Raw genomic sequence first — 288,358 nt, 5'->3', positions numbered from 1 at the left:
AACAAATTATTATTTTCAATGACGGCCTACCAAAATTCAAAAGGCCACACATACAGTTGAAGTCGGAAGTTTACATACACCTTAGCCAAATACATTTAAACTCAGTTTTTCACAATTCCTGACATTTAATCCTAGTAAAAATTCCCGGTCTTAGGTCAGTTAGGATCACCACTTTATTTTAAGAATGTGAAATGTCAGAATAATAGTAGAGAGAATGATTTATTTCAGCTTTTATTTCTTTCATCACATTCCCAGTGGGTCAGAAGTTTACATACACTCAATTAGTATTTGGTAGCATTGACTTTAAATTGATAAATTTGGGACAAATGTTTCAGGTAGCCGTCCACAACCTTCCCACAATAAGTTGGGTGAATTTTGGCCTATTCCTCCTGACAGAGCTGGTGTAACTGAGTCAGGTTTGTAGGCCTCCTTGCTCGCACACGCTTTTTCAGTTCTGCCCACAAATTTTCTATGGGATTGAGGTCAGGGCTTTGGCCACTCCAATACCTTGACTTTGTTGTCCTTAAGCCATTTTGCCACAACGTTGGAAGTATGCTTGGGGTCATTGTCCATTTAGAAGACCCATTTGCGACCAAGCTTTAACTTCCTGACTGACGTCTTGAGATGTTGCTTCAATATATCCGCATAATTTTCCTTCTCATGAAGCCATCTATTTTGTGAAGTGCACCAGTCCCTCCTGCAGCAAAGCACCCCCACAACATGATGTTGCCACCCCCGTGATTCACGGTTGGGATAGTGTTCTTCGGCTTGCAAGCCTCCCCCTTCTTCCTCCTAACATAACGATGGTCATTATGGCCAAACAGTTCTATTTTTGTTTCATCAGACCAGAGGTTATTTCTCCAAAAATATCTTTGTCCCCATGTGCAGTTGCAGACCGTAGTCTGGCTTTTTTTTATGGTGGTTTTGGAGCAGTGGCTTCTTCCTTGCTGAGCGGCCTTTCAAGTTATGTCTATATAGGACTTGTTTAACTGTGAATATAGGTACTTTTGTACCTGTTTCCTCCAGCATCTCACAAGGTCCTGTGCTGTTGTTCTGGGATTGATTTGCACTTTCGCACCAAAGTACGTTCATCTCTAGGAGACAGAACGCGTCTCCTTCCTGAGCGGTATGACGGCTGCGTGGTCCCATGGTGTTTATACTTGCGTACTATTGTTTGTACAGATGAACGTGGTACCTTCAGGCATTTAGAAATATTCTGACATTTCACATTCTTAAAATAAACTGGTGATCCTAACTGACCTAAGACAGGGAATTTTTTAAAAAAGGATTAGATGTCAGGAATTGTGAAAAAACTGAGTTTAAATGTATTTGGCTAAGATGAATGTAAAATTCCGACTTCAACTGTATATATATATACATTTAGCCATGTCCTGACTCCTGATGCTAAATCATGCTCATCAAGATTTTAATACCACTGTCATGACTCACAAAAAAATGTATAAAACGACTAATAGGAGACCATTGATTCAACTTAAAATACGTGGCTATGAAAAATCATTTGGCAGGAGAATTTTGCATGCATCACCATTCCCTTCCCCCTACATCCATTCTGCCTGTGCCTTTGTTATCAAAGAGAATCCACTAGAGGAAAAAATAGGCTCTTTGTTTTCTTGGGGGTATGGCCTCTAGAAATTCTAAACGTTGAACACCATGTTAATCATGAACAAAATTACTGGTTGGGTTCACTTGATGTTTTATTGGAAAGAGGCTAAATTCAGACAGTTTGTAAAAACAATCCAATACTGTGCATCAAGAAAAAAAATCACACAGTACAATAACAATGTAGAAAAAAAGTGAATAAATACATTTTACATGGGGGGAAAAACACAAACCCTTTTTCATTAGGTCGAATCATCCTTCAAGGTGTCTCCCTGTACAACAGTTCCCTCAGTAGGTGAAAATAGAGCCTTTGAGATAGGTGTTCATTGTGAGGCAGGTTTCAGGCGACCGTGATCAGTCCAATGGACGTCAGTTAACTTGATGATGTGAGGACAGCCAGTCTGATGTCTGTGTGTCACAGTGGTTGCGTCCCAAAAGGCACTGTGTTTCCTACATACGGTACATACACTACTTTTGACCAGAGTCCTGGTCAAAAGTAGTGCACTATATCGGGAATAGGTCCCTCCTCCCTAGTCCAGAGTACAGATGTTCTCCTCCACAGGTCTCCTCATGCGAATCGCATAGATGATGTGGGGCGGCTCCTTGGCTGACAAACTAGGGAAGCAGCACAACATCATCGCACGCTGATCATAGACAGGTCTAATTGTAACCTAGTACAGTACATTCTTGTACACATAAGTATACCAGACATGTAAACATATTGCACACAAAACATAAACATTTACCAAGACAATTATTGTTTATGTTTTGTGTTCAATATGTTTGCATGTCTCTTATGCTTATCACATGTTTGCTTACCCGCCTGTCTTTAGAGCTCTTCTGTGAATCCCTCACGAGAAGAAAATAACTGGTTCAAATCAACTTAAGCCAAATCAACGTTTATTAGTCATATGCACAGGAGGATACAGACAGCATACTGTACACAGTTCAATGAAACACTTACTCTTACTTAGTTAGTGGTTAGTGCACTTTTACATGGGCAAACATTTCACATCACAGCAAGATGTCTGAATAAGTGATCATTGGCACACTGGGCTTTTCTACAGAGGATGTGAGTTTGTGGTACATACGTTTGAACCCCAGTATGACCAATGCCCCCGCTATGAGTAGGAGTAGACTGAGGGAGAGAGAGAGCACCGGGACGTTGATCTGGAGAGAGAGGCTGGGGAAAGGGTCATCCACCTGGTTCCAGAGCACAGAGAGAGAAGCGAGCGGGTTAAACTCTTGGGGGCTTATTTTGTCTCTCATAGTCTTCCATAAAGCTGAGTAAAGGGTGATTATATGCCGGTGGTGTTAGTTGACGGTATACAGTTTACTCACCAGTGTTACAGAATGCAAAGCACTGGTGTTCTGTCTTGGAATGGCTATGTGTGAGGACTCAACAGCTTTCCAGTGGTCTACAAAGGGAGAAACAACACAATGGAGTTGATGATGGCACAAGCAAGTCATCTCTTCCCCATCACTTGTCAGGAAATCATGACATTTTATCACCCCCGAGACATCATCGACCACTGCTGCTTGATGCTCTTGAAATGAAAGCTGTACTTTCAACACTAGTTTGTGGTTTCCTATGAGGTCGGAACTTGCACTGAGCAACATATCGCGATTCAAGATAATACTGCATAGCCAAACAGCGCACCCTGTTTCGTCAAGGTTACGTCTGAGATGAGGCTCTTTCAGTGATCAATCCGCCCTAGAAAAGGAGTTAGAATTGTGGTCTGGGACTACTCTCCGAGAAGGGTCTCCTCATAGTCATTTTGAAAGTGAATGTTTGTAAGGCACAATGGTTAGCACATTTTACTCCATTCGATGAACAGGCACATCCGGGAACTGTGGGGGGGCAAAGTAGTTTAATAATTGACGTTATAGCACTGATGTGTGAATGAGGGGTAAATGTTGAAGTAGGCAGTTTTCTTTCCGATCCGCTCCTTCTTCTTCTTTAAGATGTTATCGCGGACTACACCTGCTGGTGTGTTTCCTCTGTGTTTCTAATCTCCTCTCCGTTTGTGCTGTGCAGTTGATAACCACAGTAAGAAACGCTATAAAGTCCACCCTCTTAACAAGCAACACATCAGGATCCCTCTGTCGACAAGGAATATTATCCGGTGTCCCTACTCCTGCTACCATTACTTCTTCAACAACCCTCCTTTCTTCCACTCTTCTCACCGCCTCTGGATAGGAGACTTGCTGGACAGCCCTTGTTATTGCCACCTCTGTCTCCTTCAGCCTAACAGGGTACTTCAGGAATTCGTGTGCGTGCTCCCCGCCACAATTGCAGCGTTTAGGCTCAGCTGGCATAAAATACTCCTCCCGTCTGCATACACTTGACCCATGACCGAGTCATTTACATTCATCACACTGCGTGGGTTTGGGTGCGAAGGCTCTCACAGGTAATCTCGTATAACCCAAATACACGTGAGAAGGAAGAGACTCTTCATCAAAAAAACAATAGAATGGATGGAGTGGGCTTCCTCACTCCATCCAACATGTGGGTCAGTAGGTGTGCACCAACCAGTTGATCCAATTCGTCACGTATATCCTTTGCATTTACTTCTAGCGCCACCCCAGAGATAACACCCTTGATAGGCACCTTGCTTCGAAGTTCCACACACACCACATTCCAATCGGACATCTTCTTGAGTCGCGAAGCACGTTCCATAGAAACACAAAAAAACAAAATAAGCCCACTTCTTGTTATTCTTATTGACGCCACCTCATCCAACATATCCACAATTTTAACTTCAAACGGATCTCCCAGGGAACAACCTCGATCCAAAACCCTTATTCCAACCAAAAAAAGACTCCAAACCTGAAAATTTACTAGATTCCACTACCACTTTAATTCTCTTATTTCCTTTTGCATTCTCCACTGTAATCCGGGTCTTCTCACTCTCCTCTCCACGCCATCTGATTCAAACAGAACATCCGCTTCCTCCATTTTCCCCTCCTCCGCCATCTTTAAATTACTCTTCTCTTTCCTCTTCCCCATCTCGTTAGGATTTCTCAACTTCTACTAACCACACGTGAATCATCATCATTATCACCATCATTATCAACGTAGAAATAATATTGATTTTAATATCATCTCTGATAAGGAATATGCATCACACACACCTGGGATCACATTAGTTCACCTTATTTTAGTTTTTTTTTTTTACAATATACTCACCTGTGGCAGGGTTAGCTTCTGTGGTTGTTGGCATAATGGTTACTGGAGCAGCTAAAAAAAAATCATAAAAATTATAACAGACGTATTGGGAGAGTCAATTGCATTTTAGGCCTAAAGTTCTGAGTTCACAATGTACGTCTTCTGTACAAAGCAAATGAAAGCTACAAAGTCCATTGATCCCCATTTTTGCCCAAGAATTTTAAATAGGGACATAAATTAATATTTTGCCACAAATTACCTTTCATGACCCTCAAGTTTTGGATTACTTTTTTGTCGTTGAAAATGCCGTCTATGTCCACTCTGCAACAGTATGGCCCGCTGTCCGTCTGCTTGACGTCGAGAATTCCAAGATCCATTTCTCCCGCGAGGACATCACCTGTCATTCTGTATCTGTCCGAAACCTTGGAGATGACCCCATGTTCGTCTGTCTGCACGAGGATGTTATTGCACCAGAACGTGCCACATTCTCGGCCCCAACACACACCGCTCAAACCCAAATGGCCCACTGAATATTGGCAGGACAATGTCGCAGTAGCACCTTCCATCACCTTGAACGCCGACACCGAACACCTGGCTGTTGAGTGGGGGAAAGAAACACAGGTTTGACAAGGCTATTTCCTCGTTCCGGAGTTCCATACACACGTTGTCAACATCCCGAGGTCGACTACAAAACTTTTTCAACATCGCCTGAAGTTATGTTCAAAAGGCTATATTTTGTAGCTTGCTAGGTAGGCCCCTCAACTCGGTTGCTAGAATTAAAGTAAAAGTAGGGTAGTCTTCTAAATAGTATGTACAGTGCATTCGGGAAAGTATTCAGACCCCTTGATTTTTTTCACATTTTGTTACATTACAGCCTCATTCTAAAATGGATTAAACCAAACGGGGAAAAAGTAAAGGTGTCTGAATACTTTCCCGAAGGCACTGTAGGTTAGGCCTATGTAGGTGGGAATACAAGCTAATACACAGCCATGCTAAATAACTCAAAGTAACATCTTAACACGTAGCCTACTTGTGCAAAAACGTCCATGTCTAGTTGAAGAGTTAGAGTTAGTCAATGTAGCTACAGACAGCAAAGGCCATCGCTTCCAACCTACTTGTCTAGAACAAAGCCATTGGAGAGCTTGTCACTATTTTGTGGTAAACAAAGACACAAAGAGTGAGCCTGCCCTTTCTGTGGTGTTTAAGTCAAATTATGGGGACATCCAATTTAAACCACATCAACGTACCCAATCCCTCGATAGCCTAAACTCCAATTATTTGTAGTGTTTTAGATTTAAATGTTCTTGCCTGAGACTGGTAGGAGGACAAGGATCCAACGCAGGAAAGACGGTCCAGAACCAGCAGCCATTCTGTACATCCAGTGTGTAGGAGTGGAGGGTGCACACGACACTGCGTTGTGCTGGGCGCGGGCAGGGCGGCTCAGAGACAGGGCATCTGAATGGGCAACTGTGTTCTCGGTGCCACTGCCTGTGACATCTCCAGGTTGGACAGCCAGAGTTGCTTTGACCCTTCTGTCAAACTCCTCCCATTGTTGATGGGATTTCCATCTGCATTTTCCAGCATAAAAAAAACTGCATTGATGAGTTAGGAAGCTCATCTCTCACGGTACACAGTGTACATATCTGCACACAGGGATGGACTTTTTAAAAGCTAGCCCCTAGCCTGAGGCTAGTAATAGCTTGGCTGGCCAGTGCCCAAAATCCTTAAATTGATTTTTTTAGGGCTTTTAGTAGTTTATTACAATGTATAAGTGGAACAACAATGCTAACCTATCAATAATAAGACATGTTTGAGTTTCAAGTTAGAGTTTTTATTCATTATCATATGCAGCAGGTTGGGCTTGAATAAGACAGAGTACAAAGTTGTTTGGAGACAATTTGTGAAGAATGCTGTGGTTATGTTTGACCTTTCACTTAGCTGCCTTTCTATGCCTGGATCCTGTTGCAGATGGGTGAAGCTAAATGTCATGGTTAAAGGAGATGGAGGGGATAGAAAAGGCCCCTTCAGAGAAAAGTAATTGCTTTTCAAGTTGATGCCATTTTTTCTACCTTGTATTACATACAAAAAAATACAGTCATCGTAATTGAAACTTACACTGTTAGTGCTGAATACACATAGATAGCCATACTAGCGAGCCTCTCGTTTCAAACAAACATTTCAAACATACAAATCAAGTAAAGTTTTAGTCATTTATCACCAAAAGCATCTGATTTTGTTGTAGCTTGTCTTGTCCGGTTGAATCATTAGCCTATAAGTTCAGACTCAGCCCTGTAACACAGAGCTACTGCGTTACGCACTGCACAGTGTTAACAGCATGACTGTGGTGATGTGTCCATGCTTTGTCGGGGGCACTCCTCATAGTCGTTTCTCTCGTTGTCATCTATTTGATAGACGTTCTCTACCGCCATCTCTCGAGTCTGCACACCCAAGCTGGACTCTGAGTTGCTGTACAGGACTGTGCTGCCAGAGTGCTCTGGCCTGCTAAAGGAAAGAACAGTAAATACACAGCCAAGGGAGACATGCATGCTTTTATTGACTGCATTATGTAGCTTAGTTCCACTCTAGTGATTTTTCAATCCAGATGAATTAATGCTGAGAAAAGTTTGAGTTTTAGTGTACAAGCTGACATAGCAAATACATTTTGTATTGATTTAAGATACTTATTTTGCGCTGCATTGTGACGTTTTTTATTTAACCTATATTTAACTAGGCAAGTCAGTTAAGAACTTAAGAACAAATTCTTATTTACAATGACGGCCTACCCTGGCCAAAGCCTAACCCGGACGACGCTGGGCCAATTGTGCGCCGCACTATGGGACTCCCAATCACGGCCGGTTGTGACACAGCCTGGAGAATACTGTATGTGTAATATGTATTAGATTCTAAAAGCAATGAGTTACTCGTCAGTTAGGTCATCACAAGTCATATTTCTTAACGACACAGACAAGAGTACCAACGGCTCACAAGATGTTCACATGAGTGTTCAGAAGAAGCCTGGTTGTTTCACTTCCTCAGAGTGTTGTGGTCTTGGCTCTCATTAGTCGTAGTTTCAGTATTACCTCAGATCAGTTGCCATAATGTTTTTGCTAATTAGGCATACATGTCTCATGGAGGGACATTGCACTTTGACTCAGTTATTCTATTGGCATATTGTGGTATTTCATCTACTCTGTCAGTTGGAAAAGGTATAGTCATGATTAGCATACTTACATTTGGACTCCCGTAGCAATTGTTTTCCATCGCTTTCCTGTAATTACGTTAACAGAGACTGTGTTAAAGTATTCAGAAAAACTTATTGTAACACTGTCAACACCATTAGGGATATATTCACGAGAATTAGTACTTATTATGCAGGCAAATGTAGAGATGTGTGTACTTACTCAAGACAACGAGTACAGACACAATCACCACGCCTGTCAGAACCAGTAGAATGGACACCAGGATCACAGGCAGCTTATGGCCTGTCATCTGCTCCTGTTAACATCACAGATTCAGTTAAAACGACATCTCAGTACAGTACCATGTCACACAGTGGGATTTCTTATTTGCCAGAATTTGCCGTGTGGAACTATGCATACCAAAATTGATTCGCTGTAAGGTGGCGTGGATGTGTCTGAATACTCTGTGGAATTTGTGGTCACATGACCTACACAGTGAGGAATTTACAGGTTGTATTTTCTGATGTAAGAATAATGCTGCAATATAAACAATATAAAAGTATGATTTTAATGGACTGATGTTATTATGTGCGTTGTGTTCCATACAGTGTGTGTGGTTGTCCGTGGTCTGTTGAATTATGGTCACTTTAGCAGGTGCCTGAGATGTTGTTGGGACAGGTGCTGAAATCAGAAAGCAATACAATACTAACTCCTCAGCTTGAAAAATATAGATGCTAAGAAATCATAATATCTGTCAAGGCTGTGGGTAACTGGTGAAAGGTGTCAGGCGCAGGAGAGCTGAGATGCGTGGACAAGGTATTTAATTCAAGAAAACACCAGTATAAACACAATACTATGGTGCTGGAAAAATACTGGTACCACGAAATAAACGGGCGTAATAACAAAACCCGGTAACAATATACCAGCCGTCAGATACAGCCTTACAATAAAACAAACACTTACACAAACATGGGGGAAACCAGAGGGTTAAATAATGAACATGTAATGGGGGAATTGAAACCAGGTGTGTAAAAAACAAAGACAAAACAAATGGAAAATGAAAAGTGGATCGGTGATGGCTAGAAGGCCCGGTGACGTCGACCGCCGAACGCCGCTCGAACAAGGAGAGGGACCGACTCCGGCAGAAGTCGTGACAATATCACTCATTAGGCTGACAATGATCACCTGTAAAGCATCAAGTTACTGTATATCATAGCATGTTGTGCATTTCTTACCTTTCTCAATGTTCAAGTTGACATGATGTTTCTCATCATTCCACAATCCGTAAACATGCACACGACAGCCGTATTGTCCAGAGTCTTTTTCAGTGACATTGAAGATGGTTAGAGAGACATCCCCTGTCTTCAGCTCACCGAATAAATTATATCTAACCGAAGATCTCCATGTCACTTTAGTGCCATCAGATGAGATGATTTCCTTGTAACAACCAGAGTTCGGTATGGCTCCTCTCCCCCAACATATGGCTGATACACCATGCTTTTTGGTGTTATATTTACATGGCAGAGTGACATGCTGGCCCTCAATACCAATGACTTTTGGGGCAATGCATTCACTGACTAGAAACGAGGGAAGGAGGGAGAGGAGGACAGTGATACTTTCAATTGTCAATCATTAATTCACTTATTATCAAGTAAATAACCAGCCTTAACATCAAATCCAACTTTATTTGTCACTTGCGCCGAATACAACAAGTGTAGACCTCACAATAACATAACAATATTGTGTTACTTTTAATTATTTTGTACTTTAGTTTATTTGATCAACATTTTATTAAACCTTCTTGAACTGCACAAAAAGAGATGGGACCATCATGCATCACGTACCTGAAAGTAGACAGAGGAGCAACCAGCCTAAACCACAGTGAGTCTCCATGATGGGGTCATATCACTTCACCCTTCGCCATTCAAACGCCAACTGCATATATACACAGTCATCTGAACTCTCGCTCTTTAATAAAGTCGAACCTCCTGAGCACATGACTTCATCTACTTGACATCTGCTTTCAGATGTTTCCGTTGCACTCAGAAAGGCAGAGATGGTAATTGTGGTTATTTCTTTGGGCGGCTACACATCCAAATCAAATAACACACAGAACTGCACAGGTTTTTGGAAAGTTCACATAGTTCTTAATTGAAAAGAAATTCAAACCAAAACCATTTGCTCATGTCAATTCTGTGGAAGGTTGCATTTAATGTTATGTGGTGTAGAATCAAGACTCAAGGGAAAAAAACTTTCTCTTGAGTGGTATTTATTTATCTTTTCAATTACACCTCATCACAAAAAAAAACATGGCTAGATAACATAGCTAGAGTATACAAAACATTTAAAAAATCCTGCTCTTTCCATAACATAGACTGACCAGGTGAATCGAGCTGAAAGCAATAATCCCTAATTGATGTCACTTGTTAAATCTACTTAAATCAGTGTATATGAAGGGGAGGAGACAGGTTGAAAGATGATTTTTAAGCCTTGAGACATGGATTATGTATCTGTGTCATTCAGAGGGTGAATGGGAAAGACAAAAAATGTAAGTGCCTTTAAACAGGGTATAGTAGTAGGTGGGGGGGGTGGGGGGGGGGGGGGGGTGCAACTCAGTGTTAGTAACCTCTTATGAGTGGTCCTATATTAGCAATGTCACAACGTGTTGAAAAACTGAAGAACTGAGTATACTTAATTAATTATTGAGTGAAATAGTATACATGATAATATATTTTGATGAGTCTATACATCTGTAGGAGCATCATAGATCCAGGCATCTGTATCATGGTGACTGAGAGGTATTTCCACTCTAGGGTTCCTGCTGCTGACAATGGGGGAACTGGCAGGTTCTCCTCTGACTCGGCTATTTCTGGACCGTCTCAGACCTAGATGGAAAGGGGGGGGGGGGGGGGGGGGGTGACGCAGACAGACTTTTAATGCACACTATGCAGAAAAAACGGGAGTCACCACTTTCACATCCACTTTGAGAGGCAAACTGTTTTAAGCAGCTCAATTCTTCTCTGACATTATTAACCCCTGAACAAAGAATTGCTCCAATAGGATCAAGAACAGACAGTTGCGACACATTGATTAAGCTAATGCCCTGATAGAACAAGAAAAAGTATCATATTCATGTCATGATTGATGAAAGAAATGTAATTGCTGTGACTGCTCCACCACTCACTAAGAAGAACTGCTAGGATCAGACCAGGGATGAAGGCGATTGCTCCCACTCGAACAGTGTGTCCTATGTAGCTTTCCAGAGATGGAGAAGCCATTTTCTGCTGTGGGTTACAGTCATAGTTTTGTTTCAGGCACAGTGATTGAAGACAAAGTTGAAACAGAAATGTTGATTTGCATTTTGCTACCTTATAGCTCATAAGGCATTTAGGTTTTTATGTACAAATATTCTGGTTGTATGTAGCTTAGGGGCATTTTGGATATAATTTGCTTCATATCCAGTTGCACTGTACCTTAATTCCCTTGACAAGACCTATTATTGGGCCTGTGGTGCAGTCATAAAGCATATCAGGACCTTGCTCACCTAGTAAGAAAAAAGATGCCGACATCTCTAACTGTAGTATCAATTACTTTTTCTGATCTATCTTCATGTGCAATACAGATTTATCAAACACATTCAGTGTTGATATCAGATACCTTCTCTGCTCTTCTCTGGTGTGAAAGGGGACCCAGATGTTTCTGTGATGGGCAGTGGTTGTTCTGTCGCGGTTGGGACAATAGTTGGGATGACAGTTGGGACGAGAGGTGCTAAAGGAGTAAAAAAACAAACAACAACATATATTTCTGTTTAAAAACACAACACTGCTGGGGCAGTTGTGACAAAAGGTGCTAGAAATGAAAGCATAGATTTTATGGGATATTTTTTGGTTTACAAACATACAGCTTAACACATTGAAGGAAACTTCAAACTATAAGGAGAAACACGAGGTTACGTTAAAGACAGTGACAGACGAAACATACCTTGTCTGTTATTTTCTGGTATAACAGAGGACCCAGGTGTGTCTGTGATGGGAAGGAGTTGGGCTGGTACTGTTGGGATGACAGTTGGGATGACAGTTGGTACGACAGGTGCTACAGGAGTAGAACACAACAACATTGATTTCTAATTAAAAACACATTAAATAAGGTGATATTACAGACAGTTTCAAAATTAGAACTATGGTTTTCATAGGCTTGTTTTTTCTGGAAAAAGTGCACATTTTGCGTGGTAGCGATGGCCTTTATTGCAACAGAATAATCATTCATGATGTATGCGTCAATGAAACAGAAGCCACACTATTTGTGATGGGGAGGAAAATCAATACAACTACATATCGGTATATTATTGTTGTTACAGTACCAGTGAAAAGTTTGGGCACACCTACTCATTCAAGGGTTTTTCTTTATTTTTTACTAATTTCTACATTGCAGAATAATAGTGAAGACATCAAAACTATGAAATAACATATATGGAATAATGTAGTAACTAAAAAAGTGTTAAACAAATCAAAATATATTTTATATTTGAGATTCTTCAAAGTAGCCACCATTTGCCTTGATGACAGCTTGCACACTCTTGGCATTCTCTCAACCAGCTTCACCTGGAATGCTTTTCCAACAATCTTGAAGGAGTTCCCACATATGCTGAGCACTTGTTGGCTGCTTAGCCTTCACTCTGCAGTCCAACTCATCCCAAACCATCTCAATTGGGTTGAGGTCGAAGGGGGCTGCAGGGCCTGGATTAACCTCTACATCACCAGAGGAACAGAGATGACGTAGCAGTCAGACGTGTGTATCTACACCAAGATGGCGTAGCAGCCAGACATGTGTATTTGTCTTGTCCCGTCCTGTAACGTGTTTATATCGTTTTCTTCGTATATATTTTAATTTCTTATGTATATATTTTAATCTCACTTTCTATCTACGGACTGAATATACTCACCTGCAACCCGCCTCACCACATTTGGTACAGATCTGCTATTTTTATACTATAGAACCGGAACCCTGATCAGAAGCTAGCCAGCTAACTAGCTACTAGCTAGTAGTCAGTTAGCTACTGCTAGAGGTCCTCACCGTTAACTCAGTCATCAGCCAGCCTCAACCCGGTCAATTCCTGCCAGTCTGCACAGCACGATATCAACCCAGAGCATATCGGACTGCTTTTTCTCTACCACATCTCCGGATTCCTACCTCAAGCGCTGAACCTTTACACCGGATAATCACAGCTAGCTAGCTGCTATCCGAGTGGCTACTCCTGGCTAACGTCTCTGTCCCAAAGCAAGCACCAGTTAGCCTGGAGCTAGCCTGGAGCTAGGCCCATCTCCCGGCTAGCCAAAGAGGTCCACCAGCCAATTATGGGATACAAAAGGCCTGGACCCTTTACTGCTGACACGGCGCCCCGCAGATCTATCACGACTGGTCTGCCGACATAACCGTCCGAGGTGGTTTCAACAGGCTCTTCCATTGCGACGTCGCCAGATGCCCATCTGCTAGCCCCGGCCCCCTAGCTGTCTGAGTCGCCGTGTCTCCAGCTTGCCTAGTGTAGCAGTGACTACGGAATTGGCTCCCTGACTCATCTAGTGCTACTCTTTGGACCCTATGATCACTCGTCTACACATGCCTCCCCCTAATGTCAATATGCCTTGTCTATTGCTGTTTTGGTTTGTGATTATTGTCTTATTTCATTGTAGAGCCCCTAGCCCTGTCCAATATGCCTTAGATAGCCCTTATGTTACAACCCCACACATGCGGTGATCTCACCTGACATAACTGGTGCCTCTAGAGACAAAACCTCTCTCTTCGTCACTCAATGCCTAGGTTTACCTCCACTGTACTCACATCCTACTGTACCCTTGTCTGTACATTATGCCTTGAATGTATTCTTCTGCGCCCAGAAATCTGCTCCTTTTACTCTCTGTTCCTAACGCACTAGACGACTCGTACTTATAGCCTTCAGCCTTCAGCCGTACCCTTATCCTACTTCTCCTCTGTTCCTCTGGTGATGTAGAGGTTAACTCAGGCCCTGCAGCCCCCAGCACCACTCCCATTCCCCAGGCGCTCTCATTTGTTGACTTCTGTAACCGTAAATGTCTTGGTTACATGCATGTTAACATTAGAAGGCTCCTCCCTAAGTTTGTTTTATTCACTGCTTTAGTACACTCCCCAAACCCTGATGTCCTAGCCGTGTCTGAATCATGGCTTAGGAAGGCCACCAAAAATCCTGAAATTTCCATCCCTAACTATAATATCTTCTGACAAGATAGAACTGCCAAATGGGGCATAGTTGCAATCTACTGCAGAGATAGCCTGCAGAGTTCTGTCATACTATCCAGGTCTGTGCCCAAACAATTTTAGCTTCTCCTTTTAAAAATCCACGTTTCCAGAAACAAGTCTCTTACAGTTGCCGCTTGTTATAGACCCCCTTCAGCCCCTAGCTGTGCCCTGGACACCATATGTGAATTGATTGCCCCCCATCTATCTTCAGAGTTCGTACTGTTAGGTGACCTAAACTGGGATATGCTTAACACCTCGGCCGTCCTACAATCTCACACAAATTATTTCTGGAACCTACCAGGTACAACCCTAAATCCGTAACCATGGGCACCCTCTTAGACCAACTTGCCCTCTAAATACACCTCTGCTGTCTTCAACCAAGATCTCAGTGATCACTGCCTCATTGCCTGCGTGCGTGATGGGTCCGTGGTCAAATGACCACCCCTCATCACTGTCAAACGCTCCCTAAAACACTTCAGCGAGCAGGCCTTTCTAATCAACCTGGCCCAGGTATCCTGGAAGGATATTGACCTCATCCCGTCAGTAGAGGATGCCTGGTTGCTCTTTAAAAGTGCTTTCCTCACCATCTTAAATAAGCATGCCCCGTTCAAAAAATGTAGAACTAGGAACAGATATAGCCCTTGGTTCACTGCAGACTTGACTGCCCTTGACCAGCACAAAAACATCCTGTGGTGTTCTCTGCATTAGCATCGAATAGCCCCGGCGATATGCAACTTTTCAGGGAAGTCAGGAACCAATATACTCAGTCAGTTAGGAAAGCTAAGTCTAGCTTTTTCAAACAGAAATTTGCATCCTGTAGCATTAGTTCCAACTTCTCTTTCGTATCGTCTGAGATCACCAAAGATTGGAAAGCTGCCGCGATCATCCCCCTCTTCAAAGGGGGAGACACTCTAGACCCAAACTGTTAGACCTATATCCATCCTGCCCTGCCTTTCTAAAATCTTCGAAAGCAAAGTTAACAAACAGATCACCGACCATTTCGAATCCCATCGTACCTTCTCCACTATGCAATCTGGTTTCCAAGCTGGTCATGGGTGCAGCTCAGCCACGCTCAAGGTCCTAAACGATATCATAACCGCCATCAATAAAACACAGCACTGTGCAGCCGTCTTCATAGACATGGCCAAGGCTTTCGACTCTGTCAATCATCGCATTCTTATTGGCAGACTCAACAGCCTTGGTTTCTCAAATGACTGCCTCGCCTGGTTCACCAACTACTTCTCAGATAGAGTTCAGTGTGTCAAATCAGAGGGCCTGTTGCCCGGACCTCTGGCAGTCTCTATGGGGGTGCCACAGGGTTCAATTACCGGGCCGACTCTTTTCTCTCTATATATCAATGATGTCGCTCTTGCTGCTGGTGATTCTCTGATCCACCTCTATGCAGACGACACAATTTGTTATACATCTGGCCCTTCTTTGGACACTGTGTTAACAAACCTCCAAATGAGCTTCAATGCCATACAACACTCCTTCTGTGGCCTCCAACTGCTGTTAAATGATAGTAAAACTAAATGCATGTCAATAAGATTGAAACCGAAGTGAATGAACATGAAAAAGGAGAACGCCGTTCTGAGAGAAGCCTTACTTGACATACAGACTAGATCCATGAGAGAGAATCTGGTACTTACAGGTATCCAAGAGAAAGAAGGAGAAGTTCCTGAATCTGTAGTTAGAGAGTTCCTCCTCACAGCGCTTCAGATTCCATGCGAAGCTATCGACAAAATCCAACTCGAACGTGTACACCTCTTCGGACAGAGAGGACAAAGGTATGAACGCCCAATCGTTGCCAAATTTGCTTCCTTTAAAGATAAAATAATGTTTAAAAGCCTGGGTAAAAGACTTGCTGGGACCCAAATTGGCATGAATGACAAGTTCCCGAAGGAAATTGTAGAACGGCGTAAAGTTCTGTATCCAATTTTCAAAGAAAATAGATTAAAAGGGAAACGATTAGCTCTCGTCGTCAATAAACTATATATTGATAACCAGTTGTTCAGAGACGCAAAAATTACTCCATGGTTATTTAAAAAATTACAAAGTTCTCATTGACGAGGAAAATAATGAAACACAATTCTAGCCCGGTTATGGATTGTAACAATACAATAAAAAATATAGCTTTTCTATATATCTTCAAATATAACTCATTGGAACACACAAGCACTAATTCAACATGGTGAAGATTAAAACTCAGTAAACAGAAGGCACAGTATGTGTGGTGTGGTGTGTGTTTTTTATTTTTTTTATTTGTTATGTTTGGGAAAGTGTGGCGTTGAGTGAGAAATGAAATGGTTGCATATCCCAGAACCAATGTACTGCAGTGAGCAGGGGTGTGAGAGAGCTTTCAATGTTGTTCAGATGATGGATAAACTTTTTATAATGAATTATACGTCTTATTTATTTATTGTCCTATCATGGTGAAACAATTTAAAAATAAATTATACCTTTAATTTATTTATTGTCCTATGATGGGGAACAAAATGTTTCAAATAAATTATATTTAATAAATTAATTAATGATCCTATATTGATGGAACGGTCCACAACCCTATACCCTGGACACCCACCTGAATGACCCAGATACTAAGGAGAAGTCCCTAACTGTTTTATGGGCCTGCTATAAGCGGTCTGTATGCAGACAAAATGCGGTCAGAGACCTAGAGCAGCACTGCCCCCTCAAGATTCTGAGCCTGCTTGGCAGGGTTGGTCCTGCAAAGCCAAAGCCCCCTAAAGGGAGAGCATACTACACAAGGAAATTCTCAAAGCTGCTAATGAGAATCTTGACAACGTTGTACCTAGCCGGTGGGGATTCCCCCACCCAGGCAGTGGCAGTGCTGGCAACACTAGCTGCAGTAACCCATGGGGAGGGGGTCACATTTGGACATTCAGAGAAGGGGTATATTATTGTGGCCCTGGTGGCACAAATTCAAAAGTCTGACTGCATGGAGATGCTTGGGAATATGGTCAATACGGGGGACCGTGTTGCGGGTGTTTCAGGGAAAAGGTGTACATTTGACCTCCATCATCTCCTCATACGGCTGCAACTGTAAATGCATTTGTAAATCAAAACCTTTCTTGAGTTGGGCTCTGGGATGGTGCAAGTGTTGAGAATGTGAGCCTATGGTTGTGTGGGCGGAAAGGGTTGAGTGTGTATGAGTGTGTGTGTGGGTGTATGTGTGTATCCCACAACTGTTGCGAAGGAGTCAAGGATGTTAGGGACAATAGAGGATGATTCACAGCAATTGTTTGCTAATATAATAATTGCTTGTAATAATGTCATTTTGATAATGGCGAGACTGGTGAGAGGTAAAATCCTTTTCATAAATTGCCAAAATTACTACAAATATTAATAGCTAATTATGGAAAATAAGAAACAGGATTCTTAAAATATATATATATTGATGGCTATATATAATACAAATCGAGGTTAGGGCGTTGGAAATGCATTTGGCAGTTGATCTACTTCTGTTCTGTAAATGGCACTGTATGCTCTTTTCGAAGGATGGATCCCAGTCTTTTCAGGGCTATGGGATACGGGGGGTCGGGGGTTGTCTGCCGGGCACTGGGATGACAACCCAACTCGGGATGAGGAGGGCTTTTAGAGGGTGGAATAGTGGGGACCATTTGGAGGTTTACTTAGTAGCAATGCAAATATCATGGTACAACTATATACAGTAGACAATCAATCATCATGTTAATTTTTATTGGTACGTTTACAAACATATATTTTGATAAATAGAATTTAAAGTTGTGTCTCATTATGGTAAGTGGTGAAATAAGTATAGCCAGTTATAATTGTAATGGCATAGCAGATAATAAGGAAAGTGGCCGTTCCACTGGATGTCATAAGGTGAATGCACCAATTTGTAAGTCGCTCTGGATAAGAGCGTCTGCTAAATGACTTAAATGTTAAATGTAAATGTAAGGAAAGGCGATCAGTATTTACCTGGCTAAAAGAGAAGGAATATATTGTTTATAGGAAACCCATTCAACAATTTTAGATGAAGTTTTGTGGAAAAAGGACTGTGGGGTGAAACATACTTCTCCCATGGGCAAAGAAATTCAAAAGGGATGATGGTTTTAATTAACAGTAATTTTGATCCAAATGTGAGAATTGTCCAAACAGATCATCAAGGTAGATGGATTATTTTAAATATGTTATTGGACAATAAACATATATGGCTTATTAACCTATACAGTCCAAATAATGATGATCCAAGCTTATTTGAAAATATATATAAGAATTTATCAACTCTACAAGCAACACTAGACTCTATTATTATGGTGGGAGATTTTAATATGGTCTTAAATACCTCTATGGACCGGAAAGGAAATCACACTACAAACTATCACCCTCAGGAAATCATGAATTTCATGGATATATTGGAATTAGTGGATATATGGAGACTTAAATACCCTGACCTAGTGAGATATACATGGTGGAGGCTTAATCAATTTCTTATGCCATTCTCTCTGGCACCAAAAGTTTAAAAAGTGTTGATAGGGGACAGAATGCGGTAGGATCATCACATAATTGGCATATATATTACTCTTACAGAATTTCCACGTGGGCGAGGATACTGGAAATATAATCAAAGCCTACTAGATGATAAACTGTTTCAAACTATGGCAGAAGAATTTATACCTGAATTTTTCAGACATAACATAGACATAACAAGTATGTGGACATACCTTCAAATGAGTGGATTCGGCTACTTCAGTCACACTCATTGCTGACAGGTGTATAAAATCGAGCACACAACCATGCACTCTCCATAAACAAACATTGGCAATAGAATGGCCCGTAATTAAGAGCTCAGTGACTTTCAACGTGCCACCGTCATAGGATGCCACCTTTCCGACAAGACAGTTTGTCAAATTTCTACCCTGCTAGAGTTGCCACGGGCAACTGTAAGTGCTGTTATTTTGAAGTGGAAGCGTCTAAGAGCAACAACGACTCAGCCGCAAAGTGGTAGGCCGCACAATCTCCCCAAATGGCACCGCCGAGTGCTGAAGCATATAGCGTGTAAAAATTGTCTGTCCTCGTTTGCATCACTCACTACCGAGTTCCAAACTGGAAGCAACATCAGCACAATAACTGTTAGTCGGGAGCTTCATGAAATGGGTTTCCATGGCCGAGCAGCTGCACACAAGCCTAAGATCACCATGCGCAATGCCAAGCGTCGGCTGGAGTGGTGTAAAGCTTGATGCCATTGGACTTTGGAGCAGTGGAAATGTGTTCTCTGGAGTGATAAATCACGCTTCACCATCTGGTAGCCCGACAGACGATCTGGGTTTGGTGGATGCCAGGCGAACGCTACCTGCCTGAATGTATAGTGCCAACTGTAAAGTTTGGTGGAGGAGGAATAATGGTCTGGGGCTGTTTTTTATGGTTTCTGTTAGGCCCCTTAGTTCCATTGAAGGGACATCTGAATGCTACAGTATACAATTACATTTTAGACGATTCGGTGCTTCCACCATTGTGGCAACAGTTTGGGGAAGGTCGTTTCCTGTTTCAGCACGACAATGCCCCCGTGCACAAAGCGAGGTCCATACAGAAATGGCTTGTCAAATTGTGGAAGAACTTGACTGGCCTGCACAGAGCCCTGACCTCAACCCCATCGAATACCTTTGGGATGAATAGGAACGCCAACTGTGAGCCAGGCATAATTGCCCAACATCAGTGCCCAACCTCACTAATGCTCTTATGGCTGAATGGAAGCAAGTCCCCTCAGCAATGTTCCAACATCTAGTGGAAAGCCTTCCCAAGAAGAGTAGAGGCTGTTATAGCAGCAAAGTGGGGACCAACTCCATATTCATGCCCATGATTTAGGAATGAGATTTACGACGAACAGTTGTCCACATACCCATGGCCAAATTCCCAGCCCTAACCTTTGTATTCATGATAACAGTTGTATATTCTCACCTTGTCGAACAATTAAATGAACGGTGTGCGTCAGGTCGTTGAACAGTCCTGATTGCGCCACACGACAGTGGTAGAACCCAGAGTCTCCCTCTCCGACGTTGTAGATAATGAGAGAGACATCTCCACTCCGAAGCTTCCCTGGTAACCTGTGTCTGTACGACCTCCTGTAGGTCACCTCTACTCCATTAGTAGCAATGACTGTGTTCTCACAGCCGAAGAGAGACGGCTGTGCTCCTCTCCCCCAGCACACCTCTGTCAGACCCAGGGTAGCGGTGTCATACCTGTAGATCAGAGATACCGTCCTACCTGCAACACCAACCACTGTCTCCATGACGCCATCACACACTGCAGGCAACAGAAACACAATCACGGACACGTTAGTGGGACCTCAATAGTGCACCAGTCTCAGACAAACAGAAGAGTGTATTAGACATTTCCTTAAGTTTTTGATTGATTTGTTTTACCTGACTGAGGTTCATGGTTTACACAGATTAAGACAGGCAGGACTTACATGCCAACAGAGAGACTGTGATAAGGGTATGAAGTGTAGACCGCATTGTCGTTGTGTTCATCGAAACCAGACAGACAATCAGTTTTGTCTCACAGTCTAGCACTGCTTCCCTTTTTAACGGAATGTATAACGGATGGCTTTAAACAGACTGTGTGCCAATCAACCTCAAATACCACACCACTTCTCTACCATCGCCCACAAGCCTTGCCAGGGATGTCAGCATTCACACACCAGGGGGAGTAGTGAGACTGTCTTTTATATCCATGACCAACGCTTCAGAAATCAACATTACTGTGAAAATGTGTATTAGCAGGATCTTGAAATGACTGATTTACTACATTTTCTTTGTTTGTCTCCATCCCTACGAATATAACTTGGCAATGCCATAATAACTGTCTTTCATAGTGTCGTTGTGAAGTGATGATTTCCCATGATAACTCTGTGGTTTATATATCTTTAACCTGCAGTTTGTTTAGACACTTATCCAGGAACAAAATCTATCTCCCACTTGACGGCAGAGTTGTAGTTTGATCACACAGGGAGGAGTGGGAATAGGATAGAAAGAAATGTCCGGTATAAATGTTTGGCTTGTACTTTTCATCTGAGTGATCTTCTCTGAAGGATAGTGTGTGTGACATATCCCACAGATAGTTGAGACACCGTTCATAGCCGTTGCCTAATGTGGCTGATCTACTTATTCCGGTATGTCCAGACGTTCCAGTTGATGATTTAAATAAGAGAGCAGACCTAGAGAAAGCTACATGGGTTTTAGCCTTGCTGAATGCTGTAGCGCTACACAGAGGCGCTGTCGATGTACACCGAGGCCCAGCATACCTTCGCTACGCATGCTGTTCCACATTCCAAATCAAGACTGAGCGACTCAGTATATTAGCTATGAATAGATCTGTTGTTACGGGACAGTTGTTTTCCTAGTCACTGAAAAGCAGTAGGACCAGGTCCCTGTTCTGAGAAAGAAGTTAAGAGGGGGTTTCAGATGAGTCATGAACGTTTATGTCTAACTGCACTGGAATTGAGAGTGTTACAATCAGTTGGAAACAGTAAATGTCCCTCTAGTGCCTTATTCATCTCATGTCTCATAGCTTCATGATGTACTGTACACAGTGTAGAACACACTGTGTGTGACGTGGTGAGGTTGGACCCAGGTGCAGATTAGAGACCAGACGAGGAATCAGTGGTTAAGGATAAACATAATACTTTACTGATAAACAGTAGCCGCAGGATCACAGTACACTAGAAAAAACAACAAACACTAAGTCTCGAAAACTCACTCAGGAGACAACCGCATACAGTAAACAATTCAAGCTTCAGCAAAGGACAACAGAAAACACACCTCTTTCAACAGGGAAATCATAATGAGTAAATAGGATACACCTGAGTGTCGTTAATGTCTCTAGGACGGTGTCTGCCGTCCTCTGGTGACAGGTGGAACCATGACACTGTACAGCATGGTGCTGTGTAGAACACACTAGCTGTGTTCGAATACTCGTGCTAACCCACTAACCATACTATTTGTGATGTAAATTGAGTATGTACTATGCTTATTAGTCATAGTATGGATATAGTTAGTATGCCAAAAGTTGCCTTATGTCCTACTACATTTGCCCAAATACAAAGTATACAAGCAGTGGACAATATATCCGTGCTTTTGGGGCCTATAATGAAATTCTTCCGAAAATTAGCGTGGCTTAACAACATTTTCAGATTTGAAATAAATTATGGAAAATATGCAGCCAAAGTCAAATTCATTGCTTCAACTAATTATGACAAATGTTTAAAAAAAAATGTAAGCAATGTAATAAAGTATTGACTTTTCAAATAAGTTACATTACACGTTATGCTGTCTGACAATTTGTTAGCTTCGCTAGCCTTACGCACTGCATAGCATATCGTTACAGCAGTTGCTTGTATGTACCGCCGGTATGTTAGCTAGCTACCGTCCTAACGTTGGTCGGCTACTAATACATTGAACTTGCCAGTATATTAACTATATGCTATCTAACTAACTACCCAACGTTTATTGACTTGATTATTCAAGTCATTCTTGGCTTAGCTAAGTGGTATAGTCTTTGTGCGTTCTCAATAGACATTGTTAATGAAGTTGTAAGATGTCAAGCTAGTAACTTGTTAGCTATGCTAACAAGCTAGCAAGAAGTTGCATAGCAACAGCATCAACTTCCGGTAGACAGGCGAATCGCTAGTACACTCAACTGAAAGGAGACCGTTCGTTTACATTATACCAAAATGAACTAATAGTATGTAGTATGTACTATACAGTATGTTAGTATGGGTATTCAAACACAGCTACTGTGTACAGAATGGTGCTGTGTAGAACTGCGTAAAACACACTGTGTACAGAATGGGTCTGTGTAGAACACTCTGTGTGCAGCATAATGCTGCGTAAATGTCTGCTGCCCTGGTGTATTTTACGCCAACCACTGTATGTCATTTCACATTGGGGCTGCTATGTGAACTTCCTCCCTCTATTATGTACATTGAAATTGTATAGGCCATTGTATTCCAAGCAATTATTTTAGGGTTAGCGACCCTACCGTCCGAAGCAGTTTTTGGTAAGTAAGTTGCTAAGTATTCTCACGAATAATTAAAGAGACGTGATCATGTCTCAATTTGCAGTGTACAAATTATTATATTATGTTACGGCCCCCCGACAATCCACTTTGACAAAAATCTAGCAGCTGAATCTAGTTACCTACCCTTGGTCTACAGGTTCTTTGGGGGCACTGAACAGCAAGGGCACCAAATGGGAGGTCATGTTTGTGTTGGTGTAGAGGTAGTTGCTGTCAACAGCAGTGCTGCTGAGAAAAGAGAGCCTATGAGTCTGGTGCAAAAGTCTATTATCCTTGATCTCTTGAGCCACTCAATTTTGTTGCTTTTAGCAGGAAAAGAGGGGACTTCCATTCTCTGTACAACCTATTGTGACCATTAACCAGAAACATTGAACGGAATGATTGCTCTTGACCATTGCTCTTTGTCAGACTGTGAGACGAGACGCTCTCTTCACAGGGGAAACATGGTCTAGAAGGGGAATGTTTAGAAAGCACTGTAGTGGTTGCACACTGCACATGCTGTGTGAGCATGAGTCAGGTATACTCATTCTTCGATTGCAGTGAGACTACTGAGACTGAGAACCTCTTTTAGCAAAGCCACTGATGCATCCCATTTATTTAATTAAAAGTTAGTGAGGGAGAACTCTGATGCACCAGTGTCTTTTTCAACTCTTTGAAAAACGGTGAGGTCGAGATAAAGCCAGTGTAAACTTAATGATGTGGTTATGTCATTGTGTTGAGGATGACACTGCAGAAGAGAGGGTTAGAGGGACAAAGCCCTGGAGCAGATCCAGTAGATATGTCCCTGATCTGCTCTTGTCATTCCCTTGACTTTTCGCTTTTATCTTGGTTCAGCAGTAAGCATCACAGAAACCCTGAGTCAGCTGCTATGGGGCTAGAACGAAGGTCACTTCCTGAGTGGCCATCATGCAGAGATGGGCAGTAAACAATGACGTTAATTAAGATTAATCACAATTACACACCTAATTACACACACATCATACACACAATACAGTACACAGGCACGCACACACACAAGCACACACACAAAACACACATGCAGTCACGCTTTCTCACTCTTGTCAACAACACGCAATTTGAAGTACCACACAGAACTCGACTAGGTTATCTTGAAATTTATCTGTATTAGCAGTGTAACCTAATAAAGAAGACCAAAAGAGCAGATGATGTGTCAGAGTTTGATCTGGACAGAGGAACGATGTCTTTAATACCATAACAATGTTTCACACTTCAATCTTAGAGGTAACAGTCAGAAGGACACATTACTCCACAAGCAGAGCTTTATTTTATTTGTTGACAGACCGGTTACAAAACTACTTTCTCAGCGTCATTTGACCCATAAGAAGTTCACTAATCTGATTACATTCCTGGATAACAAGATACGAAATAAAGGCCTAGCCTTTTCTCTCTTTTTGTCTCTTCCCATCTCTCTCTCCCTCTCTATCTCATTGGCTAATTCAATAATTTGTCCAAGACGATTCTGTTTGTCCTCCTTGTTTTTTCGTCTTATTACAGAGTTGCGTACTTGTGACTTTTCTTCTGATAATTCCACTTATCATGCCAGTACAATGGACCGCTGATATCCTTCCTGGTAGTGTACAATTAGTACTACCATACATCTACCGTATTGATGGATTCTGTAACTAATAGCCTTATATACTGTTGGTTCAGTCAAGTACAGTAAAATATGGGAATTAGGAGGTGGTTGTGTGATTTGAGGTTATGGCCACATGTTGATGAGGGATTAGAGGGGGCGCTGTAGCCTCATACTTGATGAGGAGGAAGACTTCCACCAACTTCCTCTTCCAACTAGTCTTATTCTCTAAGAGCAATATTGCTCTGAGGCCAAATCAGGACTGATCTACTGTGCAATTTATAACACTTCCATTCTGAAAAAAGGGTAATGCTGTTTTTTGTTTGAAAATGTGCTATACCGTAAACCTAGTAAACCACTTTTCTAGTAGCTTGCTGTATTTTATAGTGTTAAAGGAAAGCAAAAAATCGGATAACTATTGTGCTGAGATGAAAAGGTATTGAATCATATAACACTTGTAACGCAGCAAGTCTTATATTCAAAACCTTTAATTGTGCATTCATTTAGTTTGGAGACATCTTTCACCACACAGCCATTGATCCCAAATATATTGTATGTTTACTGTGAAATACCATGAGAACATTGGTTTAATCAGCAAAACACAACATAATGATATCTTCTCAATTCCGTTGTTGTAACAACCGATTCATCCAGTAGCAAAAAAATTCAAGAAACATTTCAAAATTGCCCTTTAAATGTAATATGCTACAGTACTGTAAATGATAGTACATTACACTGTTTTCATATTATGCAACACACTTGCGCTACCCATCAAAAATTACATTTCCATAATTTCTGTCCCATGTGTAATCAAAGGTGTGTTCATTGAAGACATTTTTGCAGTACAGTCATTGATGCAAAAAGTAAATGTATTGTTCAGATATAATTACAACATACAGTACCCTCCTGAATTATTGGCACCCTAGGTAAATATGAACAAAAAAGTCTGGAAAAATGTCCTTGTTGTTTATCAGCTTGATATAACACTCAGAATATCATATGAATCTAACCGATAATTTAGTTAAAATTGTAAAACATATATATATATTTAAAAAAACATCAATAAATTATTATTGTATTGAAAAACATGCGTGTCACAATTAATGTTAACCCTACAATTTTTTGGGAACCAAATTTATATTACGATTTTACTCATCCACGACTTCGTGTTTCGCTGGGGTATAAATATGAGGTGACACACAGACTAAACTCCCCTAGTCATCCATCAACATGGGAAAGGCCAGGGACCTTGTTAGGATACATGGCATCATGGACTCCATCACATACCAGAGGATTTTAGGCCAAAACCTGTCTGTCTCTAGAAGGACACTAAAACTGGGTAGTCATTGGATATTCCAGCAGGGCAAGCTTGCATCCAAATCCTCACGAAAATGGTTCACTGACCATAAAATCAAGCTTTTGCAATGGCCATCCCAGTCCCCTGACCTAAACCCCATATAAACTTGTAGTGTGAGCTGAAGAGGAGAGTCCACAAGCATGGACCAAGGACTCTGAATGATCTGGAGTATTTCTGTATGGAGGAATGGTCTCAAATCCCGTCTTATGTTCTCCCACCTCATCGAACATTATAGGAGACGACTCAGAGCTGTAATCTTGGCAAAGGGAGGGTGCACAAAGCACCAAATGCAGGGGTGCCAATAATTGTGACATGCATGTTTTTGAATAAAATAATAATTTCTTGATGACAATGTAGTTATTTTTTTATATATATTTTTTTTAAATCTCAATTAAAGGTTATATTCATATGATATGTTGAGTGTAAGATCAAGCTGATTAACAACAATTACATTTTTTCACAGCTTTTTTTGTTCATATTTACCTAGGGTGCCAATAATTCAGGAGGGCGCTGTAGGTGTCTATAATCAAATGAAACAAATTAAATAAATGAAAGAAACAAAACCTATGTATTGTAGTGGTCCTGTGTTTCTCTGTTAGTAAGAGCATGGCACTAGCAACACCAGAGTTGTGGGTTTGATTCCCACTGGGGTCACATAGGGAAATGTGTGGACTCACTGTTGTCTCTTTGGATAAAAGTGCCTGCTACGGAATTGGTATATATTATGGTTTTGCAGTATTGTATTGGCCAATGTAGTAAAGCAGTGTGAACCCCCCCCCCCCCCCCCCCCTAAAAAAACAACAACATAATTTTGGATACATGTTCACTTTTTTATGTGAACCCTTGGATTTAATAACTGGTTGACCCTCCTTTGGCAGTAATAACCTCAACCAAATGTTTCTGTAGTTGCGGATCAGACCTGCAGAACGGTCAGGAGGAATCTTGGACCCTTCCTCTTTACAACACTGTTTCAATTTTCTTGGGATGTCTGGTGTGAACTGCTCTCTTGAGGTCATTCCACAGCATCTCAATCAGGTTGAGGTCAGGACTCTGACTGGGCCACTCCAGAAGGCATATTTTCTTCTGTTGAGCTATTCTGTTGTTGATTTACTTCTGTGTTTTGGATCGTTATCCTGTTGCATCACTCAACTTCTGTTGAGCTTCAATTGGTGCACAGATAGCCTTACATTCTCCTGCAAAATATCTTGATAAACTTGGGAATTCATTTTTCCGTCGATGATAGCAAGCTGTCCAACCCCTGAGGCAGCAAAGCAGCCCCAAACCATGATGCTCCCTCCACCATACTTTACAGTTGGGATGAGGTTTTGATGTTTGTGTGTTGTGCCTTTTTTTCTCCACACATAGTGTTATGTGTTCCTTCCTTCCAAACAACTCAACTTAAATTAAATCTGTCCACAGAATATTTTGACAGTAGTGCTGTGGAACATCCAGGTGCTCTTTTGCAAACTTCAGATGTGCAGCAATGTTGTTTTTTTGACAGCAGTGGCTTCTTCTGTGGTGTCCTCCAATGAACACCATTCTTGTTTAGTGTTTTATGTATCGTAGACTCGTCAACAGAGATGTTAGCATGTTCCAGAGATTTCTGTAAGTCTTTAGCTGACACTCTAGGATTGTTCTTAACCTTATTGAGCATTCTGCACTGTGCTCTTGCAGTCATCTTTGCAGGACGGCCACTCATAGGGAGAGTAGGAGCAACAGTGCAACCTTTCTCCATTTTTAGACAATTTGTCTTACCGTGGACTTTTAGAGATACTTTTGTAACCCTTTCCAGCTTTATGCAAGTCAACCATTCTTAATTTGAGTTATTCTGAGATCTCTTTTGTTCGAGGCATGGTTCACATCAGGCAACGCTTTAACCAACATCTCCAATCTCGTCTCATTGATTGGACTCCAGGTTAGCTGACTCCTGACTCCAATTTGCTTTTGGAGAAGTCATTAGCCTAGTGGTTCACATACTTTTTCAATGTATTCAATATAGACAAGAAAAATACAATAATGTGTGTGTTATTGGTTTAAGCACACTGTGTTTGTCTATTGTCTTGATCATATCAAATTGTATGACCAATTTATGCAGAAATCCAGGTAATTCCAAAGGGTTCACATACTTTTTCTTGCCACTGTACATGATTGGTTGCTCTTTGTTAATTGAAAATGTGCTTAGAGTTTTGAAACAACTCTCTTTTGATGATCTGTTTTGAGTTTTGTACTAAGCACTGTGGAAATGTAACACATACTTGTGAAAATTATACCAAAGCGATTTAAAGTACAAATATCAACGCAACGTGCAACAATTTCAAAGATTTTACTGTGTTACAGTTCATATAAAGAAATCAGTCAATTGATATAAATAAATTAGGCCCTAATCTATGGATTTCACATGACTGGGCAGTGATGGGTGGGCCTGGGAGGGCATAGGCCCACCCACCGGGGAGCCAGGTCCAGCCAATCAATTGAAAAGGACCACAATGGAAATAAGATTTTAAGCTTTATTGTGTTATCCTTGATGATTTTCTTAAATTGTATGTGGAGGTGTCACCAGCTGGAGCGCCCTTATGTATAGTATGCCTTCATTATCTGTGCATAGTCACTTTACCCCTACCTACAAGTACAAATGACCTCAACTAACCTGTACCCCTGCACATTGACTCGGTACCGGTACACCTGTATATAGCCTCGGTATTGTTATTTTATTGTGTTACTTTTGATTTTATTCTTTACTTTCGTTTATTTAGTCAATTATTTTCTTAACTCTATTTCTTGAACTGTATTGTTGGTTAAGTGCTTGTAAGTACGCATTTCACTGTAAGGTCTGCACCTGTTGTGTAGACATTATGTGACAAATATGTGACAAATACAATTTTATTAGATTTTTTTTTAATTCTAATGAAATCAGTCAATCAATCAGAATAAGTTTTTCCTCACAAAAGGGCATTATTATGGAAAAGAATACTGCTCAGCACCCACCCCGCCCCCACTCAGACGATCCCACAGGTGAAGAAGCCGGATGTGGAGGTCCTGGGCTAGCGTGGTTACACGTGGTCTGCAGTTGTGAGTCCGATTGGACGTACTGACAAATTCTCTAAAACGACATTGGAGGTAGCTTATTGCATAGAAATTAACATTACATTCTCTGGCAACAGCTCTGGTGGACATTCCTGCAGTCAGCATGCCAATTGCACACTCCCTCAAAACTTGAGCATCTGTGGCATTGTGTTGTGTGACAAAACTGTACATTTTAAAGTGGCCTTTGGTCTCCAGCACAAGGTGCATCTGTGTAATCATCATGCTGTTTAATCAGCTTCTTGATATGCCACACCTGTCAGGTGGATGCATTATCTTGGCAAATGAGAAACGCTCACCAACAGGGAGGTAAACAAATTTGTGCACAACCTTTTAGAGAAATAAGCTTTTTGTGCGTATGGAACATTTCTTGGATTTTTTTTTCAGCTCATGAAACATGGGACCAACACCTTACATGTTGCGTTTTATATTTTTGTTCAGTGTAATATATTTCTGTAAACTTACAAAGTCAGATGGTCTCCTTATGACGTACTGTTGAAGCAGGGAAACGAGGACATACCTAAACCAAACAAAAAGCAAATGTACTTATAATGAGTTTATATAATTAGATAGATTCAAGTATTTTAGTACAAGAAATACATTGACCACTTTCCACAGAACTGCTGCACAAGATTAGCTCAACGAAATCAGCCGATCAATATTTCAATGGTTTATACTCGGCAGGCAATTTAGGTCTAACTGTGAGTAGTCAGGGACAAAGCAGCGACATGAGTCTCTCTGAATCATGTGTCTGATCTCCAGACAGAGGTAAATGTAATAGTAAGGCTAATGAGCGTCATGGGTCTGAGCAGGCTACCTCAGGATCGTGTGCACATTGGAACAGGCTCTTTTGAGGATACTCCTTTTGTTTGTCTCCACAGACCAAACATGTTCATCTCCAGTAACAGATTCGTCCATTCAGATCTGCAGAACACATCTTCACTTTTGCCTGCAGTGGTAGATTCATAGGAGCACCAGTTGTCAAAGAGTTTTGTCAAGTACAATTTGTTCTTTTACCAAAATATATTATCAAAGCAAGTTTAAAAAAATATATCTGTCAGGTTGTCCACCAGCAAGATGCTAATATAAAGTTGAATATTAACAGTTGTATTCCGTAGCGAGATAACAGACAGAACAAATAAAATATGAATTCTCGAGTTGATTTGAGGAGACAGTTTGGTTTTTTGTATTTTTTCTTAAAAGCCAATTTTCCAGTATGTTCTTTTCAATGGCCTTAAACATTTTGTATTCCTGGAACCTGACACGTACATGCATTAATTAATTCTGCTGTCCTTAGAATCAGCCCCTACTGAGTTTAGCCTAAAGGGAAGGCGTAATGCGGTGGAAGGAGGGATATTTCATTGATTTCTCTACAAAAGGCCTGATAGACAGTGGTGTGTGTTCATGGATGCCAAGGGAAGCCAGGCTTCCCCAAAAAACAATTGATATTTTGTCTATCTGTGTTTTCATAATGTTCCTTCAATTCGCAAGAGGCTGGATGTATCTCGCCGGAAAAAGCATCCATGCGAGCGAAACAGTGCCCATCTGACTCTGTATGTGTAGGCCATCTATTTGATGTAATCTGGTCATAAAGAGTATGACATTGTTACCGCCCATAGCATTGAATGCAAGGGAAGCCAACGAGCATTCGGCCTCCCTTTGATAAAAGCCAATCAGGGTTGAGAGCAGATCCCCCACCAGCTGCAACCTGTTCCATAATCAAGACCTCTACAAATACTCAGTCCTGCCACTTCCACACTGCCAGATCTTAATCTCTGCCCAGTCAGTCCATGGTTCTAGTTTGTTCCTGTTGTGACTGTTTTCCCTTGCCTGACGCTGTTTTCCTCTCCGCTACAGTTCTGCCCGGTCTGACTCTGCTCCCTGTCTCCAGTCAGACTTCTTGTCAGTCCTGCTACTCTGTCCTGGATTCCCCACTCTACGCTCCCTTGGATTCCTATTCGGACCTGCTTACCCTGTCCCCACACCTCTCGCTCCAGCCTCAATAAATACCTTGGTTACCTCATCCCAGTCTTCTCGTCTGAGTCTGTTCTTGGGTTCACCTGTTCCGCTCTGCGTGACACCAATAAAATACTACTTATTTGAGTAAAAGTTTGAAAGTATTTGGTTTGTAATATACTTAAGTATCAAAAGTAAATGAAATTGCTAAAATATACTTAAGTATCAAAAGTAAAAGTACAAGTATAAGTCTATTATAATTCCTTATATTAAGCAAACCAGATTGCACAATTTTTACAATATATTTACGTTAGCTAGGTGCACACTCCAACAAGCATTTGTGTTTAGTGAGTCCGCCAGATAAGGATGAACAGGGATGTTCTCTTGAGTGTATGAATTGGACCATTTTCCTGTCCTGCTAAGCATTCAAAATGTAACAAGTACTTTTGGGTGGCGGGGAAAATGTATGGAGTAAAAAGTATATGCTTTTCTTGAGGAATGTAGTGAAGTAAAAGTAAAAGTTGTCAAAAATATAAATAGTAAAGTAAAGTACAGATACCCCCCAAAACAATTTAACTGTTTGTTACATGCAATGTGCTTGTGCTTTGTGGACTCTCTTGTTTTGTGATGAAACGAAGGTGTGGTTGAATTCATTCTGCCACTGCGTCTTGTTATTGTCTCGGCCTTAGGCATATATCATGGTCTCAAGGCATATGAACTAACAGGTTATAGAGCAAACAACGCAATTATCACAACACATAGGTTGTAATATGGCTTTTTCTCTGGCTTCACTTCCCTAGTGATTTTACCCAGGCACCGCTAATGCTGATAGTGTCAAAAAGACAAGTTGAGAAAAAGCTTATTTTATTCTTCCATTTTTCTGAGTTGCTCTTTTCTGTCCAGCTCATGTTCCAAGTTGGATGTGCTGAGACTTTATTGATATTTTTTTTTACAAACCGTACAACTCTATGCACAATGACTACTTTTAACAATTTACACAGAACATTTGACAAAAACACATTTACTTGAAGAACAGTGTGGATGCAAAGTTTGGTAACAGAATAACGACAACAGCACAAACTGTAATTCTGTTACCAAACTTTGCATCTGCATTGTTCTTTAAGTAATCCAATTTTCTTTGTAAATTGTTCAATATAGTCCTTGTGCATAGCATTGTATGGTTTGTTAAAGGGACGGTGCAGTTAAAATCATGACTTTCCGTTTTTTTAAATGATATTTCCACACTATGAGCTTGAAATAATACTCTGAAATTGTGAAAATGAGTTTGTCCTGAAAATCTATTGTTTCAACTATATTTTATATGCATGTATATAGGTCAAATCAAATAGGGGGTGCTTATAATTGTCCTGTTTCACTTCATGTTAAGTGGGTAACCTGTACCAGTGTGAGGTGTGAAATGGAAATGTTTGTTTGCATATGCCAACTACCCCTGAGACAACCTCGGAAAGTGGGTCACGGCCAGGGTTCAGCCATTATTGACGGCAACCCTGGGCAATTAGGGTTAGGTGCCTTGCTCAATGGCAGACCAACTGATTTTTTAAAATAACAACATGTTTGATGTACAATGTTTATGCTTCATCTAATATAGACATTTGATTCCATGTTTTTTATTTATTTAACAAGGCAAGTCAGTTAAGAACAAATTCTTATTTTCAATGACAGCATAGGAACAGTGGGTTAACTGCCTTGTTCAAGAGCAGATCAACAGATTTTTACCTTGTCACCTCAGGGATTTGATCTTGCAACCTTTTGGTTACTAGTCCAGAGCACTAACCACTAGGCTACCTGCCACCCCACAGAATATTTAACAAATGCGTTAATGCGTTTAAATGTTTTACTCACGTTGGCAGTGGTAAAGGAGAGCCCGCAGGTTTTTGTAGCGGGCTGTGTCAGTGGCACTGTATTGTCCTCAAAGCGAGCAAAGAAGTTGTTTAATTTGTTTGGGAGCAAGATGTCGGTGTCCGCGACGGGGCTGGTTTTCTTTTTGTAATCCGTGATTGACTGTAGACCCTGCCACATATGTCTCGTGTCTGAGCCTTTGAATTGTGACTCTACTTTGTCTCTATACTGACGCTTAGCTTGTTTGCGAAGGGAATAACTACACTGTTTGTATTCGGTCAAACAGTCAAGGGGTATTCAGACCCCTTTTTCTACATTTTGTTATGTTACAGCCTTATTTTAGTAAATTTAATTAAAAAAAAAACTGAAATATCACATTTACATAAGTATTCAGACCCTTTACGCAGTACATTGTTGAAGCACCTTTGGCACTGAAAGCAGCCTTGAGTCTTCTTGGGTATGACGATACAAGCTTGGCACAACTGTATTTTGGGAGTTTCTCCCATTCTTCTCTGCAGATCCTCTCAAGCTCTGTCAGGTTGGATGGGGAGCATCGCTGCACAACTATTTTAAGTCCCGGCTCTGGCACTCAAGGACATTCAGAGACTTGTCTCGAAGCCACTCCTGTGTTGTATTGGCTGTGTGCTTAGGGTCGTTGCACTGTTGGAAGGTGAACCTTCACCCCAGTCTGAGATCCTGTGCGCTCTGGAGCAGGTTTTTATCAATGATCTCTCTGTGTTTTGCTCTGTTCATCTTTCCCTCGATCCTGGCTAGTCTCCACTAAAAAACTTCCCCACAATGTGATGCTGCCACCACCATGCTTCACAGATTGGCTATTAGGCTGGGGGTGAAACCCGAAGGACAGGCTGGCCAACGACCCAATGAATGTGCAGAACGCCTTCCAGAACCGGGACGAGAATTGATGACCACAGTCGGAGACCATGTCCACCAGAAGACCATGGATCCGGAAGACGTGCTGCACCATGAGCTGGGCAATCTTTTTGGCTGAGGGTAGCTTGGGGAGGGGAATGAAATGGGCGGCTTTGGAAAGCCTGTCCTCCACCGTAAGGATAGTGGTGTTGCCATCAGACGGAGGTAGACCAGTGACAAAGTCCAGAGATATGTGACCAGGGATGGTAAGGGACAGGACGTGGTTGAAGGAGGCCAGCCGAGACTTGCCAAGGAGTCTTATTCTGAGCACAGACCGTGCAGGCGGCGACGAACGCGGAGACACCAGGGGCCACGGTGGGCCACCAAAAGCATTGTTGAACAAAGTCCAGGGTCCAACGGAAACCTTGGTGACAGGCAAGCCTGGAGGAATGAGTACATTCCAGGACCGGGGAGCAGGCTGCGTCTGGGACAAACATCCGCCTCACGTACCTGGTTCGCTATTCCTCAGATGAGAGCAGCCGCCAGACACGAGGTAGGAAAGATGGTCTCGGGGTGCGAGGTTGTAGCATAGGGGCTATTGCAGCGTGAAAGCACATCTGGCTTAACATTATTGGACGCCGGGCGAGTGAAAAACATGGCCCATCGAGCTTGCCTGGAGTTGAGATGCTTGGCGGTGGACGGATCACAGGTTCTTGTGATCCTCCACACAATGAATGGATGTTCTGGCCCCTGTAACCAGTGCCTTCACTCCTCCAAAGCTATTTTCACCGCGAGTAGATCTTGATTTCCCACGTTGTAATACCTCTCCGTGACGTTAAAACAATGGAAGGCACAGGGATGCAGCTTAATTAAGTTCCAGGGCAGAACGCTGGGACAGGACAGCCCCTACTCCGACGTTCGAAACATTGACCCCCACCACAAACTGACGGGACGGATCCGGATGGATTAATATGGGAGCTGTGGTGAAGTGGTGCTTAAGGTCCAGGAATGCAGCTGGGGACCACGTGAACGGGACCGTGGGAGAGGTGAGTGCTGAAAGAGGGGAGACAGGGTGCTGTAACCGTGGATAAAACGGTGATATAAATGGGCAAATCCCAGGAAGCATTGCAGCTGCACTCTGGACGTAGGTTGGGGCCAATCCTCCAACGTTCTCACCTTTCCGGGATCCATCCGCACATTACCAGCAGCGATGATGTATCCAACGAAGGAGATGGTGGAGCGATGGAATTTGCATTTTTCTGCTTTCACAAAAAGCTGGATCTCCAGGAGATGCTGGAGGACTTGTCGGACGTGGAGAACATGTTCATGAAACTCTCATCAGCCCCAGAGTCAATGACTACCCGAAGAGATTCTGATTGGTCACCCCACCGCAGGATGGCATGGAGAGGGGTATGAGTAAGGGGAGGAAGAGAATTCTCTGTATGGCCCACCAGAATACTCTTACCTACTGATGAGCCTGGTCTTCTAATGGACAGGTAGACATGTAATGACTGGTTGTCCTGCAATACAGACAACTCCTGGTGTTAAGTCTGCGTAAACATTTGGCTGGAGACAGCCTAGCTCTGCCGAGTTGCATCGGCTCCGGAAGAGGCGAGTCGGCAGACCTCGGAGACTCTCGGGGGAACTCAGGTAACCTCGGATTCTCTCAGAAACGTAGACACCGGGGACTTCCTCGGATGCGAGGTGGGATCCTTGGGCGAGCGAGTGGGACCGGAACCTCCTCTTCCTACTATGTTCCCGTAGCCGCCCATCGATCCGGATGGTCAAGGAGATGAGCGAGTCGAGATCCGTAGGCAGCTCCTGGAATGCGAGCTCATCTTTATCCTCCTCCGATAATCCGTGGAGGAACGTGTGGAACAGGGATTCCGGGTTCCAGGCACTCTCGGCAGCAAACATGCGGAAATCAACAGCATAGTCTGCCACACTGCGGGAGTTTTGACGAAGCTGGAGTAACTTCCGGGCAGCCTCTCTTCCGGGTAAAACAGAGAATCTTTTTCACCTCAGCCACGAAATCCTCCAGACTAAAGCACACGGCAGATTGTTGTTCCCACACCGCCGTAGCCCAGATGAGGGCCATCCCGGACATCAGCATTATGAGGTATTCTATCCTCGCGCTCCGAGGGAAAGCATTCCGGAGAAGGTAAGCGGGGTTCTCGGGAAGCCGGGGTGGCCTGGAGAGACACACTGCTGACAGTGGGGTTACTGAGGAGCTGGGAGGTTACTGTTGTGGCTGGATGCCTAACAATGTATTTAAGGCACGGTCTGGTAGGCTTGACGAGACAAGACGAACTGGCAACAGACAAACAGAAAACACAGGTATAAATGGGAAAAATGGGCGACACCTGGAGACAAGCACAAGACAGGTGAAACAGATCAGGGTGTGACAGTTATATCTACAGCAGCTTTATTTGGACTGATCCTTTCAACACCATACTTCAAAATCTTAGCTTAGTTTGCAGTCATCATCATGAATCAAGTCGACAATCTAATGGCAAATTCTTTTTAATCCTTGTCATATGAAGAGAAATAACTAAGAGAAATTATAAATAAAATGCATCGGTGCCATTGTACATAAATATTACACAACAAGTTGGAAATCGCAAATTCAACAATGAGTGGTTTGGAAGGAATCAGTGGCTAACTGCAGGCATTACAATGCAATCACTAACCTGCTATTCAGTGGAGTGGGTGTGTGTTCTCAAGTCTGGGTTTAACGGTCTCTTTTCCAAGTTCGAAAATATTAACATTCAGCATTACTTCTGCCGTGCTCAAAACAACTGGAAACTCAGAACTGGGAAATTTGTTTTCATTGAGTTCAAAACAACTGGGAACTCTGGGTAAAAAACGATCTCCGACTGGGAAAATAAGTTTTGAACGGTCATCCAACTCAGAATTACAAGTCGGGAACCCCTTTCTAGAGCTCCGACCTGAAGATCACTGACGTCATCATGATTCCACCTTGTTTTTTTCTGAGTTCCCAGTTGTCTTGAAAGTACCATAAATCCAGAGAATGCCAGACTTTGATGACAAATTTGCCCATGAAGGACCACCGTACCACATTCCTGTTCAAGTGAGCACAGCACAACAAGGTGAGTCCGAAAATGTCTTGTATGCTGCTGCATAAATTATGTAATATGCCAAGGAGATATGTGTACTGTAGCTAAGAAAGTAATACTAAGTGCATGTTGTGTAGTAAGATGTTAGTAGCCAGTTAGTAGTTGGTGCCTCCCCCTAATAGTTTGGTCCTGTTTTCCCTCCTAATTTTCCCTACTGTTCTGATTTGGTGCTGCACATGTAGCCTGTAGTCTGTTTTAGAGAAATGCAATCATTGAGCTTTCATTGTCTACTTATATTCCCCCTTTATTTATCCTACTTTTCTGACTTGGTGTACAGGGAGAATACTCTAATACTATGGATTCTGTTCGCTGTACACTTCAAAAGTGCTGAACAAATAGTTATATTGACTACGTCCATCCTAGCTCGCTCATTAATGTCTTAATCGAAATTACGGATTGCCTCTTATATGCTCATTGTCCCCTTATGCCATAGTTTGTACAGCTCAATTGTCAGTAGAAACCACATTTGTTTAATAAACCAATTAGGCACATTTGGGCAGTCTTGATACAACATTTTGAACAGAAATGCAATGGTTCATTGGATCAGTGTAAAACTTTGCACATACACTGCTGCCATCTAGTGGTCAAAATCTAAATTGCGCCTATGCTGGAATAATATATTATGGCCTTTCGCAAAGATAATGGTAAAATGGTAAAAAAATAAAGTTTTTTTTCTTTGTATTATCTTTTACCAGATCTAATGTGTTATATTCTCCTACATTCATTTCACATTTTCACAAACTTCAAAGTGTTTCCTTTCAAATGGTTTTCAATAATAAGCATATCCTTGCTTCAGGTCCTGAGCTACAGGCAGTTCGATTTTTATTTAACCTTTATTTAACTAATTTAGTTATTTAAATAACTAATTCTCATTTACAATGACAGCCTACCGGGGAACAGTGGGTTAACTGCCTTGTTCAGGGGCAGAACAAAATATTTTTACCTTGTCAGCTTAGGGATTCGATCCAGCAACCTTTCAGTTACTGGCCCAACGCTCTAACCACTAGGCTACCTGCGGCCCAAGATTTGGTTATGTCATTTTAGGTGAAAATTGTAAATGAGGCTGAACGAACTGCCAGACAAGGCTCCACTGATAGCCAGGTGTAGCAGCGGTAAGGTGTTGGGACTGCTGTCGGGACCTAGCTGTTGGGACAGCTTTATGTGGGCCCTAACAGTGTGTGGGCACAGTTTGTCACCGTTATAGTGCAATTAATGTGTTGTGTAGTGGGTTTGCTTTCATGCATCTAAAAATAAAAATAAGTATTTTGCCCCACCAAGATTTACAGGCTAAAATCGCCGCTGATGAAGCCCAAAACAAGCTTTAGTGGAACTTCTAGTATCCTTTCCGAGCATAAAGGCTTTGATTTATCCTGCTCCCTTATATCAAGACGTACATTACTACCGAACCCTATTCTGACAATTAATGGTAAAATAAAATCCTTTTCAGCAGCAGTGCCCTAGCTCCCCTGTCCCTGGTCTGATCAAATGGCTTGTCATAATTAATTCACCTGGAACCAACAGTGTGTGCTGCTACCTGAACATAGAGTCACCTCCTCATCAAGAGAACACAAGGGGTTTAAGGAGCAGTCTGTCAGTCACTCTGCCCTGGCTGGCTGGCTGTCTATTGTGGCTCCGTGCTTCTGGCAGAGAGAGCATGCTCTCTTCACACTGGAGCAGTTCCCTTAATAATACACATTGCCTTTTACTGAGAGTGGAAGCCACAGTGGAAAACTACTCAGGGTAATAACAGATGGATTAACAGTAAATGAACACATGCAGTGCTGACCACTGAATGTAATCATCACCATGGAAACAACATTACTTCCTTGATGTTGCATTATTCATGTCTGTACAGGTAACTCAGATTTCTGCATAGACCGTGCATTTATGTCAATGGGAGTTTGGTTTCAGGCCATTTATAAAAAGCCTTTATGGTCCCTTAAAATCACATATATCTCGCAAACCCATCTTGCCGTCCATGTTGTTTTAGTTTTATATTGTGAAGAAAGGTGATTATCGTACTTGGCATTCACTTTTTCTGGTATTGAGTTGACTTTGTGTAATAGTGACGTTACTTCAGCTTCACACCACAGATTAGTGACCTTACCTGGGAGTGATGTAATAAAACATTCCCCGGAGACAGAGTGGCAATTCCAGCCTTCGCTGCCCACCGGCCCTTCAGCCCACCACCGTGGGTTTGGTGTATCTTTGGGTTTATTTATGGGGGCTGTTTTACAGGTCTATATGATTTGCTGCAACTGGTTGCTGCTGATGTTTTTGTTCTCTGTGTGTGTTGAGCCTGCTATTTTCCAGCCTTACGGGGCTCTCTTCCACTGAGCTGCATGGCATTCATCATCCCAGACAGTGTCACTGCTGTAAAAGTCCATCTCTGGCCGCGTCACATGTGACTCATCTGAGCTCATGGGCAGGGATGACATCCCATCACCCCCTCTGGGATTTATCTCCTTCCCATTGAGACACTAGATTGAACGCCTGGGAAATGAGCTGGTGTCTGGGCGAAATGTTTTGGAATCCTGCTCTCAGGGTACCAGCCCCCATGTCGTGTCTGCTGCTGTGGGCAGCTGCCGTGAAGCGTTGCATGGGCACCGATCACTAGGCATACCTCACCCGTGTTATAGACATACCTCACCCGTGTTATAAAAGGAACCTTATAACAGGAAAACAATATTTGTTAAAACGGCCAGCTTCAGTCAGCTGATTCTAGCCATCCCTTCTGGTTAGTTCTAGTCGGGCAGCTTAGTCTACCATTCAGAGGACCCCCACTTTATTAGTGTCTTATTGGTCAAAGTCACGCCAAATACTTATCACCACATCTCCACACCACATTCTCAGTTATCTTAACCATGAGTGGTCAGATGTGTGTGTGGTGTGTGTGTGAATGTGGACATCTTCTTCCATTTAATTAACTCCCCTTAACCTGGAAATCCGCCTCATTGGTTATCCTTGCAGTTGGTCCTTTTCATGGTAGGAATGTGAGACAAAACATCCAGAGAAAAGTATAATTACATTGACTTTTCAAAGTGCTGGTACTGTGTTCAGCTGTTAGAAATGAATCATACCAATTTCCTAATTTGAGTCCCATGGCCAGCAGCAGTATCAATCTCTAGCCAGGAAAAGGACAACAAGGGAATTATAACAATAAGGGCCATCACTTTGCATTTTGTTAACACCTTCTGTTTGAAGATTTATTATCAATAAGTGGTGTATCTAAAATGGATCAAATAAAATACAATTATATTTGTTACATGCGCCGAATAAAACAGGTGTAGACCTTACAGTGAAAGAAAAGCAGAACCTTACATTAGCTAGAACAGTATGTTTAGTTACACATTATGAATAGACATTGCCTGAGTCTTAATTCAAAATATTGATATTTATATATATAATATATTTTGGGGAATTATATGGTGGGGGTTGACTTTGATATAGTCTAACCTTCACATCTAGGATGACACCTTTGTGAGTCACAACATCCCAGACAGCAATGAGTCACCCTTCAGAAAGTCCTGGACTGAAAACCTTATCTACGATCAGAGGGTTAGAAAATAGAATTTAGTGTCAAAACATATTTAGCCTGATCCACTCATAAATTACATAAATGGATGCTGGAGCAAAGTCAAACATAGTAGCCTTGGATAGATATTGTGTTTGTTTTCCTAGTCTCATATTTCCATGGGTCACCAATCCTCTGATATGTACTGGACTTTTATGAATTGTTCTTTCCGTAATGTTTACTGATGTCATCTCACATGTAAGGTGCCACTGAAAACGAAATATTCATACAAATATTAAGACTTAAACAATCTGTAATAACACAATAAGGTTAGACACATCCATTCAGGAATTGAAAGTTGCTATGGTAATCATAACTAGCTATGCTTTAATCGGTTCTATCCTATAATAATGGTCAACTTCTGTGTATTCCAGGGACCTTTACCCATGATGAAGACACCATCTCTTGGAAGGGGCATACTGTGTTGCCATAGAGATTATTGGGGGTTACCCTGGGGGTCGGGTGTGGGGCTACACCAATGCCATGATTACTGTATATATGTGATGACCTTTGTATGCTTGCAATGCGCAATGATGTAAAAGTACTGGGTAAATGGAGATGTACTGCTTTAGTTCTCATGCAGAGAATTGTCTGCACCTGCTGATAGCCACACAGGCTCAAGGCCGAGATAGCAGAGTGAGAAACCACAGTCTAGACATGTTTTTCTCATCTTAGATACTTTGTATCTAATCCAATGCAACAATGTTAATATATGATTGACGGTAGGTTGTATAAATAGTGTGGTCTCCTGTTTTGCCACACAGATCTTTACTCTGGACTACTGAGGTATTCTGTATGTGAAACTCTGTCTGCAATTGCATTTTATTACTAAAGAGTGTTATACCAAGGTTCCTGTGTCTGTGTCATCTATCTGGAAGACTGATTGTTAAAGGAAACTTACATCACCCCATGCAAAGGACCACCAAACAAGATGACAGGTGACATCAACCTTGGGATCAGTTGAGCGGGAGCCTAGTGTAGTCACCAACCCCCATACAGTCCTTCTGGTGGTGGATGTTAGCCTTGTGAGATAGATCATGGAAAACTGACTGTAAGCAGCCTACAGTATGCTCCTCATCATGCTCTCAGTTGAGCAGAAGCTTTCTGTATGGGGCTCAAAACGATTCAGTCCTGAACCTTTAATGGGCCTGTCCCAACCAGGATTCTATCCAACCTATTTATGAGAGTAAAGTATGTCGGAAATAAAACGTTGATGGAAACAGCTAAATTGCCGATAAATATTCCAGATGTCAATAAAACAAAATATACTAGACAAGATGGAATCTTTTTTCTGTCAGTAAAATAAATTATGCAAGAAATGGCAGTGGAAACCTCTTTATGCACAAATATTGACATCATAACCATCATATCGAAGTAAAATTGGAGACACGCGATGACATGTGTGGTCGTTTCACTATGACTCGGGAAAGCATGCAGTTTATTAGGCTACAGAGTAAATACATTGTGATGTACTTCACAGGGTGTTGAAAGTGCACGGTGATGAGCTTTCCAATACATATCAAGGGTCTTATTCTGGTGACATGATGATTGATGCTTGGCTGCCGTTTGACAAATAAAAATAATGTAGCTCTTTTCTCCATAATAATCTCATCGTGTAGGTAGCCTATACCCACGCTGTATCTGCGAGCTGTTAGCTAGAACGCAAGTGCCAAGAACGCAAGTGCCAGTGTGCACATTCGCTATATAACGCAACATTTTTTCGGACAAAACAAATCTTGTATTTTTTATTCGGAACATGGGAATTTAACGGCAAAATCTATTTTATGTGCATTATGTCATCACGCACAGCCTTTTATGCGCAATTCAATTTGATGGAACTGATCTCTGGTTGGCATATTGCTTATATGTGGATTTTACAATAGTCGCACGAAAATCTGTCACCAATTGGATGGAAAAGCTTCTTTTTTTTACACCGTCTGGAGTTCCGGCTCTTCTGATTGCCAACTTGACCAGACATTTTACAGTCTCTATTTGAAGTGTACATTTTGACTACAGCGGTCAATTTGCATTACAATAGTGATTTACATGTCTTTGATGTTTTCTATTTTGGATAGACTTGATCACTTTTGAATCCTCTGACTGATATGAAATAGTAGCGTTTCAAGGAAGCAGCATTTAAACCAGTGATTAAACGAAACATGATACCTGAGGTGTGTTCAACAAACTCTGTTTGGAGAAAAAAACACAGTTAGCCGCTAACGATTAAGAGCACATTCCTTGTTGATCTCACCTCAGATCATCTGACAATATCTCTAACCTTTTTCGGTGTCTTGATTGATACCAATTTACTTTTTTTTGCCATGAATTGGAACAGTGCCTCATTTTTATTTGTTTTACATGTCTCCAGAAATGCTAAAACATTTTTGTTATAGATTATAGAACTCTATGAATAGTTTTAATTGGTTTCACAAAACCGCCGAGCCTGATGTTAATTGCCTTGACTAGAGTGGTGCATTGTACAGTGCACCACTGAATCCCCACCTGCACGGTGTGCCCTGTGTACCCAGCCTCTCACCTAGTCAGACCGCTCTCTGTTACCTGGCCCTGCTCCAGCTCCCTGAGTAGTCCCACTAAAAAAGCCAGATAGGAATGTATCTGAATCTAACAGCAGGACTGAAGGTTATCACCCTTTCGTTCGTTATGTTTTTCTTCACTTTTCTTTCAAGATATCATCAAATTATTCCTACACACCTGCAAGAATCAACTGCAGATGTGTGAGTGCTTTTCCTATGTTGGTGTTATCTAAAGCCTGTCATTTAGATCACCTCGGTGAGACTCGGTCCAATCCACAGGCTTTATTATCACCTGAAGTTAACACTAGGTAGGAGTGTCTCTTCTATGTAAAACCTCTTTCTTTACTAATGATTTCTTTATATCAATACGTATGTATGTCCTAACATTGTTGATGCTGTTGGAGAATGGCAGGTGTGTGAGGGGAGCAGTGAGCGAGTCCGGCTGTCCATGAAGATGAATCTCCAACAATTAGGACTTTTTAGCAACTGATGAAAGTGAATTAGACCGTGTGGGAGGAGCATGGAGGTATAAGTGAGTATACAGCTGAGAGTGCTGATTCAGTTACCCCCCTCTCCCCCCTCATGCCCCAGTCTCCTCGCTCTAGTACCATGCTGCTGTGACACTGCAGGATGCAGCATTTATCTGCAAAGCCCCAAATTAGATAAAGGAGTTCAATACACCAGGGGGCAGCCACCACCTCCACCCCCATAACACGCACCTGCACCTCTAATGAAGATGTTTTCTTCAACAGCGCGCCAAATGAATTCATGACGGATTCCAAACAACGCTAGGTTGACACTAATGTTTTCCTCCCCCTCTCTCCTTTTCCTTGATCAGCTAATCAGATGAAGGTGCTATTTTAGCAAAGGGAAAACAGCTGATTAAGATTTGAATGTTGCAGAGGTTCTTGAGCACACATGACTGATGTGTTGGAGCACTAGAGGGTATAACACCCAAGTTCATCCGTTGATCAAAACCGATGACCGTTGAGAGAGTGTTACATCATGTACACGGCATCATTTTCAAATCAATGTGAGTCGGTCAGACTTGATGCTTTTTATTGAACTGTTAGGCTGTTGCAAGGATCCAATTTATAAACTTACTACTAGACTGAGAAGAATGCTTCGTGTCCTGGAATAGGCTTCATAGTGTTGTTTGTCTAACTTCCCCATAGTGTTTGAGACAGATCGTAACACAACTTAATAAGGCCGTGATAGAACAGTTGCTTTGGGCTTACTTTTGTCTCCTCAACAGCAATGATGTATGTTCCTAAATTGTCAAACCTGTGAGGACAGACGCTGGAAGACGAGAAGCAAGTACATGGAGTGAATATTTAATAAATGACAGACATGAAACAAAACAAGGACAGTGTCTGGACAGGGGGAACAAAACAACATTAATGCAGACACAGGGAAGAAACCGAGGAAGTGACAGATATAGGGGAGGCAATCAATAAAGTAATAGAGTCCAGGTGAGTCCCATGAAGTGCTGATGAGCGTAATGATGGTGACAGGTGTGCGTAATGATGGGCCGCCTGGCTCCAGAGAAGGGGAGCGGGAGCAGGCAAATACTGCAATGAAAATGGACTACGCCAGACTTTGTATATCTTTGATTTGTGCACTCAAATGCTGTTTTTATTAGGATGCTGAGCTTAGTCATTATTCCTATGAGGTCAAAATCCACTGCTGGCTGTTTCCAGCTGTCAATTCATGTCTCATCCTTCATTAGTTTGTTACCTTCCCTTCCCTGTGTTGATGCTGAAAACAGATAAAGCTGTGAATGTCTCGCTCAAATAAATAGCACTTTTTTAGAGATTAGTTTACCAAAACCTTAACCTATTTTGCTTATTTCATCAGTGTCACAGCCAGGTCAGTGATGTTCAATCTCTGGGTTGTCGTGATTGTTAAACCCCTGTAAATCTAAGCAGTTGGGGGGAGGGGGTTCTAAGCTATCATTGGAATTGTTTTAAGATGGTCATGCTCTGGATCATTTAGCTATTTGATTTAGAATTTTAGGACCCCTTTAGGGCAAATAATTGTTATTATTTTTTGGGGGTGGGAATAAAATATTGAATTTGGCCTTTACTACTATAGCCCCAAAAAACGCATTGAATAAAATATTCATAAATAGCAAGAAAGACAGTGAAGAGAAATTAAAATAAGAAACAAGTATTTAGCTCTGCTACCTTTCACCGCATATGCAGAAGTGCAACATTGGCTTGGATTGGATTGAGACGCAACCAATGCGAAAAAACACATCTCTAGTTTAAACTGACGGATTTGGGGATTTTTAAAATTATGTTACTTAAACTGAACAAAAATATAAATGCAACATGTAAAGTGTTGGTCCCATGTTTCATGAGCTGAAATAAAATATCCCAGAAATGTTCCATACTCACAGAAAGCTTATTTCTCTCACATTTTGTGCACAAATTTGTTCACATTCCTGTCAGTGAGCATTTCTCCTTTGCCAAGGTAATCCATCCACCTGACAGGTGTGGCATATCAAGAAGCTGATTAAGCAGCATGATCATTACACAGGTGCACCTTGTGCTGGGGACTTTTCTCTTTTTTTACTCTAAAATGTGCAGTTTTGTCACACTATCCAATGCCACAGATGTCTCAAGTTTTGAGGGAGCATGCAGTTGGCATGCTGACTGTAGGAATGTCCAGATAATTTTATGTTAATTTCTCTACCATATACCATAATTTCTCTACCATCTACCTCCAACGCCGTTTTAGAGAATTTGGCAGTAAGTCCAACCGGCCTCACAACCACAGACCATGTGTATGGATGGAGTCGTGTGGGCGAGGTGTTTGCTGGTGTCAACGTTGTGAACAGAGGGCCCCATGGTGGCGGTGGGGTTATGTCATGGGCAGGCATAAGCTACGGACAACAAACACAATTGTATTTTATCTATTGGCAATTTGAATGCACAAAAATACCATGATGAGATCCTGAGGCCCATTGTGAGGCCCATTTTTTTAAGGTACCTGTATCTGTGACCAACATATGCATATCTGTATTCCCAGTCATGTGTAATCCATAGATTAGGGCCTAATGAATTCATTTCCAATAACTGATTTCCTCATATGTAACAGTAAAATATTTGAAATTGTTGCATGTTGCGTTTATATTTTTGTTCAGTATAGGGGTTAAAATACTATATCCATTACTTTGTGGGCATTTTCACAGGTATTGTTATTGCATCAACTTTATGTATCAAAGAAATTGACATTGGGACAACTTGTTTGAGGTTTAATAATCAATATTTTATAGACTCAACAACCAAAACACAATGTTGATAAATTAAGTTTTACACGCAGGGTTGATTCCTTCCACACAAGAGACAACCATGTCATCTAGTATGTCCAAAGAGCGCACCCTGGACGAAGGGCCCTTGGATGGACTGCCCTTTTCCCCCCCATCTCCCAGATGAATACCAGGGAACATTTATTTGTGGACATGATATACTGCAAACTCATCACAAAAATGTTAACAGAGCTACTGAATTTTCACCAGTGATACATGAATAATGCCATATGAATAGAACTTAATTCCCTTAGGAGGACAGCTAGTGTGGAGCTCCCTGCATGTCTGGGAAGGAATTCCAGAAGCCTTTCTCCATCTCTCCATCTCTCCATCTCATTTTTTTGTATTTATATATTTTTTATTTTTTAGGGGGTGGATCAGCTTTAATATTGTGTATAGATTGCTGCTTCCTTCAATGTAATTGTCTGCATCATTTCCAATCCCCCATATATTTTTGGGGTAAATATATATATCTCTATATATACATACATACACATACCCACATATATAAACCTTTATACATATACACATATATATGTATATATATATGCATACATACACATACATATATACATATATACACATACACTTTTTTTATATACCTTCCTTTATTATTCCCCGCAAACCCTACCACCCCTCCCCCAATTGGAGTAAACTAATAAACAATAACACTTAGGCTTCTACTTTCAGCTTATACATACTATACACATTTTACAGACACAACCTATTTCCTAATAGTTATATTTCGTTTGTTTTTAGTCCTGGCCTTCCTCTATTTCTGATGTCCATCCAGTTTGATTTCAATTTGACATATATTTGTAACTGTGCTATTTCACAAAAGTTCTGAAACTATATACGTTTTGCAGACCCCATATGTTTTACATTTGTTATCTTGTTGTTATTAGTCCCACCCTTCAGCTCCATTCAACCCCTCCCATCTATCTCTTAACACCATCCATATTGGATTTATATTTGCCATATATTTTTCAACTGTGCTGTGATGCTTCACAAAAGTACTGAATCTTTCTATTCTCATAGTTTCAACAGATTGTAAATTAAAGATAAACATTTTTGCTAAAATAATTATTATATTAATGATCGATTGACTAGGACTTTTCAAATCACCCAGTATTGCTATCTGTAGCGTTAGTTCTAGGTAAATGTTGCAATTCTTCAGCCATTCCTGGACCTGTGACCAAAAACGAGCTACATACATATATGGACTGTACCAAAATAAATCATTTAATGACTAACTCAAAATCTGCAGAGCTGGGAAGATTGTATCACCCATATATATAACATTCTATTGGTTGCAAGAATTTTGTATAATAATTTAAATCGAAAAATTCAAAGTTTTGAATCTGGCGTCGTTTTGCGTGTCAATTCATAAACCATGTGCAATGGAATCGGTACATGAAAATCTCTTCCCAACTATTTTGAAATGTATATGGCACAGCTGTCCATTTTTTGGTCTTTAAATTAAACTGGTATATATTTTTATTTATCACAATTTTCTTTAAGCCATTTTGGTCTTTAATGCAGGGCCGACAGACAAGTTCCTTACTTTTTTCCCCTTCCACTTGCCTCTTCCATTTTTGTGGTAATGCTGAAATTAGTTGGTTGTAATTTTGGGTAGAGCATGTCTGTGTTAACTGCATGTGTGACATAAATCCACCGGTCCTATTTATGATATCATTTATAAGGTTATACCTTTTTTTAATCAATTAGTATATTTTAGTTTAACCACAATATTTGTTGTATTATTAGTTCTGTCTTTTCAGGTGGATTAAACTGAAATTGCAACCAATTTTCTATGGCTTGTTTAAAAAATAACGATATTTTGTAGATTATTTCATTTTCAAATAACCGAAATAGAGCGGTTGTAATCTGAATAAGGTGAAAAAGGTCATTCATGAACATGGGGTGACACATTCTTACTAATTTACTAGAGAACCAGTTTGGATTTAAGTATAACTTTTGTATGACTGATGCCTTTTCGTGAGAGGTCGATTGCTTTAATATTTAATAATTTCTGCCCTCCTAATTCATATTCATTATATAAATAGGCCCTTTTAATTTTGTATGGCTTGCCATTCCAAATAAATTTGATTCTTTTTTTGCTCTCAATTTAAAAAGCAGGTCGCTTTTCATAAGCAAATAGGTCAACTGTGATATGACTAAAGAGTTCATCAGGGTGATTTTTCCACAAATAAACAGGTATTTCCCTTTCCATGGTATCAAGATCTTATCTATTTTTGCTAACTTTCTATTAAAATGTATCGGAGTGATCATTTATTTATTTCGGAATATGTATACCGAGTATGTCCACATCCCCGTCAGACCATCTTAATGGTAAACTACACGGTAATGTAAAAGTTGCATATTTTGTGATCCAATACGTAATATAGTACACTGATCATAATTTGGTTTTAATCCAGAGGTTAGAAAAAGTATCTCGATCCTCTGAGGCTGTGGAGGGATTCTAATTGTGGTTTTAAAAGAAAACATGAATCATCAGCGTAGAATGACACCTTTGTTTTTAAGCCATAGATTTCTAATCTTTTAATATTATTGTTGGATCTAATGGTAATAATTAGATGGTAATAATAAATAGATATGCCGATATTGAACAACCTTGTTTTACTCCTCTTGACAGTTTAAAACTTTCTGAGATGGAGCCATTATTTACTATTTTACACCTAGGATTACTATACATAACTTCAACCCATCTTATAAGAGATTCTCCAAAATGTAAATATTCCAGGCATTTATATATTAACTCCAGTTGTACTATATCAAAAGCCTTTTAAGTCAGCTATGAAAACCAGGCCTGGTTTCCACAATATTTCACGGTGTTCTATTGTTTCCTATACTTGTCTTATATTATCTCCAATGTATCGTCCATGTAAAAAACCTGTATGATTAGGATGAATAATATTTGACAAAAACCTTTTAATTCTATGCGCTAGGCATTTAGCTTGAATTTTTGCATCACAACACTGAATTGTAAGAGGCCTCCAATTTTTTAAATATACCACTTGAATCCTGTTTCAGTAATAATGAAATCAGACCTTCTTGTTGAGTGTCCAATAATCTACCATTTATATTGGACTGGTTAAAACATGCTAATAAAAAGTTTGGTATACTTCCACTGGAATGCCATCCAGCCCTGGAGATTTCCCGGACTTAAAGGCTTTAATTGCGTCAAGAAGTTCCTCCTCTGTAATTTGCCTTCACATGAGTCTTTCTGTACAGATGTTAATTTTACATTATTAATAGGAAAATAAACCATACAATTCTCCGTCTCTGTTTCTTTTAGTATCTCAAAGGCTGTCCAGTGCATGTTGACAACGTATGCTGCTTGATGTCTTAAGACTTAATTTACAGGCTAAAAATATTATATTCTCTAGTTGTGATGTACACAACCGTTCAAAAGTTTGGGGTCACTTAGAAATGTCCTTGTTTTTCATGAAAACATAAATGAAATGAGTTGCAAAATAGAAAATATAGTCAAGATGTTGACAAGGTTATAAATAATGATTTTTATTTGAAATAATTGTGTCCTTCAAACTTTGCTTTCGTCAAAGAATCCTTCCATTTGCAGAAATGACAGCCCTGCAGACCTTTGGCATTCTAGTTGTCAATTTGTTGAGGTAATCTGAAGAGATTTCATCCCATGCTTCCTGAAGCACATCCCACAAGTTGGACTGGCTTGATGGGCACTTCTTATGTACCTTACGGTCAAACTGCTCCCACAACAGCTCAATTGGGTTGAGATCCGGTGACTGTGCTGGCCACTCCATTATAGACAGAATACCAGCTGACTGCTTCTTCCCTAAATAGTTATTGCATGGTTTGGAGCCTTGCTTGGGTCATTGTCCTGTTGTAGAAGGAAATTGGATCCAATTAAGCGCCGTCCACAGTGTATGGAATGGCATTGCAAAATGGAGTGATAGTCTTCCTTCTTCAAGATCCCTTTTACCCTGTACAAATCTCCCACTTTGCCATCACCCCAGACCAGCACATTGCCTCCACCACCCTTGACAGATGGCGTCAAGCACTCCTCCAGCATCTTTCAGTTTTTCTGCGTCTCACGAATATTTTTCTTTGTGATCCGAACACCTCAAACTTAGATTCATCTGTCCATAACACTTTTTTCCAATCTTCATCTGTACAGTGTCTGTGTTCTTTCACTTTTTATTGGCCAGTCTGAGATATGGCTTTTTCTTCGCAACTCTGCCTAGAAGGCCAGCATCCTGGAGTCGCCTCTTCACTGTTGACGTTGAGACTGGTGTTTTGCAGGTACTATTTAATGAAACTGCCAGGTGAGGACTTGTGAGGCGTCTGTTTCTCAAACTAGACACTCTAATGTAATTGTCCTCTTGCTCAGTTGTGCACCGGGGCCTCCCACTCCTCTTTATATTCTGGTTAGAGCCAGTATGAGCTGTTCTGTGAAGGGAGTAGTACACAGCGTTGTACGAGATCTTCAGTTTCTTGGCAATTTCTCGCATGGAATAGCCTTCACTTCTCAGAACAAGAATAGACTGATGAGTTTCAGAAGAAAGTTCTTTGTTTCTGGTCATTTTGAGCCTGTAATCAAACCCACAAATGCTGGTGCTCCAGATACTCAACTAGTCTAAAGAAGGCCAGTTTTATTGCTTTATTGCTAACATAATTGCAAAAGGGTTTTCTAATGATCAATTAGCCTTTTAAAATGATACACTTGGATTAGCAAACACAGTGTGCCATTGGAACACAGGAGTGATGGTTGCTGATAATGTCCCTCTGTACACCTATGTAGATATTCCATTTAAAAAATCTGCCGTTTCCAGCTACAATAGTCATTTACAACATTAACAATGTCTACACTGTATTTCGAATCAATTTGATGTTATTTTAATGGACAAAAAATGAGCTTTTCCTTCAAAAACAAGGACATTTCTAAGTGACCCCAAACTTTTGAACAGTAGTGTACATCCATAGGTGTTTGCGTACATCAACATCTTGACCTGATTACCATGGTAATTGTGTACCCTACTCACAGAGTGACAGGTACATATGCTTTCACACAGAAGGCCAGGGACACAACCTTTCTATGGTAGCCTACATTTTGAGACCTTGTCATCCCTTAATTCAGAGAACATGCACTGGATATCTGTATAACTGTATACTGTGGTAATGTTTTACGGAGGAACATGTTTGTGTGTGGTCCTTTTGTTTCTGTCAATAAGATGGTTTTGACAAATTTACAAAGTCATACAGTATACTAATATACAGTAACGCTACAGAATCCAACTAAGGGTGAAAGGCCCTATACTGCATATAGCTGTATGTTTATGTAGATAAGATAACGTATTTGAAGGTACATTTACATATATAATATCAGCTACTGCAGTTAATGTAAGGACCGACGCTGGAGATTTATTCAGGAACAGACAGGTAACAAAACAGGAACAGCGTCAGCACATGGGTAAACAACGATAAACGCCAATTAATGCTGAAGCAGTGAACAGAGCGGGGAACCAGACAGATATAGGGGAGGTAATGACAGAGGTGATTGAGTCCAGGTGAGTCCAATAATCACTGATGCGTATGGCAAAAGGCAGGTGTGCGTAAGGATGGTGGCAGGAGTGCGTAATGCTGGTAGATCGGTAGATGTAATAACAACTGAGGAGAATAACAATAGTATTTTCTCTGGCAGGAGAAACCACTGTGGCTTAATGTGCTGTTACGATTTGGAATAATGGAAGCATGCTGATCAGGACAACGCTGTTATAACTGTAACCTGTCCTATTAACACTGCGGATGAGAAGTGGGTTGTTTAAGGTCTGAGGGGTGGTTTGAGTGTTTGATGTCTACGCATGAGGTTAACCATCGTACTGTACTGCGCTGCCTCCAGAAAGGCATTTACATTTACATTTACATTTTAGTCATTTAGCAGACGCTCTTATCCAGAGCGACTTACAGTAGAGTGCATACATTTTATTACATTTTACATACTGAGACAAGGATATCCCTACCGGCCAAACCCTCCCTAACCCGGACGACGCTATGCCAATTGTGCGTCGCCCCACGGACCTCCCGGTTGCGGCCGGCTGCGACAGAGCCTGGGCGTGAACCCAGAGACTCTGGTGGCGCAGCTAGCACTGCGATGCAGTGCCCTAGACCACTGCGCCACCCGGGAGGTCGTACTTGTGCAAGTGACATCACAAAACAACAAAAACATGAAACGTGAATGGTAGTGGACCTTCACAGTACAGTGGAGGTTCACCTTGTACAGTTGGGATTATTGTTTAGGTCTGGTGTACAGAAACATTATTATTTGTTGTTTCTGTCATACAGTTACTTAAAATGAAAAGGAGGAATCTGACATGTGACCTCATGGCATATCACATAAATAATGTATAATGTTCAAACTTTTTTTTAAATAATGTTTCACTCTTAAATTGAATCTGCATGTGTGTTATCTCAGCTCATGTAGCGAAACATATTGGTCACATTACTCTGGCGCTGAACAAGATTCTCTCTGGTCTCGTGAACACATTGCCTACATATCCTTTGGTCAAATACGTTTTTTCGTAACAATCCATAGGGATGTGTTTTGGCTGCAAAGGCCAATTATTCAAGCATCACCTGGCTGTGTGACATAAACGAGATGCGATTATCTCTGGCGTGTTTAAATCCTGTTGTCAGTAACACTCCAGATATTTCAGGGAATATACAATGCACACTATGGGTCCGTATTTCTGCGTTTTGTCATCAATTTGGAAAGGAGCCATTCATCAAAATTAACAGGTTACCGTAGCAAATAAAGAACTTGCACCGCACTAGAGGCAATTCTGAACTACTGATTGTGAGTTTGTTTTGCAACTGTTAAACCGGCTCTTTGTATTTCTTTCACAGATAAGAGCCACTTAACTTTTATTAAGTAACCAGCTCTGCTAATTTGTTCCTTTATTTTCCGAGGCTTTTACTGACGTAGACAGGGCAGGCGTTTTGTCATCATAGAGGTTTTGTTATGATGTTGCCAGACCTACTGCACAGAGAGGCCTTTGAGCTGTCCTAGCATGATAGTTAGAGCACGCTGACACCCACCCACGTCGTCACAATTTGTATCGTATTGATTTGATCACATTGCAGAATAAAATGGCCTCGAGTACTACACTGCATTTCACTTAAATTCCATTTGTTACTGGTCAATAGTTCCACCACATCTCTTATTATTAGATCCAATTGAAAGAAAATACCGTCGAACAAGCAATTTGTCTGTCTTCGCAAAGAACAATAAGGGTCAACCCTAACCCTAACACTATGCCATATCATGCAGACTTGTTGTTTTGAATAGATGCATTTGTATTATTTAATCACAAGTCAGTCTCGTGATTTGACCTGTAAAGCACCACAGTCATGATGCAGGTATCGGAAATACATCTGTGCTGATGTTCTGTTCCATTTTATCTCTCAACCAAGAGTGTCTCTGGGAAAGCACTCTGAGAAAACACGTGGACAAAATATGGTCCGGCATTAGCTTGCCTCTTTGTGTAATCTCTAATTTATTTATGTAAGACTAAATTTGATTTTGCCTTCTTTCGAGCAATTGGATTTAGTTATTTATTTTGTTGTCTGTCTAAAATTCCATGTTACTTTACTCTAAAGAAGCTTTTGTAGCAGCAACAACACCCTTTGCACAAAAGTTGGAGAAAAAAAAAATTAGGCCTACTTGTGATTATTTCACATGGTAATTCTTTAATATTTTTTAAATATATTTTTTTGTCTTTTTAATTGTTTTTATCTATTTAATTCCTTTAAATAGAACTGCACTATAGTTCTAGAATCTAGAGTAATCCGTACCTATTTAAAAATGGTGTCTGAAATAACACATATGGAATCATGAGGGCCTTGATGTCAGTGTTTGAGAGGGTAGGGTGTGATCCATGTGTATGATCTAGGGCTAGGCTATTTGACTGTGTTTGTGTCTATGTGAACATATGTTTCTGTGGCTCTCACTGTAATATGTGCTTATGTTGATTGAATCCAGATCTGATGTCATGTAGACTTATGGGCTTGGAGGTTAGAAGTCAGTCACTTCCCAAGCAATCTGTTTCCTCAACCCCCAATACCACCAACCACCACAATAATACACTGAGTGGACAAAACATTGACCAAAAAAAAGCTTGTAGAGTCCATGCCCCGACGAATTGAGGCTATTCTGAGGGCAAAAGACGGTGCAACTCAATATTAGGAAAGTGTTCCTAATGTTTTGTACACTCAGTGTATGTGAGGTCTGCAGTATTTGGATTTGGTTGTAGAGTACAAATAGACCTCCTAAAATACAATTAATCCCCCAAGCATAGCTGTGACTGTGCCAGGAATCAGGTGATTTACTCAGCCAGGAGTGCCTCTAATACCCAATATTCAGCCATACCTCCTTCTGGGCCATGGGGTGTATTTAAAGTGTAAAGTGGTGTTTAAGATCTCTTTGTGGAACACCCAGTCAGAGATGTCAGATTGATCATTCCTTAGCAGAGTTCAACAGCAACAAGATTGTCAGGGATACTGATTTACCACTTTAAATCAGTGTGCTACCAAGAAGTAGGAGTTTAGGGCCTCTGGCTGAAATATTTATCTTAATATCTAGTTTGTTTTGATTAAATTCTCTGCTCCGTCTACTCTGCCAGTTTGTCTCCTCCAGTGAAGTGAAGACCCATTTGGAAGAATGTTCCAGGTCTGTGCACAGATCATCTGAGCTCCTGGCTAGACAGATACATGCTAAGTCCAATAGTAAGCCTCTTTTTAGGACCCCTTTAAGTCCACCCAAAAATATAGATCAAAATTATTAGATAATATATTGAATTTGGCCTTTAGTACACATGATGTTAGTGGCCCATTAATTGAGGAGGACAGGCTCGTGGTAATAGCTGGAGCGGAATGGTGGAATGGTATCAACTACACCAAACACATGATTTCTATGTGTTTGATGCCATTCCATTCACCCCATTCCAATAATTATTATGAGCCGTCCTACCCTCAGCAGCCTCCACTGCTTTACTATTATATCCCATAGAAACGCATTGAATAACACATTCATAAATGGCAGACAGTCAAAAAAATAAACCATAAGGAAAAAGGTTTTGAAGTGTCTGTTTTTATTTATTTTATGTATTTATTTTATTTAACCTTTATTTAACGAGGCAAGTCAGTTAAAAACGAATTCTTATTTACAATGACGGCCTACCAAAAGGCAAAAGACCTCCTGCAGGGATGGGGGCTGGGATTAAAAATAATTAAAAATAAAATAAATAACATATATAAGTATAGGACAAAACACACATCACGACAAGAGAGACAACACAACACTACATAAAGAGAGACCTAAGACAACAACATAGCAAGGCAGCAACACATGACAACACAGCATGGTAGCGACACAACATGACAACAACATGGTAGAAACGCAACATGGTAGCAGCACAAAACATTGTACAAACATTATTGGGCACAGACAGCAAACAGCACAAAGGGCAAGAAGGTAGAGACAACAATACTTGTCTCTAGTCTGTCCTATATCTAGGAGATATAAGAAATCGCAGGAAATATGTTTGTTTTTTGACACATATTTAACCCCTTTTTTAGGGTAGGAACAAAACTACCTCCATACTTCCATCATTTTTTTAAGCGTTACCGGTTACCTTCAGACGGGTCCCGTGACACTTGTGGCGGTTGTAGAGCAAAAGGGACACCCTATCACATTTCAGGAGAAGACCCAGATGCAGACATTGTCGAAGTAACAAAAGACTTCAGGCAATGAGCGTGGCAGAATGGGCTCCAGCCCATGATGGCACCAGCAGATCAGTCAATAAGGGGATTGTGTCGCTGGAGCCAAGAGAATCCCAATACCACGGGAACCTGAGGAGACTTAATAAGCAGGAATTGGATCGTCTCGCTGTGGTTCCCTGACACACGTAGGTTGAATGGGGTTGGTATTGTGGGTGACCCGGCCTATAGAGCGCCCGTCCAGCACTCTAACGTCCATGGGAATGGAGAGGGGCTGAGTGGGGATGCCCATCTCGGACGTCAAGGTAGCGTCCATAAAGCTCTCATCGGCCCCAGAGTCGATGATTACCCGGAGAAATTTCGACTGGTTCCCCAAAGCAAGATGCAATGAAAAGGGGTGCAAGTAAGGGGAGAGGAAAAGTTCTCTGTATGGCCTACCAGAGTACTCGCTCCTACCGGTGAGCCTGGTCTTTTAGTGGACAGGTGGCCACGAAATGACCAGTAGGGCCGCAATACAGGCAACTCTTCGTGTGAAGCCTGTATAGCCATTTGGCTGGGGACAGCCTAGCTCTGCCTAGTTGCATCGGCTCGAGAAGAGGTGAATTGGCAGACTTCGGAGACTCTAGGGGAAACTGGGGTAGCCTCAGGTTCTCTCAGAAACAGACCCGTCGGGGACTTCCGGGATTTCTCGGAGGCGAAGTGAAGGCCTTGGGTGGGCGAGTGAAATCGAAACTACTCTCCTTCCTTTGCTCCGGTAGTCGCCTATCGATCCGAATGGTCAAGGCGATGAGCGAGTCGAGATCTGTCGGTAGTTCCCGGGCTGCAAGCTCGTCCTTTACTTCCTCTGAAACTCTGTGCAGGAACGTTGGGCGCCGCGAACGTGGCGTGGGAGGCGGTGAAAAAGTTAAACATTTCCCAACTTTATGCAAATCACCAGCGGCGACCGCTAGGCGATGACCAATCATATTGAGTGGTTTCCATGACGAATTTGACCCTATGTTACCCAAGGCTGTATACTTTCAAAGATGGTTGAAAAAAATACTAGGATAGAAGCAAATATAAGTAATTATAACGTCATAACGGTTTCGTATTTCACTGACAGAATAAACGTTTTGATTTAGAAATTATAATGTTGTGTCTTTGGCTATGCCGGATTAAGTGATATGACATGCTATTCTATAAAATCCTTTCTCCGTAATTAATATTACCTGATTGAGCTAATCATGTAAATGTAATTAACTAGAAAGTCGGGGCACCACTAAATAATATTTATAGAGCTGTTATCTTCTGAATAAACTCTTAAAGACCTAGTAATATTTTACATCAATAGCAGTCAATATTAATCGTCACCTTAATTCAGTCTCATTTGAAAGTTGTAAATTCTTGGTTATCTTCACGAACCCTGGCTAACAAGTTGAATCAGCAATACAAAATTGGGTTTAATTATTTATTTACTAAATACCGAACTAATCACACAGAATTACATATACACAGAATGAATCATACCTTGATTACAAATTAAGTCATAAAGGAAAACGTCCCTAGCGGACGGAACAGATATGACAGCTGGTTACACAAAAGAAAAGGGGACTGGGTTTGAGTGAAAGAGCGGGAAGACTGAAGACAAAGGGAGAAGCGATGTCTCTATCATAAATACAGTATCTTATGCATTCTGAATTACCGCCCATTTGGAAAAGGAAAATGCAATAAATATTTACTCTGAGCTGCGCTTCAGTAGGTTGGTGGTAGATGGAAGGCCGTGTTGCCCAACCGAGTCCTTTGTCCTTTGAAGAATGTCTCTGGTGGTAAATTGGATACGCTGTAGTAATGTCGTTGTGTGGTAGACAGGATACTCTGTCTGTCCTTTCCTAGCCCACGTTTGCAGCTGCTGTTGCTCACTCAACGGCTAGGAGGTATCACTTCTGTAGTGAATAAGAGTTCAAAGTTCATACCATTCGCAACCAAAGCTCACGCTGAGGTTGGCTTAGTTCTGTAGTTGACATGTTAGTCCTTTTAACGTATGGACCGTCGTCCTCACATCCTCGGAACAGGAGGTTACATTTTCGTCAAGGCTTTATATAGTGGAGCGAGAAGGGTGTGTTTGAAAAGTTTTATAACCCATGTCTCTTCACAGGGGCGGGCCACTGATTGAGCAGAGCCCTAACCTTATGAAAACCCAAATCTCTCATTTGGAAGCTAAAATTACATTTAATCTCTTCACCAATAATTTTATATTCAAACATTTAAATTGATCAACAATTCCATGTGAATCCGATAACTACAATGTGCAGACTTTCCACTGTAGAGTTTATGTCCTCCTATTATTGATGAGAATGTCTCAGATGACAACCGAACTGACATCATATTCATTAAGTACCACCGCATATATTCAATTGGTCGGATTACCAGAATATAGTTCATTTCCCCCCACCTTCTGATGTTCCCAGAATCTCTATGTTAACCAAATGATTTTCAAATGTCACATCAGTAGGGTAGAGAGAGGACTTAAGGGGGGGAAGAGGTATTCATGACTGTCATAAACCTACCCCCAGGCCAACGTCATGACAATAGTTTCCGGATTTGACCATGTTAATGACCAAAGGCTCGAATTTCTGTGTTTATTATTATATTATTATTAAGTCTATGATTTTATATTTGATAGAGCAGTCTGACTTAGCGGTGTTAGGCGGCAGCAGGCTCGTAAGCATTCATTCAAACTCTACTGCATTTGCCAGCAGCTCTTAGCAATGCTTGAATCACAGCGCTGTTTATGACTTCAAGCCTATCAACTACTGAGATTACTCTGGCAATACTAAAGTGCATATTAGAACATCCAATAGTCAAAGGTATATGAAATGCAAATGGTATAGAGAGAAATAGTCAACACGTCATAATTCCTATAATAACTACAACCTAAAACTTCTCAACTGGGAATATTAAAGAACTGAGAATATTGAACCACCAGCTTTCATGTGTTCTCATTTTCTGAGCAAGGAACTAAAACGTTAGCTTTTTTACATGGCACATATTGCACTTTTACTTTCTTCTCCAACACTGTTTTTGCATTATTTAAACCAAATTGTGCATGTTTCATTATTTATTTGAGACTAAATAGATTGTATTTATGTATTATATTAAGTTAAAATAAAAGTGTTCATTCAGTATGGTTGTAATTGTCATTATTACAAAAATATATAACAATCGGGCGATTAATCGGCATTGGCTTTTTTTGGTCCTCCAATAAACGGTATCGGCATGGGAAAATTCATAATCGGTAGGCCTCTAATTCATATATCCAGAAATAGAATTTAAAACCAGTACACTCCACCTCCTATGCATCATGTAAATACTCTAAAACTGGTTAACCTTAATATCTAATTTCCTTCATCTGCATTGATCTGATAACACAGGATAGGTGTGGTATTTCATCAAACGAGAGACTTAATTTAAACCAGTAGAGAATGTGAAATGCTTTATTGAAAGAAGTTAATTATCCAGGTGTTATACATACATAATACATGCATTATGAATATTATAATTGTAATATTATAAAGACAAGATCAATCTGTACTTCAATGCACATCTGGTGTGCATTATAAAAACAGAGGAAGAAAGAGTTGGCGATAGAGGTGTAAAAAACAGAAAGGGAAAGAGAAGAACAGGAGCAGGGAAGACAACATATTATTAATGAATCAGTGCTACTCTAACATTCTCTCAGTTCATCACAATTACATGATAGTGTAGCTAGTGGTGTCTCCTAACCCGCCTTGGGGTCCCAGTCGGCCCGAAGGTTATCTTAAGAGCAGGTGAGATGGCGATAGCAGGACTGGAGGTTGGCATCCTCTCTCACATCAAAAGATACCTGCAGACAAGAGACAGCTGGAGAGAGAGAGCGATAGCATGTTTAAGCCTTGTTTTTTTTTCATTCTAACACTGTCAGTCATCAATCACCAGGAGGTGAAATGCAAAACTGACCTTGGATCATTAACTCTAGGACTACTACATCTCTATCTGTATTTCAATGTAAAGCATCTCTTTAATAATACTTCCTGATGACCCGACTAAGTGACCTCTCACCTCTGATCATGCTGTGCCCTTTATGTAGCCAGTTCAGATGCGGGAGGGTTTCACCGACACAGCTGATATAACTTAGAGGATTTAGGTAGAAGAGAGAGAGGGATGAAGTGAAGGAGAGAGACTTATTGAGAAAATAAGGTAGTTAAAGAATCATAAAACACTGGCACAACTGTCCATTGTGCCAATAGATGGTATGCACTCACATGAGATTTGCCGTGATGTTGACAGAGTGGCATGGGAGGTTTATTTCTTAGACTGGGTTAAGATGTCAATTTTGGGACACATCCTCAGTAGTGTGCCTTCGAATCAGTGGGTGTTTCGGCCTTTAATCACTAAACACCCTCATCAAAGGTGGCCAGCTAAAGGGTGATCAAGCCTTAGCTTGTGTCCCATGCCCAATTAAGATTTCCCACGGGACTATGCAAGGCAGGGGCGTCCTCTTCCCTGAGCCAGCCCTACAGCTGATCGCATACCTCATATGCCCTCCTCAAGTTGGAGGGATCTGAATTGGGTTCTCAGGTGAGACAGTGTTCAACAGGAATAGCATTCATTGGGAATACAGATTTCTAAGGGACCTTCCTGCAGTTCCTATCGCTTCCACTGGATGTCAACAGTCTTTAGAAATTGGTTGAGGTTTTTCCTTTGAGAAATGAAGAAGTAGCCCTGTTCAGAACGAGGGTCGAGTGAAGTGTACTGTTTGTTAGAGGCGCGTGACCAGAAAGTATGCTACACATTGTTTTCCTCCGGTATTGAACACAGATCATCCCGTCTTCAATTTGATCGATTATTTACGTAAAAAAATACCTAAAGTTGTATTACAAATTAGTTTGAAATGTTTGAACAAAGCTTACAGGTAACTTTTGTAGTCATGTTGAGCGAGTTGGAACCGGTGTTTTTCTGGATCAAACACGCTAAATAAATGAACATTTTGGATATATATCGACGGAATTAATCGAACAAAATGACCATTTGTGATGTTTATGGGACATATTGGAGTGCCAACGGAAGAAGCTCATCAAAGGTAAGGCATGAATTAAATCTTTATTTCTGCGTTTTGTGTCGCGCCGGGAGGGTTGAAATATGATGGTCTGTGATTGTTTGCTGAGGTGCTATCCTCAGAAAATTGTTTGCTTTCGCCGTAAAGCATTTTTTAAATCTGACACGTTGGCTGGATTCACAACAAGTGTAGCTTTAATTTGGTATATTGAATGTGTGATTTCATGAAAGTTTAATTTTTATAGTAATTTATTTGAATTTGGCGCTCTGCATTTTCACTGGATGTTGGCCAGGTGGGACGCTACCGTCCCACATATCCCAGAGAGGTTAACTTCATAAGGATGGACACGAGGACTAGGAGGGGATCTGCAGCTCGCAGCTGTGTGCCAGAGGAGAAGTCTGCTGCTCTGCAGGATGTTTCAAGGATGGGGTCCAACAACGCAGCAATAGAGGCAATCCGTTTGCGGGAGATCTTTACCTCCTACTATATTGAAGAGGGTGCTGTTCCCTGGCAACACCATAGACTACACTATGCACAACCAAAGGCTCTTTTAAGCAGGACACAAGTAGCCTTCACATGCCTGAATTCTCCAAGGAATTCACCCAACCTTGCAGTGCCCTACACAGTAACTGTATGCAATCGTTTTGAAGGAATCTCCAGTTACAATGTATCTGTAGGAATATGGAAGATAATGTCATTATTAGACTTTTACATTACCAGGTCATTGTAGATTACTAACGTATAATATCCCTTATAACAAATCATTGATAACATTGGATGGATAGATGCATGTGTACACACATGTGCATGTGACAATAGCAGGATCATATCAAGGATAGCATCACAAATGAATACATAAATACCACTTGAAGCTTGATGGTGAGTTGAGCATTTGAATCAGCTGTGTAGTGCTTAGGCAAAAACAAAAATGTGCACCCCTTTGAGTCCCCACGACCAGGACTGAGAACCACTGCTCTTCATTGGGACCTGCAGACAGGCTTTCACAGCTGAGGGCAGAAAAAACAGACTTCATTATACTCAAATTAGACCGCACTGAATATTATGTTACTATTATCTCCATCCTCACGTCTAGGGACTGGAACTACACAAAAGTACCTGCCCTATCCAGAATAGTCTACTATATCACTGACAGTTGGGGGTTGCTATCCTTTCACCCTCCTTCATGGTTGTTAGCTAGCTACCTACAAATGCATTTGGAGTTTGTTTTTTTACAGTGATAAATATATCGAGATAGCTAGCTAATATGAAGTTAGGTAGCTGGTGATATTTAATTATCTTAGCTTACAGTATGTAAAGTTGGCTAGACAGCTAGAAGGCTACGTTAGCAGCTCGTTTGAGTTAGCCTGCACTGTAGCTAGTTAGCTGATAACACATCGTTTTTGTTACATTTTCGAAATGTATTTACTTACTTGATTGGGTTCTCCCAGCCATGTGGACGATTGGAAACAGGGAAGCAATGTTTTTTTGCCACCAGAGTATTTTAGAGCATGTTACTATTTACCTGTGAATAAATTCATGAAATGGAGAATGGATGAACTATTTACCCATTTAATAACCAGACGTTCATACAAACTTGCTATGCTCAATTCTTGATGCACAATCGAACATGCTGCTATATGCTGCTAGCACGCCCACAAGCGAGCCACTCTAGGCGGCCTAAGCGGGATGCTGCAATTTACCTCGTGCTAGTGTACACGAGCCGTTAGATGCGTTTTTTCCCTTTATACACAGAAGATCGCCGCTAAACATGGATAAACCTTATGATTATATCTCTATGACCTACGATAACTTCAGAACAAAGTTGACTACAAATACACAGTTGCCAATGTCTTTGCAATTGATATAAACAACCGAAGTATAAAAATATGCTTCAAATGAAAACCGAGACCGAATCAAAATATAAATAGCCTACAGTAGATTATAGGCCCATTTCATTCATATTAAAATACATATCATGTTCAATCAATTCTGGCTGTAATTTGTCTCAATATATTTCACGATATGTAGCCTAATGTACTCTAGCCTAACATGTGCGCAATTAAGTGCCAAATCGGTGATTTAGTGCATTTTTATTGGGTAAGCATTAGAATAAGCTGCCTCAATATTTCCAGCCGTAGGTGGTAATATCTCGATCCGTCGTCTGTATTGTGAAATAATGCTAATGTTAAGGAAAGCTTTGAATGGAGAAAGCTGATCCAAGAGCAGCACTGTCTTTTTTCGATCACATCAGTATGCGCCAATGACGCATTTAGCGACTGTTCTCTCTGGGTGCTGTTTTGGGTAACGCATGTTACATCTTTGGCCGTTGTAGGAAAGATGCATCTTTAAAACATTCGTAAGTATAAAATCCATCTCTATCTGGAAACTGGGCTCTGAGCAATACAATGGACCAGACAACATCTTAGCAAAAATATAAAAAATGAATTACAATTGTAACATCTAATATATACAGTGGGGAGAACAAGTATTTGATACACTGCCGATTTTGCAGGTTTTCCTACTTACAAAGCATGTAGAGGTCTGTAATTTTTATCATAGGTACACTTCAACTGTGAGAGACGGAATCTAAAACAAAAATACAGAAAATCACATTGTATGATTTTTAAGTAATTAATTTGCATTTTATTGCATGACATAAGTATTTGATACATCAGAAAAGCAGAACTTAATATTTGGTACAGAAACCTTTGTTTGCAATTACAGAGATCATACGTTTCCTGTAGTTCTTGACCAGGTTTGCACACACTGCAGCAGGGATTTTGGCCCACTCCTCCATACAGACCTTCTCCAGATCCTTCAGGTTTCGGGGCTGTCGCTGGGCAATACGGACTTTCAGCTCCCTCCAAAGATTTTCTATTGGGTTCAGGTCTGGAGACTGGCTAGGCCACTCCAGGACCTTGAGATGCTTCTTACGGAGCCACTCCTTAGTTGCCCTGGCTGTGTGTTTCGGGTCGTTGTCATGCTGGAAGACCCAGCCACGACCCATCTTCAATGCTCTTACTGAGGGAAGGAGGTTGTTGGCCAAGATCTCGCGATCCATGGCCCCATCCATCCTCCCCTCAATACGGTGCAGTCGTCCTGTCCCCTTTGCAGAAAAGCATCCCCAAAGAATGATGTTTCCACCTCCATGCTTCACGGTTGGGATGGTGTTCTTGGGGTTGTACTCATCCTTCTTCTTCCTCCAAACACGGCGAGTGGAGTTTAGACCAAAAAGCTCTATTTTTGTCTCATCAGACCACATGACCTTCTCCCATTCCTCCTCTGGATCATCCAGATGGTCATTGGCAAACTTCAGACGGGCCTGGACATGCGCTGGCTTGAGCAAGGGGACCTTGCGTGCGCTGCAGGATTTTAATCCATGACGGCGTAGTGTGGTACTAATGGTTTTCTTTGAGACTGTGGTCCCAGCTCTCTTCAGGTCATTGACCAGGTCCTGCCGTGTAGTTCTGGGCTGATCCCTCACCTTCCCCATGATCATTGATGCCCCACGAGGTGAGATCTTGCATGGAGCCCCAGACCGAGGGTGATTGACCGTCATCTTCAACTTCTTCCATTTTCTAATAATTGCGCCAACAGTTGTTGCCTTCTCACCAAGCTGCTTGCCTATTGTCCTGTAGCCCATCCCAGCCTTGTGCAGGTCTACAATTTTATCCCTGATGTCCTTACACAGCTCTCTGGTCTTGGCCATTGTGGAGAGGTTGGAGTCTGTTTGATTGAGTGTGTGGACAGGTGTCTTTTATACAGGTAACGATTTCAAACAGGTGCAGTTAATACAGGTAATGAGTGGAGAACAGGAGGGCTTCTTAAAGAAAAACGAACAGGTCTGTGAGAGCCGGAATTCTTACTGGTTGGTAGGTGATCAAATACTTATGTCATGCAATAAAATGCAAATTAATTACTTAAAAATCATACAATGTGATTTTCTGGATTTTTGTTTTAGATTCCGTCTCTCACAGTTGAAGTGTACCTATGATAAAAAGTACAGACCTCTACATGCTTTGTAAGTAGGAAAACCTGCAAAATCGGCAGTGTATCAAATACTTGTTCTCCCCACTGTATATACACAGGTTAAAGGAAACAGTACAGAGGCAGATAAAGAACAAGCCAAGTTTAAAGCTTAGAGGATTAGGTTTGTTTGTTTGATGCAGATAAAGAACACATTAACAAGAGTAGACAAAAATAACTTCTAGATAGCTTTCTGAAATACAAGAGTGCTTCACAGCGATTCAGCTGACCAAGTTCAAAATATGACCAAAAATGGTGACAAGAAATATTGTACTTCTGATGGTAGAAAATAAAGAACAGATATTTTAGAAATACAAATGACTTAAAGACACTCACCTTATTGGAGGGCGCTGTCAATAAACTGTTTGGACTTCAAACCAGCAAAGCCTCTCCAAAGTAACCAACTGAAAACTAAATTACATTATTCAAATCAAATTGTATTTGTCACATGCGCCGAATACAACAGACCTTACAGTGAAATTCGTACTTCCAAGCCCTTAACCAACAATGCAGTTAAGAAAAATAAGTGTTAAGTAAAAAATAGATAAATAAAAAATTTAAGTAACAAATAATTACAGAGCAGCAGTAAAATAACAATAGCGAGGCTATATACAGGGGGTACCAGTAGAGAATCAATGTGCGGGGGCACCGGTTAGTCAAGATAATTCAGGTAATATGTACATGCAGGTAGTGTTAAAGTGGCTATGCATAGATAAACAGAGAGTAGCAGCAGCGTAAAAGAGTGTGGTGGGGGGCAAATAGTCTGGGTAGTCATTTGATTAGCTGTTCAGGAATCTTATGGCTTGGGGGTAGAAGCTGTTAAGAAGTATTTTGGTCCTGAATGGCAGGAAGCTTGGCCCCAGTGATATACAGGGCCGTACGCACTACCCTCTGAAGTGCCTTGCAGTCGGAGGCCAAGCAGTTGCCATCCCGAGCAGTGATGCAACCAGTCAGGATGCTCTCGATGGTGCAGCTGTATAACTTTTTGAGAATCTGAGGACCCATGCCAAATCTTTTCAGTCTCCTGAGGGGAATAGGCTTTGTCGTGCTCTCTTCACAATTATTGCAGAGGCCTTACATAATGAACATCTTCAATATTGTCACACACTGACACACACTGACAAACAGACAAACTTTATCTGACTCTATGTAAACTGGAAACCACACACCCTGAGGCTGCATTCATTGTAGCTGGGGAATTTAACAAGGCTAATCTGAAAACAAAACTCCCTAAATTCTATCAGCATATCGATTGTGCTACCAGGGCTGGTAAAACCCTGGATCATTGTTATTCTAACTTCCGCAATGCATATAAGGCCCTCCCCCGCCCTCCTTTCGGAAAAGCTGACCACGACTCCATTTTGTTGCTTCCAGCCTACAAACAGAAACTAAAACAAGAAGCTCCAGCGCTCAGGTCTGTTCAATGCTGGTCCGACCAATCTGATTCCACGCTTCAAGACTGCTTTGATCACGTGGATTGGGATATGTTCCGCATTGCGTCCAACAGCAACATTGACAAATACGCTGATTCGGGTGAGCGAGTTCATTAGAAAGTGCATTGGCGACGTAATACCCACAGCAACGATTAAAACATTCCCAAACCAGAAACCGTGGATTGATGGCAGCATTCGCGTGAAACTGAAAGCGGGAACCACTGCTTTCAACCAGGGCAAGGTGATCGGAAACATGACCGAATACAAACAGTGTAGCTATTCCCTCCGCAAAGCAATCAAACAAGCTAAGTGGCAGTATAGAGACAAAGTAGAGTCGCAATTCAACAGTTCAGACACAAGAGGTATGTGGCAGGGTCTACAGTCAATCACGGATTACAAAAAGAAAACCAGCCCCGTCGCGGACCAGGATGTCTTGCTCCCAGACAGACTAAATAACTTTTTTGCTCGCTTTGAGGACAATACAGTGCCACTGACACGGCCCACTACCAAAACCTGCGGGCTCTCCTTCACTGCAGCCGAGGTGAGTAAAACATTTAAACGTGTTAACCCTCGCAAGGCTGCAGGCCCAGACGGCATTCCCAGCCGCGTCCTCAGAGCATGCGCAGACCAGCTGGCTGGTGTGTTTACGGACATATTCAATCAATCCTTATCCCAGTCTGCTGTTCCCACATGCTTCAAGAGGGCCACCATTGTTCCTGTTCCCAAGAAAGCTAAGGTAACTGAGCTAAACGACTACCGCCCCGTAGCACTCACTTCCGTCATCATGAAGTGCTTTGAGAGACTAGTCAAGGACCATATCACCTCCACCCTACCTGACACCCTAGACCCACTCCAATTTGCTTACCGACCCAATAGGTCCACAGACGACTCAATCGCAACCACACTGCACACTGCCCTAACCCATCTGGACAAGAGGAATACCTATATGAGAATGCTGTTCATCGACTACAGCTCAGCATTTAACACCATAGTACCCTCCAAACTCGTCATCAAGCTCGAGACCCTGGGTCTCGACCCCGCCCTGTGCAACTGGGTACTGGACTTCCTGACGGGCCGCCCCCAGGTGGTGAGAGTAGGTAACAACATCTCCACCCCGCTGATCCTCAACACTGGGGCCCCACAAGGGTGCGTTCTGAGCCCTCTCCTGCACTCCCAGTTCACCCATGACCGCGTGGCCATACACGCCTCCAACTCAATCATCAAGTTTGCGGACGACACTACAGGTGTAGGCTTGATTACCAACAACGACGAGACGGCCTACAGGGAGGAAGTGAGGGCCCTCGGAGTGTGGTGTCAGGAAAATAACCTCACACTCAACGTCAACAAAACAAAGGAGATGATTGTGGACTTCAGGAAACAGCAGAGGGAGCACCCCCCTATCCACATCGACGGGACAGTAGTGGAGAGGGTAGTAAGTTTTAAGTTCCTCGGTGTACACATCACAGACAAACTGAATTGGTCCACCCACACAGACAGTGTTGTGAAGAAGGCGTAGCAGCGCCTCTTCAACCTCAGGAGGCTGAAGAAATTTGGCTTGTCACCATAAGCACTCACAAACTACTACAGATGCACAATCGAGAGCATCCTTTCGGGCTGTATCACCGCCTGGTACGGCAACTGCTCCGCCCACAACCGTAAGGCTCTCCAGAGGGTAGTGAGGTCTGCACAACGCATCACCGGGGGCAAACTACCTGCCCTCCAGGACACCTACACCACCCGATGTCACAGGAAGGCCATAAAGATCATCAAGGACAACAACCACCCGAGCCACTGCCTGTTCACCCCGCTATCATCCAGAAGGCGAGGTCAGTACAGGTGCATCAAAGCAGGGACCGAGAGACTGAAAAACAGCTTCTATTTCAAGGCCATCAGACTGTTAAACAGCCACCACTAACATTTAGTGGCCGCTGCCAACATACTGACTCAACTCCAGCCACTTTAATAATGGGAATTGATGGAAATGTACGCAAAAATGTATCACTAGCCACTTTAAACAATGCCACTTAATATAATGTTTACCCTACATTACTCATCTCATATGTATATGTATATACTGTACTCTATATCATCTACTGCATCTTGCCATAGTACATGTATCACTAGCCACTTTAAACTATGCCACTTTATGTTTATATACCCTACATTACTCATCTCATATGTATATACTGTACTCTATACCATCTACTGCATCTTGCCTATGCCGTTCTGTACCATCACTCATTCATATATCTGTATGTACATATTCTTTATCCCTTTACACTTGTGTGTATAAGGTAGTAGTTGTGGAATTGTTAGGTTAGATTACTCGTTGGTTATTACTGCATTGTCGGAACTAGAAGCACAAGCATTTCGCTACACTCGCATTAACATCTGCTAACCATGTGTATGTGAGAAATAAATTTGATTTGATTTGATTTGAAACTCAACACATACCATTCAGAACAATAGACCACACCCCAAAAATGTGTTCAAGACAGCATGGTCACAAAATGGTTGCTCACAGAATTAACCAACAGCACCGACACCGTACAGCCTATTCACACAAAATACCTTCCAGGTACATTTCTTCTTCTTCTGTGGTATAATGGCATTCGCAACAATTAAATGTGCATTCCCCCACCTACTGTGTGGGTGGATAATTAGCATCCCAAAATAGGAAAAACATTTGGGTAAAAATAAAATATCATACAAACTACCAAAAAAATAAATGAACTAAAAATCAACCTGGTTTTCTGTAAAAACCTAATTCTAATCAAGTCCCAACACAGGTTCAGAAGCCTCTTGTGAGGGCGGGACATCTCCTTGCGACAAAAGTCCTTGTAGTGCTTCTGCCGTAAAGTCTTGGAGCCCCAAAAACAATATATCAATATATCGTATCGGCTGCAGATATAATGATATCCAGCTCTTTTGCCTTCTTAGACACTTGTGCTGTACAATTATTCGCTGTGGCTATAAATGCCACAGAATTCCCCTTCTTCACAATGAGTGTATCCAGATCACCCCATGGACTTAAAACACTAGCAAAAAAATTACATTTACATTTTAGATGTTATATGTTTTATGACTGCTGCAAGATGAATTGCCTCTGAGGACATTCAAGTTTTCTGAATCTGAATCTGAATAGCAACTGGTGGCAATGCATCCACCGCCTCTTCAACCCTGTTGCCTCTTGCCCCTTCGACTCTCTTCACCGCCTCCACATAAGAGATCCGCTGCGCAGCCCTGATCCTTGACACCTCGACCTCCTCACCACTGTTGCAACATTTTCCATTCACAGATTATTCAATATCATACTTCTCCCGGTCTGCAAACATTTGACACGTGACCATATCCTTTACAATTTCCACACTGTAATGGTTTGGACACAAATTCTCTCACCGCATACCTCACATATCCAAGCTTCATGTAATGAACACGATGGGAGACAAGAGAGCTGGTTTCAAGCGCAGGGCGCAGCAGGTGTTTATTTGTAAAGGACCACAGGAAGAGGCAGGTAGCTGGGTCCAGGGGCAGGCAGAAGGTCATACACAGAGGGTCCAAAAAGGCAACAGTACAGGCAGGGAAAAGGCTAGTAACTTCATCCGGGAGATCAGGCAATAAGTTGATAACAGGAAATCCGATAGGCTAAAGTACAGGCAGGGAATAGGCAAAAGGCGTCGTTAGTGAGGCAGGCAAAAACTATCATACATGAGAGGATACATTATGGGAAAAACAGAGCTCCGAATAGAAGTGTGTCACAAAACAAACAATACCTCACAATGATGGGGTGCAAAGAACTGAACTAAATAGTGTGTGATAATAACAGGTGATCAGAATTCAGGTGATTGTGATCTGGAGAGAGCTGCGTTCAGGGGATCTACGTGTTTGAGAGTGTGAGTTGGAAGCAGACGTTACACTTCACATATCCAGGTAGAGTCTCATCAAACAACAATAATATCGACAGGCTTTTCTCCTTCCTTCCATTTACCATACGGATCAGGCAACGTGCACTGACCACTCCTGGGATTTTCTGACTAAGGAATTGAATCGTCTATATCCATCGAGACTCCAGCTATAACTCCTTTGGCAGGCGCCCTGCTCCGAAGATCAATACATTTTACTTCTGACGTAGAGAATTTTTCCAGATCCAGTGCACACTTCTTCTGTTCTTCATCAACACAATTAACCAAAACAAGGCCGTTTCTAGTCACCTTGATTGAATCCACCTTTCCCACTGCTTTCTTCACAGTCCTCGATATTACAAATGGATTTCCCAAATGAATCTCCAGCCCAATATGAAATGTATTAATGGACCGGTCCTTTTATATGCATTTCCCGCATGTCCTTTCCTAATAAGGGTGCCCAGGGAAACACTGACCAAAACTTTGGTTCCAAGCCTGGCACACAATATTCTTCAGTTACAAGATTGTAACTGATTGAGGTTAAGGTGAGGGTTATGGTTATGGTGATACTAATCTACTGTGGAACTCCAGTTCTCCAGAGATGCAGTTCAGTTTTAGAATTCAGGTAATAGAGGTGATACATGTCAGGGAATAATTGACAGTTGTTGACATGAGACGCTTGTTCTTGAATTGAGACTTGGTTGGCTTTCTATGGAGTATGGTTTATCTAAAAGGAAAAACAGAAATGTGCAAATAATAACAGCAATAATAGCAATGAACATATGTAATCAATTGGTTGTTAATGGCAAAACTCTATGAGAATAAGCAAACGTAATAATTATATAAATGGGTAAAAATATGCATAAATATAGCAGCAGTTAACAATGATTGGCTAGAAACAGGGTGCAATAGCATGTGGCCTGGTAGGCCGAAGCTATAGCAGGCTAATGTATCAATGGCTACATAGCGTAGCATGGCGAGCAAACAAACAATATAAAGCTAACAAAAGTAGCAAACATAGCCAGAAAGCAGGCCTAGTTAGTATAATAAAGGAAATTCACAAAAGGTAACAGATCAATGGACTCAAAATGGCTGTTAGCATTTCGCAGTCATCAGCTGCCGATATCAACCACACAAAACAACCAATGGAACAGTTTTCAGTGTAGCTTATTTGCATTATAACTGTGTTACTACTGCAGTTTCATTTCAGTCACAGTGAAATTATACTGAAGTAATTACATTGCACTTCTGCACTGTGGTTTTAGAGCAGGGGTTCCCAAACTTTTTTGCCAATTGAGGTGTCTGTTGAGTCGCGACCCAGTCGGCACAGTGGGCCTGGGCATATTCCGTTTGAGACCTGGGAAACTTGGCATCGACTCAGGGCTTAATGCGGGCCGATCTATTTCCGAGTCCGGCAGAATCGTTTTACTCTGGGTTCCGGGCCAATGGTATTTGGGATGATTCCAGTTCAGCACTCAATTTAAAAGTGCACATACATTTCCATAACATTTGTTCTACCAGAATGTAAGATGAAATGCACTGCACAATGATAAATTAACAAAGTTGCACTAATAGGCTATGCCCTTACAAAAAATCACTCCTGCTAAAATGCAGTATAACTGCAGTACAGTGAATTAATAGTTGCTTAAAGATATCTACTGTATTGATAGTTTGCTGTGTTTGCTTCCTGTTTGTCTGTGTTTATTGCACCGTTTATTGTGCTGCATATTTTCTTGTGTTCCACTGAATGCAATTGTTATGTTCTATTGTTATGGCAAACAAACAAAAAAATCTGAATTTAACAAATAACGTGTATGTCTTTTATTCCAATATCCTACAATCCACTATGATTTATTTTTCTTCTATTTCCCTCAACAGGTAAAAAATGTGACCCTAAAAATATAACAATTACATTTGGCCTTTTAAGAAGTGTTTGATTCTACTCTGTGAGCAGGCCGCCTGCTAGCCGTGCATCAGCATTCCATTTCATGGTACACAACAACAACCCTTGCTGGAAAACTATGGTTTCTCGAAATGTACACAAAGAACTCAGAAAATATTTGACTGCTAAGTGGTGGACTCTGTTCTCTTGAGCTCTTGTTTAAATTTAGCAAAATTAGCGACGGTTTGTTGGAGAGAAGAACGTCAAGGATAGTTTTTCTAGCTAGCTTAATGAACTTAATTGGTCATCACGATTCGCCTCTGTCACGTTTCCTGACCTGTTTTCTGTTGTGTTTGTATTATTTAGTTGGTCAGGGCGTGAGTTGGGGTGGGTTGTCTGTGTCATTTTCTATGTGGGGATGTTTGTGTTCGGCCGGGTATGATTCTCAATCAGAGGCAGCTGTAGATCGTTGTCCCTGATTGAGAATCATACTTAGGCAGCTGGGGTTCACGTGTGTGTTTGTGGGTGTTTGTATCTTGTGTATCTCGTGTCAGTGTTCGTGCCTCACGGGACTGTTTGACGGTAGTTTCATTTTGTATTTTGTATCGTATATGGTTTATTTTGTGTTATTAAATTACCATGGAAACCAACCACTCCGCATTTTGGTCTGATCCGTCTCGCCTCTCCTCGTCCGAGGAGGAGGATTGCGACTACCGTTACAGCCTCTGTCTTTGCAGTTTCTTAAACATGGCAATGACCTGATGCATGGCCTCTACAGCGGTCCATGGCCACCCACTCAGTTACCAGTAACCTATTCAGCCGCATCCCAGGGAAAGGAGGGAGCAGAACCACCACCACTCCTGAAATGTTTTTTTTCTTCTCTTTTATACTCTGATCTTCAATGTGTATTGATTCCTACTAACCAGTTTAGTAAGAGCTATGTTTGTATTAGCTATGCGAGAATGCTGTTCGTTGAATACAGTTCAGTATTTAATGCTGTTGTTCCCTCCAATCTCAACACCAAGCTCAGAGCCCTGAGTCTGGACACCACCCTCTGCAACTGGATCCTGGACTTCCTGACAGGCAGACCACGGGCTGTTTGAATTGGCATTACCACCTCCTCTAAATCAAATCAAATGTTATTTGTCACATACACGTGTTTAGCAGATGTTATTGCGGGTGTAGCCAAATGCTTGTGTTTTTTGGGTGAGAGGTTATTTTCCTGGCACCACACTCCCAGAGCCCTCACCTCCTCCCTGTAGGCTGTCTCATCGTTGTTGGTAATCAAGCCTACTACTGTTGTGTCGTCTGCAAACTTGATGATTGAGTTGGAGGTGTGTGTTGCCACGCAGTCATGGGTGAACAGGGAGTACAGGAGGGTGCTGAGCATGCATCCTTGTGGGACCCCAGTGTTGAGGATCAGTGAAGTGGAGGTGTTGTTTCCTACCTTCACCACCTGGGGGAGGCCCGTCAGGAAGTCCAGGACCCAGTTGCACAGGGCGGGGTTCAGACCCAGGGCCTCGAGCTTAATGATGAGCTTGGAGGGTACTAAGGTGTTGAATGCTGAGCTATAGTCAATGAACAGCATTCTTACATAGGTATTCCTCTTGTCCAGATGGGATAGGACAGTGTGCAGTGCGATGGCGATTGCATCGTCTGTGGATCTATTGGGGCGGTAAGCAAATTGAATTGGGTCTAGGGTGTCAGGCAAGGTAGAGGTGATATGATCCTTGACTAGTCTCTCAAAGCACTTCATGATAACAGAAGTGAATGCTACGGAGTGAGTGCTACACAGACTCTTAAAACAGTGGCCCCCCAGGGGTGTGTTCTCGGCCGTCTGCTGTACTCCCTGTTCACCCACGACTGCGTGGCTTTGCATGACACCAACTCCATCAAGTTTTCTGACGACACCATGGTTGTAGGCCTGATAACAAACAAACACAAGTCAGCCAATAGGGAGGAGGTAAGTGAACTGGCATTGTGGTGCCAGGACAACAACCTCTTCCTCAATGTGAGCAAAACAAAGGAGTTGATTGTTGACTTCAAGAAGCAGAGGAGGGAACATGCCCACATCCGCATCAACGGGACTGCAGTAGAGAGTCAGCAGTTTTAAGTTCCTCGGCATCCACATCACAGAGGACATGACATGGACCAACAACACCACCACTCTGTCAAGCGGGTGCAACAGCATCTCTACTTCCTAAGGCGGCTGAAGAAATTGCATCCCACCCCGGGTCCTGTCTAAATACTACTGTTGCACCATCGAAAGTGACCTGAGCGGTTGAATCATGGCCTGGTATGGGAATTGCTCTGTCCACGAACCACAAGGCCCTCCAGGGGGTGTTGAAGATGGCCCAGTACATCACTGGGAACGTGCTCCCACCCATTCAGTACATCTACTCGAAACCGTGCCTGAAGAAGTCCCGCCGCATCATCAAGGATCCCATACACCCCAGCCACGAGCTGTTCACTCCCTTACCGCCGGGCAGATGGTATTGGAGCATGAGGTCTAATACCAACAGGCTCAGAGACAGTTTCTATCTGCAAGCCATCAGACTGCTGAACACTTGAACTGGACTGACCACTTGCTCTGATTCTCTATACATTAGCACACACCCACACAGACATTCAAGAGATAATGCCTGAGAAGCCGGTGTTTGGAGGATATATTGGCACGGGTGCTGTTAGGCCCAAGACGAAGTCACAATGGGTTACCAACATATTCAAATAATGATTGACATACACTATATGTGTATAAATGTGTATAAAATCGAGCACACAGCCATGCAATCTCCATAGACATACATTGGCAGTAGAATGGCCTTACTGAAGAGCTCAGTGACTTTCAACATGGCACCGTGATAGGATGCCACCTTTCCAACTTGTCAATTTTTTGCCCTGCTAGAACTGCCCCGGTCAACTGTAAGTGCTGTTATTGTGAAGTGGAAACATCTAGGAGCAACAACAGCTCAGCCGCGAAGTGATATGCCACACAAGCTCACAGAACGGGAATGCCAAGGGCTGAAGGGCATAGTGCGTAAAAATCGCCTGTCCTCGGTTGCAACACCCACTACAGAGTTCGAAACTGCCTCTGGAAGCAACATCAGCACAATAACTGTTAGTCGGGAGCTTCAAGAAATGGGTTTCCATGGCCAAGCAGCCGCACACAAGCCTAAAATCACCATGTGCAATGCCAAGCGTTGGCTGGAGTGGTGTCAAGCTCGCCGCCATTGGACTCTGGAGCAGTGAAAACAAACGTGTTCTCTGGAGTGATGAATCACGCTTCACTATCTGGAAGTCTGATGGACGAATCTGGGTTTGGCCAACTGTAAAGTTTGGTGGAGTAGGAATGATGGTCTGGGGCTGTTTTTCAAGGATTGGGCTAGGCCCCATAGTTCCAGGGAATGGAAATCTTAACACTACAGCATACAATGACATTCTAGACTATTCTGTGCTTCCAACTTTGTTTGGGGAAGGCCTTTTCCTGTTTCATCATGACAATGCCCCCGTGCACAAAACGAGGTCCATACAGCAATGGTTTGTCGAGATCGGTGTGGAAGAACTTGACTGGCCTGCACAGAGCCTTGACCTCAACCCCATCGAACACCTTTGGGATGAATTGCAACGCCGACTGCGTGCCAGATCTAATCACCTAACATCGTGTCCGACCTCCCTAAAGCTCTTGTGGCTGAATGGAAGTAAGTCCCCACAGCAATGTTCCAATATCTAGTGGAAAGCCTTCCCAGAAGAATGGAGGCTTTTATAGCAGCGAAGGGGGGACCAATTTCATATTAACTCCCATGATTCTGGAATAAGATGTTCGACGAGCAGGTGTCCACATACTTTTGGTTATGTAGTGTATTTCCATCAAAAACTTTATTTTAATGAATTTATTCATACTTTTTCATCCTTCCACAAGTTATTGTCCTGGTACTAATCTAGGGTTTCTACCCAAGCCAGCTGGTTGTTGTTCTATCTATGCAACCCAGTCGATAAGTCTTTTTGTTCTGTATCTATGGATGCGACCCAGTCATTTGTTCAAAATGTTCTATTGCCATACTGGCTGGCAACATTCTTATCCCTTGCTTGCCAGCTACTTACAACTTACAGTTACATCAAACAGTGCAGCCAGAATAACAGCAAAGTAGCTGCATTTGCATTTGTTTAAGCTTTTTTATAGTGACATTTATTTGGATAAATTCATAAGAATGAGCTAATGATACGCAATTTCTCCTGGTATAGAAAATGTTCTCTCTTGTCAGGAAACTGTTGTTCAGAGGAGCTAGCCAACAACACAGCTAACACAATCACTTCAAACTGAAGCTGGAAAAACTGCAAACTAGCGGCATTTTGTTTCATTTGACATGCTTTCTATAGACATTTATTTGTTTATATCCATAAAAATTATGCTGATTCATGATTTCGGCTGGCTGAGAAAAGCTTCCTGCCTGTCTGTCTCGTCCTGACTCTCAACCCCTACACGTTCATTACTATGAGACAGCAGAGGGAGCACCCCCCTATCCACATCGACTGGACAGTAGTGGAGAAGGTGGAAAGTTCCTCGGCGTACACATCACAGACAAACTGAAGTGGTCCACCCACACAGACAGTGTGGTGAAGAAGGCGCAACAGTGCCTCTTCAACCACAGGAGGCTGAAGAAATTTGGCTTGTCACCGAAAACACTCACAAACTTTTACAGATGCACAATCGAGAGCCTCCTGTCGGGCTGTATCACCGCCTGGTACGGCAACTGCTCTGCCCACAACCGTAAGGCTCTCCAGAGGGTAGTGAGGTCTGCACAACGCATCACCAGGGGCAAATTACCTGCCCTCCAGGACACCTACATCACCCGATGTCACAGGAAGGCCAAAAAGATCATCAAGGACAACAACCACCCGAGCCACTGCGTGTTCACCCCTCTATCATCCAGAAGGTGAGGTCAGTACAGTGCCAACATACAGACTCAAATCTCTAGCCACTTTAATAATACAAAATTGGATGTAATGAATGCATCACTAGGCACTTTAATAAACAATGCCACTTTATATAATGTTTGCACACCCTACATTACTCATCTCATATGCATATACAGATACATTTCAACTCAGTTTGTGACAATTCCTGACATTTAATCCTAATAAAACTTCCCTGTCTTAGGTCAGTTAGGACCACCACTTTATTTTAAGAATGTCACGTTCGTTGATGGAAGAATCAGACCAAGGTGCAGCGTGGTAAGCATACATCATTTATTAAGATGAACACAAAAAAAACAATAAACTACAACAGAACGTGAAGCTACATGCAGTGCAGAAAGCAACTACACACAAACAAGATCCCACAAACTAAAGGTGGAAAAAAGGATGCCTAAGTATGATCCCCAATCAGAGACAACGATAGACAGCTGCCTCTGATTGGGAACTATACCCGGCCAACAAAGAAATAGAAAAACTAGAATGCCCACCCAAATCACACCCTGACCTAACCAAATAGAGAAATAAAAAGGCTCTCTAAGGTCAGGGCGAGACAAAGAATGTGAAATGTCAGAATAATAGTAGAGAGAATGATTTATTTCAGCTTTTATTTCTTTCATCACATCGCCAATGGGTCAGAAGTTTACATACACTCAATTAGTATTTGGTAGCATTGCCTTTAAATGGTTTAACTTAAGTCAAACGTTTCGGGAAGCCTTCCACGAGCTTCCCACAATAAGTTGGGTGAATTCTGGCCCATTCCTCCTGACAGAACTGGTGTAACTGAGTCAGGTTTGTAGGCCTCTTTGCTCGCACACGCTTTTTCAGTTCTGCCCACAAATTTTCTATGGGTTTGAGGTCAGGTCTTTTTCAGCTGCCTGCCATCCAGGACCTCTACACCAGGCGGTGTCAGAGGAAGGCCCTAAAAATTGTCAAAGACCCCAGCCACCCCAGTCATAGACTCTTCTCTCTACTACCGCATGGCAAGCTGTACCGGAGTGCCAAGTCTAGGACAAAAAGGCTTCTCAACAGTTTTTACCCCCAAGCTATAAGACTCCTGAAAAGGTAATCAAATTGCTACCCGAACTATCTGCATTGTGTGCCCCCCCCCCAACCCCTCTTTTACGCTGCTGCTACTCTCTGTTTATCATATATGCATAGTCAATTTAACTATACATTCATGTACACGGTTCCGTGTGGCTCAGTTGGTAGAGCATGGCGCTTGCAACGCCAGCGTTGTGGGTTCAATTCCCACGGGGGGACCAGGATGAATATGTATGAACTTTCCAATTTGTAAGTCGCTCTGGATAAGAGCGTCTGCTAAATGACTTAAATGTAAATGTAAATGTACATACTACCTCAATTGGCCCGACCAACCAGTGCCCCTGCACATTGACTAACCGGGCAATCTGCATTGCAAATTCAACAATGAGTGGTTCGGAAGGAATCAGTGGCTAACTGCAAGCATTGCAAAGTAATCACTAGCCTGCTACTCAGTGGAGTGGATGTGTGGTCCAAGTCTATGTTTAAGGTTATCTTTTTCAAGCTTAAAAGTATTAACATTCAGCATTGGCCATGCTGTCAATCCAGCATGACTTCTGCCGCTTTCAGGACAACTGTAAACTCAGGAAAAGAACAAGCTCCGACTGGGAAAATAAGTTTTTAAAGGTCATCCAACTCGGAATTCCAATTAGGGAACTCATGCCTCTTTCTAGCGCTCTGTTCTGAAGATCACTAACATCATGATTCAACCTTGTTTTTTTCTGGGTTCCCAGTTGTCTTGAAAGCACCATAAATCCAGAGAATGGCAGACTTTGATGACAAAGTTTGATGACAAAATTTGCCCACAAAGGAATGCCTTCCTGTTGAAGTGAGCACAGCACAACAAGGTGAGTCCAAAAATGTTTTGTATGCTGCTGCATAAATTATGTAATATACCAGGGAGATATGTATACTGTAGCTAAGAAAGTAATACTAAGTGTACTGTATGTTGTGTAGTAAGCTGTTCATAGCCCATGTGTCTCACTATAATAATTTGGTCCCTTTTCCCCTCATAACTTAGCCTACTGTTCTGACTTGGTGGTGCACATGTAGCCTATACCCTGTTTTAGAGAAATGTCATCATCGAATATTGTAAGAGCTTTCATTGTCTGCTTATATGCCCCCTTTATTTATCCAATGGTTCTGACTTGGTGTACAGGGAGAATACTGTAAGAACAGCCCATGTTCTGAATTCTGTCGCTGTACATTTCAAAAAGGGCTGAACAAATAGTTATAGTGACTACGTTCGTCCTAGCTCGCTCATTAATGTCTTAATCGAAATGACGGATTTCCTCTTTTCCGCTCATCGTCCTTCTAATGCCGTAGTTTGTACATCTCAATTGTCAGTAGAGACCACATTTGTGTAAGCAAGTCAACCATATCAGCTATGTTTTTTTAAGTCAGTAAATGAGGCTGAATGAACTGTTTCACTGCCAGACAAGGCTCCGCTGATAGCCAGGTGTAATAGTGGTAAGGTGTTGGGACTGATGTTGAGACGCTGCTGTTTGGACATCTTTATGTAGGCTCAAACAGCTTATGGGCACCATTTGTCACAGTTATAGTCCAATTAATGTCTTGTTTAGTGTTGTGTAGTGGCTTTGCTGGCATGCATCTAAAACATTTTTTTGAGTATGCCTCACCAAGATTTACTTGCCACTGCATAGCACACATACTCACCAGACATGTCACCCATTGAGCATGTTTGGGATGCTCTGGATCAACGTGTTCCAGTTCCCAGCAATATCCAGCAACTTCGCACAGCCATTGAAGAGGAGTGGGACAATATTCCACAGGCCACAATCAACAGCCTGATCAACTATATGGGAAGTAGATGTGTCGTGCTGCATGAGGCAAATGGTTGTCATATCAGATACTGACTGGTTTTCTGATCCACGCCCCTATCTTTTTTTAAGGTATCAGTGACCAGCAGATGCATATCTGTATTCCCAGTCATGAAATCCATAAATTACGGCCTAATTAATTGTTTTCAATTGACTGATTTCCCTATATGAACTGTAACTCATTCAAATCTTTGCAATTATTGTGCGTTGCGTTTCTATTTTTGTTCAGTGTAGTTCTGTGGATTGTTTTAGGGAGATAAAGAGTGATTGCAAAAACTCCCTTCATGTTTCCATTCCAGTCCATTGCAGGATATCCTCTCTGAAATTAGCACTGGCAAAGAAAACAAATCTAATTTAAACATTCCCAGTCCCAAATTTTCCTTGGCATTCTACAGACACACACACAAATCAGTGGAGCACATCAATTATTTTATCATGGCTAAATCAAAACTGAATTCTTGGCTAGTGTTTCCATCAAAAATGTAACATTTGACCAACATGCAGTGTAAGAGAGCAGTTCTCATAACCTCTCATCGTTTGGCACCTTTCCATGTGTGTCATAAAGCCACAGACTGTGATCATATTCATGGTTCCACACCAACAGGACATTCTGGGTAAATGGCTGCCTCAGAATAACACAGATCATTAAACTACGCCCCACAATGTGGAGAATATCCTAAATGAGACCAGACCTCCCAAAGGAGAGGGGGACATTAGGTAAGGAGTTTGGAGAATGCAGAATTTATGAATTACACGTTATACTATTTTTGTTAAGCAACACCCTGTACATTTATTCAGATGCCCTCGTCCAGTTATGATGATTCAGTTGTTTATATTCATCATTTGGTTTGATGCCTGTTTATAGATGCAATGCAATTCAAATAGCTTTGTGTGATTGTTCAGTCTTACTGACTGTAAAAGGATGAGGCTCTTGGCTCCTATTTCCCCTGGCACTCCCTTTGATGGAGGAGTATGGGTTTGTGTGTGCACGTCTCTATACACATTTGTGTGCATTCGCGCGCGTGTGTGTGTGTGTGTGTGTGTGTATGTGCCTATACATAGACCTGCACCAACACAAGTGTGAAATAAATTGTCAGATGACTCTCAGATTTGGCATCAAGCTACTTGTGTTGTGGCACCATTGCCATTTTATTCCCCAGGTATTAATGAAAGAGTAAATGGTTTGTGTTCAGAACTCCACTACTACCAGCATGGCTAATCACTTCACTTACTACAACCAGGTGTACACCACTCCCTGGAACTTTTAAGGTTTGAGGTTCAGACAGTTAGACAAAAAAGATTGCAGAGTAAAGAGCAAAGACGGTCGTTAGACAATCAATGCCCATTTCTCTACGGTTACAGACAACAAAGCTAATCTTAAACCATTTTCTGTTATTCTGTCACAGTATTTTTAAAGGAAAGGGACAGAAATAAGGAGGACAAAGTCTGAGTTGAATTGAGTATATGCTGATGGCTCATTTCCCATAGTTATCCTTTGACATGGCTCCCTCCTCCAAATGAGATACAATATTTCTGCTCAGATGTAAACGGAGCTTGGTTCAAAGTAATGCATAAACGTTCACCACACACACAATGTCTTCAAGTTTAAACATTTCCATAATCGGCTATACTGCAACCTTGGGGAAAGTGGGGTATCAATATTTTCTCATTAAATTTATGAAGGCTCTAGAATCAGATCAGACAAATCCCCTACATATGTCTTGTTTTGCTAAAGATGAAAGAGGGTCAAACATCAACTAAGCCATTAGTTTGACTCCTTTCAGTTTATCCCACAAAACATTTGTGGGGTTGTGACGTGAACTCAGGAGTACATTGTCTGCAGTGGTAGAAAAAGTATCCAATTGTCATACTTGAGTAAAATTAAAGATACCTTAAAAGGATTGGACCTTGTTTTTACATTTTTACCTAAAATGACATACCCAAATCTAACTGCATGTAGCTCAGGACCTGAAGCAAGGATATGCATATGCTTGATACCATTTGAAAGGAAACACTTTGAAGTTTGTGGAAATATGAAATGAATGTAGGAGAATATAACACATTAGATCTGGTAAAAGATAATACAAACAAAAAACGTGTTTGAAATGCAAGAGAAAGGCCATACATTAAGATAGCATCCTAGGTGTAATTTTGATTTAGTCAACAAGATGTGTGCAAAGTTCAGACTGATCCAGTGAAGAATTACCTCACTACACAATATTTTGCATCAAGTCTGCCAGGAGTTTGCCCAAATGTGCCGAATTGGTCAATTTATACATTTTCAAGTACATAACTATAGAGAACATACAAAAATGCTATGGTAATAAACAATTTAAGTTTACACACTCCCAGGAATGTCATACATGATGGATCATTAACTAACACTAACTTTCACACATCTACATGGCCGGGCGGGGTGGGTGTGGAGCCAGAGACAGCAGGGGTTCAAACTGTAGAACCCAGTTCCTACATTTGATTTTATCAATCAAAACTATGCTGCATTTTATCTCTGGGACCCTCAGGATGACAAATCTGAGCAAGATTACTGAATGTAATTACATTTTTTACCTTCAGATGTGAATGTATCAGACCAGTTGACCATGATAAAAGTGTTTTGTTGTTGTGCACTATCCTCAAACAATAGCATGGTCTTTTTTTCTGTAATAGCTACTGTAAATTGGACACTGCGTAATGCACACCTGTCACCCTCGAGCGCCGGCCTGACAGTACCCCCCGTCTCTAGGTGCACCACCCGGCGTCCCACCTGGGCGAGCCTGATGGGCCGGCCGAGGCATGGGTGCCGGACAAGCCAGCTGAGGCGTAGAAGCCCGACGAGCCAGCTGAGGCGTGAAAGCCTGACGATCCCGCTGAGGCGTGGGAGCCTGACGAGCCGGCTGAGGCATGACGTGGGATGGGAGCCTGCCGAGCCAACCTAGGCAAGGAAACCTCTCGAGCCAGCTAAGGCTTGGAAGTCCGACGAGCCAGCTGTGGCACCCCCGGTTCCATCGGCAGAGGCACCCAGACCCAACTTCACCAACAAAAACTAAAAACTAAAACTCCCTGATGCTTCAAATTGTGGTGTCAGCATTCTGTAAGGACAGATGCTGGGAGACAAGAAGCAAGTACAGGGAGTGAACATTTAATAAGACAGACAAGAAACAAACAAGGACAGCGTCTGGACAGGGAAAACATAATGACAATAATGCTGACACGGGGATAAAACAGAGGAAAAGACAGATATAGGGAAGGCAATCAAAACGTGAAGGAGTACAGGTGAGTCCAATGAAGCGCTGATGCGGGTAACGAAGGTGACAGGTATGCGTAATGATAGGCAGCCTGGCGCCCTCGAGCGCCAGGGAGGGGGAGCGCAAGCAGTCATGACAAACGGAGCATGTGTGTTTAGTACCTCTGCCAGATCAGAGGCAGTAGGGATGACCAGAGATGTTCTCTTGATAAATGTGTGACTTGGACAATTTTCCTGTCCTGCTAAGAATCCAAAATGTAACTTTTGGGTGTCAGGGAAAATGTATGGAGTAAAAAGTACATTATTTTATTTAGGAATGTAGTGAAGTAAAAGTAAAAGTTTTAAGAAATATCAATAATAAAGTACAGATACCCCCAAAAAACTACTTAAGTAGAACTAGAACTTAAGTAGAACTCGTTTCGGCACCCTGGGGAAGGCACCCTGAGGAAGGCACAGTGATGCCGAAATGTTGGTAAATACCTATTAAATTGTTGGGAGATTATACATGGAGTGTGCGACTTTCTTTATTTTGATAGTTTATAGTTTATCCGCCGTTAGTAAGCACCTCCACACAAACTATAATTCTGGGTGTGCGCCAGCTCATGTTGTTTTATCTACTCAAGTACTTTACACCACTGATTGCCTGCATATCTGTCAAATAAAAAAAACAGGTACAAAACATAATATTACCCATAAACCTCTTTTAAGAAGAATGGGTTAGAGGCAGGGAAGAAATAGCACTTTGATGTATGTCCTATAAGACCTTCTATTTCAATATGATTGTGCTGAATCAACTGTTTATGTGTTTATGGCTGTGTTCTCCTCTGTGAAGTACATCTCAGTTTAAAGCGCTGTATTTTCTGCTCAGGGTCCAGATGAATGACTTTTATATAGATTCCATTACCCAGGCCTCTCATAACAGTGCTCAATTCTGTAAACATCCCATTATGTCCATTTTATTTTTTGTCCAGGCTTTTCATATCTCACGCACGCACAATTGAACCTTAATGTTCAAAGTAAGGAAGAATCCCTGTTAAAGTATCAAGATAGTGTGATTGTTTTTTTTCAACAGTCTGTTAATCCTGAGGGAAAAAAACTACAGTAAATTCCCTGCTAACATTTTGGTTCTTTATTAAAAGTCAACAACAGAACAGTTAGTCCTGCCATGACTCCCAATGATGTCCAATCTGAAGACAAGTTCATGTTTGAGTACCAACCTACAAACCTGGCCATACATGCGTATGTTATTACTTTAATGTAATAGCATGGGCATTTCTTTATGGCCTGTTTGCAACTCAATATATTGTTTGTGCTGTGGAAATAACATCATACTTTAAAGATTTACCATCTGAAATATTCTAAGTGGGTGGTGCACAACTGATTCAGTGGTGTTCATAAATAAGTCTAATAAGAGGGGGTGGGCATATTTACTATTTTGGAGTCTCTCGCTCTAATACTTACGGTGAAAGCCATTAAAAGGATCAGCTCCAACAACAGGCCTGGAATGTCTGGGTGCTTTAGGACATGGTAAAATAAATGAAGTGATCAAAAAGTTAACAGGTAAGTCCCATGGACTTTGTACCATTAGATTGATCCTAAATCCTAGGATCGGTAACTGTTTGAGTCTAGTGTGTACTGCGGATTAGAAAATGAACAGCTCTGTACAGCTGTGTGTTTCCAAACCTCTTTGTAGTCTCAGTTCTGTGGGAGAATTGTGTCATGGAATCCCACTCAGCCATTTTTGCTGACTTCGTATATCCCCTTAAGTCACCCTCGCCCATTCATCAACCTGAGGTAGTTCAGGGGAAAAACGGAATCACTTTAAATGTTCATCTATGTGTTACTTATCTTGGCTACAGATCAAGAGTTATATGAAGAGATGAGGTATATATAGTGTGTGTTCAATATTTATATCCATCATGCCTCTTTATGTTGCCTGTTGCCTCGGTTTGGTTTTATACTGTGGTCAGCACTGATCTCTCATGTGTCAATGCATCAGACTCCCACACACCATCTTTAAATTCCCTGCTTGGAGGCCCTAGTGCAGAGGCTGCCGTATTCAATCGATCTTAGAAAGTTTGGCAGTGCCATCTAAGAATAAGGCAAAATGCCTAGACTGCAATGACTGCAATAGAAAGCCTGGACTACAGTAGGCATACACACACAGTGAATAACATTTCAGTTATGGTTACTTTGTTATTTGTAGTTTATTTTCCTACTACTTGAAGAGCATTCCCAGGTGTTTGCATTAAATCAGACACCGCAGGTGTCTAACGCTACTGAAAACAACAAAGATTTGGCAGATAAAGTTCTTCTTAATCCCTTTGGTACAATTTGCAGTACGTGGTACATTTTCAAAACTCTAAGCACATTTTCAATTAACTGAGTACAATAAACCAAGTAACTTGTTCACTGCACCAAAACACTCTTTCAATTTGGATACATACTCAATCTAAGTATCTGCTTTTCAAAACGTAATATTCACAACTTTTTATATGATTTTCTTGTCATTTGTTAACAATAAAATGAACTATTACTTAACCTGTTAGGACAGCTCATGAGGCTATTATCCAGATACCTGCTGGTACCTCTTAACTGGTTAATCAAACTGCTCAAAACGGATAACTACTGAACCAAAATCACAAAAGGTGATCTTGTACAATGCTGCAGGGGGCAGAAATGGCATACAACACGGTGTTATGTTTTTTTGAATAGCCAACTGCTTTACAATAGGCTACCCTTTCTAATGATTTCTCCTACATATAAGGATAATGAAACTGTAAGACTGACATATTTCTCAACATGCTCACAAACTGCCATTGGATACAAATTATGTTTAAAAAAAATTGCACGTAAAGTTGTAATCAAATACTGTATGTAAGATTATGTTTACCATCTACTATTCGTTCTATTCAGCACTTCAAAAAGAACAGTTTAGAAATGTGTAGCTTGTATTTTTTGCTATTGGATTAAATGGTAGATAAAATGACAAAATGTTGAGCCTGTCATTATCTGATGTATTGGTGACTAAACGAAATGTTCTCGTGGTATTTAATGGAAAACTAATGCATGAATGAATCAGGGGTGAAAGATGTGTGAAACCCCAAAGAATGCACAATCAAAGATTCTGAACATAAGCTCGGGGCATTACAAGTCTAATCAGTTTGGAGTTTAGTACGTTTTTTAAAATTCACCATGTACTTCTGAAAATAGCACCGAAGCTTTTTGAAATATAATATTTGGCCTGCCAAGGGAGACTGTGTGTGTGTGCGTGTGCGGGGCCGGTTCCAGGTATAATCGACATAAGCTGTCGCTTAGGGGCCCGGGGTCACTAGGAGGCACCCAACTCAGTTGGCGTCTTAACTTACAATTGAGAGTAAGAATAGTAGAATACACCAGGTGCAATTTCTAAATTTGGTTGTGCATTAGCAATTTTTCTCTTGTTAAGTCAGTCACTGACAGCCAAATATTGTGTCATGCCAAATATTGTCCCCCTGCCAAAAAAGTGACCCCCCCCCTTCCACTAATCCTGATCAATCAAATGGATAGGTGTAAGTGAGTATGGTAATTCCAAATGCCCTTAACTAGGTGTCTTTACTAGACAGACACAGAGAGAGGGGGGGTGAAAGTGAGAGAGGGAGAGGGAGGTGGGAAGAGAGTGGAAGACATACAGAGAGAGAGCTGAAGAGAGAGAAACAGAGAGAGAAAGTGCAAATCTACTTAGACTTGAGTATTTCAACAAATCTTCTCTTCCAACTTGTTCGTCAATCGTATGTACCTACGGTGGAAGGATGGCCAGCCACACAGGAGGGTGATTTTTCCTAAGTAGGAGAACGAGGCCGTGCTGACTGAGATGCATGCTGGCCATTTCAGAGCAAAGAGTATGATTGCCAAAATCAACCTACGCTTCTTCTGACAGGGAATTGTCAAGGAGGTGGACAGCTGGGCAAGTTAAATAACATTTTGTTATTCAATCACATTCTATTTTTTCTGAAATTATAATGATTTCAATGAATGTCATATCAGAGAGCACACAGTGTTTAAATGTGTCTCTTTTTGCTTCAAGGTCAGTACCCTGTCTAGCCTGCCAGAAGTTTGAGAGGGCAAAGACTGTGGCGCCGGAGTTGAAGCCCATCAAAGTTGTTTCACCATGGCAGTGTCCCAATTCAAATTTTGCCCTGATAAGTTGTTTTGTAATGGTTTCTTTAGTTGATCACAGTAGAGTTCAATATTATAAAATGTGTGTGTGTGTGTGTCAGTATCCTTAGAAATATGAAAATCTGCATACTGTATGACACAGATATGGGTAAGAATAAAGTAATCTTCACTCCAACACTTTAAATGTTAGGGGTGGACCTCATAGGACCACTTTAAATGTTAGGGGTGGACATCATTGGACCCTTCACAAAATACAGGAATGGCAACAGCTGGTGTCTGATGGTAACCGATCACTTTACCAAGTGGGTGGAGGCAATACCCATTAAGGTCAGTAAATGAAGAGTACGTGCTTAACTCAAAATTCCCTTCTGTAATCCATTAAAACAGGTGCTTGGAAACAAAAATACATTTTTGTTTTGTATGATACCCATCAAGTCCGAGACTGGTGAGGCCAACTCACTCCATGATGGCCATCTTCAACCCACGGTTCACCCATGATTGACTTAGTGTTGTTGTTTGTCTATTGCTATTTTTGTATAACATACTTTCAGATCACTGAAACCCCACCTGATCTGGAGGAAATTGACTAACCAGATCAGAACGCCTTCGAGGGCCACCTTCAGGCACGGACTGAGAAGGATGTGGAGGTTTTTGACGAGGTAAAAATGATTGTCAGCTGTTCATTTATTTTCTGGCCCTTCAAGTGACATGTAAGAAATGTATTTGTAATATGAAATATAATTGGATTCATTCCTGTTATCAATCAAGGTGAGACTGAACATCGACAAGGCGTAGGAAAAACAGGAGAGCTACCGGAGCAGAATCAAGAAGGGGACCAAGTGCTTTGACATTCGAGCGAATGACTTGGTTTGAAAGAAGGACGAAAGGAAAGCGAGACCTGGGAAGCCTCACTGCTCTTTCACTCCTAGCTGGGGTCACCATCTGTTAAGGTGAATATAAAAAATCTCAGATAATAACTATTTGCATTTGCACACAAAATAACCTGAAGCTAGTTGTAGTTTCCCTAACACTGACATTTTTCTCAGTCTTCCTATGGTTACCTTGGTGGAAGCCAGCAATCTTCTTCAGTAGGAGCAGTTGGATGGTCGACCACTGAAAGCACTGATGCCCTACACTTCGGTGAAGCCCAATAGACAAGAAATTGTAGTTATGCTGAGCTTATAAAAATGTTGTTCTTCAGTTTACCTCTCCAAATGACTTGAGGTCCAACAACTGTCCAAGCCCCCCAGGAGGTATCCCTTCCACCAGAACCAATGAGTTCGGATCAGTCTGATTCTCTGTGCTCTGAGTGGGAGGGGGACACTTCCAAAAGTGTTGAAAAGTACATATCCCCCATTCATAACACTGCACTAATCCATCACATTTTCTCACAGTAAAGTGTAACCTGTGTGTTTACTTGTTAAAGTCTCTGTCTCCTACCCTGTTCCCTTTAACTCTGCTCCTGTTCTCCAGGATCTAGGGGTTCTGCCCAACACCCCATGGATCCACCTGATGTCCTCCATTACCAACCACCCTCCAACTTTTCATTACATCATACAGCTACTGTTGTTGTCATGTTGTCATTATCTGCAAAGAAAGTTTTTTTGCTCTATCATACTGAGCACATAATATGTGAGAAACGTAGATTAACTAAAAACACTAGCACTGCAAACACTCAGAACAAAGAGAGCAGCAGTGCCTGGACTTTCCAGTCTCCCTCTTCTAGTCCCCCTTCTGAGACTGGCTGCCTGTTGAGAACAAGTGACAGGCAGAACCTCCCACCCACCCACACCGCAACCACCTCCTCAAAATTCCACAAACCAGAATTCTGTATTTTAGTCTACGATGTGAGTGTACAAAAAAATTGGTGAAAAAAAAAATCAACGTTTATGTATTACAATCTTAAATATTGCCAAGTTGGTTTTCACAGCTGTTTCACAAGGTGTTCATTATTGTAAGTTGTAAGGTATTCTTTGATGGTATTCATTTGTTCCACATTATTCATTGTTGTATTTTAGGACCTACAATAGATATATACAGTTGAAGTCGGAAGTTTACATACACCTTAGCCAAATATATTTAAACTCAGTTTTTGACAATTCCTGACATTTAATCCTAGTAGAAATTCCCTGTTTTAGGTCAGTTAGGATCACCACTTTATTTTAAGAATGTGAAATGTCAGAATAATAGTAGAGAGAATTATTTCTTTCAGCTTGTATTTCTTTCATCATATTCCCAGTGGGTCAGAAGTTTACATACACTCAATTAGTATTTGGTAGCATTGCCTTTAAATTGTTTAATTTGGGTCAAACATTTCGGGTAGCCTTCCACAAGCTTCCCACAATAAGTTGGGTGAATTTTGGCCTATTCCTCCTGACAGAGCTGGTGTAACTGAGTCAGGTTTGTAGGCCTGCTTGCTCGCACACGCTTTTTCAGTTCTGCCCACATATTTTCTATAGGATTGAGGTCAGGGCTTTGTGATGGCCACTCCAATACCTTGACTTTGTTGTCCTTAAGCCATTTTGCCACAACTTTGGAAGTAGGCTTGGGGTCATTGTCCATTTGGAAGACCCATTTGCGACCAAGCTTTAACTTCCTGACTGATGTCTTGAGATGTTGCTTCAATATATCCACATAATTTTCCATTTTGTGAAGTGCACCAATGCCTCCTGCAGCAAAGCACCCCCACAACATGATGCTGTCACCCCCGTGCTTCACAGTTGGGATGGTGTTCTTTGGCATGCAAGCCTCCCCCTTTTTCCTCCAAACATAACGATGGTCATTATGGCCAAACAGTTCTATTTTTGTTTCATCAGACCAGAGGACATTTCTCCAAAAAGTACGATCTTTGTCCCCATGGGCAGTTGCAAACCGTAGTCTGGCATTTTTATGGCTGTTTTGGAGCAGTGGCTTCTTCCCTGCTGAGCGGCCTTTCAGGTTATGTCGATATAGGACTTGTTTTACTGTGGATATAGATACTTTGTACCTGTTTCCTTCAGCATCTTCAAAAGGTCCTTTGCTGTTGTTCTGGGATTGATTTGCACTTTCCGCGCCAAAGTACATTCGTCTCTAAGAGACAGAACGCCTCTCCTTCCTGAGCGGTATGACAGCTGCGTGGTCCCATGGTGTTTATACTTGCTTACTATTGTTTGTACAGATGAACGTGGTACCTTCAGGCGTTTGAAAATTGCTCTCAAGGATGAACCAGACTTGTGGAGGTCTACAATTTATTTTCTTAGGTCTTGGCTGATTTATTTTTATTTTCCCATGATGTCAAGCAAAGAAGCACTGAGTTTGAAGGTAGGCCACAGGTACACCTCCAATTTACTCAAATCATGTCAATTAGCCTATCAGAAGCTTCTAAAGCCATGACATAATTTTATGGAATTTTCCAAGCTGTTTAAAGGCACAGTCAACTTAGTGTATGTAAACTTCTGACCTTTCACAGACAGAAGTGAAATAATCTGTCTGTGAACAATTGCTGGAAAATGTACTTGTGTCATGCACAAAGTAGATGTCCTAGCCGACTTGCCAAAACTACAGTTTGTTAAAACTTCTTACAGGACAACATTCGGGACACCATATGATTATGTTAGGTCAGAGCCTAGTCACAAAAACACACAGCCATTTTCCAGCCAAAGAGAGGAGTCACAAAAAGCTGAAATAGAGATAAAATTAATCACTAACCTTTGATGATCTTCATCAGATGGCACTCATAGGACTTCATGTTACACAATACATTTATGTTTTGTTCAATAAAGTTCATATTTATATCCAAAAATCTCAGTTTACATTGGCGCGTTATGGTCAGTAATGTTGTGCCTCGAAAACATCCGGCGAATTTTCAAAGAGCCACATCAATTTACAGAAATACTCATCATAAACTTTGATAAAAGATACAACTGTTATGCACAGAATTAAAGATATACTTCTCCTTAATGCAACCGCTGTGTCAGATTTCAAAAACAATTTACGGAAAAAGCACACCATGCAATAATCTGAGTACAGCGCTCAGACACAAAAACAAGCCATACAGGTACCCGCCATGTTGTGGAGTCAACAGAAGTCAGAAATAGCATTATAAATATTCACTTACCTTTGATGATCTTCATCAGAATGCACTCCCAGGAGTCCCAGTTCCACAATAAATGTTTGTTTTGTTCGATAAAGTCCATAATTTATGTCCAAATACCTCCTTTTTGTTAACGTGTTCAGTTCACAATCCAAACTCAAGAGGCGCAGGCAAGTCCAGGGGAAAGTTCAGACGAAAAGTTCCAAAAGTTATATAACAGTTCGTAGAAACATGTCAAACGATGTATAGATTCAATCTTTAGGATGTTTTTAACATAAATCTTCAATAATGTTTCAACCGGAGAATTCCTTTGTCTTTAGAAATGCAATGGAACGCAGGTCGCTCTCACGGCCATGCGCATGACCAGCTCATGGCACTCTGCCAGACATCTGGTTGAAACAGCTCTCATTCCCTCCTCCTTCACAGTAGAAGCCTCAAACAAGGTTCTAAAGACTGTTGACATCTAGTGGAAGCCGTAGGAAGTGCAATATAACCCCATAGACACTGTATATTAGAAAGGCAATGAGTTGAAAAACTACAAACCTCAGATTTCCCACTTCCTGGTTGGATTTTTCTCAGGTTTTCGCCTGCCATATGAGTTCTGTTATACTCACAGACATGACTCAAACAGTTTTAGAAACTTCAGAGTGTTTTCTATCCAAATCTACTAATAATATGCATATCTTATCTTCTGGGGATGAGTAGCTGGCAGTTGAATTTGGGTATGCTTTTCATCCAAACGTGAAAATGCTGCCCCCTATCCTAGAGAAGTTATTAATGCTGGGCTCCAGAGTGGCTGGTAGGGGATCCACTCGACTGCCTGACTCTTCCCTTACGCAATTAATTTGTAATAGCTTACTACCTAACAATGTTTACTCGTTGTGCTAATAATAAAACACACATTGTAAAAGTCTAACTTTCATCAGTAGACTGTGCGCAATGGTCCCCTCAAAGATATTGAAAGAGTCGCCAAAATTATTTTTTCACAATAAATTGCCCATGAGTTTGTGTAGATTGCAGTTTAACAATGACTATATGTGTAATGAGCAGTACAGGTTAGTGCTTTGATTTGTAGTCCTTTCTATATCAATTCAACAAGTTATTGTTGGCGCGCTGGTATTTACATACAGTATATTGCTTAGGGGTCTAAATATAGCCTAGATACTATAATAATTGGTGAGGGTTGATGGCACGCGCTATATGCCTGTTACTTAAATTACCTGTCGACGTAGCCCAGTGCTTATCAGTTTTAGGGTTTCGCGTTGGTCAGTTATGGAAACAATTGTGTGATAGCATGTGCATGTCGGATGACGAATTGTGTAAAATAAAAAAATTGTCAATCCAGAAAGGGGAGGAAAGGTTGTATCTTGTGCGCATGGATGCGGGAGGGGTCACTCAGTGGTGTCGCTGTGTTTCAGCAGTTTGTATCACCACGGTGGGAGCGCTGCAGTGGGGAGGGAACGGAGTGAGAGGCGACAGTCACGACGACTGCAGTAACTGGTTAAAGTTATATAATCATGTGTTATGAGACTTAATTTTTCCAGACAACATCGTGGGATTATGGAACCACACCATAAAAGGTCATTGCGCTTTTTCTCGCAGTTTTGCGCTCATTCTTAGTAATTGTTTTAGTTTGATTACCATTGAAAATGAAGTACACAGGTGATGTAACAAAATAAACAAAGTTTGTGTTGATCCATGGATTTACACATATCTGGTATGGAGGAACAGGGTCGTCAACATGAATTTTGATACTGCTGATGAAGTCAACTTCTGGAGTAACCGTTCCTCGGAGCTGTACTCGGGGACACAGGGACCATTATCTGCAAATAATTCCAACTTGACCACAGCAAATGACACAGACAATGACACATACACGAGTCCGCTGGATCTTACCCGAGCCGTGTCCGTTGGTATAGTTCTGGGTGCGTTCATTCTGTTCGCAATCGTGGGCAACATACTCGTAATACTTTCCGTTGTATGCAACAGACACCTGCGCATCCCAACAAACTATTTCATTATCAACCTAGCCATTGCGGACCTGTTGCTGGGTACAACCGTGCTGCCCGTGTCTGCAACATTGGAGATTCTTGACTACTGGGTATTCGGGAGGATATTCTGTGACATCTGGGCGGCAGTGGACGTGCTATGTTGCACTGCTTCCATTATGAGCCTGTGCGTAATATCCATAGACCGTTATATAGGAGTGCGCTACCCACTGCAGTACCCCTGTATAGTAACGGAGAAAAGAGCCCTTTTGGCCATGCTCGGTGTTTGGGTTCTCGCTACTGTCATTTCCATCGGACCTCTGCTCGGGTGGAAACAACCACCTTCAAATGACGACACCATTTGCCCCATCACCGAAGAGCCCTTTTACGCACTGTTCTCGTCATTGGGTTCATTTTACATACCTCTGGCTGTCATCCTTTGCATGTACTGTCAGGTTTATGTAGTTGCCAAACGGACCACTAAGAACTTAGAGGCGGGGGTCATGAAAGAACACATGGACTCGAATGAGCTCACGCTCAGGATCCACTGCAAAAACGCACAGCTGCAGGAATACTGCGGCGCAGGCAAGGGCCAGACACGGAGCACGCTAACAGTCAAACTGCTCAAGTTCTCCCGAGAGAAGAAAGCTGCTAAAACGCTCGGTGTCGTGGTGGGCATGTTTATTCTCTGCTGGCTGCCATTCTTCCTCGTGCTGCCCATCGGTAGGTTTGGAGTTTTGTTGAGCAAACTGTTGTCATTATTGTCCCCTAGTTGCATTAGGTTAAACTGAACCACATAACTGGTAGATAGATAGACAGACAGACAGATAGACAGATAGATAGATAGATAGATAGATAGATAGATAGATAGATAGATAGATAGATAGATAGATAGATAGATAGATAGATAGATAGATAGATAGATAGATAGATAGATAGATAGATAGATAGATAGATAGATAGATAGATAGATAGATAGATAGATAGATAGATAGGACACTGAATGCATTCATTCTGTTTATAACAAAGACACCTTGAAAATGAGTGTGGTCACCAGGCACGAGCACAGATAGGGCTCTACCTGTGCAGAGCACATGACCCTTTGCCCTTCCGGTCTCCAAAGTGCCCTTTTGGGTGGTGGTATTATTTTTTCCCCAAAAAAAATATATATTTTTGTATAATTCTTTTGTCATTGTTGTTCGGATCCCATTTCCCGCAAGTCATCAAGTTCGCCACCCCCCACCCAGTCTGTTGGTTGCGCATGTTGATCGTTTGTCCTTCCGCGTCACTTTACACACATACAATGTCAGCTAAACATAGACTGAAGATGCTTATCTGTCTCTCTGTGACGGCCGAAAACTTCATAGTTGAATATTAATAGCCGAAAAAGTTCGCAATGTTATAAACAAGCGAATCAAGGCCACATTTTTTCAAATTTAAAACAAGCCAACTGAATGCTAAATATAAGCTAAATATTGACATCACTTTCATGTAGGCCTATGTGCAATCGATAGACCTACATCTGAGCCGCTACAATGTTCTTATCTATTAAGCCCATAGGCTACTATTATCTAAAAGCTTACGCATTTCACTGTAGCCTAACCAATAACCAAAAGGTCAAAATATTAGGTATATGTCAACGTTGCTTAACTTGCTACTTCATGTTTAATTATTTTAATTGTTTATTTATTTCATTGTAGAATAGCTGTAGCCTAGGCCTACTTTAAGCTCAATTCCTGCCTGCCCTTAGGCTACAATGATTTGTTGAGCAAAATTTGCGAAAACCATTGTCATATCCTATTTGTAGGACACATTGATATTTTCTACAGCAAACGAGGGAATGAGCGACTTTTACAGTTTACACAAACTGAAGAAATTCGGAATTTACATAAACCAACATTGCATACAAAATAGCACGAGAACACTTAGAATACATAACACATGGCAAACATATAAAACAAACACTTAAATACACAATAGGCTACAAAACATGTTTTCTCATAATTGGAGAACTGTACTGTGTACAAAATATATTAAAAAGATGACTTCGAATAGCCATAAAACATGTAAAAGCTACAGCGATCTCTTTGGCCTGTATACTAAACATTTTCAGCACGGGACAGCTCCTGTAAAGGCCGTTCAGTTTCATATTGTAACAAGTGCACTGCGTGGTGTTTTTGGAAACGGGTGTGACGTCTTGGTGTGAAGACGTTATTTTTAGGATGCATCGTTAAAACACTCGTAAGCCTAAATTCCATCACTATCGGGATTCGGGAAACCCGGCTCTGGCCTTTGTCCCAGTCTGCCCTGTACGGGTATTGCGCACGCCCGGTATACAAACATGCGGCTTGAGAGATGCGGTCACTGTCGGAGTGTGTGCAGCTAGCTACCTAGTATAAATATCAGCAGTACAGCCACAACAGCATTGTATTTGATTAATACTTGATTACATCAGATTTAGCCTACATCATTCGGTCTGGCTGGCTGATATGCGCAGCAGAGAGCGACAAAAAGACAGAGGTAGGCGAAATCACAATCAGAGGTAGGCGAAATCACAAAAAGTAAAATAAATTAAACTAGCTAGCAGATCAACATCAAAGATCAGCTGATAAACGACTCCCTTTTACCAATTTCAATCATGTCTTTAGGATACACTGTAACTAGGTTACTTACAATTTGTGATGATGAGAAAAAAATATGTTTTTTTTATCTTTACAGGCATTTTGGTACATTTACATTTACGTTATGAATTTCGAGTTATGATTTATGAAAGTAAAACAACAAATCAAGCAGGGTGCCCTTTTTTTAATTTGGAGCACCTGCCCCCTGAAAGGTCTGTGCATGGCGCTGTGTGTGTGACGTAAGACGACAGCATCTATCTATACAGGATATTCTCTGCTTATCATTCTCACAAAAGCACACAGGCATTTATTTACACACACACAGTCTCTCTCTCTCTCTCTCTCTCTGACACACACACAGATACTATTTTTTCCATATAGAGTATGCCAATAATGGAGAGTTTTCATAAGTCTGATGGTAGTCATGTCAAAAATAAAATAATTTGGTTAGGCAGAAAAGGGGTTAATCAGACGCAGTAGGTCTACACCCATGCCAAAACGTGAAAGTGGGGTATGACAGTAAAATACAGCTTCCTTTTATTATCAAAAGATGAACATGCCAAAAATGATTGAAAAAATACCATAGTTCCCAGCCTGTGGCACCAGAAAATGTTGGTAGCTAGTTAGGGGTAGCTTGGTTATAGCATAAGGGTGCACTCTGGTGTACTAATAAATCATTTATTGTGGGTGCTAATGGGGGTGGTTGGCCTATTCGTGTGTGTGTTTTAGCATCGGCAAGCCTCTATCTTGAGCTTCCCATGTTCCCAGCACCTCTTAAATCAAGTGAGCAACACATTACACATGACAGTGGATTCCTCCTACATCTGTTGTTGACATGGAAAAGTTCAGAGAGACGAAACAGACTTTTATACATGACCATCCCCCCGCCCTCTATATTCGTCTATATTTACAGAATTGTGCCAACCCTGAAATACCAAATCCATTTAGAAATGTATACCGTAGCATGCTCATGCTCTTTGAAAGTCTAATTTCCAAGTCTCAGGCCCACAATCTTCATTCTCTCCATGTGAACTTCACACAGTTAACTGGACATTTTCATTTCAATTTTGTAAAGCAAAAAGTCAATAGGCCTATACCACTAGGAGATTAAATAAATACAGGAGCTACTATATTTTCAATGATTGATTACTGGTATACTAATTATTCTGTGCTTTTACTAAACCAGTGTGTCTATCACATCAATAAATCCTGAATCAAGGGTGATATCAGTCAGTCATGACCTTGCGTGAGATAACAGAAATGTACAGTTTTGTGGTGATAATCAGGTTATTTGGCTTTGCTCAAATTACCCAGTTATAATGTCAAATTGCGGCTCCCTATTGGTTCCTGAGGCCTCCTCAGGGTGTGATATAGACTGGCTGTGTGGATGACAGAGATGGAAACAATAATATACGCACTGAGCAGAGCGGTGACCTAGCCTGGCCACACCATGGAAGTGGAAGCATTGTGTAGAGTAGAGGGATGGCATCTAGTAAAAATCACACAGAGTACTTGATGGTGAGCAATCAGACAGTGCTTTGGGTAGTAGCCTAGTTAGTCAAGTTCACGAATCATGTTATTATTATTTACTTAAGGTATGGAGATTGGGAGCGGTTATTATCTCAGTTATGCAATAAAGCCCTAGATATAAACAGTAATAATTGGCATATAGATGGTGTTTTCATTGGAAATTAATGGTAGTCCTTACAAAGCACTCCCTTAGACGAATTGGATAAAAATAGCTGGGTGAAGAATTCTTGGTGTTCATATTTGACAGACTTGTTGCTATTGCAACTGCCAGGATTTTAAAGTATCTTTGTGAGAGATTTTGCAGATTGTGTGTGACAATAGTTCCACTTTTCAATGCCAGTATAAATTGTACAATTTTTAAACTCTCTGCCTTGACCCGCCAAGGGCATGTTTTGTTTTTGTCACCCAACATGATGTAGTAACCACAAACTATTGTGCTCTGTGATCTATTGTGCCTGTATTTTATGGCTTGTCCTCAGGCGGAGGTGGTGAAGAATAGAATAATAGATTTTATGGGACAAACAGGAAACCGCATTTTTTCAATTGACAACTGACGGTGGTGATCAGTATAGTGGTTGAGGACGTTTTGCTTTTTTCATCTCAGAACTCACTAGATGAACCAAAATATTACTGTCACGATCGTCGTAAGAAGCGGACCAAAGCGCAGCGTGGTTTGAATACATTCTTCTATATTTAATGAAGAATACTTAAACAAAAACAACAAAACAAATAAGATGAACGTGACCGTTATATAAACACTGTGCTAACATGCAACATAACATAGACAATAACCCACAACCTACAATACAAAACAGGCTACCTAAATATGGTTCCCAATCAGAGACAACACAAAACACCTGTCTCTGATTGAGAACCATATCAGGCCAAACACATAGAAATAGACAAACCAGACATACAACATAGAATGCCCACTCAGTTCACACCCTGACCAAACAAAACATAAAACATACAAAGCAAACTATGGTCAGGGCGTGACAATTACCTGCTAAAGATACTGACCTTCCAATGATTGTTGCTTTCCAAGTTACGTAACCAATATTTACTATTTTACCAAGGTTACAGTTAAATGCATATGCATGATATTGCATTCCCACCATATTTAATAGATGTTTCCCATAATGTTTCAGATTAGTTAACTTATCAACCCAAATTCTCCAGTGAGCTGGACCTTGAGCGTGATATGATGGTGATGGGTTCCTGATGCTTTTAGAGGGCAGGGGGCAGGATTGCAGTGGGAATGCCAAGGCACTCATTCAGTAGGTCCCACTTACTATCATGCATCTTAAGCCCTCTTTAAAAATGGCCTTTGACATTATATTTTATTCCATGCTTTTGTCCATTAATGGGTGTGTGCGGAGCTGTCCAAGAGCATTAAGTTCCCAGGTAGATCTCAGGGTCTTTCTCCGGCGCTATATGGCGCCGGAGAAGATGGCTGCCGTTTTATGGGCTGTTTACCAACCATGCTATTTTGTTAGATTTTTTCACACTGTTGGTAACTTATTTTGTACATATTGTTGCTGCTACCGTCCCTTATGACCGAAAAGAGCTTCTAGAAATCAGAACAGCGATTACTCGCCTTGAACTGGACGAATAATTTGTCTTTATTGAGTCGGACGAGAGGGATTTACTCCAGACACCCGAACAGGCCCTCATCCCGTCATTCTCAGAAGAAAGAATCGGAAAAGATAATGCGGAAGGAGATCGGGGTGCCTTGTGAGGATCCGCCGAAGATTGGATAATGTGCCCTTGCCATCGGTACTTTAGTACTTTGTACTTTGTACGCTGGATAATAACTTGGACGAACTAAAAGCACTTATATCCTACCAACGGGACATTAAAAACTGTAATATCTTATGTTTCACCTAGTCGTAGCAGAATGATGACATGAATAACATACAGCTGGCGGGATTACATTGTATCGGCAGGATAGAACAGCAGCCTCTGGTAAGACAAGGGGAGGCAGTCTATGTATATTTGTAAATAACAGCTGGTGCACGATATCTAAGGAAGTCTCTAGGTTTTTCTCGCCTGAGGTAGAGTATCTCATGATAAGCTGTAGACCACACTATCTACCTAGAGACTTTTCATCTGTATTTTTCGTAGCTGTCTGCGTACCACCACAGATCGATGCTTGCACTAAGAACGCACTCAATGAACTGTATACTGCCATAAGCAAACAGGAAACCCTGTTTCAGAGGCGGTGCCCCTAGTGGCCGGGGACTTTAATGCAGGGAAACTTAAATCAATTTTACCAAATTTCTACCAACATGTTAAATGTGCAACCAGAGGGAATAAAACTCTAGACCACCATCACTGGTAAAGCGTCAATACAGAACTAAGATCAAATCGTACTACACCGACTCTGACGCTCATCGGATGTGGCAGGGCTTGCAAACTATTACAGACTACAAAGGGAAGCACAGCTGAGAGCTGCCCAGTGACACGAGCCTACCAGATTAGCTAAATTACTTCTGTGTTCGCTTCGAGGCTAGTAACACTGAAACATGCATGAGAGCATCAGCTGTTCTGGACGACTGTGTGATCACGCTCTCCACAGCCGATGTGAGCAAGACCTTTAAACAGGTCAACATTCACAAGGCCACATGGCCAGATGGATTACCAGGACGTGTACTCCGAGCATGCGCTGACCAACTGGAAAGTGTCGTCACTGACAATTTCAACCACTCCCTGTCTGAGTCTGTAATACCAACATGTTTCAAGCAGACCACCATAGTCCCTGTGGCCAAGAACACTAAGGTAACCTGCCTAAATGTCTACCGACCCATAGCACTCACATCTGTAGCCATGAAGTGCTTTGAAAGGCTGGTCATGGCTCACATCAACACCATTATCCAAGAAAACCTAGACCCACTCCAATTTGCATAATGCCCCAACAGATCCACAGATGCACTCCACACTGCCCTTTCACACCTGGACAAATGGAACACCTATGTGAGAATGCTGTTCATTGACTACAGCTCAGCGTTCAACACCATAGTTTCCTCAAAGCTCATCACTAAGCTAAGGACCCTGGGACTGCACACCTCCCTCTGCAACTGGATCCTGGATGCAACTGGATCCTGGACTTCCTGACGGGCCGCCCCCAGGTGGTAAGGGTAGGTAACAACACATCCGCCATGCTGATCCTCAACACGGGGGCCCCTCATGGGTGCGTGCTCAGTCGCCTCCTGTACTCCTTGTTCATTCATGACTGCACGGCAAGGCACGACTCCAACACCATCATTAAGTTTGCCGATGACACAGCAGTGGTAGGTCTGATCACCAACAATGACGAGACAGCATATAGGGAGGAGGTCAGAGACCTGGCCGTGTGGTGCCAGGACAACAACCTCTCCCTCAACGTGATCAAGACTAAGGAGATGATTGTGGACTACAGGAAAAGGAAGACCCAGCACACCCCCATTCTCATCGACAGAGCTATAGTGGAGCAGGTTGAGAGCTTCAAGTTCCTTGGTGTCCACATCACCAACAAACTAACATGGTCCAAACACACGAAGACAGTCGATAAGAGGGCACGACAAATCCTATTCCCCCTCAGGAGACTGAAAAGATTTGGCATGGGTCCTCAAATCCTCAAAAGGTTCTACAGCTGCACCATCAAGAGCATCCTGACTGGTTGCATCACTGCCTGGTATGGCAACTGCTCGGCCTCCGACTGCAAGGCACCACAGAGGGTAGTGCGTACGGCCCAGTACATCACTGGGGCCAAGCTTCCTGCCATCCAGGACCTCTATACCAGGCGGTGTCAGAGGAAGGCCCTAAAAATTGTCAACGACTCCAGCCACCCTAGTCATAGACTGTTCTCTCTGCTACTGCACGGCAAGTGGTACCGGAGCACCAAGTCTAGGTCCAAGAGGCTTCTAAACAGCTTCTACCCCCAAGCCATCAGACTACTGAACATCTAATCAAATGGCTACCCAGACTATTTGCATTGCCCCCCTGCACCACCTCTTCACTCTTTTACGCTGCTGCTGCTCTCTGTAATTATCTATGTATAAGTCACTTATATATTTCTACCTACATATTAACTCAATTACCTCGACTAACCAGTGACTCTGTACCGGTACCCCTGTAAAAAAAATTATTTAACCTTTATTTAACAAGGCAAGTCAGCTAAGAACAACTTCTTATTTACAATGACAGCCTAGGAACAGTGGGTTAACTGCCTTGTTCAGGGGCAGAACAACAAATGTTTACCTTGTCAGCTCGGAGATTCAATCTAGCAACCTTTCGGTTACTGGCCCTAGGCTACCTGCTGCTATTGCTGTTTATTGTTTATTGCTGCTCTAAATTATTGTTATTATTATTATTATTTTTTAATGTTTTTTTCTTAAAACTGCATTGTTGGTTAAGGGCTTGTAAGTAAGCATTTCACTGTAAGGTCTGCACCTGTTGTATTCGGCGCATGTGACAAATACAATTTGATTGGATTTGATTTGATTCCTTGCCTACACTATCATAATCAGGTATGTGTTAGCAAACATGCCCAAACTAGAAAATGGATAAATCCTTCCTATAAAAATGAACTGCTCCTTTTGGCTGAATCTGTAGTCAATGTTTCGGTCCTAAAATGGAAATACCAGTTATGTAGCTAAAATGCGTAGGACAAATAGTAATTTGACAGCATCAGTGATAAAAGTAAAAATATTCCCAGTCTGTCTGGACCTCTGAGAAATGAATGTGGCGACATGACTGTTGTTTTCTCATTCCATGTTACTCAATCAATGCCCGGGCATACAATTCCTCTAAGGACCTCCACATTGGTAGAAGAGGGCATGGACTGAGAGATTCCATTTGAGATTATTTCTCTGTATGGCGATTGATTGTGAAACAATGATAGATTGAGGAGTTTGCTGCATTATCCTGAGGTCTCCTCCCCCTCCCTCTAGCATGCTGTTTTTTAGCAGCACTCAGGGCATAGCCAGGAGATGTGTTGAAACCCAGCAGCCTCACAGGGCACTGCATACTGGAAGCCTACTGTAAATTTGACTGTCCCCCATTCATAGTCAAATGTATTGCATCAGTCTATGCTTTGTTGCTTACTACCTCTTCTCTCTAGAGCAACATTGACTACCTTTCTGTGTTTGGCTCATTAGTTTGTCAGAATTCAGCAGCCGTCATGTCCGACTCAGTCATTTTGTAGATAAGACGGGCAGTCAATGTTGTCCGGATGTGTGAAAGACGTGGCGAGTAGATTAAATGGTCAACTGGTATGTGTAAATAAAGCCCTAGGAGATGGACTGTGCAAGTGGAATTAAGAGAGAAGTTGGACAAAGTGCACTGTGATTTGTGAGCGTGGATTCCACAGTTGCACGGCGCGAAGAAGCATCCTAAATCTTTGCATGTAAGCACTATCAGAGTAAAGTGGGTTCCTGGCTTCCAGTGACTAGGGAGGTTGGGGGATGAGGACGTTACAGTTAGTGAAATAGCGTTGTGGAATCTCCGGCTATGAAGGCACTTTGCACTGGACAATAAAGCCAGCCAGTAGCACATTATTAAAGTGTAACCACAGTCTCTCCTAGGGACAGGCTGGGAAATGACAAATGTGTCCTTGAATTAGATGGTTCTATGAGCCATGGCTCTATTCTGAGGAAACACTGTAATAACTCTTGTTAAACCTCTCTCCATCCCAAAGCCGAAAGAGAGAAATAGGATAGAATGCAACATCTTCCTTTTCAGGTTTTCATCCAATAACTTGACAGCCAAGGTTTCTGTGGCAGGACACACCAACGTGGATGATTACCCACAATGCTGAGTCCAAAAAGGCCAAAAAAGGGGATGTGATGTGCATCATTGGAGGAGTGCGAGGGTTGTAAAAGATCGGACTCCCAGCAGTGAAAGCCTCTGGGATTAGTGTGCCTGTAAAATGGGGAAGAATTTGGAATGATGACGGATGTCTGTGACCTTTGTTTATGAGCTGGAGACAGCAAAGATGAAACTTGAAAAAGTGCACAGTAGTGTCGGCACAGTAGTTTTATAGATTACTGTAATGATTTCTATATTTAATTAGGCTGCTTGTAAATCCTGCCTATATCTTTTTTAATACTTTTCTTCAATAGTATTGGAAGCTTAGTAGCTTATTCAGAATCAGTGGAAGCACATGCATGGTTGGTAGGGTTGACCTCAGTGATTAAAGGGCCAGTGCATTCAAAGTGCAGTTTTTCCTGTGTTTTGTATCATATTGTACAACAGCTGATGAAACTAACATTGAAAATGTGTGAAAACATTTGATCAGCGTTATTTCCTGATAATTGCTGGTTGAAAACACAATCTACACAGGACCTTCTAATCAGCAGGTTTGCATGGGTGAGAATTTTCGTTTTTCCATGATGACATCACCATGCGGTAATTGGTTAATAGACCAATAACAAAGAGTTTTCAGTTTCCCCCCTCAGACCATTCCCAGACAGTCCTAGCGAAATTCTTGCAAGAGAAATAGTTTTTTGCTAAAAAGCTATTTTTGCCCATTTTAATTCAGATCTATTACAGTAAGGTACTTAATTGTGACCCATAAATTATTTGATATTGATATAAAAACAGCTGAATTGGGCCTTTAAGGAGAGTATAGTACTGTACAGTAATGACGTGTGCTGTCAGTGAGTCATGCTATCTTTCTCTAAAACATTCCAAAACAGGAAACAGTCAAGACAGTAGAATCAGCACCAAAATGGTAATACTTGGAATCACTGTGTAATCAGCGTAATAATTGGAGACCCACCAATCTCTATTTCTCTATTGTGTATGATACTCCCGTGTCACTACACACCTGGGGCACGGGAGTATCATACACTATAGATTGTGCCCTCTATACTTGAATGAATGTATGATTAAAAATAAATACTTTTGCCAGTTGTACAATTGAAAATAGTGTTTAATGCTTCAACAAAACTATCAGACAGACACAGAAGAGGGTAGTAAAGAGTTGAGTGAAGCCCTGCCTGTACTCTTTAAAAGTTCTCATGAGCTTCGTCACTGATCATTGATCTGAAAAATCCGGGAAGGGGAAAGCTGAGCAATTGAAACCCCACCAAGCCTATATTTCACCTTTCCCGTCTTTCCAGATCCGTGGTCTCGAGCGAGAGGAGGATGCCAGTGATAAAGTAGCTGCTGGTACATTGACTATCTGTGAGGTTCTTTTGATGAATGCTGCCATCTATTGATCACCAAACATAATGCATTGAAGAGATGGTTCAGCGTTTACATTGTTTTCTCAGATACAGTATATCTACCACCACATCTTATATTTAAAACGCCAAGTTAAGTTAAAATATATAACAGATATAAGATATGTATAATTACATGGAAATCTCTGTCCATTTATAACATGTTTTCTAAATGTAATGTCCCAGGGTCATTCAACGCCAACCTGCGTCCCCCGGAGACGTTCTTTAAGGTGATCTTCTGGCTGGGCTACTTCAACAGCTGCCTGAATCCCATTATCTACCCCTGCTACAGCCGAGAGTTCAAACAGGCCTTCATCCGCATCCTCAAGTGCCGCTGCCATCAGAAGAAAAAGCAGAAAGGCTGGAGGGCCTACTACAACTACCGTTCCTCTCACCCGGGCTCCACCAACAACTCCTACCTGAACGGGAGCCAGCAGACCCTGTCCTCTGTCAATCCCAGCCCTCGCTGTGTGAGCAAAGGATCCGGCTCTTGCCTGGAGTCTGGGTGGGGCCATGGCTCCCTGTCTCCCTGCCTGTCTCTGCCTGGGAGCCCCTTCACCAGCCAGATGAGGGCCATTCCTGGGGCTGTCTGCCAGAGCACCAGCAGAACTATCAGAGTCAACCTGGCCTCCCCCCTGGCCAGGGAGCCAGTGCATGCCAATGGACAGAATGGGAATGGAAAGGTGGAGCATGGAGCAATCAGGGCAACACCTGAGACAATGATGTAATGGCAGGTTGGAGCACCAGTCATAAGCCTGGACAATGCCGTTTGATAGTCTGTACTTATGCAACGGTAGCCTTTACATCCAGGTGCATGTGGGTATTTTATGCTGGATGCTGAAATATGGACAAAAGCCTAACTACTGTAGCAGTCTGGATTTAAGTTTTACGCATCACACCAGAGGGTCAATGGTCAATGTGTCCGTAAGTATTTATTACTAAAAGTCTGATTGCATGTAGTTCCATGTCCTCCAAAATAATTATTTGTATTATTAAAGGATACTTTTAGACAGAACACTGAAGGCCTCTGCTACTGCACAATACCTTTTCAGAATAACATGTGCAGCTCTGGCACATACAACTTTTTATTTTTATCGTTTTGGTACTATTTTCACAATTATGTGGTGAATTTTCAAAACTCTTAGTACAAAACTCAAAATGGGTAGCACTTGTAACACAGCCTGTCTTACATTCAAACCCTTTCATTGTCCATTTATTTCATTTGTAAACATCTTTTACCACACAACCATTGATCCACAATATAGGTTTACTCTGAAATAGAGTACATTGGTTTAATCATCAAAACACAACATAATAATATCTTCTCAATTTAGTTATTTTAAATACCAGTTAATCAACTAGCAAAACATCTTAGACACATGTTTCTATCACGTTTCAGGTAAAATCAAAATGCGGACTGTGTTGTTGTAACAATGTTTTTTACAGCAACAGGGGCAGGCAAACGACAGGTCAGGTCAGGCAGGGGTCGATAATCCAGAGTAGTGGGGCAACGGTACAGGATGGCAGGCAGGCTCAGGGTCAGGTCAGGCAGTGGTCAAGCAGGCGGGCTCAGAGTCAGGACAGGCAAGGGTCAAAACCAGGAGGGCAAGAAAAAGAGAGACTGAGGAAAAGCAGTAGCTGAGACAAAACGCTGGTTGACTTGACAAGCAAAACGAACTGGCACAGACAAACAGAGAACACAGGAATAAGTACCCGGGGGATAATGGGGAAGATGGGCGACACCTGGAGGGGGGTGGAGACAAGCACAAGGACTGGTGAAATGGATCAGGGCGTGACAGTTTAAAATTGCATTTTTTATGTAATATGCTACATAAAAAATTTATGTAAATTACAGTACATTACACTTTTTTCACATTAGGCAATACACCTGCACTCCCATTAAAATTGACTGAACATCACATTTCCATAATGTCTATTATCCAATGTGTGACGAAAGGTGTGACCATTGAAGACATCTGTTTAACAGGCACTAGTTCGCAGTAAATATCTTCATTGTTCATGCACCTGGGGAAAAAGCTTTAGGCATGGCGAATCTAAGCCTGACATTGGTCTGAATTGATGTAATCACATGCCTCGTCCATGGCCTGAAGGAGGGTGTTACACTCATGGAGATGACAATCATACATCTTCCAAATGTATTGTAATCGTGTATTGTATTGGTCCTGTACATGGCTCAGTTCATAAGAGCATGGCACTAGGAAAAGGGGATACCTAGTCAGTTGCTCAACTGAATGCATTCAATTGAAATATGTCTTACACATTTAACCCAACCCCTCTGAATCAGAGAGGTGTAGGGGGCTGCCTTAATCAACATAGGCAAGTAGTTGTTGTTTAACTGCCTTGCTCAAGAGCAGAACAGAATATTTTTTCACCTTGGGATTAGGACTAGCAATATTTCGGTTCCTGGCCGAATGCTCTTAACCACTAGGCTACTTGCCGCTACCAAGCAAGAATAGAGTTGTGGGTTCGATTCCGACTAGGGTCACATACCAAAATGTGTAGACTGTTGTCACTTTGGATAAAAGTGTCTGTTCATAAATGGCAAATATTATGGTACTACAGTACTGTACTGGCCAATGCAATTTTGGTAAAGCCCCCAATAAACTTTGATTTGATTTGTTACATACAGTAGATCTCTGATCTTGTCAATATCAGATTGTTTTAAAGAGTACTGTAGAGTAAAATCATGAAAGTAGTACATTCGAGAGTATATATATACAGTTTAAGTCGGAAGTTTACATACACCTTAGCCAAATACATTTAAACTCAGTTTTTCACAATTCCTGGCATGTAATCCTAGTAATAATTCCCTGTCTTAGGTAAGTTAGGATCACCACTTTATTTTAAGAATGTGAAATGTCCGAATAATAGTAGAGAGAATTATTTATTTCAGCTTGTATTTCTTTCATCACATTCCCAGTGTGTCAGAAGTTTACATACGCTCAATTAGTATTAGGTAGCATTGCCTTTAAATTGTTGAATATGGGTCAAACGTTTTGGGTAGCCTTCCACAAGCTTCCCACAATAAGTTGGGTGAATTTTGGCCCATTCCTCCTGGCAGAGCTGGTGCAACTGAGTCAGGTTTGTAAGCCTCCTTGCTCACACAAGCTTTTTCAGTTCTGCCCACAAATTTTGTATAGGATTGAGTGAGGTCTGGACTTTGTGATGGCCACTCCAATACCTTGACTTTGTTGTCCTTAAGCCATTTTGCCACCACTTTGGCAGTAGGCTTGGGGTCATTGTCCGTTTGGAAGACCCATTTGCGACCAAGCTATAACTTCCTGACTGATGTCTTGAGATGTTGCTTCAATATATCCACATAACTTTCCTTCCTCACGATGCCATCTATTTTGTGTAGTGCACCAGTCCCTCCTGCAGCAAAGCACCCCCACAACATGATGCTGCCAACAGTTCTATTTTTGTTTCATCAGACCAGAGGACATTTCTCTAAAAAGTACAATCTTTGTCCCCATGTGCAGTTGCAAACCGTAGTCAGGATTTTTTATGGCGGTTTTGGAGCAGTGGCTCCTTCATTGCTGAGCTGCCTTTCAGGTTATGTCGATATAGCACTCGTTTTACTGTGGATATAGATACTTTTGTACCTGTTTCCTCCAGCATCTTCACAAGGTCCTTTGCGGTTGTTCTGGGATTGATTTGCACTTTTCGCACCAAAGTACGTTCATCTCTAGGTGACAGAACGCCTCTCCTTCCTGAGCGGAATGACAGGTGCGTGGTCCCATGGTGTTTATACTTGCGTACTATTGTTTGTACAGATGAACGTGGTACCTTCAGGCATTTGGAAATTTCTCCCAAGGATGAACCAGACTTGTGGAGGTCTACAATTTATTTTCTGAGGTCTTGGCTGATTTATTTTTATTTTCCCATGATGTCAAGCAAAGAGGCACTGAGTTTGAAGGTAGGCCTTGAAAAACATCCACAGGTACACCTCCAATTTACTCAAATCATGTCAATTAGCCTATCAGAAGCTTCTAAAGCCATGACATAATTTCATGGAATTTTCCAAGCTGTTTAAAGGCACAGTCAACTTAGTGTATGTAAACTTCTGACCCACTGGAATTGTGACACATTGAATTATACGTGAAATAATCTGACTGTAAACAATTGTTGGAAAAATGACTTGTGTCATGCACAAAGTAAATGTCCTATCCGACTTGCCAAAACTATAGTTTGTTAACAAGAAATTTGTGGAGTGGTTGAAAAACAAGTTTTAATGACTCCACCCTAAGTGTATGTAAACTTCCGACTTCAACTGTATATATATACCTATATACTATCAGTCAAAAGTTTTAGAACACCTACTCATTCAAGGATTTTTGTTTATTTGGACTATTTTCTACAATGTAGAATAACATTGAATACATTAAAACTATGAAATAGCACATATGGAATCACGTTGTAACCAAAAAAGTGTTAAACAAATCAAATTTGTGGAATTTCTATTCTTTGGTCTGAGATTTTTGGTTCCAACCGCCGTGTCTTTGTGAGACGCGATGTGAGTGAACAGATGATCTCTGCGTGTGTATTTCCCACTGTAAAACATGGAGGACGAGGTGTTATGGTGTGGGGGTACTTTCCTGGTGACACGTTCTGGGATTTATTTAGAATTCAAGGCACACTTAACCTGCATGGCTACCACAGCATTCTGCAGCGATATGCCATCCCATCTGGTTTGCGCTTAGTGGGACTATCATTTGTTTTTCAACAGAACAATGACCAAACGCACATCCAGGCTGTGTAAGGGCTATTTTACCAAGAAGGAGAGTGATGGAGTGCTGCATCAGATGACCTGGCCGCCACAATCCCCCGATCTCAACCCAATTGAGATGGTTTGGGATGTGTCGGACCGCAGAGTGAAGGAAAAGCAGCCAGCAAGTGCTCAGCATATGTGGGAACTCCTTTAAGACTGTTGGAAAAGCATTCCAGGGGAAGCTGGTTGAGAGAATGTCAAGAGTGTGCAAAGCTGTCATCAAGGCAAAGCATGGCTATTTGAAGAATCTCAAATATAAAATATACTTTGATTTGTTTAGCACTTTTTTGGTTACATATATATATATCATACATTTTATGTTTCTACTTTACAAACATACATTTTCATTATGTAGTTATCAAAATCTGTAGTTAACAAACCAATTGATTTAAATCTATAGGTTTACCAAACATTTAAGTGATTATCAATTAAAAGCAGTCGGATTAAGTAATCGTAAATGTCTCTTAAAAAAAGAGAAGAGAATTATTTCAAAGTAATGAGAGCATTGCATTGTGAAAAGCAATTACTTTATCTGAACATGTATTGCAATGTGAAAAATGTATTTCTAGATTAAACACTTAGTCAATTGAAAATGTGCTTAGACTTTTGAAATAACTGCCTTTTTTATTATCTGTTTAGAGTTTCGTACTAAGAGTTGTGAAAATGTACCACATACTTGTGAAAATTGCACCGAGGTGACAAAAAAAAATGTAACTAGGCCCTTGAAGGGGGATCAACTTTGCCCACGTCTTGACTTTGGTTGCACTGCTCTGCATTGTAACATACACTGAGTGTACAAAAAATTAGGACACCTTTCCATGACATAGACTAACCAGGTGAATCCAAGTGAAAGCTATGATCCCTTATTGATGTCACTTGTTAAATCCACTTCAATTGGTGTAGATGAAGGGGAGGAGACAGGTTAAAGAAGTATTTTTAAGCCTTGAAATAATTGAGACATGGATTGTGTATGTCTGCCATTCAGAGGGTAAATGGGCAAGACAAAAATAGTTAAGTGCCTTTGAACAGGGTATGGTAGTAGTTTCCAGGCGCACCGGTTTGTGTCAAGAACTGCAACGCTGCTGGGTTTTCACGCTCAACAGTTTCCCATGTGTATGAAGAATGGTCCACCACCCAAAGGTGGTGCAACTCGATAATAATCTCAGCAAAAAAAGAAACGTCCTCTCACTGTCAACTGCGTTTATTTTCAGCAACTTAGCATGAGTAAATATTTGTATGAACATAACAAGATTCAACAACTGTGACATAAACTGAACAAGTTCCACAGACACGTGACTAACAGAAATGGAATAATGTGTCCCTGAACAAAGGGGGTGGGGGTCAAAAGTAATAGTCAGTATCTGGTGTGGCCACCAGCTGCATTAAGTACTGCAGTGCATCTCCTCCTCATGGACTGCACCAGACTTGCCAGTTCTTGCTGTCAGATGTTACCCCACTCTTCCACCAAGGCACCTGCAAGTTCCCAGACATTTCTGGGGGGAATGGCCCAAGCCCTAACCCTCCGATCTAACAGGTCCCAGACGTGCTCAATGGGATTGAGATCCGGGCTCTTCGCTGGCCATGGCAAAACACTGACATTCCTGTCTTGCAGGAAATCACGCACATAACGAGAAGTACGGCTGGTGGCATTGTCATGCTGGAGGGTCATGTCAGGATGAGCCTGCAGGAAGGGTACCACATGAGGGAGGATGTCTTCCCTGTAACGCACAGCGTTGATATTTGCCTGCAATGATTACAAGCTCAGTACGATGATGCAGTGACACACCGCCCCAGACCATGATGGACCCTCCACCTCCAAATCGATCCCGCTCCAGAGTACAGACCTCGGTGTAACACTCCTTCTTTCGACGATAAACGCAAATCCGACCATCACCCCTGTGGAGACAAAACCGCGACTCGTCAGTGAAGAGCACTTTTTGCCAGTCCTGTCTGGTCCAGCGACTGTGGGTTTGTGCTGGTGATGTCTGGTGAGGACCTGCCTTACAACAGGCCTACAAACCCTCAGTCCAGCCTCTCTCAGCCTATTGTGGAGAGTCTGAGCACTGATGGAGGGATTGTGCCTTCCTGGTGTAACTCGGGCAGTTGTTGTTGCCATCCTGTACCTGTCCCGCAGGTGTGATGTTCGGATGTACCGATCCTGTGCAGGTGTTGTTACACGTGGTCTGCCACTGAGAGGATGATCAGCTGTCCGTCCTGTCTCCGTGTTGCGCTGGCTTAGGCATCTCACAGTACGGACATTGCAATTTATTGCCCTGGCCACATCTGCAGTCCTCATTCCTCCTTGCAGCATGCCTAAGGCACGTTCACGCAGATGAGCAGGTACCCTGGGCATCTTTCTTTTGGTGTTTTTCAGAGTCAGTAGAAAAGCCTCTTTAGTGTCCTAAGTTTTCATTACTGTGACCTTAATTGCCTACCGTCTGTAAGCTGTTAGTGTCTTAATGACCGTTCCACAGGTGCATGTTCCTTAATTGTTTATGGTTCATTGAACAAGCATGGGGAACAGTGTTTAAACCCTGTTCAATGAAGATCTGTGAAGTTATTTGGATTTGAAAGTCAGGGTCCTGAAAAAGGGATGTTTCTTTTTTTGCTGAGTTTAGGAAAGTATTCTTAATCTTTCGTACACTCAGTGTGTATAAAAGACAATCGTCTCGACTATTTTGGAGGGTGAAACATATTCTTCTTGTCATATTGTATTTGTTCTATTTGTATGTTTAGTGAAACATTTATATTTGATAGCTAGCTGCCCAGTAAAGGCTATTGAAAGCATTATGTTGAGATCATGCAGGTTCATTTTTGACATCAATCCCCATGTGCATTTGGGTTTGTTCTCTCAATTTAAGAATGTATATGTAGTATTCCATAACAGCCACTGAAAATACATTTTTATTGTATGAAGGCATGTATATATATATGTGTGATGTATCTTTATTTACAGTATCGTATTGCAGCGTTTGTACACATCTGCAGCGTTTGTAGTTCACATCTGCTAAACTTGTGATTGATGGCGATATATGTGATAGAAATGTTTTATTTAACAAACAATTTAGAGGGACAGTGCAGTAACAATCTAACTATGCCAATTAAGATTTCAATTAAATACATTAAATGAAATTAAAATCAAGACCCTCTATGGCTGTTCAGATTTCATGTTTTAATGTCATGTGCACAAGTACAGTGAAATGCCTTTCTTGCAAGCTCTAAGATCGATCTAAATTTAAAGATATTGTAAAATCAAATGCCTTAATTCAGAAATACTACTAATAACAATAATAGATGTTAGCTCTCTTGAAAACATGTAGTCATATTAAAATGTATCAATCTTAATTCAGACAAAAATGATTACTTTACAGCTGGACTAAGTGAGGGAGAACGGACCGTTAGAAATGTACAGTATACTACTCCATTTCTCCTACCAATCACTGTACATTCTGTTCAGCAGACACAGATAAGACAGCACAGAGGTGATTTCTGTGTAAGTAAATTGATTTGTAGTACATTGTTATTTAGTTTTGATTGACTGGTTAAATAAACGTGATTTATGAACGTTCCTGGCTGTTCCTCATCATTTCTCAGTTTCATTATTATAATGAAAGTTATAACATACATATCACCCTCCTTTTAAGGGAATGGAACAAATATTTATGGATAACTTAATAGATCACACATTCCAGTATCAACAGTATTTATTGTGGGTGAACAACAGCATTCGCTAGGTGGTAAAGGACCAGAAAATAAGCTCCTTATTAAGTGTGGCATCACTTGTCTGGGTCTTGTGGAATTTGGTAGCCTGAAGTGGTTATAGAACGATGCAAGTAATGATCTTAAGCACTGTCTGTTCGATGGCAGCATGAAAGCATAGCAGCAGAGGTCAAGGTATGAAGTTTATCATCAGGGTCAAGAACACACTCCTTTGCAAATATGTCCCTAGTCCATTCAGTGATACAGAATACTGTGTACATCATAAAAATAGATGTTCAGCAGAGAATGTGAGAGAGACATTTTCTATGTCAGCATTCAGCTATAAAGCACATTTTGAGGATGTATCTGTCCATGGCATTTGATCTCAATAATACCCTTTTCTCCCTCCCAAAATGGTCCCACAACTTGTATAATTTGTACCCAAGATAACAGCATTTGGATTTGTAGAGCAAGTACCATCTCTTGTGCATATTTCAGACTTTTTCTAGCAAATACAAAAAAGTGATCTCAAAGGGATGTTGACGATGAATGTTTTAGCGCTAACTGGGCTCCACAAATGAGAAATGACTGAGACAGGGTTTTATCCAGTCAAATAACCTTCTCTACACTCCATCCAGTTCAACCAAGCCCATTCATTGATTCCAGAGCCCTTCAATAAGAAGAATGTGGGCGAATCTTCACACAGATCGCAGCTAACAACAAACATTCCCACAGCTTTAGAGAATGTTCCCTTAGTCTCATTAACAATTAAGTCGTTTAGCAGAAAGTCTTATCCAGAGCACACATTTTCATGCTGGTCCCCGTGGGAATCAAACCCACAACCCTGGTGTTGCAAGTGCCATGTTCTACCAACTGAGCAGCACGGGATACATCTAATGTTTTCATAGGAATGTTCCTGTGATGTGCAAGGAATGTTTCCAAGAGTCCATTCCCTTAATAATGTAAAATAGAACTTACAAAGAACATGGTTACCATGTTCTCAGAACATAAAATAATGTTCTAGACATGTTTCATGGGAACGTTGCAAAAGCATTTATATGTCGACTTTTCTGTGGGGTAGGAGAATATTGTCCAGAAGAAACCCCAGCTCCTCTGAACAATGCACTTTTGTAGGTCTGAAACAACTTGATATGTCTAAGCAATAGGGTGAATGCACTTTGAAGTAAATCTGAGCTCTGTTCAAAGTACACTCAAGAAAAACTTGCATTGATCATAGTGGTTCAGGACTATCATTATAACAGGTTATTATGTGCCAAAACCATTAAACAACTATACAGAAATATCTTAAATAGTTGAAATAAGGAAATGAGAGAACGATGAGAGAATAGTCAAATTAACTGATAACTGACACAGACATGGTGGCGTAGCAAGAATATCTGAGTACTGTAAACCAAGAGGTTTGTGAGTTCAAAGCCCAGGTGGGGACATGTTAAATAAAAATTACTGTATAAATGAACATGCAAAGTGTGTCAAATATGTAAGTTGAAAACACCACTGTATGTGAAACACCACTGTGTGTGTGAGTATCCCTAAACTTGTCAACAGACAAAAAGAGCTGAAAATGAATCAGTGGTTCACCAATCAAGGCCTTGATGTGATGTGATGTTTAATGAAATATACATTTTTTGGACAATGTTTCTTTGAGACCATCAGAAGACATCCTGACAACTGATACACAGAAATGTTCTTGCAACATTTCCATGAAACTTGTCTAGAACATTAATATCTTGTATTGTGAGAACATGGCATCCATGTCCTGTTTATGTTTGGTGGGACGTTGAGGGAATATTCTCCTAACTGGACACATGAATGTTCTTGCAATGTCCCATATAACACATCTAGAACATTAATGTAGTATATTCTGTGAACATTGCAAACACGTTCTAAATCACTTCTGCTTGACATTGAGGGAATGTTCACCTAACTTTAACACCAAAATATTCTAATATTCTTGCTAACATAGATAGAACACTCAAACATTCGAGTAACATTACAAAAACGCTTTCTCTCCCTAGAATTGTTAGCTGGATTTCTGAAAGGCACGTTTGAGAGAGATTCATTCATTCATTATTCGGTTTTTAATGTTTTTCTTCAGGGTGAAACCAAAAAACAATTCTGTGACGAAACAGACAGTATTTATGTGAAACATTCATTAAGCCAAGTGTTTCCTTAATGACTACATGTCCCAGAGTTCCTCGGGGTCGTAACCCTTATGTGATTGGATAAGCAAGCGGAAGCATTGTTTACAGAGGAAACGTCATCGTGAGTAGAGGTAGGACTGTACTAAATCGTAAATATGCAATATTATACTCCTTAACGAACCATTGTAAAAAAAAATATATATATGTTTACGATGGTGAAGAAGTAATTTAGCTTCAAGTATTGAAATATATATAGAAAACATAATTCAAATGTCACAATGTGTATAATTTGGGTCTGTAACTGTTAGGTAGCATTATGCTAGCTAGCTAACGCATGAACTTAGCTGACTAGCTAGCAAGCTAACGTTAGCTTTATCGCTGAAGTAAAAATGCTTTTTTGCTGCTAGATAAGCAAACATAATGCTAATATTAAGTAAACAGTTTTGTAGCGAACGTAGTAGCTAGAAGTTTAAAAAAAGTCTCCATGCCTCTACATTCGTGTTAGAGAGGGAGCTGACAACAAGAGGCTTAAACGACGGTGATACATTGCCTTCAAAGTATTCATACCCCTTGATTTATTCCGTATTTGTTTTTACAGCCTGAATTCAAATTGGTTTAAATACATTTCTCACCCATCTACACACAATACCCCACAATGACAAAGTGAATACATGCTTTTAGAAATGTTAGCAAATTTACTGAAAATGAAATACAGAAAGATCACATTTACATAAGTAGTCACACCCCTGAGTCAATACTTTGTAGAATCACCTTTGGCAATGATTACAGCAGTTTGTCTTTCTGGCTAAGTCTAAGAGCTTTACACACCTGGATTGTGCAAAATTTGCCCATTTATTATTTTCAAAATTCTTTAAGCTCTGTCAAATTGGTTGTTGATCATTGCTAGACAACCATTTTCAGGTCTTGCCATAGATTTTCAAGTAAATTTAAGTCAAAACTAACTCGGCCACTCAGGAACATTCACTGTCTTCTTGGTAAGCAAGATTATTGTACTGCTGAAAGGTGAATTCATCTCCCAGTGTCTGGTGGAAAGCAGACTGAACCAGGTTTTCCTCTAGTTTTTTTTTATTTTTTATCCTGAAAAACTCCTCAGTCTTTAATGAGTACAAACGTACCCGTTACATGATGCAGCCACCACTATGCTTGAAAATATGGAGAGGGGTACTCAGAAATGTGTTATATTGGATTTAACCCAAACATAACACTTTGTATTTAGGACAAGATGTTAATTCAATCAATAAATCATTTTTTTATAAAGCCCTTTTTACATCAGCAGATGTCACAAAGTGCTATACAGAAACCCAGCCTTAAACCCCAAACAGCAAGCAATGCAGATGTAGAAGCACGGTGGCTAGGGAAAACTCCCTAAAAAGGCAGGAACCTAGGAAGAAACCTTGGGAGGAACCAGGCTCAAAGTCCTCTTCTGGCTGTGCCGGGTGGAGATTATAAGAGTACATGGCCATTTAAGGACAGATTGTTCTTCAAGATATTCAAACGTTCATAGATGACCAGCAGTGTCAAATAATCACAGCGGTTGTAGAGGGTGCAACTGGTCTGTACCTCAGGAGTAAATGTCAGTTGGCTTTTCATAGCCGAGCATTCAGAGGTCGAGACAGCAGGTGTAGTAGAGAGAGAGTCGAAAACAGCTGGGAAAAGGTAGCACGTCCGGTGAACAGGTCAGGGTTTCCTAGCCGCAGGTAGAACAGTTGAAACTGGAGCAGTAGCACGACCAGGTGGACTGGGGACAGCCAGGAGTCATCAGGCCAGGTAGTCCTGAGGAATGATCCTAGGGCTCAGGTCCTCCGGGAGTGGAGGGAGAGCGAGCTAATTAGAGGGAGCATACTTAAATTCACACAGGACACTAGATAAGACATGAGAATTACACCAGATATAACAGACTGACCCTAGCCCCCCGGCACATAGACTATTGCAGCAAAGATACTAGAGACTGAGAGAGGGGTGTGTCGGGGGATACTGTGGCCTTGTCCGACAATACCCACAGACAGGGCCAACCAGGCAGTATATAACCCCACTAGAGGGATATCAACAGACCACCAATTTACTACCCTGAGACAAGGCTGAGTATAGCCCACGAAGATCTCCACCGCACAAGCCTGAGGGGGTGCAAAACCGGACAGGAAGATTACTTCTGTGACTCAACCCACTCAAGTCACGCACCCCTCCTAGGGACGGCAAGGCAGAGCACAGTAAGCCAGTGACTCAGGCCGCGTAATAGGGTCAGAGACAGAGAATCCCAGTGGAGAGAGTGGAGCCGGCCAGGCAGAGACAGCAAGGGCAGTTCGTCGCTCCAGTGCCTTGCCGTTCACCTTCGTACCCATGGGCCAGACTACACTCAATCATAGGACCTACTGAAGAGATGTGTCTTCAGTAAAGACTTAAAGATCGAGACCGAGTCTGCGTCTCTCACATGGCTATGCAGACCATTCGATAAAAATTGAGCTCTATAGGAGAAGGCCCTGCCTCCAGCTGTTTCCTTAGCAAATTATAGGGACAATAAGGAGGCCTGTGTCTTGTGACCGTAGCGTACGTGTAGGTATGTACGGCAGGACCAAATTGGAGAGATAGGTAGGATCAAGCCCATGTAATGCTTTAGCAGTAAAACCTTGAAATCAGCCCTAGCCTTAACAGGAAGCCAATGTAGAGAGGCTAGCACTGGAGTAATATGATACATTTTTGGGGTTTTAGTCAGGATTCTAGCAACCGTGTTTAGCACAAAAAGTTTCTGATTTTTGCAATGTTACGAAGGTGGAGAAAAGCTGTCCTTGAAATATTCTTGATATGTTCGTCAAAAGAGAGATCAGGGTCCAGAGTAACGCTGAGGTCTTTCACAAGTTTTATTTGAGACGACTGTATAACCATCAAGAATAATTGTCAGATCCAACAGCAGCTCTCTTTGTTTCTTGCGACCTAGAACTAGCATCTCTGTTTTGTCCAAGTTTAAAAGTAAAACATTTGATGCCATCCACTTCCTTATGTCTGAAACAGAGGCTTCCAGGGTAGGCAACCTTGAGGAACGCCTATTACAATTGATTTGTCAGAGGCCAAACCATCCACAGAGTCGTCTCTGATATCTGATATCTTTATGACATATAAGATTTAAACCAGTCAAGAACTTGTCTGTGTAGACCAATTAGGGTTTCTAATCTCTCCAAAAGAATGTGGTGATCGATGGTGCCAAAAGCAGTATTAATGTCTAGGAGCACGAGGACAGATGCAGAGCCTTGGTCTGACGGCATTAAAAGGTAATTTCACACCACGAGGGCAGTCTCAGTGCTATGATGGGGTCTAAAACCAGACTGAAGCATTTCATATACATTATTTGTCTTCAGGAAGGCAGTGAGTTGCTGCGCAACAGCTTTAAAAAAAAATGTTTGCAAGGAATGGGAGAGTTGATATAGGCCGATTTTTTTTTTTTTTAATATTTTTTTTATTATTATTATTTTTTTTTTTACATTTTCCATGTCAAGGTTAGGCTTTTTCAAGAGGCTTTATTACTGCCACTTTCAGTGAGTTTGGTGCACATCCGTTGGATAGGGAGTAATTTATTATGTTCAACATAGGGGGGCCAAGTACAGGAAGTAGCACTTTCAGAAGTTTAGTTGGAATAGGGTCCAGTATGCAGTTTGATGGTTTAGAGGCAATTACTATTTTCATAAATGTGTCAAGAGATACAGGATTTAAAAACTTGAGTGTTTCTGTTGATCCTAGGTCCTGGCAGTTCTGTGCAGACTCGGGACAACTAAGTTTTGGAGACATACGTAGATTCAAAGTGGAGTCTGTAATTTGCTTTCTAATGATAATTATCTTTTCACCAAAGATGTTCATGAATTTATCACTGCTGAAGTGAAAGCTATCCTCTCTTGTTGAATGCTTTTTAGTTAGCTTTGCCATAGTATCAAAAATAAATGTTGGATTGTTCTTATTCTCCTTAATTAGGTTGGAAAAATAGGATGCTCAAGCAGCAGTGAGGGCTCTTTGATATTTCACGGTGCTGTATTTCCAAGCTAGTCGGAAGACTTCCAGTTTGGTGGAGAGCCATTTCCGTTCCAATTTTCTGGAAGCTTGCATCAGGGCTCGAGTATTTTCTGTAAACCAGGGAGCAAATTCTTCGAGACAAATGTTTTTTGTTTTTAGGGGTGCGACTGTGTCAAGGGTATGATGCAAGGTTAAGTTAAGATCCTCAGTTAGGTGGTTAACTGATTTCTGTACTCCAACGTCCTTAGGTAGGTAGAGGGAGTCTGGAAGGGCGTCTAGGAATCTTTGGGTTGTCCGAGAATTTATAGCACAGCTTTTGTTGATCCTAGGTTGGGGTTTGAGCAGATTATTTGTTGCGATTGCAAACTGAATAAAATGGTGGTCCAATTGTTCAGGGCTATGAGGAAAAACATTTAGATATACAATATTTATTCCACGGGACAAAACTAAATCCAGGGTATGACTGTGGCAATGAGTACAGTAGGTCTGGATGACATGTTGGACAAAACCCACTGAGTCGATAATGGCGCCGAAAGCCTTTTTGAGTGGGTCTGTGGACTTTTCCATGTGAATATTAAAGTCCAAATGTTTTTATATTACCTGGCATGACTACAAGGTCCGATAGGAATTCAAGGAACTTAGTGAGGAACGCTGTATGCGGCCCACGAGTCCTGTAAGCAGTAACTATAAGTACGCTGCATAGATAACATGACTAGAAGCTCAAAAGATGAAAACGCAGTCATTTTCTTTTTTATAAATTGAAATTTGCTGTCCATAAATGTTAGCAACACCTCCACCTTTGCAGGATGCACAGGGGATATGGTCACTAGTGTAACCAGGAGGAGAGGCCTCAATTAACACAGTAAATTCATCAGGCTTGAGCCATGTTTCAGTCAGGCCAATCACATCAAGATTATGATCAGTGATTAGTTAATTGACTGACTTCCTTGGAAGTGAGGGATCTAACATTAAGTAACACTATTTTGAGATGTGAGATCTCAATCTCTTTCAATAATGACAGGAATGGAGGAGGTCTTTATTCCAGTGAGATTGCGAAGGCGAACACAGCCATGTTTTGTTTTGCTTAGCGTAGATCGAGGCACAGACACAGTCTCAATGGGTATAGCTGAGCTGACTACACTGACTGTGCTAGTGGCAGACTCTAAGCTGGCAGGCTGGCTATCTCATTGTGGAGCTAGAGGAGTTAGAGCCCTGTCTATGTTCATAGATAAGATGAGAGCACCCCTCCAGCTAGGATGGAGTCTTGTCACGCCTCAGCAGGCCAGGCATGGTCCTGTTTGTGGGTGAGTCCCAGAAAGAGGGCCAATTATCTTCAAATTCTATCTTTTGGGAGGGGCAGAAAACAGTTTTCAACCAGCGATTAAGTTGTGAGACTGTAGAGCTCATCACTCCCACTAACTGGGAGGGGGCCAGAGACAATTACTTGACGCCGACACATCTTTCTAGCTGATTTACACGCTGAAGCTGTGTTGCACTTTGTGACCTCTGACTGTTTCATCCTAACATCGTTGTTTCAGACGTGGATAACAATAACCCTATACTTTCTACACTCGCCAGTTTTAGCCTTAGCCAGGGCCATCTTCAGATTAGCCTTTACGCTGGTAGGTCTGCCCCCTGGTAAACAGTGTATGATCGCTGGATGATTCTTTTTAAGTCTAATATTGCGGGTAATGAAGTTGCCAATGACTAGGGTTTTTAGTTTGTCAGAGCTAATGGTGAGAGGCTTCGGCGGCTCAGACCCGTAGCGGGTGGAGGAGAAACCTGAGAAGGCTCGGCCTCTGACTCAATCTCATTGCTTAATGGGGAGAACCGGTTGGAAGTTTCTGTCGGCTGAATGAGCAACACCGGTTGAGTAGGGCGGAACACTCGAGGCTGTAATCCGAGCGTACTTTGCCACATTTTTTGACAGTATTACATTAGCGCCTTATTGCAAACAGGATGCATGTTTTGGAATATTTTGATTCTGTACAGTCTTCTATCTTTTCACTGTGTAAATCAGGTTAGTATTGTGGAGTAACTACAGTGTTGTTGATCCATCCTCAGTTATCTCCTATCACAGCCATTAAACTCTGTTTTAAAAGTCACCATTGGCCTCGTGGTGAAATCCCTGAGCGGTTTCCTTCTTCTCCGGCAACTGAGTTAGGAAGGACGCCTTTGTCTTTGTAATGACTGGGTGTATTGATACAACATCCAAAGTGTAATTAATATGCTCAAAGAGATTTTCAATGTCTACTTTTTATTAGTTTTACTAATAGGTGCCTTGTGGTTGAATCTGTGTTTGAAATTTACTGCTCAACTGAGGGACCTTACAAATAATTGTTTGTGTGGGGTACATACAGTGAGGGAAAAAAGTATTTGATCCCCTGCTGATTTTGTACGTTTGCCCACTGACAAAGAAATGATCAGTCTATAATTTTAATGGTAGGTTTATTTGAACAGTGAGAGACAGAATATCAACAAAAAAATCCAGAAAAACGCATGTCAAAAATGTTATGAATTGATTTGCATTTTAATGAGGGAAATAAGTATTTGACCCCTCTGCAAAACATGACTTAGTACTTGGTGGCAAAACCCTTGTTGGCAATCACAGAGGTCAGACGTTTCTTGTAGTTGGCCACCAGGTTTGCACACATCTCAGGAGGGATTTTGTCCCACTCCTCTTTGCAGATCTTCTTCAAGTCATTAAGGTTTCGAGGCTGACGTTTGGCAACTCGAACCTTCAGCTCCCTCCACAGATTTTCTATGGGATTAAGGTCTGGAGACTGGCTAGGCCACTCCAGGACCTTAATGTGCTTCTTCTTGAGCCACTCCTTTGTTGCCTTGGCCGTGTGTTTTGGGTCATTGTCATGCTGGAATACCCATCCACGACCCATTTTCAATACCCTGGCTGAGGGAAGGAGGTTTTCACCCAAGATTTGACGGTACATGGCCCCGTCCATCGTCCCTTTGATGCGGTGAAGTTGTCCTGTCCCTTTAGCAGAAAAACACCCCCAAAGCATAATGTTTCCACCTCCATGTTTGACGGTGGGGATGGTTTCTTGGGGTCATAGGCAGCATTCCTCCTCCTCCAAACACGGCAAGTTGGGTTGATGCCAAAGAACTCCATTTTGGTCTCATCTGACCACAACACGTTCACCCAGTTGTCCTCTGAATCATTCAGATGTTCATTGGCAAACTTCAGACGGGCATGTATATGTGCTTTCTTGAGCAGGGGGACCTTGCGGGCGCTGCAGGATTTCAGTCCTTCACGGCATAGTGTGTTACCAATTGTTTTCTTGATGACTATGGTCCCAGCTGCCTTGAGATCATTGACAAGATCCTCCTGTGTAGTTCTGGGCTGATTCCTCACCGTTCTCATGATCATTGCAACTCCACGAGGTGAGATCTTGCATGGAGCCCCAGGCTGAGGGAGATTGACAGTTCTTTTGTGTTTCTTCCATTTGCGAATAATCACAGAAACTGTTGTCACCTTCTCACCAAGCTGCTTGGCGATGGTCTTGTAGCCCATTCCAGCCTTGTGTAGGTCTACAATCTTGTCCCTGACATCCTTGGAGAGCTCTTTGGTCTTGGCCATGGTGGAGAGTTTGGAATCTGATTGATTGATTGCTTCTGTGGACAGGTATCTTTTATACAGGTAAGAAACTGAGATTAGGAGCACTCCCTTTAAGAGTGTGCTCCTAATCTCCGTTCGTTACCTGTATGAAAGACACCTGGGAGCCAGAAATCTTTTTGATTGAGAAGGGGTCAAATACTTATTTCCCTCATTAAAATGCAAATCAATTTATAACATTTTTGACATGCATTTTTCTGGATATTTTTGTTGTTATTCTGTCTCTCACTGTTCAAATAAACCTACCATTAAAATTATAGACTGATAATTTCTTTGTCAGTGGGCAAACGTACAAAATCAGCAGGGGATCAAATACTTTTTTCCCTCACTGTATATGAGGTAGTCATTCAAAACTCATGTTAAACACTATTATTGCACACAGTGAGTCCTATGCAACGTATTATGTGACTTGTTAAGCACATTTTTACTCCTGAACTTATTTAGGCTTGCCATGACAAAGGAGTTGAATACTTATTGACTAAATACATTTCAGCTTTTCATTTTTAATTAATTTGTAAAACTTTTTTTTTTAACAAATCCACTTTGACATTATGGGGTATTGTGTGTCGTAGGCCAGTGACAAAATCTACATTTTAATCCATTTTAAATTCAGGCTGTAGCACAACAAAATATGGAAAAAGTAAAGGGGTGTGAATACTTCCTGAAGTCACTGTATATGAATGCTTCCATACAGCTGTTACACAGTAGGTAGTGTAAAGCATAGCACAGAGAATGTTCGACCAACCTTTACTTGGCGATACTTCCTCAATTCCTGACTTTGAAGACAAAACACGTCTTCTTAATTTCCATGTGTAGTTGCAGGGGGTTTGTTTGAATTTAGAAAATGCTCTGTTATTCAATTAAATAAAAATATTTCTCCATTAAGTAATCCAACAATATGTACGCTGCCATCTTGTCTACTTCAAATCTTCTGTTATTGATTGAGACGGGTGTCCTACCCAAAGTGCAGCATGTCATGATGACACTCGCCTCTCGATCAATGGGAAGATATTAAAATACAAGATGGCAGAGTGCACGTTGGATTACTTAATGGATCGTTTTTTAAATTTAATTGAATAACAGAGCTTTTTCTGAATTCAAATAAACCCCTGCAACTACACATGGAAGTTTAGAAGACGTGTTTGTGTCCAAGTAAAGGTTGGTCGAACATTCTCTGTGCTATGCCTTACACTACCTACTCTTTAATGTCTGTATGGAAGCATTCGCATTTCACTGCCATTTCAAAGTGTAGCTGGGTCATTCTCACGAAACTGTCAAAAAATAATAATAATCCTTGTAATTTTTCCACCCAATTTTCTCTTGAATCACTGAGATTAGTCTGTACTTATCTATATCTTAATTATTGTTTTTTTATCAGATGTTATGCATTTTACCAACATTTTCACTAAATTCTCATTACCTTAACAGTTCAAAAAAGTAATATACAAATCAATATTTCTAATATTTTTTTGCAATTGCTTACCTGATGTAAAGGTCTGAGTTAAACATAACACTGACAGGTTTCACACAAGGTGCTTGAGGTGCTTAAAGTACTTTAATTTGGCACTCTGAAATTCAAGTCCTGGAATTCCTTGAAAATCGGACATTTTCTCAACTTGGTACTTGAAAAGTACTTGAATTTAAGTGAGTGGAACAGAAAATTATCAAATATGTTTATAAAAAAATCTTAGGAAAATATGTTGGTCTTGCAAATGAATTTCCAGGCAGACTATTGAGTTTTATTTCCTCACGTGTTTTGTGCTCTGGTTGCCAGGCGAGCTCGCTCATTACACCCACACTGCCACTCAGCCAGGCAGTTACAGAACTGACTGATTAGGCGCTGCCAAACATCACATCGATAGCTAAAATGCTGGGCAAATGTAGATTCAATCCTGCTTTTTTTGCGTATGGGACATTTCTGGGATCTTTTAGTTCAGTTCATGAAACATGTGACCAATGAATTACTTGTTTTATATTTTTGTTCATTATAGTTTACCCACCTTTTTTTTACCACTACATCACTGAACCCAACCAGCCCACACCGTGTAAGGTGCAATAAAATGCTTCAGACTTCGACATTGCCAGCATGGGTGAATCGACCCTGAAGAGCCACATGAAGGGGGAGAGACACAACACTGCATCCTGCTCTGGCGTCAGTTCTACATTGTGACTTTTTCTCTTCAACAAGCTCAAGTGCTTTTTTTGCCAATCTCCTCATTCAGGGGCGCCCGGGATATTCCGCTTTATCAAGCGGCAGCCCAGCTCCTGCCGTTCTGGTGACAGTTCGCATGCCGTTTTCCTCACACAGCCCACCCGCCCTTCTCCCGACCGGTGACACTATAAAGCTGCCAGTTGGAAGCAAGACGCTTTTTCGTAGTTGTTAAGTAGTAGATTCTCAAATACCCCAAAATTAAACGCAACATGCAACAATTTTGAATATTTCACTGTTGCAGTACACGTAAGGAAATCAGTCAATTGAAATAAATTCATTAGGCCCTTATCTATGGATTCCACATAACTGGGAATACAGATATGCATCTGTTGGTCACAGATACCTTAAAAAAAGGTATGAGAGTGGATCAGAAAACTTTGCGTCTCCTTTGCATAGAGTTGATTAGGCTGTTGATTGTGGCCCGTGGAATGTTGTCCCACTTCTCTTCAATGGGTGTGCGAAGTTTCTGGATATTAAGAGAACTGGAACACGCTGTTGTACATGTCGATCCAGAGCATCCCAAACATGGTAAATGGGTGACATATCTGGTGATTATGCAGGCCATAGAATAACTGGGACATTTTCAATTTCCAGGAATTGTGTGCAGATCCTTGTGACATGGAGCCGTGCATTATCATGCTGAAACTTTGAGGTGATGACAGAGGATGAATGGCACGACAATGTGTCTTTAGGATCTCGTCACAGTATCTCTGTGCATTAAATTGCCATCGATAAAATGTAATTGTGTTCGTTGTCCGTAGCTTATGCCTGCCCATACCATAACCCCACCGCCACCATGGGGCACTGTGTTCACAGTGGTGACAGCAAATCGCTCGCCCACACAACGCCATACATGTGGTCTGTGGTTGTGAGTCCTGTTGGACGTACTGCCAAATTCTCTAAAACAACGTTGGAGGTGGCTTACGGTAGAGAAAATAACATGAAATGATCTGTCAACAGTTCTGCTGGACATTCCTGCAGTCGGCATGCCAATTGTATGCTCCCTCAAAACTTGAGACATCTGTGGCATTGTGTTGTGACATTTTAGAGTGGCCTTTTATTGTCCCCAGCACGAGGTGCACCTGTGTAAGGATCATGCGGTTTAATCAGCTTCTTGATATGCCACATCTGTCAGGTGGATGGATTATCTTGGCAAAGGAAAAAATACTCACTAACAGGGATGTAAACAAATTTGTGCACAAAATTTGAGAAAATGCGATTTTTGTGCATATGGAAAGTTTCTGGGATCTTTTATTTCAGCTCATGAAACATGGGACCAACACTTTACATGTTGCATTTCATATTTTTGTTCAGTGTACAATACTATCATTAAGCTGGAATTGTTTAGGAATATGAATGGGAAATGTGTGTTTACCAGTATGTCCTAAATTCTGCTCATCACTACTCAAATTACAACATCATCAGTACTGATTTACCACTCATGTACACTATATATATACAACAGTATGTGGTCATCCTTTCAAATTAGTGGATTCGGCTATTTCAGCCACACCCTTTGCTAACAGATGTTTAAAATCGAGCACACAGCCATGCAATCTCCATAGACAAATATTGGCAGTAGAATGGCCTTACTGAAGATCTCAGTGACTTTCAACGTGGCACATCTGGCAGTCCGACGGTCAACTCTGGGTTTGCCGGAAGCCTGGAGAACGTACCTTCCCCAATGTATAGCGCCAACTGTACCGTTTGGTGCAGGAGGACTAATGTTCTGGGGCTGTTTTTCATGGTTCGGGGACCCTTAGTTTCAGTGAAGGGAAATCTTAATGCTTCAGCATACAATGACATTCTAGATGATTCTGTGCTTCCAACTTTGTAGCAACCGTTTGTGGAAGGCCCTTCCTATTTCAGCATGACAATGCCCCCGTGAACAAAGCGAGGTCCATACAGATATGATTTGTTGATCGGTGTGGAAGAACTTGACTGGCCTACACAGAGCCCTGACCTCACCCCCATCGAACACCTTTGAGATGAATTGGACTGCGAGCCAGGCCTAATCGCCCAACATCGGTGCCCGACCTCACTAATGCTCTTGTGGCTGAATGGAAGCAAGTCCCGACAGTAATGTTCAAACATCTAGTGGAAAGCCTTCCCAGAAGAGTGGAAGCTGTTATAGCAGCAAAGGGGAACCAACTCCATATTAATACCCATGATTTTGGAATGAGATGTTCCATGAGCAGGTGTCCACATATCTGGTGTCCACACATCTGGTGGCGACTAGAAACAATTGCAAAATAAGAACTATTACAAATTGATGGTCCTTGAAAAGAAATACACTACATTACCAAAAGTATGTGGACACCTGCTTGTCATACATCTCATTCCAAAATCATGGGCATTCATATGGAAATGGTCCCCCCTTTGCTGCTATGTTAGCCTCCACTCCTATTTTTGAGTTGCACCCCCTTTTCCCCTCAGAACAGCCTCAATTCGGCAGTTTATGGACTCTAGAAGGCATTCCACACTGATGCTGGCCCATGTTGAGTGTGAAAAACCCATCAGCGTTGCAGTTCTTGACTCAAACCGGTGCACCTGGCACCTACTACCATACCCTGTTCAAATGCACTTAAATATTTTCTTGCCCATTCAGCCTCTGAATGGCACACATACACAATCTGTGTCTCAGTTGTCTCCAGGCTTAAAAGTCTTTAACCTGTCTCCTCCCCGTTGTTACGTTCTGAACATATTTCAAGCTAGAATCCAACACTTGGTGAAAGCTATGTCATGGAAAGAGCAGGTGTTTCTAATGCTTTGTACACTTTGTATTTTGTTTTATTCAAATAAAACATTTCATAAAATGACCCGAGAAATTAATCCAGACGCATTTCGGTAATGAGATTTTGGGGTGAAAATTTAAAAAATGTGTTAAATGTTAATGTATTTAAAATAAGACACTTTCCCAAAAACTACACATCTTAGTCCTCAGAATGATAGTTGATAGTTTTTCAGATGCATCATGGTTTTGTAACTCAATTTGCTACAGACATTTTAAAACTGTTTTAATGAGAATCACCCTGCTAGCTGAGATTTGAGCGCTCGAGACCACGGCTCTGGCTAGCTATGTGAATTATATTATCTCTGGTCAATGGTATCTCAGTGCACTGTAACATAGTCTATCCTTATGTTAAACTGAGATGCAGGTTAAATTGACAGAATGTAGAACTGACTACAACGCCTTCTTCTTATGTGAAGTTTTGTACAGGGAGAAAATTGTATGGATTCCACAGCAGAAAAGGAGTCCGAGGCGCTCCTTGACAAGATGACCAACTCTCTGACCAATGCTATGAGAGTATCCGAACAGCATGAATGTCCAGACAGCCAAAGCACAGCAGCCCACAGGGGTACTGAGCAGGAGGACGATGCCTTCTTTGACTGTGAGGAGTCTCTGGATGGAGCAGACGGCTCCATGGGTGACAAGGAAAGGAAGACTGACTGTTCAGAAGCCCCACCATTATGCCAGGGAGCAGAGGGAGACAGTAAAGAGACAGTCAGATTGAACAACTCACAAAACACAGAGGAAGTACACATCAATGCAGAGTTAGGAGAAGCTGAGTTGTCAGGGGTGAGAACGACAATATTGGAAGATAAAGAGGGGGAGAGAGGTGAAGGAATGGAGGAGGAGAAAGAGAGTTGGGATGAGTGCACTGAAGAAGACATGAGTTTGGCAGTTGAAGGGGGAGATTCTGATACTGAACTGAAAGGAGAAGAGAACCCAGCTCCTGAGTTTGACGAGGAGTATCTGAGAGAAGTGGAGAAAGTCCTGACAGAGGAAGAAAAGGAGGTGAATTTTATCCTAGTCTAAACATTAGTTTCCTACAACGTGTTTCTGTTATAATAATAACTCACCAAAATGCAATATGCTTTTTTCCCAACTTGAAACTCTACAACCATCATTTGGTGCTTAGTAAGTTGACATTGCATAAGCTCCCCATCTTTTGTGTTTAATGTTTGTTTCCTTTGTGCCATAGAGCCGCAGAGAGGAGAGCATGACACTAAAGGACAAGGGGAACAGTCAGTTCAAGAGTGGAGGTAAGCTGCTGTAGGCTAAACTGCTGTAGGGCGGCTGTTAGAGGAAACGTGTCAAATAGGAATTGACTGACCCTTTATCTTCCTAGAGCACACTGAGGCAGAGGAGTCTTACACGGCAGCTTTGGGAGTGTGCCCTGTGTGTTACAGCAAGGAGAGGGCTATTCTCTTCTCTAACCGTGCTGCTGCCCGCCTGCACCTGGTAAGACTGATGGTAACAATAAACTTAACCAAGTGGGGAATTCTAAGGACCTATCTGAGTTTATCTAGTTGATTGTTATTACCCTCCTGAGGTTTCCTAAACTTCTGTTTGTTTTGTGAAAATACCTTCTCAGACGACTACTTATATAAATTATAACATATGGCTAAAGTGTACCTTTTATGGCACAATTGTATCAAGTAAACTATCTTCTACTATTGCGAAGTCATGTGCGAGGTTTAGTGGTGGGGCAAAAAGACGCAGAGCTCTTGTGACACCTAGTGGTACTCCACTGTAGCTATAGGTTTGAATGGGAACTATGCTCTTGCCTGATTCATTCGAGTCCTATGTGTCAAGACATCAACAGGTCATTTGGAGTTGATGATGTCATATCATAACTATTCCACCCAAACAAATGTACAACACCTAGACAAATACACAACAAAATGCAGACTTGAGTTTCAATCAAACCTTTTTTCCCCGCCAACAGGATAAGAATGAGAAAGCCATTGCTGACTGCACAAAAGGTGAGACTGTTAAATCTGTATGTATTGTAATTCAACCATGTCAGATGATTGAACTGTCTGGGACCCAGTGTCCTGCTTTACCAGTGTATGGTGTGTGTAGCGAACACACTGCCCACTCCAGAACCCCCCCATGTTTCTACATATTTTCTGTTCACCCAAACCAGGTGTATCCGGTAAATTGCAGTTGCTATTATCAAAATCACCAACACCAGGTGCAGATTTGGGTGAATTACATTTATTCATACTCATTGCTACATAACTAGCACTCTGAACATTTGTTTCCTTGTTTTTTTTCACCTCCAGCTATAGAGTTGAGCCCAAACTACATGCGGGCGATCCTGCGGAGGGCAGAGCTCTATGAGAAAACAGACAAGCTGGATGAGGCTTTGGAAGACTACAAGGCTGCTCTGGAGAAAGACCCAAACCTTCCTTCAGCCAGAGAGGCCTGCATGGTTAGTGGCAAAAACGGACATTTAACTCAAAGTAACGATTTAGCAGAACAGAGAAAGCTTGCACTTAACGGTCACTATTCAGTAGATGCACATAGTTCACTTTTAACACTTGGAGACTACTGTATAAGGGTTGGGTTTTACATGTTGGATGAAAAAACAAGATTTTGATATTTGACAATTTCATTGATCTTGCTCGTTCAATAGCTAGGGTTCGAATTGATCATCACTGTTTAACTTGCAATATTGATGTGAGGCAAACTGAAATGGCTTGGACAAAGGGTTTTTCATCTTTCCATTCAATGAGGCTGTCTGTGCTGGAGTTGGCTGTATCTGTGTCAAGGGTAGAGATGTTTTTTGTTGTTGTTCTGAATGAGGCCATGCATAGCAACAGGAGCCAAGCAGCAGCTCTTACTAATGTAGCCATGAGGAGGCGGCTTACACAACACAAGCTCACAGCGCACGCATCTCAAATGGCACCCTCTATTACATATATAGTGCACTAAGTAGTAGAGCAGGGACGATAAACCCAAAATGATCGACACCGACCGCTTATCGCAGGCATTTTGCTGAAATCGTTCATTACGATAAGTAGCCTATACTAGAGAAATGTGAAGTTTGAAATTAAATAAGTTTGCTAATATGGGTCATTGTTAATGGGACAATTGTTGGCTACAACCATCAACCTAGTAGTAGTAGTAGTTTAAAATATAATAATAATAACTGGTGCTCGACATTAATGTTATAAACGTATTGTTCTATTTATCATCATCGCATCAATTCAGGCAATTTATTGCAACATGGATTTTTGTCCATATTGCCCAGTTCTTAAAAAAAAACATTTTTAACCTTTATTTAACTAGGCAAATCAGTTAAGAACAAAATCTTATCATACAATGACGGGTTACCCCGGCCTAACCCGGACGATGCTGGGCCAATTGTGTGCCACCCTACGGGTGCGCACAACTGGCCTATCCTAGTGCACTTTATAAGGGATTAGGAACCATTTGGAACGCGGTCGCCCCATCTTGGCCTGGCCTGAAACAGAAGAGTAGACCGAGGCAAGGAGAAGACAGATAAAATACGGAGAGGAAGGAGCATAGTGCAATTACTTTCATATGAAGCTACACCGGAAGACACTAAATGGTCTCAAAATACTCTGTCTAATGTATCTCCTCCGGCCCTGACACACACACAGGGCCGGAGAATCAAGAATCAACTCCACTCCTCCCAACATCTCCACATTTCCTTTGTTTGGTCTAGAATGGATAATGTGAGATGAGAGCAGTTACAGAGCCTTCAGAAAGTATTCATACCGTTTGACTTATTCCACATTTTGTTGTTACTGCATGAATTAAATATATATTTATTATCTGCCAATCTACACACAATGTCCCATAGACAGTGAATTGTTTTTAGACATTTGAGACATTTTCAAATTGATTGATTAAATGAAATACAGAAATATCTCATTTACATAAGTATTCACAACCCTGAGTCAATACTTTGTAGAAGCACCTTTAGCAGTGATTACAGCTGTGAGTCTCTAAGAGTTTTACACACAGATCTGTCAATTTGGTTGTTGGTCATTGCTAGACAACCATTTTAAAGTCTTGCCATAGATTTTCAAGTAGATTTAAGTCAAAACTGTAACTCGGCCACTCGGGAACATTCACTGTATTTTTGTTAAGTGTAGATTTGGCCTTGTGTTTTAGGTTATTGTCCTGCTGAAAGGTGAATGCATCTTCCTGTGTCTGGTGGAATGCAGACTGAACCAGGTTTTCCTCTAGGATTTTGCCTGTGCTTAGCTCCATTCTGTTTATTTTTTATCTTAAACTCCCCAGTCCTTAACAATTACAAGCATACCAATAGCATGATGCTGCCACCGCTATACTTGAAATATGGAGAGTGGTACTCAGTAATGTGCTATGTTTGGGGAAAATCCAATAACACTTTCTATTCAGGAAGAAAGTGAATTGCTTTGCCTATTTTTTTTTGCAGTATTACTTTAGTGCCTTGTCACTCTGTCAATTAGGTTAGTATTGTGGAGTAACTACAGTGTTTTCTCCTTGCACAGCACAGCCTTTAAACTCTGTTACTGTTTTAAAGTCACCATGGTGAAATCCCTGAGCGGTGTCCTTCTTCTCCGGCAACTGAGTTAGGAAGGACGTCTTTGTAGTTACTGGGTGTATTGATACAACATCCAAGGTGTAAATAATAACTTCACCATACTCAAATAGATATTCAATGTCTGCTTCTTTATTTATTTATTTTATCTTTTTGCGATCTACCATTAGGTGCCCTTCTTTGCAAGCCATTGAAAAGCCTCTCTGGTATTTGTGGTTGAATCTGTGTTTGAAATGTACTGCTCAACTGAGGAACCTTACAGATAATTGTATGGGTGGGGTACAGAGATGAGGTAGTCATTCAAAAATCATGTTAAACACTTGTTGCACACGGAGTGAGTCCATGCAATTTACTATGTGACTTGTTAAGCACATTTTTACTCCTGAACTTATTTAGGCTTGCCATAACAAATGGGTTGAATACTTATTGACTCTAGACATTTTATCTTTTCATTAATTCATTTGTAAAAAATAAAATAAAAATTAGAAAAAATAAAATAAAAAAATAGAAGAACATAATTCTACTTTGACATTATGGGGTATTGTGTGTACAGTGAATTCGGAAAGTATTCAGACCCCTTTACTTTTCCCACATTTTATTACGTTACAGCCTTATTCTAAAATGGATTACATTTCCTCATCAATTTACACACAATACCCCATAATGACAAAGAGAAAGCGTATTTTTTTAGGAATGTTTGCAAATTCATAACAAATGAACAGAAATATCTTATTTACGTAAGTATTCAGACCCTTTGCTATGATACTCGAAATTGAGCTTAGGTGCATCCTGTTTCCATCGATCATCCTTCGAGAGTCCAAGTTTCTACAACTTGATTGGAGTCCATCTGTGGTAAATTCAATTGGACATGATTTGGAAAGGCACACTGTCTATACAAAGTCCCACAGTAGACAGTGCATCTCAGAGCAAAAACCAAGCCATGCGGTCGAAGGAATTGTCCGTAGAGCTCAGAGACAGGATTGTGTCGAGTCACAGAACTGGGGAAGGGTACAAAAAAAATTCTGCACCTTTTTAAAGGTCCCCAAGAACACAGTGAACTCCATCATTCTTAAATGGAAGGTTGGAACCTCCAAGACTTTTCCTAGAGCCTGCCGCCTGGCCAAACTGCGCAATCGGGGGAGAAGGGCCTCGGTCAGGGAGGTGACCAAGAACCCGATTGTCACTCTGACAAAGCTCCGGAGTTCTTCTGTGGAAATGGGAGAATCTTCCAGAAGGACAACCATCTCTGCAGCACTCCACCAATCAGGAATTTATGGTCGATTGACCAGACGGAAACCGCTCCTTAGTAAAAGGCACATGACAGCCCGCTTGGAGTTTGCCAAAAGGCACCTAAAGGACTCTCAGACCATGAGAAACAAGATTCTCTGGTCTGATGAAACCAAGATCGAACTCTTTGGCCTGAATGCCAAGCGTCTCGTCTGGAGGAAACCTGGCACCATCCCTACGGTGAGGCATGGTGGTGGCAGCATCATGCTGTGGGGATGTTTTTCAGTGGCAGGGACTGGGAGACTAATCAGGGTCGAGGGAAAGATGAACGGAACAAAGTACAGAGAGATACTTGATTAAAAACCTGCTCCAGAGCTCTCAGGACCTCAGACTGGGGCGAAGGTTCTCCTTCCAACAGGATAACGACCCTAAGCACACAGCCAAGACAAGGCAGAAGTGGCATAGGGACAAGTCTCTGAATGTCCTCGAGTAGCCCAGCCAGAGCCCAGACTAGAACCCGAATGAACTTCTCTGGAGAGACCTGAAAATAGCTGTGTAGCGACGCTCCCCATTCAACCTGACAGAGCTTGAGAGGATCTGCAGAGAAGAATGGGAGAAACTCTCCAAATACAGGTGTGTCAAGCTTATAGTGTCATACCCAAGAAGACTCGAGGCTGTGATCGCTGCCGAAGGTGCTTAAACAAAATACTGAGTAAAAGGTCTGAATACTTATGAAAATTTGATATTTCAGTTTTGTATTTGCAAAAATGTCTCAACCTGTTTTTGGTTTGTCGTTAGGGGGTATTGTGTGTAGATTGAGGGGGAAAAAGCTATTTCATCCATTTTAGAATAAGGCTGTAACGTAACAAAATGTGGAAATAGTCAAGGGGTATGAATACTTTCCGAATGCACTGTAGGCCAGTGAGGAGAATCTCAATTTAATCCATTTTAAATTCAGATTCAAACACAACAAAATGTGGAAAAAGTTGAGGGGTGTGAATACTTTCTGAAGGCACTCTATGTCCTTGGAGGCATGCTGTATAGACCAGCGCCCTAGATATAATATGCCAATAATTACAAAGCAGAGAAAAGGGGTTCTGACCTGAGGTGGATAATGAGATATTACTGTGATGGATTGAGGGGAAAAACCTGTGGGGCGGCCTAGTGGTTAGAGCGTTGGGCCTGTAACCGAAAGGTTGCTGGATCGAATCCCTGAGCTGACAAGGTAAAATATGTCGTTCTGCCCCTGAGCAAGGCAGTTAACCCACTGTTCCCCGGGCGCCGAAGACGTGGATATCGATTAAGGCACCCTCTGGTTAAATGCGGAAGACACATTTCAGTTGAAGGCGTTCAGTTGTACAACTGACTATGTATCCCCCTTTCCCACTACGTCTGAGGTTACTAGCTCTTGTCCAGGGGTTACGGACAAGTGTAACGCAATAGTCCCACCACAGTGACGTTGTCAAGACAACCAGGGGGTAAAGTAGTAACACCATGTCCTTGAAGTTCTATTCCAAACAAGTAAAGGTTGTGAGATCAGAGGGAGCTAAATCATATCTGATGTGCACTGTTGTGTGTGTGAAATGTTGGGGCCACAGAATAGTAACCAGCCACCTTGACTGACTGACTCTCTTTCTATCTCCTCCATACAGCGGCTTCCACAACAGATCCACGAGCGAAATGAGAAGCTGAAGGAAGAGATGATGGGTATGAGACCTTTTTGTATTTTTCACCTACTGCTTTTCTCTTGCTTTGCGTGGATTGGACCCCCAGGGGAACGTTTTCAAAAGGCTAGAGACTAAAGTACATTCACTGATCAGCAAGAAACACTGAATGGTGCACTGTGATATGTTAAATCAGATTGTTAGCAAGTGAGGGTGGCCGCAACATGCCATTGCAGTTTTAGGGTGGTTCTGTTCCATCATGGTCACCTATAATGTTGTGTGGATCCAGCTGTTACTCACTAGGCTGGGAGTGGTAAACCAGTGTGTAGGTAGGAAGGAGAAAGGTTGTTTAATAATACGGACCTAAATGGAAATGTTTTCATGTGTTATTAGTCATTTTATTGTTTTCATCACAATTTTTGTCATAATTTAGCCTTCGTGTATTTTGCCTTTACCCTGTCTGTTTGTCCATAGGCAAGCTGAAGGACCTGGGCAATATGTTCCTACGGCCTTTTGGTCTGTCTACCTCAAACTTCCAGATGAACCAGGATACAGGCACGGGATCCTACTCCGTCAACTTTGTTCAGAGTCCAAATAACAACAACAGATAACAGCATGACAAGCCAGTCTGAGAGCCGTCACACCTGGCTGGCCTTCCATCCCCAGAGCTAAGAGACTGACACTCAGGACCCTCCACTGGTGTGTCAGAGGTCTGAGTGGGATCCGTTTGAAATCCACACGACAAATGAGTCTTTCATGGTTAAATAAGATGTGATAGTGTGTGTGAGAGTGTACTGTTTAACCGTCTGAAAAGTAAACTGTGTTTCCTAAGGGTATAGCCATTAAATGATCAATGACTGTTACTTTGCAGCGTTGTCCTTGTTTTTATATGGAGCTATTTCCTTTGCCACTTCTTTGAGGTCAGGATGTGAGGATTGAAAGTCATTGGCCCCATAAACACTCAGGTTATACTGATGTACAACACATTTGACAACCTCTGAAGAATATCTGTGGTATCGCACCTTTTTGTCAAATGTGTTGTACATCAGTTGTACAACCTCAGTGTACAGGGCCAGAGTGTAGTTGTTAAATTGTGTTGAAAAGATTAACTACTCTGTGTAGGCCTTTCTCATTTGCTTAAATATTCAGAGGATATGCATATTGGTGTCAAATGGTGAATTACAGTACAATATAGAAAAACACCAAGTACAAAGGCAAAAAGCAGATTTACTGATTTTAGGAGATATACAGTAATTACAAAACAGGATTTCCCACATCCACCAGTCTGTTAAGTCAAGACATTAGATTGTATCAAAACGCATACATGTACACGAGATCGCGAGAGATGAGCCACGGCTGATTGTCACTGTGGCTCTCTTCAGCTGCTCCTGACTGACTTGACCATGTGTTTGTTTCCCTTTGGGAATCCCCAATCCAGCCTGTGACCTCACAATCGGTCCAGTCAACTTGCTCTGCTTGTCTTGAAGTGAGGAGGAAAGTCAGGGAGGAAGATTGTGGTTTTAACCCTAGAGAGTGACTAAAGAGGGACATCTGGCAAGGAAAATGACATGTACGCTTAAATTTGCACATAAAATGTAATGTCATCAAAAAATCTATGTGCTGGATGAGTTGGGCTTCAGCGTTAGTGTGATTGAAATTTAAAGGCAATGTTCCCGCGTTAGTGGAGACTGCATTCATGTTAAACGCTGCATATGTCGGCTCATAAGGAAATTACCTTCAAATTTCTTACGCTTCAGCGAAACTGATTGAATAGAGCCCTACAGGACACTAAGTGGGGGAGCGTGATATCTTTGATTTTCTGTATCTGCCAGTCAGTTGTAGATTACACACTTTAAGTACTGCATCTCCCCAGGAACAGTCTAGACATTTGAAGTTGTTCAGCTAACTCCTGTTCTTTAAGGCTGCTTGTAGCTCAGCGAGTAGCTTACTGTGGGATAACAGGAGCTGGTATAAGGTTGGGGAAAGACTGAAGCCCCGTTTATACCTGGTGCTGATGTAGTCCACATTCTGATTGGGCCCACATTTTTGGACCGGTGTAGACGATCAAAATAACTGATGGTGATTCTCCCACATCCATATAGCTGATCTTTTGACGGTGTCAGAGGTGGAACTGCGTTAAATCCACAAGCAGCTCCCAGCATTATACTTAAAGTGGACATTGGCTATGGAGTCACATTAAGAGAAATCCCATGCAGCCTCGTTTACAAATTCTAACACTGGACTGTGAGATGTAATCTACAACTTGATTAGGCTGATAGAAATCCTCATTATTTTGTTTAATGATTTTCAATTTGAGTGTCATTTCTACAGTGCAATTGGAAAGTATTCTGACCCCTTGACTTTTTCCACGTTTTGTGCTGTTACAGCCTTATTCTAAAATTGTTCTCATCAATCTTCACACACTACACCATAATGACAAGGTAAAAACAGGTTTTTAGAAATGTTTGCTATCACATTTACTTAAGTATTCAGACCCTTTACTCAGTACTTTGTTGAAGCACCTTTGTCAGAAATTACATCCTTGAGTCTTCTTGGCTAGGACGCTACAAGCTTGGCACACCTGTATTTGGTGAGTTTCTCCCATTCTCTACAGATCCTCTCAAGCTCTGTCGGGATGGATGGGGAGTGTCGCTGCACAGCTGTTTTCAGGTCTCCAGAGATGTTCGATCGGGAGTTTCATCAGACCAAAGAATCTTGTTTCTCATGGTCTGAGTCCTTTAGGTGCCTTTTGGCAAACTTCAAGTGGGCTGTCATGTGCCTTTTACTGAGGAGTGGCTTCCGTCTGGCCACTCTACCATAAAGGCCTGATTGGTGGAGTGCTGCACAGATAGTTGTCCTTCTGGAAGGTTCTCCTACCTCCACAGAGGAACTCTGGAGCTCTTTCAGAGTGGCCATCGGGTTCTTGGTCAGCTCCCTGACCAAGGCCCTTCAAACCCAATTGCTCAGTGTGGCCCAGGCGGACAGTTCTAGGAAGAGTCTCGGTGGTTCCAAACTTCCATTTAAGAATGATGGAGGCCACGTAATTCTTTGGGCCCTTCAATGGTGCAGACATTTTTTTGTATCCTTCCCCAGATCTGTGACTCGACACAATCCTGTCTCAGCTTATTTCCTTGGACCTCATGGCTTGGTTTTTGCTCTGACATGCACTGTCAACTGTGGGACCTTATACAGACAGGTGTGTGCCTTTCCAAATCATGTCCAATCAATTGAATTTACCACAGGTGGACTTCAATCAAGTTGTAGAAACATCTCAAGGATGATCAATGGAAACAGGATGCACCTGAGCTCAATTTCGAGTCTCGTAGCAAAGGGTCTGAATACTTATGTAAATAAATGTGCTAAAATATCTAAAAACCTGTTTTTGCTTTGTCATTATGGGGTATTGATTGAGATTTATTTTTATTTAATCCATTTTAGAATAAGGATGTAACATAACAAAATGTGGTCTGAATACTTTCCGAATGCACTGTAAATAGCCAAGTTTCTCGTTCTGAACTTCTAATGCGAGCGGAACGGGTGTGGTTTCGTGACAACGATTAAGAGCAGCTGCTCACCGATTTGACAGCTCCAACGCAGTTACACCTCCGACACCGCCAAAACATCAGCTATGCGGGTGTCGGCTATCGCTGGTTAGCGCTTGATCTGTTTTAATCTAGGCCTAATGCTCAGTGGGCAAAGCTTAGAATGTCAGTGGTTGGAGTTACAGGTGAGCGCAACAACAACAAAAAGGCCCTTAGGGAGGTAGGTTGGAGGTGGTGGATGGAGGGCGTTAAATTGTTGCAACAAATTATGTATATAAACCTTAGATTGCTAATGCTATGTATTGGTCGATGAGAGGCTAAGAACCCACCAGTCGGCCATATTGGGACTCAGAAGAAGCAATCCTCAATAGGAATGAATTTAAATCTACAGTATTTCAATTACTTATTGTTTTCAAGGACAAAATTACATTGATTTAAGTATTTTGTTGTTGTAGTGGGGACATAAGTGCTTTTAAAAAATGATACAAATAAAAAGAAATCTAAACATTTAATGTATGTTCAGCTCACATATCATTTGAAAGTAAGCATTAAGGTGTTTGTAAAAGGATAAAACAAATGTAGACATTAAGAAAAAGACATTTGTAGTTCTATAGCTTTCAAAATATTTTTTTTATAATGGTGGGGGAGTGCCAACATGGAGGCACAGTTGCTTCAAAACAGCACCCCCCTCAGTCATCTTATGTGTGTATATATATATATATATATATCATTGGTTGCGACTCGCAAGGTTGCCAGTTCGAATCCCAGTTGCGACTTATTTTTTAAACTTTATTAACCAACATTTTGAACTTATCACATTTCTAATCTACTAACTTTCTGGCTGAACAGCTTTAAATATGTGACAAGTATGGGCTAGTACCATCCCCCCTGCTGGTGCAATGGATTTGGCAAGGGACCAGAAGGTCACAGGTTCTAATCCTCCCAATCACCTTTCTCAAAAAAGGTATAATTCAGCATATTAATGCAAATTTTTATTTTATGTTAAGACAAATATTGCTGGGTCTCCCGAGTGGCGCTGTGGACTAAGTCACTGCATCGCAGTGCTAGCTGTGCCATTAGAGATCCTGATTCGCCTCTTCCAAATCCGTACGGGAGTTGCAGCGATGGGACAAGACTGTACCTACCAATTGGATACCACGAAATTGGGGAGAAAAAGGGATAAATAAAACAAATATTGCCTTGAGTCAAGAGGGAATATTTAAAAGGTTTGATAATCCAGATCTGTTTACACTTCTAAGATATCTAGATACAAAGTGTCCCTGACTACCTCCTGAGGTGGTCAGGAAGATCTGATCACAATCACTTCACTTCAAATGCGGGCACAATCAGAATGTGGACAGGATCAGGACACAGATCGCATGTTAGCACCAGGTATAAATGGGGCTTGAGACACCAGTATTCTTTTTCAAGACTGCTTCAACACAAAGCACAGCCTTCTGCAAATGCACTGTAATAGCATAGCACATGCAATCTTTATTGCATTAATATAAATGTTTTACATAGTATTGTTTTTATTAATTTTTTTGTCTTTGCATTTCAAGATCACTGATCAACATACTAAAAACCCTGCAAAATCCTGTGTCCTGTCAACATGTATGTAATACAAATGTAATAGATATCTATAATGGTCAGAGTGCTCGTCTACTCTGCAGATGTCCTCACTCAAACTAAGGTCACATGCTTGTGGACATGGACGCCTGCTCAAAGAAATCAAATGGTATTCAGCATGATGGACAGGCCCAGAGGTGGAGTAGGTCTGCAATTCATTATAAATATATAAATGTTCCTTCTTCCGATACTTAAATAAAAATAATTATATCGATGACGTCTCCAATTCTGGACATGTCCTTCCGTCCGACAGTCTCTCAACCAATGGCAGTGTAAAGGACCCATCAACAGCCCTTCAGCGTTGTAGCACTGGAAGAGAAGACAGAGAGAGACATGAACACATCAGGGACCTTTTCATCCAAATCAGAGGGCATGTTCTTTCTGTATTTGGCCTCAACAAAGCAGATTCAATAGGTTTAGTGCATGCCGTTAAAAAAAGCTTTTTTATCAAAGCACTGAGACATTGAAAACAGCAACGCTACATGACAGGAAGTGCACTCCTACAAATACTAAAATGTTAATTGAATAAAGGCTGTAGGTCAGTGCACATTAGTTAGCCAACAACACAACATTTTTGAGGGGCCTCCAGTGATCTTGAGTGAAATCAGAAATGAACCTAACGGTGCATTGTTCATGTTGCAATGGCGCCATTTCTGGGCTCAAGGACACCTCTAAGGCATTTTGGGAGGGGTCCTGTGTGTCTCAATGAGGGATCTATAGCTGAGTTCTACTGCACGGATGCCTAGCAAGTTCCTGATCGACAGTGGTAAAACCAAGATAGACATCACAAATGAGTCACCGTAATCTGTGATAACGTTTTCGGCAGTTTGCTGGTCTGCCATGCATTTACTCTACTGATTATTCAAATGTCTTTGAGATTGAACCTAGTTAACCTTGAAATGCTGCTGCTGTGTGGATCGGCTCCTTTATTTAAGTAATGTTATGTGTATGCTGCTCCCGAACATGGATATATACACTGAATGTACAAAACATTAGGAACACCTGCTCTTTCCATGCCAGACTGACCAGGTGAACGCAATTATCTCTTATTGATGTTACCGGTTTAATCCACTTCAAATCACTGTAGATAAAGGAGAGGAGACAGGTTAAAGATGGATTTGTGCCATTCAGAGGGTGAATAGGAAAGAAAATATTGAAGTGCCTTTGAATGGGGTACGATAGTAGATGCCGGGCGCACCGGTTTGCGTGTATCAAGAACTGCAACAGTGCTGGGTTTTTCACGCTCAACAGTTTCCTGTGTGTATCAAGAATGGTCCACCACGCAAAGGATATCCAGCCAACTTGACATCTGTGGGAATCATTGGCATCAACATGGGCCAGCATCCTTGTGGAATGCTTTCAACACCTTGTAGTCCATTCCCTGACAAATTGAGGCTGATCTTAGGGCAAACGGGGGTGCAACTCAATATTAGGAAGGTAAGTAGCCTTTTCATTTGTATTTCAAACCAAAACGTTACTTCTCAGTACTATTTAATTTACAAACAATTAGAGGGCAGAACTATCAAACTCCCCCTAAACGTTAAATTCTACAATGCCATTCAAAGATGCATTGCTTCAGATACACTGACTGACAGCCATTGAACAATGGCTTCTAATAGCATATGACGTCAATGTCCTAGATCTGTTTGCAGGTAAGAAAATCTGTTCAATAAAAGGAATGATTTTACTCCCCCAAAAATTCTCCACATTCAGCCCTTTCCTCTCATTATTGTTAATGTACCAATAGCCTCAAGTGGTAAACAGAGGCTTGACTGGCAAGTCGTTTTCTACAGGTCTGCTATTTCATAAAAGCCCCACAAATATTTGCAGTTAATGGCAGCTATTATAAAGACCACAAGCCACAATTTAAAAGGCATGGTCATTGTCAACTTAAAATGCCCCCATTTTAGTACGAGGGGGACAATAGAAATATCCCAAATTCCAAATGACCAATGTTTTTATTCCAGCTTGTTTCAAGGTGAAACTGAAGCCTTATAAATGGCATTGGATTTGTAGGTGTTAATGGAAGTAGGAGCACTAAAATGAAGACAACTAGGTAAGATTCTTGAAGTTGACATTTTATTTATAATACTTTTTAAAAACATCAGAAAACATTTACACAAGTGTTCTTCAACTGTTACTTTTTCCAACAGTTTTCTCCCCCCTATACAGCATTCTCTGATCTGCAAACAGATGATGTCCAAAATAGAAGAAACAGAGCCAACCGTCATAATACACTTTGTCTCTGCTTGTAACAATGGTCAGGTCAGTGTACTCTACCAAGCAATAAGCCTCTGATCTCTACCTGTTCGGGCCAAAAGGGCAAAGGTGAGGCGATGTTGGTCTTACTGTATGTCCCTTAATATTTAGTCAGAGTGGATAGGTGTGTATAGATAAATGAACAAACATCTTTCGGAAATGTAATTTGTCATTGGTAATGAAATGGTCAAACCTGAAGTGAACCCATATAATTACAGAAGAGTTGACGTAACCTTTCCTCACTACCCTCCCCCAACTTCAGCCAAACAAATAACCATTTTTCCATTATTTATCATAAAAATCCACTCAAAATAATTTGATACATATTGTACTGTACATAATATATCAAATCAAGATTTGCAGTCGTATGAGATCAGCCAAGCAGTGAAGTGATAGAAGATCCGAGTTCAGAAGCACCAAATAGAGTCAAACACATTCCAACTCAAATAGGGTCGAGTAACAGCTGAACACTGAAAACTCTGAGAAATCACTGAACTACTTAGTACAAGTCAACAAGACATGGCAAACCCATAGTAAAAGTTTTACAAAATAACTGAGCAAAAATAGTTCATCCCTGTAACGTGCCATACCACACGTATATGGGAGGAGTAACTACAATGGCTTCCCTCTGTCAATGCTAGTTGATTCTATCATTTTCATAGTAAGCCATCGCTCCATCAACTAACATCATTGTTTAAAATGTCCCGATGCAGACAATTCAAATCAGTGATTTTAAAACAAAATTGGGCATCATTCTATGTATAACAGCATGCAAAATCAAGGAGCTAGATAGGAAGACCAGAGAGTAATAAAACAGTCTTGGTTAACTGAGGAGCATAAGGTATAGAGACTACAGACAGGACAGAGTCAGATGAGGAGAGAGAAAGGGGGAGAGGTGAGGTGGCTCAAGGGGACCAAATGATGTAGCACTGGACAGGTATGAGGGGGGTGGATGTGCCCACTGCCCGGTTGAGCGAGCACGCTCTCAGTACTGTATCTACTGCCCTGCAACCATCTCTGTTTTCAGAGAGGATTAGAAACAGGGCACCATCCTCCTCTCACCGGCACTTGAGGTGACTTTGGCTTACAGGCACATCCTCACAACCTCAGCTCAACTGTCTGGAAAGCCCTGGCTGGCAGTGTGCCACACGGTGATCAAGAGCTTACCGGCCCGGCAGCCAGCTCCCACAGCCAGTCAGCTCTGACTGTGTCTGAGATACAGCAGGTACCTAAGCCCCTATGACTGCTCGCTCTTCAAATCCACCAGGGTCCACTTCCTCGTCACATCACAGCTACAGTACATGTCTTCCACCAGCACAGATACATCATATTTACTGCTGCTTAGATCCTGTAACTTTCCGTTCACAGTATCTGAAACTGAACCGTTTGTTGCATAGACTGAAAGAAATACACATTTTGTCTCTTAAGATTTTGACAATTGGCAGCCAATCAAGCAGACCTATGAACCATGGTGTTAGAACAGAACATAAGCTTCTTTGCACAGAGTGAAACTTAAAGGCCTCAAGATAAGGAGAATATTTCAATCACCAACCATTTTGTAAAGAAAAGTTAAAAATAAAATGACCAGATTTCCACCAGTTTGGATAAATAAGTGAAAGGATGATAAAATAAAAACACACTGCCATTTTTATGTATGCAGTAATGTGTATAACTCCAACCCATTCAGTCCCTTTTTGACCATAGAAAAAAAAAGAGGAGTCCTGCTTGTCTGGCCTGAAATATTTTGTTTCTTTCTCCCAGGAAGGTGAAGGGACATGGTAGGTGGCTAGCAGGGGAGGGGAAGGGGGGGGGGGGGGGGCATGTTAGCCTACCTTTCCTTTTCCCCAAAGCACACCACCTCACGTCTCGAATTGCGTAAGCAAGGCGCGAACCTCAGGAGTGAGCTGCTTGGCAGCCTTTGCTGCCTCTGTGATGGCTTTACGGTACAAGCCCTTTCTCTTCTTGTCGAAGCGTGACTGGAAGCTTTCTAGAAAAGGGGCGACCTGTGCAAGTGCCAGGAAGGAGGTGGTGGGTGAACCGAACCAGGCGACACGGGCCTCCTGCCTGACTAAGAGCCCATTATCTTTGCGGCTGATCTGGATGCCTAAGACGCGGGCTGGCCACCAAGGGAAACCATATATTTTGGCCCAAACGATGTCCCCTACGCAAATGCTCCTGCCGTCCAGAGAGACACACTTAGACACATTTTTGGAAAACACTTTCTGAGATTTACGAGGGGTTTTCTCTTCCGTAGGTGCAGGCGAGGTGTCAGTGACTGCTGAGGACGTGCCGGGGGCGGGGGGCGAGTGCAAATCACCGGGAGGGAGAAAGTCAAAGGTCTCGGTGGAGCTACACTCTGAGTTTGAAGACTTTAAGTCATCTGCACTATCAATGCTGCACATGGAGGTATTAGAGGAGTCAGGCTGGCTGGGGTTAAGGGTCATGTACACCACAAGGTTGCCAGTCTTGCTGCCGCGCGTCTCCCGCCTCTCCTCCCGCCCCCCCTGCTCCTCTGGCTCCACCTTGGGGTCGCTGTGCTCCGTGGCTGTGAGGGGTTCCACTTGGGGCTGGGATTGGGTCTGAGGACTGAGCTCAGGTTCTGGCCCTTTATCTGGACCCTGGTTTTCAGCAGCAGTGGCCTCGCCTGTGGAGCAGGAGGAGGAGGAGGAGCGCGTGGAGGTGCAGCGGGGCGCGCCTAGCTTTGGAGGGGACAAACTGCCACTTCCCGGCACTTTCTCGAGGCAAGGCGGCTTACATGTAGAAGAGTCATTCTCTTCATTACGGTACCTTTGGGGCTTGATGCGCATCCTGGGCGGGAGAGGGGTGGCGTTGCTTGGTCCCACCCCGCTGATCTGCTGCAGCCGCCGGGTGAAGTGGACCTTCTGGTGGGCGTGGGACTCCTGCAGGGCAGCGGCCCTCGTCATCGTCTTGGCGTTGCCACTGCTACCAGTGACCACTGTAGCCTCTCTCTGCCTCTTCTGCGCCTTGGCCAGTTTCAGCACCTCCCGTGCCTTGGAGTGATCAACATTTTTGCTCTGCAGCACTTTCTTGGCATTGAGCTGGACTCTGGAGCTGCTGTTGACCGGTGATGTTGTTGTGGTGGATGTTGTCCTCAGAACCCTGTTCCCTCCAGCTCCGCCCTTCACCTGGCCCAGAGAAGAGGAAGAGGAGACTCGAATCCCTGAGGCCTGCCGTTTGGACACCTCAGCAGCATGGCGCTTCTCCTCAGAGCGAGGTTCATTACGCGGCCGCTTGCTGACAGTAGCTGCACTGTCGTTGCGTCTCCGCTTGGCGTCCTCGCCCCTAGAGTCCGACACAGGGCCTCTACGTGGCTCCCTCTTGTCCACGGTCATGACAGTCCCCTTGCACTTGTCACAGAGCACCTGGCGGGGCCGCAACTTGATGGCGTTCATGATAGAGGTGGGCTCCTCGCGATACAGCCTGCGCTTGGGCCGCTTGATCTTGCGGGGGGGCGGCTGAGGTAACGACTGGTTGTAGGTGTCCCTGATGAACAATGGCGGAGGGTAAGGGGCTCCCTCCTGAAACAGTGGCGGAGGTTTTGAAGTCCATGGGTTAGGCTTAGGCTGGGGGTCAGGGTTTGGTTCGGGGATTGCGACAACTTGGCTGTCAGGGTTTCCCTGGACTGGCTTTTCCACCTTCTCTGGCTGGAATGTTTCTGTCTTTAGCTGCATAGATTCAGGTTTATCCTTGTATTCTCTCTTTGGGAACACAGTGATTGGAATTCCATAGGGTCCAAACCTGAGAAGAGAGAATTTAGAGGATTTAGAAACTGTGGATAACTATAAAAACTCTAAACTTGTTTTTTGTCTTGTATTCGTCAAAGATTTCATGCTAATTCAAGATGTTTCTCATTTAGGCCTACATTGTACATTTAGGAAATCAATCTAAATCAATTAAATCCTGAACATTCAAAGAGGAAATATTAAATTAGTGTTGCAAAAGATCAAAGGAGCTCCCACGGCCTAAAACACAACATCACCATAGCTAACTAGAGTGCACAAGGCTCTACAAACAAAGGGAAAAAACTATCCTTGTTTACAATATTAATGCTCACCCTCCAGCTTTATTCACTAATGTTTTAATAAGGCAGATACAAGTGGAGGTGGCAGCAGAAACTCCATGACTGTGTTTGTTAAACCCTACCTTATGAATTCGGGATCAGAAATGACTCTTGGGTTGAAACTGCCACACATATCTATTGGACTGCGTTGATACAGGAAGACCAATTCAGATATTATTATATTTTTTACACTAATTGGTCTTTTGACCAATCACAGATCTTTTCACATCAGATATTTTTCAGACCTGATCTGATCGGTCAACAGACCAATTAGTGAAGAAAAATCTGAATTGTGCTGCCTGTCTTGTTTTCTCTATTTGACTGAGTGTTCCTCAAAATGAAATTCCAGGAGGTGTAGAGATGTGGGCCATGCAAAGCAAACCAGACATAGCCTATATGATAATTTACTTCCCATGAAGCAGGCCTAGCCTAAATTCAACGCTACCATGAACCAAAAAGAAACAAATCTGAATAAGCCTATAGAAAGTTTCAGCGGTGGCTATTACAATGGCAGAATATATATATATATGGTTTTTTTTACCCCAGAAGAACCCCTATACACCTTGACAACTTCAGCTCAACCAAAATCTTAAAACTGCCGGCCCTACTGAACATTATCCAGATACTATATGTCAAGTGGTTCAACTACCACTACATAGGCCTAGTTGAGCTAGTTTCTAGGCTGAGATATCATATGCAGTACACTATGTTTCCTACCAGAGCACCTCCTAAAATAATCCCCATGTTACAGAGAGATGACAGAGCTATACAGAGATAGATGGCCTTGGGTAAATGTGTCCCTATGCTGCATTAGTGAGTGCTTCAAGCGCAAATACAGGACAAGATTTATCATGCTAACTCTACTGGACCAAATGCTAACTCTACTGGACCAAATGCTAACTCTACTGGACCACCCTTCATCCCCTTTGAAGAACAAAACAATGGATCAATAGCTAGGTTTCCATCCAACTGGCGACATTAGAAAATATGCGCATTTACCCACCAGTGGTGTTTCAGCCAAAAATCAGTGCGTGATGACGTAAAGCACACAAAATGTATTTTTTTGCTTAAGTTTTCATGTACCGAATAAAAATCTAAAGTTCAGAGTGTTTACATCGCATTTTCAACTCTACCAATAGTTTTGTAACAAACTGTTGCGTTAAATAGCAAATGTGCCTACTCTGGTCTTTGCACGTGCGCTCTATCCAACAGCTCGCATACACAGTGCGGGTAGGCTAGTCTACATGATGAGATTCTTATGGATAAGAGAAAGAATATTTGTATTTGTCAAGCAAGTGCAACGTCAAAGAAGATGTTTTGGGAAACAGCTCTGAAATGTAAAGATGCTCTTATGAAGGTTCTAACGATGAACTTCGCCTTAAGATGCTTTTGGGGTATATACTGTATATACTGTACTGAGACGTCCAAACTTGTGAAACTAAGACGTCTATGATTGTTTCAGATTTAGTCTGGTCCGGACCAACCAAATGAGGTCTTGTTTGGGGGCGGAGATCATTACAATATGTGTAGAGATCATTACCAATGTGTAGAAAAATACCCAAATATGCAAAAGAAGGATCTTGCACATTTCTACCTTTGTGTACCTTAGGGCTGTCCCCAACAACAGCAAAAATGTTGGCCGACAGTCTGTTCTTTCGACCAATTGATTGGTCGAAATGTTTAAACGTGTACTTTTCCATATGTAGACACATCCTATGTGTGTTAATCAAATTAAAATTAATGCACTGAGCTTTTATGATGCTTTAAGCACACCGTTTGATTAAATAATGAAGACACAAATTACTAGAGGGAGTCCAACCTCAATTGATTTGATTGTACTCAGGCTTGCAGTGTTGTTAAAAACAAAAAGAAGACAGTGAGCGACTGTGACTAGCACCCGGTGTCTCTCTCTCTCCACCCTGCTGCAGCGACCACTACAAAACTTAATGTGTTTATCATGCTGTAAGTGTTGCTGAAGCTGCAACATAATTTGCCATTTCATACTGAAAACTTCTGTTACCAAAATATCTCATTTGTTTAGGAAAAACATTCCCTAGTCCCGCAACCCTTACTTTCTTTGTGACACATGTATGCATCGCATGCACATGACCAATGGGGCCTGACCTATAGCATATCATAATCGCATCAATAAATTGGTTATAACAAACTCCGAACACGTGAAAGCAAAATGGATGCAGAGGACGTGACATGCAGTGCATTCGGAAAGTATTCAGACCCTTTCACTTTTTTATGTTATGTTACAGCTTTGTTCTAAAATATATATTTGTTTTATTCCCCTCAATCTACACACAATAGCCCATAATGGCAAAGCAAAAACTGCTTTTCATAAATGTTTGCAAATTTATCTTAGAAAATTAACCATTTACTCAGTCCTTTGTTTAAGCACCTTTGGCAGCAATTACAGCCTCGAGTCTTCTTTGGTATGACGCTACAAGCTTGGCACACCTGTATTTGGGGAGTTTCTCCCATTCTTCTCTGTAGATCCTCTCAACCTCTGTCAGGTTGAATGGGGAGAGTCGCTGCACAGCTATTTTCAGGTCTCTCCAGAGATGATCGATTGGGGTCAAGTACGGACTCTGGCTGGACCACTCAAGGACATGCCCCGAAGACACTCCTGCATTGTCTTGGCTGTGTGCTTAGGGTCGTTGTCCTGTTGGAAGGTGAATCTTCGCCCCAGTCTGAGGTTCTGAGCAGGTTATCTCTCTGTACTTTGCTCCGTTCTTCTTTCCTTTGATCCTGACTAGTCTCTCAGTCGCTGCCGCTGAAAAATATCCCCACACCCACAGGATGGTGCCAGGTTTCCTCCAGACGAGATGCTTGGCATTCAGGCCAAAGAATTCAATCTTGGTTTCATCAGACCAGAGAATCTTGTTTCTCATGGTCAGAGTACTTTAGGTGCGTTTTGGCAAACTCCAAGTGGGCTGTCATGTGCCTTTTACTGAGGAGTGGCTTCTGTCTTGCCACTCTACCATAAAGGCCTGATTTGGTGGAGTGCTTCAGAGATGGTTATCCTTCTGGAAGATCCTCCCATCTACACAGAGGAACTCTGGAGCTCTGTCAGTGACCATCGGGTTCTTGGTCACCTCCCTGACCAAGGCCCTTCTCCCCCGATTGCTCAGTTTGGCCGGGCGGCCAGCTCTAGGAAGAGTCTTGGTGATTCCAAACTTCTTCCATTTAAGAATGATGGCCACTGTGTTCTTGGGAACCTTCAATGCTGCAGAATTTTTTAGTACCCTTCCCCAGATCTGTGCCTCGACACAATCCTGTCTCTGAGCTCTACGGACAATTCCTTCGATCTCATGGCTTGGTTTTTGCTCTGACATGCACTGTCAACTGTGGGACCTTATATAGACAGATGTGTGCCTTTCCAAATCATGTCCATTCAATTGAATTTACCACAGGTGGACTCCAATCAAGTTGTAGAAACATCTCAAGGATGATCAATGGAAACAGGATGCACCTGAGCTCAATTAAGTCTCATAGCAAACGGTCCGAATTCTTATGTAAATAAGGCATGTATTTTTTATTATTTTGCACATTTCTAAACCTGTTTTTGCTTTGTCATTATGGGGTATTGTGTGTAGATTGAGTGTTTTTATTTAATCCATTTTAGAATAAGGCTACAATGTAATAAAATGTGGAAAAGGTGAAGGGGTCTGAATACTTTCCCGAATGCACTGTAATCAATAGCCTAACTGTTAACTGTGTCTGGCTTTATAAAATTATGGAAACTGAAAACGCAGGCCACGTAGTATTTGTACTGTCCAGAGCTAAAAGTAAAACTGGAAAACGTGGCAGGCTAGGGCCTTTTGGAGGGTACTCAATTACTGCCTACATTCAAACTTTCAATCTCTTTAAATGGGAGGGGATGTGTGCGGTTCAAAATGTATTGTTTCTCTGGCAGTTAGATAAGGGCAATTCCACGTTAACGGAATTATGCTTTGATTCCATTTTTTCCACTTTAAAATGTATGCCAAACAAAAACCATTGATTTCAAAGTTTAATGAAACCATAAGTCTATGCACTTGACTACTTAACTAAAACTAATTTAGTGGATAGATGCAGATGCAAACTTTGGTAACGGAATTTAGGTAAAATCAGGATTTTATGCAAACCCGTTTCAAAGATGTCTGTAAGTGAAGTGGATTTACACCCAGTAAAGGAATTACATCATGGGTCCCTGATCTGTAATACCCAGAATTGCATAATTATGGATATGAATGTTATTCTCAGGGGTCGCACTAAAAAAGATAGGCCTATTTCTTAATATGTTATTTTGCTGCGTTTTGTAAATGCTGATCTAAAATGCTTCAAATTGTAATTTCTGCTCGGCATCAGACTCATTTTGTGCTTCAGTTGCACTTCTCCACCCGGAAGAGAATTCACGAATGGGCATTCTATCAGCAGACAGCGCTGACCGATGTGTAGCTACTTTTCTCGAGTACTTTTCTCAGTGTAGCCTACTTTTCTCTGGTAAAATGCAAGATTAACATCAAGCAAAACTTTAGGAAATGTAGCTCGCTACATTCTTTCTATGATAAACATTAGAAATGGCCATGCATCGTTTTTTTGCAAAAAATGACTTTCTTTTTCATTGTACGCTCATTTACTTGTGACTGCTAGCCAAATAGCTTTGCACTTCTTTTGTCACCTGATGAAAATTAAGCTATTTTCTGCACGAATGTATTTTCTTTGAAGGAAAACTATAGTTGCACATCCCTGATTACTCTTTTGAAGCAAAACACTTGACTGTCAATATAAAACGCAGGTGATATGGTTTAAAAACACAGATTTATTTTTGATGGGCTGCATTTTCAAAATGCAGATTTCTGAACTATTAACGTGACCCCTGATTCTCATGTTTAACAAGTTAGGACATCACAGCGCAGCAGAGCACTGCAGTACAAAAGAGCAGAGTAGGTTTCAGTAGAGTGCAATAAAGTTCAGTAGAGTACAATACTATACTGTATTGGACTGTATTCTACTGTATTGTGATCTCTACTCACTGTACTATCCAAACTTGTGAAACATATGTCTATGATTGGTCCAGTCAGTCTGTGGACATTACCATCAAGGTCAGGGTGGACTAACCAAATTTGAACTACTTTTCAACATCCATGGATATCCGGTGTTGGTCGGTGCTTAGTGGGTTAGGATGCTGGTTACAGGGGGCTCATGGGTAGGTGTCAGTAAGAGCTGAGAGAAGTGACATTAACTGGAGAGTAAGAGAGAAGGGCAGAGAGCAAGGAAAAGGGGAGAGGGGTTGTCCAGACCCACTGTTATAACACTCTTGGTTTGACCACCAGACGACAGAAAGAGAAAGAAAACCATTATAATGCCAGTGGAAGAGTAGCAGGTGACCCAACTGTGGTTTGTGACTATTATGATTTCCTATCGTAGCCAATTCAGTTGCCGTAATTACGTTACATATCTTTTGGTAAATGCGTTACCAATTTTAATGACTTAATTCATAAAACAAAATCAATATTAGTAAAATATTAAATTGGTAGGTTTACCATTACTTGTTACTTCTGTGAACTTTCATTATCCGAAATTACAAAATATCTTAAATGTGCATTTTTGGTAATGGAATTACAAGGCAATATTTCTTAAACTTGCAGAAGGTAAACCATTTCTCCAAAACTAAATATAAGTGTTGATATTAGTTGGGAGGGTTTTTACATCAACATTTTGTTTTGATGTAATTTTTGTTACCTTAAGACTTTTTCGGGCCGACTGAGTTGGCCGCCTCGCTTCGCGTTCCTAGGAAACTATGCAGTATTTTGTTTTTTTACGTGTTATTTCTTACATTGGTACCCTAGGTAATCTTAGGTTTTAATACATACAGTTGGGAGGAACTACTGGATATAAGAGCAACGTCAACTCACCATCATTACGACCAGGAATACGACATTCCCAAAGCGGATCCTCTGTTTTGCCCACCACCCAGGACAATGGATCGGATCCCAGCCGGTGAACCAAAACAACGTCGCCGTAAAAGGGGCAGACGAAGCAGTCTTCTGGTCAGGCTCCAAAGACGGGCACATCGCGTACCGCTCCCGAGCATACTACTCGCCAATGTCCAGTCTCTTGACAACAAGGTTGATGAAATCCGAGCAAGGGTAGCATTCCAGAGAGACATATGAGACTGTAACGTTCTTTGCTTCACGGAAACATGGCTCACTCGAGACACGCTATCGGAGTCGGTACAGCCAGCTGGTTTCTTCACGCATCGCGCCGACAGAAACAAGCACCTTTCTGGTAAGAAGAGGGGCGGGGGGGGGTATGCCTTATGATTAACGAGACGTGGTGTGATCATAACAACATACAGGAACTCAAGTCCTTCTGTTCACCTGACTTAGAATTCCTCACAATTAAATGTCAACCGCATTATCTACCAAGAGAATTCTCTTCGATTATAATCACAGCCGCATATATTCCCCCCCAAGCAGACACATCGACGGCCCTGAACGAACTTTATTTGACTCTATGTAAACTGGAAACCACATATCCTGAGGCTGCATTCATTGTAGCTGGGGATTTTAACAAGGCTAATCTGAAAAGACTCCCCCCTAAATTCTATCAGCATATCGATTGTGCTACCAGGGCTGGTAAAACCCTAGATCATTGTTATTATAACTTCCGTGACGCATATAAGGCCCTCCCCCGCCCTCCTTTTGGAAAAGCTGACCACGGCTCCATTTTGTTGCTCCCAGCCTATAGACAGAGACTAAAACAGGAAGCTCCCGCGCTCAAGTCTGTTCAACGCTGGTCCGACCAATCTGATTCCACGCTTCAAGATTGCTTCGATCACGTGGATTGGGATATGTTCCGCACTGCGTCAAACAACAACATTGACGAATACGCTGATTTGGTGAGCGAGTTTCTTAGCAAGTGCATCGGCGATGTCATACCCACAGCAACTATTAAAACATTCCCAAACCAGAAACCGTGGATTGATGGTAGCATTCGCGCGAAACTGAAAGCGCGAACCACTGCTTTTAACCAGGGCAAGGTGACCGGAAAACATGACCGAATACAAACAGTGTAGCTATTCCCTCCGCAAGGCAATCAAACAAGCTAAGCGTCAGTATAGAGACAAAGTAGAGTCGCAATTCAACGGCTCAGACACAAGAGGTGTGTGGCAGGGTCTACAGTCAATCACGGATTACAAAAAGAAAACCAGCCCCGTCGCGGACCAGGATGTCTTGCTCCCAGACAGACTAAACAACTTCTTTGCTCGCTTTGTGGACAATACAGTGCCACTGACACAGCCCGCTACCAAAACCTGTGGACTCTCCTTCACTGCAGCCGACGTGAGTAAAACATTTAAACGTGTTAACCCTCGCAGGGCTGCAGGCCCAGATGGCATCCCCAGCCGCGTCCTCAGAGCATGCACAGACCAGCTGGCTGGTGTGTTTACGGACATATTCAATCAATCCTTATCCCAGTCTGCTGTTCCCACATGCTTCAAGAGGGCCACCATTGTTCTTGTTCCCAAGAAAGCTAAGGTAACTGAGCTAAACGACTACCGCCCCGTAGCACTCACTTCCATCATCATGAAGTGCTTTGAGAGACTAGTCAAGGACCATATCACCTCCACCCTACCTGACACCCTAGACCCACTCCAATTTGCTTACCACCCTAATAGGTCCACAGACAACGCAATCGCAACCACACTGCACACTGCCCTAACCCATCTGTACAAGAGGAATACCTATGTGAGAATGCTGTTCATCGACTACAGCTCAGCATTTAACACCATAGTACCCTCCAAACTCGTCATCAAGCTCGAGACCCCGGGTCTCGACCCCGCCCTGTTCAACTGGGTACTGGACTTCCTGACGGGCCGCCCCCAGGTGGTGAGGGTAGGTAACAACATCTCCACCCCGCTGATCCTCAACCCTGGGGCCCCACAAGGGTGCGTTCTGAGCCCTCTCCTGTACTCCCTGTTCACCCACGACTACGTGATCATGCACGCCTCCAACTCAATCATCAAGTTTGCAGACGACACTATAGTGGTAGGCTTGATTACCAACAACGACGAGACGGCCTACAGGGAGGAAGTGAGGGCCCTCGGAGTGTGGTGTCAGGAAAATAACCTCACACTCAACATCAACAAAACAAAGGAGATGATCGTGGACTTCAGGAAACAGCAGAGGGAGCACCCCCCTATCCACATCGACGGGACAGTAGTAGAGAGGGTAGTAAGTTTTAAGTTCCTCGGCGTACACATCACGGACAAACTGAACTGGTCCACCCACACAGACAGCGTGGTGAAGAAGGCGCAGCAGCGCCTCTTCAACCTCAGGAGTCTGAAGAAATCCGGCTTGTCACCAAAAGCACTCACAAACTTTTACAGAGCATCCTGTCGGGCTGTATCACAGCCTGGTACGGCAACTGCTCTGCCCACAACCGTAAGGCTCTCCAGAGGGTAGTGAGGTCTGCACAACGCATCACCTGGGGCAAACTACCTGTCCTCCAGGACACCTACACAACCCGATGTCACAGGAAGGCCATAAAGATCATCAAGGACAACAACCACCCGAGCCACTGCCTGTTCACCCCGCTATCATCCAGAAGGCGAGGTCAGTACAGGTGCATCAAAGCAGGGACTGAGACTGAAAAACAGCTTCTATCTCAAGGCCATCAGACTGTTAAACAGCCACCACTAACATTGAGTGGCTGCTGCCAACATACTGACTCAACTCCAGCCACTTTAATAATGGAAAAATGTATGTAAAAAATGTATCACTAGCCACTTTAAACAATGCCACTTAATATAATGTTTACATACCCTACATTACTCATCTCATATGTATATACTGTACTCTATACCATCTACTGCATCTTGCCTATGCCGTTCTGTACCATCACTCATTCATATATTTTTATGTACATATTCTTCATCCCTTTACACTTGTGTGTATAAGGTAGTTGTTGTGAAATTGTTAGGTTAGATTACTCATTGGTTATTACTGCATTGTCGGAACTAGAAGCACAAGCATTTCGCTACACTCGCATTAACATCTGCTAACCATGTGTATGTAACAAATAAAATTTGAGTTGATGCTCATGGGTTCTTTTCGATGGAAATGCGCATAAGCAATTAGCCTACATCTATAGCTGCATTAATATGGCCATGAGCCCCTCCATTGCTACTTATCAACATCCTTGAAACCGTAGAAAGATGCAGATTCTTCTGACAGCCAAAACCAACTGTAAAATTGCACTGGAGAGTTAAGGATTAGCGAGTGTCTCACTCTGATCACAATGAATGAAACAGCCAAGAGAAAGAGGGGAACATGCCTTTCCTCACCACTGTCTTTCCTTTGCGTCACAGCTTCTCACAGCAGCCTCCTTATCAACCAACACATTTCATTAACACACAACCACCATCCTTTCCTTCCTAATCAACACCAGGTGACTGTCAGCTAGGCAAAAGGTTGGCCTGGTCCAGAAACATCAGCTAGCCCCTTCCCCTTGGCACGTCATAGATTTGAAATAATTTGATAAGTATACATTATGGTAGAAGCTCTAACTTTTCCTCTGATTGCAACAATATGGTGGAAATTCCACCCATCTATCCTAACACCCATCTTTCCAGATGCATACACCTAAGTAGGGGACGGGTAGAGTAGATATTTTAGGACCAGGTCGATGTCTAGTGGCGAGTTAGTCTGAACCGAAGACAGCGACTCATCTCTCATCTTGAGCACACATCCAATAGGAAAAACAATGACTCCATATCACCTATGCTATGGAACACACTCTGGCAAATCACAGGCACAAGGCCTGCACTCAGGGGACTGTTGGAAAACAAAAGCCATAAACCGATCCCTTAGACTCAACAATGAGGATCTAAAAATGGAGTCTTTTGTTTGTAGAGAGGGGGTGGTGTTGATTATCTACAGTACTATAGAAAATGAAGCAGTAAGGTTTGAGTGGCCTCCATCTTGTCATTGTAATGAACCGGCCATTGTCCTTGGGATCACTGCTGCACTGGCTCTTATCAAAGCAACTTACACTAACGTGGCTTCCAAGTTATAGCATATTCTACCATGTATTGATAACCTATATTAATAGCGTATATGGTATAACACCAGAGGAATACCTTGAAATGATATGAAGTCCTGAAGAGCAACTACATAATGAGCTGTAAGCAGCTTGTGAGGGGAAACTAAACACAACAAGGTGTTGATTGTGTGTGCAGATGTCATCTTTGCTAAACATAATGAAGATATTCAACACAGTCCCCAGGCATGTCAGCAAGTTTAATTATGACCAAAAATATAGACCTGAGATGATAAAGGGATGGTTGGAGGAAAGGTGTTGATGAGACGGGTGACAAATTACAAGAAGGATATTAGATAGAATCTGAGAGGGGTTGGTGATAGTGGCATAGTGCTACATGACTACTCTACCAAAGTATGACCTTACACTACAGACTGAGCATGTGATCATCCTCTCCAGCTGACCTCTGATATCACTAGCCACTTTAAACAATGCCACTTTTATATGTTTACATACCCTACATTACTCATCTCATATGTATATACTGTACTCTATACCATCTACTGCACCTTGCCTATGCCGTTCTGTACCATCACTCATTCATATATTTTTATGTACATATTCTTCATCCCTTTACACTTGTGTATAAGGTAGTTGTGAAATTGTTAGGTTAGATTACTCGTTGGTTATTACTGCATTGTCGGAACTAGAAGCACAAGCATTTCGCTACACTCGCATTAACATCTGCTAACCATGTGTATGTGACAAATAAAATTTGATTTGATTTATACCCGGACTTTGTAAATAGAAACATCAAGTTTAGTTTTGTAAACTGAAATGACAAACCGAAAGCATTGCCCACATAAATGGGGATAAGAGCAGTTCCTCTGTATTTTTGTGATATGTTGTCAAACTAGAGATCACCATGGTAGCTTGACCCCTCGACCCCTGGCAAATGTAGAAAACTATCCGTTTAGGTCAGGAGGCAGGGGTTTGCAAAGCACAAGTTCCTTTACTGACAGCTGACAAGTCGGAATGAGGACACACCACATCTTTCAGGTGTGAATTTAGTTTAGTTTACTAATGGACAGAAACGTCTTAGGAAGTTACATAGAAAAACAAATGTGGTATAAAACTAAAACATGAGACATTTCCGAGAAGGATTATACTATACCTTTTAGAGAGGTCCATCAGAACCCCAGAGAAGATCTTCTCGCCTAACCGAAAGGACACCACCAGTGCGTCGTCGATGATGTGATCCAGAGATACTCGAACTTCGGAACCAGGTATCAGATTGTCCACTGACTCGGACTGTACCTCCCCAGTTTCAGCAACGGGCATGGGGTGAGGGGGTTTCAATACGGTCTCGCGGAAGTTCGTTTCCAAACTCCGCTGTCGTGAGCACGAGTCCCCAAGTTCTGCCGAGGAGGGAACCTGACCCACTGCCATTACAGGAAGCTCGGGACTCGGAGAGTTCTGGTTTGTGATGCTCAAAAAGTCATAAATGTATCCAGTCTCCATGGGTGTTCCAAGGAGTGTCTCCGTCTCTAGAACTGGCAGAGAGTCGACGTGTTCTATGGACTGGGGATGTTCAAGAGAGGCATCTTCCGAAGAATCGGCCTTGTACTCGGTACCAGAAGGAGCATCATCTGCTGATTCGGGCTCCAGTTCAGCCTCGTGGGACGGTTTGATTAAAGCTCTATAGTCACACTCGATAATAGTAGGTTGGGTTAATTCTGTGTTTTGATAGTAATTGATCATGGGCTCTGCTGGTTCTGCCAACGACAGCCCAGCCTCCGTAGTCACAGGATGCGCAGGGAACGAATGCAAAAAGACCACCGATGGCTGTGAATCGGAGATGGAGCTATTCTGATGGCAGGCGTAGGGCTCTTGCTTACTGAGCTCGTTTGCAGGATCAACATTAGGCGAAAAAAATTGTTTCAAACGTTCTGCCCTCGACATTGTGTATTTCGAACCATAGCCCTCGCGAGAATGGTTATCGGTATTTTCTACGCCGACCATGAGACATCCTGTATCGATGTGTTCATCCTCTGCACAAGCAGCGAGGACTTTTCCCGCGGCTTCTTGGTCTGGCCTGCTCACTAGCTCCATTTGGACCTGGCTGCATTCCTGAACTGCATCCCCATCCTTGAGTTGGTGAACAAGGTCTATTACTGGCGCGTACTGCTGCGTTGCATCGGAGTCGAGTTTGGCCCCCGGCACAGCTGGCACCGGTTCGAGCTCACCACAGTCCCCCGCTGTTGTTGTTAATACCGCAACAGCTCCTGGCTCCGCAGCCACGGCCGCCATTTTCTTTCCGCTTTGCTTCTACGGCCAGTGTCCCGTCCTCTCCCTGTGATAGCACTAGAGCCCGCCCACTTGAAAGCCAATTACACTTGATAGGCCAGCGAACTATAAAGTTGTAGTTGAGTTGTCAATATCCACGTCATTCAAAGGAAACCCTGGAAACACTTTTGTAATTGGCTCCCTTTGTCTAACCTTAACCTAACGTAGCAGGCAAAAAATAAACCTTCTGTGAACCTTTTCCACAAGGGGCGATATTGTATTGTATTTCAAGCATCAGCGAGGTTCAAGCAGAGATGTTAAAAAATGTACAGTAGGCCTATATTGATTTTGGACCTTTTGTCTTTGGTTCTAGTTCTATCCCTATCCTTCAAACATGTTGTCTGGGCAACACTCAATGCATTGCATTTAACACTTATCAGTCACTTCAAATTCGTCAGGTGGTGACTCACTAGTATAAACTATGTATAACTGTGTCATTATGTCTCATATGAGGCAAGAGAACACATTATAGAGTAAATGCATATAAAGTGAATTATCTTAACCTGCTGCTTAAATTCTCCTAACCTGCTACGAAAAAGTAACATCCGGTTGTAGCTCTATCTAAGTAGCAGTCCAAATGACGACGACGACGAAAACAACAACAAGCTCAATTAATGGCTTTGGTCCTTGCCATAGCCTTCAGCTTCACGATTGCTGACTGGTCTGGTGCAAGGCTTTATAAGGCTTTAAGTCTTAGGCCACAATTGCACATTGCTATTTAATTGTCACATTATATTTGTGTCCTTTAGAAACCAAGCTTACCAGTAGGTCTATGTATACCACAGTTTCTAAAGATAGGATCCAAAAACGAGGGGTCATATCAGTTCTACCATTTACGTCTGCATAAAAGGTGTATCTGAATGGATAAATTCTATAAATATAATGCATTGCTATATATCCCATATCCATATTATTCAATGGATACTTTACAGGATTTTTAAAGCAGTACCAGCAGTGTCTGAAATACACCCCTTGGCCTATAGCATACACTCCTAGGCCTAATGTGTTCATAGCGAACTTTTGACCTGAGCTTAGGGTGGTTCCTCTGAAAAGCACTGTCAAAGCATCTCAGCAGGAAATACCGTTGGATATTATATGGGGGTGGATGGAAGATAATAGTATTACTTGACAAGGCAGCTGAAACACATTTCCAGTTGAGGAAGAGCATTTGTGTTACAGGTGTGTGCTTTGTGTGAATTAGAGATTATCCATAAGAGATACCGTAGTACCCCTTTTGAGAGTACCACCTTACAAAAATGACTTCTGCCAGAGAAAGATTGTATGACATTTGTCATTGGTAAGGGGTACTTAAGTAGTATGGTGCACTATAAAAGTTGATGTTTCAGTGTGTTTTACACTCTTCAAACTGATTCAACCCTCGGGGGAGAATAAAATGATTTAGCTCTGTGCTGAAGGACACTGTTGAGCAAATAATCATGAAAGAGTTTTATGTGTTCTCTTGGCATAGTACAATAACGACTCAAGTGCTGAAATCAAAGGTAATACAGTATGAGTCAATGAGTAACCAATACCTGAATAAACGTACTTACTTATTCATTTCAATTTTTTAAGAATTTCACATGAGCATTTTCTTACATTTAGATGAGCATTACGTAATTCAATGAACTATCAAAAATAGTAGCCTACAGTAGGCTATATATAAAAATGTGGATCTTATTACATACAGTCGAAGTCGGAAGTTTACATACACTTAGGTTGGAGTCATTAAAACTCGTTTTTAAAACATTCCACAAATTTCTTGTGAACAAACTATAGTTTGGGCAAGTCGGTTAGGACATCTAATTTGTGCATGACACAAGTCATTTTTCCAACAATTGTTTACAGACAGATTATTTCACTGTATCACAATTCCAGTGGGTCAAAAGTTTACATTCACTATAAGTTGACTGTGACTTTAAACAGCTTGGAAAATTCCAGAAAATGATGTCATGGCTTTAGAAGCTTCTGATAGGCTAATTGACATCATTTGAGTCAATTGGAGGTGTACCTGTGGATGTATTTCAAGGCCTACCTTCAAAACCTTCAAACTCAGTGCCTTTTTGCTTGACATCATGGGAAAATCTAAATAAATCAGCCAAGACCTCAGAAAAAGAACTGTAGATCTCCACAAGTCTGGTTCATCCTTGGGAGCTATTTCCAAATGCCTGAAGGTACCATGTTAATCTGTACAAACAATAATACGCAAGTATAAACACCATGGGACGACGCAGCCGTCATACCGCTCAAGAAGAAGACACGTTCTGTCTCCTAGAGATGAATGTACTTTGGTGCAAAAAGTGCAAATCAACCCCAGAACAACAGCAAAGGACCTTGTGAAGATGCTGGAGGAAACAGGTACAAAATTATCTATATCCACAGTAAAACGAGTCCTATGTCGACATAACCTAAAAGGCTGCTCAGCAAGGAAGAAGCCACTGCTCCAAAACCGCCGTAAAAATCCAGACTACAGTTAGCAACTGCACATGGGGACAAAGATCATACTTTTTGGAGAAATGTCCTCTGGTCTGATGAAACAAAAATAGAACTGTTTGGCCATAATGACCATCGTTATATCTGGAGGGAAAAGGGTGAAGCTTGCAAGCTGAAGAACACCATCCCAACCGTGAAGCACAGGGGTGGCAGCATCATGTTGTGGGGGTGCTTTGCTGCAGGAGGGACTGGTGCACTTCACAAAATAGATGGCATCATGAGGTAAGAAAATTATGTGGATATATTGAAGCAACAGCTCAAGACATCAGTCAGGAAGTTAAAGCTTGGTCACAAATGGGTCTTACAAATGGACAATGACCCCAAGCAGATGTCCAAAGTTGTGGCAAAATGGCTTAAGGACAACAAAGTCAAGGTATTGGAGTGGCCATCACAAAGCCCTGACCTCAATCCTATAGAACATTTGTGGGCAGAACTGAAAAAGCGTGTGCGAGCAAGGAGGCCTACAAACCTGACTCAGTTGCACCATCTCTGTCAGGAGGAATGGGCCAAACTTCACCCAACTTGTTATGGGAAGCTTGTGAAAGGCTACACACAACGTTTAACTCAAGTTAAACAATTTAAAGGCAATGCTACCAAATACTAATTGAGTGTATGTAAACTTCTAACCCACTGGGAATGTGATGAAAGAAATAAAAGCTGAAATAAATCATTATCTCTACTATTATTATGACATTTCACATTCTTAAAATAAAGTGGTGATCCTAACTGACTTAAGACAGCGAATTTCTACTATGATTAAATGTCAGGAATTGTGAAACTGAGTTTAAATGTATTTGGCTAAGATGTATGTAAACTTCCAACTTCAACTGTAAGTTATTCAAGTATGTCAACACGTATGGCACCATCTCATCAAGCATGTCTACAATATTTACTGTGACTTTCTGCCCATGCCATAAGCACTGCATAGCTCATCCACTGGATTGTATAATTTAGCTGAAAATACACTGAGTGTACAAAACATTAAGAACACCTTCCTAATATTGAGTTGGACTGGATTGAGTTGCACCCACGTTGACTCCAATGCTTACCAGATTTGTGTCAAGTTGGCTGGATGTCCTTTGGGTGTTGGACCATTCTTGATACACGTGGAAACTGTTGACTGTGAAAAATTCAGCAGCGTTGCAGTTCTTGACACAAACCAGTGTGCCTGGTACCTACTACCATACCATGTTCAAAGGCACTTCAATATTTTGTCTTTCCCATTCAACCTCTGAATGGCACACATACACAATCCATATCTCCATTGTCTCCATCCTTATTTAACCTCTATCCTTCCCTTCTTCTACACTGATTGAAGTGGATTTAACAAGTGACATCAATAAGGGATCATAGCATTCACCTGGTCAGTCTGTCCTGGAAAGAGCAGGTGTTCATAATGTTTTGTACACTCAGTGTAATTTCATAGTTAATCACATCGAGATTTGGAGCTACAAGAAATGCGAAAGTGTGAGATGTATTCAGTCTTGTGGCTTGCATTTTGAAAAGGCATACTCTTTAGTAGAGGTTCTTGGACGAGCATTGTGGTTTTACCCTTATGGCTTTAAGGGTATTGACCTGCATGTGTTGCTTCCTCACCAACGCCTTTTGAATTTCAAAACGCGCTGATATAAAAATGTGTTGTGTGTGTTTCTGCATAGTTTTTGGCAAGTGCTGGGACTTGCACTGAGTAGCATCTAAAAATAGGAGCCGTAGGAAGTTTGATGTACAAGTGGAACACTGAATTTGTGGGCGTGCATTTTCTGGAAAGGTCTCAGAGGCTAGGTGTGTGTATGTGTGTTTCCGATGTCCTCGAACAGACTGTCCACCCCTGACGATTATCCCTGGTGTTTTGGCGGTGGTGTAACGAGCTTACTGTCCTCCATGAGCTGATATTGTGTGCTGCCAAGTTCTATGTCTGGTCTCATCATAGGATCTTTGGTCAAGGGTGGAATGCAGAGTAATGTTCTGTAGCTGTCATAGAGATCATGACAACACTCCGAATGGATAACTAAACAGACAAGGAGAAGCTGTTGTTGATTCAGAACCTGTGTCATGTATGGCAGCCTTAGGTCCCAGACTGAGGCAGACTGTAAACTCACCATGTAATTCACTGTTGACTAACAAATTAAAGGAGGGGTTGTATGGTCCAAGCATGTCCTCTGTTCTGAGGGCATTTTGGACCTCTATGTTGCCATTGATGTAGTATTGAAATACTGTTAATAATCAGGTGTTCCCCCCCCCCCCCCACATACAGTAGTAGATTATGTGCAAAAGGTGAGTAACCCCATGGTCACCAACTCTCTGACTCGCCATAATACCCGATGGCACCATAAAAGTTTATGGCGTAGTGATGTACCCATTGTAGTGAAAGAAGGGTGGAGATGGTTGCCGTGTCTATTTAAAGAGGGACAGGTTGTCACTCAGTACCTGACTCTTCCCTGCTGGTCTTGGAACTGCTTCTCCCTCTCCTTTACCTCTCCTTTGCTTTCTGTACACCATGGCCTTTGCTGGAAAGTGGGAAACTGAGTCCCAGGAAGGATACAATGAATTCTGCAAGCTCTTTGGTAAGACATTTATTCAAGTTTAATAACCACCTGTATAAAGTAATAGTAAACCTATGAAAGTCTTTGTCTTGACATCTTGAATTCAATTGTTTTATGCAATATATTGAAATGGATGTATTCACATCACTGCACATTCAATGGGGATTAGCAGTATTAGTATAGAAAAACGACGGTGCTCAAACAGTGCTCAGACATGAGAATATGATTCAAAATTGCCTCATTACCCCTAGTCTAACTACATATTTTCTTGTTATCCAAGGCATCCCTGATGACATCATTGAGAAGGGTCGTGACTACAAGCTCATTACTGAGGTGGTGCAGAACGGCAATGAGTTCTCATGGTCCCAGCTCTATCCCACAAACAAGACCATCAGCAACAAGTTTGTCATTGACCAGGAATGTGACATGGAGACTATTGGAGGGAAAAAGTTCAAGGTAAGAATCTCTATGATGTGTCATACAACTTTCAGTCAGTTTAGATCAGGAATTCGTTTTTTTTTTATCCTGGTGTCTGTTGTGTAAGCTTCTGTAATATAGTACTTCAGACAAAAGTCTCATATAGTCACTATAGTAAAAAATTATCTAGGGGGCTCCCGAGTGGCGCAGCGGTCTAAGGCACTGCATCTCAGTGCTAGAGGCATCACTACAGACACCCTGGTTCAAATCCAGGCTGTATCACAACCGGCCGTGATTGGGAGTCCCGTAGGGCGGCGCACAATTGTCCCAGCGTCATTGTAAATAAGAGTTTGTTCTTATCTGACTTGCCTAGTTAAATATAGGTTCAATTAAAATTTAAGATAGGGGAACTCAGATGCATGTATTGTAATCTAGATGAAACGAACAGATTGTTGGTTTAACAAATTATAGTATGAATAAATTAATCTCCATCCATTTCAGGCCACAGTTACAATGGAGGGGGGCAAGTTGAGCACGAAATTCCCCAACTACTACCACACATCTGAAATCAGCGGAGGAAAGCTGATTGAGGTAAGTAAAAGTGGCACTTTGCAGAAGATGGTGTATATTAGAGGGGAGAAGAAAAAAGACATTAAGGCAGTTCAAGTAATGTTTTATATATGTTTTCCCCTGTTTAGACCTCAATCGCGGGCTCAGTCGTGCTGAAAAGAACCAGCAGGAAGATCTAAACACATTGTGACTGTGCTATTAGCAAAAAAAACGAACGGAATAATAAGTAAATAAAGTAAGACTGCCTAGCCAACCTGCTGCCTTGGTCTTTGTGTCTCTCCTATGCTTGATGACATTTGCCACAAGAGGAAAACCTCTTGACAAATGTCACTACATTTATTATGGGACAACCATTAGGGGGGGGGGCAATCTATCTTTAAACACAATACAATTCAGTAGCAACTTTAATAAAAGGTTGAAAGAATAGTTTTCAAGAGTTTGCTAGAATGATTCATACCCTATACCATCAAGATTAAGCCGTGTGTAGAATAGAATCTGGAAACCAGTTGGATTTTCCTTTTCCACCATGATAGATGTACATTGTTAGGTTTTAGGATTAAACATTAACAAGCAAACAACAGGTTTGTGCCACACTCTCTTAGGATGTGCATGCAAACCGAGTTAAGAGCAATTAAGCTCTCTGGGATAGTTACAAAACAATAGACAGATGAGGGGATGTTTCGGGGTGAATGAGTGTCCCCCTCTCTGTGTAACCAGCCAGCCCCTCCCCTCCCTGCTTTGTAAACAAAGCTAGCGAGAATGATCCATTACCCAACCCCCCTTGCCTACTCCAGAGTCCCCACTTCCCACGACTGCCTTCAGTACCACCTACCGATCCGTCCAAAGAAGGAGGGGCTACTATAACCTCCCTTTCCTATCATTGGTAATCAACTTGGATTGTAAATATATTTCTCTCCCACGGTTTTTCACTAATGAAAAATGTTGCACAACTTTACGATCTGTGAAGTGAATGAACAAAACATCTCAGAAATCCTCTGAAAATTAAGATGTCAATTTCTGAAAAAGAAAAGAGGGGGTCAAGTGTGAGCGTTAGTTGTCTAAAGGCAAATGTTATTATATTTTTTACTATGCAATGCTTGTACTTCTTATGTTGTCTTTCATTTTGAGAGACTAACATGTTTTACATTTTTAATTTGCAATGATTATTTACAGTTTCTTTACACTTTGTAAGGCCTACAGTATCAATAGTCTCCAGTTTCTTAACTATTTGTTCAGTGGCAAAGGGAGGGTAGAAATGAGGGATAGGGATCTCCTCCATTGTCGTGAGGTCTGTAGAGGAAGGGAGCATCAGGGGAGGCTGGGGAGGGGGTTAGTTGGTAGAGAGTGGAGCTCCTCTTCCCCCGTTGAATAGCTTTTCATGTGCAATGAATTGAGACATTCATATTAAACTATTCCCCCTGGGGTATGCTAATCGACTTCAAAAGGCTTGCTATACACATCTACAGGATATTCTCTACAAACATGAAAAACAAAGGGTGGAGAAACAATAATGTCAGTCTGGCTTTTGTAAACTGTTTTATTTTCAACTCATTTGACAGAGAAAACACCGATTCCCCTTCCCCAATATGTGCTTCTCCTGCACAAATGCACACAGCTGTTATTGATCCATCAGGGTAGATATAGTTGGTCCATTTGGATTTCAAGAGTTGATGCTTCGAGGTGGTTGCAATGTGCAACATTTTCATTCAGGTAAAGAAATCCACTGCCTTTCCAAGCAGTTAACACAGGTACTAGAAAGCATTTGCAAAAAAAAAGAAAGTGTGCTTTAAAACAACACAATAAGATGGCGGTGTGATTGAAAGTAGTCTTGACTAAAGTGACCAATCATTAGACTACATATCACACAACATAGATTGGTCTTTGATGACGCATAGAGCTCTTCATATATTCCAACATAAAACAAAAAAAAAGTTACAGGTAGAGTCAGTGATATGACGTAAACAGCATAGTGGATACATTTCCGCAACTACTAAGAGCGCTGAAGCGCAAGGCTCAACTTCTCTGCTGTTTTGGTCCCGTAGCTACCACGCTGTAACAGTGTGTGAGGGGGAAAAAATACTGTGAGGGGGAAAAAACGGTTCGGGGGGAAAAAAGTGTACATTCAAAAAATAAATAAAAAGTGTACATCAACTATAAAGTCAACTAAATGTACATACATTTGATCTAATGAAAAAAAGTAGCAAATAATAAACATAGGTATCACTACATATTGAGGTAGGTAAAAGTTAAGGTATGCAAGAGGATGGTTTTGTTATCGGAGACCCGGTAGACTACAGGGCCATGGCCTCTTCATGCCATCTGTCAGCAGTAGGGGAAGCTGATAGACATCGTGGTTAGGATGTGATCAGTGGAAAATATTTAATTACTCCATCAAACCTGAGCTATTCCGGGTACTGGACCCACATGTACTTGGCCATCGGTAACAGCATGTCTGGCCAGCCTGGATTTAGACGTTAAGGCAGCATCATGACTCATGACACAGACATCAAGCTCATATTCTATATAAGCCGAGTCATACAGTCGTGGCCAAAAGTTTTGAGAATGACACAAATATTAATATTCACAAAGTTTGCTGCTTCAGTGTCTTTAGATATTTTTGTCAGATGTTACTATGGAATACTGAAGTATCATTACAAGCATTTCATAAGTGTCAAAGGCTTTTAGTGACAATTACATGAAGTTGATGCAAAGAGTCAATATTTGCAGTGTTGACCCTTCTTTTTCAAGACCTCTGCAATCCACCCTGGCATGCTGTCAATTAACTCTGGGCCACATCCTGACTGATGGCAGCCCATTCTTGCATAATCAATGCTTGGAGTTTGTCAGAATTTGTGGGTTTTTGTTTGTCCACCCGCCTCTTGAGGATTGACCACAAGTTCTCAATGGGATGAAGGTCTGGGGAGTTTCCTGGCCATGGACCCAAAATATCGATGTTTTGTTCCCCGAGCCACTTAGTTATCACTTTTGCCTTATGGCAAGGTGCTCCATCATGCTGTAAAAGGCATTGTTCGTCACCAAACTGTTCCTGGATGGTTGGGAGAAGTTGCTCTCAGAGGATGTGTTGGTACCATTTTTTATTCATGGCTGTGTTCTTCGGCAGAATTCTGAGTGAGCCCACTCCCTTGGCTGAGAAGCAACCCCACACATGAATGGTCTCAGGATGCTTTACTGTTGGCATGACACAGGACTGCTGGTAGCGCTCACCTTGTCTTCTCCGGACAAGCTTTTATCCAGATGCCCCAAACAATCGGAAAGGGGATTCATCAGAGAAAAATACTTTTCCCCAGTCCTCAGCAGTCCAATCCCTGTACCTGTTGCAGAATATCAGTCTGTCTCTGATGTTTTTCCTGGAGAGAAGTGGCTTCTTTGCTGCCCTTCTTGACACCAGGCCATCCTCAAAAAGTCTTCGCCTCACTATGTGTGCAGATCCACTCACACCTGCCTGCTGCCATTCCTGAGCAAGCTCTGTACTGGTGGTGCCCCAATCTCGCAGCTGAATCAACTTTAGGAGACGGTCCTGGCGCTTGCTGGACTTTCTTGGGCGCCCTGAAGCCTTCTTCACAACAATTGAACCGCTCTCCTTGAAGTTCTTGATGATCCGATAAATGGTTGATTTAGGTGCAATCTTACTGGCAGCAATATCCTTGCCTGTGAAGCCCTTTTTGTGCAAAGCAATGATGACGGCACGTGTTTCCTTGCAGGTAACCATGATTGACAGAGGAAGAACAGTGATCCCAAGCACCACCCTCCTTTTGAAGCTTCCAGTCTGTTATTCGAACTCAATCAGCATGACAGAGTGATCTCCAGCATTGTCCTCGTCAACACTCACACCTGTGTTAACGAGAGAATCACTGATATGTCAGCTGGTCCTTTTATGGCAGGGCTGAAATGCAGTGGAAATGTTTTGGGGGGATTCAGTTCATTTGCATGGCAAAGAGGGACTTTGCAATTAATTGCAATTCATCTGACCACTCTTCATAACATTCTGGAGTATATGCAAATTGCCATCATACAAACTGAGGCAGTAGACTTTGTGAAAATTAATATTTGTGTCATTCTCAAAACTTTTGGCCACGACTGTACACTCTCTTAGTTACTTGACTTCTGTTCTTTAATGTTTTAAATATTCCTACTGACATTCAGTGGGTTGTATCCAAGGTAACCATTAATCACAAAACAGCCTAAAGATGCAGTAATGGGAAACAGCGCCACTGTCTGCCCCACGGCCATTATTGTTTTTGTTCTGTTGACAAGCAGTTGGGGAGCCCTGGGGGTGTTACATATAAAAAAAATAGTGCATTTGGAAAGTATTCAACCCCCTTTTTCCCACATTCTGTTACGCCTCATTCTAAAATTGATTAAATTGTTTATTTTTTTCTCATCAATCTACACACAATACCCCATAATGACAAAGCAAAAACAGGTTTTTCAAATATTTTCAAATTGACAAAAAATAAACTGAAATGACATTTACATGATATTCTGACGCAACACGCTTGGCACACCTGCATTTGTGGAGATCCTCCCATTCTCTGCAGATTCGCTCAAGCTCTGTCAAGTTGGATTGAGAGCGTCGCCGCACAGCTATTTTCAAGTCTCTCCAGACACGATCGATCGGGTTCAAGTCCAGGCTCTGGCTTCAGAGACTTGTCCCAAAGCCACCCCTGCATTGTCTTGGTTGTGTGCTTAGGGTCGTTTTTATTTTATCTAACTAGGCAAGTCAGTTAAGAACAAATTCTTATTTTCAATGATGGCCTAGTGGGTTAACTGCCTTGTTCAGGGGCAGAACGACAGATTTGTACCTTGTCAGCTCGGGGATTTGAACTTGCAACCTTTTGGTTACTAGTCCAACGCTCTAACCACTAGGCTACGCTGCCACCCCTGTCGTTATCCTGTTGGAAGGTGAACCTTCACCCCAGTCGAAGGTCCTGAGTGCTCTGGAGCAGATTTTCATCAAGGATCTCTCTGTACTTTGCTCTGTTCATCTTTCCCTTGATCCTGACTAGTCTCTCAGTCACTGCTTCTGAAAAACATCCCCACAGCATGATGCTGCCACCACTATGATTCACCATAGGGATGGTACTAGGTTTCCTCCAGATGTGACACTTGGCATTCAGGCCAAAGAGTTCAATCTTGGTTTCATCAGACCAGAGAATCTTGTTTCTCATGGTCTGAAAGTCTTTAGGTGCCTTTTGGCAAACTCCAAGCAGGCTGTCATGTGCCTTTTACTGAGGAGTGCCTTCATCTGGCCACTCTACTATAAAGGCCTGGTTGGTGGAGTGCTGCAGAGATGGTCATCCTTCTGGAAGGTTCTCCCATCTCTACAGAGGAACTCTGGAGCTCTGTCAGAGTGACCTTCAAGTTCTTGGTCACCTCCCCGACCAAGGCCCTTCTCCGCCGATTGCTCAGTTTGGCTGGGAGGCCAGCAAAGAACCGCTCTTGCTGTCTCTGCCTGGCCGGCTCCCCTCTCTCCACTGGGATTCTCTGCCTCTAACCCTATTACAGGGGCTGAGTCACTGGCTTACTGGTGCTCTTACATGCCGTAGCTAGGAGGGGTGCGTCACTTGAGTGAGTTGAGTCACTGACGTGATCTTCCTGTCCGGGTTGGCGCCCCCCTTGGGTTGTGCTGTAGCGGAGATCTTCGTGGGCTATACTGGGCCTTGTCTCAGGATGATAAGTTGGTGGTTGAAGATATCCCTCTAATGGTGTGGGGGCTGTGCTTTGTCAAAGTGGGTGGGCTAATATCCTGCCTGTTTGGCCCTGTCCGGGGGTATCGTCGGACGGGGCCACAGTGTCTCCCGACCCCTTCTGTCTCAGCCTCCAGTATTTATGCTGCAGTAGTTTATGTGTCGGGGGCTAGGGTCAGTCTGTTATATCTGGAGTATTTATCCTGTCTTATCCTGTGTCCTGTGTGAATTTAAGTATGCTCTCTCTAATTCTCTCTCTTTCTGAGGACCTGAGCCCTAGGACCATGCCTCAGGACTACCTGGCCTGATGACTCCTTGTTGTCCCCAGTCCACCTGGCCGTGCTGCTGCTCCAGTTTCAACTGTTCTGCCTGCAGCTATGGAACCCTGACCTGTTCACCGGACGTGCTACCTGTTCCAGACTTGCTGTTTTCAACTCTCTAGAGACAGTAGGAGCGGTAGAGATACTCTGAATGATCGGCTATGAAAAGACAACTGACCTGTTGCACCCTCGACAACCATTGTGATTATTATTATTTGACCCTGCTAGTCATCTATGAACATTTGAACATCTTGGCCATGTTCTGTTATAATCTCCACCCGGCACAGCCAGAAGAGGACTGGCCACCCCTCATAGCCTGGTTCCTCTCTAGGTTTCTTCCTTGCCTTTCTATGGAGTTTTTCCTAGCCATCGTGCTTCTACACCTGCATTGCTTGCCGTTTGGGGTTTTAGGCTGGGTTTCTGTACAGCACTTTGTGACATCAGCTGATGTAAGAAGGGCTTTATAAATACATTTGATTGATTGAGCTCTAGGTAGAGTCTTGGTGGTTCCAAACTTCTTCCATTTAAGAATGATGGAGGCCAATGTGTTCTTGGGGACCTTAAATGATGCAGAAATGTTTTGTTACCCTTCCCCAGATCTGTGCCTTGACACAATCCTGTCTCTGAGCTCTACGGACAATTCCTTGGACCTCATGGCTTGGTTTTTGCTCTGACATGCATTGTCAACTGTGGGACCTTATATACACAGATGTGTGCCTTACCAAATCATGTCCAATCAAGTTGTAGAAACATCAAGGATGATCAATGGAAACAGGATGCACCTGAGCTCAATTTCGAGTCTCATAGGAAAGGGTTCGAATACTTGTGCAAATAAAGTATCAGTTTTTATTGGATTTTGATTTTGCTTTGTCATTATGGGGTATCGTGTGTAGATCGATTTCTTTTCAATACATTTTAGAATACGACTAACGTAACAAAATGTGGACAAAGTCAAGGGGTGTGAACACTTTCCGAATGCACTTTATGCTGCTGTTCTATCGCGCGTGCAATGGTGTCCTGGGGGGGTGTTGTTTGCAGTAACTTCTTTGTTGTAATTTCACAAAACAGACGTGGCAGTTTCACCCTTAAGGATTCCAGCTTTAAGGTCAACTATACTTTTGCTAATTTTATAGGATATATGTTTGGTGGCACTCTTTCCATCTGATCAAGCATGGTCCATTTTACAGGTACAGTAAATGACAGTAAAACTACACAAATAGCAACCCCCCTGGAGAGTGAGGTAGGACATAAGTAGTAGTATGACCGGATGAGAACGTCAGCAGTACTGAACTACAAGCTATCCTGTGCAGAAGCCTTCCCAACGTGATCATGGTGTCGTTAACTGCTCAAGGTCCTTGTGACAAGGACAGCAACAGTAGCTGTTCCAGAGAGGGTTGTGTGACTTTCCTGGGTTTCAGTCAGTCATACAGATGAAATGGTACCAGTCAGGAGAATTTACATTAACTGAGGAGAGAGCGTGGCTTTGCTCCCCTGGGGGCTAGCTAGTAAAGCATCACTTCTTCCCCTGTGGTTTGATGTGCTGAGAGGATGGATGTGGCTGTTCCCCTGGGAACCATGGCTCCATCTGCTTCCAGGGGCACCAGAAAGGCAAAACAAGATTGAGACTACTCTACACCAGCCAAGGCCAAAGATGGACCAGAAATCCTAGCAAGGCATCTCCTACATTACAATACACTGTTTTTACCCAGTAGAAATAAAAAACACAACATCAAAAAAGGAATTCATTTACACAGCTGTTTAAATACATATTCTTTCAAGTAATACTTCAAACCCTGAAATGGTATCGTTCATGTAAATAATACCAAGGACAGACCACTTTCCACTGATCATAAAGTCATAATTCTGTTTAAAGCAGCAGCATTGAAAGATAATAGTATAAAAAAAACAGCAGTCCCACATTGAGAGAACTGATTTGGAAGCAGGGGCACCACACAACCACAGTTGATAGCAGAATCACAGTGGCTAAACCAGCCTCACAGTCTCAGTATAGAGCAAGCAGTCACGTGAAGGGAACAGTATGTAATCAGCTCATCACAAAGTGTCTCATTTCAAATAGGTAGGGCTTTTGTTAGGGCAACACTATGACCTCAGCAACATCTGCATTGACATTGCTTCTTTGTTTTGGTTTCCTTTGTCCCCAGTGGATGAGGTCAGAACGGATGGAGGAGGACACTGACTGCCCCAGGTTCTGTTTGTCCTCCCTCTCCTGGCATCAACTGTCGAAGCAGCCTGCTGTGTAGGTGTGATGGGAGCCCAGGTAGCCTCCCCCGTACGACAGGGGGAGGCAGTGACGGGGCTCTGCAGCAAGAGCCACTTGCATGGAGATGGGTCCCTGCAGGGGCAGGGAGGAGCGCAGCCCTGAGGCTAGGCTGGGGTAGGAGGGGAAGACTCCCTGAGAAACCGACCCTGAGAGGAGCCCTCTCTGGTGGGCCTGGAGGTAGTCGCGAGACCCGACAGGGCCCAGAGTCTGGGACTCACCTAGCATGTGCAGCTGGGAAAGGGGAGTAGAGTGCTGGGTGAGCTGCTGCTGGTATCCACCTGTCTGGAAGAGCAGCTGCTGAGAGGTAGACAAGGGTTGTTTCATGGTGGAGACAGAGACTGTGGAGGTTGAGGGAAGGGCCTGGGGTTGGAGAGGACTCTGGACAGACGGAGAGTTGGACTTGGATTTGTTGGCTTGTTTCACATCGTTGTCATGGGCACTAGAGGGAGAAAACGGTGAACATCATTACTTAATGACGTTTATCTGAAGGACATAAACATCAACCTACAGAGGTAATAACTAAGGGTCAATGGTATTGACAGTATGAAAAAGCTGTAGAACCTCAATCCTCAAATTGCATTAAAATGGAGGAAAAGTGCATACATGGGAAGCATACAACTACACAGTTTAGAAATGGCAGAGGATAAACTAAGTGTAAGCAGATGTCAGTAAACATGGGGTGTATTCATTAGTGGTTGGCACAAATTGATTGATTGAGCTCTAGGTAGAGTCTTGGGGGTTCCAAACTTCTTCCATTTAAGAATGATGGAGGCTTGGTGGCACAAGCTCATGATTTGGTGGCACCCAACAACAAAAGGTTTGAGCAGCGTCACACAACAGAATATATTTTAGTCATCATCATATAAAGTCATTATAAAGTCATTCACAATAGATGACATATAGCATGTCAAAATAGGGCTCCAGAACTTTCAGATTGTTTTGTTTAATAGAGATGAATTGGCCTTCCTCTTTATGTGCACAAATATTATACATAGCCCTAATTCAATTGGTGCTTCTTCACTACCTGGTGAAGTGTAAACTCAAAACAGATGAGTCGGAATCCGACTAATGACCAGATTAATGTGTGTGTACAGCACATTATGTAAAGCAGTAGTGGAGTCTTACAGCAGCATGAGCTCGATGCACGGGGTGAGGGGTTCCCAGGAGTATCCGGTGAGCAGGTGGAGAACGGTGGTCCAGCTTGGGGTGATCTGGAGACAGATGCGGGACGCCGCAATGCAGGCTGCTGCCACCTGGGATGGTCGGAAGCCCAGGAAGGCATGGTCTGAGACACACAAACACCGAGATCATCAGTCTCACTCATTTACTCGACAACGAATGGCCCCACCATAGAGAGCAATTCTCTTGCCCATTAGACCACCCACTGCAGTCACTTTATGGACTTCCATTCTTGTGATGATCAATTTGAAGAAAGAAGTTCAACAACAGGTTGAAACTGAGTGGAAAAACATGGTCGATGTGGATGTTGTTTCAAAGCCTAACACAACGAAATGGACAGCACTTTCTACGGTGATGATTCATTCAAACACCCAGATGTATATTAATGCTTATGCATATGAATAGGCCTATACATGAGCCCGAACAAAAAAACAGAATTAAAATAATGATTGTGCCATTATACAATACATAGCCTACCGCATACTACGCATATTGCACATGGCAGAAAAACATAAAACTGATGTGTCTTTGGTACATAATTGGTCTAGCTAGCCTATACGAGCACACAAAGGGCCTGGCAAACGTTTAATGAAATATGTTTCGTTGTGCAAACATGTTACTATCGATGTTCCCGAACATATTTCCCTTGGTTTCCCAAATTAAACTCTGGGTAGCTGCAGGAACAGGGTTGGAGAGCCCATGGCATACAGAGTTTGGGCAGAATAAGTGTTCTTATAAGCCCAGACATTTCTATAATCCTGTGTGAAAGCAGAGTTTTGATGGTTCCCACAAAAAATTGGAGGATCCCAGCTGCTACTATACGTATTTCTCAGCTTTAATTATTATTTTTTTTTTGCATATTAGTAAAGACAAGACTAAATTGAGAATAGTCAGACAGGTGAAAATATGATCACTTAATGAGAGAACAGTGTGTGAAGACTGAGGCAAGCTCTTTTTTTTGCGACTTTCTCAAATCATCAAAAGCCTACAGTCGCATCATGCAGCCCATATATGTTTTGATTTCTAAGGCATTCTACGGGATCTATAATAATTCTAAATCGAGGGTATCGGACCTGTTTCGAATGATCACTTTTACGCTCAACATAGCCACTTCATATGCACTCTCACTCCGGAATCGGAAAAATATCCTTTCTATTTTATTCAGCTAAGTTCAGTTACATTCTTCTTACTATAAAATCATATAAAATAATGGAACGGGACTTATAAGCATTACTTGTCAGCTAAATTAACACAGCATTGAGCATTGCCAGATAACAAAGGCCGACAGTAGGCCAACTCTTATTCTATTCTTCTGAAATACATTTTCTTCGTATCATAATGTTCCTTTAGACCTGCCTAAAACAAATTGGATTTAATGTGAGAGTGTATATTTGAATTGATATATACTTTTTTTAAATGTAGATATTCAAACGGCGCGCATCAGTGGCTTGTATGCGTGGAGGTCTGGAAATGCTAAACTTGTGTGTTAATTAACGGTCAATAACCGTGAGACCGGCAGTCTTTTGCATGACAATAACCAGCCGACAAAATTTCATGACTGCCACAGCCCTACTCCCAATCTCATCCTCACCTTGCAGTGAGACTTCCAGGAAGTAGTGTGTGTACTTGTCCATGAAGGCTTTGGTCTTATTGAGGGAGGAGAGGGGCCAGCCGTTGTGCAGTTCTCCCTCCTGTACAGCAGCATGGAGGTAGTAGTCTATGAAGTGTGCTGGAGTGGGCATACACAGGTTCCAGCCAAACGTCTCTAAGAGGAGCAGCTCCATCTTTACCAGGTCCTTCCTGCTCAGTGACAGGTTCAGGCTGCACATGAAGCCCAAAGAGTTTAGCTGCTCCAGCTTTGGTACACGGTCCTCCTTCTCTTCAAACTTACCTGGAGGGGAGATGGTGTTAGGGTGAGTGAATATTGAACACATTTTGTAGATGGTGTGATTTTGTTTGTTAAGAGTGCTTATAGATGTTTACTTCATAACTTATAAACTGGGTTTTTCGAGGCCTGAATGTTGATTGGCTGAAAGCAATAGTGTAATCAGACCGTATACCATGGGTCGTCTGAGATCACCAAAGATTGGAAAGCTGCCGCGGTCATCCCCCTCTTCAAAGGGGGAGACACTCTAGACCCAAACTGTTATAGACCTATATCCATCCTGCCCTGCCTTTCTAAAGTCTTCGAAAGTTAACAAACAGATCACCTACCATTTCGAATCCCACCGTACTATCTCCACTATGCAATCTGGTTTCCGAACTGGTCATGGGTGCACCTCAGCCACGCACAAGGTCCTCAACGATATCATAACCGCCATCAATAAAAGACAGTACTGTGCAGCCGTCTTCATCGACCTGGCCAAGGCTTTCCACTCTGTCAATCACCGCATTCTTATTGGCAGACTCAATAGCCTTGGCTTCTCAAATGACTGCCTCACCTGGTTCACCAACTACTTCTCAGATAGAGTTCAGTATGTCAAATCGAAGGGCCTGTTGTCCGGAACCTCTGGCAGTCTCTATGGGGGTGTCACAGGGTTCAGTTCTCGGGCCGACTCTTTTCTCTGTATATATCAACGATGTCGCTCTTGCTGCTGGTGATTCTCTGAACCACCTCTACGCAGACGACACCATTCTGTATACCTCTGGCCCTTCTTTGGACACTGTTAACAAACCTCCAGACGAGCTTCAATGCCATACAACACTCCTTCCGTGGCCTCCAACTGCTTTTAAATGCTAGTAAAACTAAATGCATGCTCTTCAACCGATTGTTGCCCGCACCCGCCCGACTAGCATCACTACTCTGGACGGTTCTGACTTAGGTATTTGTAGTTGTCCACATATTCTAGGTGTCTGGTTAGACTGTAAACTCTCCTTCCAGACTCACATTAAGCATCTCCAATCCAAAATTAAATCTAGAATCGGCCTCCTATTTCACAACAAAGCCTCCTTCACTCATGCTGCCAAACATACCCTCGTAAAACTGACTACCCTACCGATCCTTGACTTTGGCAATGTCATTTACAAAATAGCCTCCAACACTCTACTCAGCAAACTGTATGTAGTCTATCACAGTGCCATCCGTTTTGTCACCAAAGCCCCATATACTACCCACCACTGCGTCCTGTATGCTCTCATTGGCTGGCCCTCACTACATATTCGTCGCCAGACCCACTGGCTCCAGGTCATCTATAAGTCTTTGCTAGGTAAAGCCCCGCCTTATCTCAGCTCACTGGTCACCATAGCAACACCCACCCAAAGCACGTGCTCCAGCAGGTATATTTCACTGGCCATCCCCAAAGCCAACTCCTCCTTTGGCCGCCTTTCCTTCCAGTTCTCTGCTGCCAATGACTGGAACAAATTGCAAAAATCACTGAAGCATTATATCTCCCTCTCTAACTTTAAGCATCAGCTGTCAGAGCAGCTTACTGATCACAGTACCTGTTCACAGCAAATCTGTAAATAGCACACCCAACTACCTCATCCACATATTGTTATTCATCCTCTTGTTCTTTTGCACCCCAGTTTCTCTACTTGCACAGCAACATCTGCACAGCTATCACTCCAGTGTTAATGTTCAATTGTAATTATTTCACCTCTATGGCCTATGTATTGCCTTACCTCCCTACATTTGCACACACTGTACATAGATTTTTCTATTGTGTTATTGACTGTACGTTTGTTTATGTGTAACTCTGTCTTGTTGTTTTTGGTCGCACTGCTTTGCTTTATCTTGGCCAGGTCGCAGTTGTAAATGAGAACTTGTCCTCAACTGGCCTCCCTGGTTAAATAAAAGGTTAAATAAAATACAATTAAAAAAGGATTTGTACATTTTGTATATGTGCAAACAAGACATTCCTATATGGTCTAGTGACAAATTATCCTTAAAGATATGCAATTAACGACTGAGGATTCTACTCCACCCCCCTCACTTGGTGTGAAACTGGTCACAGCTAAACCCTCAAGCATCTCCCTCTGGAGTCAGATGCTCCAACAATGCAGGACCTCTGGCTCCTGACCTCTGGAGATCAGGCCTGGGCACTTGCGATGGCTAATGCGCAATTTCGGCCTCGCCATATTTCAAAGCCATATCAGATATCTTCATTGTAAAACAGTGTGCTTGGAGCTCAATAAAAATAATAATAATTGAGAAATACAAATGATACCTACAGAAAGCAGAGACCTCTTCTCTTTAATATGGAAAACGAGTTGCTTCCAAAGTAGTTTTTCCCCCCGCAATTGCATTTCGAAATATTATACACGAGGGGGACACAAGGGTGGAAGAGAGTAAGAGGCTCGCTCATTACATCAGCCTGGCCTAGCAAAAGAAGTCAGGTAAAGCGTCAGGAAAGACACCTTTATTACAGGAATCACGATGCAAAAAAAAATATGTAATTAACAACTGAGGACTACTTCAGCAGCATACCACCCTGCAATCCCACTGCTGGTTTGCTTCTGAAGCTAAGCAGGGTTGGTCCCTGGATGGAGACCAGATGCTGCTGGAAGTGGTGTTGGAGGGCCAATAGGAGGCACCCTTTCCTTTGGTCTAAAATAAATATCCCAATGCTCCAAGGCAGTGATTGGGGACATTGCCCTCTGTAGGGTGCCGTCTTTTGGATGGGATGTTAAACGGATGTCCTGGCTAAATTCCCAATCTGGCTCTCATACCATCATGGCCACCTAATCATCCCCAGTTTACAATTGTCTCATTCATCCCCCTCCTCCCCCCTGCCACTATTCCCCAGGTCGTTGCTGTAAATGAGAATGTGTTCTCAGTCAACTTACTTGGTTAAATAAAAAAAGTGTTATATATATATATATACACACACACACACACACACACACACTTCTCCCCCACTTTCCCCTTTCACTGGGTGTGAAACTGGTCACAGCTAAATCCTCATGTATCTCCCCCTGGAGCCAGATGCTCCAACAATGCAGAACCCCTGGCCCCTGACCTCTGTAGATCAGTCCTGGGCACTCAGGCAGAGGCCCCCTCCTCAGATCAGTGGAGGGTGTGTGTGTGTGTTTTCAAAAAGGGGTAAAATAATTGCCCCACTCTTCCTTATTTAGTCATTAAACATTCCATTGTAATGCAAATATTTCAACCCAGAAGAAACATTCACTGAAATGGCCCAACAGTACGTCCTGTCTTTATTTGTATTTTTTTACAAGAGGGATCTTTCTAACGCTCTAACATTTGGAACATCTCAAACTGGGACTGGTGTAACATTTCAATAAATCCTAAATTGCAGAGTTGTTACTAAAATCCACAATGTACACATAATTATGAAAATGATCTGTGGGCATATTAATTCCTTCGGAACATCAACAAACCTCAAGGGGATATCCGTCTCGCTAAACTAAATATCAGGAACCTTACGGAGTATTTCAAACTACCCCCTGTGTTTTACTTGATTTATTTTTGAATACCTTGAGACCTAAAAAATATGCTGCTTAGAGACTCAATGTGTAAGGCTGCCATTCACCATTATGCTGCAAATCTGTTATGACAGAACAGGGCGGGGGAACCGGGGAGGGGTCTGGGAGCTAGGGAGGGAGGGGGGGAATGGTTTACAAGTAGGGTCTTCTGGGTAGGGAACAACCAATGGATGAGTTTCCCTGTGGGTCCAGCTTTTTGTTACACATCAATGGGCTTATCAGTACCTTCAGAAAGTATTTATACCCCTTGACTTATTCCACATTTTTATTGTGTTGCAGCCTCAATTCATAATGGATTAAATCTTTTTTTTCTTCTTCCTCACTACACACAATCCCCCACAATGACAAAGTGAACATGTGTTTTTAGACATTTATTGCAAATTATATACAGAAATATTTCACACCACTGAGTCTACACATGTTAGAATCTCCTTTGGCAGTGATTGCAGCTATGATTCTTTCTAGGAGCTTTGCACACCTGGATTGTGCAATACTTGCACTTTTATTTTATTTTAAATTCTTCAAGCTCTGTCATGTTGGTTGTTGATCATTGCTAGACAGTCATTCTTGCCATAGATTTAAGATTGATTTAAGTCAAAACTGTAACTCGGCCACTCAGAAACATTCAATGCCATCTTGTTTAGCAACTCCAGTGTATATTTGGCCTTGTGTTTAAGGTTATTGTCCTGCTGAAAGGTGAATTTGTCTCCCAGTGTCTGTTGGAAAGCAGACTGAACCAGGTTTTCCTCTAGGATTTAGGCTGTGCTCAGCTCTATTCCATTTATTTTTATCCTAAAAAAACTCCCTAGTCCTTGCTGATGAAAAGCATACCCATAACATGATGCACCCACCACCATGCTTGAAAATATAAAGAGTGGTACTCAGTGATGTGTTGTATTTGCCCCAAACATAACACTTTGTTTTCAGGACATAAAGTTAATTTCTTTGCAGTATTACTTCCGTGCCTTTTTGCAAACAGGGTTTGTAACATTTTTATTCTGTACAGGCTTCCTTCTCTCCACTCTGTCAATTAGGTTAGTATTGTGGAGTTACTACAATGTTGTTGATCCATCCTCAGTTATCACAGCCATTAAACTCTGTAACTGTTTTAAAAAGTCACCATCATCATGGTGAAATCCCTGAGCAGTTTCCATCCTCTCCGGCAACTGAGTTAGGATGAACACTTGTATCTTTGTAGTGACTGTTTATTGATAAACCACCCAAAACGTAATTAATAACGACACCATGCTCACAGGGATATTCAATGTCTGCATTTTTATATTTTTACCCTTCTACCAATAGGTGCCTTATTTGCGAGGCATTGGAAAACCTCCCTGGTCTTTTTGGTTAAATCTGTTTAAAATTCACTGCTCGACTGAGGGACCTTACAATTATCTGTATGTGTGGGATACAGGGATGAGGTAGTCATTCAAAAATCATGTTAAACACTATTATTGAACACAGAGTGAGTCAATGGAATTTATTATGTTAAGCACATTTTCACTCATTAATTTATTTAGGCTTGCCATAACAAAAGGGTTGAATACTTATTGACTCTAGACATTTCAGCTTTTCATTTGTATATATTTTTTTTTATTATTATTATTATTAAGGCTGTAACACAACAAAATGTGGAAAAGGTCAAGGGGTGTGAATACTTTCTGAAACATTCCTTTCCGAAAAACATTGGCAATGCTAGCTATTCTCTCTTGGAATTTGAAAAGCGTAAATTGTCCTATCAAACATTCCACCTGTCTTGATATCCTAGCAAGAAACCATATTGATGTAGCAATGCTCCATGAAACACACCTGCTCCATAAAGGAGGCACATAGAACCATGTGAACAAAAAGTGGCTTCTTTTTCATCAGCCCCAAACAAAACTAAAAAGGTGATGGTCATAATGATACAAGAGAGACTCAAAACCACCAATTTGGGGGAAGGCGGAGACCAAGAAGGCAGAATCACTTTACTTAAATGTATCCATAATGGAAGGAAAATATCATTTATTAATGTGTACGCTTTTTTGATTCACTGAACAGCATATTGTTAAAATGAACTGAATTCCATCTGTTTTTTGGGACAGACATGAATGCCATTTTGGACATGCAAAACAAATCTAATAAGACCAACAACAAGCCACATGCAACCAAGGCTCTCCAGCATATAACCTACTCTCTGATTAAACTCATTGATGCCTGGCGAGCACATAATCCGAAAGCAAGAGTGTACACTTTCTACTCAAACAAGCAGAAAACATTCTCCTGAATCGATTTCATACTATTATCTACAACTCTACTTTCCTTAATCAAGAAAATAGAAATTCGACATATGGTGTTTCGACGTTTCATTACTACAAAATCATACATTCTGTGATCAATTTGAAATGTAAACTAAATTAATTCATAATGATCAATAAAAATTCAGTAGATGACCCCTGGATTCTATGGGATGCCACTAAAGGTTTGATTAAAAATAATGAAACTGCATTTTCATCTGGGTTGAATAAATCACAATTAAAGAAGATTGGAATTGGAAATGTTGTTCACTGCATTAGATTGTTTTCAACAAACACTTTTCAGACCAGGTAGCTATTATTCTTTCCAAAGTCAAGACAGAAGTTAATTTATTGATAAGACAGAGAGCAGTATTTTCCAACCATCGAGTTAGACTTCCATTGTAATCGTCATTGTCGTTTACTGGCCAACAAGCTACGCAGTAATGATCAAGTTACTATCAGAAGCCAAATTAATCAGATTCTCCAGCTTCTATAAAGAACTGTACACCTCTGATAGTAAATCAACATCAAACCAGACTAAGAACTTTGTCTCTCAACAGAAGCCACCTCGCTGGGAGCCCAAATCTCTCTCAATGAACTCAAAAGAGCATTGGGTAGCATAAATAAAATGGGATGGGTTTCCTCCTATTTAAACATTTGGAAGTGCACGATTGCTCAAAATGATTTACCAGAGCCATTCACAAAGGTTAATTTGGGGGAAGAGATCGACTGATCACTTCATCTCATTATATGCAGACAATATTTTACTATATCTAAAATACATTGATGATCACAGAAAAATTCAGCTTCATCTCAAGTTATAAAATGAATCTAACCAAATCAGCCCTACTGCTTCAAGACCCTGAGTGAGGACTCCATCTCTACTTATGAAATCCCAATTGTTCCCATTTTAAATACTTTGGAGTAGATAGATATATTTGCTCCCTTAGAAAAAAGTATTGGCACAAACTTTAACAGAAAGCTCAAATCAATTAAATCCAATCTCATTAGATGGAATAATATCCCAGTAAGATTATGTGAGCAGTTGAGCTGTCGGAAATCCTGCCCATCAAGCGGTGGGCCGGGCGCTCCATGTCCTTTTCAACCGCTCCACGCTCACAGGAAGAAATATTGACGCTCCATTCATTAAAATCACAATTTAACAAACAACCATCTATTTTTGTGACTACCTGGACCTACCATTTGGTTAAGTATTGAAAGCAAAACATATGATATGAATGAAAATAATTGTAATAAACATGAGAAGGTGAATGTAAGAAGCGCTCATTTCAAATAGGCTACACGTCACATTAAACAGCATATAAACACTCTAAATAGGTCAGGAGCCAGAGAGGGAGCCTAAGAAGGAGCGGAAATGAATTATTTAGGCTATATTATTTACATTATTTCAAGGCTATAGCCTACAAAGAAGTATATTGTGAAGCATTTGCGTGTGACACACTAGGCTGGGAGGAAGTCAGGGACATTAAGCGCTCAAAACAACATTTTGTTGTATTAAATCATTAGTCTATAAATTGTGTATATAGCCTGTGATTAACAAAAAATGCCTTACTAAACTCAGTCTACAGTGCCTTAGAAATTAATTCAGGCTCATGTGATGGTGTCTGGAGAGCAGGCCAGCAGCGGAGAATATCCTCTACGCACTTGAAGAGCCACCGGGGATGCTAAACTTTTTATTTATTTTATTTCACCTTTATTTAACCAGGTAGGCCAGTTGAGAACAAGTTCTCATTTTCAACTGCGGCCTGGCCAAGATAAAGAAAAGCAGTGTAACACAAACAACACGGAGTTACACATGGGATAAACAAACGTACCGTCACTAACACAATAGAAAAGTCTATATACAGTGTGTGCAAATGTATGGAGTTAAGGCAATAAATAGGCCATAGAGGCGAAAAAATGTATAATTTAGCATTGACACTGGAGTGATAGATGTGCAGATGATGATGTGCAAGTAGAGATACTGGGGTGCAAAAGACCAAACATAAATAACAATATTGGGATGAGGTAGTTGGGTGGGCTATTTACAGATGGGCTGTGTACAGGTGCAGTGAGCGGTAAGCTGCTCTGACAGCTAACGCTTAAAGTTAGAGAGGGAGATATGAGACTCCAGCTTCAGAGATTTTTGAAATTCGTTCCAGTCATTGGCAGCAGAGAACTGGAAGGAAAGGCAGCCAAAGAAGGAGCTGGCTTTGGGGATGACCAGTGAAATATACCTGCTGGAGCGCGTGCTATGGGTGGGTGTTGCTATGGCGACCAGTGAGCTGAGATAAGGTGGGACTTTACCTAGCAAAGACTTATAGATGACCTGGAGCCAGTGGGTTTGGCGACGAAAATAAAGCGAGGGCCAGCCAACGAGAGCATACAGGACGCAGTGGTGGGTAGTATATGGGGCTTTGGTGACAAAACGGAAGGCACTGTGATTTGCTGAGTAGAGTGTTGGAGGTTATTTTGTAAATGACATCGCCAAAGTAAAGGATCGGTAGAGTAGTCAGTTTTACGAGGGTATGTTTAGCAGCATGAGTGAAGGAGGCTTTGTTGCGAAATAGGAAGCAGATTCTAGTTTTACTTTTGGATTGGAGATGCTTAATGTGAGTCTGCAAGGAAAGTTTACAGTCTAACCAGACACCTAGGTATTTGTAGTTGTCCACATATTCTAAGTCAGAACCGTCCAGAGTAGTGATGCTAGTCAGGCGGGCGCGGGCAACAATCGGTTGAAGAGCATGCATTTTGTTTTACTAGCATTTAAGAGCAGTTAGAGGCCACGGAAGGAGTGTTGTATGGCATTGAAGCTCGTCTGGAGGTTTGTTAACAGTGTTCAAAGAAGGGACAGAGGTACACAGAATGGTGTCGTCTGCGTAGAGGTGGATCAGAGAATCACTAGCAGCAAGCGACATCATTGATATATACAGAGAAAAGAGTCGGCCCGAGAATTGAACCCTATGACACCCCCATAGAGACTGCCAGAGGTTCCAGACAACAGGCCCTCCGATTTGACATACTGAACTCTATCTGTGAAGTAGTTGGTGAACCAGGCAAGGCAGTCATTTGAGAAACCAAGACTGTTGAGTCTGCCGATAAGAATGCGGTGATTGACAGAGTCGAAAGCCTTGGCCAGGTCGATGAAGACGGCTACACAGTACTGTCTTTTATCGATGGCCGTTATGATATTGTTTAGGACCTTGAGCGTGGCTGAGGTGCACCCATGACCAGCTCGGAAACCAGATTGCATAGCGGAGAAGGTACGGTGGGATTCTAAATGGTCGGTGATCTGTTTGTTAACTTGGCTTTCGAAGACTTTAGAAAGGCAGGGCAGGATGGATATAGGTCAGTAACAGTTTGGGTCTAGAGTGTCTCCCCCTTTGAAGAGGGGGATGACCGTGGCAGCTTTCCAATCTTTGGGGATCTCAGACGATACGAAAGAGAGGTTGAACAGGCTAGTAATAGGGGTTGCAACAATTGCGGTGGATCATTTTAGAAAGAGAGGGTCCAGATTGTCTAGCCCAGCTGATTTGTAGGGGTCCAGATGTTGCAGCTCTTTCAGAACATCAGCTATCTGGGTTTGGGTGGAGAAGCAGGGGGGGCTTGGGCAAGTTGCTACAGGGGGGTGCAGAGCTGTTGGCTGGGTTAGGGGTAGCCAGGTGGAAAGCATGGCCAGCCGTAGAAAAATGCTTATTGAAAATATCGATTATCGTAGATTTATTGGTGGCGACAGTGTTTCCTAGCCTCAGTGCAGTGGGCAGCTGGGAGGAGGTGCTAACCTAAGACAAGGAATTTGTACTAGGATTAAATGTCAGGAATTGTGAAAAACTGAGTTTAAATGTATTTGGCTAAGGTGTATGTAAACTTCCGACTTCAACTGTATATCTGTTCTGTTCTGTTCTGTTCTGTTCTTAAATTAAATTTTTTGAATGGGGCATGCTTATTTAAGATGGTAAAGAAAGCACTTTTAAAGAGCAACCAGGCATCCTCTACTGACGGGATGAGGTCAATATCCTTCCAGGATACCCGGGCCAGGTCGATTAGAAAGGCCTGCTCGCTGAAGTGTTTTAGGGAGCGTTTGACAGTGATGAGGGGTGGTCGTTTGACAGCGGACCCATTACGGATGCAGGCAATGAGGCAGTGATCGCTGAGATCCTGGTTGAAGACAGCAGAGGTGTATTTAGCGGGCAGGTTTGTCAAGATGATATCTATGAGGGTGCACATGTTTACGGATCTAGGGTTGTACCTGGTAGGTTCCTTGATAATTTGTATGAGATTGAGGGCCTCTAGCTTAGATTGTAGGATGGTCGGGGTGTTAAGCATATCCCAGTTTAGGTCATCTAACTGTACGAACTCTGAAGATAAATGGGGGGCAATCAATTGGAGTATGGACATATGGAGTCCAGGACACAGCTGGGGGCTGAGGGGGGTCTATAACAAGCGGCAACAGCGAGAGACTTATTTCTGGAAAGGTGGATTTATAAAAGTAGAAGCTTGAACTGTTTGGGCACAGACCTGGATAGCATGACAGAACTCGGCAGACTATATCTGCAGTAGATTGTGACTCCGCCCCCTTTGGCAGTTCTATCTTGGCAGAAAATGTTGTAGTTGGGGATGTATATTTCCACATTTTTGGTGGCAGTTGGCGGAGAGTACTAAAGCAGTGAATAAAACAAACTTAGGGAGGAGGCTTCTGATGTTAACATGCATGAAACCAAGGCTTTTACGGTTACAGAAGTCAACAAATGATAGTGCCTGGGGAATAGGTGTGGTACTGGGGTCTACAGGGCCTGGGTTAACCTCTACATCACCAGAGGAACACAGGATGAGTATGATAAGGGTACGGCTAAAGGCTATAAGAACTGGTTGTCTAGTGCGTTGGGAACAGAGAATTTAAGGAGCATATTTCTGGGCGTGGTAGAATAGATTCAGGGCATAATATACACACAAGGGTATTGTAGGATGTGATTACAGTGGAGGTAAACACCCTTATAGGTAGGCCTAAAGGTTTTTAGGAAAAATAACCCAATCAAAACGGAAAACTCCCTTGAAAGTTGGAATATGCCAGGCCTAGATAATAGAACAAAAATGAAGGAAACTTAAGAGATCAGATTTTGTTGTTTATAAATACTTTGCTACAATGACACAATTAGCTACCTAACTCGTTCCTTCCTTTCAGCATGTGCACGTAGTAAGTACACCATCATGCTTTCGAGATATGCGTCTTTTCCGATTCCACAATGATTCTTTAGTTGTGGAAATTACATCACCGCACTCACTCTCTTGCTCCTCATCCTTGTAGGTCACCTTGATTTTGCACCTGTGTGCTTGATCAGTTTCTTAATGGAAATATTTAGCGAACTCCATGACAGTAGCTAAAGCAAGGGGCACACAAGTAGACTACACAAGTAGACTACAAATGCATGTTGGGCCGGGCATGCTCTGAGCTCGTTAACTGAGCACTACTGGAGCAAAATTGAAGCGGGCAAGAAGGCCTACGCTCCAGCCTTTGGGAATCTCACCCAGCACTAGAGTCAAATTTATGGATGAGCCAGTCACGTTTCAAATGCAATGTAGGCTACAGGATGGTATCTAGCTATGTGCACAGACAATGCACACAACACTAAATTATTTATCCAAACTAGTTAACTTCTTATGGCTGGGGGGCAGTATTGGGTAGCTTGGATGAATAAGGTGCCCAGAGTAAACTGCCTGCTACTCAGGCCCAGAAGCTAAGACATGCATATTATTAGTAGATTTGGATAGAAAACACTCTGACGTTTCTAAAACTGTTTGAATGATGTCTGTGAGTATAACAGAACTCATATGGCAGGCAAAAACCTGAGAAAAAATCCAACCAGGAAGTGGGAAATCTGAGGTTTGTAGGTTTTCAAGTCTTTGCCTATCCAATATACAGTGTAAAATTTGGCCCAAATGCACTTCCTAAGGCTTCCACTAGATGTCAACAGTCTTTAGAACCTTGTTTCAGGCTTCTACTGTGAAGGGGGAGAGAATAAGAGCTGTTTGAGTCAGGTGTCTGGCAGAACGCCATGAGCTCAGTCAGGCGCACGGCCGTGAGAGTTAGTTGCGTTCCTTTTAATTTCTAAAGACAATGTTAAAAACATCCTAAAGATTGATTCTATACATCGTTTGACATGTTTCTACGAACTGTAATATAACTTTATTCACTTTTCGTCTGGACTAAGTGCCTGCACCTCGTGAATTTGGATTTGTGAACTAAACGCGCGAACAAAAAGGAGGTATTTGGACATAAATGATGGACTTGATCAAACAAAACAAACAATTATTGTGGAACTGCGATTCCTGGGAGTGCATTCCGATGAAGATCATCAAAGGTAAGTGAATATTTACATCTGTTGACTCCACAACATGGCGGGTATCTGTATGGCTTGTTTTGGTGCCTGAGCGCTGTACTCAGATTATTGCATGGTGTGCTTTTTTTAAAATCTGACACAGCGGTTGCATTAAGGAGAAGTATAGCTTTAACCACTAGTATTGACATTATAATTAAATCACAATGGATTAGCTAGTTTCCAAGAAACAGCTACCTGTGTTAGCTGCCGAATTAACACAGTGCTAGCTAGCTGTATGAACACAAAAGAGATTGACTGTCGGCAGTCAAACATTTGCAATCCTACCGGTGTGTCTGAGCTTTTAGATGGCAATAACCTCACTCTATCCCAATTTGCCAGTGAATACAGCTTTATTATTAAAAGTTATAACTTTCAAATTATCGACAGCAAGAATGAATGGTCCTAGTCAAGGAACAATTGAGGCCTGGACAAATATACTTGACTCCGTAAATAATAATCTCAGCTAAAGCCTAACACATTCAAACAAACCATTTATAAAGCCCAACACATACATACAGTGGCAAGAAGAAGTATGTGAACTTTTTGGAATTACCTGGATTTCTGCATAAATTAGTCAGAAAATTTGATCTGACCTTCATCTTAGTAACAACAATAGATGAACACAGTGTGCTTAAACTAATAACACAAAAATTATTGTATTTTTCTTGTCTATATTGAATACATAATTTAAACATTTCCAGTGTAGGTTGGAAAAAGTATGTGAGCCCCTAGGCTAATGAAAAGGCAAATTGGAGTCAGGAGTCAGCTAACCTGGAGTCCAATCATTGAGATGAGATTGGAGATGTTGATTAGAGCTGCCTTGCCCTATAAAAAAACCTCACAAAATTTGAGTTTGCTATTCACAAGAAGCATTGCCTAATGTGAACCATGCCTCAAACAAAAGATATCTCAGAAAACCTAAGATTAAGAATTGTTGACTTGCATTAAGCTGGAAAGGGTTACAAAAGCATCTCTAAAAGCCTTGATGTTCATCAGTCCACGGTAAGACAAATTGTCTATAAATGGAGAAATGTCATTACTGTTGCTACTCTCCATAGGAGTGGCCGTCCTGCAAAAATGACTGCACGAGCACAGTGCAGAATGCTCAATGAGGTTAAGAAGAATCCTAGTGTCAGCTAAAGCCTTACAGAAATCAATGGAACATGCTAACATCTCTGTTGTCGAGTATACAATATGCAAAATACTAAACAAGTGTTCATGGGAGGACACCACGGAAGAAGCCACTGCTGTCCAAAAAAAAACATTGCTGCACGTATGAAGTTTGCAAAAGAGCACCTGGATGTTCCACAGCGCTTCTGGCATATGTCCATATTCTGTGGACAGATGAAACTACAGTTGTTTGGAAGGAACACACAACACTATGTGTGGAGAAAAAAAGGCACAGCACACCAACATCAAAATCTCATCCCAACTGTAAATTATGGTAGAGGGAGCATCATGGTTTGGACAGCTTGCTATCATCGACGGAAAAATTAATTCCCAAGTTTATCCAGACATTTTGCAGGAGAATGTTAGGCTATCTGTGCACCAATTGAAGCTCAACCGAAGATGGGTGATGCAACAGGACAACGATCCAAAACACAGAAGTAAATCAACAACAGAATGGCTTCAACAGAAGAAAATACAACTTCTGGAGTGGCCCAGTCAGAGTCCTGACCTCAACCAGATTTAAAATGCTGTGGCATGACCCCGAGAGCGGTTCACATCAGACATCCTAAGAATATTGCTGAACTGAAACAGTTTCTTAAAGATGAATGGTCCAAAAATTCCTCCTGACCGTTGTGCAGGTCTGATCCTCAACTACAGAAAACATTTGATTGCATTTACTGCTGCCAAAGGAGGGTCAACAAGTTATTATTTATGTGTACATGGTGTGTTCAATAAAGACATGAAAATGTATAATTGTTTGTGTGTTATTAGTTTAAGAAGACAGTGTGTGTCTATTGTTGTGACTTAAAATTTGATCTGATCTTCGTCTATGACCAATTTATGCAGAAATCCAGGTAATTCCAAAGGGTTCACATACTTTTTCTTGCCACTGTACCTATTTTCAGTGGTGTAAAGTACTTAAGTATATTTAAGTTGTTTTCTGGGGGTTTTGACCATTTTTACTTCACTACATTCCTAAAGAAAATAATGTACTTTATACTCCAAACATTTTCCCTGACACTCAAAAGTACTCTTTATATTTTGAATGCTTATCAAGAGAACATCCCATGTCATCCCTACTCCCTCTGATCTGGCGGACTCATTAAACACAAATGCTTCATTTGTAAATTATGTCTGAGTGTTGTAGTGTGCCCCTGGCTATCCATAAATAAACAAAAACATTGTGCTGTCTGGTTTCCTTAATATAAGCACTTTGAAATGATTTATTATTTTACTTTTGATACTTGATATTTAAAACCAAATACTTTTAGACTCAAGTCGCATTTTACTGGGTGACTTTCACTTTTACATGAGTCATTTTCTATTAAGGTATCTTTGTAAGAATGACAATTGGGTACTTTCTCCCCCACTGCCTATTTTAATCTTTTTTTACTTTCTTTGCTTTCAGGACCACAGGGAAAGGGTGGTATGGGGAGGGTTCTCTCTGGTCGCCGGGGGGGGGGGGGGTGGCTGGCTGGTCTGGATGAGTGACTGACGAGCAACCCTGGTTGCTAGGTGGGGTGGGGTGGGAAACATGGTTTCCGGGTGTGGGGGAGTGGGGTTGGATTGAAAAATGTTGGCTGGGTGGGGTTGGGGGAATGGAAGAAGGAGGAGGTTGGGGGTAGAGGCCCACTTATGTTTTCTTTTCTTTTCCTGTTTATACTGAATGTATTATTACTTCAACTCTGTATGCACTTCTTACAGTTTTTTCTTCTTATTTTGAGTGGCAGCATGAGTGAGTGGGTACATGTTTTATAAACGTTTAAAAAAAGAAGATGTACCTGTACCACCCCCAACAACAAAAAAACGACATAAATAATAATAATAACTTGGTCAACAAAAATAATGTTGTTTCACTGCAACGGCAATTATTCCCCGATATAGACAGTCATAAAGTCTACATCTCCATCTATTCTCTAGAAGTCTCCACAAAGCTCATCGCTAAGCTAAGGACCCTGGGACTCAACACCTCCCTCTGCAACTGGATCCTGGACTTCCCGACGGGCTGCCCCCAGGTGGTAAGGTTAGGCAACAACACATCTGCCATGCTGATGCTCAACACGGGGACCCGTCAGGGGTGCATGCTTAGTCCCCTCCCATACTCCCTGTTCACTCACGACTGCGTTGCCAAGCACGCCTCCAATAGCATCATTAAGTTCGCTGACAACAACGGTGGTAGGCCTGACCACCAAAAACGATGAGACAGCCTATAGGGAGGTCAGTGACGTGGCAGTGTGGTGCCAGGACAACCTCTCCCTCAACATGAATAAGACAAAGGAGATGACCGTGGACTACACGAAAAGGAGGGCCGAACAGCCCCCATTCACATCAACGGGGCTGTACTGGAGCGTGTCGAGAATATCAAGTTCCTTGGTGTCCACATCACCAACAAACTATCATGGTCCAAACACACCAAGAAAGTCATGAAGAGGGCACGACAATGCCTATTCCCCCTCAGGAGACTGAAAAGATTTGGCATGGGTCCCCAGATCCTCAAAAAGTTCTACAGCTGCACCATTGAGAGAATCCTGACTGGTTGCATCACCGCCTGGTATGGCAACTGCTCGGCATCCGACCATAAGGCGCTACAGAGGGTAGTGCGTACGGCCCAGTACATCACTGGGGCCAAGCTTCCTAACATTCAGGACCTACATACTAGGCGGTGTCTGAGGAAGGCCCCAAAAATGGTCAAAGACTTCAGTCACCCAAGTCAGTGTTCACTCTGCTACCCCACTTCAAGCGGTAACCGGAGCACCAAGTCTAGGTCCAAAAGGCTCCTTAACAGCTTCTACCCCCAAGCCATAAGACTGTTGGACAATTATTAAAATGGCCACCCTAACAATTTGCATTGACCCCTTTGTTTTTACACTGCTGCTACTCGCTGTATATTACCTATCCATAGTCACTTTACCACTACCTCCATGTACAAATTACCTCGACTAACCTGTACCCCCACACATTGACTCGGTACTGGTACCTCCTGTATATAGTCTCATTATTGTGTTACTTTCTACTTTCATTAATTTAGTAAATAAGTAAGTAAGCATTTGACCATAAAATTGGATTTGCTTCTTCTCTCCAAAAGCTATAATTACTATGCCGGCAAGGGTTGTGGGTAACGCATGCCTCATGGTTTGTACATGTGACAAGTTCCCTTGGTGACTGACAGAGGTCTGGGGGACCAGGGGAGGGCATGGCCTCTTAAACACACAGCTGTCACCAAACATGTCTCAGACAAACCACGCAGCTACAGCCACTTAAAGCCCACTACAGGCTGTAGTGCTGCTCACTCTCCCTGCTTTCCTTTCCACATAAAAAATGAGTTAAAAAAATAAACATATATGCACATGTTGTGGAAAACATTTAAATGTAACTGTCTGTAAAAGAGCGGGATAAACAACCAGAATCTACTCAAAAAGGAAGGACATTATAACTGAAGTATCTCAAACTTGTCACTAGAGGTACTCCTACTGCTGTTCCATCTTTACGAGATCTATTGTTAGCAGTTCAGTAGCTGACTTACTGGCTAGGAGGAGGCAGGAGAGGGCAATGACGTAGAGCTGGCGGACTGCCACGTCGTAGTGGTCCATGAACAAATCCAGGAGGTAGACGGCCAGGTGGCGAGCCGCTGGGCACAATTGGTAGCGGTTACTGAGGACAGCCAGCAGGTCAGCAAAGTAACGCCGCATCCCGATCTGAGGAGAGTGGGACTTGTAGGTGGGCAACTTCAGCTCCTGAGGAAAGGAGGTAAGGAGAGGAGACAGGATGAGAGGGAGTAAGGATATTGCAGACTGCAGAGTTGAATTGCGTATACAGAAAAAAATACAGCACTGTGCCAGGAGGCATGTGAGAGCATGTGCAAAGACTCCACTTTCAAATGTCAATCACAGCCAAGAAACTGCAGCCCATTCTTGACCATGGGCCTAAAATATTGCTCAATAAACTCTGTGAAATACACTACATGACCAAAGGCATGTGGACACATGCTCATCGAATATCACATTCTAAAATCATTGGCATTAATATGGAGATGGTCCCCCTTTTGCTGCTATAACAGCCTCCACTCTTCTGGGAAGGATTTCCACTAGATGTTGGAACATTGCTGCGGGGACTTGCTTCCATTCAACCACAAGAGCATTAGTGAGGTCGAACACTGATGTTGGGTGATTAGGCCTGGCTCGCAGTCTGCGTTCCAATTCCTCCCAAAGGTGTTCAATGGGGTTGAGGTCAGGGCTCTGTGCAGGCCAGTCAAGTTCTTCCACACCGATCTTGACAAACAATTTCTGTATGGACCTTGCTTTGTGCACGGGGGCATTGTCAAGCTGAAACAGGAAAGGGTCTTCCCCAAACTGTTGCTACATATATGGAAGCACAGAATCGTCTAGTATGTCATTGTATGCTGTAGCTTTAAGATTTCCCTAGTCCGAACCATGAAAAACAGCCCCAGACCATTATTCCTCCTCCACCAAACTTTACCGTTGGCATTGGGGCAGGTAGCGTTCTCCTGGCATCCGCCAAACCCAGATTTGTCCGTCGGACTGCCAGATGGTTTATCACTCTAGAGAACGCGTTTCCACTGCTCCAGATTCCAACGGCGGCGAGCTTTACACCACTCCAGCTAACGCTTGGCATTGCGCATGGTGATCTTATGCTTCTGTGCGGATGCTCTGCAATGGAAACCCATTTCATGAAGCTCCCGACAAACGGTTCTTGTTCTGACGTTGCTTCCAGGGGAAGTTTGGAACTCGGTAGTGTTGCAACCGTGGACAGACACATTTTGTGTTGCAACCGAGGACAGACATTTTACGCACTACGCACTTCAGCACTCCCATTCTGTGAGCTTGTGTGACCTACCGCTTCGCAGCTGAGCCGTTACTGCTCCTAGACGTTTCCACTTCACAATAACAGCACTTACAGTTGACCGGGACAGCTCTAGCAGGGCAGACATTTAACAAACTGACTTGTTGGAAAGGTGGCATCCTATGACAGTGCCACATTGAAAGTCACTGAGCTCTTCAGTAAGGCCATTCTACTGAATGTTTGTCTATGGAGATTGCATGGCTGTGTGCTTGTTTTTTATACGCCTGTCAGCAACAGGTGTGGCTGAAATAGCCGAATCCACTAATTTGAAGGGGGTTTCCAAGTACTTTTGTGTTGCTTCATTTGTTGCCGCTCTGCATATTGCATTTTCACAATAATGCAGTTCACAAGACAGACACAATATTGCATTTCACAAGTGGAACAATAATGTTAGTGATTTTGAATTTCCAATTCATTAACAAATTCCATTCCACAATTCAACAATCATTTTGTGTAAGTATGATGATGTTATTAAACCTATCAGAATCTTAGCACCCACTAACCCAGAGTCAGTTTGTCAAATTTCTGCCCTGCTAGAGCTGCCCTGGTCAACTGTAAATGCTGTTATTGTGAAGTGGAAAAATCTAGGAGCAACAACAGATCAGCCGCAAGGTGGTAGGCAACATAAGCTCACAGAACAGGACTGCCAAGTGCTGTAGCGCATTTTTTTAAATGAAATTGGTCTCCATGGCCGAGCAGCCACACACACAAGCCTAAGCTCACCATGTGCAATGCTAAGCAACTGCTGGAGTGGTGTAAAGCTTGCTGTCATTGGACTCTGGAGCAGTAGAAACACGTTCTCTGGGTTTGGCGGATGCCAGGAGAACGCTACCTGCCCGTATGCATAGTGCCAACTGAAAAGTTTGGTGGAGGAGGAATCGCCTTGTGGCTGAATGCAAGTCCCTGCAGCAATGTGCGCACATCTAGTGGAAAGCCTTCCCAGAAGAGTGGAGGCTGTTATAGCAGCAAAGGGGGGACCAACTCCATATTAATGCCCATGGTTTTGGCATGAGATTTTCAAAGAGCAGGTATCCACATACTTTTGGTCATGTAGTGTACAACCCACCAGAAAAAAAACGTCTTCTTGCAGAGAAGTGCTATTAATACATTGAACATCCTTTGGTGAGTAGATGACAGAGGTAAAGGCCTCCATAGCAACAGTCAGTGGGAAAGAATGGTTTGTGCATCAAGCTCTCATAAAACACCATGCCCTTGTGCAGGGGTGGAATGAGTAATGAAATATCCTACCCATATGTCGTATTATCTAAAAATGTCAAGATTCTGTCTCAGAAGATCATACATATACGTTTTTTAATTTGTAGAATCGTGTGGCGATTTCCATCTATCCGTGTTGCAGAGATCAGCACAGCAGGGCTGCCGGCAAACGTGTGGCGAACTGGCTTCTGCCCCAGCACTTGATTTGGTTTAATAAAAAATAGACACAAAAGCATTGAAAAAAGAGGGACAAAGTACTATCGTTTAGACTACAGGTATGAACGTTTTAACAAAATTGGGACATTAACTTTTGGGGGAAAAATCCCCTAACCAAAAAACAAAGTAGTTTTTTCTTCCACAAAACGTAAATCACAGTGCAGTTATCACAGAACTACCACCAACAGGCATCGAACATCTTAATAAAGGGAAACATAAAAATTTGACAAATACTTTACGCAACAATGCTGTTACGTAAGTAGGAGATGTGCATCTTTAAAATGATTTGCCACGGATATAACTAAGCACTCTGCACGTCACGTCATCGTCATTAAGTAGGAAAAATGCTGTGCTCCTATCGAGTCTGCTGCTGCGCTTTGCTTTTAGCCGACCAACGTTAGGATGTAGCGATTGGTGCTTTGGAAACATGCGGAAGTACGGACTGACTGCTGGGAACATGTCTACAACTTCATCAGCAAGCTGTCAAACTATCGTAAATAAGTTACAAGCTGAAGCTACACGCTGTTTATCAGTGCAGTGCCCAACATCAGATAGCTAGCAAAAATTTGATCCCTGTGTTTGTCAGCGAAGCGAGCTAGCAGCAGGCAGCTGATGAAGTCACTGGTGACTGATATACCTTAGCAATAAAGCCCGAGGGGGTGTGGTATATGGCCAATATACTACGGCTATGGGCTGTTCTTACGCAAAACACAACGAGGAGTGCCTGGATACAGCCCTAAGCAGTGGTATATTGGCCATAAACCACGAACCCCCAAGGTGTCTTATTGCTATTATAAACTGGATTCCAATGTAATTAGAGCAGTAAAAATAAATGTTTGTCATACCCGTGATATATGGCCTGATATAATACGGCTGTCAGCCAATCAGCATTCAGGGCTCCAACCACCCAGTTTATAATTGTACATATACAGCAGTAGAGCGATGTCTTGTGCACATTCAATTATATAAATTTTCCTCATGATTTGTCAACTTGTGCACAATTAATCTGTGCTTCAGTCTGATCAATTGTAGATTACTGATAACAAACCACAGCTGCAGGTAGCCTAGAGAAGCCTATGTAATCTGATCCCCTCTGGCCAGGGGAAATCGAAGCAGTAACGTCATGTATTTATAGCCTAAGCTATGTACTGTAATTATAGCCTAAAACAGGCCCATTTATTTGTGCTAATAGAAGACGTGAATGTGATGAAATGTGGTTTATATTCAAACTTTGGGTGGCTAGGCTACCTAGGCCTTTTCAATCCCAAACTAGACTGGACTTGTTGACTGGAATTAATTAATCAACACCATAGTGATGACATACTGTGTGAGTAACTTTTCAATTACAGATGCAAAGGCCTACAAGATGCAAGCCTGCGTAAAGCAAGCTCAGACCTGTTAGTTCTATTGTTCAATCGCAGTTCTTGTCTCTTTGTACGTGTAAAGGACCCCCCCCCCAATTAGTTTAGTTTTAAAATAGAATTCATATGGACAAGTACAAGGTTGCTGCAGTTTGACAGGGTTTAAACATTCAAAGCAATTAAAAAAGGGGTGGAAAGAGTACTGAGATATCCTACTCAAGTAGAAGCACTGTTATTTATATAAAATTTTACTCTAGTAAAATTACTGACTTTCAGAATTCCTCAAAAACTTACAAGTACTCGGAAACACTAGTCAATTTCAGTTACAAGACCAGTTGTAATGTGTTACTTTACACTGTCCCTGTGAAAAATCACCTGGTTTAGCTCTTATGCATCCATTTGCTGAAGTATTTATTCAGTGAAGAAAATACTATGTGTGAGGTTTCGCCTGTCACATTCTATTTCTGAATAGCTGGTGATAAAATCAGATCTGGCCAGCATGTAAATTATTTCAAACTAGGGTGGTGTAAGTGTCAACATCAAAGCTCTGGAGATTGCATTCCTTCACGATGAACAAGGAATGTCAGCATAAAGTCAAACATCACTTCAGCCCCATTATCTGTCGCTGTTTTAGGTCAATGTGTTTAAGGTTAGCTGTTGGATAACAGGCAGGACGAGAGGGACTTCATATCTATACTGAACAAAAATATAAAAACAACATGCAACAATTTCAACGATTTTACTGAGTTACACTTCATATAAGGAAATCAGTAAATTGAAATAAATTAATTTGGCCCTAATCTATGGATTTCACATGACTGAGCAAGGGCGCAGCCAGGCATAGGCCCACCCACTTGGGAGCCAGGCCCAGCCAATCAAACGGAGTTTTTCCCCAAAAAAGGGCTTTATTACAGACAGAAATACTACTCAGTTTCATCAGCTGTCAGGATGGCTGGTCTCAGACAATCCCACAGGTGAAGAAGCTGAATGTTGCGGTCCTGGACTGGCAAGGTTACACGTGGTCGCCGGTTGTGAGGCTGCTCGGATATACTGCCAAATTCTCTAAAACGACGTTGGAGGCAGCTTATAGTAGAGAAATTAACATTCAATTCTCTGGCAACAGCTCTGATGGACACTCCACACTCCTTCAAAACTTGAGACATCTGTGGCATTGTGTTGTGGCCTTTTATTGTCCCCAGAACAAGGTGCACTTGTGTAATGATCCTGCTGTTTGATCAGCTTTCTGGGATCTTTTATTTCAACTCATGAAACATGGCACCGACACTTTACATGTTGTGTTTATATTTTTGTTCAGTATAACAATGTTGAGTCTTTGGCAAGAGAGCAGTACTGAAATCAGGATAAAAGCAAACGCTCCACATACAGACAAAGAGCTTCCACTTAGCAGTCCTACAGGAAGCGGGCATGGTATACAGCCGGGCTATAAACAACCACAAACAGCCAGAGCGAGCCATGTTGGCACATTTCCACTGAGGATCTATGCGGGCCGGCACCCGTGTCTCACTGAGCCATAGCTCCGGCGGACCTGCTTTAAGTTGGGGCCAAGGCAAGGCCACTGGTACTTTTCGGCTGGCATTTACATAACATTGGCTAACTGAGGTTACACCTTCTCACAAAGAAGCTGTTTTAATTATGCCGAGGTTGTTGATGTTGCTCTTCACAAGTCCTCACTGTCAGCCCTAGCTATGGAAACACAATTTCCCAAGTGTATTCCATGGGTATGACAAAACATTTATTTTTACTGCTCTAATTACATTGGTAACCAGTTTACAATAGCAATAAGGCACCTCGGGGGTTTGTGGTACATGGCCAATAAACCAGGGCTGTATCCAGGCACTCCGTGTTGCATCATGCATAAGAACAGCCCTACGCAGTGGTATATTGGCCATATACCACACCCCCTTGGGCCTTATTGCTTAAGTGTAACACACTGGTGTTACAGTCAAAAAGCAGCAGAGTGGAGTAGTCAGGTTCTCTGTGCTCCCTAATCCAGTCAACACAGACAAACAACAACCCAGCGTTTGCCTAGAACAAACCTCTTCCACCCATCCGCACACAACACACATCTCCTCTTAGTTTAGCTGGAGGCATCAGCTCATACGCCCAGCATTTGGTCAAAATAAGCATTGTCAATTTGACAAATTACCATTTAGGATGACCGATCAATATAATCTCTATTCCAAGACGTTTTGGAGTTCATTATTGTTCACAGATTAAGTGTCAATCCCTGATGGATGGTGGAAATCCTGATCTACAAAATAGAGTAACACAATGAGTTAGATAAGTGCATCTATGTGTACCATTAACATAAGATGTGTCTCATGCTGTGGTAGAGGTTCTGATAACCAGACAGGGATAACCACCTCAATCGTTACAGGGGGAGGTGACATTTCACACTTTCGCATCGAAGACATCAAGGAATGATGAGCTCACTACTGCAAAGTGTTTGTTTTGTTGTTGTTATGGTATTTGTGTAATTCAACTAAGCACCATGTTTGCTGCGGATGAAAAAGATTTCAAGGACCATCAAAGAATGAAACGTTCACCTTTATTCGTAAAGACTGGTGGATGTCTGCAGCGAGCTGGCTCTTCCACCACTGCCCCTCCCGTTCCATCTTGCCAGTAGTGAGTCGTGCCCACGGTCCACCCTGAGGAAAACATCAAGCAGTGTCCAGAAACTGATTAGATCCCTGTCCAAACGATTCTACATCACTGGTATCATCTCATTCATTATGGCAAATGTAGGAAAACTGACACGTTTAAGTTGTATGAGTTAATGCGTTATTTAAGTGGTACCCAAATCATTTGGATTTTGCAGCAAAATAATGCACTCAAACTGTCATAGTAGTATGTTGGACGTGTGCAGTCATCGAGTTCAGAGACCACCAGGTGCTTTAGCGGATTGCAGTTTATTACACTTGGGTAATTAAATGAATATGTAGGCTACCCTACAACATTAGCCAATCTAAAAAGCAAGTACCTCACTCACAATCGGTATTGCAAAAGGTATGCTAATGTTCAGATACATGTAAATTGTCGGCTTCGTTCACATAAATTGTTACTAGGCTTAATTTACCACGCGTGGCAATTCACCTAACCGCTAGAAAGTTATGAACTACCAATCGGATATTTCTGAGAATTGTTCAACGCAACATGACTGTACAACGGAAACTGTTGGAAAGGTTAGTCTACAACGTGCAAAACTAGTTATATGCTGGATTTGTAGGCTAATATCTATTAAAACGTTACCTTTCAACCTGCTTTTACCACTGAACACTGCAACACTCCGGAGTCCCCGACCCCTTTGTTTCAGACCAGCCGTAATCTGAGATTAAATCCTTCGCCGACAGTTTCCCAACAGGAAAATATCAGCAAAATAACCAACTCTTAGTTTAATCGTCACAAACCCATGAACTCAAACCTAAAGACCGGGATATTGTGGTTGAATTATGTTTGTTTTTATTTACGCCCCTCTTCATTCGCCCCCTGTGATGTGATCCTCGCTCTCAATGGAACTCGGTCAGACAACACGCCGCTCTCCCTCTTAGTATGGAGAAAAACTGGAATGGTCTCTACATACAAAGAAAGCGCCCTCAACTAAAATAATATTGGGGTGGATATTCTATGTAACATCCATACTTGTAGGCTACATTGTTACAGGATTTGAACTTCGTGTTTTATAGTCTGGGAGATCAGGCCTATTTGAAAATACATTAAGCTATTGAACGATGGTGGTAGAAGTCGTAGGCCTATATGTCTGGTCAAACTTATTATAATATGTTTCAATAATAATAATCTATATCCTATTTTTTGTGAACTAGAGGAATTACACCAAAACCTGCATCAGTGTGTCAATGCAATCAGACCATGTATGTAGGACAATGGCATTATAATTCATTATGATTCCACATTATGATTCTTATGCCATTTCTCTGTTTGACCAACAGGTGGCACATTAACTAATCGATGTTTGCAATGGATTCATTTTCATCATCCTGGACATACTTTATTGCGTTTTTAGAGATACTTTCATGATATTGCTGAGTAAATGTTCGTGTGGGGGGAGGGGTGATTTGTTTGGATTTCTACAAGAACAACATACATATTTTCCATGATTGCACAGTCTGTTGCCATATTTATTTTTATTTAACCTTTATTTAACTAGGCAAGTCAGTTAAGGACTAATTCTTGTTTACAATGACGGCCTACCAAAAGGCAAAATACGTCCTGCGGGGACGAAGGCTGGGATTATTATTTTTTAAATAAATAACATATAAATATAGGACAAAACACACATCACGACAAGAGAGACCTAAAACAACAACATAGCAAGGCGGCAACACATGACAACACAGCATGGTAGCAACACAACATGGTACAAACATTATTGGGCACAGACAACAGCACAAAGGGCAAGAAGGTAGAGACAACAATACATCACGCAAAGCAGCCACAACTGTCAGGAAGGGTGTCCATGATTGATTCTTTGAATGAAGAGATTGAGATAAAACTGTCCAGTTTGAGTGTTTGTTGCAGCTCGTTCCAGTCGCTAGCTGCAGCGAACTGAAAAGACAAGCGACCCAGTAATGTGTGCTTTGGGGACCTTCAACAGAATGTGACTGTTAAAGCCTAAATATTTATGATCTGTAGGGTTATGTATCAGGCATTTTCCATTTGACCAGGTCTGCATAATTTGATGAAATTTGTTCAAATTTGTATTTGTTTAGAAGAGTGCAAGAGTGCATGCAAACTAATAAGGCGTGAAGAATGCAGGAGTAATCATACCCTGTCCATCACTGTAGGGCCATTCCCACATACAGACCACCTCAGTCACCCCAGACAGGGTACAGCCTTATACAAACACATAAGTTAACACCATAGTGTTACAGTTGATCCCAGCTGATATGCAGGGACTGGGGCTATGCACACCACAGACATCTAGCAGAGTGGGGCTTTAGCACATACAGCAATACCGGATAGCTTATTGAAATGCTGTGAATGCCATGCCACCAAAGTATTTGGCGCTGCCATGGTAAATTGGACCAAATGTCCATTCCCTGTCTTCTTGGTATGGTTGGTATGGTAGTGTCCCATCAGGCGCATGGCACAGCAGGGACATTTGGCACAGCACCATGACACATTTAACACAGGGGGATTTCTCAACTGCTGATTCATGATCCCGCAGCAGCACTGCTACAACACCAGTCGATAAGACAAAAACTTGCAGAAAACATGCAAAAATTAAACACTTATACTATAGCTATCAAAGTTAATATATTTATAAATGTGCCCACTATGTGTCCTTACGTATATATTTATTCATTATTACATCAACTTAAAATCGAAGTTCTGGGCTGTTTCACCGATTCAGTGCCTTTTGAGAAGTGTAACGTGGTAAAAAAAACAAGGTTAATTTCACAAAATTTTAACATTCTGTCATAAAGAGCACATGTTTAACTTCATAAAAATAGGTATTCCCATCTCAAGAGGTTAAATAAAAAAGTATGACTATGGTAAGTTCCTATTAAGTGCCAAATAAAGTAACAGGGTTGACCATAACAGGGCTGACGATTTCTTCTTAAATCAGCCATAAATGTCCTTATGACAAGGAGAATGGAAGCTTGTTGTGTGCAACAAGGAGTAGCAATTGAATGCAAGCTTCACCCCAAAAAATTAATTGTTAAAACATTTCTAGCCTGTCCATCTATGGGTAACAGGGTTGACGTGTTATGCTCGACCCGCTCAGTTTTCCACCACAAAATACCAGAAAATTGCAAAAAAGCGTAGAACCAGCTCACCTGCTATTACTCTATGATTTGACTATTAGATGTTCAATGTTTCTTTTTTTAAATATATTTTAAAAGGAATAGTTTTCACCATATTAAAATGAGAGTGCAGTTCACATAACAGGGTGACATTAAAACAAGGGAGAGAAATCAATAATAATCTTCAGAAATGACTATGTCAAAGCAACAAAATAACTAGGGCTTTACATTGATGGTGAAACTTGGAGAAATTTTGTGATTAAGTGGGTTAAAAAAAACTTCCCCGAAGTGACTCAGGGTTGACAGGGGGACAAACCAAAATGCAGATTTTTGGCACTTTGGCAAGTCTTTATTCATATTAAAAATCTGATTTTTGGAGCGGCCTTTTGTATCCCCCTAATTAAAAAATGTAATCTTTAAGTCAGTCTGTTGCCATATTTATTTGTTATTTTATTTAACCTTTATTTAACTAGGCAAGTCAGTTAAGAACAAATTCTTATTTACAATGACGGTCCAAATGTGGAATCCATACCCTTGCCGATATCACGGACAGTAATGGTTTGAGAACATTCCAAGATTTGAAAGATACATACACATTACCAGGCAACTCCTTTTTTCTATATATACAACTTAGTACCTGAACCCCCCTCCCCATGTGGTCTGTATAAATGGGAAGTACATTTAATATAACAGCCTTTTCAAATTCAATATTGGTGAACAATTTCGACCTAAAATATCAAAGGGATGCAAAAGGAACTCATTTTGTGGAACGACCCTATTAAGGAAACGTATAGGTTCCTCCTATACCTACAGTATCCCCACCATCAAATAACACAGATTCAATGTACAGGAGCCATTTAGTGGCCCAGCACTTCCCCGCGCAACGCACCCACAGAACCCCAGGCCTATCTCACTGATGATAGTGTTATGGGGCTGCAGGGGCTATTTATAGCCAGCCCTGTGACTGTGAGTACGCTGGCCATTCTAGGTGGATTCCAGTGGTATGCTCAGCTCCAGTACAACCCAACCAGCACCTGCTGCGAGAGCTAACTGCCACGCCGTCATTTCAGCTCCCACTGGGCCTGGACCACATAGCCCCAGGCCAAACCTCAGGAGGAGAGGAAAGAAGGTCAGACAGTCATCCATTTATTTTGGTTGGCCTGGTGATTTGTTTTTCTATTTCTTGTTACATTTGAGATCTCTTGACATTTAAAGGCGTATGGTTCTTTTGTTTCAGGTTTTGTTGGAGGGGGATTTGACTGGAGTGGTGGGTGATGTGTGAAGATTTTTCTCCAGGCTGGGCTTTAGGATCTGGTCAGAGGGCTCAGGCTGACATGACATGAGGGGGGCCTCCTTCTAGTTCACATGAAGGTAACTGTAGATCATAGATGTCTTAATGGAAGTGTCAGATGGTCTCACTTTTGCAGACACTTTCAACAAGCACTATCTTCTACAAACACACGTTCAACTGGAGAATTCCCACAAGTCAGATCAGATACCTTCAGAATCTCACTTACCTAATAACTGCATTTTCACAAAATTTCACAAGCCTGATAGAGGTTTCAAAGATAATGTAGATAATACACATTTACTGTTAAAATACCCAGATACATTTTATTTGATACTTTTACATTTTGATATACAAAAATAGATTAGGAAAGTAAGATAAGGGCAATTAGGCAGTGATAGAGTGATGCTGAGACTCAGATTTTTCTATTTAAAATGTATGTCAAACAAAAACCAATGATTGCAAAGTTAAACAAACCATACAACCACAGTTCCAGTCAAAAGTTTGGACACACCTATTCATTCAAGGGTTTTTCTTTATTTTTACTATTTTCTACATTGTAGAATAATAAGGAAGACATCAAAACTATGAAATAACACATATGGAATCATGTAGTAACCAAAAAAGTGTTAAACAAATCCAAATATATTCAAGATTCTTCAAAGTAGCCACCCGTTGCCTTGATGACAGCTTTGCACACTCTTGGCATTCTCTCAACCAGCTTCATGAGGAATGCTTTTCCAGAAGGCTTGAAGGAGTTCCCACATATGCTGAGCACTTGTTGGCTGCCTTTCCTTCACTCCTGCGGTCCAACTCATCCCAAACCATCTCAATTGGGTTGAGGTCGGGTGATTGTGGAGGCCAGGTCATTTGATGCAGCACTCCATCACTCTCCTTCCTGGTAAAATAGCCCTTACACAGCCCGGGGGGGGGGGGGGGGGGTGTTTTGGGTCATTGTTCTGTTGAAAAACAAATGATAGTCCCACTAAGCGCAAACCAGATGGGATGGTGTATCCCTACAGAATGCTGTGGTAGCCATGCTTGTTAAGTGTGCCTTGAATTCTTAATAAATCACTGACAGTGTCACCAGCAAAGCACTCCCACACCATCACACCTCCTCCTCCATGTTTCACAGTGGGAACCACATATGCAGAGATCATCCGTTCACCTACTCTGCGTCTCACAAAGACACGGCGGTTGGAACCAAAAATCTCAAATTTGGACTCATCAGACCAAAGGACAGATTTCCACCAGTGTAAAGTCCATTGCTTGTGTTTCTTGGCCCAAGCAAGTCTCTTCTTATTATTGGTGTCCTTTAGTAGTGGTTTCTTTGCAGCAATTTAGACCATGAAGGCCTGATTCACGCAGTCTCCTCTGAACAGCTGATGTTGAGATGTGTCTGTTACTTGAACTCATAGCGCTTTATGGTTTTTGCAACTGCACTTGAAGAAACTTTAAAAGTTCTTGAAATTTTCAGCATCGACTGACCTTCATGTCTTAAAGTAATGAATGAGTGTCGTTTCTCCCCGCTTATTTGAGCTGTTCTTGTCATAATATGGACTTGGTCTTTTACCAAATAGGGCTATCTTCTGTATACCACCCCTACCTTGTCACAACACAACTGATTGGCTCAAACGCATTAAGAAAGAAAACAATTCCATGCATTTAAAAGGCACACCTGTTAATTGAAATGCATTCCAGGTGACTACCTCATGAAGCTGATTGAGAGAATGCCAAGAGTGTGCAAAGCTGTCATCAAGGAAAAGGGTGGCTACTTTGAAGAATTTATAGAATTTGATTTGTTTAACACTTTTTTGGTTACTTAATGATTCCATATGTGTTATTTCATAGTTGTGATGTCTTCACTATTATTCTACAATGTAGAAAATAGTAAAAATTAAGAAAAACCCTTTAATGAGTTGGTGTGTCCAAACTTTTGACTGGTACTGTATATACAGACATTCACAAGAACTACTTAAAAAAATTGTTGTTACCAACTGTTCTTGCACTGTTCTTCAAGTAAATGTGTTTTTGTAAAGAAAAAAATGTCGAAATAGTTAAAAGTAGTCCTTGTGCATACAGTTGTATGGTTTAACTTTGCAATTATTGTTTTTTGTTTGACATACATTTGAAAAATCTTAGTCTCAGCATCACTCTGGTAGCATTGAATTGCCCATAAACAAAACTTGATTAAAAACAATGTAGTTGCATGTTAGGATGTAATTTCATCTCATTCAAAGGCATCAATATGTACATTTGAATAATAATGTTTTTTCTTTCTGTAATTCTGATTTAGGTTCTGGATACAAAGAAACGTTGACTGAATCAAGCTTTGAACCCTGAAGAACTATTAAGAGTGTGACTTAGAAGTAAGACAGCATCCTACACTGCATTTAAAATAGAGCACTGTGGCAGTAGAGAGATGTCAGAAAAACCTCTCCATGTGATATCATTGACGAGGAGGAGGAGGATAGGACGTTGGCGCCAACTGATGACGTCAGTGATTCGACAAGTTCCTACTGCACTGCCCTATGTTCACTAAGTGATTTTGACGAGGTGGAAGAACCAAATGACAAACCATGTCCTGAGCCCCAACCTCTAGTCTCAGCCCCACTAACACCACCTTTACCTCAAGTTGGTGATGCTCCTCTACTGCTTGAGCCCTGTATAACCAACCTGACAGAGGAGGGAAAGAGTACAGACGGGTCAGGTGAAACATCAGATAAAACTTCTGCATCCAAAAAACGGGATACCTTAAGTAGCACTGTCGCTGGCGCCCTCACTGATACTGACACCAATGAGGGGCCCTGATCCTCTCAACCCATATTCACCTCTAAGACTATTTTGATCAGACCAAAAGTAAACCAATACAACCAGGACAGGGGACGAGAACACTTTGGCAGAAAGCCAAATGAGGATTCCACAACATATGGTAGAAAGCAGGAAAAGGGTCCCAGTATCTGTGGTACTGAAAGTAAACTCCTTAGCAGCCCCCCCTTGGATGGTGGTCAGGAGGATGAGGGGGAGGGGCTGGGGCTGAACTGCATGGGGGCCAGCAAGAGAGAGGAGCAGACTGAGCTGTCACTCAGAGCCAGGAATAGAAAAGCGCCTGCAAGCTGCATCTCGACACTCACAGTCGGCGAGCTGCAGTCAGGAATCCCGGCGTGTTGTTATTCAGAGTGTTCCCTCGCAACCGGGCAGCAACACCAACGGCAGAGACCTCCCGCATCCCAGAGCTTGCCAACGGACAGCCATCAAGACACCTGGAGATTCAGTCCGCTCCCTCAGAAACGCTGTAGAAGCACCTGGCGGCTCCAAGGGGTTCTACAACACAGCGGTGAGCCATCCACCATGTCCACCAAGTTCTATAAGGCAGACAGAGACCTGGCCTTCAGCAAACACTACTGCCCCCAGGCAGACTATTTGGATGTCTACAACTCCAGCTGTAGGTCCTTGACCCAGCCGTCTACAGTCAGCGACTGGTCAGAAGATGAAATCTCCCTCCAGCAGTCCTCGGTTGTCTCAGCTAACATCCAAAGCACAACAGCATGCTCAGAAACCGGCAGCTTCGAATGCATTGACGTGGCTATGGAAAACCAGGGTGAGGTGTACAGAGGGGGAACAAAAACTGTTCCCAAGAGGCAAATCCAACTGAAGAGACGTAACACGGCGGAATCACAAGACAGCGATAAGGGAGAGGTGACAAACGAAGCCCAATGTACACCCAGTACAGCCAGCCACCGCAGGGACGTGTTCATGCGTCAGCACAGCACCCCGGCAACCTTCCGCCAGGAGTCACATGGGATGGAGTCGGAGAACAGGACAGCTCAGGCCGAGCGAAAGCAGAGGCTCCAGAAGTCGATGTCCCTGGACGAGACCTCCACAAAAACCAAAATGGCCTCATGTATCATCAAGAGTGTCCTGTCAAAGAAGATGCAGTGTGAGCTGAATCTACAAAACTCTGAAGTGAACGAGGGAGCCTTCGCGCCTCTAGAGGTCCAGAATAACGGTAAGAACTGTCACCAGAGCCCTCTGGCAGCCAAAGAGATCAACACAACTGATATGAGCTCTGTTGATTCACATAGACAGAGTCACTCTATCCAATACCATCAGGTTGCGAGCACTAACACACACCAAAAGTCGCTTTACAAACAGAACTCCATTTCACTCGTGAGCAGCTTTGGAGGGTCTGAGTTTCAGAGCACCAGCACTAAGAGGGCTGAAATAGCCTCCACTCTGGAGAGTGAGGAAATAGAAAGGCAAAACCCCAGGGATGGGGCTCTGCCGTACGCTAACCGGAGCCCAGGGGACAGACTATCTTGTGACTCAGCAAAGGGCAAAACGCGGAGCACATGTGCTGGTTCAAGCAGATCTGGAGGCAAACAGGCTCCGGTGAAAAACACACCAGAGGAATGCAACAGGGGGCAAGGGGTCCATAAACAACAGAACCCCCTGCCTAAGGGGCTACAGAGGACTGATGCACTCTGGGGCAGTCAAGTCAGTCAGCAGCCACTAATTCCTGAAGGTGTATCAGGAAAAGCGATAGAGACGGGGGACAGGGGAGAAGTCAAGTTTGTGGGACAGTCTGGGAACATGGGGACACAGGGGATATTTAAAGCCAAGGCCCCAGTACATGTGGTGAGGGATGTGAGGAGGCTGGTGAAAAATACCTACAACCTGTCTTTCAAAAACGCAGGGGACACCGTTTTGGGACAAGAGGACAGTCTCCTGTCCTTCTATCAGCAGTCTGCGTATGATCAGGTCAGCCACAGAGAGGCCTGCGGGGTCAGAGCACCCGGGCCTCATGAAAAGCTGTTTGTGAAGAAAGTGTTCCCATCGGCACCTCTGAAGGTCGTGGATACAGCTTCACTTTACACCACCCCCAAGGGATATGTAACCAAAGCCACAGCTCTCCACGAATCACAAGACAGAATTCCTAACACTGGATTTACAAATATCACACCCCAAAGCCTTGCAAAATCTATTGAGAAAAGAGGCAGCCGACCCAATATCAACCAGTCTGATAACCTGGGTAGTAATGCCAATACAAGTTCAAAATACCCAAACAGAGCAGAGATGCTTCGGCCGACCTGGTCTTCAGTGGAGCCCCCCAGTAAGTCTAATCAGCAATGGTCTGAAAGAACAGGCACCACCAATGAGAAACAGAAATCCCCACAAGCAACTGCCACAAATAGTTTGACTTTAGTTCCAACATATTACTCATCAGCAGCACACGTGTACCAGCCAGAACAGTATCAGCCCTCAGTTACAACGTGTTCCAGTGCCAAGGACAGCAGCCAAAACCAGGGCCCTCCTCCCAGATCCCAGGGTCAAACTACGCTCACTTGCACACCTTCCCCTGCCTGTGTACAGCTCAACACCACTGGGACTCCACAGCCACTGATGTCTCCCTTCTTCCATACACCAAACCCCATGAACTACCAGACAATTCAAACCCACGTTGGAAAGATGACTTTCATTCAGGCCCCTGTCCTGATGCAGCCTCCCCCTCAAAACCAGCCAGTCCAACTGCTGAGGGGAGAAAAATTCTCACCCCCACAGCCAGCAGGGAATGGAGAAAACAAAATGCCCTCCCCAGACACACAACAACAGCAGTACCTGTGCAGCACACAGGGTTTCATGGCCCCGTTCAGCACAGAGTACAGGCAGGGCGGTGCAGGCTTAGCATATCCTGAGATAGCTGGAGGTCAGGTTTACGGACAGGGCCCCCGACACATGCTGATGGACCCGGAGACGGGGAGATGTTTCTACGTCGACGTTCCCCAACTTCCACCTCAGCGCAAGATGCTGTTTGATCCAGAGACCTGCCAGTACGTGGAAGTGCTGCTGCCACAGCAGACGGTGCCTACAGCAGTCCTGCCGCCGGCGTGTGCCATGCCCTACCACTCACTGCAATTCCCAGCCATGTACCCTCCCAAGTGCTTCTCTGTTCAGGCTCATCCACAGGAGATGCCTCACACCTGGCTGTAAGACTGCTGCCTACCGGACTGCAACAGCAGAACACTTAACACTACGACAGGACTGTACACCGCACTGTCCAGCGGGTAAGGACTGAGGGTAGGCCGCACAAGGCTGCCCAGAGCTGGATCAGAGTGTCTTACATACTGTCAGGTTGAGTAAAACTTGGGTATCAATAATAGTAAGGAAAATCAGAGTCTCATCTCTGATTCACCTGAATCCGGAAATTCCTGACACAATACCCATAAAGATGATGACTACCGGGACTTCACGTTGTCAGATATTTGTGTGAGAGAACAGAGGGCTGCTAAGGTATGCAATGTTTTCCATAACTATAATGCATACAGTGCATACCTGTGGTTCTCTGAACCTTCCTTTTCCCTCCCTATTGAAACTGTGTCTTTCTGGGCAGATGCTTGATGATCTTTTACTGTAACTAAAATGGCATGTCATCTCATTCTCTAACATAAACAAACAGCTTTTTTTGTGATGATGTTTGCCTGGTCTAGTTGTGTAATATAGATAAAACAACACTTTCTTAAAACACAGATTTTCTTTTGCCATTTTCAAAGGAGAAATTCGATTTTGAGTGGGTGCTATTTTTTTTTTTTACACTGAGTGAATTATTTTGTAAGCTTTTGTTGTCTTTTACATCTCACCATTGTTTACCTGAGGAGAGTGGCCTGAACAAGCCGAGAGGGCAGCTGTCGTCAGATTACAAACTCTTCACCAGGGCCACTATTGACAGAGGCCCTGGCAGACAAAGGTTCTGGGTGTAATGTGGATGGGAAATTCAATTCAACATCTTTCAACATGTCACAGTGAAATCAATACTGAACAGCCATAAAGATTCTGATCCTGTACTTCCTTGATAGATCAATAGACCCTAGCCTCTTGGCCTGCCCCTTTTTTCTTCCAATCTGTGCAGTGTTGTTGTTCAGTCTCTCTCAGCTAATACAGTACAATTACCATGTTGACTTGACTTAGAAGCATATGGGTTTTCTTTCTTACAGCACTTTTTGGTCAGATTGTAAATATGTTCATCGACGGCTCTCCTCTCACTAATCTGTTTTAACATTTTATTGTCACACTTAATAATGTAAACCAACATTTAAACGTAGTCAAAAATAGGAATGTTTTAATATATTACACTTTCATTTTATATCATAACTGTTTTGCTTTACCTCAGATTGAGTTCAGATCATTAGAAGAGAGACACGATCATTACTTGTTCATTTTGTACACAAGAAAGACTTAATAAAATACAAAAAACACTGCTAATGTTGTCTCTGCTTCTTCAGATACAGTCTGTATACAAGCATAAGGTCAGTATGTGTCTGAATATATGGCTCTTTGTTCTTCAGCGTAGACCAATAATAGACGCTATAAAAACGTGGTGGTGAGTAAGAAAACGGCGATGGTAGACCAAACCTCCAAGATAAATGGTGAGTTATGTGCTCTAGTAAATAATATTCCAGTCACAACAATGCAACATCGTGCATTTGTAAGTGTCCAAAACAATAAATAGCTGTGAAAATCGCACCTCAGTATAAAAATAATCTAAAAGATGAATCATTGAACTTTTACTATACTTTGGTGCAGGCCAAGGTAATTGTTGTGTCCATGCGTACACTCTCAGTCCTCTCTCTTAATTCATCCTCGTTGTTTTCCTGCATGCTGTCCTTCCGTCTGCGCTGCCTGAAGCCTTGGAAGCTGGGGCAGATGGGGAGATAGCGCAGGCAGCTGATCTTCCTAACGCAGCTCATTCCAATGGGGAAGTCATAAGTAGTATGTATGTTTGCTGAGCTTCCCTCACTGCCCTCATCAGCCTTCCAGTCCAACAGCCCTCTCTCCTTCCTTGTGCCTGTTTAGACCACACACACAAGTATACACACACACACACACACACACACACACACACACACACACACACACACACACACACACACACACACACACACACACACACACACACACACACACACACACACAATGACACATCTCATCGACGGGGCTGTGGTGGAGCAGGTTGAGAGCTTCAAGTTCCTTGGCGTCCACATCACCAACAAACTAACATGGTCCAAGCACACCAATCATGGTGTGACAGTCATGAAGAGGGCACGACAAAACCTATTCCCCATCAGGAGACTGAAAAGATTTGGCATGGGTCCTCAGATCCTCAAAAGGTTTTACAGCTGCACCATTGAGAGCATCCTGACGGGTTGCATCACTGCCTGGTATGGCAATTGCTCGGCCTCCGACCGCAAGGCACTACAGAGGGTAGAGCGTACAGCCCAGTACATCACCGGGGCCAAGCTTCCTGCCATCCAGGACCTCTATACCAGGCGGTGTCAGGGGAAGGCCCTAAAAATTGTCAAAGACCCCAGCCACCCTTGTCATAGACTGTTCTCTCTGCTACTGCACGGCAAGCGGAACCAGAGCGCCATGTTTAGGTCCAAGAGGCTTCTAAACAGCTTCTACCCCCAAGCCATAAGACTCCTGAACAGCTAATCAAATGGCTACCCAGACTATTTGCATTCCCTCCCCCCCCCCCCCCCCCCCTTTTCTACGCTGCTGCTACTCTCTGTTATTATATATGCATATAACTCTACCTACATGTACATATTACCTCAATTACCTCGACACCAGTGCCCCCGCACATTGACTCTGTACCGGTACCCCCTGTATATAGCCTCGCTATTGTTATTTTACTGCTGCTCTTTAATTATTTGTTATTCTTATCTCTTACTTTTTTTGGGGGGGGGGGTATTTTCTTAAGACTGCATTGTTGGTTAAGGGCTTGTAAGTAAGCATTTCACTGTAAGGTCTACAGCTGTTGTATTCGGCGCATGTGACAAATGCAATTTGATTTGATAAACAAACATTGGTAGTTACAGGCAACAGTTTGAAGGACTGACGTGTCCCATAGTGATATCGGTGGTGACACACACTGTTAACAAACACAACGCAACGGCTCCCTTCGATCCGTGTGTGATGAGGTGACTAGGAGGTGCTGTGCGTTTGACATCTGTTAACGAGATGAGGTTGCACTCTTATAGAGCATGCATACCTGGGATGGTGTTATCCAGAGCAAACGCCAGGAAGCCTCCAACAAACATCTCAGTGGTTAGGAGCACTGTGAGGATTTGATCCACCTCTGCAACTCCTGAGGGCAATGAAACATTTACCACCAAATGAATTATCCTAATCGTTATTCATAGCATCAACATAATATCCGGCAGCAAAACCGTACTAAACCTGCATACCAGTCTAACGGTACACATCCTCTGAACTTTCAAAAGCCACTGCTACACTTCCTCAGCAGATGATGATGCCTTTTCTTATCAATACAACCCTTTTAAATGTGCAGCCCACCTGTTTTGATGCAGCCAGGGTGCAAGTCTAGGTAACTGGGCAGCATGAGACCGAAGAACATGGAGAAGCCGAGGACAAAGAGATTCCTAGAGGAGTTGAGGTCTACGCTCTGCAGGTTGGACAAGCCCACAGCCGTGATCATACCTGCAGGGCGTAGACAACACAAACAACAGAGGGGTGTAAAAGGTTATTATTGTCATATTTTGAAACGGTTATCCGTGTTTCTAGCTACAAACATAATATGACCCCCCCCCCTTCTGAAATAGTGAGTTTTTTGTGATCATACTACCCTCTGGTGGCTGAGACTGAGATGATGCTGTGTGTGGTGGACTCTGTATTAGGAAGTCACAGAACACAGCGGGAGAATCTCAATTGCATACTCCTTGCGTCCTCTCTCCTCGCATCCTTCTCAAAACCCATTGGATAAGAAACCCAGAGGTCACTCCCCTCTCCCCTCTGAGAAAGAACGTGAGGGGAGAGGACGCGAGGAGTATACAATTGAGAGTCTCCCAATGACTCACCGAACAAGGTGCAGAACATGCCACCTAGAATGGGGTCAGGCAGAGATGCGAAGAGGGCAGTGAATTTCCCCACTGTTCCTAACAGGAACATTATGGCTGCACCGTATTGCACCACTCTCCTGCTGCCCACCTGTGTTTAGGGACATAGTACAACATGACTCAATGTGAACTGTGCAACCTCTATTATCAGTTGCAGTTCATTGATTATTAATCCACACCAGAGTAACATACCAGTATATGTAAAGCTGAGTAGACCCTTAGTCAATAATAACAATTGATTTCCATTGCGGCAAAGGGCTTGCACTAGAGACCATGTTAATAAGCGTTTATCCGTTTCAAACAGATATTATTGCTGATTCCAACTCGAACAAGACATAAATACAACATCTGAGATTCCATATGTACACTCATGTCTTTTAAGTAAATAGATTAAAGACAACATGTCTGAAAAACTGGCGAGGGGCTGAGGGGCTAAGCTTCCTAACCTTAGTGATTCCCAGAACTCCAATGTTGGGACTGGAGGAGGTGGAGCCATTTCCTGTACCCAGCAGTCCTGCTATAATGCAGCACACCCCCTCTGTGAAAATACCCCTAGTATGGGAAAGACAAGACACGAAGGATAATGAATGATGCAGACACATACATACATACATCAACACAGAGTACTGATGCTTGACCATAGAGGACTATCTCGAACATAGGTTCATGTCAGAACCTTAGGTTCTGAACCTTAGGTCCAGGTTAGAAATCTAAGCTCTGGCGTAGGAGACTGATGCTCACCTGTTGATGGCATGGACAGGTGGCGGAGGTGCCCCTGAGAGGCGAGCACAGGCGTAATAGTCCCCGATAGACTCTATAATGCCAGCTAGTGTGGCACTGAACATGCCCAGCACTCCGGCGATGGTCACCGTGGGCAACCCCCACTGACCTTTCAGGGACACACAAACACCACAAGTTGGAATCATTCCCCTATGCAGCAAGACAAGAGGCGATGGCAATGGATGACAACTTAGATCATTTAAACCATTCAAAATGTTATATAAGGTCATTCTAAAGGTGAACATAAATGGCCAGTGTCATCCACTTTCTTAACTTGACCCTTGCTCTAGCTCAGGTGTTAAATCTGGCCCAGTGTGAGAGACGATGGCTGTAAGGCTGGCCTCTTACAGGGGTAGGGGAAGCGGAACCAGGGGGAGAGGGTCATGATGTCACCACGCGCATCGGTGCGTGCCTTCTGTCCGTACTTGCTGGGGTCACTGGGCAGCACGTCGGTCAGGGTCAGGATGTAACACAGCAGCCACACCAACATGATGGCCATGATAATCTTAATACAGCACCACACAGAGAAGGGGAACAGCATGACATATCATACAACCTAATCATAGAGCTTATTATGTCGGCCTATTCTGTGCCCATTCTTACAGCCCTTTTCATCAGGAAGCTAATACTTTGCATTAACGTAATGGTGAAATTACCCCTGTGGTCTGTGTCTATCTATCACAGTGAGTCATTTATATAGCCTGGCCTTGACAATGTCCCCATGACCTGGCTGGCAGCACTGATTAAGGCAGTAACACAGAGGAAAATGCAATAAAGTCTGCCTAAGATGAGACTTTATTATACCTCTCAAGATTAGAGTGGCATGGTAAGTGCTGTGAATGAATAGCTTTGTGTATTTGATGAATATTAGTTCATGCCCTACATGAGAACATCTGATTAGCATGGATCGGAGGACTTTTCAACATCCCTGTGAGACAAATATGTGGTTTGTTGGTTCTAACCGGGAACATCTTGAAGATCTGGAACCTGGTGACGCCGAAGCCTTTCTTCCTGTTGTAGGTGAGGAAAGGGAAGGACCAGTTCCTCAGGTACTGAGCAAATAGCACGATGAGGAAGATGCACCTGGGGAGACGCAGAGGATCAGTTAGGCAGTGATATAGCCACAACATAACCGAATCAAAGACATCAAACAGGGGAAAAGCAATGAACCCTTTACACTCGTGGGAATTGCCTATAATGGATAGGGCTAAATTGAAATGTTTCCTACAGAAGAAATATGAAAATCAAATGCATAACCACGGTAGCAATTGAAAGGGAACACTTTGGAGATAATGGGAAAAGTATTAGAGCAAAGGTGAGGGCACAACAGTTCACCTGACACAAGCACAGTCGTTTGGAACACAACCATCCCTCCCCGCCATCACACAATTACTGTTGTTGTTTACGCAATCCCAAAAAACGGTCCATTATAAATGGCAATCTGGGTAAGGTGGGCATGGTTTGAAAGCTTGTTCTACTGCCAACATGACTAGCTAAGTTATAAAATATGATCTTACAGTGCTAGGCTTTCACAAGGCAATTCAGGAAAAAACGGTCGTCATTTTGATGTGCATAGAAAGGAGGCACGAGTGCATTCGGGTGTGTGTGCTGCGGCAAGTTTTCTTCACAATGAACAAACATAGGCTCATTCTGTTCAGAACAACCCAGGGTATGACGCCATGTAATCTTGGAACTGTACATCAAGCACAGTGATCGTACACACGTTGACACTGTACTGTATATGACATGAGTTTTATGATTTGGAAATGTGAAGTGCACATTTGGACCCCGCAGCTGCTTGCTTTTATGACATCAAAGCGGTATTTATTATAATCCTCAACGTCTCATCTTTCAAAATACATAGAGTCATCTTAATGTACAGCAGTTCCCTCACTTAGACAACAAAACATTTGCAAAAGTTGCCCAATTAGCAGGAGGGATGGGGGAACTTCTTGTCGCACAAGGTGTTCAAGTTCAGAGCGTCTGTCAGTCAAAACCCACAAACAGCTGTGAAACGCAGAGCCAGAGCTCTGACCTCATGTATAAGCATGTTACTGTACAGCCACTGCGTTCCAATTCAGGCGTTTATCAGTGCCCAAATCTGCCATTTTCAACCCGTATACGGATACGAGTGTGAAGGGCTACGTTAATAGTATGCGATAAGATTCAATAGCTTCAATGACCTTGGATTGAAGATAGTAAAGAGTCTCAAGCCCTAGTCAAAGTAATCCATTTCTACTATAGAAGCGAGGAACAGAAGTAAGAAAAACATGCCCTCGGCCTAGAGAGTAATCAAACTCAGAAAACATTGTTGGATCTCAAGTGTAAGCATGAGTGGAGAGGATCAGATGGAAAGAGCAGAGTCCACAGAGAGGATGCATTACAGGGAAGGGGTGGATTCAATAGACAAAGGATGGATTGTGCTCTTACAGTGCTGAGAGGCCCCAGTGAGAGCCGGCTCTGTCCCCAGCTGTCTGGAAGACAGACAGGCCGATGAGGGACACGGTGGGGGTGACGGTCAGGGGCCCGATGTAGTCCAGCAGGAGACCAGGGAGACCCACCAGCCCGATGACCACCTCCACTGCACTGGATGCTATGATGGCACCCTGGATCTACAGGGGAGAGAAACTGACTGTTAATATCATTAGATATGTCAAATCAAATCAAACGTTATTTGTCACTTGCTTCATAAACAACAAGTGTAGACTAACAGTGAAATGCTAACTTACGGGTCATTTTCCAATAACGCAGAGTTAAGATAAAAAAGAAAATAAAAAAAAAGAAATAGTGACACAAGGAATAAATACACAGTGAATTCGGAAAGTATTCAGACCCCTTGACTTTTTCCACATTTTGTTACGTTACAGCCATATTCTAAAATGTATCAAATTGTTTTTTTCCCCTCATCAATCTACACACAATACCTCATAACAACAAAGCAAGCAGCTTTTTTGAAATGTTTGCAACAAAAAACAGCAATTACAGCCTGAAGTCTTCTTGGGTATGACACTACAAGCTTGGCACACCTGTATTTGGGGAGTTTCTCCCATTCTTCTCTGCAGATCCTCTCAAGCTCTGTCAGGTTGGATGGGGAGTATTGCTACACAGCTATTTTTAGGTCTCTCCAGAGATGTTCGATCGGGTTCATTCATGTCCGGGCTCTGGCTGGGCCACTCAAGGACATTCAGAGACTTGCCCCGAAACCACTTCTGCGTTGTCTTGGCTGTGTGCTTAGGGTTGTTATCCTGTTTGAAGGTAAATCTTCGCCCCAGTCTGATATCCTGAGCGCTCTAGAGCAGGTTTTCATCAAGGATCTCTCTGTACTTTGATTGGTGGAGTGCTGCAGAGATGGTTGTCCTTGTGGAAGGTTCTCCCATTTCCACAGAAGAACTCCGGAGCTCTGTCAGAGTGACCATCGGATTCTTGGTCACCTCCCTGACTAAGGCCCTTCTCCCCCGATTGCTCAGTTTGGCCGGGCGGTCAGCTCTAGGAAGAGTCTTGGTGGTTCCAAACTTCTTCCATTTAAGAATGATGGCCAGTGTGTTCTTGGGGACCTTCAATGCCGTAGACATTTCTTGGTACCCTTCCCCAGATCTGTGCTTTGACACAATCCTGCCTCGTGGCTTAGTTTTTGCTCTGACATGCAATTTCAACTGTGGGACCTTATATAGATAGTTGTGTGCCTTTCCACATCATATTCAATCAATTGAATTTACCACAGGTGGACTCCAATCAAGTTGTAGAAACATCTCAAGGATGATCAATAGAAACAGGATGCACCTCAGCTCAATTTCGAATCTCATAGCAAAGGGTCTGAATACTTGTTATTGCCTGGTCATTATGGGGTATTGTGTGTAGATTGATGAGGAAAATGTTTAATTTGATCAATTTTAGAACAAGGCTGTAACGTAACAAAATGTGGAAAAAGTAAAGGGAACTGAATACTTTCCGAATGCACTGTATATACTGGGAGTACCAGGACCGAGTTGATGTGCAGGAGTATGAGGTAATTGAGGTAGCTATGTACAGGTAGGGGTAAAGTGACTAGGCAACATAATAAATAATAGTAGCAGCAGCCTATGTGGAGGACCACCATGTGACCTGACCAGGAAAATCTATTGATCCTAGTTATGTCTACATGACGTCTCAGATAATGTCAATTAAAGTGAGAGATGCTACAGTTCAGAAGGATGGACCACAAGATGGAGGCCCACTGAAAAGAAGCAGGAAGTACCTCTCTCATCCTTGGGTGCCAGATGTGGGAGGTGTTCAGAGGAAGACTCCAGTCCCCATAAATCTCCTCTGTGGAAAGACAGACAGAAACAACAGCCCATTAGTGAGGTTCTGTCTGTGACTGGGCCCTATTCTTTTCACACAGGTTGAGATTGAGGGACGCACCTTCAGAGGGACATTTCCATCGATCCAGTCCTAGGATAGCTTGAGCAGGGATGAGGAAAGCAAAAGCACTGGCCTGGAAAAGAGGTAACCTACAAATCGAAGATGAAACACGGATGCATGATAAGCATTAGCAGACATACACATGTACACACAAGCACACAAACACACACACACACACACACACACACACACACACACACACACACACACACACACACACACACACACACACACACACACACACACACACACACACACACACACACACACACACACACACACACACACACACACACACACACACACACACACACACACACACACATACACACCTGACTCCAAAGGTGGTTTGTATGAGTGTGGTGATTCCCACGCAGGTGAAGATGGTTCCCACCAGCTGACTGACAGTGTTCTGGTCCTTTCCCACACACATGGCCTCCGCTAACAGGAAGGGCACAGCGATGGTCCCGCTAAAACACGTCAGGTAGTGCTGTGATCAAAGACGCAGTGTTAATCACCGTGGAGCGAGAAAGAGAGGGGGGGGCCAGAGTTATATGGGAAACGAGAGCACACAAAAGAGCAAGAGAAAGGTGGAGTCTACTGATGAAACCATCCATGAAAACGAGGTGTGTGTGAAAGAGTGTGTGTGTGTATTTGTGCACCTGGAGGCCCAGTAGAATGCAGAGGTACCACGGCGGGACATCCTCTATGGTGTAGATCATGTCAAAGCCTGGCTGCTGCTTCTGCTGCTGCTGCTCGGCAGCCAGTTTCCCCCCCTCAGCACTCTGCTCCTGTTCCTCTGTCTGACTCTGGACGACATCACTCTGAGAGGGAGGACCAGAGACATTCACACATAAGGATTGTGGATTGGGTTGGCAACTTGGCTCCACAAATCTTGAAAGCAGAGACACGTGTTCAACCACTGGGACTAATCGATGACAAAGGCTCTCATACACCCTGGAAGTAAAACACAATTCCAGTGTTTCCACGTTTGTTTGTTTGTGTCCACCAGGTATTGTGTCTGCCCCATGTCAGTAGCCACAAATGCCCTGAAAAAGCATTGTTTCAGCTAGAACCATCCTCCACAAGTTCAGTTCAGTTAGTCAGTCAGGCATCATGGCGGTAAGGACCCTAGTCTGAGCAGGTTAAACAGTTTTTCCCACAGGGTGATTTCACCAAAAAGTCAACAGAAACACTGTGGGAATGAAGTAATAGGATAACTTAACAAGCTCAACTTTACACTTGACAGAAAGAAAAACATAGCACATCACATATGAACATCCCATAATCATGATCTTGTCAGGCCAGATAATGTACACTTACAGACATTAACAACTAAACTCATCAATGTATTGAAACGGTAGTAAATGAAGAGTTTACCTTGTGGTCTGGTTGTGTCTCTGTGTGCTGCATCTGCGTCCTCTGGGCTGTCAGGTCCTTGTGATGGATCGTTGGGTATTGGGTCAGGCTGCTTTTCTCTGTGCTCTCTCAACTCAACACTCGACCTCAGCCCTATACAGGAGTAGAACAGCACATTTTATGGGGGCTGAGGGGACCAGATTAGCCAGGTTAATAATCTGCCTCAGAGGCGGACTTTACCCGCTGGTGCTGAACAAGAGGCTGAGACTGTAAACCTAAAGGTGAAGGACCCAGGGTTCAAGAAGACACTTCTTGAGAGATAGTGGGCTAGAATCAGAATAGCTATCAGAAAGAACTACATCGGAAGGATTACATTTGTAGTTCTAGATTTGTGACCGATTGTGCATTTCATTTTATCGGAAGAGGTTGTGATAGCATCTAGGCCAGCCATACTCAATAGCCAGAACAGGGTCAATACGGACACTGGTCCGGATCTGGACCCAGAACAGGGTCAATACGGACTGCAGGTCTCGACTAAAGTAAATAAATGAATATATGTTATAGAAAAAATCTGGCTTTTAACAAACATGCTGTTGAGAATTGTAATAGTGGAATGGGCAAGGTGCAATTTAGAAATTTGGTAGTGCATGGACAGTTTTCCTCTAGTAATTCCATTCACTGACAGACCTGTTAGAAATGTCCAGTTGATCAACTAGCCCATGTTAGCTAGGTAGGTAAATAACCAGCTATCTAAATCTTGTAGTTATCATGGCCAGATTACATGTCCTGGGCCCTCTACCTGTTTTTTTTACAGTCTATGGCCTCGACACCCAGGGAGACCCCGTTGATTTTGAGTCCTTCAGGTATCATGAACACACAAAAGACAGGGCAAAATGTGTTGAATTGCAGAACATTTTCTTTAAAATAGCAAAATGTTCTCTCCACCAACAAAAGTTTGGGGTTACGGCGATAACTTGCAATATCCATTAGGACCTTTGCAAGTGTTGGAGCAAGTCCCTGGCTATCTGTAAATAATAATAATAAAAAAAGAAAAAGAAAATGATGCCGTCTGGTTTGCTTAATATAAAACATTTGAAATGCTTTATACTTTTACTTTTGATACGTAAGCATATTTTTTAAATGACATTTATACTTTTATACTTTAGTATATTTAAACCAAATGCTTTTTAACTTTTCCTCAAGGGGTATTTTAGTGGGTGACTTTCACTTTTACTTCAGAAATGTTCTTTTAAGGTTTCTTTACTTTTACTGAAGTATGACAATTGGGTACTTCTCCCGCCACTGAACATGAGATCTTATAAGGAAGACAGTGATGTATCAATTCCAGAATGTGAGTGAAGAGGGGGGGAAAAAAAAAAAAAAGACATTCTGAAAAATAACCACCTGACAATGAATGAATGGACTTTTATTTATTATTACACAAACTTTCATGACTCATACCAACCACAAGAGGTCGACACACCAAGCCATGACTCCATATTCAATTAAGGGTCATGACCTCCATATTGGCAAGCTCTGCTGCAGACTTCCCCCATTGACTTCCTCCAGACAGTCCTTCCTGTTTCAAGCCACTCCAGTGTGTCCATACACTTGTATGAGCAACGTGTGCATGTGTGTGTCTGTTTGTGAAAGTGTGTGTGATGGACAAGGCCGAGTGTGTCTTATGGAGTAATATCCTGATTTTAAGAGGATGAAATGCAATAGCTGTCTCTCAGGGTTGTACAGCCGTGGCCAAAAGTTTTGAGAATGACACAAATATTAATTTCCACAAAGTTTGCTGCTTCAGTGTCTTTAGATATTTGTCAGATGTTACTAAGTATAATTACAAGCATTTCATAATTGTCAAAGGCTTTTATTGACAATTACATGAAGTTGATGCAAAGAGTCAATTTTATAAAAAAAAAATATTTCACCTTTATTTAACCAGGTAGGCAAGTTGAGAACAAGTTCTCATTTACAACTGCGACCTGGCCAAGATAAAGCAAAGCAGTTCGACACATATAACAACACAGAGTTACACATGGAGTAAAACAAACATACAGTCAATAATACAGTAGAAAAATAAGTCTATATACAATGTGAGTAAATGAGGTGAGATAAGGGTGGTAAAGGCAATAAAGAGGCCATGGTGGCAAAGTAAATACAATATAGCAATTAAAACACTGGAATGGTAGATTTGACAGTAGATGAGTGTGCAAAGTAGAAATACTGGGGTGCAAAGGAGCAAAATAAATAAATAAATACAGTAGGGGAAGAGGTAGTTGTTTGGGCTATTTATAGATGGGATATGTACAGGTGCAGTGATCTGTGAGCTGCTCTGACAGCTGGTGCTTAAAGCTTGTGAGGGAGATAAGTGTTTCCAGTTTCAGAGATTGTTGTAGTTCGTTCCAGTCATTGGCAGCAGAGAACTGGAAGGAGGTGGCCAAAGGAGGAATTGGCTTTGGGGGTGACAATTGAGATATACCTGCAAGAACGTGTGCTACGGGTGGGTGCAGCTATGGTGACCAGCGAGCAGAGATAAGGCGGGACTATACCTAGCAGGGTCTTGTAGATGACCTGGAGCCAGTGGGTTTGGCGACGAGTATGAAGCGAGGGCCAGCCAACGAGAGAGTACAGGTCGCAGTGGTGGGTAGTATATGGGGCTTTGGTGACAAAACGGATGGCACTGATAGACTGCATCCAATTTGCTGAGTAGGGTGTTGGAGGCTATTTTGTAAATGACATCGCCGAAGTCGAGGATCGATAGGATGGTCAGTTTTACGAGGGTATGTTTGGCAGCATGAGTGAAGGATGCTTTGTTGCGAAATAGGAAGCCGATTCTAGAATTAACTTTGGTTTGGAGATGTTTTATGTGAGTCTGGAAGGAGAGTTTACAGTCTAACCATACACCTAGGTATTTGTAGTTGTCCACATATTCTAAGTCAGAACCGTCCAGAGTAGTGATGCTGGACGGGCGGGCAGGTGCAGGCAGCGATCGGTTGAAGAGCATGCATTTAGTTTTACTTGTATTTAAGAGCAGTTGGAGGCCACGGAAGGAGAGTTGTATGGCGTTGAAGCTCATCTGGAGGGTTGTTAACACAGTGTACAAAGATGGGCCAGAAGTATACAGAATGATGTCATCTGCGTAGAGGTGGATCAGAGACTCACCAGCAGCCAGAGCGACATCATTGATATATACAGAGAAGAGAGTCGGACCAAGAATTGAACCCTGTGGCACCCCCATAGAGACTGCCATATTTGCAGTGTTGACCCTTCTTTTTCAAGACCTCTGCAATCCGCCCTGGCATGCTGTCAATTAACTTCTGGGCCACATCCTGACTGATGGCAGCCCATTCTTGCATAATCAATACTTGGTGTTTGTCAGAATTTGTGGGATTTTGTTTGTCCACCCACCTCTTGAGGATTGACCACAAGGTCTCAATGGGATTATGGTCTGGGGAGTTTCCTGGCCATGGACCCAAAATATCAATGTTTTGTTCCCAAAGCCACTTAGTTATCACTTTTGCCTTGAGGCAAGGTGCTCCATCATGCTGGAAAATGCATTGTTCATCACCAAACTGTTCCTGGATGGTTGAGAAAAGTTGCTCTCGGAAGATGTGTTGGTACCATTCTTTATTCATGGCTGTGTTCTTAGGCAAAATATTGAGTGAGCCCACTCCCTTGGCTGAGAAGCAACCCCACACATGAATGGTCTCAGGATGCTTTACTGTTGGCATGACACAGGACTGATGATAGCGCTCACCTTGTCTTCTCCGGACAAGCTTTTATCCAGATTCCCCAAACAATCGGAAAGGGGATTCATCAGAGAAAATGACTTTACCCCAGTCCTCAGCAGTCCAATCCCTGTACCTTTTGCAGAATATCAGTCTGTCCCTGATGTTTTTCCTGGAGAGACGTGGCTTCTTTGCTGCCCTTCTTGACACCAGGCCATCCTCCACAAGTCTTCGCCTCACTGTGCGTGCAGATGCACTCACACCTGCCTGCTGCCATTCCTGAGCAAGCTCTGTACTGGTGGTGCCCCGATCCCGCAGCTGAATCAACTTTAGGAGACAGTCCTGGCGCTTGCTGACTTTCTTGGGCGCCCTGAAGCCTTCTTCACAACAATTGAACCACTCTCCTTGAAGTTCTTTATCCGATAAATGGTTGATTTAGGTGCAATCTTACTGGCAGCAATATCCTTGCCTGTGAAGCCCTTTTTGTGCAAAGCAATGATGACGGCACGTGTTTCCTTGCAGGTAACCATGGTTGACAGAGGAAGAACAATGATTCCAAGCACCACCCTACTTTTGAAGCTTCCAGTCTGTTATTCAAACTCAATCAGCATGACAGAGTGATCTCCAGCCCTGTCCTCGTCAACACTCACACCTGTGTTAATGAGAGAGTCACTGACATGATGTCAGCTGGTCCTTTTGTGGCAGGGCTGAAATGCAGTGGAAATATCTTTTGGGGATTCAGTTCATTTGCATGGCAAAGAGGGACTTTGAAATGAATTGCAATTCATCTGATCACTCTTCATAACATTCTGGAGTATATGCAAGTTGCCATCATACAAACTGAAGCAGCAGACTTTGTGAAAATTAATGTGTGTCATTCTCAACTTTTGGCCACGACTGTACATTCCAATCAAGATCACGGGATATTTTACCTTTTTAGAATAAATAAGACACAGCAAGATGATGGATACAGCAAAATGCAGTATGACTAAGCCTTCAACTGTATTTTATGGGTGGAGACTTCTTACTCTGTTATAGAACATCGCCAACAGAGACGGACACACAATCAGTGATACAGAGTGGGGTGGTGATGTCAAAGAGAGAGGGAGGGGAGGGCAAGAGGACAATTCAAGGAGAGAGAGCAGACAGGATATCAGGAAGCCCAAAACCTCCTGACAGGAAACCAGTGACGTATTGGAAGGAACAAACAATTGTGCACATGCAAAGACACGCACACACAGGAATCAAATAGGTCTACCCTTGACTGATTAAACAGTCACACCAGCAGCCAATAAGTGCAATAACCCTCTAAAATAAACACAAGGCACAATTCTCTCGTTTCAATACCCATTTTTATTATCATATCAACAAACTGCAGCAGTAACAAACAAAAAAAGGTGAGAAGTTAAAATGACATTGCAAGACACAGTCCAAGATGATAATTTAATGTGAAGATACAGTCCCTTCAGATTGTATAACTTAAGTAACAGGGCAGATGTTACAGTACTAGCACAGAAGCCAGAAAACCTCAGACTCCATGTGGACAACAGCACCTGCTTGGTCAGTTATTAAGGGTTACTGTAGCCGGATATAACATACACAAATTATAAATCAGAGGGGAGTCACAAATTAGCGAAAGTGTGCGTTTGTACTGGTGTTTTTATCTCACTGGGCCCTCCTGGACATGAGCATTTCTCTGATGTTGTCCTCAGCATCCTTCACAGTGCGCTCCAGGTACGTCTTCTTTTGCTGCAGAGAGGACAAAAGGACAGATTCAGTCAACCACTCATTTACCCATCATGACCTCAGAGGGATATTTTCCTTTTTCATTTCTGGAGATGGCAGATGTCTTCACAATACTGGGGAACACATGAAATCGATACATGTCTACACAAAGATACCTACATACAGAAACACGTTCTAAATAGTATTTCCTGAAATTCAAGTGAAATCGATGGGCATACCATTTAAACCTTTCTGTACAAAGAGCTATCCAAATATCCACTCCTGGAGACAGTTTCAATGAAAAGTTACTCTACATGAAGTTCTAAATGCTGTAGGGAAAAGGCCACATGTGCCACGGACACCTGGTGAGCGAGTCGGAGAATGTGGCCATAAAGGGACTTACAGCACCTTTCACAGATAGTTTAGGATCAATTCAATACACATCACTGACACTGAAAACGCTATAAACCAGGCACATCATTTCTGTTAATAAGAATTTATAGGCCTACAGTCAGTCAAGTAATAATTAAGAGTGCTATTACTACCCAGTCAGTCTTGCTCCACAGAATATATGGGCCTATAACAGAGAATAGGGGGATGTACACTACATGACCAAAAGTATATGGACACATGCTCGTCAAACATCTCATTCCAAAATCATGGGTATTGATGTGGAGTTGGTCCACCCTTTGCTGCTATAACAGCCTCCACGCTTCTGGGAAGGCTTTCCACTAGATGTTGGAACATTGCTGCGGGGACTTCCTTCCATTCAGCCACAAGGGCATTAGTGAGATTGGGCACTGATGTTGGGTGATTGGGCTCGCAGTCGGGAGTTCAAATTCATTCCAAAGGTGAACGATGAGGTTGAAGTGAGGGCTCAAGTTCTTCCACACCGATCTTGATACACCATTTCTGTATGGACCTCACTTTGTGCACGGGGGCATTGTCATGCTGAAATAGGAAAGGGCCTTCCCCAAACTGTTGCTACAAAGTTGAAAGCACAGAATCATCTAGAATGTAATTGTACAGTGGCGAGAAAAAGTATGTTAGCCCGTTAAATACCTGTCTTTCTGCATAAATTGGTCAGAAAATTTGATCTGATCTTCAGCTAGGTCACAACAAGACAAACAGTCTGCTTAAACTAATAAAACAAACAATTATACGTTTTCATGTCTTTATTGAACACACCATGTAAACATTCACAGCACAGGTTGTAAAAAGTATGTGAACCCTTGGATTTAATAACTGGTTGACCCTCGTTTGGCAGCAAGAACCTCAACCAAATGTTTCTGTAGTTGTGGATCAGACCTACACAACGGTCAGGAGAAATGTTGGACCATTCCTCTTTACAAAACTGTTTCAGTTCAGCAAAAGTCTTGGGATGTCTGGTGTGAACTGCTCTCTTTGAGGTCATGCCACAGCATCTCAATCGGGTTGAGGTCAGCACTCTGACTGGGCCACTCCAGAAGGCGTATTTTCTTCTGTTGGAGCCATTCTGTTGATTTACTTCTGTGTTTTGGATCATTGTCCTGTTGCATCACCCATCTTCTGTTCAGCTTCAATTGGTGCACAGATAGCCTAACATTCTCCTGCAAATGTTTTGATAAACTTGGGAATTCATTTTTCCGTCGATGATAGCAAGCTGTCCAGGCCCTGAGGCAGCCTCAAACCATGATGCTCCCTCCACCATACTTTACAGTTGGGATGAGGTTTTGATGTTGGTGTGCTGTGCCTTTTTTTCTCAACTTTAGTTAAATCTGTCCACAGAATATTTGCCAGTAGTGCTGTGGAACATCCACGTGCAGTTTTGCAAACTTCAGACATGCAGCAATGTTTTTTTTGGACAGCAGTGGCTTCTTCTGTGGTGTCCTCCAATGAACACCATTCTTGTTTAGTGTTTTACGTATCGTAGACTCGTCAACAGAGATGTTAGCATGTTTCAGAGATTTCTGTAAGGCTTTAGCTGACACTCTAGGATTCTTCTTAACCTCATTGAGCATTCTGCACTGTGCTCGTGCAGTCATCTTTGCAGGACGGCCACTCCTAGGGAGAGTAGCAACAGTTATGGACAATTTGTCTTACCGTGGACTGATGAACATCAAGGCGTTTAGAAATACTTTTGTAACCCTTTCCAGCTTTATGCTAGTCAACAATTCTTAATCTTAGGTCTTCTGAGATCTCTTTTGTTCAAGGCATGGCTCACATCAGGCAATGCTTCTTGTGATTAGCAAACTCAAATTTTGTGAGTGTTTTTTTTAATAGGGCAAGGCAGCTCTAACCAACATCTCTAATCTTGTCTCATTGATTGGACTCCAGGTTAGCTGACTCCTGACTCCAATCAACTTTTGGATTAGCCATTAGCCTTTTCCAACCTATACTGTGAGTGTTAAAATGATGTATTCAATATAGACAAGAGAAATACAATAATTTGTGTGTTATTAGTTTAAACACACTGTTTGTCTATTGTTGTGAGTTAGATGAAGATCAGATCAAATTTGATGACCAATTTATGCAGACATCCAGGTAATTCCCTTCACCCGAACTAAGGTGCCCGAACCATGAAAAACAGCCCTAGACCATTATCCCTCCTCCACCAAACTTTACATTTGGCACTATGCATTGGGGCAGGTAGTGTTCTCCTGGCATCCGCCAAACCGAGATTTGTCTGTCGGACTGCCAGATGGTGAAGCGTGATTCATCACTCCAGAGGACATTTCCACTGCTCCAGAGTCCAATGGCAGCGAGCTTTACACCACTCCAGCCGACGCTTGGCATTGTGCATGGTAATCTTAGGCTTGTGTATCAAACATCTCTGGAGAGACCTGAAAATAACTGTGCAGCGATGCTCCCCATCAAACCTGGCAGAGCTTGAGAGGATCTGCAGAGAAGAATGGGGGACATTCCAACATTTTTGCTTTGTCATTATGGGGTATTTTGTAGATCGATGATGGAAAAAAATCTATTTAATCAATTTTAGAATAAGGCTAACAAAATATGGAAAAAGTTGAGGGGTCTGAATACTTTCCGAATGCACTGTAGTGTGTATAATTTTCCTTGTTAAAACACGTGCCCTCTCACCAGTGTGGAATGCAGGAAATGTTGAGCCTTTTGTTTATTCACAGATTTATGTTACGGTCAAAAACGAACGTAGCCGAGTGACGAAGCCCAAGGGGCCATCCCATTAAACAAGAATCGTTAAGAACGCCCTATTGACCTCAAAACAGGCAGTGTCATGGAGTCAATATACCCTCATCTAATGTTGAGCTTATGGAATCAATGCTGGTCCTCTTGCATTTGTGAGTGGCTGTCAGGTCAGTGAGTCTTGTTGTACAGTGCATGGATCCTCTCATGTATGCGATGACCAGCTCTGAGGACTTCAGCCAGGGCAACAATGACAAGGTAGAAAGACTGCACACAGACGGAACAACAAATAGACCCGTTGTCATGTTGGGTCCCCGCAACAGATGCAGAGGAAGCCTATTCTGAACTAATGCACGCTTGATGTTATCGAAGTTTCTAACAAATGTCAACAGAACAATTCTGCCAATGATTACTTGACATTTACTGATGACTCATATCCCTATTTACTGTGCCTTAAGAACGTATTCATACGCCTTGACCTATTCAACATTTTGTTGTGTTTCAGCCTGAATTAAAAATGGATTAAATAGACTTGTTCTCTCACCCAATACCACATAATGACCAAGTGAAAACATATTTTTAGAAATTGTTGCAAAATGATTCAAAATGAAATACAGAAACATGTCATATATTTTTCTTTCATGAGACCACGCCCAAATCCCATCATTCGCCTAAAGAAAAGACGGAGATACAGGGGGCGGAGGTCGCGGTGCCTTGTGAGAATTTGTTGGCGAGTGGGTAAACTGCATCTACCATCCATCCTATTGGCCAACATGCAATCGCTGGAAACTGAACTGGATGTTCTATGATCAAGACTATCCTACCAACGGGACTTTAAAAACTAATATTTTATGTTTCACCGAGTCGTGGCTGAACGACGACATGGATAATATAGAGCTGGCTGGGTTTTCCGTGCATTAGCAGGACAGAGCAGCTACGTCTGTTAAGACGAGGGGCAGGGGTGCGTGTCTATTTGTCAATAACAACTAGTGTGCGATGTCTAATATTAAAGAAGTCTCGAGGTATTGCTCGCCTGAGGCCGAGTACCTCATGATAAACTGTAGACCACACTATCTATCAAGAGAGTTCTCATCTATATTATTCATAGTCGTCTATTTACCACCACAAACCAATGCTGGCACGAGGACCGCTCTCAACGAGCTGTATAAGGCCAAAAACAAACAAGAAAATGCTCATCCAAAAGAGGCACTCCTGGTGGCCAGGGACTTTAATACAGGCAAACTTAAATCCGTTTAACCTCATTTCTATCAGCATGTTAAATGTGCAACTAGAGGGGAAAAAAAATCTACTTTAAACCACCTTTACTCCACACACAGAGACGCGTACAAAGCTCTCCCTTGCCCTCCATTTGGCAAATCTGACAATAACAAAACTAAAGAAGGAAGTACCAGTGACTTGCTCAATACGGAAGTGGTCAGATGAAGGGGGATGCTACGCTACAGGACTGGAATATGTTTCCGGGATTCATCCAATTGCATTGAGGAGTATACCACCTCAGTCACCGGCTTCATCAATGAGTGCATCGACGACGTCGTCCCCACAGTGACCGTACGGACATATCCCAACCAGAAGCCATGGATTATAGACAACATCCGAACCGAGCTAAACGCTAAAGCTGCCGCTTCAAGGAGCTGGACACTAATCCGGACGCTTACAAGAAATCCCGCTATGCCATCAGACGAACCATAAAAACAGGCAAAGCGTCAATACAGGACTAAGATTGAATCCTACTACACTGGTACTGACGCTCGTCAGATGTGGCAGGGATTGCAAACTACTACAGACTAAAGGGAAACACAGCCGAGAGCTGCCCAGTGACGTGAGCCTACCAGACGAGCTAAATGCCTTTTATGCTCGCTCGAGGCAAGCAACACTGAAGCATGCATGAGAGGACCAGCTGTTCTGGACAATTGTGTGATTACGCTCTCCATAGCCGATGTGAGCAAGACCTTTAAACAGGTCAACATTCACAAAGCTGCGGGGCCAGACTTATTACCAGGACGTGTACTCAAAGCACGCACGGACCAACTGGCAAGTGTCTTCACTGACATTTTCAACCTGTCCCTGGCCAAGTCTGTAATACCTACATGTTTCAAGCAGACCACCATAGTCCCTGTGCCCAAGAAAGTGAAGGTAACCTGCCTAAATGACTACCGCCCTGTAGCACTCACGTCGGTAGCCATGAAGTGCATTGAAAGGCTGGTTATGGCTCAAATCAACACCATCATCCCGGAAACCCTAGACCCATTTCAATTTGCATACCGCATATGTCAATTGTACTCCACTCTGCCCTTTTACACCCGGACAAAAGGAACACAAATGTGAGAATGCTGTTCATTGACTACAGCTCAGCGTTCAACACCATAGTGCCCTCAAAGCTCATCACTAAGCTTAGGACCCTGGGACTAAACACCCTCTGCAACTGGATCCTGGACTTCCTGACAGAGGTGGTAAGGGTAGGCAGCAACACATCTGACACGTTGATCCTCAACACGGGGGCCCCTCAGGGGTGCGTGCTTAGTCCCCTCCTATACTCCCTGTTCACCCACGACTGCCTTGCCAAGCACGACTCCAACACCATCATTAAGTTTGCTGACGACACAACGGTGGTAGGTCAGATCACCAACAATGATGATACAGCCTATAGGGAAGTGGTCAAAGACCTGGCAGTGTGGTGCCAGGACAACAACCTCTCCATCAATATGAGCAAGACAAAAGGAGCTGATCGTGGACTACAGGAAAAGGAGGGCCAAACAGGCCCCCATTAACATCAACGGGGCTGAAGTGGAGCGGGTCGAGAGTTAAGTTCCTTGGTGTCCACATCACCAACAAACTATCAGAGTCCAAACACACCAATATAGTCATGAAGAGGGCACGACAACACCTTTTCCCCCTCAGGAGACTGAAAAGATTTGGCATGGGTCCCCAGATCCTCAAAGTTATACAGCTGCACCATCGAGAGCATCCTGACCGATTGCATCACCGCCTGGTATGGCAATTGCATGGCATCCGACCACAAGGCCCAACAGAAGGTAGTGTGTACGGCCCAGTACATCACTGGGACCAAGCTTCCTGCCATCAAGGACCTATACACTAGGCGATGTCTGAGGAAGGCCAAAAAAGACTCCAGTCACTCAGGTCATAGACTGTTCTCTCTGCTACCGCACGGCAAGCGGTACCGGAGCGCCAAGTCCAGCTCCAAAAGGCTCCTTCAATTTCAAGCCATAAGACTGATGAACAATCAAACGGCTACTTGGACTATTTACATTGACCCCTCCCCATTTTTTTTAACGCTGCTGCTACTCACTGTTTATTATCTATGCATAGTCACTTCACCTCTACCTACATGTACAAATTTCCTCGAGTAACCTGTACCCTTGCACATTGACTCGGTACCAGTACCCACTGTACATACCCTCGTTATTGTTGTTTTGTGTTACTTTTTACTTTAGTTTATTGAGTAAACTCCATTTCTTGATCTGCATTGTTGGTTAAGGGCTTGTAAGTCAGCATTTCTCTGTAAGTTCTACACCCGTTGTATTCGGCGCATGCGACAAATACATTTTTATTTGATATAATTTACTTAAGTATTCACACCCCTTTTCTATGAAACTCCAAATTGAGCTCAGGCGCATCCAATTTCCTTTGATCGTCCTTGAAAATGTCACTACAACTTGGAGTCCACCTGTGGCCAATTAAATTGTTTGTAAATTATTTAGAAAGAAACACACCTGTCTATATAAGGTCCCACAGTTGACAGTGCATGTCAGAGCAGAAACTATGCCAAGGAACTGTCTGTAGATCTCCGAGATATAATTGTGATGAGGCATAAAGCTGAGGAAGAATATAAATATGCTATTCATCGGCAGGGACTGGGAGACTAATAAGGATAGAGGGAACAATGAATGGAGCCAAACGCAGGCAAATCCTTGATGAGAACCTGCTTTCAGAGTGCAAATGACATTACATTTACATTTAAGTCATTTAGCAGACGCTCTTATCCAGAGCGACTTACAAATTGGTGCATTCACCTTATGATATCCAGTGGAACAACCACTTTACAACAGTGCATCTAACTCTTTTAAGGGGGGGGGGGGGGGTTAGAAGGATTACTTTATCCTATCCTAGGTATTCCTTAAAGAGGTGGGGTTTCAGGTGTCTCCGGAAGGTGGTGATTGACTCCGGCGACCTGGCGTCGTGAGGGAGTCTGTTCCACCATTGGGGTGCCAGAGCAGCGAACAGCCTTGACTGGGCTGAGCGGGAACTGTACTTCCTCAGAGGTAGGGAGGCGAGCAGGCCAGAGGTGGATGAACGCAGTGCCCTTGTTTGGGTGTAGGGCCTGATCAGAGCCTGAAGGTACGGAGGTGCCGTTCCCCTCACAGCTCCGTAGGCAAGCACCATGGTCTTGTAGCGGATGCGAGCTTCAACTGGAAGCCAGTGGAGAGAGCGGAGGAGCGGGGTGACGTGAGAGAACTTGGGAAAGTTGAACACCAGACGGGCTGCGGCGTTCTGGATGAGTTGTAGGGGTTTAATGGCACAGGCAGGGAGCCCAGCCAACAGCGAGTTGCAGTAATCCAGACGGGAGATGACAAGTGCCTGGATTAGGACCTGCGCCGCTTCCTGCGTGAGGCAGGGTCGTACTCTGCGAATGTTGTAGAGCATGAACCTACAGGAACGGGTCACCGCCTTGATGTTAGTTGAGAACGACAGGGTGTTGTCCAGGATCACGCCAAGGTTCTTAGCACTCTGGGAGGAGGACACAATGGAGTTGTCAACCGTGATGGCGAGATCATGGAACGGGCAGTCCTTCCCCGGGAGGAAGAGCAGCTCCGTCTTGCCGAGGTTCAGCTTGAGGTGGTGATCCGTCATCCACACTGATATGTCTGCCAGACATGCAGAGATGCGATTCACCACCTGGTTATCAGAGGGGGGAAAGGAGAAGATTAATTGTGTGTCGTCTGCATAGCAATGATAGGAGAGACCATGTGAGGATATGACAGAGCCAAGTGACTTGGTGTATAGCGAGAATAGGAGAGGGCCTAGAACAGAGCCCTGGGGGACACCAGTGGTGAGAGCACGTGGTGCGGAGACAGATTCTCGCCACGCCACCTGGTAGGAGCGACCTGTCAGGTAGGACGCAATCCAAGCGTGGGCCGCGCCGGAGATGCCCAGCTCGGAGAGGGTGGAGAGGAGGATCTGATGGTTCACAGTATCAAAGGCAGCCGATAGGTCTAGAAGGATGAGAGCAGAGGAGAGAGAGTTAGCTTTAGCAGTGCGGAGCGCCTCCGTGACACAGAGAAGAGCAGTCTCAGTTGAATGACTAGTCTTGAAACCTGACTGATTTGGATCAAGAAGGTCATTCTGAGAGAGATAGCAGGAGAGCTGGCCAAGGACGGCACGTTCAAGAGTTTGAGAGAAAAGAAAGAAGGGATACTGGTCTGTAGTTGTTGACATCGGAGGGATCGAGTGTAGGTTTTTTCAGAAGGGGTGCAACTCTCGCTCTCTTGAAGACGGAAGGGACGTAGCCAGCGGTCAAGGATGAGTTGATGAGCGAGGTGAGGTAAGGGAGAAGGTCTCCGGAAATGGTCTGGAGAAGAGAGGAGGGGATAGGGTCAAGCGGGCAGGTTGTTGGGCGGCCGGCCGTCACAAGACGCGAGATTTCATCTGGAGAGAGAGGGGAGAAAGAGGTCAAAGCACAGGGTAGGGCAGTGTGAGCAGAACCAGCGGTGTCGTTTGACTTAGCAAACGAGGATCGGATGTCGTCGACCTTCTTTTCAAAATGGTTGACGAAGTCATCAGCAGAGAGGGAGGAGGGGGGAGGAGGGGGAGGAGGATTCAGGAGGGAGGAGAAGGTGGCAAAGAGCTTCCTAGGGTTAGAGGCAGATACTTGGAATTTAGAGTGGTAGAAATTGGCTTTAGCAGCAGAGACAGAAGAGGAGAATGTAGAGAGGAGGGAGTGAAAGGATGCCAGGTCCGCAGGGAGGCGAGTTTTCCTCCATTTCCGCTCGGCTGCCCGGAGCCCTGTTCTGTGAGCTCGCAATGAGTCGTCGAGCCACGGAGCAGGAGGGAATGACCTAGCCGGCCTGGAGGATAGGGGACATAGAGAGTCAAAGGATGCAGAAAGGGAGGAGAGGAGGGTTGAGGAGGCAGAATCAGGAGATAGGTTGGAGAAGGTTTGAGCAGAGGGAAGAGATGATAGGATGGAAGAGGAGAGAGTAGCGGGGGAGAGAGAGCGAAGGTTGGGACGGCGCGATACCATCCGAGTAGGGGCAGTGTGGGAAGTGTTGGATGAGAGCGAGAGGGAAAAGGATACAAGGTAGTGGTCGGAGACTTGGAGGGGAGTTGCAATGAGATTAGTGGAAGAACAGCATCTAGTAAAGATGAGGTCAAGCGTATTGCCTGCCTTGTGAGTAGGGGGGGAAGGTGAGAGGGTGAGGTCAAAAGAGGAGAGGAGTGGAAAGAAGGAGGCAGAGAGGAATGAGTCAAAGGTAGACGTGGGGAGGTTAAAGTCACCCAGAACTGTGAGAGGTGAGCCATCCTCAGGAAAGGAACTTATCAGGGCGTCAAGCTCATTGATGAACTCTCCAAGGGAACCTGGAGGGCGATAAATGATAAGGATGTTAAGCTTGAAAGGGCTGGTAACTGTGACAGCATGGAATTCAAAGGAGGCGATAGACAGATGGGTCAGGGGAGAAAGAGAGAATGTCCACTTGGGAGAGATGAGGATCCCAGTGCCACCACCCCGCTGACCAGAAGCTCTCGGGGTGTGCGAGAACACGTGGGCAGACGAGGAGAGAGCAGTAGGAGTAGCAGTGTTATCAGTGGTAATCCATGTTTACGTCAGTGCCAAGAAGTCGAGGGAGTGAAGGGAAGCATAGGCTGAGATGAACATGACATGCTGAGGTTAAGTTTTACGTTCCCAAGTACCCCTTACTTTATTATTATGCATTGTACTGACTCTTGCACAGGCTCGATGTACACTCACTGGACTCTAACCACACACTCACACATACTGACACTCCAACACACACGCATATTGTTGCCACACAGGTTCCTTCACACACGCTGCTGCTACTGTTTAATTATCTATGCATAGTCACTATACCCCATACCTACATGTACATATGACGTCAATTACATCAACTAACCCGTATCCCTGCACATTGACTCGGTACCGGTACCCCTTGTATGCAGCCTCGTTATTGTTATTTTATTGGCAGTACTATTTTTCCTTAGGTTTATTGAAAATCTGTGGAAAGTAGAGGTCAACCGATTATGATTTTTCCAACGCCGATACCGATTATTGGAGGACCAAAAAAGCCGATACCGATTAAATCGGCCGATTTTATTTGTAATAATGACAATTACAACAATACTGAATGAACACTTTTATTTTAACTTAATATAATACATCAATAAAATCTATTTAGCCTCAAATAAATAATGAAACATGTTCAATTTGGTTTAAATAATGCAAAAACAAAGTTTTGGAGAAGAAAGTAAAAGTGCAATATGTCCCATGTAAGAAAGCTAACGTTTAAGTTCCTTGCTCAGAACATGAGAACATATGAAAGCTGGTGGTTCCTTTTAACATGAGTCTTCAATATTCCCAGGTAAGACGTTTCAGGTTGTCGTTATTACAGGACTATTTCTCTCTATACGATTTGTATTTCATATACCTTTGACTATTGGATGTTCTTATAGGCACTTTAGTATTGCCAGTGTAACAGTATAGTTTCCATCCCTCTCCTCGCCGCTACCTGGGCTCGAACCAGGTCGAACCAGACCACACCGACAACAGCCACCCTCGAAGCAGCGTTACCCATGCAGAGCAAGGGGAACAACTACTCTCAGAGCGAGTGATGTTTGAAACGCTATTAGCGCGCACCCCTCTAACTAGCTAGCCATTTCACATCGGTTACACCAGCCTAATCTCGGGAGTTGATAGGCTTGAATTCATAAACAGCAGAGCTGCTGGCAAAACGCACAAAAGTGCTGTTTGAATGAATGCTTACGAGCCTGCTGGTGCCCACCATCGCTCAGTCAGACTGCTCTATCAAATCATATACTTAATTATAACATAATAACACACAGAAATACGAGCCGTAGGTCATTAATATGGTCGAATCCGGAAACTATCATCTCGAAAACAAAACATTTATTATTTCAGTGAAATAAGGAACCGTTCTGTATTTTTCTAAACGGGTGGCATCCATCAGTCTAAATATTCCTGTTACATTGCACAACCTTCAATGTTGACATAATTACGTAAAATTCTGGCAAATTTGTTCACAATGAGCCAGGCGGCCCAAACTGTTGCATATACAACGTGCAATGAACGCAAGAGAAGTGACACAATTTCACCTGGTTAATATTACCTGCTAACCTGGATTTATTTTAGCTAAATATGCAGGTTTAAAAAGATACTTCTGTGTATTGATTTTAAGAAAGGCATTAAAGTTTATGGTTAGGTACACGTTGGAGCAACGACAGTCCTTTTTCGCGAATGCGCACTGCATCGATTATATGCAACGCAGGACACGCTAGATAAACTAGTAATATCATCAACCATGTGTAGTTATAACTAGTGATTATGATTGATTGTTTTTGTAAGATAAGTTTAATGCTAGCTAGCAACTTACCTTGGCTTCTTACTGCATTCGCGTAACAGGCGGGCTCCTCGTGAGGCAGGTGGTTAGAGCATTGGACTAGTTAACCGTAAGGTTGCAAGATTGAATCCCTGAGCTGACAAGGTAAAAATCTGTCGTTCTGCCCCTGAACAAGGCAGTTAACCCACCGTTCCTAGGCCGTCATTGAAAATAAGAATGTGTTCTTAACTTTTTTTTTAAACGGCTAAATCGGCATCCAAAATTACCGATTTCCGATTGTTATGAAAACTTGAAATCGGCCCTAATTAATCGGCCATTCCGATTAATCGGTCGACCTCTAGTGGAAAGACGTGATTGCTTAACAGAGCTTGAGAAAATCTGCAAGGAAGAATGGGAAAAAATCCACAAATCCAGACGTGCAAATCTGATACAAACATACCCAAGTTGACTCAAAGCTGTACTCGTCCCCAAAAGGTGTGACACGGTCGCCAGGTGTACGATGTTTCCTCCGACACATTGGTGCGGCTGGCTTCCGTGTTAAGCGGGCATTGTGTCAAGAAGCAGTATTTGCTCATGGTAAAAGTAGTTTTATATCATTTAAAAGATTACAAACAAGGGTGTAAAAATGGTCTTCTTATTTACCTTTAAAATATATATTTTTTCACTTTCTTAGGGTGTAGATTAGACCCTATTTTACATCATCCGAGGTGTTTGTGTTGTGCCTGCACACTCTTGAATACAGACTGGGTGTCATTTCAAATCGTAGAAATAGAATTCATACAATGGACATATCCCTTCAGACCACTGGCACATCATTGAAATTGAAACTTCAAAATAGTTCCACAAAGATTGCCACTGGTCCACCCACCATTGAATGTCTGTTCTACTATCGATGTTATTATGATTTCAATTGGTTTCCTATGGATGATTGACAGTATATTTTAAAACTGATATTCTCGTTCAAGTCAACATTCTCTGATGTGTGGACCTCCAACCATCTATGTGTTGCCAGTTAATTTCTATTTCATTCCCATTTTAATACATTTATCAGCCAAAACATGGCACCCACGCTGTATTCAAGAGTATGTTGTGTCTCAACCGGTGGCGGGCACAACACAAACACCTCAGATTATGTGAAATAAGGTCTAAGCTACATATGCGTAAATGAAAAGAAATCACGTTGAAGTTTATTTAAAAAAAATATATATATATATATATTTTAACAAATTGTTTAAGAAACTACACAATAGTTTGCCAACTCTATTTGTAAGCTTTTAAATTATATAAAACTCAACAGTTTGGCTTTTCCAGTGATGAAGAAATGGATGGTAGGGTATGCAAAATGAGTCAACTTTGAGCTCCTCTATCTCCTGAATGTTTTGGCATTCAGGTCTAAAAAGTTACTTTCTGACCACTTCTACCATGTGCAAATATGTATGGACATTTGTTAAAATCAAAATGGGTGCGGTCAAAAAGTGATTGAAATCAAATGGAATGACCCCAAAACAAAGGTTTCCATTTCATATGTGGATGCAAATCACATTGGTTCTTTGAACAACATGAGGTTGCTGCTGAAGTGTTAAATGGCTATGCAACCAACATCTCCCCATCCTCCCAAACCCCAGGGGTAATAATAATAAATCACCCCTTAATAACCTGTTGAAAAAGAGAAGAACTATAACAGAGGGCACTGACAGTTGTTTAAAAAGACATGTCATCACCCACCACAGACGAAGTACAATGACAGTCTGTACAGTGGCCAAAGCAGTGCCTCATTAACGCCATTGTTAGCGCAGTCATCACACATACCTGGGTATCACGAGGGGAAGCAGGCCCACTGGGATACTGATGACATCATGTAACCTCATAAATGACCAGTGGAACCCCTCCGAGATGAGTTCATGCACGGACACGAGATAACTTCCAGGCTGCATCTAAATAGTGTGAATGGGTCCATTGGTGGCAACCCTGGGCTCCCGAGTGGCGCAGCGGTCTAAGGCACTGCATCTCAGTGCTGGAGGCGTCACTACAGACACCCTCGTTCCAATCCAGGCTGTATCACAACCGGCCGTGATTGGGAGTCCCATAGGGCAGCGAACAATTGGCCCAGCGTTGGCCGGTGTAGGCCGTCATTGTAAATAAGAATTTGTTCTTAAGTGACTTGCCTAGTTAAATAAAAAGGTTTAAATAAAACATTTAAATTATTTTTTTTAAATACAAAAATGGGTCTCTGTACACAGGTGTGACAAGAATGAAATGACATCCCAAAGAGTAAAGTGACTCAGGGTCTGAGTTAAGGGTCATTCACTGACGGTGGGAAGCAGTTAGCGTTTACAAACAGAGAGCAGTCTTGTTTTTGGCAACAAACCCACCACGTATATTGAACAAAGAGGACTTTCCAAAAGTTCAAAAACATAAATGTGGTCTGCTATTTGCAGTCTTTCAGCTGACAAGCAATTTGTTTTTGTAGCACTAGCCACACAGTAACCATGGGAAACAGAACAGACTAATGAAACAGAAAACGGCTGGGAGGCGTTAGTTGGCAAAAAAAGGAAAATAACATCTGTTTGACATGCCAGTTTTATTACAAGTGAATGAGGCTATGACCACAATCCTGTACCATAAGAGGGAAACCCTGGGCATCGCTCCAGAGCCACGAGACATAGAGTTGACCAGGGGGATGTCATGGGCTTGTCTGGGATTACACCCCACCACTGGACAAGGCCACATTCAGACCCAGACAATCGAAGACCCTGGGCCAGAAACCATACATACAGAGCTTTCAGAAAGTATTCACATGTTTACAAATTAATTAAAAACGAAAAGCTGAAATGTCTCGAGTCAATAAGTATTTAACCCCTTTGTTATGGCAAGCCTAAATACAGTGCATTCAGAAAGTATTCAGACCGGTTGACTTTTTCCGATTTTGTTGCGTTACAACCTTATTCGAAAACGGATTAAATTATATACAATTTCCCATCAATCTACACATAGTATCCAATAATGACAAAGCAAAAAGAGGTTTTTGAAATTTTTCGCAAAGGTATAAAATTGTTTTTAAAATGAAATACCTTATTTACATAAGTATTCAGACACTTCGCTATGACACGCAAAATTGAACTCAGGTGCATCCTGTTTCCATTGATCATCCTTGATGTTTCTAGGCACACACCTGTCTATATAAGGCCCCACAGTGGACAGTGCATGTCAGAGCAAAAACCAAGCCATAAAGTCGAAGGAATTGTCCATATAGCTCCGAGACAGGATTGTGTCGAAGCACAAATCTGGGGAGCGGGACCACCCAGGTCACCACAGAAGTTAGACTTCCCTTTGTTTGCATAGAACACAACCGCAGTAGCTCCCTTTGATACACAAGGCCCAATGGAGCACCTGACAACATCCCTTCCCTGAAATATACAGTTATATTCAACTTTGCACTTATGTTACATTGAAGAGTGGAAAGGTGCCTATTGATTCAAACCAACTGCTGATTGATATAACAAAGGGATATCCCACTGAACACAATGCTCGTTTCCACAAGGACGAAACTAGGAACTGCTCTTCTGATTGAATGCAGACAAAAGACCACAGTGAGAAACATTAGTTAAAAATGTAAAAAATCCAGCGGGCGGCATTCTTTGTGACCAATATTTCCTATGATACAGGGTGGTGTATGGGAGTTTTGTCCTTGACTGGTCAGGCTGGAAAGTCATTCTGACATGACACATCTCACGCCGCAGGTTCAATCAAGGTCTTTGACACTAGTTGTTGGGGTAATAAACTCCATGTTATTTTCATTTCTACAGACTTCAGAAGTAGAGAAATAGGAGTGAAACCCCAACTCAACACCCAGGAAAAGCTATTTGTGTCTGCTAAAACTTGAGTCAGGAACAGCTCGTGGAGTTCCACTTAAAGATGCTACAGAGAAGGTGTGGGAGTGTTTATGTCTCTTTCTATATCTAAACACATAGGGGAGAGAATTCCATGCTTGCTGCGCTAAAGAGGTGGTTTTCTCAGTCACTTCCGTCATGGCCTGATAACCCAGTGTCACTGTCAAGTTGCTTAAAATAGACACAGGGCCATTCACACAGCCACCGACTTCATAAGGGAACACATTTGTATATTTTAGAAGTGAATAATATATTATTTGCACCATTTGTATTTGGCAAGCATGAGATGCCTGTTTTTTCAGGTATCTGTTTCAATCAAATATAAAAATGCCCTTAAGCCATCATTCATTTGGTCTCAAATATGAATAGCATACATGGTACAGAAAATGCTACAGGCTATATTGGAGACTGCCGAGAGAAAACAAATATCCGTTTCAGATTTTTTTTAAAGAGCGGCTGTGGAAGGAATGCAAGAACTGGTTTTAGGGCGCACAGTGTCTTGACTACAACATCTACAGTAGGGTTTGGATCAATTCAGAAAGTGACTGGAAATTCAATTCATGAGTTGCATTTCAATTCACTTCCTTAACTGAGGGAATGTAAAAGTGAATTGATCCCCAACACTGACCTACAGGAAGTCTTAAGCTAAGTGGGAGAGATGTCGAGGACTGAACCTTTGAAATGTTCAAAACTGTCTGGATCCATATGCACACATAGGCGGCAGGTAGCCTAGCGGTTAGAACGTTGGGCCAGTAACCGAAAGGTTCGTGGATCAAATCCCCGAGCTGACAAGATAAAAATCTGTCGTTCTGCCCCTGAACAAGGCAGTTAACCCACTGTTCCTAGGCCGTCATTGTAAATAATATTTTGCTCTTAACTGACTTGCCTAGTTAAATAAAATTTAAAATCTTTGCCAATATTACTGCATACCTCAAGCTCCTTAATCTTCTCATCTGCTGTCTTCTGTTTGTAAGTCAGCTGTGTGTTGATATCTTCTTTAGACTGCAAGATGAACCTGAGAGAGCGAGAGACAGAGAGGAGAGCATGAGGTCAGTGTGTGCGGTGTCTCAAAACCCCAACCCTAGGCAATAGCAGAGACTAGGGTCTGGTTTGTTTCAATGACGGACTCTTAGCATAGAGCAGGGGTCTCCAACAGGTCAATCGCAAGCTACCAGTAGCTCGCAGCCCACATAGGAGTAGCTCGCCAAACAACTCAGAAAGTACATGCAATATTTCATGTTTTCTACTGCAAACTGTCATTAACAAATCTCACACGTATCAGACACCACAAGCTCCCAGCTACTATCTAATCAAAGCAACATTGACATTATCCCACACCTGGTTAAACACTATTGGCGTAAAAAGCCAAACATAACACAATATCTGCCAATTAATTTCCAGCAATATAGCCTGTCTGTGTGGTGCATGCGTTACTCTATCACTCTGTGTGTAACAGAAATACTTTCCCCAAAACCTTTTCAATTAAATGTTAAGTGCAAAGTAGGCTTACCTGGCAGAAGTATATCATGAGTAAGTATATCATTTGTATCTACTATGTTATTTGCTAACTGACATGAAATGAGCAGCAGCCGTACAGAACCATTGCTAGACCGGCACATTTCTCACTTGCTAGATGCACAATTAAAAAGGCCCAGATGCGCAATTACACACACAATTAATTTTTGGTTTTCTTCCAGACCCAAAAAAATGATATAAAGAAAATGTATTTCAGAACAGATTTTTTTTTTTATATATAGTTTTATATATAAAACTGTATATATAAAAAAAACAATCTGTTCTTCTGAAATACATTTTCTTTATATCATGTTTCTTTAGAACTGACTAAAATAAATAATGGATTTATGGTGATGGTGTATATTTGGCATGACGGTGGTCTTTTGCATGACAATAACTAGTTGACAATTTCATGCCCGCCACAGCCCTAGCTGGGGTCGCAAGAATTTTCAGATATGAAAATGGGGTCGTGGGCAAAAAAGTTTGGGAACCCCTGCATTAGAGTATATGACAAGATAAACAGTCATCTACAACAGTGGTTCGTAAACTGTGGGGCTTGCCCCCTAGAATTGCAAGAAAATATACGTTTTAAAACTGCAAAATGTGTAGAATTGAAGGAAATCAGATTTTAACCTGCAAAATTCTCTCCACCATCAAGAGTGATTTGAACAGTTTGTGTCATAACCAGTGCTTGTCCCCATTGAAATAGACATGGTGAAAGCATGCAGGGGTGGCAGGAAGTTCCCCAATGCTGGAAGGGAGGCCCCCATTATAACAATAAAAATATATAACATTTAATGTCATTACTCATAACTATTTATAACTACTTATGACAAATGTTACATATATATGTATCTGTTATAATTCATATAAAGGCTACATGAATACATACATAAGGATTACCTATGTTTCTTCGTGGGAAGTGTTCTATTAGTGAAATCCAATAGTCAACAGCCAGAGAATACTACTCACATGCGTCCTACTCCTTCATACATGCGGGTGTTGTCTGGTAGGGTTTTGATTTCTGCATGTGTCAGGTTGGCATGTTTCTTCATGCGAGTGAGCTGGTCGATCTGAAGATCTGCCAGTTTCGCCTTTTGTTGTGTGTCAATCATTTTCGATTGCAGCTCTGCAAAGGCCTGCATGAACAAATAAGACAGCATTATTTCAAACATCAAAAATCAGACCTGAGTTTCTATACAAGACATATTTGAAATCGCTTGAACAATTGCTTTAGGCTGCCTGCAGTGCTCGGTGGGTCGGGTTTACACTTTTAGGACTTTTCTATTGCAACAGGCAAGCTCAAGACTAGCATAGTTTTAGTAAGTATTTGAAATGATAGCAAATAGTGAACCTAGGTCTGGTCAAAATGATCCCATTGTCCTATCACTGAGGAACCATCTCTGCTCATTATAGGTAGCGTTAGTTAGCAGGCTAGCTATAACAGCCTTGTGCTTTGACTTGTTTTAGTTTTGTTTGACTAGCTAGGTCTAATATTGGCTGATGAAAATGTAAGTGATGACTAATCGTGTCAAATCTTTCATCTAGCTAGTATCTACACACTGTTGCTAGATAACTAACCAAACTGCCACGAGCTAGCTAGCTAACTGACAGTGCATGAATTCAGAAACTAACGTTGGCTAGCAAGCTAACGTTAGCGCACTAGCCATGCAGCATGACTCAATCACATCTTAAAGCGTTGTTATAAATAACACATACATCATTTTTGAAAACTGTTGAAACATGTCCCCATTACACTTAACTTATTCGACCATTGTATTTGATAGAAAGAATGAAAAGAGGATTAAATGATTTACCTTCTTCAGCTCTAAATCTATGGGGGCCGCCATGTTGAACACGAAAACGTACCAACGAACCACGCCCATAAAAGTAGCCGACAGTTTCTGCCTTGTTCAGCCGGCCCAGAGACGTACTTTTACCATGCATCATTTTATTTGACAGATGGATGGCTGAAAAACATTTAGTTTAATGATTATGGCTGGTATAATGTCATATTTTGCCAGCATCATCAAAGCTGTAATACATGTTCTCTGTATGTGAGAGTACTATGGCCTCTGCCTTGAGGTCTATATGACACATATGGTAGTGAATCAAATAAAATATTATTGGTCACATATTTATTTAGCGGATGTTATTGCGGGTGTAGCGAAATTATTATGTTCCTTGCTCCAACTATGCAGTAATATCTAGCAATACAAGCAAATCTAACAAGTAAAATAATGGAATTAATTCAAATGTAAATATTAGGAGTAGCCAGAATATAAATAGAGTGCAACACTTTTTCCACATTTTCTTACGTTTACAGCCTTATTCTAAAATAGATTAAAACATTTTTCTACACACAAAGCCCCATAATGACAAAGCAAAACATTATTTTTTTAAATTAGCAAATTTATAAAATGAAAAATGAATAAAAATAAAAGTATTCAGACCCTTTACTCAGTACTTTGTTGAAGCACCTTTGGCAGCGATTACAGCCTGGAGTCTTCTTGGGTATGACTCTCCCATTCTTCTCTGCAGATCCTCTCAAGCTCAAGTCAGGTTGGATGGGGAGCGTCGCTGTACAGCTATTTTCAGGTCTCTCTAGAGATGTTCGATCGAATTCAAGTACGGGCTCTGGCTGGGCCACTCAAGGACATTCAGAGACTTGTCCCGAAGACACTCCTGCTTTGTCTTGGCTGTGTGCTTAGGGTCGTTGTCCTGTTGGAAGGTGAACCTTTGCCCCAGTCTGAGGTCCTGAGCGCTCTGGAGCAGGTTTCATCAGGGATTCCTCTGTACTTTGCTCCATTCATCTTTCCTTCGATCCTGACTAGTCTCCCAGTCCCTGCCGCTGAAAAACATCCCCACAGCATAATTCTGCCACCACTATGCTTCACCGTAGGGATGGTGCCAGGTTTCCTCCAGACAGACGTGACACTTGGCATTCAGGCTAAAGAGTTCAATCTTGGTTTCATCAGAACAAAGAATCTTGTTTCTCATTGTTTGAGAGTCCTTTAGGTGCCTTTTGGCAAACTCCAAGTGGGCTGTCATGTGCATTTGACTGAGGAGTGGCATCCGCCTGGCCACTTTTCCATAAAGGCTTGATTAGTGGAGTGCTGCAGAGATGGTTGTCCTTCTGTAAGGTTCTCCCATCTCCACAGAGGAACTCTGGAGCTCTGTCAGAGTGACCATCAGGTTCTTGGTCACCTCCCTGACCAAGGCCCTTCTCCCCCGATTGCTCAGTTTGGCTGGGTGGACAGCTCTAGGAAGAGTCTTGGTTAATCCAAACTGCTTCCATTTAAGAATGATGGAAGCCACTGTGTTCTCTTCAAATGTTATTTGTCACATGCGCCAAATACAATAGGTGTAGACCTTACAGTGACGTATGGGTGTGAAAAATAACAAATAACTAAAGAGCAACAATAAAATAACAGTAACAAGGCTATATACAGGGGGTACCGGTACAGAGTCAATGTGCGGAGGCACAGGTTAGTCGAGTTAATATGTACAGTACCAGTCAAAAGTTTGGACACACCTACTCATTCAGGGGTTTTCTTTAGTTTTACTATTTTCTACATTTTAGAAAAAGAGATGGCAGAGTGAAGGAAAAGCAGTCAACAACTGCTCAGCATATGTGGGAACTCTTTCAAGATTATTGGAAAAGCATTCCAGGTAAAGCTGGTTGAGAGAATTCCAAGAGTGTGCAAAGCTGTCATCAAGGCAAAGGGTGGCTACTTTGAAGAATCTCAAATATAAATTATATTTGGATTTGTTGAACACTTTTTTGGTTACTTCTTCCATATGTGTTATTTCATAGTTTTGATGTCTTCACTATTATTCGACAATGTAGGAAATAGTAAAAATAAAGAAGAACCTTTGAATGAGTAGGTGTGTCCAAACTTTTGACTGGTACTGTACATGTAGGTAGAGGTAAAGTGACTATGCCTAGATAATAAACAGAGTGTAGCAGCAGCTACAGCAGCTAGTACGGGTAGCCATTTGATAAACTGTTCAGTAGTCTTATGGCTTGGGGGTTCAAGCTGTTTAGAAGCCTTTTGGACCTAGACTTGGTGCACAGGTACCGCTTGCCGTGAGGTAGTAGAGAAAACACTCTATGACTAGGGTGGCTGGAGTCTTCGGCAATTTTTAGGGCCTTCCTCTGACACTGCCTGGTATAGAGGTCCTGGATGGCAGGAAGCTTGGCCCCAGTGATGTACTGGGCCATACGCACTACCCTCTGTAGATCTGAGGACCCATGCCAAATCTTTTCCGTCTCCTGAGAAGGCATTGTCATGCCCTCTTCACAGCCACAACTGTCAGTAAGAGTGTCCATCATTGAGTCTTTGAATGAAGAGATGGAGATAAAACTGTCAAATTTTAGTGTTTTTTGCAGCTCGTTCCAGTCGCTAGCTGCAGCGAACTGAAAAGACGAGCGACCCAGGGATGTGTGTGCTTTGGGGACCTTTAACAGAATGTGACTGGCAGAACAGGTGTTGTATGTGGAGGATGAGGGCTGCAGTAGGAGAGGATCTGCAGAGAAGAATGGGAGAAACTCCCCAAATACAGATGTGCCAAGCTTGTAGCGTCATACCCAAGAAGACTCAAGGCTGTAATCGCTACCAAAGGTGCTTCAACAAAGTACTGAGTAAAGGGTCTGAATACTTAAGTAAATGTGATATCAGTTTTTATTTGTGATAAGTTTGAAAACATTTCTAAAAACCTGATATTTCTTTTTTTATTAATTCCATTATTTTACTTTTTAGATTTGCTTGTGTTGTTAGATATTACTGCACAGTTGGAGCTAGGAACATAATCATTTCGCTACACCCACAATAGCATCTGTTAAATATGTGTATGTGATCAATAACATTTGATTTGATTTGATTCACGGCCCCCGGGGCAAAATGAGTTTGACACCCCTGACGTAAAAGTCAATCAGGCCATTATCATTGTGTAATTGAAAGACACTCTGTCACTAGATTCTCGGGGATGTGCATCCGCCTTCAGTTTGACCTTCTCCTCATTGTCTAAGTTGTATTCACCTTGCTTATGATACCTGATATGACAATGGATAAATACTGTAAATATGTGCCATTCGTGGACAGGACAGGTGCACAGAGTTGGTGATCCTGAAACATCTCAAACCTTCTCAAAGATAGAAACAGGCACTGAGGCACACTGACCTGATGGCCATTACAATGGTCATGACTGTCAGAAACAGAAAGGACAGAACCACTGCTACCACAGTCACTGCTACTGTCCTGTTGTAGCCTTTTGCCTCCTTTGTCATCAGCAGGCTGAAAATGTGACACCGCATACCAGAGTATCCCAGTAGACATCTACACAGAAATACAGTAAACAGTGACTTGAGTCTAGAAATAACACATGCATGATATAACCACACACACAGGGGCATAGTCTAGCCAGCTATCTAAACTTGCAGTAATCATGGTCGAATTACAGACTGGGGGGAGGCCCATTGATTTTGTTAGTAACTCTCACTCAGATATCATATTCAAAACTGCAAAAAATTCTCTTCACCCAAATGGCAAAATATGTAGAATTTGGGGAAATTAGCTGTAAAACTGCACATTTTTCTCTCTGCCCCATGGGAAAATAAGTAGAAAACTCCACCCAAAAACAATATTTTGGTATTTGTTTCATTAGTCCATTGTTGATATCGTCACAAAATGTTTTGCTTGTCAGCAATCAAGTTTTCAAGATATGTAACTTTGAAAATACAGAAAGGATACCCTTATGCTGCGTTTTGCATCATACGGGGATGATTTCTGTATTTTGAACATTACATATTTTGAAAACTTGATCGCTGACAAGCAAAACATTTTGGGACTATGCCAACAATGGACAAATTAAACAAATAACAAAAGATCATTTTTGGGTGGATTTTTTCTTTAACAGGCAGCATAGAAATAGCACACATAGAACAGATCTACTGCTTTTTAGACTTGCTTTCAATGAGAATGACCCAAAAAGTAACATAATGAGGTATATTTAATTTCTTTACTCCGCTGTCAAGAGGGGGGCGCTAAAATGTTTTGCTCTGACTGCATGAGTAGGTATGGATGTCGTTACACAGACCCAAGAGCCACTGCGGCCCCTCATGATGAGTTCAGATTTTTTTGTGGCCCCCACCCCATCAAAGTTGCCCATTCCTGGTCTAGAGGGCTTATTGCATGTGTTAACTTCATGCAGGAGAGAGGCAGCTGTGATGATATTTTTTTGTTGATAATTGTGTAGCTGGGAGATTGATTAATTTCAGTTTGACCTTTCATGCCTACTTTTTTATCAAAACAGTTTTTAACTATGTATGTTGCTGGTTATTATTACAGTATAATAACTATTATAAATTGAAAATATTATGTTAAGTTTCAAACCATACAGTATGTAGAGCAGCAGTAGTAAGAACCTGACATAGGGGAATTGAGAAAAATACTATGAAATATATTATGCAGTAGCAGAAAAAGAGTACAAAGTGGTTGTTTAATTGAATATATCCACATTAACAGTCACACTGGTATTCAGTACAGTATGAATGGTCATGGCCCTAAGACTGATTGGACTGTATCAGAGCAAGTGCCCCTCTGCAAGGCCCCCCTTAGCAGTGTACATTTGCCTATTTCTAAGTTAATATTTGTCTATATCCTTTTCTCGAAAGGTACTAGAAATGAGCATTTAAAAATTTGGGGGCATACACCCAGACCCGAGTAGCAAAATGTGTCATCCCCCAATGTCAGAGTCACTCCTACACCCCTGCGCACACACAGATGCAATGATGGGTGTCTAACAAAATACAGATAATGCGCTAAATGAGGGGATGGGGCTCACATGCATGATGGCTCTCGTAGTTCTCTCAGGTATTGGCAGACCCCATGAATGCAGTAGTCCTTATATTTCCTCTGACAGTGGTTCCTCTTCTTACCATTGCCCTTTCTCTTGCCCTCCCTTCTCCTGTCTGTGAAGGGAGCCACGGGCAGATCTTTCGGTTTGGTGGAAAATGCCACTGGAGATTAGCGGGAGAGGAAAGTAAAATAATGTACAATGTATTTATACAATATAATATACACAGAGTATACAAAACATTAAGAACACCTGCTCTTTCCATAACATAGACTGACCAGGTAAATCCAGGTGAAAGCTATGATCCCTTATTGATGTCACTTGTTAAATCCACTTCACTCAGTGTAGATGAGCGGGAGGAGACAGGCTAAAGAAGGATTTTTAAGCCTTGAGACAATTGAGACATGGATTGTGTATGTGTGCCATTCAGAGGGTGAATGGGCAAGACAAAAAATGTAAGCGCCTTTGAACAGGGTATGGTAGTAGGGGTATCAAGAATGGTCCTCCAACCAAAGGACATCCCAGCCAACTTGTCGAACGCTTTCGACACCTAGAGCATGCCCTGAAAAATTGAGGCTGTTCTGAGAGAAGGGGGGAGGGGGGAGGTGCAACTCAATATTAGAAAGGCGTTCTTTTTGCTTGGTATACTCAGTGTATATGGTCCATTTACATTGTAAATAGGTTTACTACTAAACTATGTGAATCTTTGCAAACAGTTTCCAGTTTCAGAGAGGCTGATGAATACGTACAGTATATATAAACTGTGGTAACCTACTGTACCTCTTGGAAAGTGCATTTCATAATCCCCAGACAGATGGTCATCTTCACCATGTTCATAATAGTATTCCTCCTTCTTGTCATATTCCACCTGTTCGTCTGTTATTTTGTTATCGTTGTGGAGGAGACTGTCCACAGATATCTGGGCAGGGACTTACCTTCGTGCCCGTCAATGGCATTGACAGAGGCACCACTGGATAGCCTGAAAGACACTGGAGACACACATGGGACTTTTATTTGAATACTATTAGGGAATAAGATTGAATGCAGCCACACAAGGTAATACCTCCCGAGTGACAGCAAAAATAGTCAGAGGAAACATATGCTCTGACTCCAGTTAATTTACATTTGAATACTAGAATATACACCTATTTTACAAGCATGTTATGTTTATATTTATCATATATTCCTAGAATATACAGTCGTGGCCAAAAGTTTTAAGAATGACACAGATATAAATGTTCACAAAGTCTGCTGCCTCAGTTTGTATGGTGGCAATTTGCATATACTCCAGAATGTTATGAAGAGTGATCAGATGAATTGCAATTAATTGCAAAGTCCCTCTTTGACATGCAAATGAACTGAAACCGAAAAAACATTTCCACTGCATTTCAGCCCTGCCACAAAAGGACCAGCTGACATCATGTCAGTGATTCTCTCGTTAGCACAGGTGTGAGTGTTGATGAGGACAAAGCTGGAGATCACTCTGTCATGCTGATTGAGTTCGAAAAACAGACTGGAAGCTTCAAAAGGAGGGTGGTGCTTGGAATCATTGTTCTTCCTCTGTCAACCATGGTTACCTGCAAGGAAACACGTGCCGTCATCATTACTTTGCTCAAAAAGGGCTTCACAGGCAAGGATATTGCTGCCAGTAAGATTGCACCTAAAATCAACCTTTTATCGGATCATCAAGAACTTCAAGGAGAGCGGTTCAATTGTTGTGAAGAAGGCTTCAGGGCGCCCAAGAAAGTCCAGCAAGCACCAGGACCGTCTCCTAAAGTTGATTCAGCTGCGGGATCGGGGCACCACCAGTACAGAGCTTGCTCAGGAATGGCAGCAGGCAGGTGTGAGTGCATCTGCACGCACAGTGAGGTGAAGACTTTTGGAGGATGGCCTGATGTCAAGAAGGGCAGCAAAGAAGCCACTTCTCTCCAGGAAAAACATCAGGGACAGACTGATATTCTGCAAAAGGTACAGGGATTGGACTGCTGAGGACTGGGGTAAAGTCATTTTCTCTGATGAATCCCCTTTCCGATTGTTTGGGGCATCCGGAAAAAAGCTTGTCTGGAGAAGACAAGGTGAGCGCTACCATCAGTCCTGTGTCATGCCAACAGTAAAGCATCCTGAGACCATTCATGTGTGGGGTTGCTTCTCAGCCAAGAGAGTGGGCTCACTCACAATTTTTCCTAAGAACACAGCAATGAATAAAGAATGCTACCAACACATCCTCCGAGAGCAACTTCTCCCAACCATCCAGGAACAGTTTGGTGATGAACAATGCCTTTTCCAGCATGATGGAACACCTTGTCATAAGGCAAAAGTGATAACTAAGTGGCTTGGGGAACAAAACATCGATATTTTGCGTCCATGGCCAGGAAACTCCCCAGACCTTAATCCCATTGAGAACTTGTGGTCAAATCCTCAAGAGGCGGGTGGACAAACAATAACCCACAAATTCTGACAAACTCCAAGCATTGATTATGCAAGAATGGGCTGCCATCAGTCAGGATGTGGCCCAGAGTTAATTGACAGCATGCCAGGGTGGATTGCAGAGGTCTTGAAAAAGAAGGGTCAACACTGCAAATATTGACTCTTTGCATCAACTTCATGTAATTGTCAATAAAAGCCTTTGACACTTATGAAATTCTTGTAATTATACTTCAGTATTCCAAAGTAACATCTGACAAAAATATCTAAAGACACTGAAGCAGCAAACTTTGTGGAAATTAATATTTGTGTCATTCTCAAAACTTTTGGCCACGACTGTACACCCATGATTCGCCTATACGTTATAACTATACGCTGGGCTATATAATATAACCTACCCCCAAGATAAACAGACCGCTGCAACATTGTAACAGTCCCAACTCACTCACCTGATCTATGGAAAAGAAAAAGCACAAATCGTCGATATACAATGTTCATTGTTTTTTTTTTGAGCTACTGAAAACAAACTCAATGCACCATAAAACTTTTTAACTCAATTCCACAGCACCATGTATGTCCGGTAAAATGTTTCTATCTCCAGCAAAGGTGTCGCTGCTTCTCAGCTAGTGGCTTCTCTATCACAGTGCTTGGCACAGAATTTGGGAAAAGAACGGTTCATTCCCCAGTGACCCAATAACCCTATGGATGTTGCCGCCCAATGATTCATGGCCACACCTTTCAATAACAGAGGCAGAGCCTAAACTGTAAAGTATGAATTTCATGGCATGTACACTACATATACAAAAGTATGTGGACAGCTCTTGAAATTAGTGGATTCTGCAATTTCAGCCACACCAGTTGCTGACAGGTGTATAACTGCGAGCCAGGCCTAATCGACCTACCTCACTAATGCTCATGGTTGAATAGAAGCAAGTCCCTGCAGCAATGTTAGAACATCTAGTGGAAAGCCATCCCAGAAGAATGGAGGCTGTTATAGAAGCAAAGTGGGAACCAACTCCATATTAATGTCAAAGAATTTGGAATGAGATGTTCGACGAGCAGATGTCCACATACTTTTGGTCATGTACTATATCATATAGGCCTATTCATTGAATGGACATTAAAATGTTACTTCTGACATTATGTAGCCTCCACTGTGATGAGAACATATGCTGCATTATCCTATAAAGGAATCCTTTACAGTAGACCTAATAGTCATGACGGATTAAAAAAAAACATTTGAAGACTTTAAATGTGAGGATGGAAGTTACTAGAATATTATCAAAATACATGGACCAGGATAATGTGTTTACTGAAAAGCAAGGCGAGCACATCAACAGGTTGGCACAAATACTGGTGCGCGTTCTGTAGGCCTTCGCTAGGTTTTCTACAACGCTCTGAGCTCGAGGTTCTGACAGGTGTGAGGTGGTATGCACCTTTCACTACTGAATGGTGTTCCTTAACTCTTCAACATTGCTTAAGATAACACCATAACTTGACACTAGGGTCCCCTGGAATGGATTAGCCTACAAAGCACAACAACTGAGGAAACTGCCAGCCAGTGCTAGAATGGAGCAGATATAGGGACAGCAGTTTTTTTTGCCAATTAAATCTAACAGTATGATGCCAATTGAGCATACTTTTTATTACAGTACTATCCTTTAGCTGCACCTGGGAAACCATTCCATGGAGTTTAATCCCACACAACTATAATGTGCCCCAAAATACACTGCTCAAAAAAATAAAGGGAACACTTAAACAACACAATGTAACTCCAAGTCAATCACACTTCTGTGAAATCAAACTGTCCACTTAGGAAGCAACACTGATTGACAATAAATTTCACATGCTGTTGTGCAAATGGAATAGACAACAGGTGGAAATTATAGGCAATTAGCAAGACACCCCCAATAAAAGAGTGGTTCTGCAGGTGGTGACCACAGACCACTTCTCAGTTCCTATGCTTCCTGGCTGATGTTTTGGTCACTTTTGAATGCTGGCGGTGCTTTCACTCTAGTGGTAGCATGAGACGGAGTCTACAACCCACACAAGTGGCTCAGGTAGTGCAGCTCATCCAGGATGGCACATCAATGCGAGCTGTGGCAAGAAGGTTTGCTGTGTCTGTCAGCGTAGTGTCCAGAGCATGGAGGCTCTACCAGGAGACAGGCCAGTACATCAGGAGACGTGGAGGAGGCCGTAGGAGGGCAACAACCCAGCAGCAGGACCGCTACCTCCGCCTTTGTGCAAGGAGGAGCACTGCCAGAGCCCTGCAAAATGACCTCCAGCAGGCCACAAATGTGCATGTGTCTGCTCAAACGGTCAGAAACAGACTCCATGAGGGTGGTGTGAGGGCCCGACGTCCACAGGTGGGGGTTGTGCTTACAGCCCAACACCGTGCAGGACGTTTGGCATTTGCCAGAGAACACCAAGATTGGCAAATTCGCCACTGGCGCCCTGTGCTCTTCACAGATGAAAGCAGGTTCACACTGAGCACGTGACAGACGTGACAGTCTGGAGACGCCGTGGAGAACGTTCTGCTGCCTGCAACATCCTCCAGCATGACCGGTTTGGCGGTGGGTCAGTCATGGTGTGGGGTGGCATTTCTTTGGAGGGCCGCACAGCCCTCCATGGGCTCGCCAGCGGTAGCCTGCCTGCCATTAGGTACCGAGATGAGATCCTCAGACCCCTTGTGAGACCATTTGCTGGTGCGGTTGGCCCTGGGTTCCTCCTAACGCAAGACCTCATGTGGCTGGAGTGTGTCAGCAGTTCCTGCAAGAGGAAGGCATTGATGCTATGGACTGGCCCGCCCATTCCCCAGACCTGAATCCAATTGAGCACATCTGGGACATCATCTCGCTCCATCCACCAACGCCACGTTGCACCACAGACTGTCCAGGAGTTGGCGGATGCTTTAGTCCAGGTCTGGGAGGAGATGCCTCAGGAGACCATCCGCCACCTCATCAGGAGCATGCCCAGGCGTTGTAGGGAGGTCATACAGGCACGTGGAGGCCACACACACTACTGAGCCTCATTTTGACTTGTTTTAAGGACATTACATCAAAGTTGGATCAGCCTGTAGTGTGGTTTTCCACTTTAATTTTGAGTGTGACTCCAAATCCAGAACTCAATAGGTTGATAAATTTGATTTCCATTGACAATTTGTGTGATTTTGTTGTCAGCACATTCAACTATGTAAAGAAAAAAGTATTTAATAAGAATATTTCATTCATTCAGATCTAGGATGTGTTATTTTAGTGTTCCCTTATTTTTTTGAGCAGTGTATATTGCTTTATAAGGATGAACCAAAAAATAAAATAATCATTGAATAAATGTTTATTAATGATGCCCGTTAGCAGAATCAAAACAGTGAGCGGGGATGAGACATCTATTACAAGGTTTAAAACAGCAACCAAAAATAATATCCTGTTTATAAAAAGAAGCAAATTCAACATGCCCTTTTAACATTATAAAAATCCCTCTGGCTCTAACCAAGTTTATAGGAACCATGAAAAAGGAGCAGAACATTTTTGCAGACTCACGAGGAGTAATTACAAGCAGTCATGATTACCATATTTACAAAAGCACACGTGGCTTCACAAACAGCATCCAGTCATTCAGAGTTGAACTACATGTATAACCAGGGTGGAACCAAATCCTTCACCCTGTGCTGTCTCATTCAAAAAACCAAAAAACATAACATACTGGCTCCAATGATAAGGTTAAGAAAGGCCGTGGTAAAAACGTCTTCCCCTCCAGCTTTCATACATTAGAGCTATACCACTCCAATCTGTACAAAATCTGTAACCACCGCGAAAAAAAATTCTCGCCATCAGCGAAGAACCCCCTGGATCTCCTACATGCCCCATCCGGCTCCCATGCTCATGCTGCCATTCATGCCCACGGAGCCACGGCTGCTGCCATAGTAACTGCTGCTCATCCCGCTCTGATTACCTAACAGGAGAAAGAAATATCCACATTAGGACCGATGCAGGTTTACCTTCTCCAAAACAAACTATGCAACAAATACGCATGGATGCACATCACAATGGTAAAATGTAAACAAGATAGCAGACACGTCATTGAGACATGTTGACACAGCGGCACTACTGTAGATCGCAAAATAGTGTAGAAGACATTGGCTAACAAAATGTAAACCATTTTAGCTGGCTAGCTAATCTCCGTTAAACATAGGGCGAAACAATTGTTATTTAACAGTATTTAGTCACTGCAAATCTCTTTGCCAGCAAACGTGACACCGTCTCAATAACAGGAAGGTGTCAATGTTTACATTGATGTTCTATGATGTCTCCACTTTCCTAGCGATATATTTTGGTAAGAGATGCAAATAGTGAACTGTGTAGGGCCAAGAGTTATTCTCATCTGATATGGAGTTTGAAAAATAAATAATAATAATAATAAGGCTTAATAATGTTAACTAGGGCTGTGGCGGTAATTACATTTTGTCAGCCAGAGACTGTCAAGAATTAATAGCTGGTCTCACAGTAATTGACCATTAATTAACAAAAACGTTTTTGCATCTCCTGGCTTTCACGCATAGATCTGCGTCACTGGCAGGGGGGCTAAGATTTTTGGTTTTGTTTCAAAGTCTAACAAATCCACTTAATACAGCCTACACCATCGCAAACACATTTTAGACAGGTCTAAAGAAGATGTGATCTAGTAGAACAGTATAACACTCTTGAGTTGTCCTTATGCTAGGCCTGATATGGATGTGGGCTACACTAGCTAATTTAGCAGACACAATTTGCTTAGAATTCAGTGGCATTATTTTATAGTATATAGAATACAATTGAACGTCGCTGAATAAAATAGGATATTTCCTCCAAACGATTCCCAAGAAAGTGAGCACATGCGTCCATTTTGTGTTGCGCAGTTAACAGGTCTTCCTACAGTGCATTCGGAAAGTATTCAGACCTCAACCTTTTCCACATTTTGTTACATTACAGCCTTATTCTAAAATTGATTACATTGTATTCCCTCAATCTACACACAATACCTCATAAATGACTAAGCAAAAACAGGTTTAGAACTGTGCAAATTAAAAAAATAAACTGCTCACATTTACAAAAGTATTCAGACCCTTCACTCAGTACTTTTTTGAAGCACCTTTGGCAGAAATTACATCCTCAAGTCTTCTTGGGTTTGACACTACAAGCTTGGCACACCTGTATTTGGGGAGTTTCTCCCATTCTTCTCCGCAGATCCTCAAGCTGTGTCAGGTTGGATGGGGAGCGTTGCTGCACAGCTATTTTCCGGTCTCTCCAGAGATGTTGATCGGGTTCAAGTCCAGGCTCTGGCTGGGCCACTCAAGGACACCGGGACTTGTCCCAAAGCCACTCCTGCATTGGCTGTGTGCTTTGGGTCATTGTCCTGAAACTTCGCCCCAGTCTGAAGTCCTGAGTGCTCTGGAGCAGGTTTTCATCAAGGATCTCTCTGTACTTTGCTCTGTTCATCTTTCCCTCGATCCTGACTAGTCTCCCAGTCCCTGCTGCTGAAGAACATCTCCACAGCATGATGCTGCCACTGCGCTTCACCGTAGGGATGGTGCCAGGTTTCCTCCAAATGCGACGCTTGGCATCCAGGCCCAATAGTTATATCTTGGATTCATCAGCCAGAGAATCTCATTTCTCATGGTCTGAGAGTCCTTTAGGTGCCTTTTGGCAAACTCCAAGCAGGCTGTCATGTGCCTTTTACTGAAGAATGGCTTCTGTCTGGCCACTCCACCATAAAGGCCTGATAGGTGGAGTGCTGCAGAGATGGTTGTACTTGTGGAAGGTTCTCCCATCTCCACAAAGGAACTCTGGAGCTCTGCCAGGGACCATTGGGTTCTTTGTCACCTCTCTGACCAAAGCCCTTCTCCCTCGATTACTCAGTTTGATCAGGCGGCCAGCTCTAGGAAGGGTTTCGGTGGTTCTTGGGGACCTTCAATGCAGCAGAAATTGGTTGACTTTTTCAACACAATCTTGTCTCTGAGCTCTACGGACTATTCCTTCAACCTAATGGCTTGGTTTTTTCTCAGACATGCACCATCAACTATGGACCTTATATAGACAGGTGTGAGATTCAAAATCACGTCCAATCAAATGAATTTACCACACATGGACTCCAAATAAGTTGAAGAAACATCAAGGACGATTAATGGAGTTCAATTTCGAGTCTCACAGCAAAAGGTCTTAATACTTACATAAAAAAAGGCTTATAATACATTAGCAAAAATTCCTAAAAACCTGTTTTCGCCTTGTCATTGAGAAAAATATTTAATCTAATAGAGAATAAGGCTGTAACGTAACAAAATGTGGAAAGGGGTCTGAATACTTTCCAAATGCACTGTAGGTCAACTTTTGTACTATGGGGATTGTGTCGAGGAACAGATCTGTGGATGGGTACCAAAAAACCTGAAAATAGCTGTGCCGCAACGCTCCCCATCCAACCTGACACAGTTTGAGGATCTGCAGAGAATAATAGGAGTAACACCCCAAATACAGGTGTGCCAAGCTTGTAGCGTCAAACCCAAGAAGACTCGAGGCTGTAATCATTGCCAAAGCTGATTCAACATAGTACTGAGTAAAGTGTGAATACTTGTTTTTTTCTTTCATACATTTACAAATGTTAATGGTTTGTCATTATGAGATATTGTGTGTAGATTGAGGGAATACAATGTAATCAACTTTAGAATAAAGCTGTAACGCAACAAAATGTGGGAAAAGTAAAGGGGTCTGAATGCACTGTATTCCACTGGTCAACTTATCCTTCTGTGCAAGAAATAAATGTTGCAAGTATGCTCTGGGACAGTTGTGGGACGCAATAGATCCCAAATTAATACAACCAAAACGATTAGGCTATTTCTTCACGTAAGCCAGCAATGCGCACACGGCAGTAGGCTGTAAGCAACCAAAAAGCAATCAATTAGCTGGAAAACACTTCAAAGTGACCGCAGATGCAACTATGCATGTAATGCTTTATTATAAAGGTAAAGGTTTTTATGGTGAAAATGTTCTTCCCCAACTTGAACCTCACGTACTGCGTATGTATGCCAGTCGGGCTCTACACCGGTTGTAAAGCGGATTAATGTGCTTAATTTAAGACGTTATTTGGCCACTTTAGTTTTGAAACAAACATATAGGCCTATGGACTAGACTACACGATGCATGTGACTGATTTGAAAAAAAGCACAAGGCATGAGCTGTTTGCCTTAGTACACACAGTGGGCATCATTTAAAAGTGACAATACATAATTCACAAGTGATAGTCTGATGGGTGACATAAGCCTATTCTTAATTGTGTTGTCTTTACATATGCTGCTAAATAATATGTGTGAAATTAGTTTTGATTTAGAATGGATCATTATCATGCACCTGTCAGGAACAGGGGCATGGAAAAAATATACATGTAATCTATGCACTTTAATAGCGAATGGAGGACGCTTTTCCCGTTGTTCATTTTCATACCAGCCAGGTAGGCTATACTCCTGTCTTAAAGCAAAGCAATGGGCTTAATATTAGGAAATTTGATAAATAGGCCTAGCACAGAGGCTATCAAAACTGTACTCACGCAATTGCATAGCCTATAGAAATGTTGCGCATGTTATCGAAAACATTTGCATTGATGTCAGAGTGATTAGCAGGACAATAGAGTGCCGAGTACCAGGCAGTTAACCAGTTTGTGTAGGCTACTAATGACCATCAGCAGCAGAGCTTGGAGAAGCCTAGTTACCGTGACTAAACAGTCACATGAAATTTGACTGCGGTCATGACTCGTGACCGCCGGTGTGGCAGTAATAAGGTCACCGTAACAGCCCTAGTAACAACCCTCCTGTGACAGGCAGCAGAGAGCTGACACTTACTGTAATCATTGTACCCCCCCATGCTGGACTGGCTGCTGTAACCACCCGTGTAACCAGCGCTCATCTGCTGGCTGCCTCCATAGGAAGATTGGTTGGCTGTGGAAAATAGAACTCTCAAATAAAATAACTTAACAATATGGTGTTCGTCCAATTAATGCCAAATTCTGCACAAAGAACTCTACCCCCATTGGCCCAGAATATCCACTTTTATACCTTAATCTATCCACAGCTGAAAATACTCACCTACAGCGCTCATCTGGCCACCATAGCCTCCATTACTGCCCCCTGCTGTTGAGTTGAGGAACAACTCAACATAACGGTGCTCTGATAAGGAAGAGCGAGAGGGCAGAGTTACATCAAACTTCTTAATTGGATTAAGAAGCAATGCAACTATCCAGACAGGAAGGGTAAATAAAGTAAAATCATGTAAAGGGCGATGACACATCAAATTACTGCCGACTCACGCATGTTGGCTTTATCCTTTGACATAGCTGCCACAGCATCCTCATGTGTGGCAAACTCCACATCAGCCTCTCCAGTCATCCTTCCATCTGGACCAACCTCGATGTGCACACGCACTGGGTTCAATGGCGAGAAAAACTACATGGGAGGAAATTGATACAATTAGCATTTCCAGTCAGTAATTGTTCACCTTTCCATCAGTGACCGTCAACAGATGACTGTATATTATGTAACTAGTTCTGGTGCTCACACTGTAGACATCAGTCTCTGTTGCCCGGTAAGGAAGCCCCCTCATGTGCACACAGTGTCCAGTCGTACTCTGAAAACTTGAACCACCATCGCCATAACGATCTGAACCTATAGTCATTAGGAAAGTCGACAGAGGTAGAAAGCTTACAAATTGTTTCACCTACGAAAACATTAGAAATACACAAACTCAAAATAACTCCAGTATGCTTTCTACCAGGGATTGAAACCCAAATTATTTTTCAATCGTTTCATTCTGTACAGAACCACAATTTTTCCCCCCCACTGTTCCCAACCAGCAAAATAAAGTTTTGAACCGGTTGAGCTAGCTAGCAAGCTTGTGTGCAGACCGGTACCAGAAATAAAAACATTGTATCCTTAACTTGCATTGAAGTTCGTCCAGTAATCTCAAACTAATTAAAAAATCTCTCCCCATCTTCTGAATCAAGCTTGTACAGTAGCCTATGCTTCGGAGGGGCAGTTAGCCAGCACAGGCACAAGTTTGTGTGAGAGTGAGGGCTTTGCATAGGTACTTTGTTGCATTTTGTTGAGGGACTAGAAAAAGTGTCTAAAAGGTAACATTTAGTTTTTAACTGGTTCCTACGCTTCTTTAAATAATGGTTCTGTTTCAGAACAATATGGATCACTTCCGTTCCTGGTTACGTTTCTTGTCCTTTAAAAACATTCTGGTCTTGTTCCCTGAACAGGTTCAAACCCTTGCATTCTAATATCCAATGCGTTCCTCAAGAAACATTTTAAGTTTCCCCTTCCTGCTATGTCCCATCACCACTCACCTGAGATTTCCAAAGAAGATAGAACAGAAACCAGAAAAAAAGTGTAGGAGAAGGATGGAAGGGACAAAGTACTTTATTCTCACATAGCCTTTATTCTCACCAGCCTCACCTCCGCCGTAGCCCCCACGGCGCATCCTGTCAAAGGAGCCTCCGCGGCTCATGCCATTGTAGCCACGGCCGCCACCACCACCACCACCTGGCCTGTCGTATGGGCCTGGTCTCTGCATGCCACCCATCGTTTTGCGTGGGGGATCGTAATTTGTCCGCACCTCTGCATCGCTGCTCTTGAATATCTCAATATACCTACAGGCACACAGACAAGCATTAGGCCAGGGTCCTGGACCCAAAAGGTTTAACAGCTACTGAGGAGAATACTGTACATGGAGCAAAAAAATAAATATCTGCCAGTACTAAGGACATAGGTCTGTAGCATGTTCGTCCTGTTGCTCACAGCCATGCATGTCAATCATAGTATCTATAAGCTAATTGATGCCTCTGAAACTATGTATTTTTACTGACTGAACATCGATGTCTCTTAAATGTTAGGGTTAATGATAAACATAGCCCCTGGAACAATAAAGCTATTTTGCTGTTGATGCCTTAAATAAACTAGCACTGAGAAGTCAACAAAAAAAACATAGAGAATAAAACAGAGAATTACACTTGTCAGTGTAGAAATGCCACCATTGACCCCAGACAACCAAAGCTTTCCTTGTGACTGCAGGATCCATGGTCCAAGGAAGACTGGGTCTCAGTTACACATTGTGTGACATGAGAGTCTGTGGATTAGTGCTGAGTGAAAAATTGTAACTTCTAGGGGGGGGGGGACACCATGATATCAAGGTGCATTTTTAAAAAGAGCGATGCCACATTTAAATTACATCCAAAATTAGCATATTGGATTGGTGTGTAGATCAAAAGCATGTGTTTTTATCCGACCCAGTTTAGTGAAATATTGTGAATTCTCCATCTACCAAAAGTGTTTACTGACCACCTTGAGTGGAAGTCAATCGAAAACTCAAAAAAACCAAGTCCAGGACAATCACTCAGCACTAAAGTATTTTTTGGCAAAAAATAAGCGAATCTCTGAATTCGACGAGGCTATGGTTGATGATCTCAAATGGATACATGTATGAATGTCCTTGTTGAATGTGTAGGTTCTTGACATGTGTCATTACGACAGAAGACGATTGTGGCAACAGATGAATACCATAACAAAAGCAGCTTAGCCAGCCAACCATCCATCCCCACCTGTGCCCTATTCTTTCCTTGTGTTTCTTTAGAGCCTTTTCAGCTATATCCTGTGAAGCAAACTGCACGAAGGCCTCCCCCGTACTCCTCCCCTGGAAGTCCACCGGCAATGTTATCCCATTTGGCACGATTTCCAACCCTTCAACCCAAGGACAGATAACCCCAGCGGGGGACATATTAAATGACATGCCCATTCAGTGTTGTTGCTCTTTTTCTGCTAAAACAAAATGAAAACACATCAGACACGAGAACCCTATAAAAAGAAAAGCCTTATGAACAGCGAACCAGATGGGTGTCACCATTTTGATCATTAACTTACTTTTTTTGTACTTCATTCTGGGAACATAAATGAATTAAAGGGATCCATAGAATATTCGGGATATTAAGTTATTATACCAGTTTCAGGTGATGCTACCGCTGAATGTACGACAGTCTGAATTTAAAGTAACTGCCCAGTGTTTCCAGTTATATATAACTAATTACAATATGAGTGAAATAGCCTTCCTTTATGTAAAAATAAATACATTTTGTGTTGAATGGTGTGGGCATAACAACATCAAAATTGTGTGGGTGTATACCGGTCAATAAAAATAAGTAAACAACTGATTGGCCAGCTCAGCCAGTGAGCCAATGCGACGTCTCGGCCAAAAACATATGAGGAAATCGCAAGCATTTACAAAACGGTCTGTTTGATAGACAAGTTTGAAGTGTTTTTTTTTGGAAGTGTTTTTTTAACTCATGTATGCGTTGGCCACAAAAAATGAACACAAGCTTTTAAAAGTGAGATTCTCACTGGACAGTTACTTTAAGATGAATCCAAAACAGAAGTATCCATCTTTAATCTAATCTGTCTCAGCTCTTTTTGACTATCATGGTGAAGTAGGTTTCTATCAAAGAGTTCAGATGCCAATTCAATGTCAAGAGACCTTTGAGATTAGAATTTTCCCTCAGCCAAATCTTGAACTACAGGCAGTGTATTTTCAAAGTCATGTTGATATCAACTAAGGGTGATTATCTTAAAGCATGTGTCACATGAAGCAATCGGATGCAATATATGTGGCGTGCAAAACAAGTTGCATCTGTGTTGCTCAGTGTCAGCCTGCAAAAATGGCCTGCATCTTGGTTGCATTGCATGAAATAAAAATATATCCTATTGTACTTAATGTCCAATCAGTGAGCAGAAAAACGTTTACATGACTTGTCATATCGTTCCATTCGCAACGCCGACCCAGTTGTCATGTCAACAGCTGTCAGTGCTGCTACAATCCGCAAATGACTGGCAGTCAATAAAATGCAATTTTAATAGTGAATCCAAACTGTTTTGTCCAGTTTCAAATGTAATTGTCCAACATGAACTGCACTAGCTAGCTAATCTCGTTTCCAGCTTGGTTAGCTAGCTAGCGTGGTAAAACATGGTTAGCAAATAGGCTACATTTTGGCTAGCTAGCTAAATTGAACAGCAAGCATTGTCTATATCGTTAACGTTATAATTACCAACCAGTTGGATAAACATATAATTTATGAAACCATGATGTATGACAAGATTGGATGTTGCATGCAATTTCAATTGCGTTTGTTTTGCTTAATGTGACACAGGCTTAAGAATTAATCAGAGTGGAGGGAAAAAGGGCACCAAACACACCTGAGAAGAACTGGACAATCTCCTCCTTGCTACAGCCGAAGGGAAGGCCACGCAGCCGCACAAGCCCATCCCCCTCAGTCTCTGGGCAGTTTGGACCGGTGTGCTTCATGACCCAGTCCATCTCCACATTGTTCGATTTGAATACTGAAGGAAAAAAATGAATGTGAGGATTCTTTGGCATCTAATCCTCTCCCAGAACATGATGTTGGCACAATCACCTTAACTTCTTGACGCTAGGAGGCAGAATTTTTATGTTTGGAAAAATAACGTTCCCAATGTAAACAGCCTATTTCAGGCCCAGATGCTAGAATATGCATATAATTGACAGATTAGGATAGAAAACACTCTAAAGTTTCCAAAACTGTCAAAATATTGTCTGTGAGTATAACAAAACTGATTCTGCAGGCGAAAACCTGAGGAAAGTGCCTCTTATTTTGAAAAATCCCTGTTCCATTGCATGCCTATCCTCCATTTAAAGGGATATCAACCAGATTCCCTTTCCAATGGCTTCAACATGTTGTGAACAGACTTTAGACATAGTTTCAAGCTTTTATTCTGAAAAATGAGCGAGAATGATCAAATCACGTCAGTGGATAGCCAGGTGTCCTTTGATTAGTTCTTGAGCGCGAAAGTGGTTGCTCAACATTTTCTTTCTCTATTGTATTTAATAGTTTACCGTCCGGTTGAAATATTGATTATTTATGTTAAAAACAACCTGAGGATTGATTATAAAATGTTTGACATTTTTCTACGAACTTTACGGATACTATTTGGAATTTTCGTCTGCCCTTCATGACCTGCCTGAGCTTGTGGATTTCTGAACATAACGCGCCAAACAAATAGAGGTTTTTGGATATAAAAATTATCTTTATCGACCAAAAGGAACATTTATTGTGTAACTGGGAGTCTCGTGAGTGCCAACATCATAAGATCAAAGGTAAGCGAATAATTTTATTGCTTTTCTTTCTTTTTTTCCTCTCTTTAAATGTTTTTTATCCCCCTTTCTCCCCAATTTTCGTGGTATCCAATCGCTAGTAATTACTATCTTGTCTCATCGCTACAACTCCCGTACGGGCTCGGGAGAGACGAAGGTCGAAAGCCATGCGTCCTCCGAAGCACAACCCAACCAAGCCGCACTGCTTCTTAACACAGCGCGCCTCCAACCCGGAAGCCAGCCGCACCAATGTGTCGGAGGAAACACCGTGCACCTGGCCCGCCACAGGAGTCGCTGGAGCGCGATGAGACAAGGATATCCCTACCGGCCAAACCCTCCCTAACCCGGACGACGCTAGGCCAATTGTGCGTCGCCCCACGGACTTCCCGGTCGTGGCCGGCTGCGACAGAGCCTGGGCGCGAACCCAGAGACGCTGGTGACGCAGCTAGCACTGCGATGCAGTGCCCTAGACCACTGCGCCACCCAGGAGGCCTATTTTATTGCTTTTCTGACTTTCGTGACCAATCTACATTGCTGCTAGGTGTTTGTAATGTTTTGTCTAGTGATCGATAAACTCACAAACGCTTGGATTGCTTTCGCTGTAAAGCATATTTTCAAAATCTGACACGACAGGTGGATTGACAACAAGCTAAGCTGTGTTTTGCTATATTGCACTTGTGATTTCATGAAAGCAAATATTTTTAGTATTTATTTTTTTAAATATTTTTTTATTTGGCGCTCTGCAATTCAGCGGTTGTTGATGAAAATGATCCCGCTAAAGGGATCCGTGCGCCAAGAGGTTAAAAAGACAAGTCACTATTGGAACAGGGAGACAAAACCTTATTAATACCTTCCACATATCTGTGACCCAGGGTCTCTCGGTCTTTCTTGACTGCAATCTTCAGGTCGTCCTCCGACTCCAGCTCTACGAAGGCCTCTCCGCTTGGCCTGCCCTCACGAGTGTAGGTGAAATGGATGCTTGTGCCGTTGTTTGCAACTTTACAATCTGGAATATTTTATACCAATTTAGTCACCTGTAAATAGGTCAGACTTCCTTACAGGCTCATTTTCATTTAACATTATAAGTAGCCAGGTTCTTACCAGAGAAAAATCTTGACACTTCATCCACAGCGCAAGACCAGGGAAGGCCACGAATACGCACCACAAATCCCTCTCCATCTGCCATGGTTGGTTGATGGTCGGTCAGCCCTTTGAGACAGAATCTACAAGTTACTATACAGTCATCTAGATAGGCCAATATTTAATGAAAATTACCATATTCCAGATGACCATGTAGTTAAAGGTTGTAGCTAAATATAAATTGGCCAGCTGGCAAGAGTGCCAGACTTTGTTCTCCTTAGTAGTCTGTGGTTCAGCAAACGGGTCAGGACTGCACCATCTGGGTAGCCAAAAGGCCGGCAGATGGTGATACACAACATCCCGAACTAGCATTAGACACTGTAGCATGGTGGTGGAAAGAAAGTATGCATTGTCTCCCCTATGTTTTCCCGCCTTCTCACCATTATATCGAGTTAATGAGGAAATCGACAGCTTTCAAATTACATTTTATTTGTCACATACACGTTTAGCATATGTTATCGCGGGTGTTGCGAAATGCTTGTATTTGCAGCCTGAATGGAGAATGTTTTATGTACGAACCGGTCCACTGGGGATAATAGCCGGTTGTATACATTACCTTTGGATGATAAGATAAAACGACTCAATATCGCCACCTGCCGGGATTTGGCTTTTAGATGTAAAGCCAGCGCGCATCACTCAATATCTTCAAAGCAGAACTCGAGAAACGCAGAATCTGAATCAATTTAAATTTGGGAAAGACTAGGTACTACGTTAAGAAAATGAAACAATTTATTCAACACTTTCATCAATGGCATAGCCATTTGAGTTGCTAACTAAACAGTAACATTTCATTATTTTAATGGGCTGGCCTAAAAAAAAACAGCAACTAGGCGGCTCGCGAACATTTTAATGAATGAGTATAGTTAGGGAGTTAATATTACCAGTTGTTAGGCTCTGATATTATTCTCTTGGACGCATGTTATCTAAACTATAAAGTATGTAAGTGCCTGAATCATAATTTACGAAACCAGCAACAATAGTTTGCAATCATTCTTAACTAGTCTTAAACACGTTACTGGCTAGTTAGACAAAGCATGCTATCGGCACGCAGACAAACACGTCGCAGGCCTCAAGGGTTATCCAGTAATCGACGTCAGTCTACAATTAGAAAACTCAAGTATAAATACTTGAATCATGAATAATTACAAATGCATTAACTTAGCCAACCTTTCATGTTTAATATAATGCAACCAAAATGAAAATACCTTGATTTCTCTTTTCTGATTAAGTGGGTGTTCGGCGATAGCTGCTGTCTTGACTTGCGTTCCACTTCTGCACCAGAGCGCATGCGACGTCCACCACCGGAAACGCAAAGCCTTCTTCTTTTTTTGGGTTGGCATCCAATATTTTGCATTACCGCCCCCAGCTGGACTATAATACAAATCCATCATACATTGTGATTCAAAAGGGGAAAAGGAGAAAAAAATAACAATTACACAAAAATACACCCTTCCAACTAACCCTACACTCATTCCACTACCTTGACCTTATCTGCTCCTGCGCCATGCCAATGGCCTGGGAGGACTGGACACCAACACTCAACACACCCTGTAACTCTTCTGAAGTCAAATCTCGAATACCAAAATACTTCTCTGCAGCTGCCAGAGATCTACATTCCATTTCTGAGGTACAGTTGATAACCATTGCCATGAACGCTAAGAAGCCAACCTTATTGAAGTATATATCACTCATTGGCCTATCCCTCTGTGCTGGCACAGATCTACTATTCACATGGATCCTCTCATGATCCCTCACACTTGACCCATCCTCCTCTACTTTCTTCACTGCCTCAGTATACGACACCTTCTGCACAACTACTCTAGCCACCTCAACCTGCCTCTCTCGCACCGGACACTTCCGATCCCCAGCAACATGGGCACCCCTTCAGCTGACAAGCACAACTTTATCCACTGAAACTACACAATCCTCTATCCCATGCCCTCCTACGCACTTCCCTCATCTAGGAATCTCCCTCCTACGAACTGCTGCAGACATGACCATAAACGTTGCACCTGAAACAGCTCAGTAGACTCTGCACAAAAGCTCTAACAGGATAACTGATATATCCTAACACGACGTTGTCAGGTAAAGGCTGACTCAAAAGGACTGTCAGTGCCTCCTCAGTTTCACCACACTCACCACCGGGTCTGCGTTACACCAAAAGGAAAGCAATCTTCAACTTCAATTGCTTAATTTCCCCACTCAACTGCACCCAACTCCTTTCCCACCCACCCAGAAACCACAAATGGATCCGCCAAAAGGCAAGGATCCACTTTCTTCAAAATTCTCACTCCTACTTGACCAGATTGTTCTTTATCATGCCCATTGATGGCAGGCATCGGGTTCCGAGCTCTTCACCACACATTCCACCTGACTTAACTCGCCCTCATTCACTTTCATTTCACCTCCAGAACTCGGTCTGGCGCACTAGTCACTCTGTTGGCGCTTGACACCAATCTTCCCTCGACACCCAATCTCCATTTTTATCTATCTCAAATTCAAATCCAAACTCTGCTTTCCTCATTCTCTTCAACATCTTCTTCCCAACTCCATCTCATAATCATCCTGCTCACCCCGGAAACATGTCTTCTCTGGGCGCCGACATTTTGAGAGCATGAGCAGTGGCCACACAGAAAAAAAAGTATTCTCAAATTCCTCTCCTCACTACTTAGTTAAACGCGGAAGAGCGTTGAATAGCCTATGCAAACCATTTAATTGGGGTTTCCACTAGATAGCGTAGCCAAGGTCAAACTTGGCTAGGCTCTATCGTAAAAACGTATGTAAACAAAAATGTGCTATTTGGTCTTAATTTAAGGTTAGGGTTTACGCATAAGGTTGAGTGTGGTTAAGGTTAGGGTTAAAGTTTAGTTTAAAATCAAATTTTAAGAAGATAAATAGTAGTAATAGACAGGGTTTATTACTTTGTGGCTATGGTAACTACCAACCCAAAGATTGTGCTGTATCGCCTTAGTGGAAACCAAGACTGTTCTTAGGGCAGGTCTGCCGGTTTCAACCAGCAGAAGTGACTTTTCGTACCAGGTTAGGAGGAGCTGGTTCTAGCCTTTTAGGGGCCCTAAGTGAGATTTGGTTGGGGAGCCCCCCCACCTCTCTGAAAAACATGATCACATGTTGACTGAATTGCTCATCGCAAAGTTTTAACCAAGACTTTGAACAAAACTTTTTAAATATCTGGTGTGAATACCCATTGTTGTCTTAGTTAGCATTTACAGGTAAATATTACAAGTTGAAATGTCTTTCCTACCCTACCGGCTACCGATGTAGTTCTATTCTGTAAGCTGCTCCATGCAACAACCAGTTGAGATCTGCTAGCTTTTGTGGCCTTATTCTGCAGAAATTTACAAGGCGTTATACGTGCCTATATCTAGATGTAATATTCAACTAACAACTGATAAGGCAATGCCGCAATTGAGTGATTATTGGAAGAATCAAACCATTCATGCAACGAGAACTGGAAGCACCAACTGCTAGGGGAGCAACCTGGTCTCAGAGCATTTCGTATTATTCTGTACGTAAGTCCGAGCCACTCTATTTAGTAATATGCAGTATGTTACGTTTCGTCTGGTTACACAAGACAGATGATTACTTAAGGCAAAAAACAAAAGGAGGATGGTTGGTCGGTGTATAACGCATACATCTAGCAACCCAAAGGTTGCGAGTTTGAATCTCATCACTGACAACTATAGAATTTTAGATAATTAGCAACTTTTTAACTACTTATAACTTTGTAGCTACTTTGCAACAACTTAGCATGTTAGCTAACCCTTCTCCGAACCGTAACTTGAACCCTTTTAGCTAACCCTAACACTTTAGCCTAACTCTGTCCCACCCTGATTTGTTTCACATGTCTTGTGCCTGTCTCCACCCCCCACCAGGTGTCTACCATTTTTCCCCATTATCTCCTGTTTATCTATACCTGTGTTTTCTGTTTGTCTGTTGCCAGTTCATCTTGTCTTGTCAGGTTGTACCAGCGTGTTTACCGGTTTCCTGTTCTCAAGTTTTGCTTCTGGTCTTCCCGGTTCTGACCTTTCTGCCTGTCCTGACCCTGCCTGCCGTCCTGTACCTGCCTGACTCTGATCTGGTTATGAACCTTTGCCTGCCCCCTGTGTTATAATGAATATCTGAGATTTGAACTATCCGCATCTGGGTCTTACCCTGAGCCGTGATAAACTCATAAACTTCACCCTAACCCCTAGCCTAGCTAGCGTTAGTGCAATGACTAGCCTAGCGTTAGTGCAATGACTGGAAGTCTATGGTATCTACTAGCATGCTAGCAGTTACCATAGACATCCACTCATTGCACTAACGCTAGTTAGCAACTTCCTTGAAACTGCATACAGAGACATAAAAATGGTATCGACAAGTTCATCTGACTCTGGGGAAGTAGATTGCCAAAATCCTGAAATATCCCTTTAAGCAATTTTAGCAGCACCAAATCACAACATCCAACCTCTTACCTTCCATTCCATCCCCTAGACTACACTAACTAGTCACTCCACATAAGCTTCAAATCAACCTTCTTTTTCTGTGGAGTTTAACGGCAGTTGGCATCCAACATGTTTGTCATGGATCCCCCGGTACTGCTGCTCATTCCGTTCACCAGCTCCGGAGGTCTAGGTCACCGGCCTTCTAGGCGTCACTGAACTGGATTCATTACCACCAGCCCCGGACTGTCTTGTCTCATTACGCACACCTGGTTTCCATTCCCCCTGATTAGTATGTGTATATATGTGCCCTCTGTTCTCCATTGTCCTTGTCGGTTATTGTTACCATGTCCGTTGGCCCTGTGAGTACCTGTGCTATTGTATCGGCGTCCATGATACGTGTTATTGTGCACTTGTTTTACGGGTCTCGTCCCCGTGTATTCTTTAAAGTTTTACACCTCGCTCTTTTGTTTTGGTGGAGAAAATAAAACCCCCTATTACGTATTCCTGCTCTTTTCTCCAATCATTAGACAACGTGACAGAATAACCGACCTCCAAAAATAGAGACAGCAGAACGACTTAGCTGTCGACCATCGTAGAAACAGTCCAGCATCAAGAGGACTGTCTCTCCAGACTCGGCAGCACCATGGACAACGTGCTGGCAACCATCCTACGTTTGGAGGGGAATGTACAGTCCCTCCAGTCTCCTGCACTGGTTCCGGCACCAGCCCCCACACCACTATCTGCCTCCGTCCCATCTGAGCCGGTCCGTGGAATACCCCTGTCCCTCCTGGAATGCTTTGACAGTGCGTCAGCGAGATGCACAGGGATTCCTTTATGCAATGCGACCTGTACCTTGCTCGCTACGCCGACACTGTCTCTGGGAGAGTCAGGGTTGCCACTGTCATCTCGGCACTGACTGGACGGGCCCTGGACTGGCGTGCTGGGAAACGGGTGGCCCCGAGGTCGAGTCCTACGAGCGCTTCACCCTCCTCTTCCGCTCTGTGTTTGATCATCCTGTGGAGGGCCGAGAGGGGTGTGAGCTTCTACTCTGACTACGCCATGGATCTAGGACTGCCTCAGAGTTCGCCCTGGAGTTCCGGACCATCGCGGCCTCCACCGAATGGAACGAGTCAGCTCTGGTGTAGATGTAGTTAACCTGCCGTGATGACAACCTGTCACTCGATCAGCTCATAAGCATGGCGATTCGATTGGACAACCTCCTGCAGTCCAGACGAAGACCTACACGGAATCTGGAGCCCATGGCTACACCTGCTCCGTGGCCAGAGCTTATTGGCCACTGCATTACACATTCCTTTGGTTCCCCTACAGTCACTCATTCCAATTCGAGTCCTAGATAATCGTCAAATAGGGACAGGGCTATCATCACCGTTCCCGTTTCTCTGCTGACCCATGACACTCATTTAGAACACATCACCTTTTTGATTATAGGCACCCAGTTGTTTTAGGTCTCGCCTGGTTCAGTTGGCATAACCCTGTTATTTCCTGGTCTGAGAGGAGACTTCTGGGTTGGTCGCAGGAGTGTCAGGGGAGGTGTCTCGCGGTGTCTGTCAACAACACTATGGTGGAAAGTCCGGACCACGCCCCTCAAGTGGAGTTACCAGGATCTGCACCGGGTTTTCTAAGACCCAGGCTACACGCCTGCCTGCCTCATTGCCCCTGGGACTGTGCCATTGACCTGCTGTCTGACGTAGCCCTTCCGAGAGGATACGTCTATCCCCTCTCCTAGAGACCGAGGCCATGGAGATCTACGTACAGGAGAACCTCCAGCAGGGTTTTATCTCCAGCCTCAAGCTTCTTTAAAAAAAAATTAAGATGGGGTCTGCGCCCCTGCATTGATTATCGAACTCTGAATAAAGCCACCGTTAACGTATTCCTCTTACCTCCCTGCTGAGAGGAGGTCCCTAGGGGCTTCGTTGGATGGTGGAGGCGAAGAGGGCGTTCGAGACACTGAAGGCACGCTTCACCACTGCTCCCATGCTAGCACATCCCGACCCCTCACTTCCCTTCATTGTCGAGGTGGATGCCTCCGAAGTAGGAGTTGGGGCAGTGCTGTCCACCATAGCTAACTCCATCTGTACCTCCTCCCGCAGTCCGCTGCAGAACATGGTGACCACCGGAACCCCTCCAAAGCTGCGCCCTGCGCCTTTTACTCCAAGCAGCTGAGCCCCGCCCAGAGGAACTACGACTTAGGGGACCGAGAACTCTTGGCGGTCAAGAAGGCTGAAGGCGTGGAGGCACTGGCTTGATGGGTCCAAACACCCTTTCCTGGTGTGGACAGACAACTGCAACATGGAGTACATCATGGGAGCGAATAGGCTAAACCCAAGACAGGCCAGGTAGGCTCTATTCTTCGCCAGGTTTCAATTCACGTTTTCTTATAGGCCAGGCTCGAAGAATGTGAAGGTGGACGCCCTGTCTCGCCTCTAGGACGCAGAGGAGAGGGAGAGGAGACAATATCATCCTGCCATCCCGTATTATTGCACAAGTGGTGTGGGATGTGGACTCCGACAACACAGCAGGCCCTGTGCACGGAACCCGCACCTGTACAGTGCCCAGAGAATTGTGCCCACAAGTGTGCGGGACCGCCTCCTTGCCTGGGTGCACACGGCACCTGTGTCGGTTCATCCTGGGATAAGCCGTACCATCGCCTGCTTGACGGAGAAGTAATGGTGGCCCACCTTGGCTAGGGACGCCCGGGTTTATGTCTCTACCTGCTCCATCTGTGCTCAGTCAAAGACACCCAGAGACGTCTGGGTGTCACAAACACCAGGAATCTTCAACTTAAATTGCTCCTATGCGCAAAGCAAAATACAGTTCTTTCCCCAAATTGCATCGCATGGAGTGCCTGCTCCCTCTGATCTGAAGAAACAAACATCATCACAAGTCCACTTCAGGTTACCTTTACCGACTCAACAGCACCCACCATCTTTTTCACCCAACCTGAAACCACCCATGGATCAGCCAAACGGCCTGGTTCCACCCTCTTCTTCTCACTCCCACTGGACCAAACATATCATTATCAGAACCATGTCCATCAACGCAAGGATTGTGCTCCGAGCTCCTCACAACACCGTCTACCCATCCATTTCACCTCCAGAGCTCGAACTAGCATCCGGCTCACTCTGTTTGAACTTGACACCAATCTTCCTCAAACATACCCTCTCTCTTGTTATTGCTTGCTTCAACAGATTCAAACCCATCCTCTGCCTCCCTTGATCTTTTCGACCTCCTGTTTCCTCCAATCATCCTCCGTTAGCCAATTACCCGACTCCTTCTGAAAATATTAAACTTTTCCAAGCCGGAATCTCTTTTTAGCCTCCTCGAGAGACATGCTAAGCCCTGTACTCCCTCCACTTCAAACTCAAGCCATCAGAATCTTTGTTGCACCACCATCCACGCAACCTTCCATAGCGGCCTGGATGTAACATAGTCAACCTAAAACTGGGACACTGAAATTAGTATGGTATGTTAAGTTTGGTATGGTTACATAAGCCAGATGGTTAAGGTTGGCTTATAACACGAATGTTTAGCAACCCAAAGGTTGCGAGTTCGAATCTCATCACGGACAACTTTAGCATTTTAGCTAATTATCCAGTTTTCAACTACTTACTACATTTTAGCTACTTTGCAACTACTTAGCATGTTAGCCAACCCTTCCCCTAACCCCAACCTTAGCTATTTTAGCTAACCCTGACCTAAACCCTTTAACCTAACTCCTTAACTTAACCCCAACATCTAACCCCTAGCCTAGTTAACGATAGTCAGCTAGCTAACATTATCCACCTAGCTAGAATTAGTAACATATCATTTAATGTCTGCTCCCCCTCTCCCTCCCCAGCTCGGTTCCCCGCTGCTGCATTGATTGTTATTTGTCTGTATTACTTGTCTTCTGACGCTGTTCCTGTCTCATTCCATATTAAATGTTTCACTCTCCGTACCTGCTTCGCCTCTCCAGCGTCATCCCCTGTGACATATCATACGTTTAGAAAATGTGTAACATATTGTACATTTAAGCAAATTCTTGATATATAATACAAATCGTAATTTGTAACTTATTTTACGAAATGGGTGATGGACATCCACAAATTAATACATACCTGTCACGTCCGTTGTTAGGAATGGACCAAGGTGCAGCGTGGTAGCCGTACATATTCCTTTTAATAAATTAACACCAGACAAAAACAACAAAATCAACGAAACGAAACGTGAAGCTATACAACAAGCGCTGACAGGCAACTAAACATAGACAAGATCCCACAAACACAAATGAGGAAATGGCTACCTAAATATGATCCCCAATCAGAGACAACAATAAACAGCTGCCTCTGATTGGGAACCATATCAGGCCACCATAGAAATCCAAAAACACCTAGATGACCCACCCAAGTCACTATCACGCCCCAACCAACACAGAGAATAAACAGCTTACTATGGTCAGGGCGTGACAATACCGTACAAAACATAACCTATACTAAGTGGAATGTCTAGTTGCTAGAATGATAGGGAGAGAAAGAATGAATCTGGGGAATAACTTAGCCTCACATGGTATCTGATTATCACAATACTTTAATTTATGCATGGTGTCATGACATATTCTTATAATGAGATACAGCTAAGTTAACAGTTGTGTGTGTATCTTTATAGTGGCAGATACCTGAGCTGATTCCAGACCAGCTGGACAGGACATGCTCCTATCAGACTTCCAGGGGAACCCTTTAGCTTTTGTCAGTTTACACACACAAGGTTACAACATGTCTCTGCATCATAAATTACAGTGTCTTCCCCAGCCCGGTCTAGTGACCACCATCCTCTGAACTCATCCTTCCTAAACAGACAGGTATACCCATCACTGGGACATTGTCATTATATTATCATGATGGACAATACCACCTTATGTAATGGTGGATGTGTACTGCACTGTTGAGAAGCGCCCATGAGTAAGTATTTCATTGCAACGCTTAGCCTACATCCTGTATCCTGCGCATGTGACCAATAAACTTTGATTTGATATGATCACATCTGATATTCAGTACAAATCTTGATTTCCATCTTTCCAGACACAATACTAATTGTATTGTGTCTGTATCTATGTTGTGCAGCACCTGATTAGTATCCAGTGATCCGATGGGAGATTGACAACATAAGAAGAGGTGTGCTTAAGAGGATGGAAACCTAGAGTTCAACATGAGGGCCATTTTCCACAGGAGATACCCAGACACACACATCTATGTTGAGGTTAGAAAGTCACACACACACACAGATACACAGACAGACACACACACACACACACACACACACACACACACACACACACACACACACACACACACACACACACACACACACACACACACACACACACACACACACACACACACACACACACACACACACACACACACACACAGACGGGAGCAAAGAACACAGTGTTTTACCTTAGTCAGCTAGTCCTAAGGAGGACTCCGGTACACAGCAGGCGGGGGCGATGCCGTGTGCTAGTACTGCTTTCTAGTTAGCACACCTTGTCGCCCCAGCCTCCCGCCTGCTGTGCTAGCGGGAGGCCGGGACTACCGGTTGACAGTGTCCTTTGCCCCCACCTGTCGAGCATGATTTTCTCCGGTACACAGTAGGCGGTAAGCTCGTTAGCACACGGTGTCACCCCAGTCTTCCGCCTACTAGTCTTCCGCGGAAAGCTAGTTAGCACACGGTGTCACCCCAGTCTTCCGCCTGCTGTGCTAGTTCATGAGGGAACCAATGGGATGCTCGAGTGGGTGCATTCCTGCAGATACAAGAATGCTCACATGCAGGAATGCCCCGAATTGCAGTTCCACGCTATTGGATTGTCCCGCCACTCTGCTCCTGTGACCCTTTGCCCAAGGCTTTTGTACCTGGGCTGTCTAGGTTTTGCGTTTATAACTAGCAAAATAATTTAGCTAATATATCTTTCTTTTTATAATGGGAACACCTCCAGTGAGAATATGTTCATGACAACAGTTTTGAAAAAATAACTAAAATAACTAAGCTAGCTAGCTACACAATTTCATTTTTATTAGTTAACTATCGATAGGATCATCATTTAATTGGTCTTCACATAACTCTTATAGAATTTGCACGTGGACGGGGATATTGGAAATTTAATCGAAGTTTACTGGAGGACAACTTATTTTTAACTAAGACAAAATAATTTATAACTGAATTTTTCCAGTATAATATAGGTTCAGCAAATACCCTTATTGTCACGCCCTGGCCTTAGTATTCTTTGTTTTCTTTATTATTTTAGTTAGGTCAGGGTGTGACATGGGGTATGTTTGTGTTTTGGGTGTTTATTATGGTAAAGGGGGTGTTGGTTTTAGTGTATGGGTTTGTGTTGAGTGTATGTGTCTAGGATTGTCTATGGTTGAGTGTAGGTGTTTAGGAAAGTCTATGGTTGCCTGATTTGGTTCTCAATCAGAGACAGCTGGTTATTGTTGTCTCTGATTGGGAGCCATATTTAAGGTAGCCATAGGCTTTAGGTGTTTGTGGGTAATTGTCTATGTTTGAACGTTTGTAGCCTGTGTGTGTGTGTGTGTGTGTGTGTGTGTGTGTGTGTGTGTGTGTGTGTGTGTGTGTGTGTGTGTGTGTGTGTGTGTGTGTGTGTGTGTGTGTGTGTGTGTGTGTGTGTGTGTGTGTGTGTGTGTGTGTGTGTGTGTGTGTGTGTGTGTGTGTGTGTGTGTGTGTGTGTGTGTGTGTGTGTGTGTGTGTGTGTGTGTGTGTGTGTGTGTGTGTGTGCGCAACGTTTATAGCTTCACGGTCGTTTGTTTAGTTTAGGTATAGTGTTCGTTTCATGTTTTCTCTCTTCTGAATAAAAGAAGATGTTCTTTTCACGCGCTGCGCCTTGGTCCTCACTCTCTTCAGTAGACAATCGTGACACTTATTGTTTGGAATACCTTTAAATGTACCTTCAGAGGTCATTCAATTCAATATTTATCAATAATAAAAAAGCAGTTGTTGGCTAAAGAGACAAGACTAACAAGGGAAATAAATGAACTAATAGTACAGGTAGATACTACAGAGATACAAAATAAGTTAGAGGAAAAACTAAAAGAACTTGAGGAACTTATTCTAGAACGATCTAATGTAATCTATTACAAAAATAAAGCAAACTGGATGGAATATGGGGAAAAATGCACAAAATTCTTCCTGAATCTCCAATACAGGAACACTAACAAAAAGATTTAGCAGAAACTCGTTACTGAAGACGGAGTCATCTATGATTCTCCGAATTATATTTTAAATGAGGAAGCTAAATGTTTTAGGCAGATGTTCTCTTTTCCATCTCATCCTCTCTCACTGAATGAAGATTACGGTAAGGAATTCTTTCCAAATAATATAAAAAATGGAAATTTAACAAATGTACAGAAAGATCAGTGCGAAGCCCAAATTACAGAGGAAGAACATTTTGAGGCTATTAAATCCTTTCAGTCTGGAAAAACACCAGGGCTTGATGGCATACCGGTAGAGGTATATAAAGCCTTTTTTGATATACGAAAAGCTCCATTGTTAGATTGTTTTAACTACTCCCGTAGAAATGGCAGTCTGTCAGGTACTCAGCAGGAAGGTCTGATTTCTCTATTATTAAAACAAGACCCAGATGGCAAATATAAAGACTGAGTCTATCTAAAAAACTGGAGGCCCCTTACACTTAGATATTCCATAAAAAATCAGCAATTTCCACTGCCACAATAGTCATTTACAATATTAACAATGTCTACACTGTATTTCTGATCAATTTGATGCTCTTTAAATGGACACAAAATGTGCTTTTCTTTCAAAAACAAGGACATTTCTAAGTGACCCCAAACATTTGAACGGTAGTTTATGTTGTGTAGAAATCCGAAGAGGGTGGCCAGCAGAGATAGTTGGGATGGGCTGACGGAAGCTGAGGATTGAGATATGGAATTGGAGACAAGTTGAAGTGGAGTTGCTTGTGCGGGAGATAGAATGATGGTCAAAGAAAAAAGTAAAAAATGAAGTAAAAATCAAACATAATAAAAACTACGTTTGAATGACATTGAGGTGCATAATTTTTTTTACTGCTAATGCCGGTTTGCCTGAGGCTGATGCCATGCAGGTGTTTGTATATATACATATGCACACACTCTCATTCAAATACACGCATACACGGACACACACGGACACACACACATAGTGTCAGACATGCACTCAAACATATACAGTTGCCATTGCTGTTATGATTTTAGTTGTCCTTGATGTCCTTTTTTTTGCATTGTTGTTTGCTGTTTTATTGCTGTCTTTTTTTTCTTTCTCATTAGTTAATTTTCTTGGTTGTTGGTGCATTGGGGGGTGGGGAATGGAGGTGGGGAATGGAATTAATTGTATTATTATTTTTTTTTAAATTCTTGGGGGGGGCTGTGGGAGGCGTCTCGGATGGTTGAGGGACAGCTATTGGGGAACTGTGGGTGGGGGTCTTGGAGGGTTTGGGTTCATGTTTTTTGGCCTGGTGGGAGATCTGTCAACGTGCCCTTGAGCAGGGTATTGACCCTGGATGCTTCTGTGTGTCACTCTGAATGGGAGTCTGTTGGATGACTGGTGTGGTGTAGTTCACTGAAGGTATATAGTATGTTTCGGATATTCAATAAAAAAATTAAAAAAATACTTTCAAGTACTTTACTATTTATATATATATATATATATATATTTTTTAATTTTACCCCCTTTTCTCCCCAATTTTCGTGGTATCCAATCGCTAGTAATTACTATCTTGTCTATCTACAACTCCCGTACGGGCTCGGGAGAGACGAAGGTCGAAAGCCATGCGTCCTCCGAAGCACAACCCAACCAAGCCGCACTGCTTCTTAACACAGCGCGCCTCCAACTCGGAAGCCAGCCGCACCAATGTGTCGGAGGAAGCACCGTGCACCTGGCCCCCTTGGTTAACGCGCACTGCGCCCGGCCCGCCACAGGAGTCGCTGGAGCGCGATGAGACAAGGATATCCCTACCGGCCAAACCCTCCCTAACCCGGACGACGCTAGGCCAATTGTGCGTCGCCCCACGGATCTCCCGGTCGCGGCCGGCTGCGACAGAGCCTGGGCACGAACCCAGAGACTCTGGTGGCGCAGCTAGCGCTGCGATGCAGTGCCCTAGACCACTGCGCCACCCGGGAGGCCCTACTATTTATATTTTTGACAACTTTTACTTCACTACATTCCTAAAGAAAAGAATGTACTTTTTACTCCATAAATTTTTCCTAACACCCAAAAGTACTCGTTAATTTTGACAGGAAAATAGTCAAATTCACGCACTTATCAAGAGAACATCGCTGGTCATCCCTACTGCCTCTGATCTGGCAGATTACCTAAACACAAATGCTTCATTTGTAAATTAATGTCTGAGTGGTTATCCGTAAATAAAAAAATATATAAAAATTGTGCCGTCTGGTTTTCATAATATAAGGAATGTGAAATTAATAATACTTTTACTTTTGATACTTAAGTATATTTTAGCAATTTAATTTATTTTTGATACTTACAGTTGAAGTCGGAAGTCTACATACAACTTAGCCAAATACATTTAAACTCAGTTTTCACAATTCCTGACATTTAATCAGAGTAAAAATTCCCTGTCTTAGGTCAGTTAGGATCACCACTTCATTTTAAGAATGTGAAATGTCAGAATAATAGTAGAGAGAAGGATTTATTTCAGCTTTTATTTATTTCATCAACCTTAAAAATCTAAATGACAATGATTCAAATCTAAAAGATAAAATTCAACCAGAGTGCCCTTAGATCATGTGAAAAGGCTGCACAATGACCGTTACACTTGAATCGTTCCCACTGTGAATGGTAAGGCTCGCTATGCTATGAAACCACACACTATTGCAGAGACTTTGATATTACCGGCCGCAATTAATATGGTGAAAACAATGTGTGGGAAGGCAGAGGCACAGAAACTCACGTCAACACATTTGTCAGATAACACTATTAAACAAAGAATGTATGCTATTGCCAGCAATCAAGAGGAAACTCTGACTGAAGTACTCAAATTCCCCAGCTTATGCTCTCCAAATGGACATTCGCTGTGAGGGGCGAGATGCCCATGCATTGGCTTTTGTTTTCTATACATATCGGGGGATGCTATTCACATGGACATATTGTTCTGTCTCACGATTCCCGAGCATGAAATGGAAAACAGATTCCATGGGATCGAATGGTGGGCTTTGGCACAGATGGGGCTCCATCTATGGTGGGATGGTTGGCAGGCCTCCGCACTAGTTATGAATGTCTCCCTATGCCATATGGACACATTGTATGATACACTGAGAGCAACTGGCGGCAAAAGAGTTGAGCACAGAACTCTGAGATATACTGCTGCAGGTAACTTTGATTGTAAACTACATAAAACCACATCCACTGCGTGCAAGTGGCTTGGTGGTTATCGAGGGGGAGTGTTGGAAAGATTTTTTGCTTCGAGAGAGGAACTGTTGACATTCACAATGGATGATTTTGGTTTTGTCTTGGTTGACTTTCGGTGTAATAAAAATGCATCTCCTTGCCTATGTAACAAACATACAGTTTTTGGGAAACTGAACGATCTGAATGCAAGCATGCAGTGGAAATACAAAAACATTCTACAGATGAGTGACCGAATCAGTGGATTCAGACTAAATCATTTTTATTGGATTTTGTTTTTTTAAGCTTCCCTTGGCTGTGTATGTTTCTAACAGAAAACCGCATCAGTAAGTGTCCCACATGAGTGATGACTGCTCATGTCCAACACTTGGAAGAGCACTTTGGGACCTATTTCTCAATCCGTTTGACTGTGATCCTGGCACAGTTGGCATGCGGGTAAGTGAAATAGAACAGCTGATCAAGCTGTCATGTGACTCAATGCATTCACGGGTCACTACGGAGGAGTTTTGGTTTCTTTCGTCTCCCTCTGAACATTAATGCCGCGTTCAAAACAACTGGGAACTCGGAAGTCTCCAACTTCAACTAGTTCAAGACAACTGGGAAGTGTGAAAAAACTAGCTTTGACTTGGAAGAATAGTTTAGAACGTTCATCCAACTCGGAATTCCAGCTCGGGTACTCAGGCCTCTTTCCAGAGCCCCGACTTTCCGACCTAAAGATCACTGACGTCATGATTTGACCTCATATTCCTCTGAGTTTCTCAGTTGTCTTTAAAGCACCAGAAAACAAATTTTACCCTTCACCAGATCATATCTCTGTGAAGCTGGATTCAGTGCTCTCATCTGCATTAAAACCAAATATCGATCCAGGTTGGACGTGACATCAGTGATGAGGTGCGCTCTTGACCACGACCCCTGACTTTGAAAAGCTCTGATGGGACAACAAAGGCAGAGCACGCCACCATTCACATCAACGGGGCTGTAGTGGAGTGGGTCCACATCACTAAGGATCTATCATGGTCCACAAACACCAACTCGTTACTGGTACCTCATGTAAATAGCCAAGTTATCGTTACTCATTGTGTATTTATTTTTACTTTTATTATTACGTGTTATTACTTTTCTATTATTTCTCAATTTTCTTGCTCTCTGCCTTGTTTTGAAGGGCCCGTAAGTAAACATTGTACTGTTATTCTACAACTGTTGCTAACGAAGCATGTGACACATTCCATGACACATTCCAGGGGTTGGATCACTATTATATTTGTTATGTTCCACTGTCTGTTCCGACCAGTAAAATAAAGTTATGAACCGGTTCTAACCAAAATGAAGTACAGTTTATATTGTTCCTTTCTGTTCCTTTTTTAACCCGTGAAATCAACAGTTGTTTACATTTAGCTCTTTAATTACTGTACCAATCAGTGCAGATAGAGCAGGCAAGCTTGTTGTTTACATGCGTGATATACAGACAAGTGTGACTGCCAATTTTTACATTTATTTCACCCCTTTTTTTCTCTCCCTAATTTCGTGGTATCCAATTGGTAGTTACAGTCTCGTCTCATCGCTGCAACTCCCGTACGGACTCGGGAGAGGCGAAGGTTCAAGAGCCGGTCGTCTCCTGAAACACAACCCAACCAAACCGCACTGCTTCTTGACACAATGCCCACTTAACTCGGAAGCCAGCCGCACCAATGTGTCGGATGAAACATTGTGCACCTGGCGACCGTGTCAGCCCAGCCCGCCACAGGAGTCGCTAGTGTGCGATGGGACCAGGACATCCCTGCCGGTCAAACCCTTCCCTAACCCGGACGACGCTGGGCCAATTGGGCGCCACCCCATGGGTCTCCCGGTCACAGCCGGCATCGACAGAGCCTGGACTTGAACCTAGTGCGATGCAGTGCCTTAGACCACTACACCATCCGGGAGGCATGACTGACATTTTGCTGTTGGGGAGAGAAAGGCTTTAGGAGGAGGCTTAAAGCACTGGGAATCTTGTTACGACATGTATTATCTGAATTAGGTCCACAGAATTAAACCTAGGAGGAGCTGCTTCTATGGATCTTCTTTGAATGTCCTTTGAGCTAGCTAGCTAACAAGCATCATCTGTAGTTGATAAATCCAACGTGATAACTAGGCCTATAGAATCCTTATCTAGCATTGAAAAAGTTTATCCATTATTTTCTAGTTAATAAAAAATCTCTCCCCATCTTCTCAATCAAGCTTGTAACATCAGTACAGTAGCCTATGCTTCGTAGGAGGGAGGGGCAGGTAGCCTAAACACGCACATGTACAGGCAAAGATTTTGCAGGCAGACACTACTAAGTTTCTGAGTGACAGAGTAAGCATTTCGCTTTTTGAAAAATGCCTGGAACATAAAATAACGTTATTAACCGGTTCCCATGCTTTTAAAATAATGTTACTGTTCCAGAACAGTAGGGATCACTTTCATTCCAGGTTCAGTTTCTGTTCCTTGAAAAATTGTATTTTCAGTTTTCGGTTATATTCCCTGAACCGGTTCCAACCCCTGATTTGAACTATGGAGTATGCGAGCACGGTCGTGCGCTTACGCCTAGCCAATTGAGACGGTCCCAAAATGTTTTTCATGCCAGCAATCAAGTTTTCAAAACATTTTTTTTTATTCAGAGCTTGAAAATGTCATTTTCAGGCATTCCTTGTGCCGCTTAATTGGTCTGTATATTTCTGCCTGACAAAGTAACTGACCAAAACATTTAATGTCTGTTACAGAGATGTATGCAGAGGCTGCACCTCAACAGGACAAGAGGAACAGGAAATTCCGTTTGACTATCTGGAGCAACTGCAGTACAAGCATATGTTCTGGCTGTACCACCGCAGTACTCAGTAAGTCTTCACCCATATGCAAGAACAGGTTTAGAACCTTAACCTTAACCATGTCTGAAGAACCACAGAATACCTCAGTGAGGCTTTATATCAATAATTGTATCTGTCTGTTTATTGATACTGGCATTACTGCACAAGAAAATGTTCCAGAAGTGTAGCATATTGTTTTCTACCTCTGTGTCATAGGCTTGATTTTGAGTACCTGAAAGATATCCCCATCTTGGTCCTAGGTATTAATGATGACTTCAAGAATGGTCGAATTGAACAAGAAGTCGGGGTGGACAAGGTAAATGTTGGTTTGTACTTGCTTCAAGATATTGCCAATGTCAGACAAATTAAAGTTTGTCTGACATACCCCAAAAGAGTGTTCAGTTCAGGCTTATAACATATTGGACAACTATCCCATCAGGATGTAATGAAAACGCATTCCAAAATGTCAGGGGTGCTGTCCTAAAGTCTGAAATGTTTCAACATGCTATAAGTTCTTACCATGTGATAAAAAAAATTATCCATGTCTCCACACAGGTCAGAAAATTCCTCAGCACATTGTGACCTGGAAATGATACCTATGCTACAGACTGCACCAGTTCACTGGCCTTTCATGCCTTAAAGCTTATGCCAACTACCATGCTGTCAAAATTACACCAGCTCACTGGTCCTTACGGCCTTAGACAACACTGGTCCCTTATGCCTTCTAGCAAGGATATATCTAACTCCTGAGTCCTGGAGAGCTATAGTGGGTTTGCAGGCTTATATTCCAGCTCAGCACATTTTTAAAAATGTAACCAGGTAAGTCAGTTAAGAACAAATTCTTATTTACAATGACGGCCTACCCCAGCATAACCCTAACCTGGATGACGTTGGGCCAATTGTGCACCGCCCTATTGGAATCCCAGTCACGGCCAGTTGTGATACAGCTTGGAATCGAACCAGGGTCTGTAGTGACGCCTCTAGCACTGTAATGCAGTGCCTTAGACCGCTGCACCACTCAGGACCCCTGATTCCAATATTGAGGTTCTAGAAACTGAAGACAATCAGTTCTGGGGTGGAACAAAAGCCTGCATTCCACAGTAGCTCTCCAGGACTGAAGTTGGAGACCTCTGCATTAGTCTACACCAGCTCACTTGTCCTCTTGTGTCATTCAGACTATTGGCACCATAACGTGCATGTCCAGAGATTAACAGGGATTGTAAATGTATTTACCTGCTAATGACAGTCAGTATACTTAAAAATATATATATTTGTGGGTTGCCAGATTTAGGTGGAGGGGGGTAGATCTTCTGAATTCCTAGTGAAATTTGAATATGTGTATATTTTAAATGTAGCGTGTGTAAAATATGCTCTGTGTTTGTTTTTAATGTAGTCAGTTTACAGACTTGTACCTATTTATATTTTGGCACTTACATCTTTTTTACACATGCTTATCCTGTGTATATACATGGTTTGCTGGACAGATTAAGGCTAGTCCTTAAATGTTATTTCAAAGGAGATTCTCAATTGAGCATGAGTTACATACAAAATTGTTAGATCAAATCTGTTACCCTTCGCATTACGTTTTTTTGTGTGTAATATAGAGAAATAACATTGCTGTGATGAAATATACCACTTACTTACAATTAATATAAGTTGTTTAATGGCAGTTACATATTTGTTCCTGAAATAAATGGTCAAACATGATTGTGAATGCTATTCATATGGCCCTCAAGTATAATTGAAAAGGGGTTTGTGGTAGAGGAAAGCGTGAAACCATGGTGTTTTTTGGGGAGTGGCTTGACTGAGAATACTCAATAGTCCCCATCCATTTTTGAATGTCTTTTTAAATGTTTTATTGCAGAAACACCAGTATACATACAATAAGTATTATAACAGAGAATGATAACATATGCTAGGGGTACAACAAATTACAGATTATACAAAGACCATAAAAGATACACACGTATTGATAGTTTTAACAGCTTTCTCATGGAAAGAATGTAGAATGGTCTTAATGTACTGCTCGAATTCCTTATAGAAAACATGGAAGAGTGTTTTTTTATTAGTGAATTTTCATTTATGAATATGACATTTTTTCATTAGCACAATTTGATTGATGAGGTAAACATTTTTTCTTTATCATTATTATATTTAAGGAAACCGAGCAGCACGTTCTCCTTATAATAAACAAAAGTCATCAAGAATATTAACAATTATAAAACTATAAATATCTTGCCATAATTTCTTTACATGTAGACAATGGCAGAATAAATGCAAAACTGTTTCTGGATGCTCAACACAAAAAGTACAGTTAATGTTAATGTCTTTTTTGAGTTTCTTCGGGTAATGATTGGCAGGGTAATACTTATGGCTCATTCTGAGAGACCTCTTTGACCTTGTTAAAGCAGGTCTTTGTGTAATAGTGCCCATCCAGTACAGTTGATAATGCATACCAGTGACACATTCTGCATATGCTTA

General features: G+C 42.4%; 11 protein-coding genes, 1 long non-coding RNA gene and 1 pseudogene across 21 annotated transcripts; 4 read left to right on the top strand and 9 right to left on the bottom strand.

Annotated features, from left to right (window-relative positions):
- Positions 1-1,697: 1,697 nt before the first annotated feature.
- Positions 1,698-6,422, bottom strand: LOC139583201 (hepatitis A virus cellular receptor 2 homolog). The gene is made up of 7 exons (XM_071414035.1): positions 6,098-6,422; positions 5,049-5,384; positions 4,811-4,861; positions 2,962-3,038; positions 2,712-2,823; positions 2,440-2,470; positions 1,698-2,235 (listed from the first exon to the last, which is right to left on the bottom strand). The coding sequence occupies exons 1-7, from the start codon at positions 6,405-6,407 to the stop codon at positions 2,151-2,153; spliced, it is 1,002 nt and encodes a 333-aa protein (XP_071270136.1). The 5' UTR covers positions 6,408-6,422; the 3' UTR covers positions 1,698-2,150.
- Positions 6,423-6,598: 176 nt separating this feature from the next.
- LOC139583185 (T-cell immunoglobulin and mucin domain-containing protein 4-like) lies at positions 6,599-10,094 on the bottom strand. 2 transcript variants are annotated; one of them, XM_071414016.1, is made up of 7 exons: positions 9,813-10,094; positions 9,204-9,545; positions 8,575-8,649; positions 8,389-8,456; positions 8,191-8,284; positions 8,021-8,057; positions 6,599-7,291 (listed from the first exon to the last, which is right to left on the bottom strand). In XM_071414016.1, the coding sequence occupies exons 1-7, from the start codon at positions 9,859-9,861 to the stop codon at positions 7,117-7,119; spliced, it is 840 nt and encodes a 279-aa protein (XP_071270117.1). In that variant the 5' UTR covers positions 9,862-10,094; the 3' UTR covers positions 6,599-7,116. The 2 variants fall into 2 exon arrangements, with proteins under 2 accessions (XP_071270117.1, XP_071270125.1); XM_071414024.1 differs by having other exon boundaries at positions 6,599-7,288.
- A 126-nt stretch (positions 10,095-10,220) lies between these two features.
- On the bottom strand, positions 10,221-20,797 carry LOC139583169 (hepatitis A virus cellular receptor 1-like). Of its 4 annotated transcripts, none has more exons than XM_071413980.1 (7): positions 20,693-20,797; positions 20,182-20,526; positions 11,950-12,060; positions 11,626-11,736; positions 11,442-11,512; positions 11,153-11,252; positions 10,221-10,853 (listed from the first exon to the last, which is right to left on the bottom strand). In XM_071413980.1, the coding sequence occupies exons 1-7, from the start codon at positions 20,751-20,753 to the stop codon at positions 10,711-10,713; spliced, it is 942 nt and encodes a 313-aa protein (XP_071270081.1). In that variant the 5' UTR covers positions 20,754-20,797; the 3' UTR covers positions 10,221-10,710. The 4 variants fall into 4 exon arrangements, with proteins under 4 accessions (XP_071270081.1, XP_071270088.1, XP_071270097.1 ...); XM_071413987.1 differs by having other exon boundaries at positions 11,153-11,249; XM_071413996.1 differs by having other exon boundaries at positions 11,950-12,018.
- A 72,832-nt stretch (positions 20,798-93,629) lies between these two features.
- On the top strand, positions 93,630-106,348 carry LOC139583162 (alpha-1A adrenergic receptor-like). The gene is made up of 2 exons (XM_071413966.1): positions 93,630-94,703; positions 105,523-106,348. Exons 1-2 carry the CDS (start codon positions 93,734-93,736, stop codon positions 106,062-106,064), a joined length of 1,512 nt encoding a protein of 503 aa, XP_071270067.1. The 5' UTR covers positions 93,630-93,733; the 3' UTR covers positions 106,065-106,348.
- A 9,675-nt stretch (positions 106,349-116,023) lies between these two features.
- Positions 116,024-136,946, top strand: ttc1 (tetratricopeptide repeat domain 1). 2 transcript variants are annotated; one of them, XM_071413934.1, is made up of 8 exons: positions 116,024-116,117; positions 129,057-129,645; positions 129,833-129,893; positions 129,980-130,092; positions 130,580-130,616; positions 130,920-131,068; positions 136,072-136,126; positions 136,558-136,946. In XM_071413934.1, exons 2-8 carry the CDS (start codon positions 129,079-129,081, stop codon positions 136,692-136,694), a joined length of 1,119 nt encoding a protein of 372 aa, XP_071270035.1. In that variant the 5' UTR covers positions 116,024-116,117; positions 129,057-129,078; the 3' UTR covers positions 136,695-136,946. The 2 variants fall into 2 exon arrangements, with proteins under 2 accessions (XP_071270035.1, XP_071270044.1); XM_071413943.1 differs by having other exon boundaries at positions 116,084-116,135.
- A 4,420-nt stretch (positions 136,947-141,366) lies between these two features.
- Positions 141,367-159,994, bottom strand: pwwp2a (PWWP domain containing 2A). The gene is made up of 3 exons (XM_071413924.1): positions 158,804-159,994; positions 145,346-147,272; positions 141,367-141,563 (listed from the first exon to the last, which is right to left on the bottom strand). The coding sequence occupies exons 1-2, from the start codon at positions 159,937-159,939 to the stop codon at positions 145,373-145,375; spliced, it is 3,036 nt and encodes a 1,011-aa protein (XP_071270025.1). The 5' UTR covers positions 159,940-159,994; the 3' UTR covers positions 141,367-141,563; positions 145,346-145,372.
- A 4,841-nt stretch (positions 159,995-164,835) lies between these two features.
- fabp6 (fatty acid binding protein 6, ileal (gastrotropin)) lies at positions 164,836-166,248 on the top strand. The gene is made up of 4 exons (XM_071413955.1): positions 164,836-165,029; positions 165,289-165,464; positions 165,927-166,016; positions 166,124-166,248. The coding sequence occupies exons 1-4, from the start codon at positions 164,963-164,965 to the stop codon at positions 166,172-166,174; spliced, it is 384 nt and encodes a 127-aa protein (XP_071270056.1). The 5' UTR covers positions 164,836-164,962; the 3' UTR covers positions 166,175-166,248.
- Positions 166,249-172,848: 6,600 nt separating this feature from the next.
- ccnjl (cyclin J-like) lies at positions 172,849-202,034 on the bottom strand. Its single transcript, XM_071413890.1, has 6 exons — positions 201,671-202,034; positions 200,968-201,069; positions 194,272-194,482; positions 177,075-177,374; positions 175,430-175,589; positions 172,849-174,743 (listed from the first exon to the last, which is right to left on the bottom strand). Exons 2-6 carry the CDS (start codon positions 201,034-201,036, stop codon positions 174,257-174,259), a joined length of 1,227 nt encoding a protein of 408 aa, XP_071269991.1. The 5' UTR covers positions 201,037-201,069; positions 201,671-202,034; the 3' UTR covers positions 172,849-174,256.
- A 3,138-nt stretch (positions 202,035-205,172) lies between these two features.
- On the top strand, positions 205,173-208,325 carry LOC139583127 (uncharacterized). Its single transcript, XR_011676488.1, has 3 exons — positions 205,173-205,315; positions 205,424-205,557; positions 207,771-208,325. It is a non-coding gene; the product is annotated as an uncharacterized lncRNA (long non-coding RNA).
- A 4,193-nt stretch (positions 208,326-212,518) lies between these two features.
- On the bottom strand, positions 212,519-222,092 carry slc23a1 (solute carrier family 23 member 1). Its single transcript, XM_071413876.1, has 14 exons — positions 221,947-222,092; positions 221,229-221,390; positions 220,899-221,056; positions 220,567-220,655; positions 220,403-220,470; positions 218,599-218,780; positions 217,131-217,251; positions 216,517-216,673; positions 216,130-216,277; positions 215,835-215,940; positions 215,350-215,479; positions 214,829-214,972; positions 214,524-214,619; positions 212,519-213,317 (listed from the first exon to the last, which is right to left on the bottom strand). The coding sequence occupies exons 1-14, from the start codon at positions 221,977-221,979 to the stop codon at positions 213,040-213,042; spliced, it is 1,872 nt and encodes a 623-aa protein (XP_071269977.1). The 5' UTR covers positions 221,980-222,092; the 3' UTR covers positions 212,519-213,039.
- A 4,902-nt stretch (positions 222,093-226,994) lies between these two features.
- Positions 226,995-246,625, bottom strand: pfdn1 (prefoldin subunit 1). Its single transcript, XM_071413910.1, has 4 exons — positions 246,378-246,625; positions 245,533-245,699; positions 243,976-244,060; positions 226,995-227,408 (listed from the first exon to the last, which is right to left on the bottom strand). The coding sequence occupies exons 1-4, from the start codon at positions 246,444-246,446 to the stop codon at positions 227,325-227,327; spliced, it is 405 nt and encodes a 134-aa protein (XP_071270011.1). The 5' UTR covers positions 246,447-246,625; the 3' UTR covers positions 226,995-227,324.
- A 2,870-nt stretch (positions 246,626-249,495) lies between these two features.
- Positions 249,496-256,137, bottom strand: LOC139564159 (proheparin-binding EGF-like growth factor; annotated as a pseudogene).
- A 1,020-nt stretch (positions 256,138-257,157) lies between these two features.
- LOC139583089 (heterogeneous nuclear ribonucleoprotein H-like) lies at positions 257,158-269,546 on the bottom strand. 5 transcript variants are annotated; one of them, XM_071413848.1, is made up of 11 exons: positions 269,381-269,546; positions 268,137-268,244; positions 267,886-268,041; positions 266,102-266,245; positions 264,460-264,598; positions 263,309-263,511; positions 262,419-262,525; positions 262,171-262,306; positions 261,950-262,030; positions 261,703-261,802; positions 257,158-257,793 (listed from the first exon to the last, which is right to left on the bottom strand). In XM_071413848.1, the coding sequence occupies exons 2-11, from the start codon at positions 268,219-268,221 to the stop codon at positions 257,790-257,792; spliced, it is 1,155 nt and encodes a 384-aa protein (XP_071269949.1). In that variant the 5' UTR covers positions 268,222-268,244; positions 269,381-269,546; the 3' UTR covers positions 257,158-257,789. The 5 variants fall into 5 exon arrangements, with proteins under 5 accessions (XP_071269949.1, XP_071269934.1, XP_071269940.1 ...); XM_071413833.1 differs by having other exon boundaries at positions 261,707-261,802; XM_071413839.1 differs by having other exon boundaries at positions 261,707-261,802; positions 263,318-263,511.
- Between the last annotated feature and the right edge of the window lie 18,812 nt (positions 269,547-288,358).

Source organism: Salvelinus alpinus, chromosome 1 (genome assembly GCF_045679555.1).
Source record: "Salvelinus alpinus chromosome 1, SLU_Salpinus.1, whole genome shotgun sequence".
Classification (NCBI taxonomy): domain Eukaryota; kingdom Metazoa; phylum Chordata; class Actinopteri; order Salmoniformes; family Salmonidae; genus Salvelinus; species Salvelinus alpinus.
The sequence above is the reverse complement of the archived record's forward strand: the minus strand, read 5'-3'. Positions and strand labels throughout refer to the sequence as shown.

Bases quoted from the DNA above. Each gene is read 5' to 3' on its own strand.
- ttc1 (XM_071413934.1), top strand. From the start codon at position 129,079: ATGGATTCCACAGCAGAAAAGGAGTCCGAGGCGCTCCTTGACAAGATG. The intron at 130,093-130,579 runs GTAAGACTGATG...CCCCGCCAACAG, and splicing joins CTGCTGCCCGCCTGCACCTG to GATAAGAATGAGAAAGCCAT. The intron at 131,069-136,071 runs GTTAGTGGCAAA...TCCTCCATACAG, and splicing joins CAGCCAGAGAGGCCTGCATG to CGGCTTCCACAACAGATCCA.
- LOC139583162 (XM_071413966.1), top strand. From the start codon at position 93,734: ATGAATTTTGATACTGCTGATGAAGTCAACTTCTGGAGTAACCGTTCC. The intron at 94,704-105,522 runs GTAGGTTTGGAG...GTAATGTCCCAG, and splicing joins CTTCCTCGTGCTGCCCATCG to GGTCATTCAACGCCAACCTG.
- ccnjl (XM_071413890.1), bottom strand. From the start codon at position 201,036: ATGGAACGGGAGGGGCAGTGGTGGAAGAGCCAGCTCGCTGCAGACATC. The intron at 177,375-194,271 runs GTAAGTCAGCTA...TCTCCCCTCCAG, and splicing joins CTCCTGCCTCCTCCTAGCCA to GTAAGTTTGAAGAGAAGGAG. The intron at 175,590-177,074 runs GTGAGGATGAGA...TGTGTGTCTCAG, and splicing joins CCTGGAAGTCTCACTGCAAG to ACCATGCCTTCCTGGGCTTC.
- fabp6 (XM_071413955.1), top strand. From the start codon at position 164,963: ATGGCCTTTGCTGGAAAGTGGGAAACTGAGTCCCAGGAAGGATACAAT. The intron at 165,465-165,926 runs GTAAGAATCTCT...CATCCATTTCAG, and splicing joins TTGGAGGGAAAAAGTTCAAG to GCCACAGTTACAATGGAGGG. The intron at 166,017-166,123 runs GTAAGTAAAAGT...TCCCCTGTTTAG, and splicing joins GCGGAGGAAAGCTGATTGAG to ACCTCAATCGCGGGCTCAGT.
- LOC139583185 (XM_071414016.1), bottom strand. From the start codon at position 9,861: ATGGAGACTCACTGTGGTTTAGGCTGGTTGCTCCTCTGTCTACTTTCA. The intron at 8,650-9,203 runs GTAAGAAATGCA...TTCTGATTTCAG, and splicing joins CAACTTGAACATTGAGAAAG to CACCTGTCCCAACAACATCT. The intron at 8,457-8,574 runs GTATGGAACACA...CTCACTGTGTAG, and splicing joins CACGGACAACCACACACACT to GTCATGTGACCACAAATTCC.
- pfdn1 (XM_071413910.1), bottom strand. From the start codon at position 246,446: ATGGGCGTGGTTCGTTGGTACGTTTTCGTGTTCAACATGGCGGCCCCC. The intron at 245,700-246,377 runs GTAAATCATTTA...TTGTTCATGCAG, and splicing joins TAGATTTAGAGCTGAAGAAG to GCCTTTGCAGAGCTGCAATC. The intron at 244,061-245,532 runs GTGAGTAGTATT...TCGCTCTCTCAG, and splicing joins TATGAAGGAGTAGGACGCAT to GTTCATCTTGCAGTCTAAAG.
- pwwp2a (XM_071413924.1), bottom strand. From the start codon at position 159,939: ATGGCGGCCGTGGCTGCGGAGCCAGGAGCTGTTGCGGTATTAACAACA. The intron at 147,273-158,803 runs GTATAGTATAAT...CTCTCTTCTCAG, and splicing joins CTGATGGACCTCTCTAAAAG to GTTTGGACCCTATGGAATTC.
- slc23a1 (XM_071413876.1), bottom strand. From the start codon at position 221,979: ATGCAGCACACAGAGACACAACCAGACCACAAG. The intron at 221,057-221,228 runs GTGCACAAATAC...CTTTGATCACAG, and splicing joins GCATTCTACTGGGCCTCCAG to CACTACCTGACGTGTTTTAG. The intron at 216,674-217,130 runs GTTAGAACCAAC...TGCTGTATTAAG, and splicing joins AGATCTTCAAGATGTTCCCG to ATTATCATGGCCATCATGTT.
- LOC139583169 (XM_071413980.1), bottom strand. From the start codon at position 20,753: ATGAACACAACGACAATGCGGTCTACACTTCATACCCTTATCACAGTC. The intron at 11,513-11,625 runs GTATCTGATATC...TTTTCTTACTAG, and splicing joins ACCAGAGAAGAGCAGAGAAG to GTGAGCAAGGTCCTGATATG. The intron at 10,854-11,152 runs GTGAGTGGTGGA...CTTTCCATCTAG, and splicing joins GATCCTAGCAGTTCTTCTTA to GTCTGAGACGGTCCAGAAAT.
- LOC139583201 (XM_071414035.1), bottom strand. From the start codon at position 6,407: ATGAGCTTCCTAACTCATCAATGCAGTTTTTTTTATGCTGGAAAATGC. The intron at 4,862-5,048 runs GTAATTTGTGGC...ATTTTTTTTTAG, and splicing joins AAACTTGAGGGTCATGAAAG to CTGCTCCAGTAACCATTATG. The intron at 2,471-2,711 runs GTATGTACCACA...TCTTCTCGTGAG, and splicing joins GGTCATACTGGGGTTCAAAC to GGATTCACAGAAGAGCTCTA.
- LOC139583089 (XM_071413833.1), bottom strand. From the start codon at position 268,221: ATGGCAGATGGAGAGGGATTTGTGGTGCGTATTCGTGGCCTTCCCTGG. The intron at 266,246-267,885 runs GTATTAATAAGG...TTTTTCCTTCAG, and splicing joins GGGTCACAGATATGTGGAAG to TATTCAAATCGAACAATGTG. The intron at 262,031-262,170 runs GTGAGTCGGCAG...CTTCCTTATCAG, and splicing joins AAAGGATAAAGCCAACATGC to AGCACCGTTATGTTGAGTTG.